Genomic DNA, 288,358 nt, shown 5'->3' on the forward strand with positions numbered 1-288,358 from the left:
CGAGAACGAAAAGTAAAACAAACAACAACAAATGTTAGTGAGAATGTGCAAGAATGGAAACCCTCATGAAATGCCGATAGGACTGTAAAATGGTACAGCCACTTTGAAAGCAGTTTGGCAGTTCCTCAAAATGTTAAACATATAACTTCCATACAACCCAGCAATTTCATTCCTAGATATCTATCCAAGAAAAATTAAAACATATGACTACACAAAGACTTGCATGGAAATGTTCACGGGAGCATTATTCGTAGTAGCCATATATTGGAAACAATCTGAATGTCTATCAACTGGCAAATGGACAAAGTGCGATATAACAGAATAGTACTCAGCAATAAAAATCACAGACTACTAACACATGCTATGTCATGGATGAACCTCACAAACATTTTGTAAAGTGAAAGAAGCCAGGCAAAAGAAACCACGTATTGTATGATTCCATTTACATGAAATTTCTATAAAAGACAAATATTTGGAAATGGAAAGTAGACTAATGCTTGCCTAGGGTTGGGGGTGTGAACAGAGATAAACTGTAAATGAGCAAGAGGGATGTTTATTAGGAGAGTGAAAATGTTGTAAAACTCATTTATGGTGATGATTGTACCACTCAGTAATGTTACTAAAAATCACTGAATTGCACACTTAAAAGGGGTGAGTTCTCGAGATCATCCTGGCTAACACGGTGAAACCCCGTCTCTACTAAAAATACAAAAAATTAGCCGGGCGAGGTGGCGGGCGCCTGTAGTCCCAGCTACTCGGGAGGCTGAGGCAGGAGAATGGCGTGAACCCCGGGGGCGGAGCCTGCAGTGAGCCGAGATCGCGCCACTGCACTCCCAGCCTAGGCGACAGAGCGAGACTACATCACAAAAAAAAAAAGGGGGGGGGGGTGTGAATTCGGCTGGACGCAGTGGCTCATACCTGTAATCCCTGCACTTTGAGAGGCCAAGGTGGGCAGATCCCTTGAGCCCATGAGTTCGAGACCAGCCTGGGCAACATGGCGAAACCCCGTGTCTACAAAAAATACAAAATATTAGCCGGGCATGGTGGCACGTGCCTGTAGTCCCAGCTACTGGAGGGGTGAGGTGGGAGGATCACCTGAGCCTTGGAGGTCGAGGCTGCAGTGAACCGTGATCGCACCACTGCACTCCAGCCTGGGTGATAGAGTACGACTCTGTCTCAAAAAAAAAAAAAAAAAAAAAAGAGCTGAATTTTATGATATGTAAAATATATCTCAATAAAGACCCTTTAAATATTAGACTGACACTTACATAACGCTGTTTTAAGTGTCTGGCATATAAGCAACTCATTTAATCCTTATAACAGCCCTATGAAACAAGTAATATTATTTATCTTTTCATAAATGAGGAAACTGAGGCACAGATAGATTAGGTGACTTGCCAAAGAGCTCACAACCAGTAACTGGTAAAGATGGAACTCCAACCTAGCCAGTCTGGCTCTAGAGTCTGTGATCTTAACCGTGGCTTCCATTTGTGGGAAGAAAAATTTGTACAGATACACATGTATATGGCAATGTGTGGAAGGAATCATAAGACACTTTAATCAGTGATCCTCTCTGGGCAGTGGGAGTGAGGGTGGGCAGCAAAGCAAGACTTTCACTTATTACTTTATACTTCTTTGAATTCTGAATTTTTAATACATTTTCTAATAATTCGTGTATTCATTTTGTAGATAAGAAACTTCTATTTTTAAATCAAAACATTGGTTATCTTTGATTTGTTACATTATACACCTTTAATTTCCCTGAACATTTTTACATTTTCCATGTTCTTTGGGATATGTGTGTCTTCGGGCCAAGTTCTCAAATAATTACCATGACATGTTCTCTGCTACATTTTGTCTTGCCAGTGTCAGAGTCCCAAGATGGGGCTGAGGCCAAGAAGGGTTGGGTAGGAGGCTAAGGAAAACTTCATGAAAGAAGGGCCTGTATTGCTCGCTCTGCTTGGGCAAGACTGTGATTGGGCTGGATTCAAGGCTGTCCTGAGCTGCAGTGTGCAGCTCTGAACTCCCTGGATCCCCTGGGGCACTCTAAGGGGGGCTGGCTGCTTCAGAAATTTCTTCTATTCTGTAGGGGAATAGATTATCTGCGTGCATGTGCACATGTGCGAACAAACCCATTTAATGAAAGCAGGAGTTTGGAATTGTGCCTAAAGGGTAGGAGTGATTCTGCCCTGATGTGTGAGTGTGTAGCATGGGTGTTTTTATTCGTTTGTTTCACTTAATATTTAAAGATACTCAAATGGGACTATGTTATGAAAGCAACTAAGTGTTGTGGAGTGTCTTTACTAACATAGGAAATAATAGTTTGTAAACTTTAGGAAGCATTAGACTGTTGAGATGCTTAAAAGAAAATGGAAAGAGTTGATGTTTAGACTGCGATTAACTCTCTTTGTAATCATTCCCTTGGTTCGATGATGTTGTGGAGCTGAGGAATAATAACAAGGTTGGTTGGTTTGTTTTTAATATGTACTTACTGTATACTAACACCCTACAAAGGGCATATTGTGAGAGAATAGGATATTCTTTTTTTATTATTATACTTTAAGTTCTAGGGTACATGTGCACAATGTGCAGGTTTGTTACATATGTATACATGTGCCATGTTGGTGTGCTGCACCCGTTAACTCGTCGTTTACATTAGGTATATCTCCTAATGCTCTCCCTCCCCCCTCCCCACACCCCACAACAGGCCCTGGTGTGTGATGTTCCCCACCCCGTGTCCAAGTGTTCTCATTGTTCAATTCCCACCTATGAGTGAGAACATGAGGGTTTGGTTTTCTGTCCTTGTGATAGTTTGCTGGGAATGATGGTTTCCAGCTTCATCCATGTTCCTAAAAGGACATGAACGCATCCTTTTTTATGGCTGCATATTATTCCATGGTGTATTTGTGCCACATTTTCTGAATCCAGTCCATCATTGTTGGACATTTGAGTTGGTTCCAAGTCTTTGCTATTGTGAATAGTGCCACAATAAACATACATGTGCATGTGTCTTTATAGCAGCATGATTTATAAGCCTTTGGGTATATACCCAGTAATGGGATGGCTGGGTCAAACGGTATTTCCAGTTCTAGATCCTTGAGGAATCACCACACTGTCTTCCACAATGGTTGAACTAGTTTACAGTCCCACCAACAGTGTAAAAGCGTTCCTGAGAATAGGATATTATTTCATGAAGGTTTTCTCTTTGAAGATTTCATATTCAATAAGGACTGATTAAAAGATATTTGGACAGGTCGGGCGCGGTGGTTCACACCTGTAATCCCAGCACTTTGGGAGGCTGAGGTGGTCAGGAGTAAGAGACCAGCCTGACCAACATGGTGAAACCCCCGTCGCTACTAAAAATACAATAAATTAGCTGGGCGTGGTAGCATGCGCCTGTAATCCCAGCTACTCAGGAGGCTGAGGCAGGCAGAATTGCTTGAACCCGGGAGGCGGAGGTTGCAGTGAGCCAACATCGCACTACTGCACTCCAGCCTGGGCGACAGAGAGAGACTCTGTCACACACACATGCACACACACACACACACACAAAGAAAAAAAAAGAAACTGAAGGGGGGGAAATAGGTCTTTTCAAATGGCCTATCTTCTCTTATATGCCACTTTTTTTTTTTCAGACGGTGTTTTGCTCTTGTTGCCCAGGCTAGAGGTGCAATGGCGTCATCTCGGCTCACCACAACCTCTGACTCCCGGGTTCAAGCAATTCTCCTGCCTCCGCCTCCCAAGTAGCTGGGATTACAGGCACGCACCACCACGCTCCGCTTATTTTGTATTTTTAGTAGAGACAGGGTTTCTCCATGTTGGTCAGGCTACTCTCGAACTCCAGACCTCAGGTGATCTGCCTGCCTTGGCCTCTCAAAGTGCTGGGATTACAGGCGTGAGCCACCGCACCTGCCCTTATCTGCCACTTTCCTGCTGAGGAAGTACATGGCCTTTCTGGACAGGAAAATGTGTCCAGAATCTCTTAACGCTGTACCCTAGGTTGCCCTGTGTACATAATGTAGCTACTTTACCTTTCTAGTTATGATTCTGAGTAATTGTCTACCCTGCTATATATGCTGTATATAGCCATTGGTGAATTGTCTATATCCAGGCAAGTGCCACGTCAGTTTGATTTGCTTTGTGGACATTGCTAATAGGTTTATGTTTTCCCAGAAAAAAAGTGGTGAGAAACCGGCTGGAAGAAACAAGAGCCTTACCAACTCACCACTTCATTTTTTTTAATGAAAATTTTGAGGATATGGTAATGAGAACACCATCAGATGAAGCATGACAATCCCAAAGAACTGATGTGCACTTGATAAATGCTTGTGGTTATAACAGCTGACCCATTTTCCCCAGTTTCCATAAGCCATGTCATCCCTGGTTAAAGAGCCAGGTAGGTCAATGTCAAATAAGTACTTACTCTTCCATTTGCTAGATGTTATAGGAGGAATATTTTAAAATTTTTAAGTGTTCAGAATGCTACTAAACTTTTAGGTATTGGAGAGGGGTAGGAATATAAGCAAGCTGCTATGACCAACACACAACTAAAGTGCATGTCCCAAGAATAAAAGGTTAGGCCTGATGATCATGTACTTTAATTCCTCAAGGTAAGGTCGGCATAATCTAAGAGCAAAAAGCCAAATACAAGCCCCTGGGGTCAGCCACACTTGAAAAGGAGGAGGAAATTCAAACAACAAAGTAAACTAGAAAGAGCAGTAAAAGGGAAGAAAATCAGGATGTTACACAGTCATAACAAAAAAAGAAAAATATTTTTAGTGGTACCAAATGCAACAAAGACTTCAAGAAAGAGAAGCAGCAAAAAGCGATTTGACCAGGAGGAAGTTAGCTGTGGTTTCCGAGGTTAAGTGGTTTCTGACTGGGCAGGTGGTTTCTATTATATAAATGGTGGCTTACATAGAATGAGATGTTGAGATCATCTTATTTCACACAGAACATTAAAGGACCATTATAATTAGACTCACTCATTCATTCATTTATTCCATTAGCATTTACTGTGTTCTTACAAGTGCCTGACGCTACTAAGCTCCATGGGGTCAGGGTACCTAATAGAAAAACCATAATTAAATCATAATGGCTTCTCTCTCACAAGCAATCTGGGTGAAGTTTTAAAGCGATGACTTAAAAATGAAAGTCTTATTTCCCTATAGCTGTTTCAGTTTATATATTCATTTCTGACACATTAGCCTTTTGTTTTCCTTTTTAAATTAGTAAGGTTTGGTTTGCCGCATCACAAAGTTTCAACCTAGAAAAGTAGCAAACTTAAAAAAAATCAAATCTCAAATTATCTTATATATGCTGTGAGGAAAAGCAGAAATGGCATTAATATCTTAGGTTAATTTTTTTTCCTGCAAACACAAACAAAAACCCTCACAGAATAGTCCAAAGGAACCAAAGTTTACTGTTTCATGAGAAAATGCATATATTGCTTTGTGTCTCTTTTTTATTTTATTTTATTTTATTTTATTTTATTTTTTGAGACGGAGTCTTGCTCTGTCACCCAAGCGGGAGTGCAGTGGCGCGATCTCGGCTCACTGCAAACTCCGCCTCCCGGGTTCAAGCCATTCTCCTGCCTCAGCCTCCTGAGTAGCTGGGACTACAGGCGCCCGCCACCATACCTGGCTAATTTTTTCTATTTTTAGTAGAGACGGGGTTTCACCGTATTAGCCAGGATGGTCTCGATCTCCTGACCTCGTGATCCACCTGCCTCAGCCTCCCAAAGTGCTGGGATTACAGGTGTGAGCCACCGCGCCCGGCTCTGTGTCTCATATTTTAACAGGTTTGTTTGGGTGCATCACCAACTTGGATTCTGACAGGAGGTTGAAAACATCAAGTCTCAAAGATTCTTTTGTGAGCTCTGAGGAAAACCAGAAATGGTATTTATACCTTGTATTAGGTATTTATTTCCACAAAAGTTTGATGCTTACAACATAAACCCAACAACCCACCTGGAATAGGCCATGGAAATCTAACAAGCTTTTCACACTTAAGATATACCTAGAGATCTCTGCTTCTCAAAATGTCACCTTGCAGTGAGCAACCTGGTGCCTGGAAATAAGGCAACCCACATCAATTTTGGGACATCAAAAATGAATTATTTTAAACATAGATATATAGTGAAGTAAAATGTAAAATTCTCCAGATTTCTATAAAACAAAACTTAAAAGCTCAAAACCCCCAGCCTGTGCCACTAAGGGAAACTCACTCCCTCTGCCATTAGGATTGTCACCACGGAAATGAGCAGACCTACTGCCTCCAGTGGAAACTGGATCTCTCTCTCCAATCTAGTGATCCCTCTTTCTAACCAGCTAGTCTAATTAGCAAACTATTAAAGACACGTGAACTTTCCCTTGTACCAGTTATCATCAGGTGAAATGTTTCCTCATTACTTTCAGAATTAAGTATACAATTCAGTATGCACAAGCACACATCAGCTATAAGGGCGTTTTCTAACTGGCTATCCAAAATAAACCCATCTTAAAAATAAACAAACCAATCCACCTGACGAGTGATGTCTGGTGTTTTTCCTCTTTCTACATTCTATATTTTAATTTTCTATAATTTTTCCTTTTTAATAATGAGGGAAAACTTTTTTTTTTTTTCTGAGATGCAGGTTCACTCTTATCGCCCAGGCTGGAGTGCAGTGGTGTGATCTCGGCTCACTGCAACCTCTGACTCCCGGATTCAAGTGATTCTCCTGCCTCAGTCTCCCAAGTAGCTGGGATTACAGGTGCTTGCCACCACACCCAGCTAATTTTTGCATTTTTATTAGAGACGGTGTTTTACCATGTTGGCCAGGCTGGTCTAGAACTCCTGACCTCAGGTGATCCGCCCGCCTCAGCCTCTCAAAGTGCTGGGATTACAGATGTGAGCCACCATGGCTGGCTGAGGGAAAACTTTTTTAAAAACTCTAAATATAACCTTAAAACATTCTTCAAAACCACTGCAGTGAAAAATATGTATTTGAAAATTGCTGATAATCCTTTAAATATTTGCTTCTTTAATCTCAGTAGCCAAAAATCTGATTTGCTGTACTTGAGTCACTATTTTTCAACTTAATTTTCTTATCACCTTATCCTATGTCAAAAGTCACACATCAAATGTTCTAATGGAGAATATCATTTTTCTGCAATAACTCCAAGCATTTTAAAACACATACTCAAAATTCATGATTATTTAACTAGTAGTTTTTGCCCAGGTTTTTTTCTAACTGTAACTGACTCCCCCTTACCATCAATTCAAGGACCGTGGCAATCAGACTAGACAGGTTCTACTAATGGATGTATAAAGAGACTCAAAACCAAAGAAATAATGCCCTGACTTCAACTCAAATTTTAGTACTTATTATTTTCCTTATTAATTTCCCTATTATCCTGAAGATACAGGTTACATCCCTCCCTGTACAACTTTTTAATGCAAACTATACAATCAAAAAAGTCTGATCTCTAGGAGAACACTAGTCATATGCTACTTTATAACATGGAATATAATTTTTTTCACAGAGAACAGTTTTTTTAATATTTGCACTTTAAGATTTTTTTGTTTACATTAAGTTCTGGGATACATGTGCAGAATGTGCAGGTTTGTTACATAGGTATACATGTGCCATGGTGGTTTGCTGCACCTATGGGAACAGTTTTTTTTAAACAAAAACATTTTTTTTTAATACAGAGTTAAGGCCGCAGGCTTATATTTCACATCTAAAAACAGTACTCTGAATAGAAATGTAGGGCTTAGCTTTCTCAGTGGAAAACAACAACCATTCCAGCAGATTTTCTACAAGTTAATTTAAACACGATCTTTTTAGAGGAAAGCAGTATTTATTGTATAAGAGTTATACTTATTAATCAAAGGCACAAACGAAAACTAAGACTTAAAGTTGACCATAATATTGACAAGTCATATCAACCTGGTACCAGCTAAATTTAATGAAGATAAGTTCCACCGAATTCCTAAGGAAAATACAACAATTCCGACACCATTTAATAATTAGAAACTTTCAAACAAGAGGGAAAGTATGAACATCATAATAAATGCCTCAATTTGGAGGCAAAGAAATGTAAGTTGTGTGCTGAAACCTGATGTATCACAGAACATCAGTAGTCCCTTCCAGTCGTGGATGCCTTAGACCCAAGGCCTTACACTGTTATCACCATCTGGCAACCCTGATGAGGGATGCCATCCATTGACTGACTGAAATTAAATTACACAATGTGACTCTCTGCCTGTCAGCAGAACAGAGAGTCATAAAATATTTTAACTTCTTGGTGCAAATTATACAATCAAACCAGATAACCTTGACTGGGAAGGAGCCAGTTCAGAGAGGTGAATTTTCTATCACACTACATCAATAGCAAAGTCAGAGGAATCAATTTTCCATCTTGTAACACTACATCAAAATAGCAAATTCACAGTGCCTTCCAAAGGCCCCCTACTAAGAAAAATAACAGTCAAGAGGAACACAGTATTACTTCATTTACAATTTACTAGCTCTTCCAGTGTTTCAGAGGGATACAGGGTTTCAACGATCTAACATGAATGGGATAGAAGGTGGACTTAGAACATAGCAAACATACATCTTGATTGAATCAGCCCACTGCGAGCACAGATCTTGATTGAATCAGCCTATTGGTGCAGTTTTAGGTCTACATACATCTTGATTGAATCAACCTACTGGTGTAGTTTTTTGGTCTATCAGTAAGTAGTGTTGTCAGTTCTCCAGCCAAGCAACTTTCTAATTCACAGGGGGGACCTTAAATGTCCTAAAATTAAAGAAAAAAAGTTAATGTACTTGTTACCCAAATTTCAACATCTGTATTTGCTTACATACATTCTAATCTATTCCTGCTAATGAAGACCTTCCTATGTGTTCCTAGTCAGTGGCTCAAGTAAAATGCAAAGTGTGCCCTAGGGATCAATTCAGCCAACAACAGTTCTCACAGTATTTTACCAGTCAAATATTAACGCCATTGAAACACACGTCTTCCCAAAATCTGGTTCCTTATTAGACCAGATGAGTTTATGGTTTTAACAATAGCCCACCAAAAACATCTTTTTACCAAGAAAGCCACACTCTCAACGACTGATTAAGATTGTGGTAAATGAAAACTAGGAAAAGGACTAAGGAAAATGTCAATATTGGTGAGGAGCAGAGTGCACCTGCCAGGGAACCTCACAAATAAGGTCATTCTTGGGATTCTTTGTTTCTCCTCTCTCTAGGCCAAAACATGTTAGAAAAGGGACCACTTATGATCTTTAGGCTGACATGTGTATGTAAATATATAAACCCACACGGGGAGTCTTCTGTTGCATAACTGTAGAGAGCATGCATAGATAAGCTGTAGCTAAGTCATTACTTTCTGACCATGCCCTGTGTATAGAGACCTAACCTGCCTACACAGGGCTTACATAGCACCAGCTAGATTTAAATATACTACTAGACAAGACGTTCTTGGCAAACTTAGTCCATGCATCACATACACAGGCTAGAATAAATATCAACACTAACAGAGCTGAGGACCAAAATGAACGCACCTTAAAGGTAGAGAGGAATAGGCCCACAGATACATTGGGTTACACTATCTCATACTGGTTATTTGTTATGGCACGAGAGAGGCAGTAGGCGAGAAAGATTCCAATCAGCTAGAAATAAAATAGGAACAAAATTAAATACATACACAAAAGAACTTGAACACCTCAGACTATATTCTCCTCTCACTTGTAATTCGCTTATAATTTTCGTCCTTGAGTTTTTCTAGAGTTATGTTTAATACTCTGCAGCATCTAGATCACATTCAAAGAATGTAAGTGAAGTTTTATTGCCACTATGACCCAGAATTTCACAACTCTCACCAAAGGAAAATCCAGCAAACTCACTCAAGGAAAATTCAGTCACGAGTTTTGAAGAAACTTTTCTTACTCTCATTTCCCAGAAAAAACAAAGACATGGTTTTCAATAAGTATCTTAACAAGTGAAATCTCCATCAACGAGGGCAGAGATTTTCCTGGAAAGATCCACAGCAATGCTACAATAATGAAAATGTTCTAGAATCCCTGTACTGTCCGATATAGTAGGCAGCAGCCACATGGCTACTAAGTATTTCAAATCTCCAGCAAACTGAGGTTTTAATTTTATTTAATAATTTATAACAATTCAAAGGTGGCTAGTGGCTACTGCATTAGCACAGATTTAGATATAGCTTTGCTTGCTACTTTAAAAATATATTAAGACTAAACTTGAATTAGTCTTATTTCTAGTGTTTAATATAAAAAAAAAACGTTCAGAGCCACAAAACAAACTTCATGCTACAGTGGGAAACACAACTTGGGAAACACAATTTGATCTACAACGTGGAATCAACCCCAAACAACTGGTGCATAAGGAATGTGGGGGTGGCATCATCTAAATTTTAATAGGTTGGAACTTGTATGCAACTCATCAGGCAGTTGCAGCCCAGAAAAGATCCTAATAACATTTTAGAATCTTGACTGACTGCAGAGAGAACCAAAGTTCCTATCTAATGTTTTGTTTCATGAGCTATGATACTGGAAAGTTGCCATAACTAAGAGGGCACTGAGTCTTTCCACAGTTAACTGCTTTCAAAAGATATGCACTGCTACAAGTTAATTCTAAATCTTACTTTTTTTCTTCTTTTTTTTAATTATACTTTAAGTTCTGGGATACATGTGCAGAACGTGCAGGTTTGTTACATAGGTATACACGTGCCATGGTGGTTTGCTGCACCCATCAACCCATCATCTACATTAGGTATTTCTCCTAAATAAAGTATTTTTATACTGTGACCAGTAACTGAGAGTTTTGTGAAAATGCGACTTCCCTAAAAATGTCCTCACTATCCAGTCCCCTGAAGCAAAAACTTATAAGCCTTAAAAGTGAAAATCTCGCTGCATGCAGTGGCTCACGCCTGTAATCCCAGCACTTTGGGAGGCCGAGGAGGGCGGATCACTTGAGGTCAGGTGTTCAAGATCAGCCTGGCCAACATGGTGAAACCCCAACTCTACTAAAAATACAAAAAAATTTAGCCAGGCATGGTGGCGCACACCTGTAATTCTAGCTACTCAGGAGGCTGAGGTGGGAGAATCACTTGAACCCAGGAAGTGGAGGTTGCAGGGAGCTGAGATGATGCCACTGCATTCCAGCCTGGCAACCGAGCAAGACTCCATCTCAAAAAAAAAAAAGTGAAAATCTTCTAGCTTACACCTACAAGAGGGATGAAATATTTCCTAAGTAACTACAAAGACTTACTTGGAAGCAAGCAACTCCAAAGGAAATTCCTGCAACGACTCCCATTTCTGACTCTATAATGGTCATCACCTTTATAAAACAACCCTAATGGGAGGAAAAAAACAAAGATTAAATACAGCACAAGCAGCCTGTGCTTTTCTTTATGGTAATAAATACTTCGATCATATAACTCTGCAGAAAGATATATTTATGGTAATAAATACTTTGATCATATACCTCTGCAGAAAGATGTATGTATCATAGCCTTTGATTGTCATTTTATTGAAATCTATTCTCTTCCATATGTTCTCAACAGAACAAATAATTTTTCCCAATTATTTCCACCTTCTGGATTATATATTTAAAAGTGTTACTTCACTTGAACCCAGGAGTTCAAGGCTCCAGTGAGCTATGATCACAACACTGCACTTCAGACTGGGTGACAGAGAGAGACACTGTCTTTAAAAAAAAATACTAAATAATAAATAAACAAAAAAGTGTTACTTGCTGGCCATCTGAACTCAATTCTTACCCGCCCTATCTATTTCAGCTTATATTTAAAAATTAAAAACTGGCCAGGTGCAGTGGCTCACGCCTGTAATCCCAGCACTTTGGGAGGCCAAGTCAGGTGGATCACAAGGTCAGGAGATTGAGACCATCCTGGCTAACACAGTGAAACCCCGTCTCTACTAAAAAATACAAAAAATTAGCCAGGCGTGGTGGTGGGCACCTGTAGTTCCAGCTACTCGGGAGGCTGAGGCAGGAGAATGGCGTGAACCCGGAAGGCGGAGCTTGCAGTGAGCCGAGAACGCGCCACTGCACTCCAGCCTGGGCGACAGAGCGAGACTCTGTCTCGAAAAAAAAATTAAAAACTGGGTCAATTTTGCATTCAGTTAAGTCTTCAAATATTGCCAAATAGAAAATTTTAAAAGGCACCTTACTTCATTGTTTACTTTGTCTGCATCTCTCTGTGGAGTACAATCTTCAAGTTTACAGCAACTCTTAGGAAATCCTTTTTCTGAGTAATAATTAGTATCTGTCCAATCTCTATAATCGGTGACACCACAACAATGCAACTGAAAAACCCAACAAAAGCATTTACAGTTTATATTACAACTTTGTAGTCAAACATTTAACCTAATATCCTCTATTGCAATTTGTGCTCAAAACATTTACTAATCTCAATGATCTCTCTCCTCAATTGATTCAAGAGATGAGCACTGGGTCCCTGATTAGCACCATGCATGACAGTTTTGTATTGGCCTTACTTTCCTGCTATAGTTGGTACTAATTGTACCTGGACTATGATGTAAGTGGGGAAGGAAGAGAACAGGTGCACATGTGAGGAAAATGAAACACGTCACACTTCTTTCCCCTACAGGTGGATAACATCTAGTAGCCAGACTCTGCTCTTTTCTCTGAGGCAACAGGGAATGTGTTCCCCTCTAGGTGGTGGTTACCACTTACCGTATTTTGGATCTTGTCTACTGCATGGCTTCTATAATCTCCTGTAGAGTTATACTGCTTCAAAGCCTTCTCATAATTATTCTTAAAGCTGTTCTTAATCTATAGCAAAGAAACACAATGTCAGTAAGAAAATCCTCTAGAAAGTTTTTGGTTTCAGGTCAAATAAGTTCTCGAATCTGACCAATGGTCATATCTTTGACAGCAGCAACATGTAAGGTAATTAACTTCCATGGTACAGTCCTGTCCTCTAAGGGGTATAGGTTAGCTGAGGGGACTACTAAACAAAACATTAAAATATATGATGAGAACCACTACAAGTTCAAAGTGCTGTGGGAATATGCATTTATCTGAGTGGCAATGCAGTATTGCTGTATTCTGCACCCTGCTAATTTTTCTCCACTTTAAACTGAGTTCAAATTCGATGCCTATGGAATTTGTAAGCTACAAAACCTTACTTTGGGAGGCTGTGCTACCACTTTATAAGAACTCTCATTAATGGGCCTTTGCTACTCACCGAATGTTATTTGAACAACCCCAAGTTTACCTGTTTTATAATTCAGTATTAAACTTTTTTTTTTTTTGAGATGGAGTCTCGCTCTGCTGCCCAGGCTGCAGTGCAGTGGCACGATCTCGGCTCACTGCAAGCTCCACCTCCCAGGTTCATGCCATTCTCCTGCCTCAGCCTCCCGAGTAGCTGGGACTACAGGTGCCTACCACCATGCCCGGCTAATTTTTTGTTTTTTTTTTTTATTTTTAGTAGAGACAGTTTCACCGTGTTAGCCAGGGTGGTCTCGATCTCCTGACCTCGTGATCCACCTGCCTCGGCCTCCCAAAGTGCTGGGATTACAGGCGTGAGCCAACGCGCCCGGCCCAATATTAAACTTCTGATGATTTGCATTAAGTATATCCAATCTTTTCAAAATGCAAGCCATAAGAAGGTTATCAATTTTGTGCTTTGAATATTTTCCTATCAGCAAAGTTATAAATTGTACTATCTCCGTTTTAATAGGTATTTATACACAGAAAAACGACAGGGAATATAAGTAAGTAATTTTCTTCTGGTGACTAACAGTCTTTACAATTTTCTAAATTTTCTTTTAAATTAGAAGTTGACCAGAATTTTTACAAGAAGGCCATTATTGTCAGCTACAGGTTTAAATACAGAGGTCTGACTCTTCTACTTTAATAAATCCATTTTTATCTCTCAGAGGATAAATGTAACATGCTAAGCTTCCCTAATTCAGGCTTACCTCATGTCTGAAAACAAATCCTACGATGGCAGCGACCAGTTCGACCAAAAAAATGAGAGTCAGAAACATTGCATACTGCAGGATAAGAAAGAAAGTCCAAGTCAGCATAAATAAGATATAGCACAACTGCAAAGGGAGTCAAAGAAAAAATAATGGTCGTCTTCCCAATTAGTTCATCATGTTTTCATTGAAAAGGGCAGGGAAAATAACAACATGTCTATTTTGAAAGTGGAAATTGGCAGCTGAACTGTTACTTGATAAGTTTCCATAAGCAACAGGAAAAATTGTAAAGGGCCATGGCCAGTTCCAAGAAAGGAATTCCATAACATACAAAACTTTTCTAAAACCAAGAATCAATTCTAATGAAAACAAGGACTCACCAGTTTTAGCATCCATGCAGAAGCTCGGCAGGTAGCAAAACAACCAAAGGTGCCCAAAAGAATAATGACGGTACCAGTAGCAATGAGCACGAAGGGGACATTGGTGGCCTTCTCATTTAAAAGAGAAAAGTAATTCTCCAGGCTCACCTTGCCCCAAATGCCAACTGCAAGAAGGATAACGCCAGTGATCTATGGGGGAATTCAGAGAATACAAACAGTTACGCACTGTGTACAGCAGCATCTTCAAATCACAACGCATGAGGTATTTAAGGCACAATAGGTGTAATATGCTGGGATACCGCAGACAAGGGGGAAGAGTAGAAGGGGTTAGGGGGGGATCTGCCCACAAGAGCAGGCTGTGGACCAGGTATCTTATCAAAATTCTTAAAATTCATCTTTTTGTGTGTAAACACAAGCCCATGGCATATTTGCCCTAGGGATCAAAACTTTCTTAACTATCTTACTCCAACCTTAGGAAGAAAACCTTGAAGGGGGGAAAAAAAAACGTGATTTTATGAGTTCCAGAAACTTCCCCCGTCCTCTCCAGCTAGGGATGGGCACAGGGTACAAAGGACTGGTACACAAAAGCAAGCCCAAGGATAGACTGGCGGGAGTGGAGGCATACCATACTTACCTGCGAAACACTCCTCTCTTACGAAGCAGTAAAAAGAAAGACACTATTATGCAAGTGAGCCCTCAAAGGGGCCGGGCAAGCCTTGCTTGCCTTTGCAAAGGTCCAGGGTCACCGTCTGCGTGCTCTGGGGGCTTAAGGCCCCACCTCGCCTCCCGTATCGAACTCGAACGCTGGTACGTCTGAGTCCCAGCTCAGCCTGTCGGCTGCCTTCGTCCCGCACTCCGACCCCAGCGCCGGCGAGATGCCTGAGCTCTTTGTTCGGGGCCCAGTCACTGGTCGCCGGCGTCGGGGTCCCAGGCGCGATGGCCGCCCAAACCCCACACCGTTCCCGACTTGAGCTCCCGCCGCTCAGGGTCACACCCCCCACAACTAAAAGCCCGGGATCCCCTGCCGGCCCCAGGCGCCTTCGTCTCTCACCCAGAAAATAAAAGTGTAGATTAGCAGAACGCTCTTGAAACAAGTAATGACTGGTTTAGTCTGCAGTCTCCGAGACGGGGACGCCATGACTAGCCCGAGACCCTGCACCACCGCACCGGGCGATCGGAACACGGAGAGCGAGACGCGGAGTCCCCGAGTCTCCCCGGAAACTGCCGAAAACTTACGAGCGTCCACAACGGAGAAGGGCCGGAAACACTGTACAATTTTGTAGAGGGTAAAGTACGGGAGGATGTCCGGAAAGTGGCAACAATTTCAGAGCGCCCCCTGCCGAAGGTTACCGAAAACTATATACGAAGGTTCTAGTGTCGGAAATTTCATAGGTCTTCAAGTGGAGCTTTCTTCATTGTTTTTTTTCTATCCTAAGGAATCTTTCCCGCCCCCCACCCCTCCCCTCTCCTTATAACTTCACCATATTGTTTCTATCACCAGCAGAGCCCGCAGCGCTCTGAGATTGGGCCTCCCTGGCCCCTGGTGCCCTAGAGAGGAGGAAAAGAATGAAGAGGTTAAAAGCGACCTAAGAAAATACATGGGAAAATACCCACAAGAAATATATTTGCAAAAAGAAAGCGGATTGCAAAGCAATACATACAGTCACGTGTGCTTAGACAAAAACTGAAAGGAACAGTGAAATTTACCTCTGGTGGAATTAGGCTGATTTTTTTCTCACTTGTGTGCTTTTCAATTTGTGAACATTGTTTTATGGGTTAGGAAGGGGAGATGTGAATGGAGGAAAATAATCACCACTTGAAAGAATTTCTAAGCTAGGTATTAAAGATAATAATGACTTTAGAATTTACCTGCAGGACTTTGCAAAACCCCAGTATTCCTCTCCTTTTTTATCCCCTAAGTAATTGGAAAGTTGAGGGAAAGTATTTTTACATAATAGTGAAATGTAAGTTCAGCTATTCGCTGTAAACTTTTAAAAAGAGAGAGTGCAATGGAAAATCCCTGGTGAGTGTGACCTCCTCTTAAATGTTAAAGCAGAAAGGCACTGTACATTCCAGCCACCTGGTTTTTCCCATCAAAACCCAGCTGATTACAGAGAGATTAAAACCTAATGTTATATATTGTGAATATATTGGTCTATGTTGTTACAGCACAGGAGGTGCGTTAAGGTCTGATTTCTCAACTAAAGCGTCAGCTCTTTGAAGGCAGAGACTGAGTGTTAAGCGAGTTTGTGTTATCTCTAGAGGAATGGGGTTAGAAGGCTGTATCAGTTCCCTATGCAGTCCAACCCTTCATCATTGACACAAGCTTAATATCACAAGTGGCTATTTACTCTATTGCCATTGCAAAAAGACCTGCATTTGTGGAGGAGAGATGAATACTCAAACTTTTCTGCTTGAAACGTTGCTTTAAACATACACCTCAGGACCAGAACACAGGAAAGTTCCATTGACTTGGTCACACAGAGCTTCCCTGTGCTTCAAATATTGACCTAGGACCAGTTCCTATAACATCTTGCCAGACGTCTGAGGTGCAAGGCAGCAACTGTTGAAAAATTAATTATTGCACTGCCAGGCTTTATACTAAAATTTTTACTAAAATTTGAAAGGTCTAATACACAAATACATGGAGAGAATGGATAAATGATACATCTACATACACCTTCAAACACTTTGAGGTAAAGTCGTTAGGAAATAGCAAATATTCAACATGGTGGAGGGGGGTGTCTAAGTATATGCAAAGATTTCTCCCTAGGCTAAATGACCCCAACTGAAGGGTTCTTACACTAAAAACAAGGATCAAGGGAAGTCTTGATAACTTCTTGTCATCTTAAAGAGAAGTTTCTCTGAAACTTAGGTATGTACTGGAAGGGATTTACAATGTGAGCCCAAGAGCAAAGAAATATGTCTGTAGCTGAAGAAAAAACAAAATAGCAAAGCAAAAGCCACATCTTATTTCCAAGAATGTGTTGACTTTCCTCCTCTCCCTTCCTCTACCACTCACAACGCTGCTTTGTTTGAATAACACTCGGTGCCAAATTAAACCAAATGCTGACATGGAAATTCATATTCCTATGGCTACAACACCTTGCACCATTGCCTCCTACTCTGCTACACCCACTTCCATCTCCCCACCCCAACAATGCCACCAAACCGAGAAATTCAATTTAGTTCAAACCTAGGCCTGGGTCTGGGTACAAACCCAGACCAAAGGGGCATCTAATCCCGTTTAAGGCAATTTAAGAAGTATTTCCCTAGGCCACTAGATAAATGTATTCTTTAAAGTATTAATAATGACTGTGATAATAAGCATTGACTATATACCAACCACTATTGCTAAGAGCTTGATACACGTTACCTCATATGCACACATCACAAGAACCCTATTATGAGGTTGACACACCTAGCACCTTCATTTTACAGATGAAGAAACAGGTTGAAAGAGGCCAAGTAAGCTGCCTAGGACTAAACCTGGGCAACTTCTGTGTCTTTCATCAGAAATGGGGCCCACTTTGTGATGAAACATAGCTGTTGTACGTACAGCTGCCTCTGCGCAGAGTAACCTGAGTAAAGACTGCTGTTGCACAGACATTTAACCTAAAACAAGGACTCCTCGGAGCCTCTGAAGCTTAAGAACCTCAATGATTGCCCCAATTCTGCCTTGCACTTGGGGTTTTTTGGTTGAGTTTGGCTTTTGCCTTCACTCCAATAGCCCAGCCACCTAGGAAGTAACCCTACCTGCCCCAGAGTGGTAAGGCAGAGAGTTCAGTACTTTTTCTTGTTCAACCTCTTAATTTCTCCCTCTTTCTGAGCACAGAAACACAATTTGATGCCAACAATGTAGGAAAAAAGGAAAACACTTTAAGTATTGTTACTGCTTGTTTTACATGGAACATTTAGTAGCCCCCCTTCCCAGTTAACTTCCTGTAACCTTCAAGATTAGGTGTAAATGTTTTTCATTGCTAGACATCAGGCAAGGGAAATGACATAAACAAGGGCTCACTGTTAAGTCAGACCTCCCTTGTGCCACCTCCAGCCTCCCTCTATCCCTACCAAGCCCCTCATCCCAATACAATCTCAACTGATTTCCTACTGCTTTTCCAATGTGAATTTTCTGCTCTGTACCAGGTCAGTATGATCAACCCCCCAAATAAACAAGTCCTATTCCCTAGTCCCTGCCCACCCTCAACTTCACTCATACTTTCTGCTTCTACTGAATATCCAGTTCAATCCCAACTCAGTAAAAAGTCCCTCCTTCCTCACCTCTTTCTCTAACACCATAACTGTCTTAACTACACACTCACTCCCATTAACCCAGCCCTTTAGTCAATTACTGCAATATCTGCTTTGCATTTCTACTTACCTATTCTACATCCTACCGTCTAGATGTTCAGAAACTACTGAAGAGCTAGTGTGGCAGGGCCTCTATGCCCCCTTTTATACTCTCCTCAGTACCCTAGGACATAATGCCCAATTGATGAGTTCATTTTCTGCTCGGCCAATCCCTGTTGAGCTGATTGCTCATTGAGGTCATAACTGGTCTCTGGGAGCAACCACATAGTAATTACTCAGGATTGATTGTTGAAATTAAATAAAAAATTAAATGTCTAAGCCATCCCAGTATCGCACTATAATAAAACAGAAAAAATTAAATTGAGTACCTAGATAATGTCTTGGGACATTCCTCTCTCTCTCAGGAACCACTAAAATAATAACAACAACAATAATAATAATAATAAACTGTATCGCTGAGAGTACATCTTATCTCTTATTCACATAATAACTTTACCATTTTCATTTTCTAATCCCTTTTCTAGCATCCCTTCAATTACCTTTGGCTAAGTGCCTATCATAGAATTTAAAGGCGCATCCTACTTATTTTCTTAATATCTCATATTTTATGTTACAGCCATCAGATACCTCATTATTTAAACAGTTAATTCATATGTACAGTTTTAAAAATCCATTTCGTTAATGGCATATCTCTTTATTTCTATTGTCTCTTGTGCATTCCCATTCTCCTTCTCTGAAATTCTATTCTTTGTCTATTTTTATTCCCTTGTTTTCCATCCACTCCTTTCAGATGCTCTGTGAAACCTTTCCTCCCTTTCCATCCCTGATCTTGCCTTCTTCAAAAAAGCTCATAATATACAGTTTGGGACACACAGACATGATAAATACTTTTTTTTTTTTTTTTGAGACGGAGTCTCGCTCTGTCGCCCAGGCTGGAGTGCAGTGGCGCCATCTCGGCTCACTGCGAGCTCCACCTCCCGGGTTCATGCCATTCTCTGGTCTCAGCTTCCCGAGTAGCTGGGACTACAGGTGCCCGATACCACACCCGGCTAATTTTTTGTATTTTTAGTAGAGACGGGGTTTCACCGTGTTAGACAGGATGGTCTCGATCTCCTGACCTCGTGATTCGCCTGCCTCCACCTCCCAAAGTGCTGGGATTACAGGTGTGAGCCACCGCGCCCAGCCATAAATACTTTTAAATGGTATTAAAATTGACAATTCTATGTCCATTTTCTAAGAAAGTTGTTTCTAGTCTAGCCTTGTTGAGCTTTCCTGAGATCTCAACTAGGGAAGTCAGTTTCCATATCTAATATTTCATAAAACAATACCTTATTTACTGCTGAGGGGCTTCATATTAAAAGTCTTAAAGTTGAAAATGGTACTGAACTTTAAGAAACTTAAGTAATTGAGTATGCCTGGATGCTGTCAGTCTCCTTATCCACCTTTGTCTTATCCTCCCAACCAAACCATAAAGAGAGGTGTTTTATTTTACTTTGTAGCCTCACAGTATCTAACGTTGTGTTTTACACACTGAGTATGTGCTGCAGAAACATTGGGGTTATTATAATTAACCTCACTTGTTTTGGGTGAGCTCTTTATATTATTAATCCCAATGCTTTGCAAGAATGCTGTCTCTCTCTTCTGACATATCCCCTTACTTTGATCTCCCTATGATTTCCATATTCTCCCCCTTCACTTTCTTCTTTAACCTCTCTCTGGAACCCTTCTGTCCCACTGCTTCCAGCTTTCAGTGGGATTGAGGCCTTACGCAGCATCTTCACCCTGGCATGTGCTAGGCTTTGTGTTGGATGGCTGGGGATATGAAGAAGACTAGGATAAGGTTCTTGCCCTCTAAGTACTCATAGTCTAGTAGGAGTCAGAGATAAGTAAAAACAATGCCAATAAGTGTGAAAAGTCCTAAAATTGAGATATGTACAAAGTGCTGTGAGAGAAAAGGAAGGCAAAGTTAACCATCTTGGGCTGGGATGGGCTGGGGGAAGGTTCCTAGCAGCAAGGGTGGGTAGAGTTCCAACAAGCCAAGAAAGGAGGGAAGGGACCATGGAGCAGAGTGAACACGTCTGTGCAGAGGCTCCAGGGTGTGAAAGGAAGAACAAGAAACTCAAGGAAGAGCATGAGGCAGAGGGTGTCCAGAATGAGGAGGCATGGGGTGAATGCTTAAAATTAGGCTAAGGACATAGGTGGGGTTTGCTTGTGAAGAACATGGTATGCAATGCTGAGGAACTCAGACCGTACACTATGCCAAGAGGGAGCCAGTGAGGGGGGTCTAAGAAAGAAAAAACTCTGGTAGAATGTATTACTTTGCTTGTTCCCTCTCTCTCTCATATTCCTCTCTCTCTCTCACACACACACACACATACACAACTCTCACATACTCAAACACACAGACACACACATTTAATATATTCACTATTTTCTCACACATGAGTTTAAAATAAACTCCTATATCTGATTTTCTGGCCCTACCCTATTTATTCAACTTTGTTTTCTATCTTTCCCTGAAACCTCTTAGCAGTTAGCCTCTCCCTCCTCTGACCTAAAGGTGAACTCTTGTTGATGGCATTTCCTTTGCCTGAGACTAGATCAAGGCCCACCTCTTCTCAGGTGACCCCCTCCTCTGACTTCCTCCTAGGGTCCTTAAAGTCTGTAACACAGCTTTTGGCAGTCTATTACCATAGGGAGTTGTATTGTTTTCTAATTGATTGTGTCCCTCTTCTCTCCCCTACTAAACATAAACTCTGGGAGCTGGAGAGTAAGCTCCATAAGATCAAGAATCACACATTACTTGCTCACCACTGTATCTGCAGTGCTTAGCTTATAGTAGATGACCAGTAAAGATTTCCTAAACACACACAATTGTAATTAAGAACATGCTTGTTTGATGTCTGTCTCCTCTGTTCCATGAGGGCAGGGATTTTTGTCCGTTTTGTTCACTGATGTTTCTCAAATACCTAGAACCATATGTGGCACATAATGGATGCTCAACAAGTATTTGTTGAATTAATTATGGATTACAATGTGTGGGATTTTGTCTGTCTTGTTCACCACTACATCCACCACTCTTGACATGGTAGATACTTGATAAATTTATGGAATGAATAAGGCCATGACGATCACGTCTTCTTCTTCTTTTTTTTTTTCTTCTGAGACGGAGTCTCACTCCCTAACCCAGGCTGGAGTGCAGTGGCGTGATCTCAGCTCACTGCAACCTCTGCCTCCTGGGTTCAAGGGATTTTGTCTGTCTTGTTCACCACTACATCCACCACTCTTGACATGGTAGATACTTGATAAATTTATGGAATGAATAAGGCCATGACGATCACGTCTTCTTCTTCTTTTTTTTTTCCTTCTGAGACGGAGTCTCACTCCCTAACCCAGGCTGGAGTGCAGTGGCGTGATCTCAGCTCACTGCAACCTCTGCCTCCTGGGTTCAAGCAATTCTCCTGCCTCAGCCTCCTGGGTAGCTAGGATTACAGGCGTGCACCACCACGCCCGGCTAATTTTTTTTGTATTTAGTAGAAACGGGGTTTCACCATGTTGGCCAGGCCGATCTTGAACTCCTGACCTCGTGATCTGCCCACCTCGGCCTCCCAAAGTATGGGGATTATAGGCATGAGTCGCTGTGCCCAGCCACATCTTCTTTACATAGCTATTACACTGTTAAGCAAATGGTAGATACTCAATACATATTTGTCACAGGTGAATTGGAAATGAAGCAGGCTCAGGCTTGCTTTTGAACTTTGTATTCTCATAAGTACAATTCTTCCCCTTATGACTGAGAAGGGGTTACCAATTTGCTTGCATACACAGGAGAAACACCCTTTCTACAACAGCTTAAAATTCTTCCTTCTATAACCACTGATTTTCCAAGAGATGGAAATGTCAAGCGTGAGGGGAGGGAGATTGTAAGTAGCTGCTCTGTGCTATGGCAGAATAGTCTCATTATCAGATACTAAAATGAAAAAATCTTGCTGAGTGAAATGTAGCCCTCCATCAGAGACCACTGGGAAGCAGCTAGATTTGCTCAAACAGCCTCCCAGTAAAGCCTCTCCAGGCATGCTTTCCCTCCATTCTTAGTGTGGGAAATCAGTCTTGATCCTTCGGGCAAGAAGTACATGTTTTTTGTTTTTTGTGGTTTTTTTTGTAAACAATATAATCTTAACAGAAACTGAAGTCCAGAGAAGTTAGGTCACTGGCATGAGGGTTTCAAAGCGTATCTGACGTGATACCATATAGATTGCAATATAGTTCAGAGTTGGGAGTCTAAGGAATTACAGGAAAAATCTTAGGGAATGTCAAAGTCAGCTACAGTCTTCCCCTCTCTTTGGTGTTTGTGAGTGTTTACGAAATTCCTTTTCATTCAATTCTTATGTCATGCTGAGTCATAAAAAGAAGTGTTCTTCAGTGCAACACATCTCTGGAGGCCTCTTAAGCCAGCCTCTGTGTTAGTCATCACTATATTCACAGGCTTGGAGCCAGTGCCATTCACACTTCCCCCTCTTCTGCAGCAGACGGACTGAGTTCCTCTAATCCCTGTGTTCCTTCTCCCCCATCTTTCTAAAACCCTTCTCTGAGAGAGGAATAACTATAGCTTCAGGGATAATATAGCTTTAAGGAAACTTTTGGCAGATGCGGACGTCGTAACATCTGGGCAGTGTTAACAGAATCCCGGAGGCCGGGACAGACCAGGAGCCACTCGTTCTAGGAATGTTAAAGTAGAAGGTTTTTTCCAATTGATGAGAGGAGCAGAGAGGAAGGAGAAAGAGGAGGAGAGAGAAAAAGGGCACAAAATACCATAAAACAGGTAAGATCTGCAACTAACCCCTCCACACTCCACTACCCCAATTCACAATTGTGAAGGGGATAAGGAGACCCAGAACTTGGGCAACATGGCTGGGGGTGGAGGTCGGGGGGAAGTTCTTTTATGAAGCTGGATCATATGCTGCTTTTCATTTGTGCCGTGACCTGACTGCAAACACATGTTCCCAGCAACTTCTCAGCCCACAGCAGAGGGATGGGATGGTTGACTCTGGTGAGTCAAGTATTAAGCCTGAGATTGGGGAGAAGCTGGGCAGGTACGAGGTCACAGGTTCAGGGATCTGAAAAAGGAATGCCTCTGCTCCAGAACAAAGGAACTGGATGGAGGCTAGATGTGGGAGAGGGGTCAGTGATTAGTTATCTAATGTTCATTTCCTGGACCTCTCTTTAATCTCGTCTTTCTGCTCCTTTTGTTGCCTCTTTCTGCGTTTATCTATCTCTTTCCTTCAGCTCTGTCAGATTTTCTTTCCTTCCTTCCCACATCTTTCTACTTCCCTTGCCTCCTTCGTTTACTCTCACTTTTTCTCTGTCCTGCTTCCCTGTCACTTTCTAGACAAAATCTGAAGCCAAGTAGCAATGAATTAAAAAATACACTTTTCCCTTTCTTGGGCTTTGCATGTCCCTTAGGGACTCTGGCCAGAATCTACCACATTTTTGTTTCTCTATTTCTAGGACTGACTCCTCCCCTGAGCATGGCATTTCATTGAAAGCCCGTGAGTGAATGGGTGCTTGCTGAAATGCCCAGTGGCCAATTTATACCAATGGGCAGCAGGTTTTAATACTGTCATTTACAAAGTATTTGCCCGCTGGGAACCACAAAACTCTCGTCCCATTAGGGTGAGGACAGGGGAGGAAGTGAGAGGGCAATTGGAGCTTGTTCACCCTCTCCTCATGTACCTCAGCAGGTCCTCCTCTACCTCGCTGACTTCCTGCTGGCTCAGCAAGGTAAAACTAGAGGGTTAGGCTGGACTTGAAAGCCAGAAGCCACTACCAAACCACCAAGCCTTAAAACCCAAAGCTAAGAACAGAGCCAGAGTCTAGTTACTGCCTGGGACACTAGAGAAGGGAAACTTTCAGTCCTGTCCAATACAAAGTTGGTAATAATATTGTCTAATATATAAATTACCTCCCTATATGACAGACAATAATCAATTCATGAGGTAGACAGTATTATTATTCCCATTTTATAGATGAGGAAACCGAGGCTTAGGGAAGTTAAAAAATTTGTCCAAGACCCCATAGCTAATAGGTGACAGAATTGGATTCACATCCAGACCGGTGTAACTTCAGTGTTCAAATTCTTAGACCACATATGCTAACGCTTTCCCAGATTAGTGGCTAGGAAATGTTAGTTGAGTGAATGAAACCTAATGGCAGCCTTTAGGTCACCAGGTTCCCTCCTGGTTCTGTGTAACTTCATGTTGGCCTTTTCCTGGTCTCAGTACTTCAATGTCCCTCTCTATAACTTGGACCGTGAAGCATTTGCATCTGATCCCACCAGAGTCAGATGAAGATTGGTTGTTTTACATCCTCCTCCTCCTGGGAGGAAAAGGGACCATAAATAACAAACAGAGTCTTGTTATTCTATAACATGAAAGATCCTTATGAGGGAGATAATATAAAAGGCATTCATTAATTATAAAATCTCTCTTCTTCCTCACAGATCCCATATTTCTGCTTCCCCTCACTTTTAGAAGTTAATTGATGGCTGACTTCTGAAAGTCACTTTCCTTTGCCCTGGTACTTCAGGCCATATACATCTTTTCTTGTCTCCATAATCCTCCCTTTCAAGGATGGCCAGTCAACTAACTCAAAGAGGAGCTCTCTCTCTGCTGTTCTTCCTAACTCCGGCAGTGACACCAACATGGTATGCAGGTAAGTTCTAGGAGCTGTTGCCTATTATTTCCAGGAAGGATAGGTCCTAGACCAAGACTTGGAGAAGGAAGAGTTAGACTACAAAAAGAGACACTTATTTTCTATACAGGGAAGTATTAAAGGACAATAAAGATGGTTAAACATGGCAACAGACTACCAAGGGAGGCTTTTAAGGCAGCCTAACAAGAGCTATTTGAAATAGGCCACACTAGTACAAACATGAGAAGGTTGGACATCACCTTTGAGGCCATTGTCTCACCTGCTTGTGCACTTAGCTTCCTGAAAACCATTTTCTAATATGAAATCCTTTATGAGTCAAATCTTTATTAATATTAATTCTTTTATGAGTCAAATACTCTTGTCAAGACCACAAAAATGGACTTAGACCACATACCTCATTTGGAAAAAATAAGGGGGGCAGGCAATCTATTCAAGTGAAACGAGAATCCTTCAGACTTCTTCCCACCCTCTCTGAACTTATTTATAAAATGAGATTTTTTATAGCCCTTTTATGCCAAAGCTGTTAGTGGCAATACAGATCACATCCTTTTAATCAGGAATTTCCCAGTTTCTTCTCATTTGTTCTTTACTTCAGAAGGGATGGAGATTTCTGGATTCCTGAATATTTCACTCTTCACCCAAAGAGCCAGAGAACAAACTCAGTGAGAAGAGGGAAAGGGGAGGGGGAAGGGATGAGGGCAGGATAATGAAGTGGCATACAGAGGTTTTATATGGGGCCCAGCTGGCATTCCAAGTGCTAAGAATATTCTGTGGCCTGCAGTGTCTGCCCTCACAGGGGCCCGTGGGGAGGAGTGGGGGAAGGAGACAGGCCCAACCAATGGGGTTAGGAAAATATCCAGAGATGAGTAAATAACAAACTGCTCCCATCACAGCCACAGTCGCTGCAGCTAAAATTTTCCACATGCCCTTAGCTCCTGGTGGAGGCCTTTGGCAGTAGCTCTGTTTGTCTGGAACAGCTGCATCAAGCTTTCAAACAAATATGCAAACTTCTTCCCCTTTTTGGCTTAACCTGGCTTTGTAGGGGGTGAAGCACAAGGACTGACATTGAGATGAAAAAATTCAAGTCAAGCCCTTGGCAGAGCATATCCTGTTTGGGGTTAAAGGTGCCTCAAGTCTCCAGGAGATAAATATGCAACTGTCCTCCCCAACCTCCCCTCGCTTCAGTTCATTTACAGAGACCAAAATCCAGCCAAAGACCACAGGACTAAAGGAGTGGAGATTAGATGGCTCAAAGCCCAATTCTGAACACCTGTATGAAACCTCATGGCATGCAAAGGTCTTTACCTTTCCCAAAACAGAAGCCTGAGCTGTTGGAGGCGTGAGCACAGAGCAGTTTTTTAAAAGTTAGATTCAGTTGAGGTTCTCAAAGGGCTATTTGCAAAGGTGGAACACCCCACTTCCACGTGAATCACAAGTCACCACTCCTGAGAAGCTCAGATTGGTGAGGCCTCTGCCAGCCCTGCAATTCCACTCATTCTTCCCTCTTCTATCCTTAGGAGGCCACATGATGAGAGACATTTCCCCTACACTGCTAGCTCAGCTGTTGGGCTTGCCTTCATGCCTTTGTTCATTCATTCCTTCAACAAATATTTATTGAGGACTCTTTATGCATCCAGGACTGTTTTGTTTACTTGTACAGCCTTGTCTTCAAATGGGCATGGCACAGAATAGCAGCCAAATGTGGATCCAGGGCTAATCAGAAAAAGGCTCCAGGAATAATCAGCAGTGGCTGGGAAAAGTTAAGAATATAAATAAAGCAAAGAATGGGTTAAAAGTGTGTGCTGGCATATCTGTGCAGCCCAGAAAGTCAGACTGTATTTGTCATCATAAGCCAAGGATTAATATGAATCTTAAAATAGTCTTTTAACTATCAATTACATGTCTAACTATACTTTTGTGAAGGGCAGTGCTTAGAGGGCCTGACTGTACTATGGAGGTTGGAGGAACCCAGTAACAGACCACACAGTAACCAAGCACTAATTGATCTAAAGGAACTGAGGAATGCTCCCCAAGTCCTTCCCCCAGGGCTGAAGAGGGACAAGCAGACAGAATAATGTAGGAAATGTTCCCCTTTAATTTCATTCTTATACCCATCTTAGTATTCCACCATTTGCAAAAAAGAAAAAAAAACTCAAAGATAGGCAAAGAGGGGAAATGGGAAAATGGAAAGGTTTAAAGTGGCAAGATGGTCTGAACCCTTTCTCCACACAAAGCATAGTTGGCACTGGTCCAGCTACTTCCGCACCCTGATGGAGACTGTAATTTATCTTATTGAGTCTTCCCCACAGTTTTCCTACATCCTTTGTAATTCTGGAATGATGTAAAATGCTTGGTGGCCTTCGATCCCACACACACAGTAAAAAAGCTGGATTGCAAAAGAGATTTTGGACTTTTACCCCAGTTGGACATTATCAAAAGCTCTTCCCTAATCACCATCTTCAGTGGAGTGTCTGAGTTTGGTATCTAGGGGGTCAAGCAGACCTGGGCTGGAATGCCCACTCTGCTGCTTACTAGCTGGGAGACCTTGGTTCTCTTGGTTCCTCAAGCCTGTTTCTTCGGCTTTATATTGGAGCACATTAGTAGTACCTACCCTGCTGACATGTTATGGTGACATAATGAGCTAACATATGTAATGTGCTTAACACAGAATATGAGCTGAGAGATATTAGCAGTCATTGTCGTACTTGTTCTTGTTGTTGTTACTGTTATCAAGCCACAGGGCTCTGACACTCCTGACACTCCTGTTTTCTCTTCTGTTAAACAGTCCTTTGCTCCCTGCTGAGCATTTCTTCAAAAGCTGGCTCTGTAACCTGAGCAGGGAGACCTAATACTTTAGGGAATCACACACATCTGGCCTTCTGTTTACAGGACCTATAAAGCTTTGAGGCTAATACCGAACTGAAACAGCTGACAAAAATTCCATGACCCCCCCCCCGACTCCCCCGCACCCACCAAAGAAACCTCCCATTATGGGAAAAAAGAGAGCAGGGGAGATGAGGTCTGAGAAGAAATCAACGGAAGCCAGAAGAAGAACTGAAATGGGAAAACAGAAAAAAAGAAAAAGGGGAAAAAGAAAAAATGAACTCTTTCCTCTGGAATGAGGGCAAACCAACGAGGACATGATTTCATAAGGCAAACTTTCAATTGATTCATTCCCTTGTTCACCAAGTTGGACTGGTTTCCCAATACCTCACCTCCCCCACCCCTAGTCTGGGCCTGTGGGGAATGGAGGAGCTTCATCATCTGGCCCTCTGCTCCGCCCTTTAGTGCAGGGGGCCCTGTGCCTCTTCCCAAGAGGAGGAGGCGAGCTTGTGGCCTGAGTATTTACACAGGCCAAAGGGCTCCAGCACTAAAACCCAGCCCTGTCCTGGAAGCACACCCTCTCCTGGAAATAGGGAATTGTCTCTTGACTCCAAAACAGCCGGCTACCCTATTCCTGTGCGTGCATTAGGGCTCAGGGAGGCCGGAAGGAGGGCTTCCGGAAACTTCACTCCGGAAAGGACCAAGTTGTTTTCCAATTAGTTCGTATTCATGACCGATTTCCTGCCGTCTGGTGGAACATACTGTTTAGTCTCCCAGACAGCCGCAGACCTGCCTCCACTAGGGACTGGGCCACTTAACTGGATGGAGATAGGTTAGGAATGTTCTCTAGCTCAGCAGCTCCCTGTTAAAGTTCCTTCTGATTAGAGAAACAGGAGATTTATCCGAAGGACTCTGCCTTCTCTGTTCTCCAAACCAGGGCAAAGTGCTCACAAAACTGCTTTCATTTCCTCTTGCCTTTTAAGTCATCCCTCTCGGCCTTGGCACGCCACCCCCAGCAACGGTAATCCGGTAATCCGATGACAAAAAGGCCCGTGCCCTGTGGGCTAGTGGAAGCCTGAGTAATTGTTTTTTTTTTGAGGACCATAAGCAGGGCTGTCACTAAGGGGAAGACACAGGTTCTGTTTTTGCCTCCTATCGGGGACCACAGTCCATTCTCAGAGATTAGTCCCCAGTGTTTTACCAAGACTCATGTGTTGCTTCAAGGAAATGGGTCATTTATAGTCCAGATTGACAGGAATGATGTATGGTCAGGTTCAATTTTTTTCTTTTAGATGGAGTCTTCCAGTGCTCGCAGTAACTGGCCACCACAACCATGACCCTGCCCTCTATGCAACTGAGGTGCTGAGAATCACCCACAGTAGTTCTGCTGCCTTACAATGCAGGATTTCCCCCACTAAATATCCACCTGGCTCCCCACCCATGGAATGCCATGTCCTAAGGAAGTGACAAAGTTGGATGAGAGGGGGAAGGTTGGGAAGGAATTGAGTGAGAAATCAAGACACCGTCTTGATATTGTCTTCCTTATTCTAGGTTCTGGCTACTATCCGGATGAAAGCTACAATGAAGTATATGCAGAGGAGGTCCCACAGGCTCCTGCCCTGGACTACCGAGGTAATCTACCCTGCTTCTCAAGCCCAGAAAATCTCTTTTCTGGCCTCAGACCTAGGCCCTTCCCTGAAGCATCCCCATCAGGCTTGGCTCACATGTGCCAAAACTGTAGCACAGGGAATCGGGCTGTGATTTCTCATCATGAACTTGGTTACTGACTTACTGTGTGACCTCACCTCTCCAGCCTGAAGGTTCTCCATGTATTATTAATCATTAAGTATTGACTAGTTACTCAATGCCTAATCCTGTGCAAGGTAAGCCTGTGGGTAATACAAGGTCTCAGATAGGGTTTTGTCCCCATCATGTAGCTTATATTCTGTTGGGGGTGATGGGGGGGGTATAAAATTAGCACATGTAGGGCAAGTAAGTGTGAAGCTATGTCATAGCAGTAAATGCAATAGGGTTTAAGAAAAAGAAGTCAGGAAAAGGGTCATGAAAGATGACATTTAGGCTAAGCTTAGAATGATAGGTGGGATTTTGAGAACCAGAAAGGGGAGGAGAGAGCATTCAGCAAAGCAGATGGCTAAAAATACGGAAGTAAGAACAAACCTGGTAGAGGAGGGAGCTAAGAAGAAACCAGCCTGATTGGAGGAGATGGAATGTGGAGGGAGTAGTATCAAAGAAGGTTAAATATAGGCCAAGTGCAGTGGCTCATGCTTGTAAACCCAGCACTTTGGGAGGCCGAGATAGGTGGATCACTTGAGGTCAGGAGTTCGAGACCAGCCTGGCGAATATGGTGAAACCTCATCTCTAACAAAACTACAAAAAATCAGCCAGGCATGGTGGCATGTGCCTATAATCCCAGCTACTCGGGTGGCTGAAGCAGCAGAATCGCTTGAACCTGGGAGGTGGAGGTTGCAGTGAGCCGAGAGCTGAGATGGCACCACTGCTCTCCAGCCTGGGTGACAAAGCAAGGCTCTGTCTCAAAAAAAAAAAAAAGTTAAATATAAAGAGTGAGACCAAATTAGGAAAGACTCCATGATCTAGGGACAATACTAATGAGAAGCAGGAAAATTATCTGTGATGAATGCTGCATAGTGAGTAATTCCTGCATTAAAAGGGAAGTTAGGCCAGGTGGTATCTAATATCCCTTCTATTTCTGATTCTTTGTTTCTTTGCTTTGCAAGCCATGTGGAAGAGTTTAGCTGTTGTACTAGGATCTATAGGGAGCCCATCACATGTTTTTGCACAGAGGCATGACACAGTAAATTGTCATTTTAGAACATTAACCTGATTATTCTATGCAGAAATAGGGGTTCAGTGGTTAAGTCTGAGTCAGGGAGACTCTCCAGGAACCAGCTACAGTAATGTTGGCTAGAGATGACTGATGGTGGTGGCAAAGAAATGGAGGGTACAGATGAGCCCCATAAATGTTTCAAAGAAAGAGATGGCAAGACTTAGCACAGACTTGATGTACCAAGAGGCTAAGAAACAAACTGATGTCTGAAAGCACTCAGTCTGTACACCTGGAAGAAATAAGACCCCTCTCAGAAAGACAATGTCAAAAAAGAAAACTGGTTTGGTAAAGATGCCCTACAGGCGGCGGAAGGATGAAGTTGTGTGAGTCATCAGCTTAGACAGATGGGTTGTCTGAGGGAGCAGAAGGCCAGGGTCAGAGCTTTAGAAGACATCTGTAGACATGAGTAGGAGAAGAGGAACCAGCAAGGGGAAAAAAAAAGAATTAGTGGTCAGTCATGTAGGAAGATATCTGGGCAGTACCTGTCATATTACAGAAGCCACAGGAGAAGAGAGTTTTAAGGAAAGGAAGGGGTAAGAGATAAATTGTGTCAAATATTGCAAAGAAATCAAATTGAGGGTAAAGGAAAGATTTGATTTGGCAAGAAGGAGGTAAATGGTGACCTTTAAGAAAAATAGTTTCAACTGAGAAATTATCAGAGCTTTGAGTTCCTCTGAGCATCTTTGTAGCTACCTTCTACTCACGTTCTTCTCCCTGCCAAATGGTGCATACCCACTGCCTGTCTCCTCAGCACCCACTAACTCCTAAACTCTCTACAGTCTGTTTCTCGCCCACTCACAAATCTACAACCTGAAATGACATCTCTTGAAGAAAAAAGTTCTCTCCCGTGAGAGAACCAATTCCCATGACCCTTTCTTGAGCTTGTCTCTCAGTCTCTCCAGCAGCAGTGAGCACCTTCCTTTCTTCTTAATCCCCCTTCCTTGGTCTCCATGGCATTTCACAATTCTGGTCAGAGCTGAAACTGGGAAAGGAGGTGGACTCTCTGGTGGTGACAATAGAGAGAATGAGACTGGGATCTGAACTTGGGTCAACCCTGACCTGTCTCCTGAGCTGGTGGACTACATCTCCAACTGCTGCTACACACTTCCATTTGGAGATACCTAAAACAAAAATATTTCCTCTCTCCTGAAAAATGTTCTACCTACTGACCTTCCTACTTCTGATAACACTACCATCATTCTCTTAGTTACTCGGACTTCAAAATACCTCAATGTCACCTCTAATAGGTCCTGTCACCTTTAATAGCCCCCTTTTCCTCATCACTTCCTGCCAGTCAGTCACCAAGACCTGTCATTTCTTTATTAATCCATGGGATTAAAACTTTGACCTCACACATGGATAATACAGTTGCCTCTAACTGGATTATCTGACTCATGTTTCCCCCTCCCCCAAACCTACTGGCCCACAATGACCATTTTAAATCAGAATCTGGCCTTGGTCTAGCTTCCCAGACTGACAACTTCCTACCTGTTCTCCCCACATGAAATCTGTGCTTTGGTCAGGCTGTGTTCAGTACTGTGTTCCCAACTGCTTTAGCCCACACTGAGCTTTCTCTCACCCATTTATTCTTTCATCGAATATTTATTGAGTACTTATTAGGTACCTCTTCTGAAATAAATGTTTACTGTCTAGACACACTCATTTGGCCTTCATTATGCGCTGCCTCTTTGGTTTACTTTTTATTACCCTCAAGAAAATAGTTCTGTATTTAACTGTATTTAGCTATATTTCTGTATTTGACTGTATTTAACTGTATTTGTGTATTTAACTGTTTTTAACTGTATTTGACTGTATTTAACTGTATTTGTGTATTTAACTGTTTTTAACTGTATTTAACTGTTTTTAACTGTATTTGTGTATTTAACTGTATTTAACTGTATTTAAGGAATCATGTGTGTTACTCTCACAGAGCCATGGTAAAAAGTAGATGCTGACCACTAGCATCCTGGGAGCAGAAGCCAGATTATGGGAGACTATAGTTTGGAGAGGTGGCTAGTAAAAAGCAACAGATGCAGAAGGTACTTTCATGGAGTCTGCAGCCCTATTATTAACATTAACCTTCTTCACTGGTTCTTCTTAAATGAGCAGAAAGCCCTTTAGAGAAATATAAGCTGCATAAGGGCCTTTGGTTTGGAGGTCTAGTGTCTCATAGCTCTTTTTAGGACTTAGTCTCAGGGCATAAAATGAATTGAGTGAAGTTAGCAATGATGAGGGGGAGGGAGCGGCCAGGAAAAGTACAACCTGAGGCCCCAGCCTCCCAGGTAAATTCTTTGTGACCTTATAATCAATAGGTCTGCAACTGTAGTGGTAAATGACTTCCCGTAATTTGAAGATGCTGTCTCCAGATGGCAGTAGTGTGTCTCAGTCACAGGCTCAAAACGAATGCTGGGAACCACAGCATGTTGCTGCTTTAGGAAAGATGGGACAGTGGCTCAAACCCAGACACTGACTTAGGGAAAATCATTCACAGGGTTGAATATTTTACACATGAAATTTCATTTGGTTCTCACAACAGCCGTATGGAACGGTTTATTATCCCCCATTTTACCAACCAGGAAACTAAGCTCAGGGAAGTTTTAGATTCAGAGAGTCACAGAGAATTTAAACTCAGATCTGTCTGACTCTAAAGCCATGCTTAATCCATCTCTTTCATCAAAAATTAACTCATTGTTCTAAAAAAGAAGACCAGAAAAAAAAGAACAACCGAATCATTATTTTAGAGCAAATTGGCATGTCATTTGCTATCATTTTCACTCATCTTGCACTTTCTATCATTCCCTTATACCAACTCCTAGCTTGGAGTCAGCTGGGCTGCTGCTTTCCTTGCAGCTTGCCTCATCCCTGAGCAAGCTAGTCACACTGCCTGGGTTATCTGAAGATAATAGAAGACAACAGAGAAGGCCCTTTCAAAACTCTTGTCAGCACTTTATTTTCTGCATACACCTTAAAAAGAGATAGACAGATGAATAGCTACAGAAAGCAGAGACAATGGGCCTGAGTTCAAACCTCCGCTTCTCCCCCTTCCAGCTCTTGGACTCTGGCCAAACACCTATTATGTGCCAGTCACTGTGCTATGTATTTTATAAATGTTATTTCATTTAAATAAATTGCACACTTGCTATGTAGTGATATGGAAAGATCTCTAAATACACTGTTAAGTTTACCAAACAAGCAGTAGAGGGAAGAGTGGGCATAATATGCTACTCTATGTATTAAAAAGGAAGGAAAAATAAGAAGCTATACCAACATTTGCTTTATAGGCACAAAGAAACTATTAAAAGTAGTTATTTGGGAGGGGACTAAGTGGGGGTGGGCATGGGAGCAGGGGTTGGGGGAAGACATTTTACTTTGTAACTTTTTATACTTTTGAGGTTTTGAGTCATGCGGATATATTATCTATTCAACAAGGTCAGTGTTTACTTCAAAATAGTAGCCTATTTTATATCTGCAGTGGCAGACACTGCAATTACATAGGACATGGGGTTTGGAGCAGACAAAGCTTGGGTTCAAATTTCAGCTCTACCCCTTAACTTGCTTAGGGATCCTGGGCAATTTACTTCCTCATCTGCGAAAGAGGGATAAACACCTGCATACCTTACAGGGCTGTTGGGAGAGCTGTATAAGATGATATATGTGAAAAGGAAAACATGTAACATGGTGCCTAGAACACAGGAGATACACAGTAAAGACTTACACATTTCCTACCAGACAATTTTGCCATACAGTATTTTTGGGGTTTTTTTAGGTGGGGTGTGGGAGTTGTTTTTTGTTTTTTTTTTTTTAAGACAAAGTTTCGCTCTTGTTGCCCAGGCTGGAGTGCAAGGGCGCAATCTTGGCTCACTTCAACCTCTGCCTCCCAGGTTCAAGCAATTCTCCTGCCTCCGCCTCCCAAGTAGCTGGGATTACAGGCGCGCACTACCGCACCCGGCTAATTTTGTATTTTTAGTAGACAGGGTTTTACCACGTTGGACAGGGTGGTCTCAAACTCCTGACCTCAGGTGATCCGCCTGCCTCGGCCTCCCAAAGTGCTGGGATTACAGGGGTGAGCCACCACGCCCTGCCAGCCATACAGTATTTAACCACATTCTTTTTTCTTTTATTGGTACATAATACTTTACATATTTATGGGGCACATGTTGAATGTCACACGCATAGACTGTGGAGTAATCAAGTCAGGGTATTTGCGGTATCCATCACCTTCAGTATTTATTATTTTTATGTGTTGGTATCAAGTCCTCTCTTCTACTTACTTTGAAATATACAAAACACTGTTGCTAAGTATAGTCACCCTATTCTGCTATCAAACATTAGAATTTATTTCCTCTAACTATAGATTTGTATCCATAACAAACCTCTCTTCATCCCCTCTGCCACCCACTTACCCCTCCCAGTCTCTCGTATCTATCATTCTATTCTCTATGTCCATGAGATTAACTTTTTAGCACCCACAATTAAGTGAGAACATGCAGTATTTGTCTTTTTGTGCCTGGCTTATTTTGCTTAACATAATGTCTTCCCGTTCCATCCATGTTGCTGCAAATGACAGGATTTCATTCTTTATTATGGCCAAATACTATTCTATTATGTATATGTACCACATTTTATTTATCCATTAGTCCACTGATGGATACTTAGGTTGATTCCATATCTTTGCTATCGTGAATAGTGCTGTGATAAACACACGAATGCAGATCCCTTTGATATCTTGATTTCTTTTCCTTTAAATAGGTACCCAGTAGTGGGACTGCTGAATCATATGGTAGTGCTAGTTCCCTCCCTCCCTTCCTTCCTTCCTTTCCTTCCTTCTCCTTCCTTCTCCTTCCTTTCTTCCTTCCTTCCTTCCTTTCTTCCTTCCTTCCTTCCTTCCTTCCTTCCTTCCTTTCTTCCTTCCTTCCTTCCTTCCTTCCTTCCTTCCTTTGAGATGGAGCCTCATTCTTGTTGCACAGGCTGGAGTGCAGTGGCGCCATCTCGGCTCACTGCAACCTCTGCCTCCTGGGTTCAAGCGATTCTCCTGCCTCAGCCTCCCCAGTAGCTGGGATTACAGGCACCCGCCACCACGCCCAGCTAATTTTTGTATTTTTAGTAGAGACGGGGTTTCACCATGTTGGCCAGGCTGGTCTCGAACTCCTGACCTCAGGTGATTCACCTGTCTTGACCTTCCAAAGTGCTTGGATTACAGGTGTGAGCCACCACGCCTGGCTAGTTTTCATTTTTTAAGAAATTTCCATACTGTTTTCCATAGTGGTTATATTAATTTACATTCTCATCAACAATGTGTGGTTCCCTTTTCTCTGCATCCTGGCCGGCATCTGTTATTTATGTCTTTTTTTTTTTTTTTTTTGAGACAGAGTCTCACTCTGTCCCCCAGGATGGAGTGCAATGGCATGATCTCGGCTCAATGCAACCTCCACCTCCTGGGTTCAAGCAATTCTTCTGCCTCAGCCTCCCAAGTTGCTGGGATTACAAGCGCCCACCACCATGCCCGGCTAATTTTTGGATTTTTAGTAGAGACGGGATTTCATCATGTTCGCCAGGCTGGTCTCAAACTCCCAACCTCAAATGATCCGCCTGCGGAGGCCTCCCAAAGTCCTGGGATTACAGGCATGAGCCACTGTGCCTGGCCTTTTTAATAATAGCCATTTTAACTGGGGTGAGATGATATCTCATTGTGTGGTTTTGATTTGCATTTCCCTGATGATTAGTGATGTTGAGCATATTTTCATATATCTGTTGGCCATTTGTGTGTCCTCTTTTGAGAAATATCTGTTCATGTCCTTTGCCCAATATTTTGTTTTTGTTTTTTGTTTTTGTTTTGGAGACGGAGTCTCCTGACCTCGTAATCTGCCCACCTTGGCCTCCAAAAGTGCTGGGATTACAGGTGTGAGCCACTACACCCGGCCCCTTTGCCCAATATTTTAATGGAATTATTTGTTTTTCTACTGTTGAGTTGTTCAAGTTCCTTGTATATACTGGACATTATTAGTCCCCTGATGGATAAGTAGTTTGCAAATATTTTCTCCCATTCAAGAGGCTGTCTCTTCACTCAGTTGTTTGTTGTTGTTTTGCTGTGCAGGAGCTTTTTAGTTTAATATAGTCTTCCTGGTCTATTGTTGTTTTTGTTTCCTGGCTTTTGAGGTCTTAACCATAAAATTGTTGCCTAGACCAATATCCTGAGGAGTTTTCCCTATGTTTTCTTCTAGTAATTTTATACTTCTGGGTCTTACATTTAAGTTTTTACTCCACCTTGAGTAAATTTTTGGATATGAGAGATGGGTGTCCAATTTCATTATTCTGTATAAGGTTATCTAGTTTTCTCAGCACCATTTATTGAAGAGAGTGTCCTTTCCCCAGTGTATGTTCTTGATGGCCTTGTCAAAGATCAGTTGGCTATAAATATGTGAATTTATTTCTGGGTTTGCTATTCTGTTCCATTGATCTATATATCTATTTTTATACCAATACCGTGTTGTTTTGGTTACTATAGCCTTACAATATATTTTGAAGTCAGGTAATGTGATGCCTCTAGCTTTGTTCTTTTTGCTTGAGATTGCTTTGGCTATTCTGGCTCTTTTTTAGTTCCATATTAATTTTAGGATTGCTTTTTATATTTCTGTGAAAAATGATGTTGGTATTTTGATAGAAAGTGCATTGAATCTGTAGATTGCTTTGAGCAATATGGTCATTTTAACAATATTAATTCTTCTGATCCATGAACACGGGATATCTATTTTTGTGTCCTCTTTAATTTCTTTCATCGATGTTTTATAATTTTCAGTGTATAGATTTTCACTTCTTTGGTTAAGTTTATTTCTAGATTTCTTTGTAGCTATTGTAAATGGAATTGCCTTCTTGATTTCTTTTAACCACATCCTCGTTTCAGTTTCCCATGGGCATTCTTTGGGTACAGTTGCTCAGCCACTTATGAATTTTTAACCATATTGTCACCTCTCCTGTATTACATCTCATCCACATCAATGACATGAAAAGCATTGTCACATGCCTCACTTACTTCCACATAGTGTATCCACCATTTCCCCTGCTCTACCAGTCTGGTGACCCTACCCAAACAGGAAATTAGGTCAATCTGGAATTACTTGTTCCAGAGGGTTCCTGGAGATCACTATTTCTCTGGGTAACTGCCATACGCCTTATGTTTAAATATTCTAGAACACTATGCTATCAGTGCTGTCAGTGTCACTAGGCTATAGTTCCCAGAGACTTCTTCCTTATTTGAAAACTGAGATTGTGTTTGCTCTTCTCCAGCCTTTCAACGTTTTTGTCTTTATGCCAGGATTTTTTCTGGGTCAGAAAATTTGAACTTATTTACAATAGTTGGGGCCTCTCCTACTGTCTCAGCATTTAGACCGACCTTTATATTTCCCTTTACCATTCTTACTTATTCTACCGATTCCAATCTGATGTGTATTTTCCTTGACAGACTATGGGAGCGATATAGAATGGGAGTGATTGTTGAGGTCCCAGCCTGCCAAATAAGGTCTTTGTGATATGTGTTGTGGCCTTATAATCAACAGCTTTGCAACTGTAGTGCTTAAAAGACTTTCTGTAATTTGGAGATGGTGTCTCCAGATGGCAGCCATGTGTCACTGCCACAGGCTCAAAAGTAATGCTGGAAGCCCCAAGAGTAGTGTTTACTGAAGAAAAGATTTCTCACTGTCATCTGTCTTCATTCTCCAGTTGCACTCAGAAGGAGGCTCTAGCCTTTCTTTGTTCCTTTGGTGTCTCATCTACTTCTTTTTTTTTTTTTTTCAAAGCTTTTTTTTTTTTTTCCCCCTTAGGATGTGGGAACTGAGTCAACTCACATGGGGCTTTAGCCTTCCCAACCCTAGGCTAACAGACCTGTGCCATGCTGTGTGTGTGCATCCTTGGACAGGCGGCCCTCTGCTTGTTTATATGTGCCCCTTTAAACTCTGAACCCACTAAAGAGTCATTTATTTTGTATAGCCTGTGAGGCATCTTTATGATGCCTTTATGATTTAACAGCCCTATAACCTTTTGTGCTCAGTACTGAACTGGGATTGGACTTTAATTCCTAAGAAGCCTTCTTCCTTCTTTGATGTCACATTCCCTTCCTCTCTCTAGTTTACATTTTTTTTGTATTATCCTTTAAATTTTTATTTTAAACATACATACAGAAAAACTCACTCTTTTTGGTGTACAGTTCTGTGAGTTTTGACAACTGCATAGGGTCACATAACTCCCACCACAGTATGAGACAGTTCCATCACTTCAAAATCTTGCCCAGTGCTTCCCCTTTGATGTTATTCCCTACCTCTACCCCTAATCTCTGGCAAACACTGATCTGTACTCTGTCACTGTATTTTTGCCTATGTCCCTATATTTTTGTTATATAAATGGAATTCTACAGTATGTAGTTTTTCAAGTGTGGCTTCTTTCACTTCCCAAAATAAATTTGAGATTGATTGATGTTGTTGCATGTATCAGCACTTCATTCTTTTGTATGAATACACCACAGTTAGTTTAGCCATTCACCCATAGAAAGACATTTGAGGCTGGGCGCGGTGGCTCATGCCTGTGATCCCAGCACTTTAGGAGGCCAAGGCGAGCAGATTAAGAAGTCAAGAGATCGAGACCATTCTAGCCAACAAGGTGAAACCCCGTCTCTACTAAAAATACAAAAATTAAATACAAAAATTAGCTGGGCGTGGTGGCTTGCGCCTGTAGTCCCAGCTACTCGGGAGGCTGAGGCAGGAGAATCAAGCTTGAACCCGGGAGGCGGAGGTTGCCGTGAGCCGAGATTGCACCACTGCACTCCAGCCTGGCGACAGAGGGAGACTCCGTCTCAAAAAAAAAAAAAAAAAAAAAAAAGAAAGACGTGAGATTTGAGTTGTTTCCAGCTTTTGGCAATTATGAATAGAGCTACTTTTAACTCTCGTGTACAGGATTTTGTGTGGACACAGGTTTTTATTTCACTGGCATAAATACCTTTAAGTGGGATTGCAGAGTTGTATGGTAAGTGTACCTTTCTTTATAAGAAGGTAGGTGTTACCTTTATAAGAAATAGCCAAAATATTTTCCAAAGTGGCTGTATTTTTGCATTTCCACCAGCCATATATGAGAATTCCAGTTTCTCTCCATCTTCACAAACACTTGGTATTGCCAGTTTTTTTAAGGATACCCTCCCTGATGGATATATAAGTAGTATCTCATTATGATTTTAATTTGCATTTCCCAAATGATTAATGATGCGAACATCTTTTCATGTGCTTATTTGCCATCAGTGTATCCTATTCAGTGCCATGTGTGTTTATATCTTTTGTCCATGTTCTAACTGGATTGTTTGCTTTTTCAATGTTTTGAGAGTTCTTTCTATATTTTAAATACTAGTCCCTTTTATGGCTTTGTCTTTTCACAGAGCAATTTTTAATTTTGACAAGGTCCAATTTGTTAATTCATTAATTTATTTATTAAAATTTAATTTTTCTTGCCGGGCGCAGTGGCTCACGCCTGTAATCCCAGCATTTTGGAAGGCCGAGGCAGGAGGATCACAAGGTCAGGAGATCGAGACCATCCTGGCTAACACGGTGAAATCCCGTCTCTACTAAAATACAAAAACTTAGCCAGGCATGATGGCAGGCGCCTGTAGTCCCAGCTACTCAGGAGGCTGAGGCAGGAGAATGGCGTGAACGTGGGAGGCGGAGCTTGCAGTGAGCTGAGATTACGCCACTGCACTCCAGCCTGGGCGAGAGTGAGACTCCGTCTCAAAAAAACAAATTTTAATTTTTCTTTTATTAATTCTGCTGTTGGTGTCATACCTAAGACCACTTTGCTTAGCCCTAAATCCCAGTGACCTTCTCCTGTTTTTTCAAGTCCATGATCCCATTTGAGTTAATTTTTGTATAAGCTGTGAGACTTAGGTCGAGGTGGGTTTTTTTTTTTTTTTCGCATATGGAAGTACAAGTGCCCCAGCACCGTTTGTTTGAAGGCTATCTTTCTTCCACTGAATTGTTTTTGTACTTTTGTCAAAAATCATTTCAACACACCTGTGTGGGTTTACTTCTGGGCTCTCTATTTTTTTCCATTGACCTATTTGTCTTTTCACCAACACCACACTGTCTTGATTACTATACTTCTAGCTTGCCTTTCTTCTATTGCTACAGTCCCCCGATGGTGTTATACATTAAATATCCAGGATGGAGAAGCTACATGCTACTCACCGAGGGGAGGAAATTATCACAGCAGCCTGGGCACGCGTTGTGAGCTCTCCTGTGACCGGGGCTTTAGATTGATTGGAAGGAGGTCGGTGCAATGCCTGCCAAGCCGTCGTTGGTCTGGAACTGCCTACTGCAGGCGTAAGTTGTGTGTGTGCATATGCTGATGCATGTATGCGAGAGAAGCCAGCCAGCCAGCTGCTGAGGGTATATGCCCGGAGGTGTTACTAATATGCCCTTCTCTCAAGTACAAATTGAGAATATTCCATAAGCCCCCCAGCAGGGCCTTTCCCCATTCTAACATTCGAGTTCCATTTCTCTGGGTTACTGCCCAGGCAATATGAGCATTTAACTAGCAACAAGCTCTTCTGTCTCAGGGAGCCCAGGAGTGCACAGCCAGAGCTAAGGCTTGGGTCTGAGGTCTGTTGTGGACCTAGATCTTCTTCTGGAGCTCCTAAGGATGTGTGGTCTTAGACTCTTTTCCACTTGTGGTCAACTGCTGTACTTCCTGGCCTGTAGCCTTAGAAGACCTTGGCAGTGGAGCTCTGAAACATCTGCTATTCTTAATTTTCTTCTGAAAGTCAGAAGAAAAATCCCTAAGTCTAGAATGTGAAAGTGCTGATATACACACATTCCAAATCACGTCCCCCTTCAGCTTCCAAATCTCTACCTCTTACTCAAGTTCCATAGCCTTTAAGCAGCTGAACTTTTCCTGTCCATATGTCCATGGCAGAACACCACTTGTAGGACACCCATGTATGTGCAGCCCTGTATTGGTCACTTCCTGTGTTACTCAATTCTTCAAGTACTCCCAGGCTGCTTATAGATGAATGGGATAGAAACACAAATGTGTGCACATCAGTGTGGTGTAACTGGATGCAGAAGTGCTGAGCATTCATATAGAAATGGGGCTGGTCAGAGAAGACGCTGTAGAAGAGAAAAGAAGCTTGATAGCCAGAAAGCAGGCAGTCACCACACCCCTCTCGGTGACTGGAATTAAATTGTTTCAGGACTTAGACCCCAACATTTTCAACAGGAATTTGAATCGGTCTGACACAATTGAAAAATACAGGGCTGTAAAGTACAAGTGAACATAAAACCAATTAAAATAATGGTGACATACATATTTCCAGGTGCCTACAATGAGTCAATTACTACATTTGAGCACTGAATCTAGCTTTGACTTTCCTCATAAGAGACAAAAGGGCAAATGCTTTGGATCTATCATTTTTCCTGTCATATGATACTAAGCAAACACATTCATCTGAAGAGACAAATCTTTTCTCTTCGCCCTGATTTCAAAAAGGTCATTTTTGCATAGGTCTTTACAAAGGGACACTGGAAAACAGAAAATGCAATAATCTTTAAGTCTGGTTTGCCAAGCAACAAAATGAACATAGCTTATACAGATCTTTATTCAAAGCTCCAACAATTGAACTTAGGCAGGATTAGAAGTTAGACAACCTAAAGGAATATATGGCCTCCTTCTCTCAAGCATCAGGTATCTCCAACAATACTTTGGCAAGCATAGGCCCACAATTAATCCATGGTGACAGGCTCCACCTCTGCCACATGTGGTGTCCAAGGCACATGGATTCCTCTTTTACCAAATACCACACCTGGCCCTCCAGGCACTGGTCTGACTTGTATTCTCGCCCAGACAGAGAGTCAGCCCAAGTTGGCATGTAAGTGAGCCTCAGCTGAGCAGTACCTACGGGAGCCCCAAAATTATATTGAGTATGCCTGGAGGAGAAAAGAAGCTTTGAACGTGCTCAAGGGCATCTAGCATTTGAGGAATAAGAGACAAAAATTAACAGTTGCTAAGGCCTTAAATGAGCCCAGAGGATATATGCATTGTCTCTTTTAATTTATACAACAATCCTATGAGGTATCCACATTTCACTGAAGAAAACACTGAGACTCAAAGAGATGAGGCAACTTCTTAAAGTTACAGAGCTAGTAAGAGGTAGAACTGGGATGCAAAGTCAGGTCTGATTTTTTTTTTTTTTTTGCTCCTGATAAGTTGTTTTCCTTCCCCCTCTAAAATAGATTCTATTTGTTTAGAGAAGTTTTAAGTTCACAGCAAAATTGAATGAAAGATACAGATATTTCCCATTTATCCCCAGCACCCACACATGTACAGCCTCCCCTGTTGTCAACATCCCCCACCAGAGTGGTACATTTTTTACAGTTGACGAACATAAATTAATACATCATTGTCACCTGAATTCCATAGATTATATTAAGGCCCACTCTTGTTGTATATTCTATGGATTTTGACAATGTACAGTGTTAGGTCTGATTTTGAAGTCTATATGCTTGGACAAGTAATTTACTTTTTTGACACCCCCCTGCCCAAGGGTGCTGCTATACTTTATGAAAATACAAAGACAATTAGGGAAAAAGGCAGTTAGGCACAAAAATGTAAGGGCAATTCAGGTAGGGTTTCTGTATTTTCTGCTCTTTCTGATGTTTCTCCCTGTGCTAGATGCCCAGGCATCACCTCCAGATAGTCGCACAAGCCACTGAGCTTGCCACTTGGTTTTCTCTTAGAGATGAGATGCCACGCACTACCATTCATCACTAGTGGCACTTACACCTGCACAAATGGAGTGCTTCTTGACTCTCGCTGTGACTACAGCTGTTCCAGTGGCTACCACCTGGAAGGTGATCGCAGCCGAATCTGCATGGAAGATGGGAGATGGAGTGGAGGCGAGCCTGTATGTGTAGGTAAATGCTGGTTGCTCCCAGTTGTCCTGGTGCAAAGAGCCACCCCAGCATTATATCGACAAAAGATGTGGAATTCTCACCACAGAAGGCATTCCTCTTAGCTATGAGGGTGGCACCCTGGGTATTTGCTAAACAAAATGATCTTCTCCCCTGAAGTTGCGCTTTCTTCCCCAGTTTCCTTGAGCACCTTGAACTTTTTATCTACCCAGTGTTGTGTGGCATTGCTTCAATGGATTCCCTCCAGGCAAAGTAAGGGGCCCACGAGTCAGCACTTGATTTTTCATCCTGGCAGACATAGATCCCCCCAAGATCCGCTGTCCCCACTCACGTGAGAAGATGGCAGAGCCAGAGAAATTGACTGCTCGAGTATACTGGGACCCACCGTTGGTGAAAGATTCTGCTGATGGTACCATCACCAGGTGAGCCTGAATAATGGATACCTCTTATGCCTTCCCTCGGCTTCTCTCAGTCATTCAGGCTGGTCACATTGAAACTGTACAGGCTAAGGTGACAGTGGGGATGTGCCTCAGACTTCAATTCTAAGGGTCTCTTTCCTCAGTGTTTATTTCACCCTGTCCCATGCAGGGTGACACTTCGGGGCCCTGAGCCTGGCTCTCACTTTCCCGAAGGAGAGCATGTGATTCGTTACACTGCCTATGACCGAGCCTACAACCGAGCCAGCTGCAAGTTCATTGTGAAAGTACAAGGTCAGAAAGAATTATTTAGTTTCCATATTGTTCATTAATCCTGCTCTACCCTGACCCACCCCATGTCTCTCCTCTCTATGCCTGGAAGAGACACACCTCATTTATACTGGGAGAGGAGAAAAACAAGTTCACCAAACAGGCTTATTTAGGAAGCCAGAGTTGCATGTGCATACATATGTTTCTGAAACCTTGACTCTCCAACAAGACTCTCATCAACAAGACTCTCATTATCCTAAATCCAGATAAAATCCACAAGGATATTCTTTATCCACTTCTTTTCTTAGACTTCAAAATGATCACATGTAATCAGCCTTCATTCTGTCGTTCACCTCTGATAAAATTGGTGGTGTTGGCTGCCTGATTCTTCCTCTTTGCTTTGTGTTGTATTGTTTTGTTTTGCTTTTCTCATTATAAAAATAATTCATGCTTATTGTTGAACATTTGATAAATAAGGAAATATATAAAGGGGAAAAATCTATTACCCCATCGTCCAGAGGCAACTGCTATTAACTTTTTGGTATTTTCCTTCCAGTCTTTTTTCTATACATACTTTAAAAAATATATAGTTGAGATTGTACTGTACATCCATAAATCATCCTTTTCACTTTTCATTAACAAAGTAATTTTCCCATGTTATTTAAAAATTCTTCAGAAATATTTTTAATGACAGCATAATATTCTACTCTAAAAATATAACATAATTTGCTTAACCCTTCTCCCACCAATGAACATTTAAGATTCCTCCAACTTATTTCTGTTATTAAGAGGAATTCTGCAAGGTAGTCATCTTTACACAGCATGTCCATAAAGTCTGGAAACAGATGGCAATATTTTCTTTTAAAGATTGTCAGTCTTTTGATAACAACATGTATATTCACCTGTGTTTCCAGACTTTACAAACCTTTGTCTGCATTTCAGATTTAATTCCTTAAGAAAGGAAAATTCCAGCTCTATCCCCAGCCAGTGGAAATATAGAAAAGCCATTTTTCTGATCATCCTAAGTCTTCTGGTCTAGAAAGCCCAGCATGGGCACCCTCTTAGCCTTTCCTTCTTATAAGAAACACCATAACTTCTTTTTTTTTTTTTTTTTTTTTTTTTTGAGACGGAGTCTGGCTCTGTCGCCCAGGCTGGAGTGCAGTGGCACAATCTCAGCTCACTGCAAGCTCCGCCTCCCAGGTTCACGCCATTCTCCTGCCTCAGCCTCCCGAGTAGCTGGGACTACAGGTGCCCGCCACCACGCCCGGCTAATTTTTTTTGTATTTTTAGTAGAGACGGGGTTTCACCATGTTAGCCAGGATGGTCTCGATCTCCTGACCTCGTGATCCGCCCGCCTCGGCCTCCCAAAGTGCTGGGATTACAGGCGTGAGCCACCGCGCCCGGCCAAGAAACACCATAACTTCTAACTTGAGCTCCTCCCTGACAGTGAGACGCTGCCCAACTCTGAAACCTCCGCAGCACGGCTACCTCACCTGCACCTCAGCGGGGGACAACTATGGTGCCACCTGTGAATACCACTGTGATGGCGGTTATGATCGCCAGGGGACACCCTCCCGGGTCTGTCAGTCCAGCCGCCAGTGGTCAGGTTCACCACCAATCTGTGCTCGTGAGTGAAACCGGGGAATGGGGCAAGTGGATGTGGTGATCAGGGGAACTTTGGAAGATCTTCCTCATGGACAGGGGTCCAATAACAATGTATATGATGTGGGAAAGGGGGGTTCTGGGATGTGTCTAATTTAAAGGCCAACATTCCCCCGTAGACTACTCCTACCCCAAGAAGAAGGGTTTAAAATCTCTAAGTGTTCTTTTAGGATTCCCCCCAAGGGATGGGAGAAACAGCCAGAGAGAGGTAACCTGAAAGACTGGAACACCTCAAGATGTTAGGTTACCTAAGCTGGGATGGAGGAGAAAGCCGTACTCTGACTGGTCACCTGCTTCTGCCCTAGCTATGAAGATTAACGTCAACGTCAACTCAGCTGCTGGTCTCTTGGATCAATTCTATGAGAAACAGCGACTCCTCATCATCTCAGCTCCTGATCCTTCCAACCGATATTATAAAATGCAGATCTCTATGCTACAGGTAAGGCCCACTCCCCTAAAGAGGGCTTAGCTCCTGTAAATTATCCCTTACCTTTTCCAAATCAGAGTTGTTCTCTGCAGCACAAACCTTACCTACTTCCTGAAACTTTTTGTGGATAGCATTTGATCAGTTTTACCATAGACATATTTAGCACATTTAAAAAACTGTTTTTACTGAAAAGGCAATAAAGTCACTGGAGTGGTGGCTGTGACTTGCAGGGAGCTGGGTGAAAGATGGGAAGGGAGTGTGGCAAAGCACTCTGAAGAGACTTGCAAGACAGCTATGATCAAATGTAAATGTTGGGAATTAAGTACATTTATGTTTTCAAGGAATAACAGCGCTAACAAACACTTATGCAGTAAGTGCTATGTAGCTATCCAGTACCGATCTATGGGTTTTACACATATCCATCCAATTCTCACAACAACCCTTTGGAGGTAGATACTATCGTTATCCCCATTGAATAGGTGAGGAAACTGATGCATAGGGATTAAGTCACTTGCCCAAGGTCACTAGCTAGTAAGTGGTGGAGCTGGGATTGAACACAGGGAGTCTGGCTGCAGAATCTGTCCTCTTAGCCACTACCAGTAGCAAAAAAGAAGGAAAAGCGTTATGATATCTCAAAGTAAAATGAGAGAGTTGCATGGCAGTTTTTAACATAAGAGATACCTAGCCAAAGCCACTGGTAGGGAGAGGTCAATAGGACAGAATAAATATGATTTTGGGGACTTATAAAAGAACAAGCTAGGTTACTGAAGATAATTCAGGGTGTGCTGACAAGACTAAGAGAAGCAGCTCTGGGGAGCTACAAGGGGCTGGATACCCACGTGGGAGAAAAAGCTACTTAGGAGGTTTCTAAAGATTGAATCTTAGAAGTTGCCTAGTGAATATTCAGAGGCCCAGGATGGAAGCAGTTTTACAAAAAAAAAAAAAGAACCCTGGAGGGTCTAGACCAAAAAGAGGGCCTTATTCATCCAGAGATCCAAAAAGACTGACAAAGGCAACAGTTCAGTTGGAAGCAAGGGAGTAAGAACAAGAAAAGGAACCTGTCAGCAAGCATAGTGACTCTGAGGGTGAGGACTAGAGGGGAAGCCCAAAGACGAAACAGAGGTGGGGTGCCGGGGAGTATTCAAGGCCTCTTTAAACCTCACCCTGGTAACTGGCTAGCAGGTGATCCTGCAAGACAAGGCAGGACAGAGATCTGGGGTAGGACTGCAAGCTGCACTGCCCAGTGCAAGGAAGGTAACAAGGGGTAATAAAAAGAGCACTGGGCACAATTTTGGAGAAATCCTGGAGACCGAGCGAAGGCCCTGGCCAGGTAGCCTATTGGTAAAGAGCACACGCTTGGGCAGGGGGCATCAGTCCTCAGTTTGAATCTTGGCTCAGCATGTTATTGTCACCACCTGGCTTGTGAGGGGTGTTGTGAAGATTAGATTATGTCTACAAAGCATTAGGTTTGTGTATTCAATAAACAACAGCCATTATCATATCACATTGGCTATCCATCAAGAACTTATGTAATTTAAAACCTATGCAAAGCTAAACAATGATTATGTTCCTGCAATTTACTCATTGAATTTCTCTTCTCTACCCCACTTTGTGTAACTGTTTTCAGTAGAATGAAGGAAACACTGTTGGGGCAAGTACTTCAGGAATGACAGAGGGAACAGGTTGTTGTAGACCCCACAGTGTGATTGCGTGATCATTGGGGGAGAAGGAGCTCCTTTCCCACACTGCTTCATATGGTCCCAGGAGGAATCAGCCAAGTAGCCTTAGGTTTGAACGCACAGCTCTGTTGCGTAAAATGTTCTGTCTCCCTCCCAGCAATCCACCTGTGGACTGGATTTGCGGCATGTGACCATCATTGAACTGGTGGGACAGCCACCTCAGGAGGTGGGGCGCATCCGGGAGCAACAGCTGTCAGCCAACATCATCGAGGAGCTCAGGTCCAGGCTGGGAGGCTGCCAAACTTGGGGGGAGGGGGGGCTGGGGGGGGGAGAAACCCTAGGCAGGACACTGGCAAAAGCGGACTATGGGGAAACCATCAGACACTACTCTCTTGCGGCACTTCTTGCGTTTGAACTCTTATGGATGCATTAGGTAAGACCAGAGAGTAGTTTCTTTACTTTGGTAGAACATCAGAATCAAATGAGGGCTTAAAATACAGATGACCAGGCCCCATCCTAAACCACCTTAGGAATGTGCTTTTACAAAGGCACCTGAGGGGACTCTGAAGCACAGCCAGGGCTGAGACAGTAAACCCAAACTTGACTCAGATAAGCCCCTGCTCTTGTTTTCTGTCCTCATCTCTTTGCCTTCAGTCTCCAAAGGAGCAAAAGCCATCTTTTTTTTTTTTTTTTTTTGAGACAGAGTTTTGCTCTTGTCGCCCAGGCTGGAGTGCAGTGGCACGATTTCAGCTCACTGAAACCTCCACCTCCCAGGTTCAAGTGATTCTCCTGCCTCAGCCTCCCGAGTAGCTGGGATTACAGGTGTGCACCACCACGCCCAGCTAATTTTTGTATTTTTAGTAGAGACAGGTTTCGCCATATTGGCCAGGCTGGTCTCAAACTCCTGACCTCAGGCGATCTGCCCACCTCCGCCTCCCAACCTGCTGGGATTACAGGCATGAGCCACCATGCCTGGCCGCAAAAGGCATCTTTAAGCACTGAAATCTGAGTAATATCTATCAAATCCTGGGGAAGAGAACATTAGAGGTGACAGGTGATGGAAGAAGTGGGTCTTCCTCATTATCTATCCAGTATCACCCTTCTAATGCCTTCACATATATTCAGGGCCAATAAAGCCATCACTTCTCTGTTTTAGAGCAGTGCCTCTAAACGATAGAGAAACTATTCCTGCCTCTAGAGCGCAGTCTCAGTGGGGACAGAAAGATTCAGTCCTAGTTAGAGAAGAGACTAGAAAACCCTCAGAGGGAGACTGCAGACTTGCAGCTACAGATGGAAGAGTTAACCAGAAGGTATTTATCAACCTAAGGGCTGCCATGTATGATGTGCATACACAGCACAGTCTCTGAAGCGGGTGGCCCCTGGAGTCACCCTGTGCAGCCTGCACAGCAATATGTGATAGCCCTGCTTAAAGGGGCCTACAATGAAAGCACTGCCTGTTAATAACAAAGCTGTTGCAGCTGAGGTGAGGAAGGGACAGCTTAGCAGAACTAGATGCATAGAGGCAGCAAGAGTAGAATCTGAACACAGAAAAACAAAGCGACTTGAGACAGGAAGTAGAGGGAATGGGGACCAGGGATGAGGTGGGGAAGGAATTAGTCCATGAGTGGAGCTGCAAAAAGTCAGAGGGTAGTAGAGCCAGTGGGGATGGGTGCCCAGACAAGGTCTCATACCTCCCTGGGCTGCTCTCTCTAGGCAATTTCAGCGCCTCACTCGCTCCTACTTCAACATGGTGTTGATTGACAAGCAGGGTATTGACCGAGACCGCTACATGGAACCTGTCACCCCCGAGGAAATCTTCACATTCATTGATGACTACCTACTGAGCAATCAGGAGTTGACCCAGCGTCGGGAGCAAAGGGACATATGCGAGTGAACTTGAGCCAGGGCATGGTTAAAGTCAAGGGAAAAGCTCCTCTAGTTAGCTGAAACTGGGACCTAATAAAAGGAGGAAATGTTTTCCCACAGTTCTAGGGACAGGACTCTGAGGTGGGTGAGTTTGACAAATCCTGCAGTGTTTCCAGGCATCCTTTTAGGACTGTGTAATAGTTTCCCTAGAAGCTAGGTAGGGACTGAGGACAGGCCTTGGGCAGTGGGTTGGGGGTAGAAGTTCTTCCTTTCCTAACCCGGGCCCCTGCCCAGCTCTCCAAAGTCTTTCAGAAAAGTAAATCCTAAATTCACTGATGAACTGGCTGTTTTAACTGGTTCCTCTACCCTGAGGTGACAGCAGAGGGCAGCACGAGCACAACAGAAACCAGCTTACACTTTAAGCAAGTGTAGCTGGATTTTCCTTATAGGATGAGGGGTGGGTAGCAGGGTACAAAACATCCTTTTTTTTTTTTTTTTTTTTTTTTGAGACGGAGTCTTGCCTTGTCGCCCAGGCTGGAGTGCAGTGGCGCGATCTTGGCTCACTGCAAGCTCCGTCTCCTGGGTTCATGCCATTCTCTTGCCTCAGCCTCTTGAGTAGCTGGGACTACAGGCGCCCGCCACCACACCCGGCTAACGTTTTGTATTTTTAGTAGAGACGGGTTTTGACCATGTTAGCCAGGATGGTCTCGATCTCCTGACCTCGTGATCCACCCGCCTCGGCCTCCCAAAGTGCTGGGATTACAGGCGTGAGCCACCGCACCCAGCCCAAAACATTCTTGAACTTGTTTGTCATTTCCCCTTCTAGGGCACTGGGCAGCAAATGTTATCTGAACCATTGCTTCACTGTTAGAAAAACCCTGCAGTGGGAGAGAGCTTGGTAAGATGTATCCAATCAGAGCAGAATGTTCTCTGGGGCCCTCCAGCTGGCTCACGGGCAAGAACCCCTTCTTCCTGAGGCCTCCCGTTTCTGTAGCAGAAGGCAAACGATTCTCTCCCTTCCTCAGAGGAGTCCCCAGCTTGTTACTTAGGAAACTTCAAAACCACCACTGCAGGTCGTAGGGAAAGAAAAGAAAAACAGACTCAGCCTCATGTATTAACTTCTTCAGATACTTGTCCCCTTTTGAGAGATGAGCACAGAGCAGGTGGGAGCTACAGCAGCACAAAATCAAGCCTTACCAGGCCTAAAATTCGAGGTGGAGCCACACACAGATCCCTGCTCTGACTGCAGTCCCTCTCAATGGTGTGCCAGTGTCTGAAAGAAAAGTGTTCTCTCCCTTGCTGCTGAGAACCTTCTTTCATACAGTCATGGAACCCAGAGTCATAGCTAAGACTCAGCAGCCTCTCTCCTTCAGCTTTACTCAGGGGGTCATCAGTGGATGACTTGAGGGGAGAAGGAAGCAGGCTGGGTGGGGAGGCAGAGCTCATAATGCTCAAGCACTATGTGCCAGGTGCTGTTCTAAACACTCTACTGATTGACTCCGAAGTCTTCACAAGAACCCTGTGAGGTAGGTACTGTTATTAACCCCATTTTACAGATGAGGAAATTGAAGCTGAGTGAGATTAGGTAATTTGCCTAAGATCAGACAGCTAGTAAGTGGCAGAGTCAGGATTTCAACACCAGCAGCCTGGCTCTAGAGGCAATGTTCTTCTTAGACATTATGCCATCCTGACGCTACTTCTTTTCCTACTTTCCATTTAAAGACAACTGAAAGCTGTAAGCAAGGAGAAACTTTCCATGTTCTATAATCCTACCCAGACACAAGGCTCAGAGTGGGCTCAGGAGGAAAGAGGGAAATGAAAGGGTCTCAACCTGAGAAAATTCAGTCTTGAAAGCAGAGTGATGGGACATAAATCATGAGCCCAGAACAAATTGGGGGAGCAGTAAGTCAGAGAGAATCTCCTTCCACTGGGGTTTTAGTGGAAATCTCATTTTTAAAATGCAATATAAAAAATTAGGGAGTTGCTGGGTAGAATGGAACATGGAGGAAATGTTCAAAGTTGGAGCAAAAAGGTCCCTTCTCCCTCTTCCCTCCAGGGAAATATGGGAACTGTGAGAGGCAGCAGGCAAGTTATGGGCAGAGGCAGATACAATGAGTTCATGTGGGAAATTTCTGGTCAGACTAGCTCTGTAGTTCCAAAGGCAAAGACTGCACCTTGGGCGAGATGAATGCCCTTCGTTGTCTTTATCACTAACACTTCAAATGGGGCAAGCCAGGACATACTAGCAGGTCAAAGGCCCAAACAGAGGAGGCCTACTACCTCCTGAACAGAGCTCCACCTGGACCTGACTCAAGGAACATTTATATGCAACTTAGGAGCTTTTGTTTAATTTCATTTTGAATAGTCAAGTCAGTCTTGCTTTCTTTAGGTAAAGTTTTACAGTAACCTCCTTTGTAGTCCTTTGAAGATGAGGATTTGAGAAATCCCAACTCCTAAAGTAGGGGAGAGACAGCAGCAGAATAAGACCCACAGCCAGACCCAAAGGGGCTAGCCCGACCCCTGTATATATTGTACCTCTCTCTCTGCCCACCTCTCCCCCACTTCTCCCTGCTGCCCCATTCTCTCTTATCCTGCCTATTCCTCTCCCCTATTTCTCTGTCTCTCTCTCTCTCACATACACACACACTCACTCACAAGCAGTACAGTCACTAAGTTGGCTAGGTAATATCCAAAGCATTCTGATTGTCCTACTTTTTGTAAATTGAACTTATTTAAGATATTTTAGAAGAGATAAGTCATGTCTTCCTTTGACTCTTCACCCATAACACACATACCATTCTCACAGGAGGCCACGTGGTGCAGTAGAGTCAGACTTTGATTCAAAGCCCAACTCTGTCACGTGACAGTAGGCTTGAGTTTCCTCATCTGTAAAAAGGGAAGATTTCCTACTTCATAAAGTGGTTGGAGAAATTAAAGAAATAGTATATGAAGCCTTGCACATAAAAAGCATTTGATATATATTAATGCCCTTTTGCACAAGAGGTCAAGAATTGCTTGGGTTCTACCTAGAAATCAAGAGCCTTATTTCTGAGCTGGGTTACTTGGCACCTGTGTTATTTCTCTCTCAAAACTACATAATGGTAGGAGGAGTAAAAGAAAAAGTCCCCGCCTCCCAGAGAAATTGAAGGATCCAGAAAGAAGTGCTTATAGCAGGGAATGTCTTCCCTCACCTCCTGTATGAACATCTCTCTCCTTCCTCCAGTATAGGAGGGTCTGCAAAGCTAAAGGAAGAGTTCCTTTGTTACGAGATAGAAAAGTGGTGCCACTTTTAAGATGATTTCTCAGTGTTCTCCTTAGATACCAAATACAAAGGATGAGGGATCAAGCTCAGCGAAAGTATCAGGCATTTAAGGTATCAGGCAGCAATGCGGGGAAAGGTGAATTTTCTTCAATCAGCATAGGATGGTTAGGGAAGAGCATTTATCACTTTGGTTCTTATCCTTCAAGCCAGGGGAAAAGCAACAGTGAGTTAGGACATCAGAGACAAAAGCATTTATAGAACTAACAAATGCAAACGTTTGACAAGTGAGAAAGCTTTATTAAAGCACACATACATGTCAGGGGGGTGGGAAACAAAAGAGCAAGTTACAACCCGGGATCCCAAGTTATGCCTTCCATTACAATTGCAATCCACACCAAATCAATCTTTGAAAACATTCCTCCATTCGGTTCATACATACAATAGAAACCATTGTAGCTGCCCTTAATCCAGTGTGCTTATAGGAAATCAGTTAGCAGCTGACTCTGTTGAAAGGGATTTCCTCTCTGCTATACACTCCTTCCACACACAACTTTGGGTAGAAACGCTTATGAGAATAGAAAGGTCAGTTTGGATCAATGAGTACCAGAAGATGAAACTTAGCTCACTAGACCCTTCTTTGAAAAGCCTCAACACACTACACCCATGTAATATGTAGGTCAAACTTAGGAAACAATAGCAAAAACAGGAACTGAAAGCTCATCAAGCAGGAAGTCAGAATAACAGGGAGACTCTGTCTACATTCCCTTAGAGCCCTTAACAGTCCCCAGCCTGGAGAAACACTGGACCAATTGAGATAACACTTGGTTCTTCTGGTTGACACAGTGGGATGTAGACCATGCTCTGTTTGATAACACACCCCAGACGCAAACACTAAGACAGATGTGGTACATGAGGATGAATATATCTCATCTTTCATTCGAGAAATGAGGAGCTCTCTCTCCAATGACTGCAGTATCAGTTTAAAATGCAGAAAATTCAGCATGGGCTGTGAGACACTTTACCCTCAGTCACTCTGGTCCTCTGAGATCAGCTAGAAGCTCTCACTGTGCATCCTCGTGATTTAGTCAAAATACATTATCTAATTAAAGTGCTTTTCGAAAGCAGCTCCATTATAAGAGTCCCCCAAAGGTCTAGTAAAGATATCTAGAACTGGAAAAAGCTTGGGAATTCTGTTAGCATTTCAAAGAAAAGCATTAGACCAAAGCAAGGTGGAAACTGCTTAAAAACTAGAAAAGTTAAATTTAAAAGCCAAGTTCCAGAAGTTTATCCAGGTAGAAAATAAGTTAAAAGCATAAATTGGAGAGGAGAAAGAGGAAGGAACTACTCACCTCTCCCCCACATTCCTGTCTTTACTAACCAACCCTGCTTCCCAGAGCCTTAAAACCCAGACTGGTCCTAATGCCAAAGGTAGCCAGGGCTTCCTAGGGAAGTAGGAACAATGATAGCAAGACAGAAGATAAAAGGTTGTTTTAAAAGCTGTTTTTAAGTTAAGTAAACCTTATAAAGACATAAGAAAAAATGGACTCTGAAAATATACTAGATTATACACAGAAACATTTTAAAGAAATGCTTATTCTTGAGACTGCTTTAAAAAGGAGAACAAGTCTGCATCACTCTAGCCAGCATAATGAGATTTGCAGAAAATACATGTTTGTACACATACACACACACACACACACACACACACACACACACACACATACACATTAAATTATAAATCTTTGCTCTTGATTTCTTCACTTCCTCTGACCTGCCCTCGCCAGGGCTGGACCTGCAGAAGAGGACAGGGACTCATAAACCCAGCTTCTGCTTGGCCATTGAGGAACGGAGCTGCAGAGTCCCTTCTGCCCAAGACCCTGGGTACTGTCGCATCTTCTGCCACAGGCTCACTTCTTCCCCAGTCGAGTCCATCCAGTCCACCACTTCCCCATTACTGATCCCTGAGGAGAAACACCAGAGGAGGCTAAAGAGGGGCCCCACTCTCAGCCCACCAAGGAAGATGGGTTGTACAGCAAGATTAGCCACCCCATAACAGTTTCCTACGAAGATGGGCTAATGGCCACAGCAGTCTGGGAAGTGCTCCCTCACCTGTATTCCTGAGACTCTGTCAAGAGACTCTGGGTTGATGAAATCAGACTCCAAATGGCACGCAGTCACTAGAGACTTCTTATTCTGAGGCTGTTACAGAGTTCTAGTGCCTGACAACTCATGCCAGGGCTATTGCCAACTGTACTTAAACATTTTTCTTTTATTATTATTATTAATTTGAGACAGAGCCTCGCTCTGTCGCCAGGCTGGAGTGCAGTGGCACAATCTTGGCTCACTGCAACCTCTGCTTCCTGGGTTCAAGCGATTCTCCCGCCTCAGCCTCCGGAGTAGCTGGGACTACAGGCCTGCGCCACCACGCCCAGCTAATTTTTTTGTATTTTTAGTAGAGACGGGGTTTCACCATGTTGGCTAGGATGGTCTCAATCTCTTGACCTCGTGATCTGCCTGCCTCAGCCTCCCAAAGTGCTGGGATTACAGGTGTGAGCCACCGCTCCCAGCCAACTTTTTTCTTTTAAAGCTAAACGCCTCTCCTCTAGCTGCAGACTCCAGGTCAGAAGTGAGGATCGTATGTGGCCCCATTCATATTCTCTTATATATTCATCCATTAATTCAGCAAACATTTATTGAGTGCCTACTGTGTGCCAGGTACTCTTCTAGGCTCTAGAGACACTAGTAAACAAAGCAGAAAAAGTCTCTGTCCTCAGGCAACTTTCATTTGAATAGGGAAGACAGAAAATATACAAGCAAACCAATAAGAGTATTTCAGACAGTGAGGTTAACATTATGATGTAAATAAACAGGGTGATGTATAGTGACTGACTCAGGAACTACGAACTACTGTGCAGATGGAGTGGTCTGAGGACTCTCTGAGAAGGTGACATTTGAGCCAAGACCTGAAGGATAAGAAAGAACCAGACTTTCCATTCAGAGAAAACAATAATTGCAAAGGTTCTGAAGTGGGAATGAGCTTGGTATATTTGGAGAGCAGAAAGTCATTGTGATTGAAGCACAGTGAGCAAGGGGAAGAGTGATACAAGATGAATCAGAAAGGAATAGAGGACCCAGGTTACACAGGGGCCTGTAGGCATGTTAAGAACTTTGGATTGTTTTCTAAGCACAACAGAAAGCCACTGAGGGGTTTTAACAGGGGACTGACATGAATTGGCTTACATGTGTAAAAACATCAGTCTATATGCTTCATGTTAAATGTTCTGTGTGATTATTAATATATAAGTATATTAATATACAAGTACAGAGACTAGGGAGAGGGCAAAGAAGAGGATCCGAGACTAAGCTCTGCCAAGCACCAACATTTAGAGTTTGGGTATAGAATGCAGCACCTACAAAGAAAACTGAGAAGGGGTGAGCAGTGACTTAAAAGGGAATCAGAATGCAGTGTCAATAGAAGTTCAGCGTTTCAAGCGAAAAGGAGTGATCTAGCATGTTAAATGGTGCTGAAAATTCTAGTGAGATGAGAACAACACTTTGGCAAGAGCAACTGCTCAGCAGAGTGGTGGGACAAAAGCCAGATCACAGTGAAGGAGAGCTGAAGGAGAGGTGAGAAGTGGAGACAATTCTTTCTAAGAAACTAGAAGGGGAACGTGTAGTCAAGGAAAGGTTTGTTTTTGTTTCATAAGATTGGAAATACCAGAGCATATCTGTATTCACCCCTGGTAGGTAGGGAGGATGAAACTGAGAGATGACGATTATAGAAGTGAGGTCATCGAGAAGGGTAGGGGGAGGTGGCCCAGAGCACTTGGAGAGAGCTTGGCTTTTGCTAGCAATGACCCTTCTTTCATTATTAACAGCATGGAAGATGGAGTGTATAGGCACATACATATAGGTAGGTTTGTAGATTTTTTTGGTGGGAAGACTATGGAGTTCCTGGCAATCAGGGTCACATTTATCTGTGCACATATCAGTGCATGAGCTCAGCCTTCCCCTAGTCCTGGCACATAGTAGGCACTCAATAAGTATTGGCTGAATGTTAACTGAAAGGAAAGAAGACAACTGTCATCACAGAGGAGCTTTGTGTTGGGGGGCGGGAATGGTAATAGGAGTAAAATAGACAAGAAGCCTTCAAACAAGTGAGGATGGGGGAGGGGATCTCACCAGTGCCAACACCCAGCCTGACCCCTCCCAGGAAGTCATTGCTGGCCAGGGGCTCCCGGTCCCACACAGTCAGTTCCAGGCACATATGCTGTAGATCTTCCAGCCTCACACCATTGTAGACAAATGTATGGTTGTAGTGAGGATTCAGGGTCTTCTTCATCACAGGAGTTTTACGTTTACCGGCCTTGTTCCTCATGGGAAGGAGGTATCTGGCAGAGGGCGGGGAGTAATCAACAGCCTACTCAAAGCGGACAGTTATCTCTCTAAATTCCCCTTTCCCCTACCACAGGCCTAGCCCAAGAAGATGAACCCACATCCAGATCCTACTACACACGCCCCTCCTTGAATCTGCTGAAGCAGAGTTCCCACTACCTCTACTAGATCATTCACCTGATTCAATTCCTTTAACCTAGAGAGAAAATGAATATAATAGTATTAGTGAGGCTATTCTGTGCTCCACTGAAAATGGGTTTTAAATATTTGGCTTTGTTTCTACTAGACAATTTATCTCTTTAAATAAAACCAATAGTAATATCTATAAGCTTAGCCAAACATGATTTCTAGATAAATTAAGTCAGTGGGTAATCTGTAATTTTGGGAAAGCTTAAAAATTGTGGGAAACAAAGCCCTGAGTTCCCAAATCTAGACAGTCAGAAGACACAGATTTTCACCCAGAATTAATTAAGAACATGAGTCAGACAAAAGTCAGAACCTGTCTGCAGCCCTCCTCTTTGGATTGTCAAGTCTACAGCCCAGACCAGTGCAAAGGTGGTGGAGGTTTTGTCATTACCTAATTTCAGAAACAAATTTGGTTGTCGGGAGTGGTAAGACACACTGGATAATATCCACAGAGAAAGTTAAATTCTTCTCTTAGCTCTCTTGTTCTGAAACTGGTTAGTTTGGGGCTGGTCTAGGGACTCACCCCTTGACAAAGCTGTCTGAAGTCCCTCCTGCTTTGGCAGCCGTCAAGTTCTTGGCTTCTTTGATCCACACCTGGAGCTCTCCCCCTTCCCCACCTTTACCTGTAAGGGATGTCAGCCATAGCAAGTGAGCCCCTTACACCTCTAGATTTATCTTGAGCTTTGTTTATGCAGCACTTTCTTTGCTTGCTCCTAAAGGCAGCGAGCTCCATAACAGAACCGTGCCTGTCCTGTCTCCTCAGTGCCTAGCACAGTGCCTGTCAGTAAGCAATAGGCGCTGTATTAATAACAACCACAATATTAATAAATGCCTATTGAAAACTGGCTATGTGCCAGATACCATGTTAAGCATTTAATTCTCAAAACAACCCTAGGAGAGTCACACTATTTTTGTCCTCATTTTGTACATGAGAAAATTGAGGCTTAGAGACATAAAGTTGCCTGATATTTGTTCAATGATTTTAAAAAGAGGGAACTCCTCCATCTGAGTTCTCGATTCCACCCCTACTTCACAGGACTCTTCAGACATCATCAATTTCAATCCTCACCTCCCAATTTAAATATCTCTTTCTCCACTTGTCCCTTCCCCTCAGTCTAAATATATACTAATCTCATCTCTTTGAAAAAGTACTTCTAAAAGAAAAGCTCCCTTTAACCTTATCTCTTCTTCAAGCTATTCTCCATGTCTCTACTTTCTTTCACCATCAATTATCCTGAGGAAAAAAAGTCCACACTTACCACCTCTACTTCTTTGCCCATTCACTCAGCCTAGTTTCTAGTGAAATCTGGTTTCTGCTTTCACTGATCCACTGAAAATGCAATCTAATGCCAATTGGCCATGTCTTCTCAGACCTCATCTGGTCTGACCTCCCTGTAGTATTTCAATACTGTTGATAACCTCCGCCCCTTCTTCTTGAAGCTCTCTCCTGATAACCTTTTACTTCACTGGTGTTTCTTTCTCTCTTCATCCTTTAAAATGTTGCTGATCTCTCTGGTTCTATACTTGCCTCTCTTCTCTAGTCATGCTACATACCCTCATTGGGGATTTCATTGATTCCCCCAAACCTTCTAGATGTGACTCTGCCAAAGGTATATTTTTTCAAAGAACTTAGGCCACACATTGCCAAGGGATCAAGTGAAACTCTTTATCATTAAGTTCAAGGCCCTCTTCAGTCAGGCTCCCACCTCATGTCCAACTCCAGCCCCACACCCACATCTAGTGTACCAGAACTCCAGTCCCACTAAAATAAGGGACACACTCACATACAACCCCACATTACCATGCCTTTTTAAAACCTTTGCGCATGTTATCCCCTCTTCTGAAAATGCTCTTCTCTCCTCATCCTGCTCCTTTTCTGTCTGGTAAAGTTTTAAGATCCAGTTTTAATGTTACTTCTTCAAAGCTCTCCCAAATGTAACCAGACATAATTCACCACTCCTATATCTGTGTCCTTTTAGCACATGACTGTCTTTCTTGCAAAAACTTAAGCTCCTCAAGGGAAAGCAAATATGTTTTACTCATCTACACAACCGTAGTCACTAACACAGCGGCTGGCATGTTGAATTACTCTTCCCCAGCTTTCAACTTCCTGTCCTTCGTACTTTACCACCTCTCCCAGCCACCCTTCTCAGCCCCAAAGTTTCTGTTCTCTTCTGCCCTCTTAGTAGCTTGCCACAGCTGGACCAAGACCAAGTCCATTTAATAGCCTAAAAAAAGAAAAGAATGCCAACCCTAAGGCATTCCCTTCTGTTTGAAAAAATGCAGAGAGGCTTCCTTAGTAAAGGAATCTCCCTAGCAGATCCAGGGAGCATCCCAATTTGGTCTCTCCAACAGTGCTAGCCAGTAGCCAGCACCGGCCTTGCACAGATCCTATGCAGAAGACTAAGCTATATCCAGGACCCCAAAGAAAACTCACTCTTTTTCCGGTCACCTCCAACAGGGGGTTTGGAGGCTGGGATGTATTTCAATGAAACCACCAACTCGCCTTTGTGTGATGGCAAGCCAGTCGGGGACTCAGCACTGATCTGAAACACAGGGAAACCCAACAGGTCAAGCTGGGCTTCTCAAGAATTGTTGGGACTTCTCTCTGAAAAAAATTCTAAAATTACCCCCCAAGAACAGCATCAGGGCAAAAGAGGATCCTTCTTCATATGAATATAATCCACCGTCCCTAGGCCATGGCAGCCACAGGTTTCTATGGCAGTTTCTTTAGAAGGAAATAGGGCAGAACCAACAAAAAGTCTTCTGCAATACCCACTATTATGCCACTTTGGGGGCATAGTTACTAGATTCCAAATACTCTCAAAGATCTTCAAGCAAGGTTGCCATACAAACTCACGAAGGACTGACAGCATGACAGAGAATCTTGCTACCAGCATTGTTAGTAATAGCCAAAAAGTGGAAATGACCTAAATGTCAATCACTATAGAAAGAGTTAAATGAATAATTGTAGTGTCCTTGTATGGCATATGGCATGCAGTCATCAAAAAAGAATTCAGTGAATCTGTACATGCTGACATGGAAAGATATCCAAGACATAGGGTTAAGTCAACAAAGCAAGATGCAGAAAAATGTTCCACTTATATTAAAATATATTCATAGTTGTACATGTGAATATAAATGTATGTAAATAACGATTGCCATTATCACTTATGTTAGCCCTTACTATGTGCTAGGCACTGTTATAAGTACTTTAGGTGTATCATTTTGTTTGATGACTGTCTCTATGAGATAGGTACTATTATCTCCATTTTACAACTGATGGAAGAGAGGAACAGAGAAGCTAAGTAACTTGCCCAAGGTCACACAGTTAGTAATTGGCAGAGCTAGGATTCAAATTCAGACAGACTGGTTCCAGAGTCCATGCTTTTAAACATTATACTACACTGCATAGAAAAACCCAGGATACGAACAAACTTATCCTCGTTTCCTCTAGGGAGGGGAACAGAATAGGGAAATGAAAGACAACTTTCCCTTTTTTACTCTATATTAACATTTAGTGTCCTTTTAATGAGAATAGTATATATCATTTGTATGGTTTTTAAAAATACAAAGTATTTTTACAAGGTATTTTTAAAAAGAAGGCTTGCGGGGGAAAAAAAAAGAGGGCTTTCAGTCAGGCGCAGTGGCTCACATTTGTAATCCCAGCATTTTGGGAGGCTGAGGTGGGCAAATGCTTGAGTCCAGGAGTTCGAGACCAGTCTGGGCAACACAGCAAAACCTTGTCTCCACAAAAAACACAGAAATCAGCCGACGGGGTGTTGTGGGCCTATAATCCCAGCTACTTGGGAGGCTGAGGCATGAGAATCACTTGAACCCAGGAGGCGGAGGTTGCAGTGAGCCAAGATCGCACCACCGCACTCCAGCCTGGGCGACAGAGCCAGACCCTGTCCCTCCCCCCAAAAAAAGAAAAAAGGAGGGCTTGCAAAGATTTGAGGGCTAGGTGAAACTCTGTTACACGAATTTGGATATGCCACAATTATAAATTTTGCATTTAAGTTATCTTTGATCAATGTCTGTCTCTAACACTGCAGCCGAAGTGCCAAGAGACAGAAATCAAGCCTATTTTTGTTCATCCTAGTATGCCCAACACTTAGCAAAGTATCTGGCACATAGTAGGTGCTCCACAAATATTTACTGAATGAAGGTAAGAGTGAAGGAATGAATGTCTGAGATGAGCAGCAGGTGGCCTATTGTCTTTGGCTTTGATTGGCAGAACTGCTTCACTCGATTGGCTCTCTCAGCATGACTTTGTTCCTTGTGCTTTAGTATCCAGAGCATGAGCTGGTGCAGACTAGAGGTGCCCTTTCACCTGCCTGTATTTTTTTTTTTTTTTTTTTTTGAGACAGGGTTTCATTCCCAGAGCCCAGGCAGGCTAGAATGCAATGGCGCAATCTCAGCTCACCGCAACCTCTGCCTCCCAAGCTCAAGTGATTCTCCAGCGTCAGCCTCCCGAGTAGCTGGGACTACAGGCGCACACCACCACACCCAGCTAATTTTTGTAGAGGTGGGGTTTTGCCATGTTGCCCAGGCTGGTCCAGAACTCCTGAGCTGAAGCGATCCACCCACCTCAGCCTCCCAAAGTGCTGGGATTACAAGCAGGAGCCACTGCACTTGGCCTTGCCTGTGTTAATTGGGGTTCCTCTAACTTAGGTCCTTACCAATGCTAGGAAGGCATAATCCCCATAAGTTTGGATCAACATACCACATACCCAGAACACACAGTTTAATATATGTGAGAGAGACAAAAGAATCAGGAGGTAGATGCAGGCAAGGGAAAACTGAATAGGAGCAAATGGATTGCTAGGGAAAAAACAAAAAACAAAAACAAAACCAGAAACAACAAATGTAGAAGTTAAAATCGATATATAATATGGGAATGGTCTTTCTGTTGTTTATAAAATGTCTACACAATTTATTAATTTCTAGAAAACTATTTTTAGAAAAGTTCTGTGAACTTCAGTGGACTCTTAAAAATTGGAGTTTAGCATTAGCTAGAAACTGGCATATTTGTTTTAGTAGCACATTTTTATTCTGGCTCCAAATATTTACAAAGAGCAAAGACCTCCATGTTAATGTGGTTTCTTCTCTTTATATAAAAGTTTTATTGGCAGTAGTTCATGATGGTTTACAGTGACATTTCCAATATAATTATATTGACCGTAGAGAATGACTTGGGTGCCAAATGGTTAAGAAATTCTAAATTTGTAATAATATGTTATACTTTGGTAATAATTTCTTTCCTTTTTATTGATGTATAATATTTGTATATATTTATGGGGTACATGTGATATTTTGTTACATCCATCATTTTGAACATTTATCATTTTTTTGCACTGGAAACATTTCAAATCTTCTAGCTATTTTGAAATACACATATTTTTGTTGACTATAGTCATCCTACTGTGCTATTGAACAAATTCCTGTTTTTATTAGTATTTAAAAGGGACAAATTTAATGTTGTCACTATTTTTTTTTTGCAAGGGCAACAGCTATCAAAATATTGGATTTATATTTCCTTTCACTCAGCAATTCCACCAACAGGAATTTCTCTGACAGTTACATTCACAAAAGAAGACCAAGATATATTACAGCATAGTTTTAAGAGCAAAAAAGAATTCAAACAACTTAAAGGCCTATTAGTGGGGGAATGGTAAATAAATTATAATACAGGCATATGAAAAAATACTATGCAGCAGCAATTAAAATGAGATAGACCTGTAAGTGATGGCACAAAAGGATGCCCATGATAAATGAAAAAAAAAAATGTGTACAATGAGGTCCATGTGAACCCATTTGTGTAAAAAAAGAAAAAAATACATATAAATACATGGATGCATATCTGTGCTGCTTAATACAAAATTTCTTTCTTTCTTTTTTTTTTTTTGAGACAGAGTTTCACTCTTTTGCCCAGGCTGGAGTGCAAAGGCGCAATCTCGGCTCACTGCAACCTCCGCCTCATGGGTTCAAGCAATTCTCCTGCCTCAGCCTCCCAAGTAGCTGGGATTACAGGCTTGCGCCACCATGCCCAGCTAATTTTTTTGTATTTAGTAGAGACGGGGTTTCACCATGTTGGTCAGGCTGGTCTCGAACTCCTGACCTCAGGTGATCTGCCTGCCTCCGCCTCCCAATGTGCTGGGATTACAGGCGTGAGCCACCATACCTAGCCATAAAAAATTTCTAGAAGGATACACAAGTAGTGTTAACACTGGTTATTTCTAAGGAATGGAACCTACTTTCCTTTTAATATACTTTATGTTGTTTTAATTTTGAATCATGTGTACATAAGTCCATTTTTGCTTAATTTTCTTAATATGGTAAAAAGTTCAAATGCTTAAAAAGGGGATATAGAGAAAACTAAATATTCCTTCTACCTCAGTCTCCATTCCTAGAGGCAGCCACCATGACTAGTTTCTCATCTAACTTCCCAAAGTCTATGGACCATGTAAAACCATCCCACATTTAAAACGCTAGTGTAAAAAAAATAAGATGAACTTTGTCATGTCATTGTGTAGTTCTGATAATCAAGAAGTTGCTGAATAAGTCCTCTGTTTTAGCTATTTCTTCTTAGCCAGATGATTTCCCTACATTATTTTGTAAGTTAAGTGACTCATCTAGTTGGCAAGTGACAGAACCAGGATTCCAATACAGGTCTGCACTCAGATCCCTGGCATGATTATGCCATACTGCTACACTGTGGCCCGAGGTGCCATCTCCAAAGTAATATTTCCCTGGCCTCTGTAACCAAGAGCATAGCAATTGGAGCTCCATGAATTGCTTTACTTCCCACTTGGAAGTAAAGCAGTGGCTTGGCAAAAGGGTACAGATTAGGATATACACAGAAGGTTAGCTCGGAGAAGAGGTGCGAGTTAGGATGTTAGGATACACCCAGATTCTGGAAGGTTAGGAGACAAAGTTTGGTACACATATGAAAATTTTTTCAAAGCAAAACCATGGCTTCACACTTTGCCTGGTTTGCACAGAACTCACACTTGATACACAAATGCCTCTGAAATTGCTGTCAAACTCAGAAACACCAGCAGGGGGCACTAGAACTCCAGAGAAGACTACATTCAAAGACGCTACCAACACAGACCAGCAGAGGCTACTGCAGACAATTCTACCTCAGATCCAAACTGCAGGAGTTGTTAAAGCAGACTACCTTTCCATGTAAAGGGAGGCAATGATCCAGTTTCTTATCAAGCTTCCAGGAATCCATCTGGATCTCTGCCTCTCCAAGGAAAGTGTTTCTGCCAAAACGACCATGATGCCAAACTGAGAACTGCAGGGTCCTCTGGGCCAGGAGAGATTCTGGGATCTCATACTGTGAAGGGAAAGTAAAAGCCCAAGATGATTAGTTAAGGGTAATTCTTCAGGCAAGATTATTCCAAAACCCGAGCAACCATTCCTGAAGTCACTAGTCCTGAATACCAAATTACTTTATGTTCCCTGAGCACTTTGAGTTTCCTCACTCAAAGCCTCAACTTAACTCATTTTATAAAAACCTACCATATTCCATAGGAGGACCTGGAAAATTCATTTTTTCTTAAGTGGATGAGATAACACTGGATTGTCCAAAAAGAACTGCCAAGGAGACTCCTTATCTCAAATGTCTTTTTTACATGAGATTTGTGGCCATGTGAATCTCCAACTTCACAACAATCCAGGAAAGGCAGATCACCTTTGTTCTCTTCACTGGGAGATCAGGATGTGAACAGATACCCAGTGTATCCTCAGACACAGACATGGCCCACTGAAGCCCGTGTCACCTGGTCATGTTGCAGAGGAATAGCTACAGCTTAGGGCACAAGACAGAATGAGTTCTGCTACCCTTGAGGTCTAGATACTTACCCTCAGTGTCTCATCATATAGTGGATTAATAGTGTCCCGCTTGATGCTGGTTTTTCTTTTTCCTTGGCGGGACTTGTCAGGCAGAAGGTAAGTCTTCACATATCTAGAAACCAAAGACAGCACTGAGTAATTTGCTGGCCTTTCTCAAGCCTGCTTTTCCCTTTCCTCCTCTCCATATAAATATGCCATGGTGACATGTGATGTCAAAAATGTCACCTCAAGCCCTCTTAGACATGCCATTCTTGCTTTTTCCCAATCCTGGTTCTTTTCCCACATTACACCTCCCTGCTCCCCCAGAAACAGATAAGCTCTGTTCAAGAGTGCCCGCACAGATGCCGGGGTCTGGTCTCTGGTCTCAGAGCATCAGTCAGGTTCCAGAAGCACTCACGGGTTAGAGCGCTTCTTGGCTTCATCAGCATAGGCCAGCTGATGGCACTCCTTCACATGGACAACCAGACTCTGGGTTTGCTGCTCATACTTCAGGGAAAAGGCAATCCTGCCAGTCACAAAGATGTTCCCGAAATCACCAGCTTCACTGTAGATGCTCATCATGCTGCCGATCGTACTCTGAAGATAAAGCACCCACGAACATCTGGGGAAGGCACACTCCCCCCGCCCGCATTGCTCACATCTTCCCTCATGATAAAACCACAGTCACTGAACAGAAGTTTCAGAAGCCCCTGCAATAAGCCAGTGCTGCTGACATTCCTTGACCCAGAGAGTAAGAGAGAACTACCAGCACTCAAAATTGTTCAGGTGAATGAATCAGCTCATGGCTCACCTAGCCTCTTAGCTTCTCTTCCTCTCCTCCTTTTACAAATTTTAGTGTTCATTTTCATCTGCCCCAGGAGGTGGGCAGGGAGCAGAGGCAAGGTGCAGTTAAGTCCATCTGGGGAATGTGTTATATACACTAAAACACCAGCTAGAAGGGGGTTAGTTACTAACTAAAACAAGGTGCCTTAATTATCTGTGGGTTTCTCTTATCCACCTTATGTCTTATCAGGGCCTACAGAGAAAAGAGATTTGGCCAGAACTGGGAGTGAGTGGGAGGGAGGAAACCCCACCAGAAGTGAAAAGGCACCTTCCTTTCTGGTAGTAATCGGTCATGCGAGCTGACATTCTCTTCCTGTGTGTGAGTGTGAACAAATTCTGTTCACCCTTGTTCCTGTTTCCCTAAATATCAATCTTCATGCTTATGACAGAACCAGGCCCTGATTCTTAAATGTTCCCTTTAAATTCATTATCCTGACTGGTATTATTGCTTGTTAACCATACCCTGATGTCGATTAACCCTGCCAGAGCCCCTCTCATGACACTCACTTTCTTTTAATGTTGAGAATTTGGAATGGGCTATGATGAAGAAATCTGATCTTGCTCACTTCATAGCCTGGGTACCCCTTTAGAGGATAAGTTAAGGTTATTGTTCACAAAGCTGTGATGAAAAATGTCCCAAGCTGTAATGTAATAATCTCCAGGTGGGGGCTCAGGAAGTCACCTAGATGTACACTAAGCACTTATAGTCTAAATTGAGGATAGGAACAAACAAATGACCTTACTTACCTGAAAAGAGTGACTAGGATGGTTTCCCCAGGTCCCGAATCTGCTCTAGGGAGGTGCTTCTTTTCTTCCTAGTACCCCAACATGCCTGTAACCACAGATCTAATAGAACTTACCATGGAGGAGCCACTTTGCATGCTGCTTCTGGCTAGCTTCTGGCGATGTAACTTCACTAGGTGGTCAATGTCTTCTTCTTCTTCTTCTTCTTCCTCTTCCTGGAACAATAAATATAAATTCAGAGTTAATAAAAGAAAGACTTTTCTTTAGCTTCAAAGACTAATATCTTTCCTTTAAAGCTCCAAGTTGCCATGTGTATGTGTACGCACACATACTTCTTTTTTTTTTTTTTTGAGACGGAGTCTCACTCTTGTTGCCCAGGCTGGAGGGCAATGGTGCAATCTCAGCTCACCACAACCTCTGCCTCCTGGGTTCAAGCAATTCTCCTGCTTCAGCCTCCAGAGTAGCTGGGATTACAGGCACCCGCCACCACACCCGGCTAATTTTTGTATTTTTAGTAGAGATGGGGTTTCTCCATGATGGCCAGGCTGGTCTCGAACTCCTGATCTCAGGTGATCCGCCTGCCTCGGCCTCCCAAAGTGCTGAGATTACAGGCATGAGCCACCATGCCTGGCCTCATATCCTTCTTTTTACATGTCTTCCCATTTCAGGGTTTCCAGCTCTATTCCAACCATCCTTCTCATATCTCAAAAGAATAAGATAAGAATATTTAATGTTTTTCATAGAAGCTATAACTCTTTTCCATTTGACTTTCCCCAACCCTCTTTACATTTTAATCAAAAGACGTATTTATTTGAGCCCCAGCCATATATCCAGCAATTTATTAGAAAATAAAAGAGATGGTCAGGCGTGATGGCTCACGCCTGTAATTCCAGCACTTTGGGAGGCAGAGGCGGGCGGATCACTTGAGCCTAGGAGTTCGAGACCAGGCTGGGAAATACAGTGAGACTCCCGTCTCTCAAAAAAAAAAAAAAATTAGCTGGGTATGATGGTTCATGCCTATAGTCCCAGCTACTCAGGAGGCTGAGGTGGGAGGACAGCTTGAGCTCAGGAGTTCAAGGTGGCACTGAGCTATAATTGTACCACTACACTCCAGTCTGGGCAACAGAGTGAGATGCTGTCTCTTAAAAAAAAAAAAAAATTGGGAGGCCGAGGCAGGTGGATCACCTGAGGTCAGGAGTTTGCGACCAGCCTGGCCAACATGGTGAAACCCCATCTCTACTAAAAATATAAAAAATTACCCGGGCATGGTGGCGCACACCTGTAATCCCAGCTACTCAGGAGGCTGAGGCAGGAGAATTGCTTGAACCCAGGAGGCGGAGGTTGCAGTGAGCCGAGATCATGCCATTGCACTCCAGCCTGAGAAACAAGAGCGAAACTCCGTCTCCAAAAAAAAAAAAAAAAGAGATAGCAAAGACAGTCCTTTCCTTTAAGCAAATCAGGAACCAGATTTACTTTAGAAACTTGGGGGTATCAAGTTTCATGTTGCCTTTCCTTAAAGAATTAAATAGGTTGACTGAGAATATCAGGTACTAAAGCCAACTCCAGATAAGTAAAATTTCATATAGTGACCAAGTAAAATATAAGGGCACCTACCATATCCACATTGAGGCCTGGGACGGATTTGCTTCTGTCTCCCAAGGAGCCACTTTCATGTACCACATCTTCTGGGCGAAGATCTATCACAGATTTAGTGTACTCTGAGGGGAAGACCAAAAAAGCCAAATCAAAGAGACCTATTCTTCTCCATACCAAGAGCCCATCAAGGGTACTCAGAACTTCAGTCCCGAAAGACCAGTAAGGGAAACCAGTTACCTGAAGGCCTGAGGATTTTTCTGGTGTTCTTCTTAAATATCATCTCACCCTCATCCACAAATACCACATTTTGACCTCCAGGCTGAGTTTCCTAGGAAGGAACAAGGGCAAGAAAATGGAAAAGAACAGATGGATAGGTAGAAGGAGTGAGTAAGGAAGGACAGTCTTAAGAATAAGGCTCAGATTTTCGCTAAACTATGACAAACTTAAAGGAAAGATTAAATGCCTAGAAATAGTACAAAACCTATTTTCTCACACATTTCAAACAAAACTTCAGAAATGCTCCCAAGTGAATTTGAACTGAAATTTGTTTAGTTGAAATTCCTGATTTAAATTCTGCCTAAGAGAATGGAGGGAGGGAGGGAAGAAAGAGGAAGAGAAGAGTGAGGGGGAGGGAGGGAGGGAAAGACGGAGGGAGACAGGAGGTAAAGGAGAAAGGGAAGGAAGGGAGGGGAGGAAGGTGGCTCAATAACCTGAAGCTTACCTTTTCTACTTGAGATTTGGGAGCAGACATCTTCTTCCATTCTGGAAAGAGGCCAGATTTATCCAGAGAGTCTCTCCTGGAGGTAGATTCAGAAATTATAACTAAGTCACCTCCTACCCTTCCCCTTCTACCCAGGGATCAAAGCTCTATGGAAGGAGAGCCAATGGCTTGGGTCATCATAATAACCAAATTCAGAAGGTACACTTCGCATGTGATTTACCTGGAAGGAATGCAGAAGATCAGATAGGCAACTTTGCACAAACACAAACACTCACACCCTCATTCTTAAGGGACAGCAGCATCAGTTGCTACTGGGCTAAGAAGAATACTCCAAGATACTGGGGGAATTGACTAGAGATGTCAGTATGTTCCAGGAAGCTGTGCTCAGAGCCAAATCAGTAGACGTGCTACTGAAAAGACTTCTGGTGAGGACAGAGAAAATACTTCGTTCAACTTCCTGAGGACAGAAGTCAGGAACACTGATGCTGCAGAACAAAATCACAACTTGGGTTGAGAGGAGATGAGGGAAATGGGGGGAACCCCACCTGGAGGTGCTATCCGAGTCAGCTGTGAAGCTATCCAGACTCTCACTCTCAGCTTCCAATGCACTCTTTCCACTTTTCAGCTTTGGCACTTCAAATAGCACACTAGAATAAAAACCAAGAGCCAATATTGAAAGGAAGCAGGTTCTCCTGCCTCTAGTCAGGCCTCTTTCCAATCCATTCACAATCGTAGCCTGAGTGATCTTTCTAAAATAAATACGAGTATACTTTAAACATATAATAAATTAATTAATTAAGAAATAAGGTCTCGCAATGTTGCCCAGGCTGGAGTACTGTGGCTATTCACAGGTGCCATCATAGTGCACAACAGTCTCTAACTCCTAGGCTCAAGCAACCCTGCTGCCTCAGCCTTCTGAGTAGCTGTACCATGGTGTACCAGCTGAGTACAGGCATGTACCATGGTGCCCAGCTGAATATACTTTTTTTTTTTTGAGACGGAGTCTCACTCTGTCTCCCAGGTTGGAGTGCAGTGGCGCGATCTTGGCTCACTGCAAGCTCCGCCTCCTGGGTTCATGCCATTCTCCTGCCTCAGCCTCCCGAGTAGCTGGGACTACAGGTGCCCGCCACCATGCCCGGCTAATTTCTTTGTATTTTTAGTAGAGATGGGGTTTCACCGTGTTAGCCAGGATGGTCTCGATCTCCTGACCTTGTGATCCGCCTGCCTCGGCCTCCCAAAGTGCTGGGATTACAGGCGTGAGTCACCGCACCTGGCCCTCAGTATACTTTTAAAACTCTTCAGTGGTTCCCCATTGCTGTTGGGATTTAGCTGAAACTCCTTAGCATGGCAAGAAATCCTCATGATTTGGCCCCTGCTTACCCTCTCCAGTCTCATTTTTCACCCCCTACTCCTCCTTCAAGCTTTATATTTTAGAAAGACAAAGTTATTTTGTTTCTCTGAATATCCTGAAGCTCTCCATCTTCCCTCTTTTATCTGCCTAAGATATTCTTTTCACAATGGCCACTTTTCTTCACCTGCCTCAATCTACTCCTGCTTCAGGTCTCTCCTTATATGTCAATTCCTCCAGATCTCTCTGGCCATGCCCCCACCCTAAGTCTCGATTAGTAACCTTCCTCTGCGCTCCCATAGCATCCTGATTTCCTAGTAACAGTCACCACATATGTAACTATGTATTTTAAACAAATTATTTAATTGGTTCAATAATTTAAACAAATTATTTAATGTCTTTCTCCTCCATTCGACAAAGTTCCATAAGATCAGTGACCACATATCTTATTTACTGATGTGTTCTCAGTGCCTTGAAGAGAGACTAGCATAGAGTATGCACTCAAGTATTTTTATTGACTGAATTATTGAATAAATGCCCTCAGTGGGACTGAGATATATCCATAAATAAGCAGTATGTCTAGAAGACAGTATTCAGGTGATCAGAATTCTTTTTTTTAGCTTAATCGCCTTAATGAAGGATGACTCTGGGCATTCAAAATACCAGTTCTCATCTTTCAAGGGAAGGATACGGTTCCTCGGCCCCTTACCTCAAAGAATTAGTGAGAGCAGCAGGAAAAGGGGGAAAAAAATCCATTCTTCCTCAAATATCTCAAATAACTTCCCTTGGCTCCCCGGACACCACACTCTCCTGGTTTCCTCCTCCAACCTCACTGGCTGCTGCTTCTCAGTCTCCTTTGCTAGTCCTTCCTCCTCCCGTAGACCTCTAATATTTAGATTATGTCCAAACTTCTTCCTCGGGCTGCTCCTCCTCTCTATCTAGAATTATCCCTAAATGATCTCATCTAGTCTCATGGCTTTAAATATCCTCAATAAACTAATAACTCAAATATATTTATTTTTATTTTTTATGTATTTTGAGATGGAGTCTCTGTCACCCAGGCTGGAGTGCAGTGGCACAATCTCGGCTCACTACAACCTCCACCTCCTGGGTTCAAGCGATCTCCTGCCTCAGCCTCTTGAGTAGCTGGGATTACAGGTTTGTGCCACCATGGCTGGCTAATTTTTTTATTTTTAGTAGAGACAGGTTTTCACCATGTTGGCCAGGCTGGTCTTGAGCTCCTGACCTCAGGTGATCCATCCGCCTCAGCCTCCCAAAGTGTTGGGATTACAGGCGTGAGCCATCATGCCCGGCCTCAAATTTATCTCTTACTCAAACTCCAGACTTGTTTTTCCAATGGCCTACTCAATGTCTCCACGTGGATGTCTCAAACACAGCAAGCCCAAAACCAAAGCCCTAATCTTCCCCCAAAACTGCTCTTCGCTCTGTCTCATCAAATGGCAATTCCCTTTCATTTCTCAAGTCAAAAACGCTAAGAATCATCGGTTACTCCTCTTTTTCTCACAATACAAATCAAATCTGTCAGCAAATCCTCTTCAATGTATACCTAGACTCTGATCCGTTCTCACTGCCTCCACTGCCATTACTCTGGTCCAAACCACCATCATGTAGCTCTTGGATGGTTGCAGTAGCCTCCTAACTAATCCTGCTTCTTCCCTTGGCTTTGACTTTCCCTCAACAGCCAAAATGAGCTTTTAAAATGTAAATCAGGCATAGAACTATCATATGACCCAGCAATTCCATTCCTGGGTACCTACCCAACAGAACTAAACAATATATGTCCACACAAAAATGTTACACGAATGTTCATAGCAGCATTATTCCTAATAGCCAAAAGATGAAAACACCCTAAATGTCCATCAATGCATGACTAGACAAATGAAATGTGGTATATTCATATAATGTATTATTCATCAATAAAAGACAATGAAATTCTGATACATGCTGCAACATGGATGAACTTTGAAATCATTATGCTAATTGAAATAAGCCAAACACAAAAGGCCACATATTGCATGACTGCATTTATATGAAATGTCTAGGTTAGGCAAATCCATCAAGAAAGAAAGCATATTAGGGGCTGGGGTAAATGGAGGTGACTACTTAATGGCTATCGGGTTTCTATTTGGGATGGTGAAAATGTTCTGAAATTAGATAGTGGTGATCTAATTTCACAACATTCTGAAAGTACTAACAATCACAGAACTTTATACTTTAAAACTGATTAAAATGATTTTATGTTATGTCAACTTTACCTCCATTTTTAAAAAGAAGACAAAATAAGGCTGTGCCCCTCAGAGCCATCCTTCTTACTTGGAGTAAAAGACAGAATGCTTACAAGTGCCACCAAAGTCTTAACATGATCTGCTTCTCATCCCATCTCTGTCCTCAACTCCTTCCTCAGCCTCCCTTGCTCACTCAGTTTCAGATTACTCAAAAGTGCCAAACAAAATCTCACCCTAGGGTCTTTATACCTCCTTCTTTCTCTATCTACATGCTCTTCCCCCAGATACCCTAAGGGTTTGCTCCCTCATTTTTTTCATATCTTTGCTCAAACGTTACCCTGTTGTTAAGACTTGCCCTGGCTATCCTAAACAGTATATGTACACACATTCATTCCTGGCACTCCCTATACCTTTGGTCTACTTCATTTTCTCCACAGCACCTGTCAACATCTGATATACCATACATTTACTTGACTATCTTTTTATCTCCCACCCCCAGAAATCTAAGCCCCACAAACAAGAGGCCTTGTATTCACCGGTGTATCTCAGGGTCTAAAACAATGCCTGGCACATAGTAGGCATTCATAGATATTTGTCAAACAAACAAACGAATAGATGCACAAAGAATGAGGTAACCAAAATCTATAATGTCTTAGCCAGTAAAGAATAAACTCTCCAAGTTGTCACATGATGTTTGACAGTTCTGTGAAAACAGACAGCAGGGCTGAAATCCTAGTACTTGCAAGAGGTGAAATGTCAGTCATTCCTTGAAAGATGTATTAGTTGTATAGCACAAGACATAGCAGGGGGGCTTGATTTCATTTTTTACTTTAGAATTGTCCTTTTTCCCCTTTTGTCCCCACCCCGACCCCCGCCAAAAAAACCCAAGCTGAACCACTCCTCCAGAGAGGTAGTTTTAACAATGGTCCATGGAGAGCGGTTTTTCCTTTTTTTCCTAAAGATTAATACATACCAATCCACAGCTAATACAAACAACCCAAGGGCAGAAAAGCAATTATTTGACATCTGTGCAGTAAAAAATAGACTAAGAGATGGGAGCCCTGGGCTCTAACTATCTGTATGATCTCAGGTAAATCACTTATCCTGCTTTCTTTTCTGCAAAAATAGGGTGGTTGAATTAAATTATCTCTGAGGCTCCATAATTTCATGGGAAAGATCATTTATGGTCACTTAATCTGTTTTCATGTTTAGGATAAATAAGAGTCTTCTGGGTCCAATGAGACAAGAGATCACAGACAACCAGAAGCAATAGGTTTCAGAAATTACATTCTGACTGATGATGTCAGATGTGTTAATCAGGTTCAGCAAATAAAAGCCATTCTTATCCTTAATCCACAAAGAAAAAAGGGGGCCTCCTCACCTGGAACAGATGAGTCACCCACCCAAGGCTGTGTAGATAAAAATCACAGTCCGTATATACAATGAAACATCATACAGATGTCAAAAGAATGAAACAGATCCTTGGTGCTGACACAGAAAGATGTTCATGTTATATCTTTCTACAATTTTTTTCTTTTACACTTTGAGTAATAACTGACATAAATAAGCTGCACATGTTCAAGTGTGCAACGTGACATTTTGACAAATGTAGACATCTGCGAAACTATCACCACAATTAAGTTAATGAACGTATCTTTCACTCCCAAAGGTTTCCTCCTGCCCCTTTCTAATCCCTCCTGCCCTTCCTGTAAGTGTTGATCTGCTATCTGTCACTGCTTTCTAGTTTGTATTTTCTAGTTTTTATACAAACAGAACCATACAGTATGTACTCTTTACTGCTTGGCTTCTTTCACTCAGCATGATTATTTTGAGATTCATTCATGTTATTGCGTGTATCAATAGTTCATTTCTTTCCATTGCTGAGTAGTATTCCACCGTATAAACAAATCAGTTTATCCGTTCACCTGCTGATGAGCATTTGGGTTATTTCCAGGGTTGGGCTATTACAAATAAAGCTGCTATGAACATTCACGTAGAAGTCTTTGTACAAACATACGTTTTCCCTTCTCTTGAGTAAGTACCCAGGAATGAAATGACTTAATCACAAGGTAGGTGCACAATGAACTTTTTAAAATACTGCTAAACTGCTTTTCAAAGTAGCTATGCCATTGTACATTCCCACCAGCAGTGTATAAGAATGCTAGTTGTTTATAATAGCAAGGAGGAAATGTAGAAAAGAAATTTTTTTTAAATCCAGTTGTTTTACATCCTCACCAACAATTGGCATGGTCAGTCTTTTTAATTTTAGTCATTCTAATGGGTATGTAGTAGTATCTTATTGTGATTTTTAGGTCAAATTTATTTAATGACTAAAGATGTTGAGCATCTTTTCATGTGCTTATCTGACATCTCTATATTGTCTTTGGTGAAATGTCTGTTCAAATTTTTTGTGCATTTTCTATGGGATTGTCTGTATTATTGAGTTTTTAAAGTTCTTTTTCTTTCACTTTTTTTCACTTAACATGTATATAGTATCATCCTTTAAAGAAAAAGAAATTAAAAACTTAGGAACCCAACCCATATATGTATATTTAGACAGTTTGGTAGTCCATATGCCAAAACTATTCACAACTATTAACGATAATTATCTGGGGAAGAAGCAGTGAGGTTACTGGAGGACTTACTTTATACATTTCTATGCTGTTTTTCAACAATCATATGAAACATGAGAAAGTCATTTCCCTTTGGGTGAGTGAAAGTTAGGGGGAAAAAAAAACCACACACACACCATACAAAAGCTAAAAACTCACCGCCACAACCAAATGAGTCAAAAATAAAGCCTCAAGTCACAGATTTCAAAAATCGCACCTAAGAAAACAGAAGATTTAATTCAGCAAAGCTCCTTAACTAATCCTTTCCAATGTAGCAATTTGCAGATTAAGTGAGTGAGTAGTCAAGAAAAACAGAAGTCCTCAAGATTTATAGCCCCAGGTACCACTGTAGAACCTCAACAGAGACAGACAAGACTGATGCAAAATGTCATCTCCCAGGGCACTGGTATGAGCTAGGGGATTAACCCAGATCTGGGACAGGTAAGCCCTGAACCAGGACATTTAAGAGAATTTCATGAGACCAAAACTCAGGACTCCAAGTTGCCTTCTGCACCTACCCCTTCAGGTTACAAGGAAAGAAATATAAAAAGCAATATTCAGTCCTTAAACTAAAGTATAGCTGGGAATGGGGAAAAGATAAATTGTTTCAAGTTAAGGTGAGAAGAACTCACATATGCTGTATCAGAGGAAACAAAAGATACAGACAAAACTTCCCATATTAAAGTTCAGTAAAATGAAATAATAGTCTGGCAGATATATAAATAGCCATGAAGTGGAGAGAAATGAAAACAACTTGCAAGATGGATGAAGAACCGAGTCTGGAGAAGAATTTAACCCTAGGAAAACAAGTAGGTTTCATGTGAGTGCTTTACACTACAGGGGAACTAATAATATAAATTCAATAAAGTGCAAGAATTCAAATACAAGATGATAAAATGAGAGAAAGAAGATTAGAGCAAAGAACAAATCAAAACCTAAATAAGATAATTTACTCAAATAATTAAATTAGAAGCAGCAAAAAGTAAGGAAGGGAGGGGAAAAGGGGTAGGGGAGGGAAATAAACTGAAAACCAAATTAATAGCATAGAAGAATGGGTTGGGCTAATCACAGTTAATTGCTTTCACCATTTTTCCTATTCCATTCGCTAGTAAAAGAAAATGACAAAAATAGAGGATAAGAAAATCCAGTATCTCTGAGGTGGAGAACTTAACTAATAAAACAGAAAGAAAAAGAGTTCAGAAATACGATACAGAAAAATTTTCCAGCAATGAAGAAAGAACTCATCAAGGATATATCACATATAGGGAAAAATGATACAGAATGATCACCATTGAGTTACAACCTTGTTAAATTACTAAACTTCTTTTTTATTTTTTATTTTTTGAGACGGAGTCTTGCTCTGTCGCCCAGGCTGGAGTGCAGTGGAGCAATCTTGGCTCAGTGCAAGCTCCGCCTCCTGGGTTCACGCCATTCTCCTGCCTCAGTCTCCCCAGCAGCTGGGACTACAGGCACCCGCCACCACGCCCGGCTAATTTTTTTGTATTTTTAGTAGAGACGGGGTTTCACCGTGTTAGCCAGGATGGTCTCGATCTCCTGACCTTGTGATCCGCCCACCTTGGCCTCCCAAAGTGCTGGGATTACAGGAGTGAGCCACTGTGCCCAGCCCTTAAATTACTAAACTTCAAGAAAAAGAAAAGAAAATTTGCAGGCAAGTCCAATCTCTCTCTCTTTCTCTTTCTCTCTCTCTCTCTCTCTCTTTCTCTTTCTCTCTCTCTCTCTCTCTCTCTCATCCATAAGAAAGAAAGACAAGGGCCAAGATGTCCTCAGACTTCTTCGCAGTTACATTCAATGGAAGAAGACAATGGAACAATGTCTACAACATTCTGAGGGAAAGAAAATGTGGCCCAAGAATATAATATCCCGCCAAGATACCATTCAAGTATAAAGGCACCTGGCAGACATTCTTAACATGTAAGAATACAATAAATATAGCACCTGCAAGCTCTTCTTGAAGGACCTCCTCAATGATGAAATCCAGAAAACCAAGAAATAAATCAGAAATAGAGAAGTTGTGGTATAAGGCCTGGTTGTAAGCATACAATCCTTTTAAGTATAAAACTAAAAGGAAACAAACAGATAAAACAAACAGATGGTTTATGGTTATATAAGAGAATGTAAATATTATAAACCCTGACAAAGGAAAAATAATTTGAGTAACAAATAGTGGGGATAGAAGAAAATAACCGGGGGGAAGTGTAAGAAAGCTAACTGCTTCCTCTTTCACAGCAAAGCGCCCACTGATAATGTTAAATATTGAAACAGGCAGATTTTTAAAATGACGGCTAACTCCAAAGTATCTACCTTAGAAAAATGAAAACAGGCCAGGCATGGTGACTCACACCTGTAATCCCAACATTTTGGGAGACCAAGGCAGGTGGATCACTTGAAGTCAGGAGTTCAAGACCAGTCTGGCCAACATGGTGAAACCCCGTCTCTACTAAAAATATGAAAATTAGCTGGGCTTAGTGACGCGTGCCTGTAATCCCAGCTACTCAAGAAGCTGAGGCAGGAAAATCGCTTGAACCTGGGAGGTGAAGGTTGCAGTGAGCCGAGATGGCGCCACTGCACTCCAGCCTGGGCAACAAGAGCAAAACTCCGTCTCAAAAGAAAAGAAAAGAAAAGAAAAAGAAAAGAAAAGAAAGAAAAGAAAAGAAAACATACATCCACACAAAACTCTTAATGAATGTTCATAGCAGCATTACTCTTTTTTTTTTTTTTTGGAGACGGAGTCTCACTCTGTTGCCAGGCTGGAGTGCAATGGCACGATCTCGGCTCTCTACAACCTCTGCCTCCCAGGTTCAAGTGATTCCCCTGCCTCAGCCTCCCGAGTAGCTGGGACTACAGGCGCGTGCCACCACACCTGGCTAATTTTCTTTTTTTTTTTTGGTAGAGATGGGGTTTCACCATGTTGGCCAGGATGGTCTCGATCTCCTGACCTCATGATCCACCCGCCTCAGCCTCCCAAAGTGCTGGGATTACAGGCGTGAGCCACTGCGCCCGGCCCAGCATTACTCTTAATAACCAAAAAGTAGAAACAACCCAAATGTTCTTCAACAGATGAACAGATAAAATGTGATAAATACATATCATGGGGTATTATTTGGCTATAAAAAGGAATGAAGTTCTGATACATGCTATAACATGGATGAACCTTGAAAACGTTAATGTTAAGTGAAAGAGGCAAGTCAAAAAGGACCACATATTGCATGATTCAATTTACATGTAATACCCAGGATAGGCAAATACAGAGAGACAGAAAGTAGATGACTGATTGCTTAGGGATCAGGGAGGGTGACAGCTAAAAGGGTAAAGGGTTTCTTTTTGAGGTGATGAAAATTTTCTAAAATTGATTCAAGGGATGGTTGCACAACTCAGTGAATATACTAAAAACTATTGCATTGTACACCAAAAATGGACAAATTGTATAGTATGTGAATTATATCTCAATAAGGCTGTTACCAAAAAAACTCCACTAAAAAAGTGACCAACTGCTCAATGGCTTTCATAATATTTTTTCTTAAGCTTAGAGGAATGTTAACAACTAATATCTTTTACTTTAAAAAAACATTTGTCTGAAGATTAGCTATTCTTTCATTTTATTTCAGTGTTTTATTCTGTTAAATTCAAGTAAAATTAAATAGGACGATTTTAATTTATTATACTATGATCCAATATTAAAAAGATTTTTCAGTTTATCCATCCAGTCAACCCGTTATGTATATACATAGAAGATATACGAAATAATTTTCATATAATGTGAAAACTGGGGTAGTAGGAATGTGGGTGATTTGTTGCTTAATAATGAGCATGTGTTACTTTTATTTGTCTTCAAATTGTTCTTATAAAGAACAAACTATTCAACCTGAGAAAGCGAATGCAAGCTATAAAAAATAAAGAACTAAGTAAATATACCAAAATGTTAATGTCTACATATGAGTAGTGGTATTAGGAATGATTTTTTCCCTCCTTTACTATTTTCTGTACTTTTCAAGTTTTCCTATAATGAACATCTATTATTTTATAAACAGAAGAAGTAAAAAGAATAGTAAAAGAATTAAAGGGATATTGTAAGCATTTTTTAAACAATTACTTGATTCTTACCTGGGCTCCTTCTGCCGCTCCTGAATGATCTTTCTTCCTGGCCAGATGTCACCCATCTGTGTCTGATGAAGGAGGGACTGTCCCACTGTCTCTCTTTTACTCACTTCAAGACAAAGAAGAGTATGCCAGGGTGGTGGTTATGAGTAGGGGAAAAAGGAAACAACCGTCATAGCAAATCCCCTGAAATACACCATGCTTGCAGAAGGGATGACAATACAATCTTCTATTCTCCACTAACTGGCTGAGCCCATGGAGTTAAGATGCCACCAGTCAGAACACACTAGGATTCCATACCAAGAACCATCTCTGGACAGGTCCAGTACCTGCAGGTTTGTGGCGCAGGGACATCCTGATTATCTCACTACCTGTGCGGTAAGCAAAGCGATTCACTTTCTGGTCATAAAACCAGTCCCCAGTTGCTTTCTTCAACTCTCTGTGAAGAAATAAAAGAAAATGACAGATGGATAAAGAATGGTTCTTGTCTAATAAAGGCTGAGGAAAGAAATTCTCACCACAGCCAAGGCCTCGTCCCCTCTCTACTCAGCCATAGGTGACACTCACATTTCCTTGGCGCACACCTTGCACCTCCAGGTACCATTGCTTTCCTGTATGCGGCAGTCCCGACACACCAGGTGATTACAACCCCGACAAGTATTGGTTTTGGGACTCAAACGGCCCAGGCTCTCCTGGCACCGGGCACAGGTCCGATCACTGTAGTGTTGGCTGCCCCTCTTGGCCCCTTTCCTTTTTATCTCCAGTAACTCATTCTTTAGTCGCCTGCCAAGACCCAAAACAGAAGCGTAAGTGGATTCAGGATATGCATAGATTGGATGGAGAGGGGTTGAGAGGTAAAGACAGTAAGACTATTTGGTTCTGTGGAAGCAACAAACTCAGAACCCAACGTGACCCAATAAGTAGTGGTAAACATCACATATACAAATTCCTATGAAAGTCAGGTGGGAGACATAAGGAAAAGCCCAGACATCATTGGTCAAAGGCCTGGGACCCTATGCGTTTTGGGGAACTCTTACCTAATCCTTTTCTCATCTGCTTTCCGGACCTCCTCATCTCGCTGTAGAACACCGAGAATCAAATCCTTTTCCTCCTCAGACAGAAAAGAAAGGTCCAGTAACTCCGACATGATTTACTCAACTTTTTCTTCTACTCTTCTTTCTTCAAAACAACCAGACAAGGAGAGCTACCAGAGTTGCCTGAAATGACAAAAGAACTAATTTCACACAGATGATTTACTCAAGAATAGGCCCACAGCCCTAAACCCTTTCAATGGGTTCCTTTCCCCTTGAGCCAAGCTAAAGAGACAAAGTAGAAGTATCTGACCTATTTACTCTTCCTACTCCCATCCGAAACATGCCCTGAAAATGAAGAGTCCTTGATTTTTCAGAAAGAAAAAGTTATTCGTGACTCTGGGAAAAGGATTGGTTATTCAGTATATGCATCTTAGTCTGGAAAGAACATAGAACAGCTGAGTCAATTTCCCCCTCCACCAAGTGAGTCCTCAATCATCCAATTTTTAATACTTTAAATGTTCTCAAATCTCAAGCCTATTAACCCAAATAACCAGGCAGCTGGTCTCTGTAGTGAAGGAGAAAAGCACATGAAGGCTCCTGCCAGTTTAGGCCCAGTTGTCTATTCCTAACCAGCTTCCATTCTCCCAGGAGTCAGTCAGCTTTCTGCTATACTTCAAAACTTCCACCCCCTACTCTATCTCTCAAAGTTCTTATCATACTAGCACTCTAGCACTACCTCCAGGATATCTTTCCCAAATTCATGAACACTTGTTGAGCACTACGCTGACAGGCATTGTGTAAAGTGCTGGGGATACAAAGATGAGTAAGGCACAGTTCCTACCCTTACGAAAATCACAGAGTAGCAGGGGAGACAGACACACATAAATACAGTACAACGCATTAAGTGCTATCAGAGGGATTATAAGGGACTATAAATTAAGTGCTATGAGAACTTAGGGAAGAAAGCAACTCATTCTATCTTGCATAGAGAGAGGAAAGAGAGCAGTATACATGGGAAATTTCACAGAAGAGGTGGATTTTGCCTTATCAGAGGACAAATTTCCTGGTAGGGAAGAATGGTAGGAAAGATAGTTTGGGACCAGATTACATAACTCTTAAAAACTTTTTAAAAATTTTAAGAATTTTGGCTCAGCATAGAGGCTCTCACCTGTAATCCCAGCACTTTGGGAGGCTGAGGCAGGAGGATCTCTTGAGCCTAGGAGTTCAAGACCAGCCTGGGCAACATAGGGCGACTCAGTCTCTACAAAAAGAAAAATCAAAACTTAGCTAGGCATGATAGTACACGCCTGCATTCCCAGCTACTCGGGAGGCTGAAGTGGGAGGATTGTTTGAGCCTGTGAGGTTGAGGCTACAGTGAGCTGAGATCACGCCATCACATGTGGCCCACTCTAGCCTGGGCAACAAAGCAAGATCCTGTCTGGAAAAAAATTTTTTTAATTTTAAAATTTACTGCATAGACAATAGAAATCCACCAAACATCTCTGATGTTGCTTTTTGATGCTGGGAAATCACATGATGAAATTCATTTTACAAAGACATATTATAGCTATATCGCTCTAGCTATAATATGAAAGACTGATTTAGAGGACAAATCAGAGGACAATTTGGTAGTACATACATTTAAAATAGGCATATACTTAACCAAGCAATATGACTTCTAAGAATTTACCTAATAGAAATATTCATACAAATGCACAAGCAAGAGTATATGCACAAGACTATTACTGCAACATTATTTGTAAGAACAGAAACAGTTGTTTAACATAGGAATCATTAAACAAAATAATATGTCCCCATAATGGAACATTATGTCACCATTAAAAATGTGGTAGATACACACGTACTGACATAAAAATATGGCCATGAGTGAAAAAGTAGTTGTAGGACAATAAAAAATGATCTTTTATAAAGAATTTATCTAAATATTTGTATATGCAAAGAGAAAGGTCTAGAACAAAAGCCACTATCATTGGTTTCCCTTGGGGAGTAGAATTGGGAAGGGGCAACTTTCACTTTTTACTTCACATAGTTCTAATTTGTTTTTACATATATCTTCCATTTATATCTCAAAAAAGAAAACAATACAAATGAGGCAGAGATATTATTACAATACCGCAGCAAAAGACAATCTAGATTTACTAACTGTGCCTCTAAACAATTAGACCAGTCATTTTATTTTTCATTTCATTTTATTTTTCATTTTTAGAGACAGAATTTCACTATGTTGCCCAGCCTGGACTCAAATTCCTGGGCTCAAGTGATCTTCCTGCCTCAGCCTCCCAAGTAGCTGGAACTATAGACAGAGCCACCGTGCCCAGCAGAAGTCATTTTATTTCTGACTCTTTGGTTTCTCATCTACAAAACGACCCACCTCAAACGTTGTTTAAAAAATTAAATAATGTGTGTTAAAGGGCCAATCACAATGTTTGGAGTACAAATACTTGCTGAATCTTCTAAAATGATAAAGGCCTGAGCCAGGCAGCAAGAAAAAACAGAATAGGTTTGAGAAGTAGAATTAACAGAATAGGGAGACTGACTGAGCAGAGAAGATGAAGAAGGTGAAGTCAAAGATGCCTAGTTCACAGTCAAGATTAAACAACTGACTGGCTAGTGACAGCCCTCATAGCAATAGAAGATGTAAGGAAAGAAACAGGTTTGGAAGTAAGGCAAAAAGTTTTGTTTTAACCCTATTAAGTTAGTGTTGCATACTTGATATCCAGGTAACTGGGCCCAGGAAATAGTTGGAGACACAGGGCTGGACCTCAGGAAGAAAAAATGTATCTGATAATATACACTTGGTAGTCATGGGAGTCAAAGAGCCCAAGGTAGACAGAGAGTGAAAAAGGAAATGAGAATCACACTTACCTTCTCTCCTCTTCTTTGAAACTAGACAACACGCCTCTTTCACTTTATTTTTTCTTTTTCTTTTTCTTTTTTTACTAGTTCCCTACAAAACAGTGGAGAACATAAACAACACGGCAAAGCTATACAGGTTCCTGAAACCTCAATATTTCCTCAACTTGTATATTTCCTGGTCTTTATTGAACTATAAGATGTTAAGCCTCTTGCACACACCCTTTCTTAGACAGTCTTGAGGAAGTGTTCTTAGTTCTTATCCCCAAGGAGAATATATACCCTCCATGAAAACAAGGACTTTTTCAATCTTCTCCTCTGTATCTGCCCTAGCACTTAATGCAATATCTGGTACGCAATTTTGCATATGCTGCCAATATTGCAATCACTTTCATTGTCACCCCAACAGTATCTTTTATTGAGAATTGACTATATGCCAAACAAGTACCTAACATATATTAACTAATTTAATCCTTGCCACAATACCAAGAATGAGTGACTATTATTACCCCCATTGTATAGATTAGGATTCAGGAGAGGTTAGGCTAACTTGCCCAAGAATAAAGAGCAAGTAAGTGAAATTGCAGGGATTCAAGCCCAGGCAATCTGATACCAGAGTTGGTGCTCTACAGGCTCAGCCTAGGCAGAATTATAACCAAAGCAACTATAAAATACTAAACAGACAAATCAAAAGCATTGTGGAAATGAATTCCCATATGTGTGATTACGGCTGAAACACTGCGCAAAAAAATCAGTGGCTCCTGGATAAAAGAGGTATTATCAGTTACCTGTCAGCTAAAAAGCAAGGATAGCACAGGCACACTAGAAATGAGAACCATACCAGATTAAAAAACTGGTGCTTGTGGAGAGGCAGCAGAATATTGTGATGAGAAAGGCACGTTGGCATAATAATGAGACCAAGTAATATCAAAATCCAGGGAAGTAAGAAGATCCTTGAGGAAATAAAGATAGTATCTTAAGAAAATGGAACTACCAACATTGTACATCTGCCCTTTCTTTTTCATTTATGGACCTTACCAACCAGAACTGCCCCCTCTGAAATCTTAAATTCAAGAATTCCCACTTTCCAACCACAGGTCACTCCTGCTCTATCTGTTCTTCAACCTTATCAAGACCACAGTCTCTTGAGCCCCACATTGTCTCTTGGTCCACTTGCCTTCTGCTGATCTATCTTCCCCCCATACCCATCCTGGACTCCAGATGGCTCAACATTTGAACCACTCTCACCAGTACCTTCCATATCCATATACCTTCATCCCTCTGCCACAACTGCCCATGAAAATCCCAAACCTGTGCTAATGCTCTAGGCTGCCTTGTCTGCTCCTATACCCAGGTTCTACATAATTCCTGGTCTACAACCTCAGCTGAACCCTCATTGTCACCCATAAATTCTGTTACTTATGCTTGTTCAATTCCTTTACCTAGTCCCTTTGGGTTCTATTCAAGCCTTCATTTATCTCACACTCCCACTTCCCTTCCCTCCAGTCCCATCAGACATGCTTGTCTCATACTTGTAAAAAGGTTTTTGTAAGACCATCAGACATGGACTCTATCAGCTCCCTGCCTCCTCTTCCCCATCACTTGCCAATCTGACTCCTTTCAGAAAAGCCATATCCCACCCAAAGCCCCACCTTCCACCATAGGTTGCTGTTGTCTCCAACACTAACCCTGTTAACAGCCAGCTTGTTTGCAATGGGATCTTGCAGAATCAGTAATGAGGAGCAGAAAACAAATTAAGAACAAAAATTAAAAGGCAAGAAGACAAAGGTAAGTGCAGAAAAAACTGAGACAAAGAGAAAACAAAAGGTAAAATGGTAAAAACAAGTTCAAGTATATCAATGAATATGAAACTCATATATGAGCAAAATTCACCCTTTGAAATACAGGAATTAACAGACTGGATAAAAGGAAAAAATCCAATTATGTGCCATTTATGAGAGACACATCTAAAACATAAATTGAAGGGAAAATTGAAAGTAAAAAGATAGGAAAAGATATACCAGGTAAATGCTAGCCAAAAGAAAGCTGAGGTAGCTATATTAATATCTAAAAGTAAAAAAGACAATAAAAGCTTTATAAAGGTTAGATAAGATCACTACATAGAGATAATAAACATGCATCCACTAATAAAACATCACTAAATATACAAAGGAACAAAAGAGAGAAATTGAAAAATCAACCATCAAAATGAGAGGTTAACATATACTTCTTTGTTGTTGCAATTATGAATGGTACAAGCAGATACAAACTAGTAAATATATAGACAAGTTGAACAACAAAATGAGCTTGATTTAATAGGAATACAAAAAAAAGCCTATATCCAACTGGAGAATTACATTATTTTCAAGCACATATAGAATATTTACCCCCAAAACTGACCATGTACTAGGCTGTAATGCAAGTCTCCATAATTTTTTTTTAAAATCCTTCCCATACAGACCAGTCTCTGACTTCGAGGAAATTAAATTAAATAAGAAATCAATTTAAAATAAGGTAATTTCTTATCACAGTACTTTTTTAAAATTTATAAAGACACTTCTAAATAACCCACATGTCAAAGAAGAGATCATAATGGTACTAAATCTATCCTTAACATCTTAGAGGAAAATACCTGCCTCCTACCTCACTACCATCACTACTCCCCATACTATGGCATAGAATGTTCTCTAGAAATTCAAAAAGGAAAATATGAAAGAAAAATACAGCTTTCATATGCAATAAACCAAGTGATATATTTTTATGGTAAATAGTACATTGTATTTTGAAAACTAGAACTCAGGAAAATAATGGAGGCACAAATACAGTTATAATAAGGAAACCAGATAGATGTGAAGTTAGAAAAGCTATGACTAATCGGATACTCCCATTTTATGGCTACTAGGGTTTAATAGAGAAACCAAAGCCCAAGAAAACTTAAGACCCTTCATTACATTCAGTCCCAGGTGTACAGTCAAAAAGGCAAGATTATCTATTGAGAAGACCACGGCTCAGGTAACATGAGTGTCAGAATCTGAGCTCAGATGGACAACTTGTTCTGTGTTAGTCCTGAGGTGTCAAGACTCAGATGAAGTATCTTAATATAGCATCCTTGTGGGACCCATGCCCATAAAAATATATTTTAGAAAAGGTGGTTTGTATCATTCTCAGCAAACTAACACAAGAACAGAAAACCAAACACCGCATATTCTCTCATAAGCGGGAGTTGAACAATGAGAACACATGGACACAGGGAGGGGAATATCATACACCGGGGCCTGTCGGGGGTTGGGGGCTAGGGGAAGGATAGCATTAGGAGAAATACCTAATGTAGATGATGGGTTGATGGGTGCAGGAAACCACCATGGCACGTGTATACCTATGTAACAAACCTGCACATTCTGGTATCCCAGAACTTAAAGTATAATAAAAAAATTAAAAAAAAGAAAAGATGGCTTACTTAGCAATTATACATATTTACTGCTAAAAAATGAGGATAATATGTTAATGCAAATACTTACAAAACCAAAGGAAAAACTAAACCTACCATAAAAATGCGAAGTTACCATACCTCTCTCAATTACTGATAGTATAACAGATGAAAAATTAGTAAATATGTAGACAAGGTGAACAACACAATAAGCTTGATCTAAAGGACATATGTAGAATTCCATATCCAACTAGATATATCCAGTCTATATCCTAATCCTAATGATTGAGAAATAATAACAATGAATGAAAATAAACACTAACACAACTGGTTTTCAAGAAGGGGATGGGTGAGCTATCTCAAATTATTTCAAATTCTAAAGACCAATTTTAAAAATGAAAAGCTAGGCAAAACTTGACAGGAAGCATAGAATAATGAAAATAGTGGTGAAAGACAGACTTGGGTTCAAATCCTAGCTCTGCTATTTTTAGCTATATGACCCTGGGCATGAGACTAGAATATTAAAAAGATGACTAAAATATGAATTCCTTGTAAGAATAGTACTCAGATTAAAAGTAATCATTGGTGTTCCCAAAATGAAAACTGATGTGAATTAGGAAGACACAAGTAATGTCCCTGCCCTGGACAGCAAATACAACAGATTTTGCTGTGTTGCATGCAGGCCACACATAAAAGTGAAGATGGTAATATATGGTACTTATGCTCAAACTAGAAACATCTACCAGACGTAACCTCTTTGAAGGTAGGTACTATATCTGGATATCATAGCCCCAGGAGCTTGGCACAGTGTGTGACACACAGTATGAGTTCAACAAAAGTCTAGTGAATGTCTTTACCCAGAAATCTATCTGTGTTTACATGTTTAAACTTAAACCCATGGAAATTGAAGAACTGTAATAGAGCTGAGAGAAAAATGTTTTTGTTTTCCTGAGGCAGTGTGTGAGCTGTGGTTAAAAGCTTGGACTCTGGGCCGGGTGGGTGGCTCACACCTGCAATCCCAGCATTTTGGGAGGCTAAGGCGGGTGGATCACTTGAGGCCAGGAGTTCAAGGCCAGCCTGGCCAACATGGTGAAACCCTGTCTCTACAAAAAATACAAAAAGAAAAAAAAATTAGCCAGGCATGGTGGCTTGCGCCTGTAGTCCCAGATACTCAGGACGCTGAGGCAGAGAATGGCTTGAACCTGGGAGGTGGAAGTTGCAGTGAGCCAAGATGGTGCAACTGCACTCCAGCCTGGGCGACAGAGTGAGACTCTGTGTCAATAAAACAAACAAACAAAAAGCTTGGAATTGAGCCAGACTGCCTGAACTTGAATCCCAACTTCCACATTTACTAGCTGTGTGACCTTGGGTAAGTTACTAATCCTCTCAGTACCTCAATTTCCTCACTTGCAAAATGAAGATAAAAATTGTACCTATCATTTGGGGCTTGTTTTTATAAAGATTAAATGAGTTTTTAAAATACGTAAAGTGCTTAAAGTAATGAGAACACAAAGAATGCTAAGTGTTACCTATTTTTGTCAGTTTGTATATGTTCATTTGTGCTTTCGGACTTAACTAGGTCTTAGAAAATGACATTTATTTTCTTTTAAAGAATGCAGATGAATTGTGAGTTAAACTGTCTAGACGTCAGTTAAAGTTTCAGGCTATTGTTATTGTTATTTAAATTTTTTTATTTCAATAGCTTTTGGGGTACAAGTAGTTTTTGGGTACATGGATGAATTTATAGTGATTAATTTTAATGCATTAATCACAGGCCACTGTTTTTGAAGTGAGGAACCATGCTGAGAGCCTTACAGATGACAGAAGATTTTCTTAAAAATTGACCCATGCTCAAGGGCCAAAAGGCTGAACTGATATTAAATTATTCTCTAAAGTTATAAGTAGTAATTATATGATGGTTTTGCAAATACATTCTAATGGATTATCATATCCTGCCAAAGTGATGTAATAAAAGTATTTTGCTGTTTAGGCTAAGGACAATGGACAATACCTCACTGAACATGAAAAAGTGAACCAGTCTTTCAAAATATATTCATTTAACCACGAAGCCTGAATTAAACTGCTCTTGTTAAAATGATACTATGTTTTACACAGAAACTGATCAATGAGTTTTATACTGATGTGAGATTTATACTGCTGCATGCCAGATTCTGTATACTTTTGAACATGGGTATTCAGAACTGATTTAGCTACATCAAGAAATGTGATGGTGTCTACACTTTTTTCAAAAGATGAGAATTTAAATTGGGCTACAAATTTTAATTGGTCATAATTGGAGATTATAAAATGTCAAGGTGGAATGAATTTCCACCCTGCCTGAAACAATAACAACAACAAATGTACCAAATACATGAAACAATGGTTTTCAAATCACTGAACATCAGGCAATGAAGGACTATGATTTCTGAGATGGAAAACACATAAGGTGAGCCCTTTGATTTTCCCAGTTTACTGTCTTAAGAGAATTTCCAGATAATGGTACAGAAAGGAAGAACCCAGGTAGAGCCTAGTGAACTCCCTGAGTTCTGGAGACAGAGCTGAAAGTCTGGGAAAAAAACCAGGTAGCTGGAGTTCATAGGATGGAGGACCTGAGAGAGCTCCACAGAAAGAGAAAGAGATCTCCAGAGGCCTGCAGAAGGTTTCACTCAAGTATTTAGCAAAGGACTGATTAGACCATGGTATGCCTGTGAGGAAATTACTCTAGGCCAGGGAAAGAACTACCTGAAAGGATTCAAAAGAACAATGCCTGTCACTCACACAGGGCTAAGAATAGTGCCTGTTTCCGCCAGCCAAATTGGAAAACCTCATGATTCACCGGACACTAGCTGAAGGACTCAGAAGGGTCTTGCCTCAGTAGTGGGAAACAGCCCAGATTATGCACTGCTCTGGTCCTGCCTAACAAATCTAAACAGCAAAACCTGAAAGGGTCACTCTGTATCCAAGTAATTTAAGGGCATCCCAGAACAGAGAGCAAGTATATTTATAGTAATACAAAAATATGCAGTACTCAACAAGGTCAAATTCATAATATTTGGTACCCAGTAAAAAACTAACAGGCATGCATAAAAGCAAGAAAATATGATCCATAATAATGAGAAAAATCAATCAAAAAGACCAAGAACTGACACAAATGTTAGAATTAGTAAACAAAGTCATCAAAGCAGTTATTATAACTGCATTCTATATGTTCAAAAAGCTAGGCAGGGGACATGGGAGATGTAAAAAGACTCAAATCAAACCTATGGATAAAAGGTACCATGTCTGAGATGAAAAACACACTCATTGGGATTAACAGCAAATTGGACATTACAGTAGAAAAGAGTTAAGAACTTGAAGACATAGCAATAGAAATTATTCAAAATGGAACACAGAAAAAAACTGAAAAAAAGAAAAAGGAATTAATGAGCTATGGGACAACATCAAGCTACCTTCTATACATGTCATTGATGTCACCAAAAATAATGGCCCAAATTTGGTGAACACTATAAACTCACAGATCCAAGAAGCTCTATGAACATAAAGCACCAGAAACATAAAGAAAAATATACCATGTGGCACACCATAAATTGCTTAAAACCAGAAACAATGGGAAAATCTTAAAAGAAGCTAGAGTGGTGGGGTGGGGTGGGGTAGGGGTCTTGGGGAAGGACACATTATATATATACAGATGAACAAAGATAATGATAAAAGCAAATTTATCATTGGAATCAATGCAAGTGTAAAGACAGAACAACCTCTCTAAAATACTGAAAGAAAAAAAAAACCATCAACCTAGATAGAATTCTACACCCAGCAAGATATCATTCAAAAACAGAGGTGAAATAACGACTTTTTCAGACATGCAAAAGTTGAAAGAATTAATCACCAGCAGACCTGCACTATAAAAAGTGTTAAAGGAAGTCCTTGAAGCAGAAAGAAAATGGTACTGCACAGAAATATAGGTTTAAAAAAGGAATACAGAGCACATGCAATGGTAACAATGTAGGTAAAAATACTTTTTTCTTATTATTTAAATCTCTTTAAAATATAATCGACTGTTTAAAGGAAAAATAACGATATATTGTGAGGTTCAAAACATATGGTAGAACAAAGCGGAAACTTAACCTGATTTTAAGAGACACTATAAATCCACAGTAATCAAGTCAATGTGGTACTGGGCAGGAAGACAGACAAATAAACGAACAGAATAGAGAGTATGGAAATAAGCCCTCATGTTTATAGTCACTTGATTTTTTAAATAAAGGTTAAGGGAAGTTTAGAGGAGAAATGGCAGTCTTTTCAACAAGTAGTGCTGGAAAAACTAGATATCCATATGAAACAAAAAAAGCAAGCATTTCTGACATGACATGTAAAACGTGATCCAGAACTTGATAAATTAGGTTTCATCAAAATTTAAAACCTCTGCTTTGTAAGAACTTTATTAGAAAATAAAAAGATAAGCAGTATACTGGAAGAAAATATTTGCAACTAGTATATCTGATAAGGACTTATATCCAGCATATATAAAGAACTCTCAGAACTCTACAATATTTTTAAAAACACAAATTTAAAAAATAGACAAAAGATATGAATAAACATATCACCAAAGAAGATATACAAATAGCAAATAAACACATGAAAACATGATCAACATCATTAATCATTAGGGAAATGCAAACTAAAACCACAATGAGATATCACTACATACTTATTAGAATGACCAAAATTTAAAATGCACCAAATGTTGGCTGGCATTTGAAGCAACTGGAACTCTCATACTCTACAGTGGGAATGTGAAATGGTATAGCCATATTGGAAAACAGCTTAGTAGTTTCTTAAAAAGTTAAACATATATCTCCCATATGACCCAGGCTTTCCACTTTTGGTATTTATCCAAGAAAAGCAAAAGCATATGTAGGTCGGACGTGGTGGCTCGCACCCATAATCCCAGCACTTTGGGAGGCCAAGGTGGGCGGATCGCTTGAGGTCAGGAATTTGAAGCCAGCCGATCAACATGGTGAAACCCCGTCTCTACTAAAAATACAAAAAATTACCCGGGTGTGGTGGCAGGCACCTGTAATCCCAGCTACTTGGGAGGCCGAGGCAGGAGAATAGCTTGAACCAGGGAGGTGGTGGTTGCAGTGAGCCGAGATCGTGCCACTATACTCCAGCCTGGGCAACAAGAGGGAAACTCTGTCTCAAAAGAAAACAAAAACAAAAATTAGCTGGGTGTGGTGGTGCATGCCTGTAATCTCAGTTACTTGGGAGGCTGAGGTGGGAGAATCGCTTGAACCTGGGAGGTGGAGGTTGCAGTGAGCCAAGATTGCGCCACTGCACTCCAGCCTGGGCAACAGAGCGAGACTTTGCCTCAAACAGGAAAAAAAAAAAAAACAAAGCATATGCCTACACAGATTTGCATGGAAATGTTAACAGCATTATTGGTAATAGCCCAAATCTGGAAACAGCCCAAATGCCCACTAAGAGGTAAATGGATAAACAAATTGTAGTATACCCATGCAATGGAATGCTACTTAGCAATAGAGAAGAATGAACTACTGATACACATAGCAACATGAATGAATCTCAAAATAATTATGCTGACTGAAATAAGTCAGGCAACAAAAAACACTGTATGATTTCATTTATATAAAACTCTAGAAAATACATAGTGTCAGAAAACAGAATCCGTGGTTTCAGGAGTTGACGGGGGTAAGGAGGGTAATAGCACACAGGGACAAGAAGGAAGGATTACAACATGGCACAAGGAAACTTTTGGAGGTGATAGATGTTCAATATCTTGATTCTGGTGATAGTTTCATGGATATATACAGATGTCAAAATTTGTCAAATTGTATACTTTATATATAATTTGTCTATTGCAGTTCAATAAAATGTTTTTAAACATTTTAATATTAAATGTAACTAAACTTTCTTCTTGTAATCATGTTTTCCAATCCCAGAATACCTACAAGACACTAGGAGCCTTTAAATTAATTGAAACACTAAAATATTTTATGTCAAGGTTTTTTTTTTTTTTGAGATGGAGTCTTGCTGTTGCCCAGGCTGGAGTGCAGTGGCACGATCTCGGCTCACTGCAAGCCCCGCCTCCTGAGTTCACGCCATTCTCCTGCCTCAGCCTCCCGAGTAGCTGGGACTACAGGCGCCCACCACCACACCCAGCTAATTTTTTGTATTTCTAGTAGAGATAGGGTTTCACCGTGTTAGCCAAGATGGTCTCGATCTCCTGACCTCGTGATCCGCCTGCCTCAGCCTCCCAAAGTGCGGGGATTACAGGCGTGAGCCACCGTGCCTGGCCAAGGTTTTTTTTAATAGAGAATAAACAATACAGAGTAGGTTTGAAATATTTCCCTTACTACACAGTTTTGTTATCTAAAAGATGTTTCACGTTTTAACTTTTCAATTTGTCAAAAACATAAAAGACAGCAGGTTCAGGAACAGCAATAAAATGTTTGCATAACTGGTGCCTGGAACTGTAATATGAGTATGATTATTTAGTAAGTGCATCCAAACAATATACTTCTTTTATTTTAAAATGTATATACTTTGTGAGGCATCAGTCATTAAAATCAAGTATAAAAATAAACAGAAGTTAGAATCAGATGTTCAAGTAGCTGTATCATAAACCAAAATTTTGTTTAAATGAAGCACATTTAATGTCACTGGTCTCATCAAAATGAGAGCAAAGGTTATTGTACCATTAATAAATATTAGAATTAATTTTTAAAAGTTCATTTAATCTCTCATCCTTCTTTATTTCCATTTTTGTGCTTTTTCTTTGAGACAGAGTCTCACTCTGTCACCCAAGCTGGAGTGCAGCGGCACAATCGTAGCTCAGTGTAGCCTTGACCTCCTGGACTCAAGCAATTCTCCCACCTCAGCCTCCCCAGTAGCTGGGATCACAGGCACAAGCCACCACACCTGGCTACTTTATTTTTTGTAGAGATGGGGTTTCACCATGTTGCCCAGGCTGGTCTCGAACTCTTAGACTCAAGTGATCCTCCTGCCTCGGCCTCCCAAAGGGCTGGGATTACAGGCGTGAGACACCACACCTGGCCTGTGCATGCTTTATAATATATGACCAATACAGTGGTAAATAATGTAGTTTATAAATACTTATTTTAGGAGTGATAAAAATTTGGGGTGATAAAGGTGAGTAATCAAAAAAGCTAGGAAGTCCTTTACTTAAAGGCTGGTTAAGGGAAACTATTCTACAAATTGCCATATATTTTCATGATTCTGCTTGCATAGAGATATGATGTATGTTAAATTAGGAAAGAATAAATCATTCTGATGATTGTAATGCAGTTGCTCTTATGCAAGTAGTACAGCATAATGAATAAGAATTTTTGCTGTCATAAGACACATTCAAAAGTGGACTCTAGGCTAGGTGGGGTGGCTCATGCCTGTAATCCTAGCAATTTGTGAAGCCGAGGTGGGAGGATCTCTTGAGCCCAGGAGTTTGAGACCAGCCTGGACTACACAGTGAAACCCCATCTCTACACACACACACAGACACACACACACACAAATTAGCCAGGTGTGGTGGTGTGTGCCTGTAATCCCAGCTACTTGGAAGGCTGAGGTGGGAGGATCACCTGAGCCCGGGAGGTCAAGGCTGCAGTGAGCCAAGATCGGGCCACTGCACTCCAGCCTGGGTGACAGAATAAGACCCTTTCTCTCTCTCTCTCAAAAAAAAAAAAAAAAAAAAAGTGGACTCTATTAACTAATTGTGACAAAGGCAATGACAGCACCTAAAGCAGATCAAGCTAAAGTACTGTCAAAACTAATACCTATTATTTGTGTGGGTTTCCAGAACATGGGTGAAGCATAGCCCTAAAAGGTAGCAAAATCTAGTACCCATGGGCGGGGGACTAGTTATTTGATAATCTAAAGGTAAAAGAGTTGATTTGGCCGGGAGCGGTGGCTCACGTCTGTAATCTCAGCACTTTGGGAGGCCGAGGCGGGCGGATCACCTGAGGTTGGGAGTTCAAGACCAGCCTGACCAACATGGAGAAACTCCGTCTCTACTAAAAATACAAAATTACCCTGGCATGGTGGTGCATGCCTGTAATCTCAGCTACTCGGGAAGGCTGAGGCAGAAGAATCACTCGAACCTGAGAGGCAGAGGTTGCGGTGAGCTGAGATCACACCACTGCACTCCAGCCTGGGCAACAAGAGCAAAACTCCATCTCAAAAAAAAAAAAAAAAAGTTGATTTTAGAGCACAGAAAAATGAAACCAAATCCAGAGTATATGGTGGTCTGCAAAACTTAAAAAAAAAAAAAGAAAAAAGAAAAAAACTCAAGTATAAAAGAAAGCTTCCAGGGATGCAGGGCTTCCTAAAATCCCCTTGTCTGGATCCAGCCACCTATGCACAAAAATACCAATGGATAACATCTTACTGGTAACATTTGCATGAGCATACAACATTGCTTACAGTCAATAAAATAATTGCTTTGGGATATTGTGTTGGTTATTGTATCAACTGCCCCTTTCAATTTTAGGGTGATGTCTCTCCTAGAAAACTATAAATATTCTTATTAAAATGTATCTGTCTTAGATACCTATTCCAGGCTACTCAGACAAATTCAAGGAAGTTTCAATTTATAAAGCTGCTAAGTCTGGCTTCTTAGAAGTTTCAAAGTTCCCTTTGGATTCAGACCCCAGCTCCCATCTCCCCACATCCTTTCTGGCTCTTGGGTTAAATAATGTAAATTACCTGGCCCCAAAGATTTTTCTACAAGAGCTCCTTCTGCTGTCCTGGTAATTATCTTTGAATGTGTGCACGGTTTCAGGCCTTCCAAATCCTACTTCTTTCCCTGTCCTAGAGCTCTGTATTCTGCACTGTTACAGAATGCTCACTAGTTAGGAGGGCCAACTATGTGCTAAGCGGTACACTAGCTGGCTAAGAAGAAAAGAACAGAGCTAGTCCATGCCCACAGAGTTCACAGTTTAGTAACAGAGACACTTAAATAATCCTTTAAAAAAACATGGTAACCAAAGAAATATATGCATGAGATATTATAAGAATACCAAGGGAGGGCACATAATTCAGCTTGGGGAAAGGAAACTAGAAAGAGAATATCCAGCAGTAGCACATGAACTGATTGTAAATTAATGTGTTTCAGCTGGATAAGCAGGAGAAAGAGGGCTTTCCAGGCAAAGTGCGTAGCATTTACAAAAGCATGGAGGCATAAAGCAACGTGGTATGAGCAAGTAGTACAATGATGCTGGTTGGTTTAAATTGTAAGGGAGAATGCAGAAGAGGCAGGTGGGGAATCACATCATGTGTGGCTGGCGGGTGCTCCATATGCTATGCGCAAAAACACTGCTAATTAGCCTTTGACAACAGAAATCATTGAAGAGTTTTAGGTAAAGCAAGGACTTGTTAGGGCACACTGACAATTTTGCAGACTATGGATTTGAGGAGGCTGTGGCATAAATCCAGGGGAAAGATAACAAGAGCCAAGAGTAGAGGGCAGTGTCACTAGAGATGGAAAGGGGCATATTAAAGACATAACACGGAGAGAAAATCTGCAGGACCTGTGAATGTTCTGTAACACAAGTACAGCCTCTTATACTAGGACTTGGAGTTCTGATGTGCAAGATTTCTAATTAAGGACAGTATAGCATAGAATTGTGCTTAAAAGCACTGGATCTGAGCTGCCTGGGTTAAAATCACAGCTTTGCTTTTTCCCTGAATTAACTTTGGGCAAGTTATTTAACCTCCTTGAGTCTGTTTCCCCATTTGTAAAAATGAGGATTAATAATAAGAGCTCCTGCCTATGGCTCTGAGGATTCAAGCATGCATCATGAGTAAAAGGCATAGCATAGTGCCTGGCCTAGAGTAAGCACCCAATATTGGTAGCTGTTTAGTTTTAATTATTATTAACCATATGCTTTGGAAAATATATGAGCATATGGCAGTTTTGACATCTTTCTATGAAATTTGAGAAATCTAATCAGTATTCTTGCCTAGATGGAAGGTCACCCTACCTCTCTGCATGGAGGGAGGCTGACAAGCATAAATATGAAGCAAATGTTAGTAATTAGATATGATCAGTTTAAAGGATATTTATTTATACACTGTTCCAGACAGGATTTAAAGTGACTTACAAAGATTCATAAAACATCAAAAAATATCATAAATTTTAAAAATAGGATCAAAAAGAAGAAAAATAGGAGTGGAGACAAACTGGTAGAGTCAGTATCAAGGCTCCAAAACCAAAGGGCAACTGAGGCTTCCTAGGAGTCAGCTGGGGTCTAGACCCTCACCTGTCCATCCATGGAGCACATCTATGCCTCACATAAAATCCCCTAGGGCCTGCCTTCACAAATCCATTCTCAAAAGTTGTATGGGAGCAAAGCTGTATTTTTCCCTAACAATGAGAAATTTACAACTAGCTCTTAATTTTACAAAAATCTGAGTTTGCAGTAAGGCTTTGGCTCCCTACGATCCTTTTCAAAATAGATTCTACAAAAGTAGAGTTTGCATGTGCTGAGGCATTTTGTGCTTTTCACTCCTTTTTTTTTTTTTTTTTTTTTTGTGAGATGGAGTCTCACTCTGTTGCCCAGGCTGGAGTTAGGCAGCGCCATCTCAGCTCACCTCAACCTCCGCCTATTGGGTTCAAGGGATTCTCCTGCCTCAGCCTCCCAGTAGCTGGGATTACAGGTGTGTGCCATCACACCCGGCTAATTTTTGTATATTTAGTAGAGACAGGGTTTCACCATGTTGGCCAGGCTGGTCTCAAATGCCTGACCTCGTGATCTGCCCATCTCGGCCTCCCAATGTGCTGGGATTACAGGCATTAGCCATCTCACCTGGCCGGTTTTCAATCCTTTTAAGATATCCACCAACTGATGAAGATGATGACAATGATAGTTAACACTTCTATAATGTTTATTATGTACCATGCACTTTTCTAAGCACTTTATCCTCACAATCACACTATGAGGTAGGTACTAAATTATTATGTCCACTTTACAAATGAGGAAAGTGAGGCACAGATTGAGCAAATAACTTGCTCAAGGTCACATGCCCTGTGACATTCTGGTTTTTGGACCCAGGCCGTCTGGTTCCAGAGTCCAGGCTCTTAACCGTTACATTATATTATACTGTCTCTTCATATTCTGGCAATATTGCTCTATATGGTGATTTTTGGAAAAGGGAACATCAACCTCAGGAACTTGAGGTGGGGTTTCTAAAAGTCTTCAGCTAATAACAAACACAATGTTTGAGAGGCCCTCAGTCTGGCTTACTTTCCCAGACCCCTGACCTCCTCCTGCAATATGTGTAACAGGCCAGAGCAACTCTAGCTCAAAGCAACATTATACGCAAGAAAATAACTCATTCCCCTCATCCAGGACATCCATCCTAAAAGATGGCAGGTGCATAATGGTGGGGCAGGGGGTGGGGGTGGGCAGCAGGGTGGAAGAAGGCAGTGGTAGTAACTAAAATGCCTCTTTTGTTAGCTCTTAGAATCATATGTGGGGACAATTTCCTCCAGATGGAATCCACATAGCTACCTTTCAATACCAACAAATTCTATTCATAAATGGTTTGTAGAAATTCCCACTTAAAATAATATATACAACTCTAAAACAAGTCCCAGAAGGAAGTCAGATATCTTAATACTATATATTCATTTCTCCTGCAGAATGGTTGTTTTGGATATGTGGAAATGTGGTCCTTCATGATTCCACACATTTGTCCCCTGCTCCTCAGCAACTCTAGAAGGTGCCTTAAACCCACCACCAATCCTAGAAGGCAGATTTCCATAAATGTGATACATAGAAGTAACTCTAAAATATTATAAAGACCATGTGTCCAAACACCCTACTTGGCAACAGGGAAAATACATATATTAAAACAAATCCCATTTAGCTTTCCAGCTTTCAAAATCTACATTTGAAGCTTCCCCTAACATGAGCCAGACACAAGAGCCTCATAAGGCTGATGGGTGCAGGATGGCCAGTTTACCCTCTTCTCTGCCAAAAGCCCCTTCCTTGACAGCCCCATTTTTTAGATTTTTTAAAAATCTAAAATCCCCAACTAAAAGAATGGACTGTTTTAAAATCTAGGTCATTTATATGTATAAAACATTTTTAAGTCCAGTGAGAGCTGACACATTGTTATTTTTCAATAAGCCTCATCACCTCCCACGCAGAACACTATTATCTTTCCTTAGTCAACAAGCTTTGATAATGCAGCACCCCCGCAGGGAAGACCCTCTTCTCCTGCTGGGATCAGATGGTGGGGATTTCTAAACTGAACTCTAGCTGGCGTCTGATTATTTCTTGCAGACCATGTCACCTAAAAATTACCCACACAGTCCCCTTAAATGTGAAATCATCATGGTTCATGACTAATCCAGCCCATGCTCACACATAACTGTGATTTCATGCATTTGGTTTCTTTTTAATTTTAGGGATGCTGTGATCTGGCTATGGCCACAGAAACCTTAAAACAATAAAAAATAACCTGTAGTTGAATTTAAATTGAATTGCATACGTGGCAGGTAATTTTAAAGTGTTACTTGAGGCCTATAAGATGCCAAATAAATGCTTATTTCTTTCAAATAAAATATTAATAAATATATACATGACCATATGTACATTAAAAGGTAGGTATAAATAATAAAATAAATTGGAGAATAATATAAAAATAAACATAAAATATTAACTTATTACAAGCCCTCTTTCCTTCCTAAACTGCTTAACCATAATTACTTTACACATTACATCAAATCCCTAGAGCAAGATTAGTACATGCATTATCAACATCTGGTCTACAGCTTGAAGCAATATCCTAATATTTTAAAAAAATAAAGTATAAAAAATTAAAACCAATGAAATGTTCAAATTAGATTTGTATATATTTGTTTATTTTCAATACTGACATAGTAAGTAAAAATACCTTAAAAAGTTCTAAGGGGAAAAGAGGTATGAGTTTTCATAATTCAGTTAGTATAACTTGAGATAAAGCAAGATACTCAAAATGCCTAGATGGACCTTCTTAGCCCCCATATATGTAAATATTTGATCCTGGTATTATCATTAGTTACAAATAAAGCTACACATACAGGAATCAGCACATCAATAAGGATGTTCTTTTAGTTTATAAAAATAATCTCCCCCACTAGATTGTAAGCTGTATGACAGAAGGGACTTTGTTTTGTTCATTTCTGTACCTTTGGTGCCTAGAGCACTGCCTGGATCATAATATGCACAAAATAAATATTTGTTGAATGAATGAGCTGGCATCAAGAATACCATATATCATATTCAGCCACACCCAAGAGCTTATCATCTAGGACTTCTCCACCTTTGATATCACTGATTCAACACCCCCTCTCTGACCACAACCTGCTGTGCTTCTAGCCTATTCAGCCAATGAGCCCCCCCAACTAGCCCCATTCCTATTCTCAGATTTCTTGGGTGGGGGCAGTCTTCCATAGACCCTTCTGCTTTCACCTCCTCAGCTCCTTCCCATCTTTACTTCCTTCCCAATAACATTTAAATTTTATTGTTTCTTTCTCTCTTTTTTTTCTGAGACTTTTTCTCTGTTGCTCTGGCCAGAGTGCAGTGGCATGATCTTGGCTCACTGCAACCACTGCCTCCTGGGTTCAAGCGATTCTCCTGCCTCAGCCTCCCAAGTAGCTGGGATTACAGGTGTGCGCCACCATGCCTGGCTAATTTTTGTATTTTTAGTAGAGATGGGGTTTCACCATGTTGGCCAGGCTGGTCTCGAGCTCCTAACCTCAGGTGATCCACCCGCCTCAGCCTCCCAAAGTGCTGGGATTACTGGTGTGAGCCACCGCACCCAGCCAATTCTATTGTTTCAACTGCACTCTTGTCAATATCCTCAATAATGCATAATTTCACTGCAAATATCTGATTTTAAAAACCATAGCTCTTCTAAGCCCAACTGTTATACTTTATGCATGCACAAGGACTCCTGAGATCTACTGGAGAAAAAAAAAATCACACTCTGGTAGATTATTATCCATATGAATTCTTGGTCACCAAGCTCATCTTAACCCTGTCTGGCACTGCAACTATGCTTCCCTAGGCTGCTCTCCTGTTCTCCACAATAACTATTTCAAACCTTCTTCAAATACCACAAATATCTAACTCAAACCTTGTCCCATCTTAACCCCTGCTCTAAGAGGTTGGCCTTAACTATTATATCATAGAGAAATAGAAATACCATCAGACAAGTTCCTGCTGCCAAATCTATGAACCTACTTTCATCTATGCCTATTGAGGATAATCTTCTACCTCAATCTGGATCCCCTCCCATCTGGCATAAGGACTTTGCCCTCCAAGGATTTTGCTCTATTAATTAGTCCCTCCTTCCCACCAGCCTTTAAAGAAACTCAAGTCCTTCCTAAATAAATAAATAAATAAATAAATAACAGGTCCTCAATCTCAACTCCTTCCTTGCTACTACCCTTTCTCTGCTCTTCAAAGCCAGACAGATTTCTCTAAGGAATTGTACATAATCACTGCCTTCACTTCCTCATCTCCCCAATCATTTCTCAACCCACCATAGTTTAGCTTTCTGCCTCACAGTTCTCTGAAATTGCTCTAAGGTCACCAAGAACTTCCTAAATCCAATAGACAGTTCTTGGTCTTCCTAGATTTCTCTGGATCTTTAGTACCACTGACCATATTTTTAACATAGCCATTTCATTTTGAGAAACTTATTCTGCTGATATTCAAGTAAATTCACAAATATATATTCTGAGGATGCTCAATATTTGAAACAGCAAAAAAAAAATTAAAGAACATAAACATCCATCAAAGGAAACTGACTAGTTATGGTACACACATATTAGGGAATATTGTGCCTTTGTTAAAAAGAAGAAGGTACTGTAGTTCTATATATACTGACACTGAAAGCATATTAAATTAAAAAATTGCAAATCATATATATTATGATTCCATTTTTATTTGTTTACATTTTAGACAGATTGGATCATGGATGAATGGAAAAATGTCTAGAAAGAAATACAATCTTAACATTGTTACCTCTGGAGAGTGGGATAAGCAGGAACAGAAGATTTATATGTTACCTTTTATTGAGTCAAGTAATAAAAATGTAGTCCCATCCCTAAGCACAGCAACACTTCTAGGTAAGAAAAAAATTTCACAGGAGATCAAAAGGGAATGGCCGTAGAGACTAGGGGAAAATATTTTAAGGTCACCAGGGCTAAGAGAGAAAGGAGAGAACTGTAGCTAATGGTTTCAAACATGGAATGAGAGATCTATTAAAAACAAGAAGAGGTAAGTATCCAATAGACAGAGAGCGTGAATAGATAATTCTTAAAGGGGAAAAATCACATGGCCAATACACATCAAAAAGAAAAAGTTTCACTCTTACTGGCAATAAAGACTTTTTTTATGTTTGCTTATTAATTCAGCAAAATTTCAGAAAGACAATTTTCAGTTTTTAAAAAGGATTTAAGAGATATTCTCATATTTTGTTGGCAAATGTAAATTAGTAAGACCTGTTAAAAAGCAATGTGACAATCTGATTTCTAAGAAAACTGAACTTCACAGAACTTATCAGAATTGTAATTAAAAAATTATGTGATACAATATTTAATATACACTTCCCCTGCCGAAATAAGTTCCAGGAGAAAAATGGCCATTGTCTACCTTCTTCTCAGCCATACCTCAAGCATCTAGCTGGGTTGATGGATGGATAGATGGATAAATCTACATTGTAGGATCCTGACTGTAGGCTCTCAGTTGGTGCAACGTAAATCCTCAGTAAATCAACACAGAGCATGGCACAACATAGGCCCTCAGTAAATCAAATCATGCTTTCTGATGAGTTTAAAGACACTGATACTAATGGTATTCTGATGCCTGAATTGATAGAGCTACAAACAAGAAGCAGTGTAGATGCCATGGAAATTTTCTACTTCTTAAAAATTACTCAAGGTCAAGTTAGGTTTAGATAGTCACAGACATGAATATGAAAGCCACAGTGGTCCATCATTTCAACTGTTCTTCTGCCAGAGCCATCCAATCTCCAGCCCTCTCCCTATTTCTGTCATGGCCACCTGGAAAAAATTCCCCATACTAGATTGTCCACACTCTGTTCCTGGTCTGATGAGTGCTGCCAGACAGAATGGATACAGGGTTCTGCGACTTGAGGCAGAGACAAATTCAAGTTACCCAAGCCATTTTAAAAATTTTTTCCAGTTTTATGGAGGTGTACAGCATGATATTTTGAAACACACATACATAACCTGGATGATATGCCCCTAAAGAACTCCTCTTTTCGTCTCTCTCAAATGCTATTCCAATCCTTCACCATTCTTGCCTTCTTTACTCTCTGGTCAACCTTTCACTCTCTTGTTGGGGGCGGAGGGGCTCTCTCAAAATCCTGTCCCTCCACAGCTCCTTCCTTCTCCATAGTTTTTACCAAGAGGATTGGTGAATCCTCTTGTTTCAATGGAAGAGCCACCACTTTTTCTCTAAGGCTAGTCTTTTCTCCTCTTTCACTCTGGCACTCCCACCCTCTGACTTTCTCGGGGACCTTGCATCATCAAGCTGTATGCCATCTGCACATAAATGGGCTCATCTATCTCTTATATTTAAAGTAAAACAAAATTAAATAAAACAGCCTTTTTATCCCCTGTGCCTTACTGTCTATAAGGAACACTCTCTCCTTCCCATCATAGCCAAGCTTCTTCAATGTATATACTACATGTTTTTAAATATATAAATTTATGGGGTACACATGCAATTTTGTTACATATGCAGTGGTTAAGTCAGAGACTTTAGGGTATCTATAACCTGAATAACATACATTGTACCCATTAAGAAATTTCTCATCATCTACCCTTCTCCTACCCCTCACCCTTCTGAGTCTCCATTGTCTATCATCCCACTCTCCATGTCCATGTGTATCTACCATATTTTTTATCAGTCCTTCTCAGTCCTCACTGCCCAACCCTCTACGATCTGCCTTCTCTCCTCCTGCTGCACTGATGTTGTCATTGGCCTCCTAATTGCCAAATCTAATGAACGTGTTTTTTAAATGTTTTATAGTGGGTTTTATCTGATTACGAGAGGGGTACACATCATGAACAAAGTTATGACATACAACAGACTAGAGAGAAAAAAACTTGCACTATATAATAGGCAATGGGTAAATATAACTAATAAATATAGTGTTCTTACAAACAAATCAAATATATAACCCAAAAGATAAATGTGCAAAGGATATAAAGGAGCAAGTCTCGGAAAAATACAAATAGCTAGCACAAATGAAAAGATGCTCAGCCACACTAGTGATCAGAGAAATGCCAAGTTAAATCAGTTAGATACTATTTTTCACCTATCAGATTGGAAAAAATTAAAAGCGTCATCCATCCTCAGCAAGGGCAGGAGGAAAACCACTCGCAATGGTGAAAGGGTAAACCCTCTTAGATGTCACTCTGGTGATGCCTATTTAAATTGTTTAATGTATATGTCCTTTGACCTAACAATTCTCCTATTAGAAAGCTATCCCACAAAAATACTTGTGTATATATATATCCTTGAGCATTATGCAAGAATGTTTGTGGCAGACTTGTGGTGGCTTGGACTAGGGTGACAGGCAGAGGAGATGGAGACGTGTGGCAGAACACATGATACAGTCTGAAGATCAGGTCAGCAGGACTCCCTCATGAATTAAATTGGGTGGAAAGCAGTGAGAGAAAAAGAAGAATCAAGGGTGATCTTAGATTCTTGGTTTGAGCAACTGAATGGATGATGGTGACATTTTACTGAGACAGGGAGTGCTGAGGGAAGAGGGTGGGAATACAAGGGCAATCGGGAGTGCCGTTTTGGCCACGCTACATTTGAGAGGTCTATCTGATAGGCAAGCAGAGATGTCAAATAGGTCATTGGATATATGAGGCTGCAGCTTAGAAGAAAGGCCTGGGTCACAAACATAAATTTGGGAGTGACGACTGTCTAGACAGATGTTCTTCAAAGCCATGCGGCTGGATGAGAGCCTCTGTGAAGATTTTAGATGGAGAAAAGTCCAGGGACTGAACCCCAGGTCACTGCAGTGTTCAAAGGCTGGGGAGACAAATTTAGTAGAAAAAGAAGCTGGTCAGTTTTTTGTACAAATTTGAGTTTCAAATAAGTTAACATATATTAAATGATGAGAATCACATATTTACCACCTTATGAAGGGCCCAACTCCTTCCAAGTCTGTCTTCTAAGAGATTCTGGCCTCTTCCTTTCTGAACATTTCAAAACACTTTTAAACAGAATAGCACTTTTTTCTTTTATGTTACACAGTGGTTTCTCCAGACTGCACAGTCATCCTGGTAGAAAACTAGTTAAGTACAACACAAATAGCACTCAGCTATGGCTTTTCCATAAAGTTCCATAATCCAATAACCACCTCATACCTAAAAGGCTATGGGTAACTTGAAACCAGAAGCCTAATTTGTGCCATCCATTATTCTTTTGAGCTGTTCACTTCCCCATTGCACAGTAACTTTCTCCAGCCTCTTATTGATCTTGCGAGAAGCCTGAAAGGCCTCAAGACATCTGACAATCCACACCCCTTCCTCCCAGTGCAGTCCCCCTTCCTACCAACAAGAAGCACAACATTTTTACATTTCCACTTTTAAACTTTGGAGATTTCCACCCAGAGACTCATACTTTTAAAAAATAAGAGAGAGAGGCCAGGCGCGGTGGCTCACGCCTGTAATCCCCGCACTTTGGGAGGCTGAGGAGGGCAGATCACGAGGTCAGCAGATCGAGACCATCCTGGCTAACACGGTGAAATCCCGTCTCTACTAAAAACACAAAAAATTAGCCGGGCGTGGTGGCGGGCGCCTGTAGTTCCAGCTACTCGGGAGGCTGAGGCAGGAGAATGGCATGAACCCAGGAGGCAGAGCTTGCAGTGAGCCGAGATCGCGCCACTGTACTCCAGCCTGGGCGACACAGCGAGACTCTGCCTCAAAAAAAAAAAAAAAAAAAAGTAAGAGAGAGGAAGTACTTCCAACTAGGTCAAAGTTGGCATCAGGAATGCAATCTCAAAGCAAAAATCAGCAGAAGTAAAGCTGAGTTTTGGGCCTGGGGCAAACTTACACCTGTAGGGCGACAAACTGGGTAGGCTTAGTTTCAGGTCCAGGAGTGCCTAACTCCAAGAGTGCCAAATTCCTAGAATGGCAATGCCATTAATTCATTAACAAATATTAGTATGCACCTATGATGTACCAAGGACTGTTCTGGGTCCAAGAGTCTACCCGGTGAATACAACAGACAGCAATCCCTGCCCACAGGGTGTTTATGTTATGGTGGGTGAGGGAGTGGGAGGGCAGACAATAAGCAAGAACAATGTAATAAGGTAGGGAAAGGGCACATGGAATGTTCAGGGAAGGGATTACACGTTTAAATAGGGTGGTCAGGGCAAATTCCTAGCTGTGGTATTTCAAGTGCCTCAGGAAGGTGTCTTCTGTACCTCAACCCCACCATCACTACACCTCAGCCCCTTGAAGGAATGGCATGGTATGTCCGGTTACTGGCACAAATATTTGCCAACATCTTATATTTAAGACAAAGGGAGCTCCGAGATCCAGACCTTGCCCTTAGAGAACTTACAGCCTTCCAGGTGGAAAAACAACTAAGCAGTGTTAAGGGCTTTACTGAGGTGTAAACAAAGTGCTTTAGGACACAGGATAACTGGCAATTCTGCTTGGGGGAAGAAGTATGTGTTCAGTAAGGCCGTTCCAAAGGAGCTGACTTTAGAACTCAACCTTGAGGGATGGATAGGAATTAATGTCAGGGGAGGGGGAATGAGGGAGGAAAGTTAGCTTTTTAGGAAGAAAAAAAGGAACAGTTTGAGCAAAGTCCCAGAGATGGGAATAGGGAGGACATTTTCTTCCTATCCTTGTCTGTGGTACTCCATCCATCCCATGACAAAACTAGCACACGATCACCCTCAGGCTCTCTGGTATGGCTGTCAGGAAATCCATAGCACTTACCACTCCCTAATTTCTCCCCTAGCCAGCAGGAGAGGAAGAAGTTGAGTCAGGCACACATCCCTAGAATCCAGGGTTACCCTCCCCTAACTTCAGGACAATTACCACAGAGCTGAAAACCCGGGAGATTTCATTCATCTAGGTACACTCAGGGATGTGTACTTATAGTGGTAACGTGGCAACTGGCCCATGTTGGAAATGAAGTGGGTAAGACATCAGTAAGGTAAGTAGTCCCTAGTCTCGGCAGTGCATCTAAGGTGGAATCAAGGAGAAAAACATATACTTGGGCTTGGAAGACAATTTTTTAATCACTTAGTCCTCATCCATGAGTTATTCAGTGTTCCCAACATCTAAGACAACAGAGGTGGTGTGACACGATAGGAACACAAGCTCTGCCTCCGAGATTTTGAGGGCAAGGCACTTAACTTCTCAGTCTCTTTTTCATCATAATATGGTTATAACTGTAGCACCTACTGTATAGAGTTATTGTGAGGATTGCATTTTTATGTAAAGAACTTATCACAGTGTCTGGCTCAATGGAGCCTAACAACCAGAGCCTAACAAGCTCAGAGAGCCGGAATGCTACATATACTCACAGATCAATTACCCCAGAACATGCCTCCAGCTCCATTTCACTGCTCTGACCAAGAGTGAGACACCTGAAATTGTGTTACCAGAAATGTTCATCCCCTGCCCAAAAAGGGCCTCACAAGCCAAGTTGGTGGTGCTTTTCTACTAGGGTGCTAAAAACCAAACAACCAAAAACGCAGAAAACTTCATCAAGGCCACGTCTCTGCATTAAACATTGTTCCACAGCGACAAAAGTCTTAAGTCATTAATACCTCAATATTAATAGATTTATGAGAGGTGGGGGTGGGGAGCTTAAAGAGCAGAAAATAAGCCAGTTAAATATAGGAGGTCCAGGATGTACAGAAGACTCATTTTTGCCACAAATATACAAGGTCTAGGGTCAACCCTGCCAAGCACAGTACTCTGGAATTTTACGTCCTCTAATCCTGAAGAAGCAGGGTACTGGAGGAAGAAAAGCTTGATTAGAAAGTCACCACTTTTCAAGCCACCAGAATTCTAACCAAATGATTTCACCACCCCAAATCCCACCTCATTCAATGTTAAGGGTTGGAGGAACACCTTTTTCTGCCCCATTACAAACCAACACAGGAGACAGAAGCATTCTGTGCCCCTTCTGAGATCTCGGGGACCCTCCTCCAGTACCAGATCTCTCACAGCCTGCTTGAAGAGCGGCAATATAAAGCAGCTCCACAGCACACAGCCAGGTCCCCAGCCCCAAGCGCAGAGGGAGCCCACTGAGGCAGGACTCCAGCCAACCAGCCTCCAGCCTTTACCTGTGGCTGACTGGCCAACGCCAGAGAAGCCGCGATGTCGGAGGTCCGAAGAGAGTGCGGGTTAGCGACCCCGCTCGACGGCCGAGCGCTGTGAGAGGAACCCACGAAAAGGTGACTGGACGCCTTGGAGGGCGCAGTTCCCGCTAGGAGCTCGGCCCCGCCCCCGCCCCCAGGGCCAGCTCTCGGGAGGGGCACCAGCTCGGGCTGGCGGGAAAAGCCCGGGCACTCCCCGCGAGGGGAGCCGAAGAGGAGAGGGGAGGCGGCTCCCAGAGGGGCACAGACCGCATTAGTGCTGGGTGGGTCAGGGAAGGGGCCAGAAGAAGCCCTGGAGAAAGAAAAGTGGCCGGGAGGGACCGCCCAAGCAGACGGGAGTCCAAGCCTGGGGGGTGCGGTCGGGAGAGGCGGACGGGGAGAGGGGAGACGCGGTCAGCTAGGGAGAAGGAAAAATTGGGGGACCAGAGAGCGGGTAGGGAAGACGCACGACCCCGAGATGGGGGTGGGGGCGCTTCAGCAGCGAAAAGGAGCTGGGGGTCCAGAAGGAGCACCGGACCGAGGGCGAGGGGGCGGCCGCTGGCTGTTGACCTACCTGTCACTTGCAACAGGTGCCTCCAGAGATCGAGAAGTCCCAGTGCCGGTTTCGAGGGAGGGTCTCCGGCTCCGGAAAGATCGCAACCCAGCTCCGGCAGCCGGCCCTTCTCACCCTCCCGGGAGGCGGAAAAAGCTGCAACTTTCCCTGGAGCGGGGAGGAGCTGGACTCTTAAAGGGGCCGCACAGCGCCCCGGGCTCCTTAGCAGGGGGCCACTCAGCCCGAAAGGGAGCTCTGGGACCCAAAGCCTTGAGACACAAGAGGAATGCCCTTCCAGGTTAGGAATGGGAGCCTGGGGACTGAGGATAGGGGTCTAACACTAGACGTGCCTCCCCACCCCCTTACTTCCATCTGTTGGTCACTCTCTTAGACGGTGAAATCACCTGTCTCTTTCGTTCAGCTGAATCAAAAGTTGTCAAATTGTCTCACACTTCTAAGAAGATAAAAGAGTATGAACTATCTAATTTGAGTAAATAAAATATAATACCATTCTGATCCTTTGACTTGTGGCCTTTTATGGCAAATAAATGTCTGTCTAAAATAGAAACGTTTTGGGCAAAAGCGTAGACTAAATTCATACATACACACTCAAGGACACAACTGGTTAAAATATCCAACTCACTAGTAATCAAAGAAAAGCAAATTAGAACAATAATGAGATTCTTTGGCAAAGATATTTGTTTTTTTATTTTTAAATAACACTTAATGATGACAAAGTAGCCACCAAACAAGCTGTCTTAATTGCTGATAGCAGCATATGTTGGTTAAAAATCCTTTTAGAAAGCACGTGAGCAATATGTATCAATAGACTTCAAAATGTTTATAACTACCCAGTAATTGCAGATTCCTCTCCCTCCCTCTCCCATCCCTCTCCCCCTCATTTCACATCAGCAATTAAACATGCTCAAGTATCTACCATCTTAAAAAAAGATCCTCCCTACACAGAAGGTCCCTCTTCAGGTCCTCTTTATGGGCAAATGTATTGAAAATGTACTTCACAGGTGAAATTGCAATTTTTATTCCCTTACTTCTCATTCATTTCTTAGCTCTCAGCAGTCTGGCTTCCTTCCCCCACTGAAACTTCTCAATGAGATACACAAACAATGACCTTCAGTGTCAATAAATCCATAAATAAGTAAGGTATTTTTGATCCTTATTTTGCTTGACTTCTCCCCTACATTTAACACCGTTAACCATTTCCTCGTCCTTGAAACTTTCTATGGCATCTATGACATTTTACTCTTTTGCTTTTCCTCCTACTCCTTTGCCCTCTCCTCAGTGACCTTTGTAGGCCACTCTTCTGCTATCTGACCTCTGAAAGTCAGACATTCTCAGGGCTAGGATACATATACACCCTCCCCCAAATAATCTTTTTCACTCACTTGGCTTTAATTACCATATATATGGTCACAACTCTAATTCTATAACTCTACCCAGACTGCTTTATTGAGTTCTGTGTTCTTGACATCTCCACTTGAATGTCCTGCAGACACCTCAAATTCAACACATCCAAAGTTAAACCTACCATCTTTTCTCTTAAATTTGTTCCTCCTCCAGTATTTCCTATATCAGTAAATGACAACATGCCACTCAAGGCAATGGATTCACCATTCTAGATGCCATTAAGAACATTCATGATTCAACGGAGAAGGGCAAAATATCAACATTAACAGGAGTTTGGAAGAAGTTGATTCCAACCCTCATGGATGACTTTGAAGGGTTCAAGACTTCAGTGGAGGAAGTCACTACACATGTGGTAGAAATAGCAAGAGAACTAGAATTAGAAGTTGAACCCAGAGGCCAGGCACAGTGGCTCACGCCTGTAATCCTAGCACTTTGGGAGGCCGAGGCGGGCAGATCACGAGGTCAGAAGATCGAAACCATCCTGGCTAACATGGTGAAACCCCGTCTCTACTAAAAATACAAAAAGTTAGCCGGGCGTGGTGGCGGGCGCCTGTAGTCCCAGCTACTCGGGAGGCTGAGGCAGGAGAATGGCGTGAACCCAGGAGGCGGAGCTTGCAGTGAGCCGAGATCCTGCCACTGCACCCCAACCTGGGTGACAGAGCAAGACTCCATCTCAAAAAAAAAAAAGTGGAACCCAGAGATGTGACTGAATTGCTGCAATCTCATGATAAAACTTAACTGACCAAGGAGTTGCTTCCTGTGTGAACAAAGAAAGTGATTTCTTGAGATGGAATCTACTCCTGGTGAAGATGATGTGAACACTGTTGAAACAACAGCAAAGGATTTAGAGGCCGGGCACGGTGGCTCACACCTGTAATCCCAGCACTTTGGGAGGCCGAGGAGGGCGGATCACGAGGTCAGGAGATTGAGACCATCCTGGCTAACACGGTGAAACCCCATCTCTACTAAAAATACAAAACATTACCAGGCATGGTGGCCAGCGCCTGTAGTCCCAGCTACTTGGGAGGCTGAGGCAGGAGAATATAGCGTGAACCCGGGAGGCGGAACTTGCAGTGAGCCGAGATCCCGCCACTGCACTCCAGCCTGGGTGACAGAGTGAGACTCCGTCGCAAAAAAAAAAAAAAAAAAAAAAGGATTTAGAATGTGACATAAACTTAGTTGATAAAGCAGCAGCAGGGTTTGAGAGGATTGACTCCAATTTTGGAAGAAGTTCTACTGTGTGTAAAATGGAATCAAACAGCATCACATGCTACAGAGAAATCTTTTGTGAAAGGAAGAGTCAATCAATACAGCAATCTTCATTGTTGTCTTATTTTAAGAAATTGCTACAGCCACCCTAGCCTTCAGGAACCATCACCCTGATCAGTCAGCAGCCATCAACATCAAGGCAAGACCTCCCACCAGCAAAAAGATTACAACTCACTGAAGGCTCACAGGATCATTTGCATTTTTTAACAATAAAGTTTTTCTTTTTTTGAGACAAGGTCTCGCTCCGTCACCACCCTGGAGGGCGGTGGCACAATTGTAGCTCACTGTAGACTCTATCTCCTGGGCTCGAGCCATACTCCCACCTCAGCCTCCGAGTTGCTGGGACTATAGGCACACACCACCATGTCCAGCTATATATTTTTAAAAGTATTTTATTAGAGACAGGCCTCACTATGTTACCCAGGCTGGTCTCTAACTCCTGAGCTTAAGTGATCCTCCTGCCTTGGCCTCCCAAAAGTGCTGGGATTACAGGCATGAGCCACCGTGCCTGGCCTAAAGTATTTTTCAATTAAGGTCATTGGTTTTTTAGACATAATGCTATTTCACACTTAATAGATTGCAGTATAGTGTAAACATAACTTTTATATTACTGGGAAACTAAAAAATGTATGCGACTTGCTTTATTGTGGTGGTCTAGAACCAAACCCACAATATCTCCAAGGTATACCTGTATGCAAGAACTTTTATTAAAATATTGATAGTGGGCGGTGGCTCACACCTGTAATCCCAGCACTTTGGGAGGCTGAGGCAGGCGGATCACGAGGTCAGGAGATCGAGACCATCCTGGCTAACACAGTGAAACCCCGTCTCTACTAAAAATATAAAAAATTAGCCGGGCGTGGCGGCATGTGCCTGTAGTCCCAGCTACTCGGGAGGCTGAGGCAGGAGGATGGCATGAACCTGGGAGGCAGAGCTTGCAGTGAGCCGAGATTGCGCCACTGCACTCCAGCCTGGGCGACAGAGCAAGACTCTGTCTGAAAAAAAAAAAAAATAGATAGATAGATATATAGATAGATAGATGGATAGATAGTGGGTGTCTCTAGATGATGGAACTAAACAAATTTTTAGTTTTGCTCCTACTTTTCTGTCTTTTTCAACTTTCTTTTAATGAGCATGTATGGCTTTGATAATATTTTTTAAATATTCTTGAAAAATCTTCAAAAGCTAAAAAAAAAAATTTAATTCTAGCAGACAAAACAGTAAAAATCCATCTCCCAGGCTCTACCCAGAGTTTTTTTTTGTTTGTTTTTTTGTTTGTTTGTTTGTTTTTATGCTTTAGCCCTTCAATACACTGCCCCACCCTGAAGTGTGAGGCCACTTTGAAAAGGAAATCCTTAGCCTAGATGATGGATTGACAGGTGCAGCAAACCACTATGGCACATGTAAACCTGCACGTTCTGCACATGTATCCCAGAACTTAAAGCAAAATTAAACAAACAAACAAACAAAAAAAACCCGGAAATCCTTTTGTTCTGTCTAGCTTTGCTAATTCAGCTCTCCCTCCAGAGCCCTCTACTCAGCCTTGGTCTTTGAATGTGTTCCGCCCCCCAAATCTGGCCTGTGGGAACTCATACCAGGCACTTCTCTGCTCCTTCTTTGCAGGTGGTGCTTGGCAGGAGCTGGAAACACTTTCAGCCAGAAGTAACTTTGGAAACATTTTTTCCAACTCCCTTATTCCTCAGCAAAATTTTAAGCTTTACTTCTTTATATGTGTGCAGTTTCTCACTGTCCAAGGTACCCCTCATTAAGAGGATGTGAGGATTTGACCCCTCTTCTCTAAGACAGTCTTACTGACAAGCTTCAAATGCACAGAGAGACAAACATAAATAATGAACCCAAGCAAAGTTAGTCAGTGGCCTGTTTACATACATTCTGTGCTTTGCAGACTGCTGCCCATTTCTGTTTTATCCTCGTCTGCCACAAGTTCAAATTCTTATACTAAACATTGAGAGAGGTCTAATGAGAGCAAACCTAGGCACTATCCTGGCAAAAATGTAAACAGGAATGTATGGATTACCACCCCATGTATAGTATATGATCTCCTGACCCATTGTGAATGAATGAATTCAATGAGTCGATTTCGCCACGTTGAGAGAATTTGGACCAGTGCAAACTTTAAAAGATGAAGATTTTCCTCAGTCCCAGGTGACAGGATACCTCAGTATTGAGCAATTACTCTTTTGAAACAGTTTTAAATATTTCAAAAATATGTAAACATATAGAGAATAATATAACAACAAGGACATGTGCACTACCCAGCTTATGAAGTAATGCATTACCAAAACAATCGAAACTCTCTGTGTCCTCCTCCATCCTAAGGCTTTCACAATCTCAGATTTGGTCTTGATTATTTCCATGAAATCCGATTTTGCCACACTGAGCAAGTTCTGACCAGTGCAAACCTAAAACGATGGAGATTTTCCTCAGCCCCTGGTGACAGGATACCATGAAATTCCTTGTATGTCTATACACATTTACTAAATGTGTGTTTATCTCTAAACAATATGTAGTACTTTACAGAAATATTATCTTTCTGTATGTAACTTCTGCAATTTGCTTTCCTCACTCAATATTATTCTTATGAGATTTATCCCTGTTGATAGGGATAAATTTATTTTCACTGCTATAGAGCATTCCAGGGCATAACAAGACTGCAATTTATATATCTGCTTTGCCATTGATCAGGTAGCTTTTAATTGCCAAAGTTTTAATTCTGGCTGCCAGGACACTCCCTTTTCATCTCATGTTGAGTTTACTTTTGTAAAAATCAAAATTAAAAAAAAAAGGCTTCCTAACACAGCAAATTTAGTACACCAGTGGTCTACAGTAAGTATAAAGTGTAAAAAGTAAATTCAAATCTCTCAATCTGTCAAGATCGAGGTTTCTCAATCTCTACACTATTGATATTTTGGAATGGATACTTCTTGGGGTGGGGGGATGGTGCTATCCTGTGCACTGCAAGATGTTTAGCAATGTATCTGACCTCCATCCACTAAATGCCTCTATCCACTAGATCACTTTCCAATTTGTGACAACGAACAATGTCTCCAGATATTGACCAATGTCCCCAGTTGAGAACCACTGGTCAAGATGTACTGAGTACCCACTACATGTGAAGCACTTTAATAGGTACTATGAGAAAATAGATGAACAAACCCTGGGGAAAAAAGGCCGTTCATTCAAATATAAATACATCGTGCTACTTAGGCACTGGGGTTTTGGTGACTGTTTCCTCTGGGAGTTCACAGAATGGGGTAGGGGAAGGCAGGCAAACTAAAAACATAAATTTACAATACAGTGTGGAAAGTGCAATGCTGGGGAGATGCTCAGGATATGGGAGAATGCCTCAGAAGACCATTTACATCAGCCTGATTGGGGAGTGGTCAGTGAAGGGTTCCTGGAAGAAGAAATTGCTTCTCTGAATCTTAAAGGATGAGTAGGAATTAGCTAGACCAAAAAGGTAGAAAGGCATTCCAGGCAGAAGAGCATAAGCAAAAACAGAAAGGCTAGAAACACTGGATATGTGCAAAGGGAGTGCAAAGAAGTTGCTGGAGCATAAGGTTAAAGGAAAAAGTGATGATAGATGAGGCTAAAAGGATGATGTATCAGTTTATAAGAAAGTACCAAAAACTGAGTAGATTAAATAACAGAAACTTGTTTCCTCACAGTTCTGGAGGCTAGAAATCTGAGATCAAGCTATCTGCAAGGTTTGTTCCTTCTAAGGGATGTGAGGAAAATCTGTTCCATGCCTCTCTCCCAGCTACTGGTGCTGTGCTGGAAATCTCTGGTATTTCTTGGCTTGTAGAAGCATTATCCCAATCTCTGCCCTGATCTTCACATGGCACTTTTCTTGTATATGTGTCTCTGTGTCCAAATTTCCCCTTCTTATGAGGATACCAATCATGTCGGATTAGGGTCCATCCTAATGACCTCATCTTAACTAATTACATATGCTATGACCTTATTTCCAAATTAGCGTACGTTATTAGGTACTGGGGATTAGAAGTTCAACAGATGAATTTGGGGGTACACAATTCAACCCATAACAGGTAGGTAGGTACTAGAACAACAGAGGCCTTGTGAGTCATGTTAAAGAATTTGAACTTTATCCAGTAGCTAATTACAGCCATTTGAGGAGCCCTGAGATTCCCTACTCCATTATTTTGGTGACATCACTCAAATAATTTTTCATCCTTTTGTGACTAAATAATATTCCACTATGTGGATATACCACATTTTGTTTATCCACTCAAAAGTTGACAGACAATTGAGATTTTTCCATGTTTTGGCTACTACAGATAATGCTACCATAAACATTCATGCATGAGGTTTTTGTAATCATATGTTTTCAAAATGCTTGTGTATCTACCTAGGATTGGAATTGCAGATCACGTAGTAACTCTATGTTTAACCTTTTGAGGGATCGCCAGACTGCTTTCCAAAGTGACTGCACCATTTTACATTCCCATCAGCAATACGTGAGGGTTCCAATGTCTCCACATTCTCAATAGCACTTGTTATTATCAGTCTTTTTGATTACAGACATCCCTGTGGGTGGAAATTGGTATCCCATTGTGGTTTTGATTAGCATTTTCCTAATAACTAATACTTTTGAGCATCTTTTCATGTACTTGTTAACCATTAGTAGCATACCTTCTTTGAAGAAATGTCTATTCAGAACCCTTGTCCATTTTTAATTAGGTTGTCTTTTTGTTGTTGTGTTATAAGAGTTCTTTATATAGCTCATTTATACTTTTGAAAAGAGAGGTGAGTAGGAGGAAAGGAGAAGGACATTCCTAGGAGGGGAAGTCTCATGGAGTTGTATGCAGACATAAACAGCAGGTTTTATGGTTTGATTCAAGAGGAGAGTACAAGTCAGGGGAAAACGTACTAAGTTGCATTGAGGATGTGTCCTTTATGGTTAAGGCCAAGTACGTGCAGGACTGGTCTGTTCTTTGGAGGTTGGTAATGCAGGGCTGAAAACTTTTAAGGCCTATTTTCAAAGATTTATTCTGGTCGGTAATTCATTTTAATAAAAGCGTCTTTCAGGGAAAGAAAGCCAATATTTACCAGGATATGAAAGCAAAAATTGGGGCTGCTTGTTAGACAATGCAATGACAATTTTTTAGTTTTATTTTCCTTTCATCCTCTAGCAATGTTTGGCACCATTGCCCATGCCTGCCTTATTACAATCTCCTCTCCTGTGGTTTCTGGACATCATGACCTCCTTGTTTTCCTATCTCTCTGACTCTCTTTCCGAATATTTTTGGACTCCACTTTTTCTGCCAATATCTTAACACTGCAAGGCTTAAATGTCATATTAATTTATTCAGGAAAAATCTGAGGTCACTAACATTTACTAGTGCTGTTATATGCACTGTTTTTTAGGAGTTAGAAGTATAGCAGTAAAGTCTTGCACACATGCAACTTATATTCTAAGTCAGAGAAAAATAACAGCACTAATAGCAAATGCATATAGCACTACTATCCTAAGGTACTAATCTAAGATATACAAACACAAGCACACACATGCACACATGCACACACACACACACATTTAGTCCTCACAAAAGTCCTATGATGCAGATAATATTATTACACCCATTTTACAGATAAGGAAACTAAGTCACAGAGAGGTCAAATGGTAAACTCAGTATTTGAAGCCAGACAGTGTGGCTTCAGATTCCATAGTCTTAACTAGTACTCTGTATTGTCTCTCAGCAATAAATAAATAAATATATCATATTCATGTGTGTGTGTATATAATACATATACACACAAGATATATATTTGTAAGTATATGGGGTTATGTGTATATTGCTACATATATTTGGAAAAGGATGTCAAATGGGACTTTTTCTGTTGTTTCCCAAAGTTTTGACTGAGGCTTCAAAGTTAAAGACATACATACTAGGGGTAGTCATACATTCTAAAGAGGGATGTTAGACAGATTCCCACAGGACTTGCTAAGAGGTAACCAAACTGGTATTTCAATTACTAATCCCCACCACTCAACTCCAGAATTATTATAAGATAATTCTAGAGATTAATTGAAGCTACAAAGAGGATTTTTTGAAGGGAACTCATTGGAGTAGAAAGCACTATGGTTCCCCTGCTCGAGCCAAGCAAAAAAGATCCTAATTAAACCTTTTGAAGAGAGACTGACATCTCACCCCCAGGCTGGAGGCTTGCTGCACTACAGAAATTTTAGCCTTTGTTGCTACTGAAACAGGATGAGTTCATGAGAGAACCTCGCATATGTCCTCTAGTGCTATGAAAAGATAGAAACTTATACTTGACTTTTACCTAAAATCTGAAGGCGGAAGCCTGGTTTAAATTGCTCATAATGGCAGAGCAAAGAAAGAGATCTAGACTTCCAAGGGACCATGTTTGCTGTGGACCAGGTAGTTTCTTTTGAGCATAGCTGGCAACTCCCGCATAAAAATGAGGATCCCATGAATAGAAAGTTGTGGGGGCAACAGCCAAGGGGGAAGACGGTCAGATGGTACATTGTTCCCATCAGGGAATAGTGTAGGGAAGAGATCCCTGCTAGCAGGAAGAGGAGTTAGAAGGTCCCTGAATAAACTATGAAAGCATACTACAAGAAAAGGCAGTATTTGGGCATCTACGTCACAGAGGATATTCATAGCCAGATTACACCAGCACCAGTCAATTCAGCTTCTCACTGTCCCTTTAACATTCCCCTCTCCATACCCACCCCACCCCTAAGCCCTGGAGGAGACAGAAGCAGTAGAACAAGTAGGGGAGGAGGTAGAGCAAGAAGAATAAAAGAACAGACCAAGTCACTTTTCTCACTAGAGATCTGTGGGATTGCCAGTCAAGCTGCACTGGAGGTTGGGGACTGGAGGAGAAGTTTTAAACTGGATGTGAGATGGAAGTTTTGATTTGACTGAACTTTTAAGTGCCTACAAATTAAACTATTGTAAATATCTGAGAGTAACCAAAAAGCGAGTGGGTTAAATATATAACATAATATGGGATAGTGAAACGTTACCCAAAAAATCAGAGTAAAGGAATAGAGTAATATTTTATATATGTTAGTCAAGCAAAGCCTCTCAAAAGAGGTGACACTGACAAAGTACAGAAGCAAGCCATGGGAATGTCTTTGGTCCTCATCTCTCTTCAGTATATTCATTCTCCTTGGATGATCTTAGAATAGAAGCTTGTAAGATAGACAGGGAGCAGATCATGAAAGTCTTTCTAAGTCATGTATGTATAAGACTCAATTTTGAGAACCACCGAGAGCCATTGAGTTTCTCCGTGATCCGATTTGGATTTGGGGAAGACTACTTTGGCAGTGGTATGGAAAATAGATTGGAAGTAGGGTAACTATCCCAATGACTTCAATTTCCCCCTGCTGACTCTCAATCTTGTATCTCTACCCTACATTTTCTCCTGATCTTCAGACTCGTATGTTTAATGGCTACCAGCCATCCCCACCTTAATGATCACAACCACCTCAAATTCAACTTTTCCAAACTTAAACTTCATCTTCCTTACAAATCTTTTCTGTCCCCAGTGTTTTCTATCCCAGTGAATAGCACTACTATCTACCTAGTAGCACAAAACAGAAACCGTCCCCACACCTAACTAGTCCCTAGATCCTGTTGTTCTCATCACCTAAGTAGATTTTAAATTCCTTCCTACTGTCACTGCCTTAACTCAGGCCATAATCATCTCTCTCCTGAACTACACAAACAGCCTCCTGACTGGTTACCCTAATTCCAGTCTATTTTCCACACCACTGCCAAAGTAGTCTTCCCCAAATCCAAATAAATAGGATCATGGAGAAACTCAATGGCTCTCGGTGGTTCTCAAAACTGAGTCTTACACATGGCTTTGAAAGACTTTCATGATCTGCTCCCTGTCTGCCTTACAAGCTTCTATTTTACCATTCTTTGTCTTGACCATTCTGTTTCTAGGCAACCTAAATGATTTTCATTTTCCTCCAAACACCAAGTTCTCTCATGGCTCTTCCATCCTCCTTTTATCTTCTCCAGGCTAAGCCTTACTTATCCTTTGACTCAGATATGATCTCTTCTGGAAAGCCTCTCCTGTACCTTGCTAGTGTGGGTGTACCTCCCCTATGCTCCCATTGTTCCATAACACTCTTTATATATTTCTGACATAGTACTCACTACACAGTATTTGCATTGTCTTTTCAAGTGGTTGCCTTTACCACTAAAACATGAGCTCTTCGAGATCAAGATCTATGTCTTATTAACCTCTGTATTCATAAGGCCTGCATATGAAATAGGTTCCCTTTTAAAATCCAAACTGTTCTTCTGCCCAGACTCTTCTTTCCTTCACACCCCCTTGCACTTTGAATTCCTAGTCACTCCTACAGATTCAATTTATGTACCCCATAGGGTGTTTGTATGCCAAACAACTAGCTGATTTATTTCTCCTAGGGTTTATTCTCAACTAAAAACAATATTGCTTCCCCCTGCCCAGGGGACATTTTTGGTTGTCACAACCAAAAAGAGAAGTGCTACTGGCATCTAGTGGGTGGAGGCCCAGGATGCTATTAAACATCTTATAATGCACAGGACAGCTTCCCACAACAAAGAAGTGTCCAGCCCCAAGCTCAGTAGTTCTGAGGCTAAGAAACCTTGCCCCTTAGCTGTGGTGTACTTTTCAGCCTTGTTTCACTTGTGCTGAATTACAGCGTTTCCTGTGAAATTCAGTCCTGCATTCTGGAGTCCAAGATAATGACAAGAGGAAAAAGGAGTCATAAAGATAAAATTCTTGTGGGCTGGGGTTTCATTTGGTCTTGCTGATGAGCAAAACACATTTGCACATATGCTAAAACCCATATTTGGGAAAACATTCACTTACAGAGAGATGGGCCATTTGTAAGATGGGGCTTTAAATTCAGAGAACACTTTAAAGCCACTTTTTTGACTCAAGCTAAGCACATTAGACAAATTCCTATACAAGTGGAAAAAGAGAGGAAAATAATTATTTGTTGAGCTATTTCTATAGTGTATCATCTCTTTTAATCATCACATTAGCACTATAAATTAGGCACTATTATTATCTCCACTTTACAGATGAGAAAACTGTGGCTCAGATAAGTTAGGTAACACATTAATGTTAAATGAAGAAACAGGGGCTTAAATCCAATGTCTTCCTATTATACCACGCAAGGATGATTCAGTGTTCAAGGCACAAAAAAATTAAAATGTTTTCCAATGCTTGCAACATTTTGTTTGTGCTGTCAAACTTAAAAAAAAGAAAAAAAGCAGTTTGGCATTCACTCCAAGTCCAGTTAACCCTTTGTTTGAGTCTCCTCACTTGAGTAGGACGCATCTGCCTTTGGTATATTTCCATCTAGGGGCACTGTAGTTCAATAGGATCTTGCCTGGGCTGGGAATCAGAAGATGTGAACTTGTTCAATTTTTTTTTTTAAATGACTGTGGCAATTATCTCACTATTCCTTGGTTTCTCATTTGCAAAATTATATTTTATTAAGATAATAATATACTATGATAAATATGATATATCCAACATATAGGCCTTTTTTTTTTTTTTTTTTTTTGAGATGGAGTCTCACTCTGTCACCCAAGCTAGAGTGCAGTGGCGCGATCTCGGCTCACTGAAAACTCCTCCTCCTGGGTTCAAGCAATTCACCTGCCTCAGCCTCCGGAATAGCTGAGATTACAGGCGCCAGCCACCAAGCCCGGCTAATTTTTGTATTTTTCATAGAGACGGGGTTTCACCATGTTGGCCAGGCTGGTCTCGAATTCCTGACCTCGTGATCCACCTGCCTCGGCCTCCCAAAGTGCTGGGATTACAGGCGTGAACCACTGCGCCCGGCCACACATAGGCCTTTCTAATATGCAACTTCAGGGTCCGTTTTCAGGCCAAGACTCCCTAGCCAAAGGCCCCTAGGATTCAGTCTTCTTTTCTCTTTCCGAAAGTACTGCCACCCCCTCTATCCTTTTGGGCTGCTTCTCAATAATCCTTTTCCCCCATTCTGTGAAGTGGGACATGGTCTCAATGCTCCAGAAGACAATCACAGGAATTCTTCTACTGTAACCAGTTACAGCACTACTAAACTATTTTTCCCTTACAAGGAGTAACTATTGCATTAGCCAGATTCAGAGAAAAACATGGACTGTGCAACTTTTCTGTTGTTATTAGGAATACCATCAAACACTGCTCTAGCACCGTTCATAATGCTTCACAGGAATGGTGGTCATTGTAATAGCAGTGTACATATCTTATAATGCCTCAATTACACAATTGTCAACAGCTGCCTCAATGCAAAGGGCAGTTTGGGCTGAGGCAGCGTATAAGCAGAACATTGCACGCTATAATTTGCATTAATAGCCTTTCCACCCACTATGCTTGTATATACTCTAATATCACAAGCTTCATCTTCAAGGATCTTGAAGTCACATCTCCACTACCTTGCTGTTGCCATTCCATTTTTCATAATGCAGCTCAAAATTTCTCTCTTCAGACTTACAAGGAGGAGCTATCTGCAAATCGCTTCATCTGGGTTTAATCCCTGCTTCCTTTTCCTAAAATTTTCTTTATAATTCTTCTTGCACTCTTACTTGACAATCTTAAAATTGTTCTTACTGTGTATCCAAAGGTATGTAAGAATGAGGCTTGACACAAATAAACTGCAATAAGATGTGAAGGCAGTTACTAGGGAGCTTCTGCAAATTTGTCGAGTCCTGGCACTCATTTTAAGCAAACAAACAAGTTTATTGAGAGTTCACCCTGCCCACATACCTTTCTATTTGAAGCTCAGTAAATGTACAACTACCTCACCTCAGCATGAACTGAAAAGGTACAACAAGATTTCCAAAAGAAAAATATTTGACAAGCAGAGTTAAAGTGAAAATTAGTATTTTCTTTAAAAAAATAAGAAGATTGGGTTCCTCTGTGCTCCAAGTCCTATGATTGTTCTTTGACAAATTTTTCACATTGTTATCTCTTTTGTTAGATCTTCAAAAAAGCAGACTCCCAAACAGGATGTTTTAAAAGTGAAAACCATGGGCTTGAAAAATAATAGAAAGAACGAGCAAGAAGAATAGTGTCCAAATTCCATCCTTCTGTTGCTACTGCTAACTGTCCAGAAAGGGGAACTGGTAGACAGTTGATGCTTCAGTTGCTGTGAAGTAGTGAAGTAAATAATAATACGGGAGGCCTCTAGGAAGAAAGACTAAGTGTTGACACCAAATCAGCCAGCGTAGAGTAGCCTCCACTCTGTATGTCTCTGCCTGTACAACTTCCTTCTCTCTGGAGGCTATTTTCCCAGCCTAATTTATAAACATCATGACAAAAAAGTTGGTTATTTGGGGTCAGCATAACACCGGGCAGTGGAAAAGCAAATACAGAGGACAAGATGTTCTACACGTACATAATAGTGTCATTTCTTTTGAGGAGACACAGGAATCAAATAACAGGGATTTTTGGCTCTTCGGATTCTGAAGGAAAACAAAATGACCTTGGCATCTAGCAAATAAGCTCAAATTCAGAGGATTGAAGTTATTACCCAAAATAAGATTAGATTCTGCCCTATGGGGACACATTTGTATTTCACAGTCAATTTGGGATTAACCTTTTCAGGGCTGGTGGAGAATTAATTGGTTCTTTACTTCTCTCTCTGGACTGCCTCAGGCTCTAGAGGTTTCCATGTATTCCAAAGATTTGTGCAGGGCAGCCAGCTGTGCAACTGTGACTTATTTACTCATGCTTCTGGCATAGATTCCTCTGAGTGTGAGAACTGGAGAAGGTGCCCCTCCCAAAGAGCACACAAGCCCAACCCAGTGTAGCAGGACTTTGCGTGGGTGAGGTCCATCCAGTGCATCAATTATGACAGTCCAGAAAGGGACTGATCTGTGAAACCTCCCCAGGTCTGTTTCCTCCTCCACGGTGTTTCTCTTTTCTTCAATTGCTCCTGCTTTGTCCACACTACCACAGATGGGGCAGTTATGGTAATTCCAAAAGCCCAAGAATTCAAGCTGGCACTGCCTCAGCAACTGTGTGTTTTTAAAAGAAGCATACAAGTTCAATATGCATAGTTTAAAAAAGATGTCCGTCAAAATGTTAACAGTGATTATTTCTGTGCAGTGGGATTACTGAAAATTTTTGTTTTCCTCTTTGTGGTTTCCTAAATTTTCTGTTTTGATCATGTATTATTTGTGTAGGTTTTTCCATTTTCTTCTTTTAAAAAGGTAAGCTTCGCAGATGAATCATTTGTATTTCCCTAGTGCTCTATCTCCAAGCACTGTAGAACAGCCCTGAAAGTGTACAGAAAAACACCCAAGTGGGGAGTTTCACTTCCAGCATTATTTTTCTTTAAAATCATGGAGATAAGGCAAAGGATGAAGATATGAACACATGTTATCAGTGCGGCCTCAGCAGAAAAATAATTCACTCCAAATGGCTCAAATGAAGAGAATTTGTGAAAAACCATTCATAAGAAGTGGTCAGGGTTATAGACCTTGTTACAGAAGAAACAAGGGATAGTGAGGTTTGAGTGGGAAACTGTTACCACCCCTACAGCCAAGGGATAAGCGAAGAAACAAAGTTACCAGAGGCCAGCAAGTGCTGAGTCTATGGAGGAGGAGTTGGCCAGTGGGTGCTCTAGTTGTTTAAGAATGCAGCTACTGCCAGGGATGCAGTGCACAGCAGAGAGTGTAGGGAAGAAATATCCCTGACGCCTCGCTCCTTCACTCTCTGATCTCCTATTATTTTTACCCCTTTACCAAACCCAATGCAAGCCAAGGCAAGGGAACCAAGAATATGCAGTCCATAGGAGTAAACCTCCTGAGACACAAGGAGGGACTAGGAAGAGTAAAAAATGGATGAAGGTAGGAGATAAAGACCATCTAGCAGTCTACTCCTTTTATTTGAAAAACCACTTTATTGAGGAATAATTGACATAAAAAATTATACGTATTTAATGTTTACAACTTGAAGAGTTTGGAGAAAAGTATACACACCTGAAAAAATAACCACAATCTATGTCATAAACACATCCATCATCTCCAAAAGTTCCCTCCTGCTCTCTTCATTTATTATTTTTTATAAGAACACAACATAAAATCTACTCTCTTAGCAAATTTTTAAGTATATAATACAGTATTGTTAACTGTAGGCACCATGCTGTACAGGAAATGTCTTGGACTTATTCATCTTGCGTAACTAAAGCCTTCCCATTTCCTAATACCTTCCCATTTCCTCCTCTCCCTAGCCCCCAACAACCACTATTCTACTCTCTGCCTCTATCAGTTTGACATTTTAGATTCCACATTAGTGGTATCATGTGGTATTTGTCTTTCTGTGTCTAGACTATTTTACTTAGTATAACGTCCTCCAGGTTCATCCATGTGTTACAAGTGGTAGAATCCCACTCTTTTTAAAGGCTGAATAATATTCCACTTTATGTATATGCAGTAGTCCCACCTTATCTGTGGTTTTACTTTCCACAGTTTCAGTTATCCCTGGTCAACTGCGGTCCTAGAATATTAAATGGAAAATTTCAGAAATAAACAATTCATAAGTTTCACGTTTTGTGTCATTCATAGTAGTAATGATAAGATCTCACGCTGTCCCACTCAGTCCCACCCTGGATATGAATCATCTCTTTGTCCAGTGTATCCACGCTGTATATGCTCCCTGCCCATGAGTCACTTAGGAGCCATCTAGGTTATCAGATCAACAGTGGCAGTATCACAGTGCTTGTGTTAAAGGAACCCTTGTTTTGCTTAATAATGGCCCCAAAGCACAAGAATAGGGATGCTGGCAATTCAGATATGCCAAAGAGAAGTTGTAAAGTATTTGCTTTAAGTGAAAAGGTGAAAGTTCCTGACTTAATAAGGAAAAAAAAATCATATGCTGAGGTTGCTAACATCTATAGTAAGAACGAATCTTCTATCCACAAAACTGTGAAGAAGGAAAAAGAAATTCATGCTAGTTTTGCTGTTGCACCTCAGACTGTAAAAGTGATGGCCACAGTGCATGTTAAGTGCTTAGTTAAGGTGGAAAAGGCATCAAATTTGTGGGTGGAAGACATCAATAGAAACATGTTCTGGCCAGGCACAGTGGCTCACGCCTGTAATCCCAGCACTTTGGGCGGCCTAGGCGGGCGGATCACCTGAGCTCAGAAGTTCGATACCAGCCTGGGCAACATAGTGAAACCCAAACTCTACTAAAAATACAAAAATTAGCTGGGCATAGTGGTGGGCATCTGTAATCCCAGATACTCAGGAGGCTGAGGCAGGAGAATCGCTTGAACCAGGAGGCGGAGGTTGCAGTGAGTCAAGATCACGCCACTGCACTCCAGCCTGGGAGACAAAGGGAGACTCTGCCTCAAAAAAAAAGAAAAAGAAAAAAGAAAAAGAAAAAGAAAAAGAAAAAAGAAACATATTCTGACTGGCAGCAATGTATTGCTCCAGAAAGCATTGAGTCTATACAAAGACTTAGCAAGAAATCCCCTGAAATGAGCAAGCCATTTACTGTAAGTAAGGGATAGTTATACAGATTCAGGAATAGGTTTGGACTGAAAATATATAAATTACTGGAGAGGCTGTGTCTGCCAATGAAGAAACTGCTGCCACATGAGTACAGTACAATAAGATATTTTGCGAGAGAGACCACAGTCACATAACTTTTATCACAGTATATTATTATAATTTTCTATTTATTATTAGTTATTGTTGTTAATCTCTTATTGTGCCTAATTTATAAGTTAAACTTTATCATGGGTATGTATGTATAGGAAAAAACATAGCATATATAGGGTTTGGTACTATCTACAGTTTCAGGGATCCACTGGGGGTCTTGTAAAGTTATCTCCTGAAGATGAGGGAGAGACCACTATACCACGTTTTCCTTATTCATTTGTCCATCCACAGACATTTAGGTTGCTTCCATGTCTTGTCTATTGTGAATAATGCTGCAATGCAATGAACATGGGAGTGCAGATCCCTTCCAGATCCTGATTTCAGTTCTTTTGGCCATATACCCAGAAGTGGGATTTCTGGATCATCTGGTAGTTCTGTTTTTAATTTTTAAGGAAATTTCATACTATTTTCTATATTATCTGTACCAATTTACATTTCCATTGACAGTGTTCAAGGGTTCCCTTTTCTCTACATCCTCACCAACACTCGTTTTTGTTTTGTTTGTTTGTTCTTGTTTTGTTTTGTTTTGAGATAGAGTCTCGCTCTCTTGCCCAGGCTGGAGTGCAGTGGCGCAATCTCGGCTCACTGCAACCTCTGCCTCCCAGGTTCAAGAGATTCTCCCACCTCAGCCTCACGAGTAGCTGGGACTACAGGCATGTGTCACCATGACCAGCTAATTTTTGTATTTTTGTAGAGATGGGGTTTCACCATGTTGGCCAGGCTGGTCTCGAACTCCTGACCTCAAGTGATTCGTCCGCCTCAGCCTCCCAAAGTGCTGGGATTACAGGTGTGAGCCACTGCACCCAGCAATACATTATCTTTTGTTGTTTTGTAATAGCCATCCTAACAGGTGTGAGGTGATATCTCATTGTGGTTTTGATTTGCATTTCTCTGATGATTGGTGATATTGAGCACCTTTTCATATATCAGTTGGCCATTTGTATGTCTTCCTTTAATAAACATCTATTTAGTTCCTTTACCCATTTTTTAATCAGGTGGTTTTTGCTATTGAGTTGTATGAGTCCCTTATATATTTTAGATATTAACCCTTTATCAGATGTATGGTTGGCAAATATTTTCCTCCTTTTCGTAGGTTGCCTTTTCACTCCTGCTTGTTTCCTTTGCTGTGCAGAAGCTTTTTAGTTTGAGGTAGTCCCACTTGTTTACTTTTGCTTTTGTTGTCTGTGTCCTTGGTGTCTTGTCAAGAAATCATTGCCAAGATGAACGTCAAAAAACCTTTTTCTCTGTATTTTCTTCTAGGAGTTGTACAGTTTTGGGTTTTATGTTTAATTCTTTAATCCATTTTGAGTTGATTTTTGTGCATAGTGTAAGATAAGGGTCTATTTTCATTCTTTTGCTTGAGGGTATCCTATTTTCCCAACACTTTATTATAGAGATTGTGTACCCCTTTTGTCACTCAGGAGCCATTCTTGTCCTTTGTTCAAAGGAAGAACTCTCATCTACAATACAGAGGAGACACAAAATTCTATGAGCTACCGTATCATCATGAGGTGGTGTTGATTTAATTACATTCCTATCTGGAACCTAAATTATAATATTAGCCACCATCAGACTGTTCATCAAGGAAGCAAGAAGAGGGGAGTGAGAAAAAGAAATAGTTGATTAACATAACATATGCATAGCTGTTACAGTACCCAGTTGCTGAAATGAGGAATGAATTCCCTTATCTCCCTCCCCCTACGCACAGGGAATCAGCCCTCCTCAGCATAAAATCTTAAATAAACACCCCTAGGGCAGTTACCAGGCAAGCTAGTGTTGAGCCTTTTCTGGATCCACACTCTCATCTGCTTCAAGTCCATGTGGAGAGTTAGACCCAACAATAGCATGAATTACAAAAGAACAAGGCCTGGCCCAAGAGAGAGAGCTTTTATCCCAAAAGAGTCCTAAGACCTCACCAGTCTGTATTGACTGGAGCACAGGAAGCATGTTCAGAAGTGAGTTCTAGGGGTATGAGTGAGATCAAGGAGGAAAAAATACAAGACTTGATAGAGGTGAATTCTTCAGCACAGGTGTATTCATTCAGAATTCAAAACTTAAAATTCAAGCACTAGGGTATGTTGTAATGGTATGTTAAATTGGCTAATTAAAACCTGGACCCAGTGATGGCCTGCAGTTATTGAAGTTAAAATGCCTGAACTTCTCTGATGTCCTATGGAATACAGAGTCCAAAGATTCAGGGTAATGGATATAACGAAATGGATCTATGTACAAACTGTTTAGCTACCCCCCTAGGCATCTCTCCTGGAAACACACAGAGGACACTTCCTTCACCAAGGCATTTAGAAAAAGGCATCGATGTCTTTCCTCTTTCCTCTCATTCCTGGGAAATTTAGTCTGAAAGCCATTAGGTGGAGGCAGAGCAATGGAGGCATCTGAAGGGCAGAATGTTAAGTCTGAGTAGAGTAGAAAGGTGTGGTATAGGGTTACGGAGATGGAGCTTAACCAGAGTATGAGGACACCCATGCACGTATGGAGGGCATCACACATAGGAACAGCCTGAATGGAGTGGCGAAGCCCAAACAGGGAAAGGAGGAACTTCGTGAAGAGGGGTCGCCTGGCTTGGGGATATAGCACTCAAGAGGGATTAGGAGAGTGTCCACACTACCGGACAGTCAAGCATGAGGAGTCACAGCCAGAGCAGAGGGAGAAGGACATCCCTAAGAAGAGGTGGCTTTAGAGTCTGAAGATGGTGAGGAAAGCATCCACATGGATTAAAGGGGAATGCCTGTTGTGGGGAGTCAGAGCCCAAGCAGAGTGAGGAAGGCATCCTTCAAGAATGGAAAAAGGTATTTCTTTTTTTTTTCCTCTCTCTTTTTTTTAATATGCTTTAAGTTCTAGGGTACATGTGCACAACATGCAGGTTTGTTACATAGGTATACATGTGCCATGTTGGTTTGCTGCACCCATTAACTCGTCATTTACATTAGGTATTTCTCCTAATGCTATCCCTCCCCCTGCCCCCCACCCCCCAACATGCCCCAGGGTGTGATGTTCCCCGCCCAGAACGGGGTATTTGAAAGCCTAAGTGAGGTTAAAAGAGTGTCCATACTGGAGCACAACCCAGCATGCAAAGTCAGCGCTGAGCAGAGTGAGGAAGGCATTCACACAGAGATGCAACCTGGCATGCAGTATCTGAGCCCAAGTGGAATGAGAAGGGTGTCTATAAAGGCAGGCAGACTCATACAGGGCAACAGATCCTGTGCCAGGTGAAGAGTACCTCAATGAAATGAGGTGGCAGCCTAAAGCAGGGTGTCAGAACCTGAGCAGGGTGAGGAAGGCATACATGCAAGGGTAAGACCTAGAATGGGGTGACAGAGTCCAAGGAGCGTTAGAAGGGTATCCATGAAGGGGAGAGACTTCCTGGTGCAGGGTCTAAGAGCCCAGGTGGGATGAGAGGAAGGCTTCCATGCAGGTGAAGGACCAGTCTAGAGTGGGGAGTTTTATCCAAGCAGAGTGAGGAGGATGTCTCCAGGAAGAGGATCCCTGGTGTGGGGCATCAGAGCCCAAACAGTGTAAGAAAAGCATCCATGTGGGAAGAGGGGCAGCCTGGCATTGAAGGGTCAGGGCCTGAGAAGAGCAGGGTGAGGAGGGCATCCTTGGAGAGAGATGCCTGGCGTGGGGTATCAAAACCCATAGTGCAGTCAAGAGGATATCCACACAGTGGAGGTGAGGTGGGGTGGGGATGGGTGGTGTACAACATCACAGACTGAGTGGGACAGAATGAGAATCCTTACCAAAACCAGTATCCTGGTATGGCACATCAGTAGCCAAGAAGGGTGAGGAAGGCATCCATGCTGAGGAGTGGCCTGGCAATCAGGTGTCAAAGCCAAAGTGGGGTTAGGAGATATCTTCATAGGTGAACGGGTGGTAAAGACATAGATTAACTACATAAGGGGAGGGGCCTAATAAAATAATTAAGGATAACTGAAGTCACGTTTCTCACCGTCAAAGAAGGGAGTTACCAATATGGTAAGGGAAAAAAATAAAATAAACCTTATGGTATCCGACTGGAATCGGAGGTCCAATTAGAACTTGTCATTTTAAATATAAAAATATAGATGTAGGCCAGGCATGGTGGCTCACGCCTGTAATCCCAGCACTTTGGGAGGCTGAGGCAGGCAGATCATGAGGTCAGGAGATCGAGACCATCCTGGCTAACACGGTGAAACCCCATCTCTACTAAAAATACAAAAAATTAGCCAGGCGTGGTGGTGAGCTCCTGTAGTCCCAACTACTCGGGAGGCTGAGGCAGGAGAATGGAGTGAACCAGGGAGGTGGACCTTGCAGTGAGCCGAGATGGCGCCACTGCACTCCAGCCTGGGTAACAGAGCCAGACTTTGTCTCAAAAAAAAAAAAAAATAGATAGATAGATAGATAGATAGATGTAAATGTTTGTATGTATATATACATATTTAGATAGACAGCTAGATACACACACACATACACACACACACACACACACACACACACACACATATATATATATGTATGTCCTAGCTCTATCTGCTGAGATGGCCTGGGATTAATGACATCCCAGTAGCGACAATCACACTTAGCACCCAGATCTCAGTTTCTAAATACCATTCTTGGCTAAAAGAAGCCAGAGGTCCTTGAAGAAATGACTGATTACAGAGCTGGGACAGAAATTGATAAGATGAGCCTGGAACACCCTTTTGAGCTAGAAAGCAAGGAAGTGCTCAAGAATGACTGAAGGCATGTAAAAAGAACATATAAATCAGCTTAAAGTGAATCCCTTTGGCCAAATTAGTGACAATTTGAGGATCAGATTAATGATAGTAACAAGTTATTGAATAAAATAAGGAACTATGAGTCCATACTGGTACAGATACTGCTAGACTTCCCATGGGTTTACACCCCGATAAACCCATTGTACACTGAAAATATCATGGGTCAAAAATACATTTAATACACTGAATCTAGCAAAATCATAGCTTAGCCTAGCCTACTTTAAATGTGCTCAGAACACTTATACTAGCCTATAGTTGGGCAAAATCATGTAACACAAAGCCTATTTTATAATAAAGTATTGAATATTGTACACAATTGGGCATTTTATAGACAATAAGATGTGAAAACACAAAACACAATATCCAAGTAATGTTGTCAACGCAGTCCACTGTAAAATATTGGTTGCTTACCCTCGTGATCTCATGGCTGACTGGGAGCTGCCATAGTCCAGCATTGCAGAAGAGTACTATACTGCATTTCACTAGCCTGGAAAAAGATTAAAATTCAAAATTTGAAGTACAGTTTCTACTAACTGCATATTGCTTTCACATCACTGTCAAACATCATAAGTTGGGGACCATCTGCATGTGTATATATAGCCACAAATGTATTCTTAACAAAATAGGGAGGAAATACTCATGACAATTATAATCCGTGTTTCTGTAACCGGTCTTGTGGTCATAGCTGGTATTTATAACTATGTTCTACTCCCATTCTATATTCCCTTTTCCTTCAAAAAGCACCTTAGCTGGTTGTGGTTCTTTAATTGGCATGGTGACCCAAACATTTATTTCTGAAGGGTGTGGGTCATTTGTACTCCTGCCTGAGTTGGGTTGTTGCAGTTTCCCATTAACCTTAGCCAGAAGGCATGTTAATATTAAGAGATGCCCTAAGGGATCCCTTGTATTCTAAACATACTCTTTCTTACCTCCTTTGTAGAGAACTAATCCAATTTCCCCTTGTTAGTCTGGATCAGTCACCCCAGCTAACACTATAACTCTCTTCTTAGCCTGTTGACTCAGTTATGAGGAGCCCAAAGTGGCCAGGTGGCAGTTTTAACTTCCAGTTCAGTGGAATCATTGTTACGTCTCCTGGTGGAAGCATTTCTCCCTCTGGAACTAAGACCTTCAGGCCAGCAGAGCATAAAGTCATAGGAACAAGAAGCAAAAATGTTGCTTGTTTGTGGGTCACTACAGGTAATGGTAAGTGGTGTCATTCCCATGTCCACCTCTTGATTCCTGGACCTGTGCATCATAACCATGGGAGATACAGTACCATATATTAGACACTGATTAAGAACAGAAAGAGCCTTCCAAAGAACCTTGCCCGGCCCTGCAAAGTACTGTCATCTACCTGCTACTGTAACTGTGTCTTCAAAAGGCCATTCCATACTACACAGCCACTAAAAAGAAAAAAATTGTATGGTTTGCATCAACATGGATACAGCTGGAGGCACAAATATCTTCACAGTTTTTGCTAGTTCAGATGTCCATCCACATACCTCTTCCCCATATTTCTTTGTCATCAATTTCCCAATCATGTTCCTTCCAAGTCCCTGACCATGTAGCCAATCCACTGGCCACATTCCATGAATTGGTCTATAATTACATGTCTGGTTCTTTCTCCTTTCAAGCAAAGTGAAAAGCCAGGTGTACTACTTGGTGTTCTGTGCACAAGGAGGATTTCCCTTCACTATCGTTCTTTAGGGATGTCTCAGAAAGGGGCTGTAGTGCTGTAGCTGTCCACTTTCTGGTGGTGCCTTCATATCATGAAGAACTATCTAAACCAGGCCCAAGTGTTCTCTTCCTCTGTCAACTGATCAAGATATCTGCAAACTAAGTTATGACATAGGGCTACAGGGCTGATATACCCCTTCACAGGCAGAACAGTGAAGGTGTATTATTGGCCTTTTCAGCTGAAAGCAAACTGCTTCTGATGGGCCTTATGGATAGGGATGCAGAAAAAGGCATTTGCCAGATCAATAGCTGCATATCGGGTACCAAGAGCTGTGTTAATTTGCTCAAGCAATGAAACCACATCTGGTACAGCAGCTGCAATTGGAGTCACCACTTGATAAAGCTTACAATAAGCCACTTCATTCTCCAAGATCTATCTGTCTTCTACACAGGCCAAATAGGAGAGTTGAGTAGGGATGTGGTAGGAATCACCACCTTTGCATCTTTCAAGTACTTAATGGTGGCACTAATTTCTGCAATCCCTCCAGAAATGAAGTATTGCTTTTGATTTACTATTTTCCTGAGTAGAATGGCTCTAATGCCTTCCATTTGGCCTTTCCCACCATAATAGCCCACTCTCCATAGTAAGGGAACCATTGTGGGAATTCTGCCAGCTGCTAAGTATGTCAATTCCAATTATGCACCTTGGAACTGGGGAAGTAACTGCAGGATGCATTTGGGGTCCCACTGAACCCACTGTGAGTTGGACTTAAGCTAAAACTCCATTGGTAACCTGACCTCCATAAGCCCCTACTCTGAGTGTAGGGCCACAGTGATGTTTCGGGTCTCCTGGAATCAATGTCAGTTTAGAACAAGTACTCCCTGAAATATCTGATTTTTCCCCTCAATGCACAGCTACCCCAGTAAAAGGCCACAGATCCCCTTGGAGAAGGCTGGGACAAAGATTAACCGTAAATATTTTCAGTAGTGTACCAGGGTTTTTCCTTGAGGAGACCCAGCCTCCCCTTCATTCAAGGGATTCTGGGTTTGTAAACTGGCTCAAGTCTGAGAATTGATTGAGGGACCATGATTCTCTGTTTTTATGAATTGGGTTAGACTTTTATTGATTTGACCCGGAAGTTTTCTGCTCACACAGATTAAGTAAAAATTTAGTAGGCTACCCCAGTATTACCCTAATACCAAAACCAGGAAAGGACATAATAAAAAAAAGAAAATTCCATACCAATATCCTTGATGAACATAAATGCAAAAATCCTCAACAAAATATTAGCTAACTGAATTTGACAACATATCAAAAAGATAATACACCATGATCAAGTGGGTTTCATACCAGGGTTGGTTTAACATACACAGGTCAATAAATGTGATACACCACATAAACAGAAGTAAAAACAAAAATCATACGATCATCTCAATAGATGCAGAAAAAGCATTTGACAAAATCCAGTATCGCTTTGTGACTAAAACCCTCAGCAAAATTGGCATAGAAGGGACATACCTTAAGGTAATAAAAACCACCTATGACAAACTAACAGCCAACATTATACTGAACGGGGAAAAGTTAAAAGCATTCTCCCTGACAACTGGAACAAGACAAGGATGGCCACTTTCACCACTTCTATTCAACATATTACTGGAAGCCCTAGCCAGATCAATAAGACAAGAGAAAGAAATAAAGGGCATCCAAATTGGTAAAGAGGAAGTCAAACTGCCACTGTTTGCTGATGCTGATTGTATATCTTGAAAACCCTAAAGACTCATCCAAAAACTCCTAGATCTGATAAATAAATTCAGTAAAGTTTCAGGATATAAAATCAATGTACACACATCAGTAGCACTGCTACACACCAACAGCAACCAAGCTGAGAATCAAATCAAGAACTCAACCCATTTTACAACAGCTACAAAAACAAAACAAAACAAAACAAAACAAAACAAAACGTAGTAATATACCTAACCAAAGGGGTTAAAGATCTCTACAAGGAAAACTAGAAAATACTAGGCCAGGTGTGGTGGCTTACACCTGTAATCCCAGCACCTTGGGAGGCCGAAGCGGGTGGATCACGAGGTCAGGAGATTGAGACCATCCTGGCTAACATGGTGAAACCCTGTCTCTACTAAAAATACAAAAAATTAGCCGGGCATGGTGGTGGGAGCCTGTAGTCCCAGCTACTCAGAAGGCTGAGGCAGGAAAATGGCGTGAACTCAGGAGGTGCAGCTTGCAGTGAGCCGAGATTGCGCCACTGCACTCCAGCCTGGGTGACAGGGTGAGACTCTATCTCAAAAAAAAAAAAAAGAAAAGAAAACACTGCTGAAAGAAATCACAGGTGACACAAATGAATGGAAACACATCCCATGCTTATGGATGGGTAGAATCAATATTGTGAAAATGACCTTACTGCCAAAAGCAATTTTTTTTTTTGAGCACAGATCTTTTTTTTCTTTTTTCTTAAATTTTATTATTATTATACTTTAAGTTTTAGGGTACATGTGCATGACGTGCACGTTTGTTACATATGTATACATGTGCCATGCTGGTATGCTGCACCCATTAACTTGTCATTTAGCATTAGGTATATCTCCTAATGCTATCCCTCCCCCCTCCCCACACCCCACAACAGTCCCTGGTGTGTGATGTTCCCCTTCCTGTGTCCATGTGTTCTCATTGTTCAATTCCCACCTAAGAGCGAGAACATGCAGTGTTTGGTTTTTCGTCCTTGCGATAGTTTGCTGAGAATGATGGTTTCCAGCTTCATCCATGTCCCTACAAAGGACATGAACTCATCATTTTTTATGGCTGCAATAGTATTCCATGGTGTATATGTGCCACATTTTCTTAATCCAGTCTATCGCTGTTGGACATTTAGGTTAGTTCCAAGTCTTTGCTATTGTGAATAGTGCCGCTATAAACATACGTGTGCATGTGTCTTTATAGAAGCATGATTTATAATTCTCTGGGTATATACCCAGTAATGGGATGGCTGGGTCAAATGGTATTTCTAGTTCTAGATCCCCGAGGAATCGCCACACTGACTTCCACAAAGGTTGAACTAGTTTACAGTCCCACCAACAGTGTAAAAGTGTTCCTATTTCTCCACATCCTCTCCAGCACCTGTTGTTTCCTGACTTTTTAATGATTGCCATTCTAACTGGTGTGAGATGGTATCTCATTGTGGTTTTGATTTGCATTTCTCTGATGTCCAGTGATAATGAGCATTTTATCATGTGTTTTTTGGCTGCATAAATGTCTTCTTTTGAGAAGTGTCTGTTCATATCCTTTGCCCACTTTTTGATGGGGTTGTTTGTTTTTTTCTTGTAAATTTGTTTGAGTTCTTTGTAGATTCTGGATATTAGCCCTTTGTCAGATGAGTAGGTTGCAAAAATTTTCTCCCATTTTGTAGGTTGCCTGTTCACTCTGATGGTAGTTTCTTTTGCTGTGCAGAAGCTCTTTAGTTTAATTAGATCCCATTTGTCAATTTTGGCTTTTGTTGCCATTGCTTTTGGTGTTTTAGACATGAAGTCCTTGCCCATGCCTATGTCCTGAATGGTATTGCCTAGGTTTTCTTCTAGGGTTTTTATGGCTTTAGGTCTAACATTTAAGTCCTTAATTCATCTTGAATTAATTTTTGAATAAGGTGTAAGGAAGGGATCCAGTTTCAGCTTTCTACATATGGCTAGCCAGTTTTCCCAGCACCATTTATTAAATAGGGAATCCTTTCCCCCTTGCAAAAGCAATTTATAAATTCATTGGACTTCCCATCAAAATACCATCATCATTCTTCACAGAACCAGAAAAAATATCATAAAATTCATATGGAACAAAAAAGAGCCCGCATAGCCAAAGCAAGACTAAACAAAAAGAATAAATCTGGAGGGATCACATTACCCAACTTAAAACTATACTATAAGGCTATAGTTACCAAAACAGCATGCTACTGGTATAAAAACAAGCACTTAGACCAATGAACAGAATAGAGAACCCAGAAATAAAGCCAAATACTTAACAGCCAACTGATCTTCGACAAAGCAAACAAAAACATAAAGTGAGGAAAGGACACCCCCACATTCAACAAATGGTTCTGAGATAATTGGCAAGCCACATGTAGAAGAATAAAAATGGATTCTCATCTATCACCTTATACAAAACTCAACTCAAGATGGATCAAAGACTTAAATCTAAGACCTGAAACCATACAAATTCTAGAAAATAACATCGAAAAAAATCTTTCTAGACATTGGCTTAGGCAAATACTTCATGACCAAGAACCCCAAAGCAAACACAACAAAAGCAAAGATAAATAGATAGGACTTACTTAAACTAAAAAAGGCTACTTCACAGCAAAAGAAATAATCAGCAAAGTAAACAGACATCCCACAGAGTGGGAGAAAATATTCACAAACTATGCATCCATTAGACAAAGGATTAATGTCCAGAATCTACAAGGAACTCAAACAAATCAGCAAGAAAAAAACAAATAATCCCATCAAAAACTGGGCTAAGGACATGAATAGACAATTCTCAAAAGAAGATATACAAATGGCCAACAAATATATGAAAAAAATGCTCAATATCACTAATTATCAGATAAATTCAAATCAAAACCACAATTCAATACCACTTTACTCCTGCAAGAATGGCCATAATTAAAAAATTTTTTAAAAGATGTTGATGTAGATATGGTAAAAAGGGAACTTTTTTACCATATCTTTTACACTGCTGGTGGGAATGTAAACTAGCACAACCACTATGGAAAACAGTATGGAGATTACTTAAAGAACTAGAAGTAGAACTACCATTCGATCCAGCAATCTCACTTTTCTTCTGGGTAGAGGAAAAGAAGTCATTATATGAAAAAAAAAAAAACACTTGGACATGCATGTTTACAGCAGAACAATTCACAATTGCAAAAATATGGCACCAGCCTAAATACCCATCAACCAACCAGTGAATAAAGAAAATGTGGTATATATACCATGCAATACTACTCAGCCATAAAAAGGAATGAAATAATGGCATTCGCAGCAACCTGGTTGGAGTTGGAGAGGATTATTCTAAGTCAAGTAACTCAGGAATGCAAAATCGAAGATCATATGTTCTCACAAGTGGGAGCTAAGCTATGGGAATGCAAAGGCATAAGAATGATATAATGGGCCAGGCGTGGTGGCTCACACCTGTAATCCCACCACTTTGGGAGGGTGAGGCAGGTGGATGACTTGAGGTCAGGAGTTCAAGATCAGCCTGGCCAACATGGTGAAACACCATGTCTACCTAAAAATAGAAAAATTAGCCAGGTGTGGTGGCACGTGCCTGTAATCCCAGCTGCTTGGGAGGCTGAGGCAGGAGAATTGCTTGAACCCGGGAGGTGGAGGGTGCAGTGAGCCAAGACTGTACCACTGCAATCCAGCCTGGGTGACAGAGCGAGACTCTGTCTCAAAAATAAATAAATAAATAACTAAATAAATAAATAAAACCATATAATGGACTCCGGAAACTTGGGGGGGAAAGTGGGAGGTAAGGGATACAAGACTACACATTGGGGGCAGTGTACACTGCTCAGGTGATGGGTGCACCAAAATCTCAGAAATCTCACCTAAAGAACTTACCCATGTAACCAAACACCACCTGTTCCCCAAAAACTACTGAAATAGTAATAATAATAAAAATAATTTTAAAAAAGAATGTAGTAGGCTTCCCATCTATTTCACTTCTAAGAACACCATGATTAATTGGCCAATGCTGTAGTCTATACAAGTCAGAGTATTCTGATGGTTGCTCTGACTCTGCTGTTCATCATAACTATGCTCACCATGCCTTTGGCAGTTGAGTGCTGCCACTTGACCCATGCTACCCTGGGATCCAGTTACTCCCACGGAATTTAATTTTACCAATTGAGTGACTGTGGTTCCTACAGCAAGGTCTGGCCTACAGAGAAGAGCAATCACAGAGCTTTTCAAGGATGTTGGGGCTCCACTTGGAAATCTATTTCTTAAAGTATTGGCGAAGGTTATGTCTCCTGAAGTCTCCCAAAGTGGGTGACTAGGTCTTAAATGGCAAATCTTCCCTAACTACATTCCAATCTCCTTAAGCCTCTCAAGTTCTTCCTGTATGTTAAATCAAGAGATAATAGGCATCTCCAACTTACCCACCATGAGTCATCTTTTGATCCATCTTTCAGCTAAACACCCAAACTGTTAGAGCCCTAACTCCCTGAGTTGCAACATTAAATGAAGGCTGTTTGCTTAGTAGGTCAATATCAATAAATTCAGCCTGATCCAACTTTATGTTCCTTCCAATATTATACCAAACCTTCAATATCTATTCCAACACATGTTCCCCAGATTTCTTCTTGTATAAATTGGAAGATTTTCAAGTGGTTCTTTTGGAATGCAGTGCACCTCCTCATGGGTCACACTTTGTACCTCACCTTTAGGGGCCTGCTGGGGCTTCAGTCTAGTTATAAGTCTAGAAGCAAAGAGGGGTGGTGGATAGGTGCTGAGAAAAATCTGAATTGTCTTGCTTGACAACTGCCTTAGGAAATGCCATTACCATTTTCTCAGGCAATGCAAAGTTAATCCCCTCAGACAGAGGTGGAAAGGCAGATGCTGCTGTGGGTCGGGGTTGGGATGACACTGCTGCTAGGGGTGAAGAAGCAACTTCCACTGGCATAAAAGACTCATCCAAATTTAGGAGTTCAATGTCCCCAACTTCATCAGTCTTTCCACACATCCACATCCAAACTTACAGGATCCCATTCTTTCCCAATCAATGCTCTCACTTTAACAGTAAATACTCTGCAAGACTGGGAGCTCAACTTTTATTGTAATTCAGCCAATTATATAATGAAAATTTGTGTTTGGTTTTTAGCAGTTTTATCCCTGTGGCTACAGGACATAAGATTCTCCCTCTGGATATACCTAGAAACTCTAAGGTCATGTATGCATTGCTTGAGCCTAGAATTTGAATCTCTGAGTTCATCCTTTTCTTTCATCACTTTGTCCAGTGACATTAGGAGCAACCAACCGATATCATTATATTCCTTAGTTTTCCACAAATGTTTGAAAGTATCGTATACAGGGTCACTAAGTTATTTGCCCCCTTATAAGTGGTTAATTAGGTGTATCCAATGCAGACATTTCGCTTATCTCTATAAACAGTTCATGCCATGGGCTATCAGTGCTTTCTGTACTATTGGAAATAGAGTTTTTAGCATTTTTAAGTCTAATCGGATTAAAGAGCCAATTCCCAAAACCAATTCAGGAGACTCATCCTTAAAATTCTCTTCCTCTACAACCACTCTTGGTATCAAAATCTATATTAGTCAGAGTTCTCCAAAGAAACCAAACCAATAGAATGGATGGATAGACTAGATAGATAGATAGATAGATAGATAGATAGATAGATAGATAGATAGATAGGTAGATAGATAGATAGATAGGAGAGGAGATTTAATAGGCGAATTGGCTCATATTATTACAGAGGCTGAGAAGTCCCACAATATGCTGCCTGTAAGCTGGAGAACCAGGGAAGATGGCAGTCTGGCTTAGTCCAAGTCTGAAGGTTTGAGGACCAGGGGAGCCAGTGTAACTCTCAGTCTGAGGCCAAAAGTCCAAGAACACAGGGAACCAGTGGTACAAATCCAAGAGTCCGAAGACCAGAGAATCTGGAGTTCTGACGTTCAAGGGCAAAAGAAGATGGGCGTCCCAGTTCCGGAAGAGAGAGAGAGAGCAAGTTCACATTTTCTCTGTTTGTTGTTGTTGTTGTTCTATCTGGGTCCTCAGATGATTGCATGATACCTCCCCATATTGGGTAAGGACAGATCTTCCTTATTCAGTCCACTGATTCAAATGTCAATCTCTTACTGAAACATCCTCACAGACAAATCCAGAAATAATGCTCTACCAGCTATCTGGGTATCCTTTAATCCAGTCAAGTTGACATCTAAAATTAACCATCACCATATGTCAAACAGTACTTTAGTAAGCTGACTATCTATTCTATTTCTAGTTACCCGGTGATCAATTAGCCATTGCCACAGATTCTTGTGGGTCAAAACATTCAGATTACCATTCTGTTCCTGTGTGCTACTGTGATAATGGTCCCTATCTTGTCCACCTGACCTTTACCACTTTGGGATCCCATTGTTTCTATTTGAGGTCAGGGGACCTAATTGTATTGCAGTATCCCTCACCATTATTTCTGGCCTTTAGAATATAGCCACCACTGAGCTTATCAAGGATGCAGTTGCTCTGCTTACCAATGCATATTTTTATTAATTTTTTTTATTTTGAAGCAATTACAAGTATACAGAAAACTTATGGAAAAGTGGTAAATACAAATGACATTTTTTTCTGGAATCTTTTTAGAATAAATTGCCAACCTGCTGCTCATTCACCCCTAAATACTTAAGTGTGTATTTCCTCAGATATTTAAGTGTGTATTTCTGACAAACAAGGACATTCTCCCATATAATCACAAGCCAACCATCAGTATCAGGAAATTAACACTGCTACATTATTACCATCTAATCCTCAGACCCCATTCAAGTTGTGACAATTGCCCATCAGAGTAAAAGGATTCAAGACAGAATTATAGGTTGCATTAAGTCCCCTTTAGTCTGGAATGTTTCCTCAGTCTTTCCTTAACTTTTATAATCTTGAAACTTGTGAAGATTACAGTTATTTTGGAGACTGTCCCTGAATTTGGATTATTCTAATATTTCTTCATGATTAGATTCATGTTATGTATCTGTGGTGGCTTTAATATTTGTCAACAAGTTAGGCTGAACTGCATTTTCCAGAATTCCCTTTTCTCTATGCTTCTTGTTAGGGTGGGCCACAAAAGATTCCTGTGAGAGATTTGGAGGATGGAAGTGAAGCAACAGCCGTTTTGCAGCTCACACATTTGCTGCTTATCTGCTGGCTCACCTTTTTTGTATGGAGCACATCTGGGCCTACAACTGCTCCACCTTCCCCTAGGTCCTCCTTCAATTCCTTCGACTCCTGAGCCAGGTATGTGTTTAACTCTGAGGTGAAGGGCCTGGCTTCTGCAGGATCTCCATACCACTAAGGTCAGAGGCAACGAGAACTGCCAGCTTGGGCTTGCGTGTTGCAGCGGAGGTTGCAGTGAGCCGAGATTATGCCACTGCATTCCAGCTTGGGCGACAGAGCAAGACTCCATCTCAAAAACAAAAATAAAAAAGATAAGAGTAGTTTAAGGCTGGGCGCGGTGGCTCATGCCTGTAATCCCAGCACTTTGGGAGGCTGAGGCGGGCGGATAACGAGGTCAGGAGATCGAGACCATCCTGGTTAACACGGTGAAACCCCATCTCTACTAAAAAAAATACAAAAAATTAGCCAGGCGTGGTGGCGGGCGCCTGTAGTCCCAGCTACTCGGGAGGCTGAGGCAGGAGAATGGCGTGAACCCGGGGCGGAGCTTGCAGTGAGCCGAGATTGTGCCACTGCACTCCGGCCTGGGCGAAAGAGCGAGACTCCGTCTCAAAAAAAAAAAAAAAAAAAAGAGTAGTTTACACATCACAGTTACAGGGTTGTAATATTCTACTGCTTTTCTGTGTACTTACTGTTATCAGTGAATTTTGTACTTTTAGGTTTGGGCATTAAAGAGTTAGGTATTTATTATAGTCTTCACAGTTTAGGCTTGTTTGTACTCATCCTTCTTGGACAGATTTCCAGATATTCAAAAGGACTTGGGTGTTGTGATCTAAGCTTTATCTACTTTAGGGGGCACCCCAAGCTCAGTAACACTGTAGTTCTTGCAGACTCTTAGAGGTACCACCTTGATGGTCTTGGACAAGATCTGGGAGAATTCTCTGGATTACCAGGCAGAGACTCTTGTTCTCTTCCCTTACTTTCTCCCAAACAAACAATCTCTCTCTCTCTCTGTCCTGAGCCACCTGAAGCTGGAGGTTGAGTGACACAAGCACTCCTGTGGCCACTATCACTATGACTGCATTGGGTCAGACCTGAAGCCAGCACACCACTGGGTCTCACCCAAGGCTTGCTATATCCACTCTCTGGTTACCACCTATGTTTGCTCAAGGCCCTACGGCTCTACAATCAGCAGGTGGCAAAGCCAGCCAAGCCTGTGTCCTTCTTTTCAGGGCCATGAGTTCCCCCAGGCCCCAGGCACATCCAGAGGTACTGTCTGGGAGTCAGGGACTAGAGTGAAAAACCATAGACATCTATTTGGTGTTCTACCATACTGGGCTAAGCTGGCACTCAAACCACAAGACGCAATCCTTTCTACTCTTCCCTCCCCTTTCCAAAGGCAGAGGTTCCTACCCCATGGCCACCATGGGGAGTATTGCCAGACTACCACTGATGTTCAATTAAGGCCAAAGGGCTCTTCAGTCAGCTTGTGGTGAATGCTGTTTGGCCTTGGACTCACCCTTCAGGGCAGTGGGCTCCCCTGTGGCCCAGGGCAGGTCCAGAAATCCCATCCAAGAGCCAAGTCCTGGGATCAGGGACCCTAAGAGCCCACTTGGTGCTCTATTCCCCTGTGGCTGAGCTGGTACCTAAGGTGTGAGTCAAAGTCCCCTTTACTTTTCCTCTGCTTTTCTCAAGAAGGAGTCTCAAAGAGCAGTCTCCATCCCATAGCCATCACAGCTGGGAATGTGCTGAGTCTCACCTGAAGCCAGCAGGTCTCAGAGTCTCACCAAAGGCCCTCAATGTAGTACCTGGGTATTGTTGCTGGTCATTCAGGGCCCAAGAGCTCTTCAGTTAGCAGGTGATGAAGCCTGCCAGGAGTGGGTCCTTCCCTTTAAGGCAGTGAGTTCCCTTCTGGCCCAGCATATGTCTAGAAATGTTATCCAGGAGCTAGAATCTGAAAAGAGGGCCTCATGGCTCTGACTCATGCCCTATCCTGCTGTGGCTGAGCTGGTACCCAAGATGCAAGACAAAGTCTTCCCTACTCTTCCCTTTCCTCTCCTCAAGTGGAAGGAAGCGGTCTCTTTTGGAGCCACAAGCTGAGCAGCCTCAGGTTAGGAGAGGAGTGATACCAGTACTCCTTCAGCCACCCTGACTGGTGTCTCAGCAGGTTGCATGCTCCCCTGCAGTCCACTGTCTCTGGCCCCAGTTAAGCACTAGGGCTTTCCTAGGAGTTATAGCCCTTGAGGCCTAGACTGCCTTTCAAGATTATTTAGAGACCCAGAGCACTTTAGCCCACAGTGGTGAGGCCTGTGGAGACTAAAGTTCCAACTGCTGGGATCAGAAATTACCCTCTGGCTAGGGCTGGTTTAAATGCTCCCTCTGTGGGCACACATCAAGCTGAATTTGGTCTGGTTTTCCTTTCTGCTCTAAAAGGACAGCACTGAGTTCAAAACCTCACAATTGCTGTGTTCTTCCTCCCCCAGCACCCAGAGATGCTCTCTGCACCACACAGCTATTGCCAGGGGTTGGGGGAGGAGTGGCATTGGCAATTCAAGACTGTTTCTCCTATCTCTTCAGTGCCTCTTTCAGCAAAGGAAGTTAAAACCAGGTACTGTGAGTGCACATCTGATATTTGGTTCTTATGAAGGTGCTTTTTCTGTGTAGATAGTTGTTGAACTGGTGTACTTGCAGGGGGGATGATTGGTGGAGTCTTCTATTCTTCCATTTTGCTCCACCTCCCTCCTCTGATCTCTATAGGTATTTTCTTTGTGGTTGCCATTGTAATTACATAAAACAGCTTAAAGTTATAACAATCTATTTTGAACTTATAGCAACTTAATTTCATGACACAAAATATCTCTTTAATATTGCATACCATTAACATAGATTTAAAATTACCTTTTCTGCTCTTGTTTTTAAATGCTAGATAAGATTTTTAAAGTGATTTATGTATCTACATTAAAATACTACCTACAGGATTCTACATTTATCTACATATTAAACTTTACCAAGGAATTTTATATTTTTGTATGGTTTCACATTGCTGTTTATTGTCTTTTTTTTCAACTTGACACTTTCTTCAGCATTTCTTATAGGACAGGTCGAGCGTGATTAACTCCCTCAGCTTTTGTTTATCTCAGAAACTCTTCATTTTGCCTCCATTTTTGAAGGACAGTTTTGCCAGGTATAATATTATTGAGTAGCAGTTTTTTATTTCAGAATTTTGAATACGTCGGTTCTATCCTGCAAGGTTTCTGCTGAAAAATCTGTTGACGATCTATTAGAAGCACACTTTTAAATGACAAGTTGTTTTTCTTTTGCTGCTTACAAGATTCTCTCTTTGTCTGTGACTTTTTATAGTTTGATTATAATGTGCCTCAGTATAGGTCTCTTTATATTTATCCTAGTTGAATTTCTTTGAGCTTCTTGAATATGTATGTCTTTCTCTCCTCTGATATGGGAAGTTTTCAGCCATTAGTTCTTCAAACAGTTCTTCAAATTCTCTGCTCCTTCCTCTTTTTTTTTCCCCCTCAAGGACTCCCATAATGCATGTATTGTTACACTTGAGAGTGTCCCATAAGTCCTTTAGGCTCTGTTCAGTTTTATTCATTCTTTTTTTCTTTTGGCTCCTCTGTCTAGATAATTTCAATTTCCTGTCTTCAAGTTCACTGATTTGTTCTATCTGGTCAAATCTGCTGTTGGACTTCTATAGTGAGGTTTTCAATTCAGTTATTGTATTCTTCAGTTTCAGAATTTCTGTTTGGTTCTTCTTCATGGTTTTTATATCTGTTGATATTCTCATTTTGTTCATTTTCCTGATTTTATTTAGTTGTCTGTCTGTACTCTCTTTTAATTCACATTGAGCATCCTTATGGTGGTTATTTTTAAATTCTTCCTCTGGTAATTCACTTATCTCTACTTCTTTAGGGACAGTTTCTGAATATTAACTTGTTCTTTTGTTGGGTCATGTTTCCTTGTTTCTTTGTATGCCTTGTTATCATCTGTTGGGACTTCATTCACGAAACAGCCACCTCTTGCAGTCTTTGGAGTCTGGTTTCATACAGGGAGGACTTTCTCCAATTAGATCAACTAGAGTTCTGGAGACATGTAAAGCTTTCTAAGGATCCTTCCCGTCTGGGCTTTTGTATGTTAAGCTCCCAATTGAACTTTACTGGCTTCTACTCAGGAGCCCCACCTGGTGTCTATCTGTAGTACTGCAGCCTCGCTGGTGGTTTAATAAGACATAGCACTGGAGCGCCGCCTAGTGTCTATCTGTGATAATGCACTCTGGTGCACATTTAACTCTCTTTCTCAGCAGCCTGAGCCTCAACCTGGCACCCCATTCTTATCAGTACTTAGCTTTAGCAAGACAGACACTAGTCCCATGGGAAGCCACCGCCCCCACTCCAGAAAAGTTAGAATGTTGGATATATTTTCCATTCTTCTTTCCCTACTCAGGGAGACTTTCCCAACTCAGGGAGTTGGGAGTTCTTTCCCAATCACGCCCACTATTTTGGAAGAAAGGGCTCTGGCAAGTGAATGTCATGTTTTCTTTGTTACCACACTTCAATTTGGTTGGCTTCACACTAGCCTGTGATGCAGAAACTTATTTATTTATTTATTTATTTATTTATTTATTTATTTATTTATTTATTATTTTAAGATCTGGGATACCTGTGCAGAACGTGCAGGTTACACAGGTATACATGTGCCATAGTGGCTTGCTGCACCCATCAACAGTCATCTAGGTTTTAAGTCCGGCATGCATTAAGTATTTGTCCTAATGCTCTCCCTCCCCTTGACCCCCACCCCCCGACAGGCCCCAGTGTGTGATGTTCCCCTCCCTGTGTCCATGTGTTCTCGTTGTTCAACTCCCACTTATGAGTGAGAGCGTGCGGTGTTTGGTTTTCTGTTCCTGTGTTAGTTTGCTGACAATGATGGTTTCCAGCTTCATCCATGTCCCTGCAAAGGACATGAACTCATTCTTTTTTATGGCTGCATAGTATTCTATGGTGTATATGTGCCACATTTTCTTTATCCAGTCTATCATTGATGGGCATTTGGGTTGGTTCCAAGTCTTTGCTATTGTAAATAGTGCTGCAATAAACATACGTGTGCATGTGTCTTTATAGTAGGATGATTTCTAATCCTTTGGGTATATACCCAGTAATGGGATTGCTGGGTCACATGGTATTTCTGGTTCTAGATCCTTGAGGAATCACCACACTGTCTTCCACAATTGTTGAACTAATTTACACTCCTGCCAACAGTGTAAAAGCGTTCTTATTTCTCCACATCCTCTCTAGCATCTGTTGTTTCCTGACTTTTTAATAATCGCCTTTCTAACTGGCATGAGATGGCATCTCATTGTGGTTTTCATTTGCATTTCTCTAATAGCCACTGATGATGAGCATTTTTTATATGTTTGTTGGTCACATAAATGTCTTCTTTTGAGAAGTGTCTGTTCATATCCTTTGCCCACTTTTTGATGGGGTTGTTTGGTTTTTTCTTGTAAATTTGTTTAAGTTCCTTGTAGATTCTGGATATTAGACCTTTGTCAGATAGATTGCAAACATTTTCTCCCATTCTGTAGGCTGCCTGTTCACTCTGATGATAGTTTCTTTTCTGTGCAGAAGCTCTTTAGTTAGATTCCATTTGTCAATTTTGGCTTTTGTTGCCATTGCTTTTGGTGTTTAAGTCATGAAGTTTTTGCCCATGCCTATGTCCTGAATGGTATTGCCTAAGTTTTTTTCTAGGGTTTTTATGGTTTTGGGTTTTACATTTAAGTCTTTAATCCACCTTGAGTTAAGTTTTGTATAAGGTGTAAAGAAGGGGTCCAGTTTGTTTTCAGCATATGGCTAGCCAGTCTTCCCAGCACCATTTATTAAATAGGGAATCATTTCCCCATTGCTTGTTTTTGTCAGGTTTGTCAAAATCAGATGGTTGTAGATGTGTGGTGTTACTTCTGAGGCCTCTGTTCTGTTCCATTGGTCTATATATCTATTTTGGTACCACTACCATGCTGTTTTGGTTACTGTACCCTTGTATTATAGTTTGAAGTCAGGCAGTGTGATGCCTCCAGCTTTGTTCTTTTTGCTTGTCTTTGCTATACGGGCTCTTTTTTGGTTCCATATGAAATTTAAAGTAATTTTTTCTAATTCTGTGAAGAAAGTCAATGGTAGCTTGATGAGAATATCATTGAATCTATAAATTACTTTGGGCAGTGTGGCCATTTTTACGATATTTATTCTTCCTACCCATGACCATGGAATGTTTTTCCATTTGTTTGTGTCCTCTCTTATTTCCTTGAGCAGTGGTTTGTAGTTCTCCTTGAAGAGGTCCTTCATGTCCCCTGTAAGTTGTATTCCTAGCTATTTTATTGTCTTTGTAGCAATTGTGAATGGGAATTCACTCATGATTTGGCTCTCTGCTTGTCTATTATTGGTGTATAGGAATGCTTGTGATCTTTGCACATCAATTTTGTATCTTGAGAATTTTCTGAAGTTGCTTATTAGCTTAAGGAGTTTTGGGGCTGAGATTATGGGGTTTTCTAAGTACACAATCATGTCATCTGCAAATAGAGACAATTTGACTTCCTCTCTTCCTATTTGAATATCCTTTATTTCTCTCTCTTGCCTGATTGCCCTGGCCAGAACGTCAAATACTACGTTGAATAGGAGTGGTGAGAGAGGGCATCCTTGTCGTCTGCCGGTTTTTAAAGGGAATGCTTCCAGCTGTTGCCCATTCAGTATGTTATTGGCTATGGGTTTGTCATAAATAGCTCTTATTATTTTTAGATATTTTATATATTATTTGAGATATTTTGAATCCTACTGAATTCATTTATCGATTCTAAGAGTGTTTTGGACGAGTCTTTGGGGTTTTCAAAACATAAGATCATGTCATCTGCAAACAGGGACAATTTGACTTCCTCCTTTCCAATTTGGATGCCCTTTATTTCTTTCTCCTGCCTAATTGCTCTGGCTAAGACTTCCAGCACTATGTTGAATAAAAGTGGTGAAACTAGGCTTCCTTGTCTTTGTCCAGATCTTAGAAAAAAATGCTTTCAACTTTTCCTTATTCAGTTTGATGTTAGCTGTGAGTTCATCATATATGGTCTTTATTGTTTTGAGGTATGTTTTTTCCTATATCTAATTTGTTGATAGTTTTTACCATGAAGAGATGCTGAATTTTATTAAATGTTTTTCTGCATGTGTTGAGATGATTACATGGTTTTTGTCCTTCATTCTGTTGATATGATATATCACATTTATTGATTTGCATATGTTCAACCAGCCTTCCATTCCTGGGATAAATTCTGCTTGATCATGTTGTATAATCTTTTTGATGTGCTGTGGAATGTGGTTTACTAACATTTTGTTGAGGATTTCTCATCTATGTTCATCAGGGCTATTTGCCTGTAGTTTTCTTTTTTTGTTGCTGTGTCCTTGTCTGGTTTTGGTATCAGAGTAATGCTGGCTCTGTAGAATGAGTAGAAAGAATTCCTTCCTCTTCCATTGTTTGGAATAGTTTGAGGATAAATTATGTTGGTTCTTCTTTAAAACTTTGGTATAACTCAGCAGTGAAGCCATCCAGTCCTAGACTTTTCTTTATTGGGAGACTTTGTATTACTGATTCAATCTAATTACTTGTTATCAGCCTGTTCATGTTTTCTATTTTTTTCAATCTTGGTGGGTTATATGTGACCAGGAATTAATCCATTTTCTCTAGGTTTTCCAATTTGTTAGTGTATTGTTGTTCATAATATTCTCTAATGATAATTCATATTTCTGTTTTATCACTTGTAATGTCTTCTTTTTTGTTTCTGATTTTATTTCTTTGGGTCTTCTCTTTTTCTTTCTTAGTTTAACTAGTAGTTTTTTTTTTAATTTTATCTTTTCATAAAACCAACCTTTTGTTTTCTTGATCTTTTGTATTGTTTTTCTAGTCTCTATTTTGTTTATTTCTGCTCTGACATTTCTTATTCACTTCCTTCTACTAATTTTGGGTTTGGCTTGTTCTTGTTTTTCTAGTTCTTTGAAGTGCATCATTAGGTTGTTTATTTGAAATCTTCTACTTTTTTGACATAGGCATTTATTGCTACAAACTTCCTTCTTAGTACTGCTTTTTCTGTATCCCATAGGTTTGGTATGGTGGGTTTCCATTTTCATTTCTTTCAAGAAATTTAAAAAATTTTCTTCTTAATTTCTCCCTTTAGCCATTGGTTGTCCAAAGGCATATTTAATTTCCATGTATTTGTACAGTTTCCAAAGTTCCTCTTGTTATTGATTCCTAGTTTTATTCTACTATGGTCAGAAAGGATAACTGATATGATTTCAAGGTTTTAAATTTTTTGAGACTTGTTTTATGACCTAGCCCATATGGTCCAACCTGAAGAATATTCTATGTGCTGATGACAAGAATGTGTATTTTGAAATTGTTTGATGAAATGCTCTGTAAATGTCAGTTAGGCCCACCTGGTCTAGAGTGTAGTTTAGCTCTGATTTTTTTGCTGATGTTTCTGTCTGGACAATCTGTCCATTGCTGAAAGTGGTCTGTTAAAAGTCCCCTAGTATTATTATATTGTAGTCTATCTCTACCTTTAGATCCATCAATATTTGCTATACATATTTGGGTGTTCAGGTGTTAGGTGCATATATATTTACAATTGTTATATACTCTTGCTGAATTGACCTATTTATCGTCATATGATGACTTTGTCTCTTTTTACTTTTTTTTTTTTTTTTTTTTGAGACGGAGTCTTGCTTTGTCGCCCAGGCTGGAGTGCAGTGGCGCGATCTCGGCTCACTGCAAGCTCCACCTCCCGGGTTCACGCCATTCTCCTGCCTCAGCCTCCCGAGTAGCTGGGACTACAGGCGCCCACTACCACGCCCGGCTAATTTTTTGTATTTTTAGTAGAGACGGGGTTTCACCGTGTTAGCCAGGATGGTCTCGATCTCCTGACCTCGTGATCCGCCCACCTCGGCCTCCCAAAGTGCTGGGATTACAGGCGTGAGCCACCGCACCCGGCCTCTTTTTGCTGTTTTTGACTTAAAGTCTGTTTTATCTGATATAAATATAGCTACTCCTGCTCTCTTTTAATTTACATTTGCAGGAAGTATCCTCTTTTCATCCCTTCACTTTCAGTCTATGTGTGTCCTTACATATGAGGTGAGCCTCTTGTTGGACACATATACACGGGTCTTGTTTTTTTATCATCCAGTCATTGTATGTCTTTTAATTGAAGAATTTAATTCGTATACATTCAAGATTATTATTGATAGGTATGAACTTACTCTTGCCATTTTGTTCATTGTTTTCTAGAGGTTTTTTTTTTCAACTTTTTAGAGTCAGGGGTACATGTACATATTTGTTACAAATGTATATTGCATGATGCTGAGGTTTGGGGTATGACTGAACCTATCACCCAGGTAGTGAGCATAGTACCCAATAGGTAGTTTTTCAGCCCTTTCCCCTCCTCCACCTGCTAGTAGTCACTAGTTTTGTTGCCATCTTTATGACCATGAGTAACTGATGTTTAGCTCCCGCTTGTAAGTGAGAACATGCAGTGTATGGTTTTCTGTTTCTGCATTAGTTCCCTTAGGATAATGGCCTCCAGCTGCATCCACGTTGCTGCAAAGGACATGATTTCATTTTTCCTTATGGCTGCATAGTATTCCATGGTGTCTGCATACCACATTTTCTTTATCCAGTCCACTGTTGATGGGTACCTGGGTTGATTCCATGTTTTTGCTATTATGAATAGCACTGTGATGAACATATGGATGCATGTGTCATCTTGGTAGAACAATTTATTTTTGTTTGGGTGTATACCGAGAAATGGGATTGCTGGGTCGAATGGTAGTTCAACTCTTAGTTCTTTGAGAAATCTCCAAACTGCTCTCCACAGTGTCTGGACTAATTTTTACATTTCCACCAGCCATATACAGGTGTCCCCTTTTTGCTGCAGCCTCACCAATATCTGTTTTTGTCTTCTACTTTTTAACAAAAGCCATTCTTACTGGTGTGAGATGGTATTTCCTTGTGGTTTTGACTTGCATTTCTCTGATGATTAGAGATTATGAGCATTTTTCACGTTTGTGGGTCACTTGTATGTCTTCTTTTGAGAAGTGTCTGTTCATGTCCTTTGCCCACTTTTCAATGAGGTTATTTGCTTTTTGCTTGTTGATTTAAGTTCCCTATAGATTCTGGATATTTCTAGTTGTTTTATAGATCTTTTGCTCCCTTCCTTTTCTCTTGCTTTCTTTCTTAGTTGTTTGATGGCTTTCTGTAGTGGTATACCGTGGGTCTTTTCTTTTTCTCTTTTGTATTTGTATTGTAGGCTTTTGCTTTGTGGTTACCCTGAGGTTTACACAAAACATCTTATACAGCCAGGCACAGTGGTGCATGCCTGTAATTCTAGCTACTTGGGAGGCTGAGACAGGAGGATCACTTGACCCCAGGAGTTCAAGGCTATAGTACACCATGATCATGCCTCTGAATAGCCACTGCACTCCAGCCTGGGCAACATAGTAAGATCCCATCTCTTAAAAAATTTTTTTAATAAGCTGGCCATCAAATGCCCATCAATCAACAAGTGGATAAAGAAATTGTGGTGTGTGTGTATATATATATTGTATATTATATATATATACACATATATATTATATACTATATATATACACACATATATATACATGTATATGATGGAATACTACTCAGCCATAAAAAGGAATGAACTAATAGCATTCACAGCAACCTGGATGGGATTGCAGACTATTATTCTAAGTGAAGCAACTCAACAATGGAAAAACAAACATCATATGTTCTTACTTATAAGTGGGAGCTAAGCTATGAGGATGCAAAGGCAGAAGAATGATACAATGGACTTTGGGGACTCAGGGGAAAAGGGTGAGAAGGGGGTGAGGGATAAAAGGCTACAATTGGGTTCAGTGTATACTGCTCAGGTAAAATGGGTACACCAAAATCTCACAAATCACCACTAAAGAACTTACTCATGTAACCAAATAGCACCTGTTCCCCAAAAACCTATGGAAATGAAAAATATAAAATTTTTAAAGTTAAAAATAAATAAATAAAATAAAAATTAGCTGGGCATGATGGCACACACCTGTGGTCCCAGCTACTTGAAAGGCTGAAGTGGGAGGATCACCTGAGCCCAGGAGTTCAAGCCAGCAGTGAGCCATGATCATGCCGCTGCACTCCAGCCTGGGTGACAAAGCAAGACCCAGTCTCAAAAATTAAATTAAATTAAAATTTAAAAAATAAAAACATCTTATACTCATAACAGATTAATTTATCCAATAATAACTTAATTTTGGTTGCATACACAATACCTCCACTTTTACTCCACCTCCTCCCATGTTTTGTTTTTGATGTTACACTCTTATATCATCTTATAACATGTATCCCTTAGCAAATTATTGTAGCTTTAGTTGTTTTTAATGGTTTTCCCTTTTGAACTTTATACTAGAAATATAATTGATTTACCTACTGCTGTTACAGTATTAGAGGGTTTTGTATTTGACAATGTACTTACTTTTACCAGTGAGTTTTATACTTTCATATGATTTAGTTACTAATTAGCATCCTCTTCCTTCAGGTGAAGAAGTTCATTTAGTTTTTGTAATGCAGGTCTAATGGTAATAAAGTCTCCCAACTTTTGTTTTTCTGAGAAAGTCTTAATCACCCCTTCATTTTTTGAAAGACAGTGTTGCTGGGTATAGTTTGAAAGACAGTGTTGCTGGGTATAGTTTTCTTGATTGGTGGTCTTTTTCTTTCAGGGTTTTGTCTATATCATCCCACTCTCTTATAGCTTGCAAGGTTTCTGCTGAGAAGTCTATTTATATTCTTATGGAGGTTCCCCTATGATAATTTGCTTTTCCCTTGCTGCTTTCAATACTCTCTCAGTCTTTTAACTTTTAACAATTTGACTATGATGTGTCCTGGTGTGGATCTCCTTAGGTTCATCTTATTTGGTGTGCTATGGACTTCCTGGATCTGGCTTTCCAATTTCTTCCTGGACTTGGGAAGTTTTCTACCATTATTTCTTTGTATATGTTTTCTCTCCCTTTCTCTCTTTTTTCTACTTCCGGCTCTGACTCTGGCTATCAATTATGTGTAAGTTATTTTGCTTGATGGTATCCCATACATCACTTAAGTTATCTTCACTCTTTGTCATTTTTTTCTTTTTGTTCCTCAGATTGAATGATTTCCAGTGTTCTGTCTCCAAGTTCACTGATTCTTTTGACTGCTTGATCTATTCTATTGTTGAATCCCACTACTGAATTTTTCAGTTCAGTTATAATATTCTTCTGATCTATGATTTCCATTTGGTTCTTTGTAATACTTTCTATCTCTTTAAGTTATCATCTTGTTCTTCCATTGCTGCCCTGACCCCTGTTAGCATCTTTATGACCATTATTCTGAATTCCCTGTTGGGTAAATTATGAAACTCCACTACCTTTGGGTCAGTTTCTGGAGATTTATCTTGTTCTTTTATTTGGAATATAATCCTGTTTCTTCATTTTTCTTGATTCTTTGTGTTGGTTTCTGCACATTAGATAAAATATCTACTTCTCTCCATCTTGTTTGACTAGCCTTGTATAGAAGAAGGTTTTCACCAATCCATGTGGCCAGAGGTTTTAAGCTGCCTCTCTAATCTTTGTGTTTGTCCAGACTGCCATCTCTGTTTTGGATGGATTTCAGGAGCTTAGAATGTGTCACATCTTGTCAGTACCTTGAGACCAGCAAGGTCCTTTAAATATAGCTGGTAAGGTTGGGGTATTGGGCCAGTAGTGGGATTGCTGGATCAAATGGTAGTTCTACTTTTAGTTCTTTAAGGAATCTCCACACTGTTTTCCATAGCAGCTGTACTAGTTTACATTCCCACCAGCAGTGTAGGAGCATTCCCTGATCACCGCATCCATGTGAACATCTACTGTTTTTTGATGTTTTGATTATGGCCATTCTTGAAGGACTAAGGTGGTATCACATTGTGGTTTTGATTTACATTTCCCTGATTATTAGTGATGTTGAGCATTTTTTCATATGTTTGTTGGCCATTTGTATATCTTCTTTTGAGGCTTGTCTATTCATCTCCTTAGTCCACTTTTTGATGGGATCGTTATTTTTTTCTTATTGATTTGTTTGAGTTGGTTGTAGATTTTGGATATTAGTCCTTTGTCAGATGTATAGATTGTAAAGCTTTTCTCCCACTCTGTGGGTTGTCTTTTTACTCTGCTGACTGTTCCTTTTGTTGTGTAAAAGCTCTTTAGTTTAATTAGGTCCCAGCTATTAATTTTTGTTGTTGCACTTGCTTTTGGGTTCTTGGTCATGAAGTCCTCGCCTAAGCCAATGTATAGAAGGGTTTTTCCAATGTTACCTTCTAGAATTTTTACAGTTTCAGGTCTTAGGTTTAAGTCCTTAATCCATCTTGAGTTGATTTTTGTATAAGGTGAGAGATAAGGATCCAGTTTCATTCTCCTACATGTGGCTAGCCAATTATCCCAGCACGATTTGTTGAAAAGGGTGTCCTTTCCCCCACTTTACGTTTTTGTTAGCTTTGTGGAAGATCAGTTGGCCATAAGTATTTGGGTTTATTTCTGGGTTCTCTATTCTGATCCATTGGTCTATGTCCCTATTTTTATACCAGTACCATGCTGTTTTGATGACTATGGCCTTATAGTATAGTTTGAAATCAGGTAGTGTGATGCCTCCAGATTTGTGCTTTTTGCTTAGTCTTGCTTTGGCTATACAGGCTCTTTTTTGGTTCCATATGATTTTGGGAATTGTTTTTTCCAATTCTGTGAAGAATGATGGTGGTATTTTCATGGGAATTGCATTGAGTTTGTAGATTGCTTTTGGCAGTATGGTCATTTTCACAATATTGATTTTACCCATCCATGAGCATTGGATGTGTTTCCATTTGTTTGTGTCATCTATGATTTCTTTCAGTAGTGTTTTGTAGTTTTGCTTGTAGAGGTCTTTCAACTCCTTGGTTAGGTATATTCCTAAGTGGTTTTTTGTTGTTGTTGTTTTTTGTTTTTTTTTTTTTGCAGCTATTGTAAAAGGGGTTGAGTTCTTGATTTGATTCTCTGCTTGGTTGCTGTTGGTGTATAGAAGAGCTACTGATTTGAGTACATTAATCTTGTATCCGGAAACTTTGCTGAATTCTTTTATCAGTTCTAGGAGCTTTCCAGAGGAGTCCTTAGGGTTTTCAAGGTAGGTGATCATATCATCAGCAAACAGTGACAGTTTGACTTCCTCTTTACCAATTTGGATGCCCTTTATTTCTTTCTCTTGTCTGATTGCTCTGGCTAGGACTTCCAGTACTATGTTGAAGAGGAGTGGTAAGAGCGGGCATCCTTGTCTTGTTCCAGTTCTCAGAGGGAATGCTTTCAACTTTTCCCCATTTAGTATTATGTTGGCTGTGGGTTTGTCATAGATGGCTTTTATTACATTAAGGCATGTCCCATGTATGCTGATTTTGCTGAGAGTTTTAATCATAAAGCGATGCTAGATTTTGTCAAATGCTTTTTCTGTGTCTATTGAGATGATCATGTGATTTTTGTTTTTAATTCTGTTTATGTGGTGTATCACATTTATTGACTTGCATATGTTAAACCATCCCTGCATCCCTGGTATGAAACTTACTTGATCATGGTGGATTATCTTTTTGATATGCTGTTGGAACTGGTTAGCTAGTATTTTGTTGGGGATTTTAGCATCTGTGTTCATCAAAAATATTGGTCCGTAATGTTCTTTTTTGATTATGTCCTTTGCTGGTTTTGATATTAGGGTGATGCTGGCTTCACATAATGAATTTGGGAGGGTTCCTTCTTACTCTATCTTGTGGAATAGCATCAAAAGGATAGGTACCAATTCTTCTTTGAATGTCTGATATAATTCTGCTGTGAATCCATCTGGTCTTGGATTTTTTTGTTGGTAATTTTAAAATTACCATTTCAATCTCACTGCTTGTTATTGGTCTGTTCAGGATATCTAATTATTCCTGATTTAAGCTAGGAGGGTTGTATTTTTCCACGAATTTATCCATCTCTTCTAGGTTTTCTAGTTTATGTGCATAAAGGTATTCATAGTAACCTTGAATGATCTTTTGTATTTCTGTGGTGTCTGTTGTAATATCTTCTGTTTCATTTGTTAGTGAGGTTATTTGGATTTTCTCTCCTTTTCTTGTTTAACCTTGCTAATGGTCTTTCAATTATATTTATCTTTTCAAAGAACCAGCTTTTTGTTTCATTTATCCTTCGTATTTTTGTTTGTTTGTTTCGATTTCATTTAGTTCTGCTCTGATCTTGGTTATTTCCTTCTTCTGCTGTGTTTGGGTTTGGTTTGTTCTTGTTTCTCTAGTTCCTTGAGTTGTGACCTTAGAATGTCAATTTGTGCTCTCTCAGTCTTTTTTATTTAGGCATTTAGGGTTATGAACTTTCCTCTTAGCACTGTCTTTGCTGTATCCCAGAGGTTTTGGTAGCTTGTGTCAATATTGTCATTCAGTTCGAATAATTTTTTAATTTCCATCTTGATTTTGTTTTTGACCCAATGCTCATTCAGGACCAAGTTATTTAATTTCCATGTATGTACATAATTTTGAAGGTTCCTTTTAGAGTTGATTTCGTTTTATTCCACTGTGGTCTGGGAGAGTGCTTGATATAATTTCAACTTTCTTAAATTTATTGAGGCTCGTTTTATGGCCTATTGTATGGTCTATTTTGGAGGACGTTCCATGTGCTGTTGAATAAAATGTGTATTCTGCAGTTTGGGGATGAAATGTTCTATATAGATCTGTTAAGTCTATTTCTTCCAACGTATAGTTTAAATCCATTTTTTCTTTGTTGACTTTCTGTCTTGATGATCTGTCTAGGGCTGTCAGTGGAGTATTGAAGTCCCCCACGATTATTGTGTTACTGTCTATCTCATTTCTTATCTATTAATAACAGGTTTTTTTGTTTTGTTTTGTTTTGTTTTGTTTTGTTTTTTTGAGATGGAGTTTTGCTCTTGTTGCCCAGGCTGGAGTGCAATGGCATGATCTCAGCTCACTGCAACCTCCGCCTCCTGGGTTCAAGCGATTCTCCTGCCTCAGCCTCCCGAGCAGCTGGGACTACAGGCATGCACCACCACACCTGGCTAATTTTGTATTTTTAGTAGAGATGAGGTTTCTCCATGTTGGTCAGGCTGGTCTTGAACTCCCGACCTCTGGTGATCTTCCCACCTCAGCCTCCCAAAGCGCTGGGATTACAGGCATGAGCCACCATGCCCGGCCCATAGTAACTGTTTTATAAATTTGGGAGCTCCAGTGTTTAGTACATATATGTTTAGAATTGTGATATTTCCCTGTTGGACAAGGCCTTTTACCATTATATAATGCCCTCTTTTGTCTCTTTTAGCTGCTGTTGCTTTAAAATTTGTTTTGTTTGATATAAAAATAGCTACCTCTGCTCACTTTTGGTGTCTATGTGCATGAAATGCCTTTCTCCACCCCTTTACTTTAAGTTTATGTGAGTCCTTATGTGTTGTTAGGCCAGCATCACCCTAATATCAAAACCAGCAAAGGACATAACCAAAAAAGAACATTACAGACCAATATTTTTGATGAACACAGATGCTAAAATCCTCAACAAAATACTAGCTAACCAGTTGCAACAACATACCAAAAAGATAATCCACCATGATCAAGTAAGTTTCGTACCAGGGATGCAGGAAAGCAGCAGATGGTTGGCGAGTTCTTATCTATTCTGCAATTCTGTAGAAAAGTGGAGCATTTAGGCCATTTACATTCAATGTTAGTATTGAAATTTGAGGTACCATTGAATTCATCATGCTCTTTGTTGCCTGCGTACTTTGGTTTGTTTTTTGATTTTGCTCTTTAACTTGTATTTTTGTTTTATAGGTCCTGTGTGATTTATGCTTTAAAGAGATTCTGTTTTGATGTGTTTCCAGGATTTCTTTCAAGATTTAGAGCTCTTTTAAACAGTTCTTGTAGCAGTGGCTTGGTAATGGCAAATTCTCTCAGTATTTGTTTGTCTGAAAACGACTGTATCTTTCCTTCATATGCGATGCTTAGTTTCACTGGATGCAAAATTCTTGGCTGATAATTGTTTTGTTTGAGGAGGCTGAAGATAGGGCCCCAACCCCTTCTAGCTTGTAGGGTCTCTGCTGAGAAATCTGCTGTTAATCTGATAGGTTTTCCTTATAGGTTACCTGGTGCTTCTGTCTCACAGCTCTTAAGATTCTTTCCTTGGTCTTAACTTTGTATAACCTGACGACAATGTGCCTAGGTGAATATCTTTTTGTATCCATCGCCCAGGCTGGAGTGCAGTGGCGCAATTTCGGCTCACTGCAACCTCTGCCTCCCGGGTTCAAGCAATTCTCCTGCCTCAGCCTCCCAAGGAGCTGGGATTACAGGCTCCTGCCACCACACCCAGCTAATTTTTTTTTTTTTTTGTATTTTTAGTAGAGACAGGGTTTTGCCATGTTGGCCAGCCTGGTCTCAAACTCCTGACCTCAGGTGATCCACCTGCCTCAGCCTCCCAAAGTGCTAGGATTACAGGCATGAGCCACCGCACCTGAGCCCTGATATTAATTTTTAAATTAAAAGACTTTATTTTTAAAAGCAGTTTGAGGTTTACAGAAAAACTGAGCAGAAAATACAGTCTCTATATACCCCCTACTCCCTGCCCCCAGTTTTCCCTGTTATTAACATTTGTGTTAATGTGGCATATTTGTTACAATCAGTGAATCAATATTGATAAATTAAAGTCCATATGTTAGTGTTCACTCTGTGTGTTATACAGTTCTATGGGTTTTGCCAAATGTATTAATATGTCATGTATCCATCATTACAGTATCATCCAGCATAATTTCACTGTCCTGAAAATGCCCTGTGCTCCACTTATTCATCTTTTCCCCACTTGCTATGACCACACCAAAGCCCTCACAACCACTTATCTTTTTAATATATCTATAGTTTTGCCTTTTTCAGAACATCATATCATTAGAATCACAATAATATGTGGCTTTTCAGACTGGTTTCTTTCACTCAGCAACATGCATTTAAGGGTCCTCCAGGTCTTTTGTGGCTTGACAGCTCATTTCTTTTTATCACTGAATAATATTGCATTGTATAGATATACCACAGTTTTTTTAAAATTTACTCATCATTAAAGGACATCTTGATTACTTCTAATTTCTGGCAATAATGAATAAAGTTGATATAAAAATTTTTGTGTAGGATTTTGTGTGGACATATGTTTTTGACTCATTGAGGTAAATGCCTAAGGTATATTTAGTTTTGTAAGAAACTGCTAAACTATCTTCCAAAGTATCTGTACCATTTTGCATTCCCACCAGCTATGAAAGAGTTTCTGTTCTACATCTTCACAAACATTGGTGTTATCAGTGTTTTGGATTTTAGCCATTCTAATTGGTGTGGAGTGGTATCTCATTGTTGTTTTAATTTTGCAATTCCCTAATGACATATATGTTGAGCATCTTTTCATATGCATATTTACCATCTGTATATCTTCTTTGGGCAGACGTACATTCAGATCTTTTGCACATCTTTTCATTGGGTTGCTCATTTTCTTATTGAGTTTTAAGAGTTCTTCATATATTTTTTATAACAGTCCTTTATCAGATATGTCTTCTGCAAATATTTTCTCCCAGTCTTTGTCATGTCTTTTCATTTACTTAACAGTGTCTTTCATAAAACAGAAGGTTTTAACTTTGATGAAGTCTAACTTACCAATTTTTTCTTTCATGGATTGTGCTTTGTGTGTTGTATCTAAAAACTCATTGCCAAACACAAGGTCACCTCTATGTTCTCCTATGTTATCTTCTAGAAGCTTTGTAGTTTTCTGTTTTACATTTATAGGGGCTGTGAGAAGGTGACAGAGGTTACATTAGGTAATAAGGATAGGGCCTTAGTTGAATAAGGCTAGTGCCCTTATAAGAGGAAGAGACACCAGTTTTCTCTCTCTCTACCATACGAGGACACAGCAAGAAAGTGGCCATCTACAAGTCAAGAAGTGGGCCGTCACCAGAAACCAAATTACTGGCACCTTGATCTTAAACTTCCCAGCTTCCAAAACTGTGAGAAATAAATTTCTGCTGTTTAAGCCATGCAGCCTACAGTATAAGTTATAGCAGCCCAAGCAGACTAAGACAGAACCCTTAGCATATTAATCATAGTTACTTTAAATCTCTGGTCCCATAATTCCAAAATATCTGCCACATCTGAGTCTGGTTCTAGTGCTTGCTTTGTTTCTTCAAGACTGTGGTTTTTTTTTTCTTTTTAGCATATCTTATAATTTTTCTGTTCAAAGCAAGGCATGATGTACTGGGTAAAAGGAACTGAACTGAGGTAGATAGGTGTTTAGAATGAAATTTAGAGGCAACTTAAGAAAGTACTCAAAAAACAAAATTATGGGAGCATGCCAAATGGACACAGGAGCCAGCCTGAAAGAGCTTGCAATGGACAAAGTTGGAACAATTTGAGGAACAAAGTAAGTTATTCTTCCTTATAGAGGAATTCTAAATAATTTATATAGATACTTGCCTTTCAGGAAGTGGCACTTAATCCCCGTCAAACCCTCATAAGTGTGGGCTGGACTTGGTAACTTCCTTCCAAAAAATAGAGTATGGAAAAGGGGTGAAGTAACTTTATAGTGGAAAAACCTGGCAAACACTACCTTGGTTAGCTGAGCAAAGCCTTGATATGGTGTGATGAGAATGGAATATTACCTTTGTGATCTTTCTCTCAAACACTTATAATCCCATTCTAATCATGAGGAAAGCATAAGGCAAATCCCAATTGAGGGACATTCTACAAAATACCTGAGGAGTACTCCTCAATAGGTCATCAAAACAAGTCTTAGAAACTGTCACAGTCAAGAAGAAACTAAGGAAAAATGACAACTAAATGCAATGTGGTATCATGGACTGGCTCCTAGAACAGAAAAAGTCAGTAGATAAAAACTAAGAAAATCTGAATAAAGTATGGACTTTAGTGATAATAATGTATCAGTATTGGTTTATTACTTGTAGCAAATGTACCATACTAATCTAAGATGATAATAAAAACAATAACTCTGTGTAGGGCCAAAGGGAGGGAAGTGGGCTGATACGGGAACTCTCCGCACTATCTTAGCAACTTTTTGGCAAATCTAAAATTGCTCCAAGATACTAAGCTTCTTTTTTTAAAAAAAATCACAAAACCTGAAAAATTTTAAAGAAATAAAAATTTAAAAATTAAAAAGAGTCAAATCCCAGCTGTATTTTTATTAATTATGTAATCTTGTACAAGTCACTCTCTGAGCTTTGGTGTCCCTGTTTATAAAAGTGATAGAATACATTTTTGAGTGACATCTGAAAGATAGCAGAGTAGGAAGCTCCAGGCTCTCCTTTCCCCATGTAATCTGTGAAAGGAAATTCAATTTTGGGACGCCAAACTCATTTAGCGAAAGGGAAAAGTCAAAGTGGGAACTGGGTCATGCAAACCTGCCTCCCCCTTTTGGGTCCTCAATAAGATGGCTACAAGATGAAAAGCTACATGCCTCCACCATATTTTGCCCACAAGGAAATTCCTAGTGAGTTGTTAAAATTTCACCGTGGCAATGCAAATTGATAGCTTATCTTTACAGGTGCAGTCGCCCCCGGCGCACTAGACATAAATGCACATCTGAGTGTTCCCCTGCCCCATTTTGTCCATGTTATCTTATGTAAAATGCATATTCCCCACATTTTTCCTCTGCCTCTTTTATGTCATCTTATTAATGCAGATTCCCTGAGCCAGACAAAGGCATGAATGACTATTTTTCCCTACCCTCCTCCTACACGAAAACTGTGTACTTCTCAGTATCGCACCCTTTCCCCTTTAAATTTTGAGCCCTCAAAATCATCTTCGGAGACAGGCGTAGACCTGTCTCCTGAGTGCATCCTTAACTTTGGCAAATAAATCCCCTAAAATGATTGAGACTTGTCATTTTTCTCAATTGACATCTGGTAACCACGAAGGGATCCTGAGTGAAAGTGACCCAGCCTGCAGTAGCTCACCTCTCAGTGCTTGGCACCGGCTTGGTCACCTTATAGCCCAAACTGAGAGGACCATTTGCCAAAGTCGAGGACCTCTTTCCAGGGATCTCTGATCTTCCAACATTTTCCAGTTGGGGGTCTGAGGTTTATTTGCTGTTAAAAACAAAACAAAACAACAAAAACAACAAAAATTCCTTTTTTGTAGGCGTTTCCACTCACTTCCATCAAGGAAGGCAAGCCTGTCTGCTTCTGCATATGCAGAGAGCAATCTTCAGCTTGGGCCCCCATCACTAGGTAAGAAACTGGTTTGGAATTCTGTCTTGCAAATTCTTTTAAACGACTAGAATTAGCACTAACAACCAGCTGGTGTTAATTTCCTGCTTACACTTAGAGCACTCAGAAATCATATAATTTGCGTGATCATTGTTAGTTTTGTTTAATTGTTTTGTTTCTGGGTTTGTGTGTGTGTGCGTGTATATATCTATGTGTGTGTGTGTGTGTGTGTGTGTGTGTGTGTGTGTGTGTTGGTCCTTTCCCCTATCGGATTTGACCAATTCTGAACCTTCAAGCTCATGAGTGTGAAATTTTCCACTCTGAAGAAACAGAACACATTGCTCCCCTCAGCCCTTTGGGGCATTCTCAGGCGACTGAGAATCACGTGAGGGTTTCTGGGAGAAATGCTCCCTAAGACATGCAGCAGCTCTAAATAGGTTTCCCCCTCAAAAGAACATACTTAGGGTCTAATCTCAGCCAGCAGATGCATATAAGGAACTGACCCCTCCCAAACTTTGAGCCCCTGACACATTGTGCCAGGTGGCCACAACACTGGTGGACCAAACTGGTTCAGGGTGTAATGGCCCTGTGAAAAGCTAGGTTTGCAAGCAGCACATTTTGGGTCCAACACACATCCCAACTTGGTCAAATCCAAAGGGGAACTCTGAATTATAGAGAACAAGGCCTCTAAGACCCCAGCAGCTGCAGAATATAAAGTTCCCCCTTTAGAAACTCCAGCAGGGTATATGCAAAATACTTATGGTGAATCATCATGCAAATATTTAACCAAGCGGACCACTATAACTAAAGCAGATTCTAAGTTACAATGGCCTAAATGGGGATCTTTTGAGATGCCCAAATTAGTGTACCTGTGAACCAGGATGGAGAATGCAGACACAAAAACTAAACAACCAGAATGGGACAGCTATTTTCAGTGGTAGCTGCAAAGTAGCAAAAGTGGGGAAGACCACTGTCACGCGTGTCTGTGTGAAGTGACCACCAAACAGGCTTTGTGTGTGCAACAAGGCTGTTTATTTCACCTGGGTGCAGGTGGGCTGAGTCCGAAAAAGAAGTCAGCAAAGGGAGTTAGGGGTGGGGCAGTTTTATAGGATTTGAGTAGGTAGTGTCAGGAGGCCCGACACTCCTGTCTTCTTATATTAATAAGAAAAACAAAACAAGATAGTGGCAAAGTGTTGGGGTGGCGAAAATTTTGGGGGGTGGTATAGAGAGATAATGGGCAATGTTTCTCAGGGCTGCTTCGAGCAGGATTAGGGGCAGCGTGGGAACCTAGAGTGGAAGAGATTAAGCTGAAGGAAGATTTTGTGGTACGGGGTGATATTGTGGGGTTGTTAGAAGCAATATTTGTTGTATAGAATGATTGGTGATGGCCTGGATACAGTTTTGTATGAATTGAGAAACTAAACAGAAGATACAAGGTCCAAATAAGAGAAGGAGAAAAACAGGTATTAAAGGACTAAGAATTGGGAGGACCCAGGACATCTAATTAGAGTGCCTAAGGGGGTTCAGCGTGATTATTGCTTGGTTGGTCAGTTTTGGGGCTCTATCCTTGAGTTTTTTTATGTTGTCACATACCAGGCCAGATTGATTTAGGTGAAAACAACACTCTTCATTTAAAAATATAGAGTCCCCTTTTTTTAAGCAGTGAGTAAGCGGAAGTCTCGGTGATTTTGGAGGCAATAGAAATGCAAAGCCAGCAATTGTTTGTTAAAGAAGGATTAGAAACGGCTAGAAGAGAGTGAGATTGATAGTGTGGTGGAGATAGCTGGGGAGAGGTACAGGGTGGCATAAGAATGGGAACGAGAATAAGAGTGAGTATAAAAGTAAAGAATAGGACTTCATCAGGGTGAAAGTACTGGACTGTGCCTTGCCACTGAAGATCTTTTATCCACTTCAAGAGAGATTTAAGGGTGGTGGTTTGAGGTAAAACCAGGAGATACCAGTTATGATGGTTTGGAGAAAAAGTGTAAACTGGCAGTGTAAACAACGGCAGGGCATTTATGAGTAGTTGAGAATGGTGAATAGGAGTATGACTAGACAGAAGATAGTAGGGATGACAAGTTTTTGGGGTACAGTCCAAGTTGGGCTGGTGTCTGGAATGAGACTGGGGCCTAATAAAAAGGAGTGTCCATACAGGAGCTCAAATGGGCTGTACCCTGTAGCATCCCGAGGACAGGCCCAAATTCTGAGAAGCGCAAGTGGTAAAAGTATTGTCCAGTCCTTTTTAAGTTGGAGGCTGAGCTTGGTGAGGTGTGTTTTTAAAAGACCATTAGTCCATTTTACCTTTCCTGAAGATTGAGGATGGTAAGGGGTATGAAGGTTCCACTGAATACCAGGAGCCTGAGAAACTGCTTGGGTGATTTGACTAATAAAGGCTGGTCCGTTATCAGACTGTATAGAGGTGGGAAGGCCAAACCGAGGAATTATGTCTGACAGAAGGGAAGAAATGACCACAGTGGACTTCTCAGACCCTGTGGGAAAGGTCTCTACCCATCCAGTGAAAGTGTCTACCCAGACCAAGAGGTATTTTAGTTTCCTGACTCAGGGCATGTGAGTAAAGTCAATTTGCCAGTCCTGGGCAGGGGCAAATCCCTGAGCCTGATGTGTAGGGAAGGGAGAGGGCCTGAACAATCCCTGAGAAGTAGTAGAATAGCAGATGGAACACTGAGAAGTGATTTCCTTGAGGATAGAGTTCCACGATAGAAAGGAAATGAGAGGTTCTAAGAGGCGGGCTAGCGGCTTGTAACCTACATGGAAGAGGTTATGAAATGATGACAGAATAGAATGGGCCTGTAAGGCTGGAAGGAAATATTTTCCTTGGTCCAAGAACCATTTGCCTTGTGTGGGAAGAGATTGATAGGTGGAAGTTTCAGCGGGGGAGTAGGTGGGAGTGACCAATGAAAAGGAGAAAAACTGGCAGTGAGGGACAGAAGTTGGAATGCTAGCTGCTTTTTTAGTTATCTTATTAGCATAAGTGTTGCCTTGAGCGATGGGATCTGATGCATTTTGATGGCCCTTGCAGTGAATGACTAGCTTTTTTGGAAGTAGAGCAGCTTTAAGAAGAGTTTTTATTAAGGAGGCATTAATTATGGAGGACCTTTGTGTAGTGGGGAAACTTTTTTCTGCTCATATAACAGCATGGTGGTGCAGGATATGGAAGGCATATTTAAAGTCAGTATAAATATTAACACATAGTCCCTTTGCAAGAGTGAGGGCCTGAGTTAAGGCAATGAGTTTGGCTTGCTGAGAGGTAGTGGAGGAGGGCAGAGCAGTAGCCTCAAGGATAGATGTGGAAGACACTATAGCTTAGCCTGCCTTTGCCAGTGATTGGCAATTAGGCCTGGTGGAACTGCCATCAAGTGTGATCAGGGTGAAGAACAGGAAAGAAGGAAATATGGGGAAATGGAGTGAATGCCAGGTGGATCAGACAGATACAGTCATGGGGGTCAGATGTGGTATCAGGAATAATGTGGGAGGCCGGATTGAAGTCCAGGCCAGGAACAACGGTAACTGTGGGAGACTCAACAAAGAGTAAGTACAGCTGAAGGAGCCAGGGGGCAGGAAGTGTGAGGAGGAAAATAGATTTTGAAAGTTATGGGAACTGTAGAGGGTAAGTGGAGCATAGCTTGTGATTTTTAGGGCCTCTAAAAGTATTAAAGCGGCAGCAATGAGGTGTGGCTGTAGCCTAGGAACAGTCAGGGAAGCGGACAATTTAGTTAAAATGTCTCATTCTAATAAGGGAGCTGCGCAGGTGGGGATAACTAAAAAAGAGTGCATAAAAGAATGTTGTCCAAGTTGGCACCAGAGTTGGGGAGTTTTAAGGGGTTTAGAAGCCTTGCTGTCAATACCCACAACAGTTATGGAGGAAAGGGAAACAGGCCCTTAAAAAGAAGGTAATGTGGAGTGGGCAGCCTCCATATTGATTAAGAAGGGGACGGACTTACCCTCCACTGTAAGGGTTACCCAAAGTGTCTGTGATGGTCCAGGAGGTTTCCGAGGCGATTAGGCAGTGTCAGTCTTCAACTGCTAAGCCAAGAAGATCTGGGAAAGAGTCAGTCAGACAGCCTTGGGCCAGAGTTCCAGGGGATCTGGGAGCGGCTGCCAGGCGAGTTGGACAGTCCAATTTCCAGTGGGGTCCCGCACAGATGGGACATGGCTTAGGAGGAATCCCGGGCTGTGGGCATTCCTTGGCCCAGTGGCCAGATTTCCGGCACTTGAAGCAAGATCCTGGGGGTGGAAGTCCTGGAGGAACGCCTGGCTGTTGCAGTTCCGGTGTTTTGAAATTCTTGTGTGCTGGAGATGTGGCTGGGGTTTCTCTCACAGCGGAGGCAAGTAATTGCAACTCAGAAATACGTTGCTACTTGGCTGCCTCTACTCCATTATTGTACACACTGAAGGAGAGGTTAATTAAGTCCTGTTGTGGGGTTTGAGGGCCAGAATCTAATTTTTGGAGCTTTTTCTAATGTCAGGAGCAGGTTGGGTAATAAAATGCATATTGAGAATAAGATGGCCTCCTGGCCCTTCTGGGTCTAGGGCAGTAAAGCATCTAAGGGTTGTTGCCAAATGGGACATGAACTAGGCTGGATTTTTATATTTGATGAAAAAGAGCCTAACCACTAACTGATTTAGGAGAGGTCAGATAAAGAAAAAGGAGAATTAACCTTGGCTATGCCTTCAGCTCCAGCCACCTCTTTAAGAGGAAATTGTTGGGCAGGTCGGGGAGGACTAGTCGCAGAACAAAACTATAAGCTGGACCAGGTGTGAGGAGGGGAGGTGATAAAAGGATTATAGGGTGGGGGAGCAGAGGCTGAGGAAGAATTGGGACCTGGCTTGGCGTGGCAAGGAGCAGCCTGGGGAGGAGGGGAGAGGTCAGATAGGTCCGTAGAAAAGGAGGATTCAAAGGACTCAGAGCTTGGGATGGAGACTGAAGGAACAGGAGAGAAAGAAGAAAGATTTGGGACAAGTCGCACTGGGAGCAGAGACTAAGGAGTGATCAATGTGTAAAAGAATGCCTGGACGTCAGGCACCTCAGACCCATTTGCCCATTTTTTGACCAAAATCATCCAGGTCTTGTAAAATGGAGAAATCAAAAGTGCCGTTTTCTGGCTATTTAGAACCATTATTGAGTTTGTATTGGGGCCAAGCAGTGTTGCAGAAGAAAATAAGACGCTTAGGTTTTAGGTCAGGCGAGAGTTGAAGAGGTTTTAAGTTTTTGAGAACACAGGCTAAGGGATAAGAAGAGGGAATGGAGGGTGGAAGGTTGCCCATAGTGAAGAAGGCAAGCCCCGAGAAAATAGAGGGTAGAGACATGGAGAAGGGGGGTGGTGAGCAGCCCTGGGCTGCAATGTGGGCGAGCAGCCACAGCCAAAGCAGGCATCCCTGCAATTGACTTGCCACCAAGGGAATGTGGGTGAATGACCAAGGTAGGCGTCCCTGCGGTGATCAGACACCAATGGAGTGTGGGTGAATAATCAGGCAGGTGTCCCCGCAGTGATTAAACACCAAGGGAAGACTGTCTTCCCGAGTTCATGACTGGCGCCGGAGTTTTGGGTCCATGGATAAAATGCGTCTCCTTTGTCTCTACTAGAGAGGAAAAAGAACTGGAATTGGAAGGACAGAGAGATTGAAGGGTAGCGAGAGAGGGAGACTGAAGGGTGGCAAGAGAGGCTGGAGAAGACAGTAAAAAGACCACTTACCCGATTTGAAATTGGTGAGATGTTCCTTGGGCTGGTTGGTCTGAGGACCCAAGGTCATAGGTGGATCTCCTCATGGAGTGAGGGCGAGGACAGGGGACTGGTCTCCCAAAGGAGTCCTCCTGTCCCGGGTCTTTGGCACCAAATGTCACACGCGTCCGTGTGAAGAGACCACCAAACAGGCTTTGTGTGAGCAACAAGGCTGTTTATTTCACCTGGGCGCAGGCGGGCTGAGTCTGAAAAAGGAGTCAGCAAAGGGAGTTAGGAGTTATAGGATTTAGGTAGGTAGTGGAAAATTACAGTCAAAGGGGGTTGTTCTCTTGCCGGCAGGGGCTGGGGTCACAAGGTGCTCGGTGGGGGAGCTTCTGAGCCAGGAGAAGGAATTTCACAAGGTAATGTCATCAGTTAAGGCAGGAACAGGTCATTTTCACTTCTTTTGTGATTCTTCAGTTGCTTCAGGCCATCTGGATATATACGTGCAGGCTTTGGCTCAGAGGCCTGACAACCACCTCATCTCCCTACAGGAGGCCAACAAACAACTTAGAAATGCTAATCAAGAACTCTCTAATCTTGTATCTCTCTTAAAGAAATCCTCAGAATTCCTTACTTCCCCCTTGGTACCTCCCCCTACACCCCTACTCTACCCTGACCAATCTGAACTTCCTGGACCAGATCTGTCCCCCACCTCTACTGCATGTCTAACACTTGCTCAACAGAAGGCAGTTCAGAGTCTGACTGCAAAGACCCCACCCCCTCATGATTCCCTGACAGCTCCAATGGCAACATCTCATCTGGAAGATGTGGAAAAGGGGGACCGTGCAGGGACATCTCTCATGATCACCCTATTTTGGGAACAACTGCTAACAGGTAGGGGAACCCTGGTAATTGTCTACCAACACCCTGGTCAAAGGCTGAATTCCAAGGCATAAAGAATTTCCTGACCCCCATAAAGATCCAATTGGGTTTGAGTATTTGAGCTCATTGTCAGAACCTATGACCCAGGTCATTCAGACTTTTATCAGCTAGTCCACATGTTGGTCTCAGAAGCTAAAGCTAAGGAATGGCTGGGAAAAGCACAATGGTTAGACTCTATAGCAGATTTGACCCCTGAAGGCCCAATGGAGCCACAACAACCAGCCCCCACAAATCCAGAAGACAGGCACAAAGATGTGCAGGAATGAGCAACCACTCTATTAAATATCATTCCTTCAGTGTTCCAAAGGGTTGTGGATTGGAATAAAATCCAACAATGTCACCAGAACCCAAATAAATTAGTTTTAGATTATTTAACACATTTTGATAAAACTTTAAAACAACATTGTGGGATGTCAGCTGATTGCTTTGAAAACAATAAAAATGATACATTATTAAATGCAAATTTCTTAAACGGACTAGATGATGATTTAGCCACCCTTGTAAAACACAAATTGGACCACAGCCAGAACTAATGAACTAGTTAACTTAGCTGACCAATTATCCCGCACTATGATAAAACAAGGAAAAACAGAAGATTGCCCAAGTTATGCATTTACAGCTAAAGCAATTAACTTCTCAAGCCTCTCAGCCCCAGAAAGATTTTAAGCTCCCTCGGTCTGAGGACTCTTCCCTCCCAGTCTGTTAACAACTGTAAATGACCGAGACACCTTATGATGGATTGCCTTAGGCTGAAACAAAAGAAAAGGCAGAATGCAACTCAGGAAGACAAGGGGTGCTCCAAGGAAATACAGGGGTTTCACCTCTCCAAATATTCTACCCTGACAAACCAACTGGGGGAGATTAATATAATAATAAACCATGAGTTTACAACTGCCTTAACTGACATAGGTATGACTATCTCTGATAAATCCCACCTTATTTAGAAACCCCATTCCTCAGAGTAATGAAAGAATAAACATGGTGGGTATGTCTAATAAAATGATCTCATGTTTTAAGTCCAAACCCGTACCTTAGGGTTCATCAGGTTCCACTACCCTGTCGCAGGCTCTAAGTGTGACACACTCAGTAGGTCCCATATGTTTCTAATATGCACTGGGGCCCCTGTCAATCTTTGGGGCTGTGATCTCAACATCCATAATGCCCATATCTCTTTTTCATCAAAAGGTGAAACTTTTTTAGAATTGGAGCCAGGAGACCAAAAATACCATATTTAAAAATGTCCTGACAACGTACAATTTAGTACTAGTAATGTTAAAACGTCATCTTGTGACCAGGAAAATAAAATGGAGACAGAGAAGGAAATATTAGGGAAGAAGACAGAACATTGGAATACAGAGCAGGAAACAGTAAAACTCCTTTTAGTTTCCCCAGTCTTCCTGTTAACACCAGAAGCGGAGCACTTGCTCAAGGATGTGTCCTCCCACTTATAGTCTCAGTCAAATACAGATACAGAGAAAGTATTCTCAGCCATTCCAATAAAAGTAGAGATAAATCCAAAGAAACCCCTATCCAACCTTAAACACTATCCTCTGCAAAAGGAAGCCATAGATGGAATTGCTCCTATCATACAAGATTATCTGAGAAACGGGCTCATTATCCCCTGCACAATCCCCTGAAACAGCCCTATATTCCCTGTAAAGAAACTAAGCGGGAGAGGATGGAAATTTGTGCAGGAATTGAGGGCAATAAACAATATCATAATTCTCAGGCACACAGTAGTCCCCAACCCACAAACCCTTCTATCACCTATATCCACTACCAGCCAGTATTTCTCAGTTGTGGATCTCTGCAGTGCCTTCTTTAGTATTCCTGTAGAACCAGACAGCCAATATTTGTTTGCCTTTATTTGGAAAGAATGGCAATATACGTGGACTGTAATGCCCCAAAGGTATAAAGAAAGTCCCACTTAGTGTTCCCAAATATTAGAAGCTGATTTAGAGGATTAAATATTTTCCCAGGGCTCAACATTCATCTACTCTCCTTTGTTCAGACACACTCTCTTCCTCTCAGGAAGATGGTCTATATTTACTCAAACAGCCACCAAGGGACACAAATGTCTAAAGACAAACTTCAGCTATGCTTACCTGAAGTTAAGTATTTGGGACATATTATCTCAGCCAAAGGACTGAGCATTAACCCTGATAGAGTGAGGACTTTTAGCTTTCCCAATGCCCATCACTAAGAAACAACTTAGAGTATTTTGGGGCCTGGCAGGCTATTGTAGAAACTGGATACCAAATTTCTCCCTTATAGCTCAACTTCAGTGTACATACCTAAAAAATGAACAACCTGATCCCATCATGTGGACTCCAGAGGGACAATCAGCTGTACAACAAATAAAAGAAATTCTGACTAATGCCCCAGCCTTAGGGCACCCGAACTACAAATTGCCTTTCTCCCTTTTCATACACGAAGTTGGAGGTACTGCATCCGGAGTACTGACCCAGAAACATGGTGATCATCAGAGACCTATAGGCTATTATAGCCAACAGCTGGACCCTGTGGCTCAAGGGCTGCCTCCCTATGTGAGAGCAATAGCAGCCACGGCCCTTCCATATAAGTCTGTTGAAGAAATAATTATAGGTTCCCCCCTCATCATTTTTGTGCCACATTCTCTTGAGACCCTTCTAAACTCTCATCATACACAACATCTGTCTGTCAACCGGTTAGCCTCTTATGAAATTTTGCTTTTATCATCTCCCAATATTACTAGTTCCTGCTGTAATAATCTTAATCTGGCCACTCTCTTGCCAGGCCCTTCTGACAAAACTCCCTGATGACTGTGTTCTGATGACTGACTGACTTCTCACCCCCAGGACAGACCTACAAGAGATGCCACTGGATAATGCTGAGATAGAATGGTATACAGATGGGTCTTATTTAAGAGGAGAGGATGGAAATTTTATAGCAGGATATGCTGTGGTTTCCTTACTAGAGGTAATTGAAGCCAATCCTCTCCCCCAAGCCAGATCAGCTCAAGTGACCAAATTGGTTGCCCTGACCAAAGCTTGTCAATTGGCAAAAGACAAGGCTGCAAACATTTACACTGACAGCCACTATGCTTTTGGGGTTGCGCATGACTGGGATGTTATGGAAAGAGAGAGGATATTTAACCCCCTCAGGGCAACCCATAAAAAATGGACAAGTATCAGAGTTGTTAGAAGCTGTTCTAACACCAAAACGCTTGGCAATTATAAAAATCCCAGGTTGGCCGGGCACAGTGGCTCACGCCTGTAATCCCAGCACTTTGGGAGGCCGAGGCAGGAGGATCACGAGGTCAGGAGATCGAGACCATCCTGGCTAACATGGCGAAACCCCGTCTCTATTAAAAATACAAAAAAGTTAGCCGGGCGTGGTGGCGGGCACCTGTAGTCCCAGCTACTCGGGAGGCTGAGGCAGGAGAATGGCATGAACCTGGGAGGCAGAGCTTGCAGTGAGCCGAGATGGCGCCACTGCACTCCAGCCTGGGCGACAGAGAGAGACTCCGTCTCAAAAATAAATAAATAAAATTTTAAAAAAATCCCAGGTCACTCAAAATTAGACACCACAGTAAGTCAGGGTAACCAATTTGCTGAAGCCACAGCTAAAAGAGCAGCATTCAAGCCATCAGCCCCAAGTTGGAAAATGGCCATAAAACTCAAAATACTTAAATACATGTTGAAAGAAACCCAGAGCATAGCTCCTACAAAAGAGAAATCTACTTGGAAACAGGCAGGGGGATACTTGTCTCCCAAAACTGAAATATGGTGTGGACCTAATTATTCCATTCCAAGAAACCCATTATTCCAATGGAATGTCAGGTGTCCCTTATGAAATATGTTCATAATCTAACCCATTGGAATCCAGATAAAATAATATCCTGGTGTAAACAATATTACTGGAAACCATCCTTCACAGTGGCACAAAAAGTTTACTCTCAGCCGGGCACCATGGCTCACACCTGTAATCCCAGCACTTTGGGAGGCCCAGGCAGGTGGATCACCTGAGGTCAGGAGTTCAAGACCAGCCTGGCTAACATGGCAAAACCCTGTATCTACTAAAAATACAAAAATTAGCCAGGCGTGGTGGTGCGTGCCTGTAATCCTGCTTCTTGGGAGGCTGAGGCAGAAGAATCGCCTGAACCCAGGAGGCAGAGGTTGCAGTGAGCTGAGATCACGCCATTGCACTCTAGCCTGGGCGACAAGAGCGAAACTCCATCTCAAAAAACCAAACAAACAAGTTTACTCTCAACGTGTTATTTGTCCCAAACATAACCCAGGAAAACCCGTCCATGGGGCCCAGGGTCATTTTCCCCTTCCGGCTGACCTTTTGAGGTATGACAGCTTGATTTTATCCAGCTGCCATCATCTCGATGTTACAAGTATGTTTTAGTAATGGTCTGCATGTTTTATCATTGGGTTGAAGGTTTTCCCTGCAGGCAAGCAACAGCCATGACAGTTGGAAAAATCCTACTAGAAAAAATTGTCCCACTGTGGGGAGTCCCCTGTGAACTTCACAGTGACAGGGGATCACACTTTACTGGCCAGGTTACTCAAAATATTTGTAAAATTTGGCCCATATTTCAACATTTCCATTGTGCCACCATCCCCAGTCTTCAGGCCTGGTGGAGAGGACCAATGGAATAATTAAAACACAATTGGCTAAGTTCACAGACGCATTTCACTTCCCCTGGCCCAAAGCACTACCCCTAGTGCTGCTTATACTCCGATCCACTCCTTTTGGAAAACATCAACTGTCTCCTTATGAAATTATAACAGGAAGGCCCATGTGTATGGGAACGAACATAACCAATCCAACTTTTCTCAAGGGAGATATATTGCAATATTGTGAGGGACTCATTTATCATCTAAGAAAAAAACAAGATTTGTTAAAAAATTCCCTTCACAGTGCGCTCCCCGAAGATAAGGTGCCTGGTCATCTGCAACCTGGAGATTTCATCTATTGGAAAAGACATCTAATAAAGGATTCCCTTCAACCCTGATGGAAGGGCCCGTACCAGGCACTACTGACTAATCCATGTACTGCAAAATTAAAGAGTATAGATTCATGGATTCACATCTCTCATCTTAAAAAGGCACAACCTCCTGAGTGGACTGTAACTCCCACCAAATACCTTCACCTCCGGTTCACTAAACATCAACCTGCAACCCAGGATTAGAAGCAGACAACAGCTGTTGTGGACTGCTTAAACCCAAGACACAGAACCAGGCCTGTATACAAAGGGAACGCCTCTGTTTACTGTACAGTAACCATTACAATTATTGTCCTAGATATACCGGCAACTGCTGTCTTATAAATGACAGGGCACTTGCCTTGTCTGATTTAACACCATTTAGTAACTAAAATGAATTTCACAACCTTGCTATTATTAATCCTATATCCCTACACCTTCTTGCTACTGCCACCCACTGATGCCCATGAAACAAACCTGTTTCTACAATGGGCTCAGCATTATGCAGACAGATTACAAAGAACACCTGCTGGATATGCAGACTCATGCCTCTTTCCAGTGGCTCCAGCCTGCCATGGTGGATATCCCCCTTCCAAGGTCAGGACTGGATAGAATACCAAAAATTTATCACATCACAGAAATGGTCTGGTATTCTTAGTGCTGGGATAACAAAAGACAATACATACAATTGGCCCATTAAAAACACTCTTAAGAACAAGGGACATGGGAAAAGATTTTGAATGGAAAGGACCAGGTCATTAGCTCTCACTTTAGCATCCCCCCAGCTAAAACAGAAGGTGGTAACCACACCCCAAACAACAGCCCATTTTCAAAATGGAATAATGCAAATTTGGGCTGGATTTATCTGGCTCACCCCTTCGTCTGGCCAACTCAGCCAAAATGCTCCTCTGTGCTGGGAGCAAAGAAACCATATCAAGGACCTATGGCCAAACAGTACGAGAGATACGGGGTGGACACCTGGAGAATGCTGTGACCACATTATCATATTACAAGACGCTGACTGGAATGCCACCGATTGGGTGCAGCAATCAGGTATTTATTGGATAGCTCCAAATGGGACATATTGGCTATGTGGCACTAACTTATGGCCGTGGTTACCTCTAGGGTAGTTAGGATGATGTTCCCTAGGTTATGCTTGGGCACAAGGACACGTAATCCAGACCCTGCCAAAACCAGCAAACCTTTTTCATTTACAATTTCATTGGACATGTTAGGTATTCCAATGGTATGATCACTTAGCTTTAATCTTTGTACCACAGACAGGTATTGAAGATGTTATATGGCATATAGAGGCCTTACCCAATTACATCCAAAAGGCCCTGAATGATAGCCACATGAGTATTGCCTTGCTAAGCAATGAGGTCATGCTTATGAGGAAAGTTGTGCTATACAACCATATGGCTTTAGATATACTCATCGCAGCACAAGGGGGGACCTGTGCCATCATAAAAACTGAATGTTGTGTGTATATTCCAGATGAATTGAAGAACATAACTCGATTTATGACTGATATGAAAACCCAGATAACCAACCTGTCAGATCCAAAACCCTCACTAATCAATTGGTTGAGTAGTTGGTTTGGATCCTGGGGAACTTGGTGGCAGAAGCTACTGCTTATAATAGGAATAATAATAATTTGTATTCTGTCCTGTTTCTGCTTACAATGTTGTTACGGTATGTGTTTGCAAATAAGTTAATGCACAACTGAAAGGGCTGGGGTAATAATTGCCCAGAGAATTGCTTTAATTGAGGAAGCAGTAATATAGCCTGACCCAGCTTCAAGGTTTGCTTTCCTTTTGTTGCTATAAATCTGACCTAGGTCCCTATATATATATATATTTTTTTTCTCTTTCTTTTTTCCTTTCCTTTTTCCTTCTCCCTTTTTTTTTTTTTTAAATATTTGTGGGACACAATTTCCTAGGAATGAGCCTCCCTAGCGACAATGGGCGTGACTTCCTAGGAATGAGCCTTCCTGGTGATGTGGGACCTAAACTTCTAGAAATAAACTATCCTAGCAACAGGAAACCAGCTCAGAAAAGGGAGGAAAAAGCAACCTGTAGCCAAGAACCCATATTCCCTTTAAAATGCTTCCTTCAAAAGATTTTAAATAAAAAAGAGGGGAAACCTGAAAGGAAATTAAATTTTGGGACCCCCCCAAACTCATTTAGCAAAACGCAAAAGTCAAAATGGGAACTGGGTCATCCAAACCTGCCTCCCCCTTTTGGTTCCTCAATAAAATGGTTACAAGATGAAAAGCTACATGTCTCCTCCATATTTTGCCCACAAAGAAATTTCTAGTGAGTTGTTAAAATTTCACCATGGCAATGCAAATCGATAGCTTATCTTTACAGGTGCAGTCGCCCCTGGCCCACCAGACATAAATGCGTATCTGAGTGTTCCCCTGCCCCATTTTGTCTATGTTATCTTATGTAAAATGCAGATTCCCCAGATTTTTCCTCTGCCCCTTTTATGTCATCTTTTTTTGTTGTTATTTATTTATTTATTTATTTTGAGATGGAGTTTCACTCTTGTTGCCCAGGCTGGAGTGCAATGGCGCGATCTCGGCTCACAGCAACCTCCGCCTCCTGGGTTCAAGCAATTCTCCTGCCTCAGCCTCCAGAGTAGCTGGGATTACAGGCATGCGCCACCAATCCCAGCTAATTTTTGTATTTTTAGTAGACATGGGGTTTCTCCATGTTGGTCAGGCTGGTCTCGAACTCCAGACCTCAGGTGATCCGCCCGTCTCGGCCTCCCAAAGTGCTGGGATTACAGGCGTGAGCCACTGCGCCTGGCCTTTTTGTTGTTATTTAGTTTTATTTCATATCATAAACTTAACTCTGCAATCCAGCTAGACATGGAAAGGAACAAGGAAAACATGGAACCCGAAGGGAACTGCAGTGAGAGCACAAAGATTATAGGCTATTGCCAGCAAATGGGGTGGAGGGGTGCTCTCCTGAGCTACAGAAGGAATGGTCTGGTGCTTAAGATAAAACACAAATCAAACTTTAATAAGTTGTCCATAGTCAGCAATGGTGATCTTCTTGCTGGTCTTGCCATTCCTGGACCCAAAGCATTCCATGGCCCCCACAATATTCATGCCTTCTTTTACCTTGCCAAAGACCACATGTTTGTCATCCACTCAGTCTTGGCAGTGCAGATGAAAAACTGGGAACTGTTTGTGTCCAGCATTTGCCATGGACAAGATGCCAGGACCTGTATGCTTTAGGATGAAGTTCTTGTCATCAAATTTCTCCCTGTAGATGGACTTGCCACCAGTGCCATTATGGCAATGTGAAGTCACCACCCTGACACATAAACCCTGGAATAAGTCTGTGAACGCAGGAACCCTTATAACCAAATCCTTTCTCTCCAGTGTGCACAGCATGAAATTTTTCTGGTGTCTTTGGAAACTTGTCTGCAAACAGCTTGAAGGAGATGTGGCCCAAGAGCTCACCATCTATGGTGATGTTGAAGAACAAGGTGGGGTTGACCATGGCTGATAGTACGGGGCTCCTGGCAGCAGCAGCATCTGTGAAGTGGCCATTCTGTGTTATCTTATATTTAAAAAATGCAGATTCACTGAACCAGACAAAGGCATGAATGACTATTTTTCCCTACCCCCTCTTACATGAAAATTGTTTACTTCTCAATATCCTACCCTTTCCCCTTTAAATTTGAAGCCCTCAAAATCACCTTCGGAGAAAGGCATAGACCTGTCTCCCGGGCATGTCCTTAACTTTGGCAAATAAATCTAAAATGATTGGGACTTATTTCATCATTTTTCTCAATTGACAAAACATTTAAAAAATAATACAGACTGGACCCAGCTTGCCCAACTCCCAGTGGAGAGCAAGGTTTCCTTCTATTTTCATAGCCAACCAGAACAATGTTCTATGCACAGTTTGTCCTCAGTAAGAGGGCCTCTGGCCAAAATTTGGCTAGCAGCCCATTGGGATAAGAAGCTAACCAAAGCCCCTGTGTTACAGTGTAATTTAGAGAGCAGCATGGAGAGTATCATCTCACCAAAGGTGAAGATAGCATTACGGACATCAGGACATCTCTTACTGGGAGTAGTTTGAATCTATCACAGGAAAGCCAAATATCTTCTTGCAGACTGTAATGAAGCATTCATTAAGATAAAGATGGCTTTTTGACCAGGTGTTGACCTGCCTGAGGAAAATCAGGAAGCAGCTTATAACACCATTACTTTACTTGAATCAGCCACTTTGATCAGTGACTTTGATCAGCCACTGCCTGACTTAGATGACATCGATGTGGCCCAGAAGTTCAGCCTGGGTCAGAGTAGAGTGGAAGAAATAACCGTGAGAGAAGAAGTTGGGAATATCAGTATTTTACAAGAAAATGGTTTTGGCGATTTTGGAATGGATGATCGTGAGATGAGAGAAGGCAGTGCTTTTGAGGATGATGACATGTTAGTAGGCACTACTGCTTCTAATCTCCTATTAGAGTCTGAACAGAGCACCAGCAATCTGAATGAGAAAATTAACCATTTAGAATATGAAGACCAATATAAAGATAATAATTTTGGAGAAAGAAATGATGGTGGAATATTAGATGACAAACTTATTAGTAATAATGATGGTAGTATCTTTGATGATCCCCCTGCCCTCTCTGAGGCAGAGGTGATGTTGCCAGAGCAGCCTGCACATGATGACCCGTATATACGGGTGAGGATGATAATACATCAATGGGTGGGCCTCATAGTCCTGATTCAGTGAATCCTGTTGAACCAGCCAACTATGACTGATCAAACAACACTTGTTCCAAATGAGGAAGAAGCATTTGCATTGGAACCTATTGATATAACTGTTAAAGAAACAAACGCCAAGAGGAAGAGGAAGCTAATTGTTGACAGTGTCAAAAACTTGGATAGCAAGACAATTGGAGCCCAACTTAATGATTATTCTGATATTGTTACTACTTTGGATCTGGCACTACCCACCAAGAAATAGGTGATGTGGAAAGAGACAGGAGGAGTAGAAAAACTGTTTTCTTTACCTGCTCAGCCTTTGTGGAATAACAGACTACTGAAGCTCTTTACATGCTGTCTTACACCACTTGTACCAGAAGACCTTAGAGAAAGGGGGAAAGGAGGGACAGATGATTTGGATGAGTTCCTCAAAGAACTTGAAAATCCAGAGGTTCCTAGAGAGAACCAGCAACAGCTACACCAGCAGCATGATGTTATTGATAAGCCCATTTTGGAAGAGCCAAGCCATCTCCAGAAGTCAGTGATGAGGCCAGCAGAACAAATCTGGATGAGTCAGCTATGCCTCCACCACCACCTCAGGGAGTTAAGTGAAAAGCTGGACAAATTAACCCAGAGCCTGTGATGCCTCCTCAGCAGGTTGAGCAGATGGAAATACTGCCTGTAGAGCTTCCCCAAGAAGAACCTCCAAATATCTGTCAGCTAATACCAGAGTTAGAACTTCTGCCAGAAAAAGAGAATGAGAAAGAAAAGGGGAAAAAAAAGATGATGAAGGGGAAAAGGATGAAGATGTTTCAGGGGGCGATCAAGATCAGGAAGAAAGAAGATGGAAGAAAAGGACTCAGCAGATGCTTCATGGTCTTCAGTGAGCTCTTGCTAAAACTGGAGCTGAATCTATCAGTTTGCTTGAGTTATATCAAAACACAAACAGAAAACAAACTGTTGCAAAGTTCTACAGCTTCTTGGTTCTTAAAAAGCAGCAAGCTATTGAGCTGACACAGGAAGAACTGTACAGTAACATCATCGCAACACCCGGGCCAAAGTTCCATATTTTATGAGGAGCTACAAGCATTACAGCTAGTGTTCATTTCACTAGTGCTTACAAATTGCCCCCATGTGTAGGAGACACAGAACCCTTTGAGAAAACTTAGATTTTTGTCTGTACAAAGTCTTTGCCTTTTTCTTTCTCATTTTTTCCCAGTATATTAAATTTGTCAGTTTCATCTTTGAGGGAAACTGATTAGATGGATGTGTTTGTGCTCTGATGGAGAAAACAGCACCCTAAGGACTCAGAAGATTAACAGTTCAGAACAGATGTGTGCAATACTGGTGCATGCAATGATGTTGAGTGGCAGTTGAAAGTCATGATTTTTATCTTAGTTCTTCATTACTGCATTGAAAAGGAAAACCTGTCTGGGAAAATGCCTGACAGTTTAATTTAAAACTATGGTATGAGTCTTTGACAAGAAAAAAAAAAGCCTTTCCATCAGTAGTAACACTGGCAATCTTCTTGTTAACCACTCTCCTTAGGGATGGTACCTGAAATAACAAAGGTCACCCTCTTGAGATTCGTTTTAAGTGTAATTCCCTAATGAGCAAAGGTGTACGTGAAATTGTGTTGTGACTGATACCCTTCAGCTACAAACAGATAGGACTGACTTGGTTTAAAGTGTTCTATTTTGTAAATCATTCCATTTGAGTCTTTCTGATGAACTTCGCTATCTCGAAATCTGTCATTTTAGTGAGGCTCCAAAATGAGCAGAAATAGGCCTGATTAGAGTAGAGTGACTATCAAATAGCAGACTTTCTAGGAGCTATAAATAGAAGTTTTAAAAAGATGTTTGGATATATTTGACTATTCAGATCATGAAAACAGAAATTACCCTGCCTACCACAAGGACAGACTGATGGGAAATTATACACCAGGTCAACTTAACCTTTAAGCAGACAATGCTGTAAAAACTAATGGCTTCTCTGATATTTATTGTAAGTTTTAGTACTGATCTCCTTTTCCAGTGCTGCACACTCCTGTGTTTGGAACTTTAATAGCTTTGCAACGAAATCCTATATCCAGTTTCCTATAATTTAACTGAAGAAAAACACATCCAAATAAAAGTCTATATTAACAGACCAGATAGCATCAGAAATCATGTGACTATTATGATTATCAGATTACGCCTTAACTTTTTAGGGCAAAATTAACACTGAAAGTTCTAGCTTAAGTGTTGACACTTTCGTGGGAAAAAAAATCACTTTTGAAACAGACTTCAGTGTATACCCAATAATTTAAAATTATGTGAAATGTTTTAAATTTGTGAACTCATTACTGTTTTAATGATTCCGTTTCTTGAGAGTTTAACCGTAAAAAATTGCTATTGCAGATTTATTTTCAATATGCTGTGCCTGTAAACCATGGAGTTTTCCCTGTTTGTAAAAAGACATTGTAGATAATTGAATGTTTGATTTTAGAAAGGTCATTGGTTTCTTGTTACACATTTTGTTAGTCTGTTTTTTTTTTTTTTGCTTATTGGGTTTAATATTGTTCTTGAAAATAGTTGATGCTATGTTATGTATAACTTTTCTAATAAAAGTTGTGTTATAAGTTGAAACAAATTACAGTATTACAGACTGGCTACAATAACTTTATAGGAAGTCTGAAAAATACTCAAAGTTCTATAGCAACCAAGCAAACACCTAGTCAAGAAAATGATACAGTCAAAATGGTTAGAAATGTTGTGACATTTTTACTTGCCTGTACCCCATCCTTCCCTCCTGGCACACCTGGGGAAGCAGCAGCCCTGCTCCCAATTCCCTCCCTGGAACCCCAGAGAGAGGAGAGTGGACTTTATTTGCAACATTCTAACCTGTCAAGGGGCTGCCTGAGGTACTGGTCTCTGTTTTACCTAATTCGGAGGTCAGACAGGGAAAAGCAACATGGCTGGATACTCAGGCTCAGGAAAAGCCACAGGAAATGGTGGGCACTACTCATGAACACTGCAGGGGGCCTACAAACTCACAGATACCTGGAGCAAGAGATCAGAAGTAGAAGAATACAATAGAACATCTAAGCCCACCCTCCGAGAAGCAGAGGTGAGACTCTTTAGGAAATTGAGACATTTTAAGCAGTCATGCATTCAAGGTAACTGGAAAACAACAACAACAACAACAACAACAACAACAGATACCCAGACCAAGGCAAAATGCATAGCCAGAAGAGGTCTAAGAAGACCTTAAGACCTCACATGGGGCTGATCCCAAAGCTGACAGCATGCCCTGCTAATTAGTGAAGGTCTTCCCTGGCACAGAACCTACCTGTAATGACTAGCAGAGGTGGCTGTTTTTTTGAATGATCAATTTTAAAAATGAACAAAAACATAACAAATCATGCAAAGAAACAGGAAAATATGGCCCATTCAAAGGAAGAAAATAAACTGTCAGAAACTGTCCCTGAAGAAACACAAGCATCAGAAGTACTAGACAAAGACAAAATGTCTTAAATATGCTCAAAGAGCTAAATGAAAACTCAAAGAACTAAAGGAAATGAGAAAAATGACACATAAACAAAAGAGAATATTAAAAAAGAGAAACTATAAAAAGGAACCAAACAGAAATTCTGGAGCTGAAAATACAGTATCTGAATTGAAAAACGCCTAGAGGGATTCAACAGTAGATTCAAATAGGAAGAAAAAAGAATCAGTGAACTTGAAGATAAGTCCTTTGAAATTATTGAATCTGAAGACCAAATAATAATAATAATAATTAAGAAAAGTGGACAGAGACTAAGAGACCTATGGGATACCATCAAGCTAACCAATATATGCATTACAGAAATCTCAGATGGTGATGGGATAAAGAAAGGAGCAGAGGAACTATTTGAAAAAATAATGGCTGAAAACTTCCCAAATTTGAGGAAAGGCATTGATTCACAAATCCAAAAATCTTGCTGATCTCCAGGTAGGATAAACCCAAAGCAGTACATACCAAGACACATTATATTCTAACAAAAGCCAAAGACATGGAACACTGCAGGGGGACTACAGACTCACAGAAACCGGGGGCAAGAGATCAGAGGTAAAGGAATACAATACAAAGTCTAAGGCCCCCTCAAGAATCTTGAAAGAAGCAAGAGAAAAGTAACTCATCATGCACAATGGATCTTCAATAACATTATCAGTGGATTTCCCAGCAAAAACCTTGAAGGACACAAGGAATTGAATACCATATTTAAAGGAAATTTTTTAATTGTTATTTTATTTTTCCATAAGTTATTGGAGTTCAGGTGGTATTTGGTTACATGAGTAAGTTATTTAATGGTGATTTGTGAGATTTTGGTGACCTGTCACCGAAGCAGTATACACTGCACTATATTTGTAGTCTTTCATCCCTCACCCACCTCCCACTCTTCCCCCCAAGTCCCCAAAGTCCATTGTATCATTCTTATACTTTTGTGTCCTCATAGCTTAGCTCGCGCATATCAGTGAGAACACATGATGCTTGGTTTTCCATTCCTGAGTTACTTAACTTAGAATAATAGTCTCCAATCTCATCCAGGTCACTGCAAATGCTGCTAATTCATTCCTTTTTATGGCTGCACAGTATTCCATCATATATATATACCACAGTTTCTTTATCCACTTGTTGATTGCTGGGCATTTGGGTTGGTTCCATGATTTTGCAATTGTGAATTGTGCCGCTATAAACATACATATGCAAGTTATCTTTTTTGAATAATGACTTCTTTTCCTCTGGGTAGATACCCAGTAGTGGGATTGCTGGATCAAATGGTAGTTCACTTTTAGTTCTTTAAAGAATCTCCACACTATTTTCCATAGTGGCTGTAGTAGTTTACTTTCCACCAGCAGTGTGGAAGTGTTCCCTGTTTACCACATCCACACCAACGTCTACCAGTTTTTTTTATTATGGCCATTCTTGCAGGAGTAAGGAGGTATTGCATTGTGGTTTTGATTTGCATTTCCCTGATCATTAGTGATGCTGAGCTTTTTTTTGCCATTTGTGTATCTTTTGAGAATTGTCTATTCATCTCCTTAGTCCACTTTTTGATGGGATTGTGGGTTTTTCTTTCTTATTGATTTGTTTGAGTTCGTTGTAGATTCTGGATATTAGTCCTTTGTCAGATGTATAGATTCTGAAGCTTTTCTCCCACTCTGTGGGTTGTCTGTTTACTCTGCTGACTGTTCCTTTTCTGTGCAAAAGCTCTTTAGTTTAATTAGATCCCAGCTATTTATCTTTTTATTGCATTTGCTTTTGGGTTCTTGGTCATGAAATCCTTGCCGAAGCCAATGTCTAGAAGGGTTTTTCCAATGTTATCTTCTAGAATTTTTATAGTTTCAGGTCTTAGGTTTAAGTCTTTAATCCATCTTGAGTTGATTTTTGTATAAGGTGAGAGATGAGGATCCATTGTCATTCTCCTACATGTGGCTAGCCAATTACCCCAGCACCATTTGTTGAAAAAGGTGCCCTTTTCCCACTTTACGTTTTTGTTTGCTTTGTTGAAGATCAGTTGGCTCTAAGTATTTGGGTCTATTTCTGGGTTCTCTATTCTGTTCCATTGGTCTACGTGCCTATTTTTATACCAGTACCACGTTGTTTTGGTGACTATGGCCTTATAGTATAGTTTGAAATCAGCTAGTGTGATGCCTCCACATTTGTCCTTTTTGCTTAGTCTTGCTTTGGCTATGCGGGCTCTTTTTTGGTTCCATATGATTTTGGGAATTGTTTTTTTCTAATTCTGTGAAGAATGATGGTGGTATTCTGATAGAGATTGCATTGAATTTGTAGATGGCTTTTGGCAGTATGGTCATTTTCACAATATTAATTCTACCCATCCATGAGCATGGGAGATGTTTCCATTTGTTTGTGTCATATATGATTTCTTACAGCAGTGTTTGTAGTTTTCCTTGTAAAGGTCTTTTAACTCATTGGTTAGGTATATTCCTAAAGTGTTTTTTTTTTTTTTGCAACTATTGCAAAAGGGGTTGAGTTCTTGATTTGATTCTCTGCTTGGTTGCTGTTGGTGTATAGAAGAGCTACTTATTTGTGTACATTAATCTTGTATGCAGAAATTTTGCTGAATTCTTTTATCAGTTCTAGGAGCTTTCTGGAGGAGTCTTTAGGGGTTTCAAGGTAAATGACTGCTATATATAAAGTTTCAGTGGCACAAAAGAAATAGCACTCAAATATAAAATTTTCTTTTTAATTCTCAGCAAGGCTAGTTACTTCTCTATAGAAGGGTGCGCCCTTACAGATGGAACAATGGTGAGCACACACTTGGATGAGGGGAAGGGGTTCTTATCCCTGACACACATGGCCCCTGCTGCTGTTGTTCCCCTATTGGCTAGGGTTAGACCGAACAGACTAAACTAATTCCGACCAGCTAATTTAAAGAGAATGATGGGGTGAGTGCTTTGGAGGGAGTCAGGGCAGAGCAGGTAGCAGGTAATTGGAATAAGTTAGGGTGGAGCAGGTGATTGGAATGTAGGGTGGAGCAGGTGATCAGAATGAGTCAGGGTGGAGTAGGTAACCGAAAAAGGTTGCTTTACGAGGAAGTTAAGTTTAAAAGTAGAAGGCAAAGAATTGAACATACTGACATATTAATTCTTTGAAAAGAAATTTAGAACTCATATCTAACATGATCATATCATCAGCAAACAGTGACAGTTTGACTTCCTCTTTACCAATTGGATGCCCTTTATTTCTTTCTCTTGTCTGATTGCTTTGGCTAGGACTTCAGTACTATGTTGAAGAGGAGTGGTGAGAGTGGGCATGCTTGTCTTGTTCCAGTTCTCAGAGGGAATGGTTTCAACTTTTCCTCAATCAGTATTATGTCGGCTGTGGGTTTGTCATAGATGGATTTTATTACATTAAGGTATGTCCCTTGTATGCCGATTTTACTCAGAGTTTTAATCATATAGGAATGCTGGGTTTCGTCAAATGCTTTTTCTGCATGTATTGTGATGATCATGTGATTTTTGTTTTTAATTCTGTTTATGTGGTGTATAACATTTATTGACTTGTGTAGGTAAAACCATCCCTGCATCCCTGGTACAAAACTTACTTGATCATGGTGGATTATCTTTTTGATATGTTGTAAGAACTGGTTAGCTAGCATTTTGTTGAGGATTTTAGCATCTGTGTTCATCAAAAATATTGGTCTGTAATTGTCTTTTTTGGTTATGTTCTTTGCTGGTTTTGGTATTAGGATGATGCTGGCTTCATAGAATGAATTAGGGAGGGTTCCTTCTTTCTCTGTCTTGTAAAATAGTGTCAAAAGGATTGATACCAGTTCTTTGAATGTCTGCTAGAAGTCTGCTGTGAATCCATCTGGTCCTGGACTTTTTTTGTTGGTAATTTTTAAAATTACCATTTCAATCTCACTGCTTGTTGTTGGTCTGTTCAGGGTATCTTGGTTGTATTTTTCCAGGAATTTATCCATCTCTTCTGGGTTTTCTAGTTTATGTGCATAAAGGTATTCATAGCAGCCTTGAATGATCTTCTGTTTCTGTGGTGTCAGTTGTAATATCTCCCATTTCATTTCTTTCCTTTTTTTTTTTTTTTTGAGATGGAGTCTCGCTCTGTCCCCCAGGCTGGAGTGCAGTGGCACCATCTCAGCTCACTGCAACCTCCACTCCTGGGTTCACGTCATTCTCCTGCCTCAGCCTCCCGAGTAGCTGGGACTACGGGCACCCACCACCATGCCCAGCTAATTTTTTTTCTATTTTTAGTAGAGATGGGGTTTCACTGTGTTAGCCAGGATGGTCTCGATCTCCTGACCCCGTGATCCGCCCACCTCAGCCTCCCAAAGTGCTGGGATTACAGGCGTGAGCCACCGCACCCGGCCCTCTCCCGTCTCATTTCTTACTGAGCTTATTTGGATTTTCTCTTTTCTTTACTTGGTTAATCTTGCTAATGGTCTATCAATTTTATTTGTCTTTCAAAGAACCAGCTTTTCATTTCATTTACCTTCTGTATTTTTGTTTGTTTCAATTTCACTTAGTTCTGCTCTGATCTTGGTGATTTCCTTTCTTCTGCTGGGTTTGGGTTTGGTTTGTTCTTGTTTCTCTAGTTCCTTGAGGTGTGACCTTAGATTGTCTGTTTGTGCTCTTTCAGAGTTTTTGATGTAGGCGTTTAGGGCTATGAACTTTCCTCTTAGCACTGCCTTTGCTGAATCCCAGAGGTTTTGATAGTTGTGGCATTATTGTCATTCAGTTTGAAGAGTTTTTAAATTTCCATCTTGATTTCGTTTTTGACCCAATGCTCATTCAGGACCAGGTTATTTAACTTCCATGTATTTGCATGGTTTTGAAGGTTCCCTTTGAAGTTGATTTCCAGTTTTATTCCACTGTGGTCTGAGAGAGTGTTTGATATAATTTCAATTTTCTTAAATTTATTGAAGCTCATTTTATGGCCTATCATATAGTCTATCTTGGAGAAAGTTCCATGTATTGTTGAATAGAATGTTTTATTCTGCAGTTGTTGGATGAAATGTTCTGTATATATCTGTTAAGTCCAATTGTTCCAACGTATAGTTTAAATCCATTGTTTCTTTGTTGACTTTCTGCCTTGATGAACTGTCTATGGCTGTCAGTGGAGTAATGAAGTCCTCCATGATTATTGTGTTGCTATCTATCTCATTTCTTAGGTGTATTAGTAACTGTTTTATTAATTTTGGAGTTCCAGTGTTAGGTGCCTATATGTTTAGGATTGTGATATTTTCCTGTTGGAAAGGCCTTTTACCATTATATACTGTCCCTCTTTGTCTTTTTTAACTGCTATTGCTTTAAAGTTTGTTTTGTCTAAGAATAGCTACCCCTGCTCGTTTTTGGTGTCCATTTGCATGAAATGCCTTTTTCCACCCCTTTATTTTAAGTTTATGTGAGTCCTTATGTATTAGGTGAGTCTCCTGAAGGCAGCAGATGGTTGGTGAGTTCTTATTCATTCTGCAGTTCTGTATCTTTTAAGCGGAGCATTTAGACCATTTATATTCAATGTTAGTATTGAAACGTGAGGTACTGTTGCTTTCATCATGCTCTTTGTTGCTTGTGTACTTTGGTTTTTGTTGTTTTTGCTTTTTAACTTATATTTTTGTTTCATAGGTCCTCTATGATTTATGCTTTAAAGAAGTTCTGTTTTTATGTGTTTTCAAGATTTAGAGATCCTTTTAGCAGTTCTTGTAATGGTGGTTTCCTAATGGCAAATTCTCTCAGCATTTGTTTGTCTGAAAATGACTGTATCTTTCCTTCATATATGATACTTAGTTTCTCTGGATACAAAATTCTTGGCTGATAATTATTTTGTTTGAGGAGGCTGAAGATAGGTCCCCGGTCCCTTCTTGCTTGTAGGGTTTCTGTTGAGAAATCTGCTGCTAATCTGATAGGCTTTCCTTTATAGGTAACCTGGTGCTTCTGTCTCACAGCTCTTAAGATTCTTTCCTTGGTCTTAAGTTTGGATAACCTGATGACAAAGTGCCTAGGTGAATATCTTTTTGTGATGAATTTCCCAGGTGTTCTTTGTGCTTCTTGTATTTGGACATCTAGGTCTCTCGCAAGGCCAGGAAAGGTTTCCTCGATTATTCCCTTAAACATGTTTTCCAGGCTTTTAGAATTCTCTTCTTTCTCAGGTACACTGATTATTCTTAAGTTTGGTCATTTAACATAATTCCAGATTTCTTGGAGGCTTTGTTCATATTTCCTTATTCTTTTTTCTTTGTCTTTGCTGGATTGGGTTAATTCATAGACCTTATCTTAAAGCTCTGAATTTCTTTATTCTACTTGTTCAGTTCTATTGCTGAGACTTTCCAGAGAATTTCACATTTCTAAAAGTGTGTCCAAAGTTTCCTGAGTTTTTGACTGTGGTTTCCTTAAGCTATCTATTTCCATGAATATTTCTCCCTTCACTTCTTGTATCATTTTTTGAACTTCCTTGTATTGGGCTTCGCCTTTCTCTGGTCCCTCCCTGATTAGCTTAATAACTAACCTCCTGAATTCTTTTTCAGGTAAACCAGCTATTTCTTCTTGGTTTGGATCCATTGCTGGTGAAGTACTGTAATTTTTGGGGGGTGTGGAAGAGCCTTGTATTGTCATATTACTGGGTATCTCAGCCGTGGATACCAGCACCTGTTCCAGTGGAGGTGGCGGAGGGTGCAATGGACTCCGTGAGGGTCTTTAGTTTTGGTGATTTAATGCTCTATTTTTGTGCTGGTTGGTCTCCTGCCAGGAAGTGGTGCTTTCCAGAAAGCATCAGCTGTAGTAGCGTGGAGAGGGACTGGTGGTGTGCAGGGCCCTAGAACTCCCAAGATTATATGCCCTTTGTTTTCCACTACGAGGGTGGATAGGGAAGGACCATCAGATGGGGGAAGGGCTAGGCATGTCTGAACTCAGACTCTCCTTGGGTGGATCTTGCTAAGGCTGCTGTGGAGGATGGGGGTGAGATTCCCAGGTCACTGGAGTTGTGCACCTAGGAGGATTATGGCTGTCTCTGCTGAGTCATGCAGGTTGTCAGGGAAGTGGGGGAAAGCCGGCAGTCACAGGCCTCACCCAGCTCCCACACAAACTGAAGGGCAGGTCTCATTCCCACCGTGCCCTGACCAACAGCCCCAAGTCTGTTTCCAGGCGGAGAGTGAGAAGGGCTTGAAAACTTGCTCAAGGCTATCTGCCTCCCAGCTGTGAGAGAAAAGGGCTTTAATTCTTCTCCCTGCCTGTGAAGTATGCGTGCCCAATTCACGCCCTCCGCTGAGTTCTGGCCAGAAGGCTTCTCGCCACATTCAAATTGTTACAAAGTTCAGCTAGAGAATTCCTTCTCCCTGTGGAGTTTCACTCCCTGCTCCTCTGGCCGATGGATCCCTGTGGTGCCAGGCAGGAATGGGCTGCTTGGGTCCCAGCAAGTTCCTGGGTCCTCTACCTCTGTATTTCACTCGGCTCTCTAACTTGACTCAGCTCCAGGTAAATCTGGAAACTTCACCTGCAAACAGACCTTCAGCCTCTCCAGTGGGGGTGTGTCTTCAGGAGAGGAGGGTCTACCTTTCCCACTTCCGCAGTTGGGAAACTCACAGGAATTTTTTTTTTTAATGTCAACAGATAATTCTACATCTTGGAAAACTGCCCTTCAGAAATGAGGGACAAATTAAGACATTCCCAGATAAATAATAATGAGACCTGCCCTTCAGTTTGTGTGGGAGCTGGGTGAGGCCTGTGACTGCCGGCTTTCCCCCACTTCCCTGACAACCTGCATGACTCAGCAGAGACAGCCATAATCCTCCTAGGTGCACAACTCCAGTGACCTGGGAATCTCACCCCCATCCTCCACAGCAGCCTTAGCAAGATCCACCCAAGGAGAGTCTGAGTTCAGACATGCCTAGCCCTTCCCCCATCTGATGGTCCTTCCCTATCCACCCTCGTAGTGGAAAACAAAGGGCATATAATCTTGGGAGTTCTAGGGCCCTGCACACCACCAGTCCCTCTCCACGCTACTACAGCTGATGCTTTCTGGAAAGCACCACTTCCTGGCAGGAGACCAACCAGCACAAAAATAGAGCATTAAATCACCAAAACTAAAGACCCTCACGGAGTCCATTGCATGGGAATTTTTGGCCAGAACAATTAAGCAAGACAGAAACAAAAGGCATCCAAATTGGAAAGGAAGAAGTAATATTATCTCTGTTTGCAGAGGATATGATCTTACAGGTAGAACACTGTAAATATTTCCCCAAAATCACTGTTAGAACTAGTAAATGAATTCAGCAAAGTTGCAGAATACAAAATCAACACACAAAAATGAGTTATGTATCTATATTGGCATTAAACAATCTGAAGAGGAAATTAAGAAAACAATTCCATTTACAGTAGCATTGAAAATAATAATATTCTTAGAAATAAACTTAACCAAAGAGGTGAAAGACTTGTACACAGAAAACTACAAAATGTTGCTGAAAGAAGCTAAAGAAGACACAAATAGATGGAAATACATCCCATATTAATGAGTTGGAAGACTTAAAATTGTTAAGATGTCAATACTACCCAAAGTGATCTACAAATTCAATGCAATCCCTATTATTAAATAAAATCCTAATTATGTTTTTGCAGAAATAGAAAAATAAACCCTAAAATTCATATGGAAATTCAAGGAATCGCAAAGAACCAAAACAATTTTGAAAAAAAAAATTTTTTTTAAACTTGGTGGTCTCTCACTTCCTGATTTCAAAACTACAAGCTACAGTAATCAAAACCATGTGGCATAAAGACAGACATACAGACTAATGGAATAATAAAGAGCCCAGAAATAAACCCTTGCATATATGGTCAAATAATTCTCAACAAGGGTGCCAAGACCATCCAATGGGGAAAAGAAAGTCTTTTCAACAAATGGTGCCGGGAAAACTGTATGTCCGCATAGAAAAAAATGAAGTTGGACCCTTACCTTGCACCATGCAAAAATTAATTCAAATTCAAATTAGATTAAAGACCTAAATGTAAGAGCTAAAACTATAAAACTCTTAGAAGAAAACATAGGGGGAAAGTTTCATAACAAGATTTAGCAAAGATTTCTTGTATCTGATACAAAAAGTACAGGCAACAATTTAAAATTATATGAGTTGGACTCCATCAAAATTAAAAACTTTTGTATATCAAAGGACACTATCAGCAGAGTGAAAAGGCAACCCACAGAATAGGAGAAAATATTTGCATATCATATATGTGATAAGGGACTAATATCCAGAATATATAAAGAACTGCTATGACTCAACAACAAAAAAAAACAAACAACCTGATTTAAAAATGGGCAAAGAACCTGAACTTCAAAGAAGTTATACAAATGACCAGTAAACATATGAAAAGATGTTCAACATCACTAACCACTAGAGAAATACAAATCAAAACCACAATGAAATACCATTTCACACCCCTTAGGATGGCTATTATAAAAAACAGAAAATAACAAATGTTGGCAAGGATATGGAGAAATTGGAACTCTTGTGCATTGCTGTAGGAATGTAAAATGGTGCAACCACTGTCAAAAAGAGTATGACAGTTTCTCAACAGATCAAACATAAAATTACCATGTATATTAGTCAAGGTTCTCCACAGACAAAACCAATAGGCTATATATAGAGAGAAAGATACAAGAGGGGATTTATTAGGGGAATTCGCTCATGTGATTATGGAGGCTGATAAGTCCCACAACAGGCTTTCTGCAAATTGGAGACCTTAGAATGCCAGTAGCATGGCCCCATTCAAGTCTGAAGGCATGAGAACCCAGGGGGCTGCTAGAGTCCAAAGGATAAAGAGCCTGGAGTGCTGATGTCTAAGGGCAGGAGAAGAGTGTATCCCACCTGCAAGAGCGAGAAAAATCTTTCTGCTATTTTTGTTCTATCCTGGCTCCAGCTGATTAGATGGTGCCTGCCCACATTGAGGGCAAATCTTCCCCACTTAGTCCACTCACACTCACATGCCAATATCCTCTGTAAACACACTCACAGAAACACCAAAAAATAATGCTTCACCTGTTCTCTAGTTATTCCTTAATCCAGACAAGTTGACACCTAAAACTAATCATCACACCATGGGACCTAGCAATTCCACTTCTGGGCACAAAAGAACTGAAAGCCGGGACTCAAAAGAGATACTTGTATACCCACGTTCATAGCAGTATGATTCACAATAGCCAAAAGGTGAAAGCAACCCAAGTGTCCATTAACAGATGAATAAACAAAATGTGTATTTATATATAATATATATACAATAAAATATTCAGTCTTAAAAACTAAAGAAATTCTGACACATGGACACAACATAGATGAACCTTAAAGACATTATGCTAAGTGAAATAAGTCAACCACAGAGGGACAAATATTGTATGATTCTACTTACATGATGTACCTAGAGTAGTCAAATTCATAGAGACAGAAAGTAGAACAGTGGTTGTTAGGGGCTACGAGGAGGGGATGGGCAGTTAGCATTTAATGGGTATGGAGTTTCATTTTGGGAAAATAAAAAAATTCTGGAGACGAATGGTGGAGACTGGCGCACAACAATATGAATGTACTTAATGACCCTGAACTGTACACTTAAAAATGGCTAAAATGGTAAATTTTAAGTTATATATATTTTACTACAAAAAAAGGTAACATACTAAAATGATCTCATGGGTTTTGTGAGAATCAAATGAGATCCATGTAGAAAAGCCTTGTAGTCTATACAGCCCTTCGCAAATGTTAGCTCTTCTTAGTCATTATCACTCCATTTTCCCCAGTCTGATACCATTATCCACACACTTTACCCAGCCACACTTACCCAACAGCACACTGTTTGAGTTTGAGTGCTATCTGGTGAATACTCACCTTCATTTTGCTAAACCCTGGATGCCATGTGCTAGCCAACAATATCCTATTGTTCTGGTTCTTAAACAAAACAAAACCTCAAAGACTTCTTCCTCTTACCTAGTTTTCCCCAATGATTGGCTTTGAAGCAGTCCTTATTCAGTAATAAGAGGTCACCATGCCATGGCCAAGAATAGGGCAAATCTTCCTCCAATTCAGTTGAACTCCCTGGCCGTCTAGCAAACAACATATCTCATAACACATCCTTTGAGCAGGTGAACAACTCTGAACCTTCTTTGAAGGAACAGGATTCTGGGAAAGGAATAAAAGAAATGCATGCAGTGTGTATTGAGAATAAAATCTATTAGCTAAGAAATAAAAAATGAAAATGCTACAACATGACCAGTTTTGATGGACTAGACAACTCTCTGTAGAGTAGCCACAGGGCTGAACCCTCAAATATTCCCAGAAAGTATAGACATTGCTGTAGAACCAGCCTGATAATGCAGCAGTGCAGAACTTAAGAATGATATTTCTTTCTAGAAAGCAGACCAATTGATATCTTCATCCTGTTATTGATCAGAATCCACGTCAGCATTCAGGTGCTCTCTGGCTACAAGTTTCCTTAGCTCTTGCAGGCGCTGCTCATTGAAGATTTCTCTTAACACAGGTAACGCTACCAGTCTCATCTGGCACCTTTTTCATGCAATGACAACTATCCAGGAGTTGCTGCCTTTCCAGATATCCCCTGCGAGACCAATGAGGGATTTTATTCCACGACTCTTTGAAGAGGTTCAAACATGGATCAAACATGAAGTAGTATGTACCCCAGCCTTAGAAATTTAATCCTTTATGACTGGGAGAAAGAACCCAAGTCTCTGTGCCTTCACAGTCTTGAATATCTCTGCTTGTTTCACTTACGTTTACCTCACTCAAGATTCTTAGTGTCATCGACATGACTGGTTAAGAACTCAGGACTTTTCAACAAAGTTTTCTGCCAGTGCCCCACAAATCATGACTGTGGTCTCCCAAATTCTTTGATTCTCCACTAGGTTCCCTTTCTCCTCCATTCAAAGCCCCAAATAACATTTACCCTATATATTTAGCCCCGTTTTTTGTAGAAATGCTTCTTTGCTTGTGTTCCCCCTACCTTTTCATATCATACCTATATCGTTAACTGAGGCTCAGTCATAACATCAACAACAGCATGAAGCATCCCACCTTCTGTCTTCATTTTGCTATAAACTGGAGGCAAAGGAAATGCTGTCACTCAGGGAGTATATCAATGAAGGGAAAGACTCTCACAAGACAGGCACTGAGGCAGGAGTCACTAGCACACAGTGTATAAGTGAAATCTAAATATAAAAAAGCAAGCACTTCGGATATATCCCTTGCACACACCTCTTCTTTTATAACCAGTAGAGTGAAGTTGGTTGCTGAAGTCACAGAACCAATAGTCTATTTTCCACAGACGGCTGATGATAGCAGAACAAGCCCTGGCTAAGTCCCCCGCTCTTTTCTTGAGTAGCTCATTGTTATAAGCCACGGACCCACCATCACCAGGTCACATGTTCTGTACTCTTTCCTAAAAACAGTGACAAAATATGCTGAGCCATCCATATTTCCTCAGTTACATTGAGAGGCAGGAGATATAACAATTAAGCAGTCTCTGGAGCCAGAGCAACCTGAGCTCAAACCATGCCTTAGCTTGCTTGTTGTGGGACCTAGGCAAAGTTACTGAAACTTCTTTAGACATGTTTATCAATAAAATGGGTACAGTTGACTGGCTCCAAGATTTCTTGACCTCTTGATGTATTTGCCCTGCATAATTCCTAAGACTGTGATTATAATGGATTTTACTCTCATGATTAGGTTTTCACATAGCACAGTTGACTTTAATACAGGGAGATTATCTGGGTAGGCCTTGCCTAAACACAAGAGCCATTTAAAAGCAGAGTTCTCCCCAGCTGGTCAAAAGAGAGAATCTCTGGTCAGAGATTCACAGCATAAGAAGGTTTCAATGTGTCATCACTGGCTCTGAGATGTAGAAACCCACATGTAAGGACCAAAAAGAAGCCCTTAGGAGCTAAGAGCTACAGCCCTCCAGCCAACAGCCAGCAAAGAAACAAGGACCTCGGTCCTACAACCACAGCCAACCAAATTCTGCCAACAAGAAAAATGAGCTTGGAAGCTGATTCTTCTCCCAAAGATTCCAGATAAGAGTATAACACCTTGATTTCAGCCTTGTGAGATCCTAAGCAAAGAACCCACTCATGTCCACCCAAACTTCTGACCTACAGAACTGTGAGCTAATATATGAGTGTTGTAAGCCACTAAGTTTGTGGAAATTTGTTACACAGCAATAGAAAACTAATACAATGAGGACACAGCAAGTGCTTAATAAATGTTAGCTTTTATTATTACTAACTCATTGGGATCAGCTACACAGTTGTAAGAAGGCTAAAGTAAAAATTATTTATGCAAGGCTGGCAGTGCAACATAGCATTCAGATCCAGGGTCCATTTGGTCTAATATGGCTGATATTAAGTGTTTCTCAAGGGGAGAGACATTATTGGCATTCAATGGGGGGAGGGGTTCATCCTGTAGAACTGCCTTGGACATGGCAGTCCATTTATCATCTCTGGCTTCTCTTCCCCTAGCAGTAGTCATTGCAACAACTGAAAATGCCACTGTACATTTCCAAAAATGCTCCTCCACAAGGGTTGAGAACTTTGAGAACTACTTTAAGGAAAATTTCATAAGAAAGCATGCGTGTCTTAAATGCTGCCATAAAGCTACCTCAATAACTACAATGCTACTCAAATTACCTGACCCTAAGAATCGCCAGTGGCACTTGTTTAAATATAACGATTCCCAAGTTCTTTCCCTGGAGTCCCATTCCATAGGGCTGGGGTGGAGCCCCAGGAATCTATACTCTTACTTAAAGACCCCAGGTTAATCTTTTGTTTATGTAAGTTTGCCAAACACTGAGTTAGAAATATACTCAGCCGTACACGCATTTAGCAAAAGTTCACCACAACGGAACAATGACACACACCAAAACTCTTTGAAACTGTGCCTTCTACAGAGCTGTAAATCTCCTTTTGGACCATTCCATTACACAAGGTGTCCTCTTGGTCACACAGTGATTGCAAATGGGACTCTAGAGTCATGGAAATGGGTATACTCTTCTCAAACTTTCCATCTTTACCAGAATTACTTCTTAAAGTGATATGCTTCACGGTGTAAACTAGCACTTATTAATTTTTTCTAAATATTTATCATATTTCATATACTTTTATTTTGGAGATGGAGTTTCCCTCTTGTTGCCCAGGCTGGAGTGCAATGGCAGATCTCGGATCACCGCAACATCCATCTCTCGGGTTCAAGCGATTCTCTGGCCTCAGCCTCCTGAGCAGCTGGGATTACAGGCATGCGCCACCACGCCCGGCTAATTTTGTATTTTTAGTAGAAAAGGGGGTCTCCATGTTGGTCAGGCTGGTCTCGAACTCCCGACCTCAGGTGATCCGCCCACCTCGGCCTCCCAAAGTGTTGGCATTACAGGCGTGAGCCACCGCGCCCGGCCCATATACTTTTAATACATGTGGAATCAATAAAAACGTCCATGCCTCCAATTCCGTGGCTATTTTACCGTTTTCCTTTTTCGGACAAGTCCCTCAAAGGTAGCGCTCTTGGCTCCTTCCTTTGCTTCTGCCCTAACCCTGTCCTCCTGAGGTGCCCCCTGGATTTCCTCCAACCCCGGCAGGGTCTTCCTTTCCGGGTTGATACAACGACCTGCCCTGCATGCCATTTCCCAGGCGCGTGGGCACCAAAGTGTGGAAAAACCGATGAATGACGTTTTCTGTTTCCGATACTCTGCCTGCCAGAATCCCCTGCCGCACCGCCCCACCACGAAGCACATGGAACCCACGGACTACACGAGGACAGAGGTCTGTTCTCCCTTTACCTCTCCCATTTCTTCAACTATGCTTCTCTCGGCTGGCATGCCCTTTCCTCATCTCACTCCACACACGCACAGGTTTAGCAAATAATATGCACGCTGCTGGGACGGGCCCAAGCATTTCCCTCCCTTGATAGGGCGGAACTAAAATGCAAGCCCCACAGTTGTCAGCAAAGGACTTCCCTGTTACCATGGTAAAGCCGCTGCGCCTTTATTGTGGTTGAGGAGTACTTGCATCAACCTAAGAGAAAATTAATAAGAAGGAAGTCTGCAGGCTGAAACCCTTCAAATTAGCCTGGACTCGCCTGCATCTGGCTCGGAACAGAGTTAATCTTAGGAGTGAGAATATAGCCCTCCGGGGGACGCAACTCGCGCCTGCGGCTAACAGAATGTCTCCAGGGGAGGGGCTCTGCGTCCGTTCCGCCCAGGCACTTCCGGCTCACGCGCCGTACGGAAGCGTGCTCAGCGCTGGGCTTGTGCTCCGTACGGAAGTGTGCTTTGGCGCACCGGAAGCCGACTCAACAGAGCTATGGCGGGTTTGACTGTGAGAGACCCAGCGGTGGATCGTTCTCTACGTTCTGTGTTCGGTGAGAGGAATTCGTTGTAGTCAAGCTTCGGGGAGGGACTCCCCTCTGCACCTTCTGACTCATGAATCGCTACCGGAGCCGCTGACGGTTCGGACGTGCAGTTCTCCCTGCTTATCCTGTAGGGCGTCCAACCTGAGTGAAGAGATGTTCCCATTCTGCCGAGGTCTTGTAGGCTTTCCGCAATATCAGTGGGGAAGTTAGACTAGCGTTCAGCTTCTGTGCGTTTCTCCTTTCATGAGCTTCAATTATTCTCTAGAGGAGAAGGCGCACGGCAACAGCTCCTCACTGTCCCGTACTACTTCTCATCCTCTGCCCCAGAATAGAGACTATATGCTGAGGGTATAGATCCTAGTGTCCACTTACTGTCCTCTCCTAAGGACTTTCATCCTTTGCTTTTTATCTGTAACATTTTAGTTCATCAATAGTGGTAGCGGCCACCTGGTGTCCTGAGATGGCTTGTAAGTGAATGAATGAATGAACTATTAAGATCTCCTCAGAGGAATTTTAACAAGGATCGAAACGATTCTGAATTATCTTTTTGGCTGAAATAAGTTGTTTTTAAAAATACGTGTGATTATTTTAGAGTACCATTTGAAAGGGACATGACAAAGTAGTTCAGAATACTTTTTAAACATCTTTCACTACATTCATTGTCATTCTCCCTTAAATGTTGTATGTGTGGAAATACATAGGAACCTGTTTTAAAAATCATATTAAATAACATTGATATTTTTTGTAGTCACTGATGAGACTTGCAGATCTTTAGGTAAATACCAGTGCCGAAGTATTTATTTGCACCAAAGTTAAGGAAAATCTAACACTTGTCAGATCAGCCTGAGAACTAACATTTGAGAGTACCTACACATTTTGTATTTAGTTTCAGTGGTATATTTCCTTTGTTAAGAGGTCTGAAGAAATACAATGGAATTGGGATTGGAGAACACTATTTTGAGTCTTATATTTGATGATATAAGTTTACTTTCTCACTAAAGATCTATGTTATAAACTCAGAATTTTAATGTTACCTATTTTCTTCCTTAGTGGGGAACATTCCTTATGAAGCTACTGAAGAGCAGTTGAAGGACATCTTTTCTGAGGTTGGACCTGTTGTTAGTTTCAGGTGAGATCCCCTTTTCCTTCATGGTGGGAGCTTCTTAAAAATCACCACAGATTTGGCTTTTAGTAATAATGGCAGGTTTTCTTTACTGGTGACTTTTCACATACATTTTGTTCTTGTAACAGCTTTATTGAGATATAATTGATATACTATACAATTGACATTTATTCTTACCTAAAATATGTTTTTTTCATTAAAAATGTTTTTTAGGCAGGGCATAGTGACTCACGCCTGTAATCCCAGCACTTTGGGAGGCCGAGGCAGGCGGATCACCTGGGGTCAGGAGTTCAAGACCAGCCTGACCAATGTGGTGAAACCTTGTCTCTAGTAAAAATACAAAAATTAGCCGCCGTGGTGGCACATGCCTGTAGTCCCAGCTACTCGGGAGGCTGAGACAGGAGAATTGCTTGAACCCGGGAGGCAGAGATAGCAGTGAGCCAAGATCATGCCACTGCACTCCAGCCTGGGCAACAGAGCAAGACTCCATCTCAGGAAAAAAAAAAAAAGTTTTAAAAAATATTTCTGTGAGGCTGTCAGAGATATAAGGTTATTTATGTTGCAGTGGGCCCAATTAAAGCATGGCAATGTTAGCAGGAACCCTGTATGTGTGTAACATTTGTTCCTGACACTTGGTTCTGCTCTCCAGATTGGTATACGACAGAGAGACAGGAAAGCCAAAGGGTTATGGCTTCTGTGAATACCAAGACCAAGAGACAGCACTTAGTGCCATGCGGAACCTGAATGGGCGCGAATTCAGTGGGAGAGCACTTCGAGTGGACAATGCTGCCAGTGAAAAGAACAAAGAAGAGCTGAAGAGTGAGTACAAATCCAACTTGGATGCAGTATGAGTTAGTAAAGATGTAACAATGAAGATTTTCCATTTCTGATATGTTTTAGAATATGCTGAAATGGTTAGCCACACAGCTTGTTTATTACTTGACTGACCTGATGTGCCTGAGTTAGGCAAGTATTGTATATATCTTTTTAAAAACTTTTTATAAATTTTTTTTCAAGTAATTGTCTGAAATTTCTATACCCTTGCTCTGGATGGAGCAGGGCAAGGCCTCAAACCGTTTCAAAACTGTTCTGGCAAGCACTGTAGGGATGCATAGGGTCACTGCAGACCTAAGCATGCTGGAGGCTTGCTAGTAAGTGTATATCTTTAAGAAACAGATAAAGTTGACATTAGAAATTCTTCAGTTGCTCCAGCCTGGGCGACAGAGCGAGACTCTGTCTCAAAAAAAAAAAAAAAGAATTTCCATTGCTAAGGAGTTATTTCCAGTTAAAGATGAATTCAAATTCGTCAAGCCATTAGTAGTACTAACTGTGGCATTAGTCATTCCTGTCATTCTTTTCAGGAATTTTTGAAGTTAGCGTATTTTTCTCTTTTAACCTTTTGTTTCTGAAATGACTTGTTAAAAGAAGTCAATGTGCCTAGTTCTCTAACTTAGGTTAACATTGTCCTTCCATGTGATCATGATCCCCAGCTTTCCTCTGAGAACAGAAAATACACTCTCACTTTCCTCCACAGAAACAAGAGGCTTTCACATCATTTATTTCTCAGCTCTGGAGAATCTAAAATTATCAGCTGGTTCTTACAGCAGCCCTGAAAAGTAGATATTTGAAATGATTTAGCTTTTTGTTTTGCCTCCCTAACTTTCTTGTACTTTCTTCTTGATTAGGCCTTGGCACTGGTGCCCCTGTCATTGAGTCACCTTATGGAGAGACCATCAGTCCTGAGGATGCCCCTGAGTCCATTAGCAAAGCAGTTGCCAGCCTTCCACCAGAGCAGATGTTTGAGCTGATGAAACAAATGAAGGTGGGAGGAGGCATTAGGTTATGAATAAAGCAAATCACATCAGGTTTTCAAGGAGTTACTTGAATTAGTTCCCTGAGCTCAAATAGAAATTGTCTGTAGACCACCATTTCTTGCACCTTCAATATTCTGTATGTACACAGTATATTTTACATTTTGTACAAAGAGCTTTCTATTTTTGTACACAAACACAGCTATCCAAACAATCCAGCTGGAGTTTTGTGGCCCATAGATGTCAGATGTAGATATTAAAATTTGGCTTTTTTCCTAAATGATAATATCACAGTATTTGAAATGCCTCTTTCTTCTCTTGCCTGCCATGACCAAGGTTTTTTTGTGCCATGCAAAAACTAATGATAAAGAGCCTCTTGAATATTACATTTCTCAGAGGGGAATGGCTCTAAATCACTATCAGTTTCTAAGTCATAAGTATTGAACCTGAATCTGCTTATCTTCTCAGCTGTGTGTCCAGAATAGTCCCCAGGAGGCACGGAACATGTTACTTCAGAACCCTCAACTGGCTTATGCTTTGCTGCAAGCACAGGTAGTGATGAGAATTGTGGATCCGGAAATTGCCCTGGTGAGTGCTTCTGGTTCTTTTATGGAAATGGCCGGGTAAACCTTGAGTGGGATAGGAACTACCTGATTGCTTTGTTAAACAGACAGCTCATAGGTTTGTCTTTTCACTTTTTAGAAAATTCTGCATCGCCAGACAAATATCCCAACGCTGATTGCAGGCAACCCTCAGCCAGTCCATGGTGCTGGGCCTGGCTCAGGATCCAATGTGTCAATGAACCAGCAGAATCCTCAGGCCCCTCAGGCCCAGTCTTTGGTAGGGCTTTATCCCTTAACATTTTTTTGTATCTGTCTTAGAATGTCATTTTCTTTTTAGGAGAATATATTGAAAGAAGAATGGTCAGGAACCAGAGATGATAATTTCAATTTCCAGGCATAAAAGCAATTTCCAGGTTGCAGAGCACATGACATCTGAATGAATATAGATTCGAGTCCAAGTTTGTAAAACAAAGAGATCCTTCCCGTATGCCCTTTTCTTATAAGCTAACTTTGTGTGTATGTGCATGCCTGGCACTGTGGTTGGCACTTTGTTATTCCATATGCATTATCTCATTTAATCCTCAAAGCAATTGTATGAGGTTGGCACTCTTATTATCTCCATTCTTACTGATGAAAACAGTAAAGCTTGCTTTCAAAGCATGACACAAAACCCTAAAGCCATAAAAAATTGATACATTTGAAAACTAAAAAATTTCTATATAAAGAAAAAAATAAGTATCAAAGACATGACAAATTGAGAAAAAGTATTTACCACACATGTGATGGAAAACAGACTAATAAAGAGCCCATAGTCATTCACAAGAATGTTTATTGCCTTAGAGTGAAAAATTGGAAATGTCCTAAATGAACATCAGTGGAAGAATGGAGAAAATGTGTGGTACATTCATCCAGTGAAATACTGTACAACAGTTAAATAAACTACACGTATCAACATGAATGACTTTGAAAAACATAATTCCATACAGCAGTTAAGATGAACTAGGATACGTAATATCAACACAAATAACTCCAAAACAGTGACATACGGACATGAAACTAAGTGAATATGGATGCATTCCCGAAATGTAGGATATATGTTTCTGCATAAATCCCCAAAATATGTGGAGTGAGTTGCAAAATAATATATTGAGTATGTAATGATTCATATAAAATTTTAAAACATTAAGAAGACGTCTTAGTGGTCATCTAAGGAGAAGAGAGCACAGGATGCAATTGGGGAAGACCGTACAGGCCATTGGTTTATTTTATTTACTTATTTATTTCCTAAGCTGGGTGGCTATTTTATTTTCTATATGATTTGTATATCTGTAATTTTTCATAATAAATTTTAAAAGGCCTCCTATAAATTAGTAAGAAAATTTCCAATAACCCAGTAGAAAAATGGGAAATAGACATAAATATTTCACAAAAGGAGAAATATAAATGTATAAAAATTTATTCAACTTCAAAATAAGATAATGTAATAAATTATCATTTATATATGTAATGTTATAAGATAATGTAAATAGAAACTACAATAAGCTACCATTTTTCATCTCTCAGGTTGGCAGAGGTACAGGGCAGGGACCAGCAAACATTTTTCTGTAAATGATCAGACAGTAAATATTTTTGGCTTTGCAAGTCACAGGATCTGCCACAGCTACTCTGCCATGGTAGTATGAAATCAGCCATAGGCAATAAGTGAACAAGTGTGTGTGGTTGTGTTCCATTAAAAGTTTGTTTATAAAACCAGGCAGTGAGCCCGATTTGGCCCATGGGTCATAGTTTGCCAACCCCTGCTCTAAATAAATAAATACATTTTCAGAGATAGAAAAAAAAACTAAGGCCCAGAGAGGTTAGCTGGTCCAAAAATTGACACAATTATAAGTGGCAGATCTATTTCTGAACCTGGTTTTATCTGACCTCACAGCCAGTTTTCTGTTAACTACTTTCCTATACAGCTCTTCCTTTTCTTTTGTAGAGTTTTGTGTTCCTTAAATGTGTATGTGATTTTTTTTATATAACTTGGCTTTTATTCTTTATTTATTGAGCTGTTTCTAATTCAAGGGACTACTCAGTTTTTTGGGGAATTCACAGATGAAAAGATGACATTCTCTTTTTCTCAACGAGTTTTAATGTAGCATTAAAAAAAAAATATTTCACATTCCCCCAAAACCAGAATTATATCTAAGGACAGGAGTGAGAAAAGATTGGTTAAATTTAAAAAAAAAATTGTTTTTTTTTTAAAGAGTCCCAGTCTCCTTTTATGTTTCTTGGGTTTAGGGCTTTTTTTTTCTTTTCTTTCTTTTTTTTTTTTTTTTTTTTTTTACTCTTATTGGCAGCCCCAATCATGAAGTTAACAATAGGTGTTATGTGCTGCCTTGCCACACAGATAAGACTTGTCAATCTCTACATTGAGAATATGTTCCATCTTAACCGTGTTCCATATAACCAGGCTCATGACGTGTATTGCTTCTGTGGAGTTTAAAGTGTGTGACAAATCTAATGCTGCATAAGACATGCCATACAAAAAGGATGTTTAGTAGTGTATTTGGGGCTGTTCATTTGAAGAGGACTTTTCAGGTCATAGACTTAGTATATTGAGTATCCACAGAGGCATATACATACTCTGTTTTTTTTGCTTGGTCAGGGTGGAATGCATGTCAATGGCGCACCTCCTCTGATGCAAGCTTCTATGCAGGGTGGAGTTCCAGCACCAGGGCAAATGCCAGCTGCTGTCACAGGACCTGGCCCTGGTTCCTTAGCTCCTGGAGGTAAGTTTCATTTAGTCTTCACCATTTCAGTATTTGCTAAAGTTTTGTCATAGCCACTGTTGCAGTGCAGCCAAATATGATAATGGGATCCTTAGGTAAAATTAATACACAGCTAGAAAGTATATATCTTAGGTGGAGGAAATAGTAGATTTCTTACGTTAAATCCTATATGTCTAATTATAAGAACAGGGAAAGGGACAGTAAAGTGAAAGAGCATAGTAAAACTTCCAAGTTAACAAGGGGGAAAATGGAATGAGTGGAAACGAAGTCAAGCCAGCAAAAATAGAGAAGAGGAAAAAAGGAAGAGACAGTGTAAAATAAGTAATAATAAATGTAGAGTAAGATGGAAGGAATAAAAACTAATGTAGTTGTTACTCTGCTAAATATGAATGAACTGTTAGATTAGGTTCAAAAGCTCATGAAGAAAACAGACAAAAAATACAAGGTCACATTTGTTATAGCATATTAAACTGACGTAAAATTGTATTTTAACAAACATAATCAGAACAAACAACAAAAGGGAAAAAGAGAAAGTTAAAAATATACATTTATTGAAAATGTATAGATCAGCAATTAATAAGAGTATTGCTCATATACTTGTAACTGTTCCTTGTTCAACAATTGTAACTAAGAAGATTGAGTGAAATAATGATTCCCCATATGAAACATCTGTATGAACACATGATGTATTACCAATATTTAAAGTTTTTTTATGTAACAAACTTGGTTTTTGTTAATTTATCTAATCTAGGGTAGGTTGAGTACAACACTGCTCATGGAGAATGATTTAATTCTAAATTGTTCTGTTCTGTAGAGAATCCAGTCTGCAGAGCTAAGTTGATGAGGAATGGAAGAAGAGATTTTTTGAAGAAATTTCTGCAAACTCAGGAATTTTTTGTATCTACTTTAGGGTTGTTATGTATCTACTTTATCCTAATAGAGTTATACTTGTATTTAAATTATCTTTCATGACAGGAGGTCCATGGGTAAGTGACATTGTTTTCCTGTATTATAGAAGAGCTTCCTGCCAAGAGTTTGGTAACCAATGAGATGAATTATTCTTATTGAACTCACTATTCTGTCACTGAAACATAAAGTACAAGTTGTAAATATACTAACAAACCCTATCTTCTCTCTCATTGCATTGTTGAATATCTTCCTTTGTAGGTTTCTGCTTGTGGAGCAGAATGAGGAAATTTGTAAACTCAGCCACTGTTCTAATTTTTCTTTTCCGCTGTTCTAATTGGTGTTTTTTCTTGTCTGCCCTTTATCTTCTAGGAGGAATGCAGGCTCAGGTTGGAATGCCAGGAAGTGGACCAGTGTCCATGGAACGGGGGCAAGGTAAATAAATATTAATGTCTGAGTAATGTTAATTGGTCATGGAAGTGTTCCACATCCACAGTATCTAATATGGCAGCCACTAACCACCCATGGCTATTTCAATATTAAGTTAATTAAAATTAAGTAAAATTTAAAACTCAGTTCCTCAGTCACAATAGCCACATTCCAAGTGCTCAGTGGCCACAGGTGACTAGTGGATACCACACAGAACATTACAGATATAGAACATTTCTATCATCGTAAAAAGATCTATTGGACAGTGCTGGTCTAGACTTTCCACCTGGTGATTCAGAGTCCAGCTCTACAAGAATTGATAATGAAGCAAGTGGATCGTTTGTTTCCTGATTCCTAGTCTAATAATTCCACTGACATGTTCTCTCTCCCTGTATGGATATGTGTTGACTGAGTAAGGAATTTTAATAATGAGCATGTAAATATGTGGCTGGGTATGTAGAAGACTAGATTTAAACCCCAGAGAAAACTGGGAGGGGATCATAGGTCTGTAAAGCCTACTTAATGAACATATGTTGTACCGTGGCTGTACTGCTATATACAACAGTAGCTGCTGCTCCAAAATCTCCATGTTGTTTCTTCATGTTACTGGAGTTTGAAGGACAAGAAAGTGCAGTGGTTCAGTTGGAAACAATGTTAGGAGGAGAGATCGTAAGAAAAGAGAAGGAACTGAGTGCATACTATATGCCAGGCACTTTAATTTTCATAAATAATCTTGTGAGTTAGGTGGCAGCACCTCAGTTTTACAGGCAAAGAGTTGGAAGCTCAGAATAAGTTACTTTCTCAAGGGGACAAGGTAAGTAAATATTAATGTATGAGTAATGTGGACTGGATTTGGTGCTCTTATTCTCTCTTCCAACTAGTAAGTGGCAGAGCTAAGATTCAGAAGTCTTTGACTCCAGAATCTATCCTCTTTCTGTCACTCCACACTGCCTCTGTTAACTTCCAAGCATATTCTTCAGTGTCTTCTACTCTTATTCCTTGGGAATAAAATGATGGGAAAGACTGCTTTGGACAAGCATAGAGAAGCTTAAGGTTTTTTCTTTTGTAGCATATGGCTTATAAGTGGAACCCATTTAAAAAGCAAAATATTGGCCAGGAGCAGTGGCTCATGCCTGTAATCCCAGCACTTTGGGAGGCTGAGGTGGGTGGATTGCTTGAGCTCAGAGGTTTGAAACTAGCCTAGACAACATGGCAAAACCCCGTCTCTATAAAAAATACAAAAACTAATTGGGCAATGGTGGTGTGCACTTGTGGTCCCAGCTACTTGGGAGGCCGAAGTGGAAGGATGACTTGAGCCCAACAGGTTGAGGCTGCAGTGAGCCATAATCGGGCACCACTGCACTCCAGCCTGGGCAACAGAGCAAGAACCTGTCTCAAAAAAAAAAATATATATATATATATATATACACACACACACACATATATGTACACACATACATACATAAACATTAATATACAAGCCTGTGGTTTTTACACTGGGGTTGGTTGCTGAAGTGACAGAATTAACTTTTTCTTGTTAGAAGTCTGACAGCAGGACAAACTCCCTGGCCAAATATCTCATATTTTCTCTAAGCATCCCATGCTTTTGTGCTATTGTACGCCCCCCTATCCCCACCGCACCGTCAATAGATCATATATGTTCCCCAGAGTATTTCTGCAGTAATGAGAAGGTATTAGGGTTTCAGTCATACTTCTACCTGTCATGGGGCCAGCACTCAATCCATCAGGTTTTAGCTGTTTAGCGCATATTTGCACAAGACATCTTCCTATTATAGTTATCTTCACCTTTTTGTCAGAAATTGACAAAGGGAAATGACTCATGTTTTGAGGGTATTTCCAGGATGTCTTCATGCAGAGACAAAGTGAGATGAGCTTTCTTTTATAGTTTCCTTCAGTACCCAGCAGAGGAAGCAAGAGTCTTTTCGTGTGTGCCTAGTTTGTCTTACTTTTCCTGAAATCCATGCTGCTTTTGTACATTTGTAATGCTGAAAGGAGGTGGAGATGTTTGAGAAGATACTTCTTGCTTCCCTGCCATGTTTGTTTAGTGTTGGTTCCCATGTCATCTCATTAGTCTTTGTTTGCTGTTGTCATGATGTTTATTATCAAAGACTTGCTGTGGCAGAGTATTTCTTGTGGAGTGATATTCTCTTTCATCATGTAAAGTTCATTCACTGCATTTCCCCATCTGACACATTTTTGACAGCAGAAATTTTTGTGCTTTAAAATGTGACAAAAATAGAATTGCCGTACTTCAGTTATGGCCGCTTCAGAATGAATCTTGCCTTCCAGATTCAGTGCAGTTTCTTTTATGTTTTGCTTCTGAAACTACATTTATGTTCTTTGCATAACTAGAAGATTCAAAACTATCCTTTTTATATATTTTTTTCCTAATGATTTCATAAGGAGACCTAATGGAAAACTAGTAGCAGAGGTGAAAATCGAAAATGTCAGGTTATTCCCACCTAGATCAAACCAGTGCCCCCATGGGATTCCCTTTCAAAAGCTATCTGGTCAAAATGGAACTATTTCAGAGACCCAAAGGAGCTAGTGTAGTTTAGGGAGATTTTGTAGCCTGGAGCAAGCCGATGAACTCTTGGCTTTTTAACTTATATATGTAAATCTCAATCTCCATGTGTGTGTGTTTCTGCGTGTGTATGCAAGCTATTTTAAGTGTCTGCTCTTTCTCCTTTTGAACTTACTGCTTACCTAGGAACCCTACAGCACTCGCCCGTGGGACCCGCCGGGCCTGCATCAATTGAGCGAGTTCAAGGTACCCATTGTATCTGTGGGTTTCCTTTTGCTTGTGGTGTTCAGGGTGGGACGTTGAGAGGAAAAGAGCTGCGTGGCAGTCATCCTCGCGTTCAGAACCCAGAAGGGTAGTGTTTTTGGGTTTTTGTTTTTTTAATTTTTTCCTGTTGAGGCCACAAGCCTAAGATTGACCTCTTCACACAGGGCAGAGAACATGGATGATATGGGCATCTGTCCGAGGCTGTACTCCCTCCCTACTGGTGTCAGGAGGCTTGGATGGAATAGCAGTCTGTAAGGAGACAGCGGGTTCTTGCAGAGCCATGGCAGTGTTCACATATGCCAAGACTCTACCTCTCTTTTGTGACTCTGGTCCTTGAACTAAGATTGATTAGAAGGAAAACCAGGAGCATAAATTTCTCCAGGTCGCAGTGCTAGTCCTTGGCAGGTTGCTCCCCAGTTTGCTCTTTATATAATTCCATCCATACCTCTGACATGGCACAGATTCTGCCTACACCCTGCTTCTGTTCTTGAGCTGCAAGAGGATTCTGCTGTGGTGAGGTTTCACCCACTCTAAGGTGTCTGAATTATGTTGTCAGTGGTATATAGAGTCATTTCTTGTTTGCTTATGTGTCTTTCACAGCAGTAACTCCCCGTTTGTTTCCCTGTCAGTGCCGATGCAAGACCCCAGAGCAGCTATGCAGCGGGGATCCTTGCCTGCCAACGTCCCAACCCCTCGAGGCTTGTTAGGAGATGCTCCGAATGATCCACGGGGAGGCACTTTACTTTCTGTAACTGGAGAGGTAGAGCCTAGGTAAGCACTAACATAGAAGGAAACAGTTGAAGAAATCAGAATTGTCCCTTCTTCCCTGAGAACAAAATCTTTCTGTACCAGTTGTACCTGTTTGCCTACTTCAAAAGATAGATCAATATTCATGGCCACTGTCCAAGGATAAGCACTTCTCCTAAGGCAGAACTATGTACTTGAGTATGTCATTTTGAGCTACTATATTTTTAGAAATTGGAAATTTTAGTATACATACTTGAACAGGGAAATTTATAGTAGTGGAAATATTAATAATAGCAATAATAGGCCGGGTGCAGTGGCTGACGCCTGTAATCCCAGTACTTTGGGAGGCCAAGGTGGGTGGATCACTTGAGGTCAGGAGTTTGAGACCTGCCTGGCCTACATGGTGAAATCCCACCTCTACTAAAAATAGAAAAATTAGCTGGGCGTGGTGGCGGGCGCCTATAATTACAGCTACTGGGGAGGCTGAGGCAGGAGAATCGCTTGAACCCAGGAGGTGGAGGTTGCAGTGAGCCGAGCTCATGCCACTGCACTCCAGCCTGGGCAACAAGAGTGAAACTCCATTTCAAAAGTAAATAAATAAATAAAATAATGATAGTAATAATAATTGACATTAATGGGGATCATGCCTCTGACTCTGCTCCGAGTACTTTACTTAGATCATCTTATTAAATCCACAAGATCCTGTGAGATGGATACCATTATTAGTCCCATTTTACACATGAAACTGATGTGTGGAAAAGTTAAGTAATGTGTCCAATATCACACAGCTAATAAGTGATAGAGCCTAGATTTGAACCCATACAGTCTGAATCCAGAGCTCATGTTCTTATGCATTGTTCTGCAAACTCGTACATATAATGAATATTCGTTGATTCCTCCCTAATTATGAACCAAATAACGAAATTCTAGAATATGTGGATTTATATCTCTGTAGCTTTTCTTCCATCTATTTGGTGTTATTTTCTTGTTAGTATTCATAGACTGTTTACATCAGCTCTTTGTTGGATGTTTACTTACTGATCTGGTTGGTACTTTGTTGTTGTTTTGTTCTATTTTAAAATATAACGTTTTTCTCCATCTCCAGAGGTTACTTGGGACCACCTCATCAGGGTCCACCCATGCACCATGTCCCTGGCCATGAGAGCCGAGGACCACCCCCACATGAACTGAGGGGAGGGCCATTACCCGAGCCCAGACCTCTAATGGCAGAACCAAGAGGACCCATGCTAGATCAGAGGGGTCCACCCTTGGATGGCAGAGGTAAGGGGAGATCACATTGCAAATGCCATAATGAACTCAACTGTCTTAGGCTCTAATCTGGGATAAAGAATGCTGGAACAGTAGGTTTGCAAGCATCTTTAAGGTTTATCCACAAATCTGAGAAACTGGGGAGGAGACAATAGTCTCATATGTTAATAGCTGAGGGGACAAATGTGACTAGAAGAGATTTCTATCTTGGATTGTTCATCATTCTTGCAGTACATGCAAGTAGCTACATAATGGTTTTCTTACAATTTTCTTTATAGGTGGAAGGGATCCCCGAGGAATAGATGCACGAGGGATGGAGGCCCGAGCCATGGAGGCAAGAGGGTTAGATGCCAGAGGATTAGAGGCCCGTGCAATGGAGGCCCGTGCGATGGAAGCTCGTGCAATGGAGGCCCGAGCGATGGAGGCCCGTGCAATGGAAGTCCGAGGGATGGAGGCCAGAGGCATGGATACCAGAGGCCCAGTGCCTGGCCCCAGAGGACCTATACCTAGTGGAATGCAGGGTCCCAGTCCAATTAACATGGGGGCGGTTGTCCCCCAGGGATCCAGACAGGTATGTGTAACACTGACTTCTGGCATCCAAGTGAAATCTTGATCTATTCAGGAATTGATTATTGAGCCTAATTATTACTGCCTTCTGACTCGGGCTGTTTCTTAGCTTGTTAGAAAGGGAAGACTCGGATCTCCCTGTAGCTTCTCTATCCCTTAAGGTGGTGATTTTCTGGCTATCAGGATTGTAGTTCAAAAAAAAACAACCTTATCCCACAATAAATAGCTATTCATTTGGAGCAGAGCCCCTGAAAATTTAGGGGTTAGAAAATAGTCTTCATTGGGGTACAAACCAACATCATGTACACGGTTTTTTCCAAAATATACTTGCCCGGATCTCATCCGAGGTATAACTCAGAATCTCTTATCAGTAGGATCTGAGCATGGATAGTTTGAAAAACTTCCCCCAAATGATTCTAATGTGAACCCTGACTGGGAACCACTGGGTTAGAGTATATGAAGAGCTGTTAGTGGCCATTTAGATAATCTTAGGTTTAGAGAGACCTGTGTTAATTTATTGTCATCACATAGCCTAAGTGAACAGTGGAATGTGAAAGGCAATTTATTAATAATCACCTTAAAAGGTGTGGAACCGAAGTCTTGTCTCCTCTCTTTTATTTGGATCTCTCTGCCCGTGTGTACATGCTCCCTCTTCATCTCGACTTGGTTGTGGAGAGGTGGTATGTGTGTTTCTTCCGTGAGTTTTTATATTCTGGCACCTTCATTTCCCTCTAACTGCTCCACCTTCCTTTTCCCCCCTTCCTCTGTGTACTTCTGTCTTCTATTTTTTTATGTGTCTTCCTCCCCATGTCTGTGTGTATGAGAGAGAGAAAGATAATGGCAGAGCTGGAATGGAATACATCAATCATCTAATTCCCTCAGTTTATAGGTTTGGAAATTAAGGCCCAAGAATTCAGGTGACTTGACCAAATTCACATGACTAAAAAGTGGCAGAGCAAGGAACAGAAGCCACTACTTTTTCCACTTTACTACTCTGTCCTGTTATCTGCACATTTGTGTGTGTGTATATGTGTGGATATGTGTCTACCCCCTCCTCTGTAATATGAAATACAAATAGAGGGTTTTTTTGCTGTGTGTAGAATAAAACTGTTCTCTATTGTATTTGAAGTGTTTGTGGGCCTTGATTTTTATTGTACTCTCTATGGTCAGTAGCCTAGTAACAGAAATGGTTTTTATGCATTCATTCTGTCACTCAGCAAATATTTATTGAGCACCTACTATGTACCAAACATAGATCTAGGTACGGGGGATACTGCAGTGTGAACAGAACAAAGCCCCTTCCCCCATGGGCTTACATTCTAGTTGGGAAGACAGATAACAAACAAATAACTACATAATGCGCTTACGTAATTTTACTGGTACTTCTATGGTGCAAGACATTGCAAGTAAGGGTTGGAAGAACATTTCTGGATAATATTTTGCTCCTTTCTCTCTGCTGGTACTTGAACTTATTACCCTAATACTAGGTTTATGCCATTTTCATTAGTAGATTCGATAAAGCCAATTAGATCTGAGGCAAGAGAAAATACAAATTTTATCTTCAAACCTTTAAAAAAATTTTAAATTAATATATTAACTTATAAATATATATATTTGTTCATCTATAAAAGATATATATATTAAGAACTTTAAGCCAGGCATGGTGACATGCACCTGTAGTGCCAGCACTCTGGAGGCTGGGGCAGGAAGACCATTTAAGTCTAGGAGCTTGAGGCTGTGGTGCATTCTGATCGCACCTGTGACTAGCCACTGCACTCCAGCCTGGGCAGCATATTAGACTCCCATCTTTAAAAAAAAAAAAAAAAAAAAGCCAGGGTAGAATCCTGTAGTCCCAGCTACTCTGGAGGCTAAGGCAGGAGGATCAGTAGAGCCCAGGAGTTGGAGGCCAGCCTACACAAGATAGTGAGACCACATCTTAAACTAAAAGGAACCTTGCTTCCTCTCCTATGCTTGTCTCCCCTGTGGCCCTCTAGGTCCTGTAGATAATCACTTTTATTAGATTTTTCATGTTACTTTCTGGAAAATATGAATATGTATTATTTTTCCCCTTTCACTGTTCTGTACCTTTTTTTTTTTAACTTAACAACATGTCCTTAATTCATACTTTTAAATTAGATTTTAAAATTAACTCTAGTCCACTTAGTTAGAAACTTGTGGGCAAAAGGCTTATTATTACTAGGGTGATTATATAATTTATCATCTAAAGGAGAACATGAAAGAAAGTGCTGTTACTTTACTTGGAGGCAAAAACATAAACTGGGACTATCTTAGGGAAACCAAGATGTATGGTCACTTTTGCTAGTACTTATCTGCCTAGAACAAGCACACCTAGAAACTTAAAATGGCCGTTATCGAGTGGTTAGATCACAATTACAGTACCTCAGATTAAAGCTTCAAAAAGATTATACTCAATTCCGAATTGTGCTGCTATAAACTCATGTGACCAAACACCACCTGTTCCCCAATAACCTATGGAAATAAAAAATTAAAAAGAAAAAGATTATACTCATAGGTGTTTCAGACCCATAATAGCTCGTTAATGTTCAGACTGGTCTCTGGAAACTTGTCTCTGGTTTCAGTATTGATAATGAACAGAACAGTGATAATATTCTAGCAGTCTGTACAAATCTGTACTAATGTTTCATCTATCCATTGTCTTTGGGAAATGAGTTAATGCATGTAAGTGAATGTTCCAGATAATAGAACTATTCTACCAAGTTTTTTAACTTTTTTAATAAAAAATTATAAAAAGTATTTGATATTTCCTTTCTTGAACAGGATACAAAAAAATAGTTTAATCAGTTTTGAATACTCAAGGTCATCATTAAATAGATTCATTATTGCCTATACCGTAATATAAAACATAGTTATCTCCTGTTTGGTTTCTGGTCTCCTTCACTGTCAGGCCGTCACCTGGCTCTTCATATTACTGAAGTGGTATCTGCTCCTAACAGTTATTTATCCGTATTTCTTTTATGTTTTGCTGCTTCTAATCTGCTGGGTGAGCAGGTAACAAGTTTGTTAACAATATGTGTTTATTAAGAGAGTACCTAAGCCCTGGTTGAATGCCTGAGTGTGAACATAATGCTTGTATAGGGACATTCTAACAGTTACATTTGGTACTCAAGAGGTCTTTTCCTTGGGTTCTGGTAGTCTTGCAAAGGGTTGAACTCATTGAAGATCTTAAATACCAGTAAGTATGATATCACTGTACTTGGTTTTTTCACTCCAGTCAGTCATATTTTTTGGTCTACATTTAGCAGAAAGCATCTGCCATATGTTCTCTATGGAAAGCTATAAACAGCAAATGTTGGGCTAATAGCAGTCTTTTTCCTGGAGGCCTTCCCATTGCCTTTCTGCCTCTCTTGACATTATGAACATCTCTGCCTCACTTGTGGGATAGGGCCCTTTGGGACAAACTACCTGTATCTGATTGAACTAGGGTAGGGGGTGGCCCTGTGAATGTAACTTCCCCAGTGGACCAGCATACATTTTCTCTAGACTCTGTTGGCTTTCATTTGTATTTCCAGTGAGCACTAGTTTCCAGGGTGCTCTCAGTTTTCACTGTGCTTATTTGGCTGAATTTTGATTAATTCACTGGTATCCAGTTGTGCTGTGTGATATTTGTTGATGATGCTGGAGCTGTTGTAAGCAAGTATGTCGAACTTGCTAGTTGATCTCTGGCTAAACCCTGCCTTCTGCTATTGCTAACAGTAGAAAATGATCTTCAGAGTCATTGATTTGCTTTTTTTACTCATATCTGTATAGAGATCGTAATTTGTCACATTATTACTGAATTCAGGTTACCTATACATTAAAAATGCCAAAAATCTCTCTTTTCTCTTTGTACACATAGGTCCCAGTCATGCAGGGAACAGGAATGCAAGGAGCAAGTATACAGGGTGGAAGCCAGCCTGGCGGCTTTAGTCCCGGGCAGAACCAAGTCACTCCACAGGATCATGAGAAGGTAAGCAACACTGTCTGACTGCCTCCTTATGCACAATTCTAGCCTTTTTGATTCCTCTTTTCACAGTTACCATGTGACGATCCTGGGTCTTCAAAGTCCCTTTGGAGGTGATGTTTATTCTAACTTAGAACTCTTTTATGATCTTGTTACCTGAAAATTTGTGAGTCTGGTCCTGAAGTTCCTAATGGATGTGAAGTTCTTAAGTGGATGTAAATGGCAGCTTATTTTATATTTCACACTCATCTGCCAATAGCAGGTTTTTCTTGTTCAGGCCAGATTGACCTGAAAATCCACACCCTTTTTCCTTCCCTTTCTACTTTATCCCTAAAAACAATAGTAGATTCCCCATGATTATATCTTTCTGTTTTTATATTTGACCATTGTGGGGAGCTTATGTCTGATGGAAAGGCTAAAATTTGTGAAAAAGAGAGACTTTCAAAACAGGATTAAAACTTGAAGGATTTCCAGGGCTCACAGATACCATCTTAGTATCCAGGAACTTTGAGTTCATGAAGTTGTCTGTTTTGAATCGTCTAATCTTAGGTATTTTAATTTATACTTGTTCTTCTCATTGTACCTTTTCTCACCAGTTTTTTTTTATTTTTTATTTTTTTTGGAGGGGGGCTGTTGGTTTTTTTCTGTGTGAAATGTTCTTCCTTTTTCCATTTTGCTTCATATCCCACTACAGTAGCTTTTTGGACAGAAGCTGGTGGTGGGTTTTTTGTTTTGTTTTGTATTTTTTAGCTGCCATCATTAAAACTCACTACCTTTTTTTTCCTCTGCACAGGCTGCTTTGATTATGCAGGTTCTACAACTGACTGCAGACCAGATTGCCATGTTGCCTCCTGAGCAAAGGCAGAGTATCCTGATTTTAAAGGAACAAATACAGAAATCCACTGGAGCACCTTGATAGGTGAGCAAACTTAATCCCCATCTGAGTAGGACTAGCTCCTTGTCTATTCTGGGTATATACTTTTAACCTTAACCAACAAGATTGTTCTCTCAGCGGCCCTCAATCCACTCAGCTAGACTCTTCTTTACCCTTCAGTAGGTCAGCTCCTGTAGGGATAGAGTAAGGCTATACAATATTTGTTCAGTTGTTGAATTGCTTATAATCTTTCCTAATGACAAAGGTAATGTATGATCAGTTTAACAAAAGTAATCACATACAGAAATGTAGAAGGTGAAAGGTAAAAAGCCCTGTTTCCTCAATCTCATTCCCCAGACAAAACCTCTAAATATAGTTTGGTGTGTATCCTTCTACAATCAGTTGTATTATTTTATTCCAAACTGTCCTGTCAAAATGGAAAAATACAAAGCATTTCAATAAAATATGTAAATATTTTGTTTCTTGTATTTATTTTATAGGGAATATTTTGATGTTGAACTATAGTAGCACATAATTTAAGGTAGTAAATGTCCGTCATCACCATCAGTTTCTATATATTTTGGAGATCGCTGTACCCCACTACCCTTATTTTTCTTGCTCATCATTTAGGCAGAAATAATCCAGGGGCCAAGCACAGTGGCTTAGCCCTGTAATCTCAGCTTTGGCAGGCTGAGGTGGAAGGATTACTTGAGACCAGGAGTTCAAGACCAGCCTAAGCAACATAGTGAGACCCCATCTTTACAAAAATTTTTTAAAAAATTAGCCAGGCATGGTGAGATGCGCCTGTAGTTCCAGCTACTTGTGAGGCTGAGGTGGGAGGACTGGTTGAGTCCAGGAGGTCAAGGCTGCAGTAAGCCATGATTATGCCACTGCACTCTAGCCTGGGTCACAGAGTGAGACCCTGTGTCAAAAAAAAAAAAAAAAGGATCCAGGTAACCTGCTTCATAAATAATCATGTGACAACTTGATTACACATACATGTATCAGTGTTTCTTTTTTAAAAAAAATTTCCCCAGCATTTTGTATTTTATAAACAGTTCTTTTTTCTAAAAACAGTTTAAAATTCATGTTGCCCCACTATCAGGACAGCACAATTTAAATTTCTACTTTTTACCCTATCCATATTATAATTCCTATTCTTATGTTATATAATAGTGAACTCATTTAACTATTAATAATTACCACTCTTACAAAATATATCATTTTAATCCATACTTGTGATGTCTTTAAACATTTAAACTGCGACTATGCATCATATATGTATTTAGACCTTAAATGAATTAATGAGAAGCTATCATAGATAGAAGGCTCAGTAGACTTTCGGTACCTTAACGTTTTATTCCACAAACCCCACATATTCTTTTTTTTTAGTAAAAGTATAGACTACCTATTACATTCAGAGGAATAAATAAAAATTATTTCTTTTACTAATTTACTTAAGCCAGGGAAGGCATTCCTTACAATGTGAGAAAATTACTGCTTACTGTTTCTGGATAGTGGAGGTAGAAATGTTTCTGAAATTTCTTTCATTATAGTTTTGCTTATAAGATGTTTAATTTAAGGCCTTGCATATTAACCACAAGGCAAAGTTTTTGTCTATTTTTTTACCTTTTATTTTTAAATAATCATAGACTCAAGGAAAGTTGGAAAAATAATACAAGGAGTCTCATGTACCCTTCACCCAGTGTAGTGCAAAACCAAGAAATTGACATTGGCACATTACTGTTAACTTGACTGCAAACTCAGTTTTCACCATTTTAAAAAAACTATCATAATTTGTGTATATGTATGTGTGGTTCTATGCAATTTTATGTGGGCAAGATTTTATTGTGTGTCTACTGGTGTTTGTGTATACCATGGCTAAAGTGTTGGCTTTTCCTCCATCCTATACCTAGCTAGTTGTGATCCATCTCTGCCATCATGGACAGGCTTCTATACTGTTGTCATTAGAGATGAATGGTTCTCAAACAAGGGCAGTTTTGCCCCCTAGGGGACATTGTCTTGAGACATTTTTGGTCATCACAACTTTAGGGAGTATGGCATGCTACTGGCATTCAGTGGGTAGAGGCCAGAGATGCTGCTAAACATCCCATAATGCACAGGATGGTCCCCCTCACCCACCTCACCCACTTCCCAATAGCAACTAGTACTCCAGCCCAAAATGTCAGTAGTGCTGAGGTTGAGAAACCCTGCTGCAAGGGCTGATTGCTTTGAGGAGTCAGGAGGCAGGAGACAGATACTTTGCAAATCTGTCCTGGTGATTTGATTGTATGCCTGTCCTCCCTCCCCTAGCCTTTTTATTTTTTTTCCTGAAGTTTTTCCGGAAGAGAGCTTTGTCTTCACTTCTAATGGCTTTATCCTAACTTCTTCTTACAGGTTTTCAAAAATACCTGGCAAGAAATCTGGAAATTCTATAATTTTGTTGAAATATTGAAAAAAGATGACCTGCATCCTAACCCTTGAATGACTCAAATCAGTGCCAGGTGGAGGACTCCCATCACCTTCTCTCAGAACAAAATCACTTCATTTTATTGTCTTAGTTTGTATATTTTCTGTGACTTGAAATAAACTTTGAACACAATTTTAGTACACTGCAAATTGATACACATGACCTTTTTGCTTTTAAAAAGCTTAACACTAAGGGTGAAACCTTAGATGTGTTTTCTACCCTTACTGCGGTATTGTACTTTAACATATTGCCATAGTTTTGTTTTTAAGTTAACCATTTATTCTTCTTGATGATATTTGAGAATTTCTCAGAAGCAATGTTTTCTGGAACTTGGTTTTTGTTTAGTTTGCTTCCAGTAAGAATTATTATAAGGCTTTGCCTCTGAAAATATTCTAGCACTTCTGAGTCTTCTGGGAGAAAATATCACATGCTTAGAGCTATAAAATGGTCAGAAGGCTAACAGAGCAAAGAGCCTAGCACAGCCGTGTGTTTAGTTTAGAAAAATCCAAATATCAAAATGCATTTGTTTCAATAGCAGGTCTGAACATGTATAATTCAGAGTTAAGACAAAAATTGTTTTAGCACTGGTTTGAGTGTGTCAGCAACACAAGAGACTGTTGACATTTACTTGTGTGTTCTTAAACTTATCAGTCTAGGCAGTCAACTTTGAAAGTTTAAAAAGCCACTGATTTTTCACATGCTCAAGATGAAATAAAAACAGAAATCAAATGAACAAAATACATTTCATCCTATCTTCCAGGCAGTCCCTAACCTGCAGCCCTACCCTGTAACTACGTTTATTCTGGGAACTTACAACACAGAAAACCCTAAAACTTGTACATTCTTCTCATTTTAAGTGGACCAAATGTAGAGCACAGTCAGATTGCTCATTAGGTCTGCTCCTGCCTGCTTCCTTGCGGATAGGTATGAACATAATTAGTGCCATTAGCTCTAATCTATGGGTCTTATTGCCTAGTATTTCTCTCTCTCGCCGCCGCCGCCTCCTCTCCCCCCACCCCAACCCCGTCTCTCTCGTAGTGGCATTAAGGAGGAACATGGTTTCTCTCCATCAGGCCAACCTCAAGAGGTTAAGAGTTGCCTTAATAATCAGTAAAGTTCTACTGGAACTACTTTTGAGCCAATTTATATTCTTGGAATTCTATCCCCTGGGTTAGGATTATGGTCAGGTGAATTAAAAGCCTGGCATAGGCTTAGAGAATGTAATAGCATATTGCTTACATGTCAAGCAAAAGAATGCAAAGATAATCAACTTTTTGAGTGACAATGAAATTGAGGGATTTTCTACTCATATAAACATTTATAAGAAATTTGCTGATTAAGGTATTTCATATTACAACTTTGCAAGAAAAACTTGCTCAAAGCAGGTGAGGAGCTTTCTGTGTATCCTGCTCATCCCCAGTTCAACTTGGATGTTGGCTATGCATAGGATTTATTATATTCATTACCATGAATATAATCGTGAATTTATGCCTACTCCCATAAATATTCAAGCCTTGGGATATTGATTTTGGCAGCCATCATATCTTGAAGTGAATGTGTCAATATATTTAGACATGGAGACCAAGAGTGATGCCTTTCTCATTAGGAACTCGTTATAAGTTTCAAGATTCCAAATCAAGGTCATTGAAGATGAAGTTGTCATTTGGTCAGTAGTTGTCTAATAAGAATCATGTCTTAAAGGTTTCATTGTGCATTTTCCCAAAGCCTTATTAAACCTGAATTAGCTGAAATCCGGGTGAACAAATTGGCAACAGCAGTGGTATCCCTCCCTATGTAAACAACCATCAGTATTGTTTTACTGTTGTAATAAATGAAACATGATTAGCCACCATGAGTTCATGACCTACCTTTATTGTGCTCAGACTAGTGACAAAAAACAAAAACAAAAACAGTTTTATCCCTCAAGCCGTAGAGGTTCCTAAACTATTAGAAACAACCATTTGTTCATTCGTGGTCACTTAATGGTAGAAAAAATAGATAATATAATGCTAATTCAGTAGAATCATTCTTCTAATCTATAATGAGTTGAATTGTCTGGGCACAATGAAGTGTGAGGTTTCTCTCTTAAGAGCCCTGGGCTTCTCTCCTTCTAGTGATTCACTGTGACGACTAACATCCCAGAGCCAGTGTGGTCCTTGTAGGCCGAGGTTGGGTAGATGGCAGAAATAAAAAGCATTCTGATAGAGAATGAAGGCATTTTGCTTATGTTATTAGCTGAATGATTCCTTAGCGATATAGGTAGGAGTCCACAAAAATCTATGAAAATTATAAATTGTTATTTTTTAAACTAGACATTAATAAACTCCCTTAATAGTGATAAAGAGCTCCTCTTGACTAAATAAGTCATCCTAACATGGCGTTCAAGTTTTCACAATCACTTTTAACAGAATAATACAAGATGACAGTATAGCTGACTTGCAATTATAATACAATTTCAATTACAATTAGCATACTTTCTAGATTTTCTTTCCCAAATGGAGAGCCCAAAAAGAAGTAACAAAAGACTCATTCATCAAGTGAAGAAGAAAATCCTTTATTTTTTGATGAGCAAAAATAAGAATAAATTGCTGTTCACACTGGATAAGACCATATCAAAAGTGACAGTAAAAATGTACACTGTTGGTGTTATATGGGGATGGGGTTCTCGGTAATTGTTTATTATTTATGTTTATTGTTATGTTTTGTCATTATTCAATAAATTTTTATTTAAAAAGTCACCCTACTTAGAAATCTTCTGTGGGGGTGGGAGGGACAAAAGATTACAAACCAAAACTCAGGAGATGGCAACACTGGAATTGATAAAATCACCTGGGATTAGTTGTATAACTCTGAACCACCAAACCTCTGCTATCAAGCCTTGCTACAGTCATGGCTGTCCAGAAAGATTTACAGTTATTTTTCTGAGAAAGGATCCATGGGCTTTAAGAACTTCAGAAGTTCTTAAGTTGCTGAAGCTCAAGTAAGGAAGTTGAATGCAATCAAAAAAAGAATACCAGGGAGTCAAGGCTTGAGAGGCACATTCTTATCCTAAAGTGACTGCTCAAACCTGACGAGACCAAGTAAATTACTGAAGATACAAAGAGACAAAATGCAGATTACCGTCCTTATTCCTATAACTCAAAAATTTTCTTTGTTGAAGTAGAATTGAACCTTTCTAGGATCCAGACTGGAATATCGGTGACAGCATTTGCGCAGGCTCTTTGCCAAAGTCCGAGGGCCACATAAGAAAACTCCCACTACAGACCTGTAGGAACAGAACAATAGTAAGGGCTAGAATGCAGCAATGATAGAATGGAGAAACTGCCTCTGTTAGGCCTCTACTACTTCCAAGAACCTTGAATAAAAATTCGGTTGTTAACTCCCACGTTCTTCATGGTAGTTTTTTAACCTTTTCTGCGCACAAACCCCAAATATGCTCTCAGCCCTTAACACTCTCAGCACTCAGCCTTCCCTGTTTTGAGAACACAGATGACAGACATAAGACAGTGCAGTGGCTAAGTGCCAGACTGTGCAGCCAGTCTGTCTGGGTTGTCTGGGTCAAATCTCAGCTCTGACATTTATCCCACCTGTGGGACTTTAGGCACATTTCTTTTTTTCTTTTTTCTTTTCTTTTTTCGAGATGGAGTCTTGCTCTGTCCCCCAGGCTGGAGTGCAGTGGCACAATCTCGGTTCACTGCAACCTCCACTTCCCAGGTTCAAGCAATTTTCCTGCCTCAGCCTCCTGAGTAGCTGGGACTACAGGCACGCACAAGCATGCCCAGCTAAATTTTGTATTTTTATTAGAGACGGGGTTTCACCATGTTGGCCAGGCTGGTCTCAAACTCCTGACCTCAAGTGATCCGCCTGCCTCAGCCTCCCTAAGTGCTGGGATTACAGGCATGAGCCACAATGCCCGACAAGGGAAAATTTCTTAACCTCTCTCTGTTTCAGCTTTCCCACCTGTAAAATGGGGATAAAAATAGTACTCACCACATAGGGTTGTTTTAAGGATTAAATAAGAACATGTAAATAAATTAGAAAAATGCCTGGCACATAGCAAGTACATATGTATTAGCTCCCGTTAAACCCATCCACTGTGAGCTTATCCCTACCTCAAAATTTCTCCTACTGGAGAGGTAGTGTTCTTTCTTGCCAAAGCTAATCTTTCCAACTATGCTCTGGGTCTCACCGTCTTCTTCCTTCTCTCATACCTTTCTCTCCCCCTCTTTTTTAAAAATATAATTATGGTATAGTTTCTATACCATAAAATTCGCCCCTTTGAAGTGTGCAATTTGTGCTTTTTAGCACAGCCACAAAGTTATGCAACCATCACCACTAATTCCAGAACATTTTCATCATCCGCAAAGAAACCCCATCCACATTAGCAGTCCTCATTTCCTCCCAACTACCCTGTCCTACCCAAGACAATCACTTTACTTTCTGTCTCTGTGGGTATGCCTATCCTGAATGTTTCACATAAGTGGAATCATACAATACATGGCCTTTGGTGTCTGGTGTTTTTCAGCATGATGTTTTCAAGATTTGTCCATGTTGTAGCATGATTCAGTACTTTGTTTTTTTTTAATAGCTAAATAATATTCCAGTATGTGAATATACTACATTTGCTTCATCCATTCATCTATTGATGGACGCTTGGCTTGTTTTCACTTTGGGGCTATTATGAGTAATGCTGCTATGTACATCATGTACAAGTTTTTGTGTAGACATATTTTCATTTCTCTTGGGTGTATAACAAGGAGTGGGATTGCTGGGTCATATGGAAACTATGTGATTTTTTTTTTTTTTTGAGACAGAGTCTCGCACTGTCACCCGGGCTGGAGTACAATGGTATGATCTGGGGTCACTGCAACCTCCGCCTCCCGGGTTCAAGCGATTCTCCTGCCTCAGCCTCCCTAGTAGCTGGGATTACAGGTGCCCGCCACCATGCCCAGCTAATTCTTTTCACCTTTTTTTTTTTTTTTTTTTTTAATGAAATCTCGCTGTCGCCCAGGCTGGAGCGCAGTGGCACGATCTTGGCTCACTGCAAGCTCCGCCTCCTGGGTTCACGCCATTCTCCTGCCTCAGCTTCCCAAGTAGCTGGGACTACAGGCGCCCGCCACCGCACCCGGCTAATTTTTTTTTGTATGTTTAGTAAAGACGGGGTTTCACCGTGTTAGCCAGGATGGTCTCGATCTCCTGACCTCGTGATCCACCCGCCTCGGCCTCCCAAAGTGCTGGGATTACAGGCATGAGCCACCACGCCCGGCCTAATTTTTTGTATTTTTAGTAGAGACAAGGTTTCACTATGTTGGCCAGGCTGGTCTTGAACTCCTGACCTCGTGATCCATCCGCCTTGGCCTCCCAAAGTGCTGGGATTACAGGCGCGAGCCACCATGCCCAGCTGGAAACTGTGTTTAACACTTTGAGGAACTGCCAAAGAGTTTTCCCCGAATGTGGTATCATTTCACATTTCCACAAGCAATGTACTAGGATTGCAACTTCTCCGCTTCCTTGCCGATACTATTGTCCATCTTTTATTATGGCCATCTTAGTCCTCTCCCCTCTTTCATGTATTTATTTTATTTTATGTACTGGTCCTTGTTCTGTCTATAAATATGCTTAGCTAAATAAACATTTCCTGACCCTGCTACTCTTCCAACACTATTGACCACGCTTCTCTAATATTTGCTCCCTTGGGTTCTGTGACACCACTTCTCTGTGTACTCCTATTTCTTCCCTGGTTTGTCTTTTTCCCTTCCCATATAACCTAGGCAGCATTCCTTGGTACTCTGTCCCTTGCTAGTCTCTCTCTCTCTCCCTCTCTCTCTCTCTCTCTCCTGACAACCTCATACTCTCTCAAAACTTCAGTTACATTCAACATGATAATTAGCATCTTTTATGCTTATATGCTGCTTTAAAATTTACAAAGCATTTTTTCATATATTGTCTCACTTAATTGTCATAACAACCCTGCAAGTGAGTAGAGCAGGCATTCACTAATATGACCCTTGTCTTACAGATGAGGAATCAAGATCAGAGGGTTCAGAAGTTCAAGGTCTCATAACTAGAAAGTGTCAGAACCAGAATAAGGGCCGGGCATGGTGGCTTATGCCTGTAATCCCAGCACTTTGGGAGGCCAAGGTGAGTGAATCACCTGCGGTCAGGAGTTCGAGACCAGCCTGGCCAACATGGCGAAACCCCATCTCTACTAAAAATACAAAAAATTAGCTGGGTGTGGTGGTGGATGCCTGTAATCCCAGCTACTCGGGAGGCTGAGGCAGGAGAACTGCTTGAACCCAGGAGGCGGAGGTTGCAGTGAGCCGAGATGGCACCATTGCACTCCAGCCTGGGTGACAAAGCAAGACTGTGTCTCAAGAAAAAAAGAGAGAACCAGCATGAGGACCCAGGATCATCTGAATCCAAGTCACTAAGTGCTCTAGCCACTGCCTTCCTGAAGCCTTTCCTAATCACCCCATGTGGCCGTAGACTTTTCTTCCCTCTAGCATCCGTGAACCTCTTTCACGGAGTGCATTATTCTGCTTTGAGGTGATTGTGTGCATCTCTTATTCAAATGTATGCTCCTTGAGGGCAAGAACCATATCCTATTTCTCTTTCAACCTCCAAAGCTTCTAGAATGGTGAGAGCTGAGCTTATAAAAGGTAACTAAGGCGGGGCTTGGTGGATCATGCCTGTAATCTTAGCACTTTTGGGGGCTGAGGCAGGTGGATCACCTGAGGTCAGGAGTTCGAGATCAGCCTGACCAACGTGGTGAAACACCATCTCTACTAAAAATACAACAAATTAGCTGGGCATGGTGGTGGGCACCTGTAATCCCAGCTACATGGGAGGCTGAGGCAGGAGAATCGCTTGAACCCGGGATTCGGAGATTGCAGCAAGCAGAGATCGCACCACTGCGCTCCAGCCTGGGCGACAAGAGCGAAACTCCATCTCAAAAAAAAAAAAAAAAAAAAGTAATCAAGAATATTTGTAGCATTGAATTGATCATCACCTCCCTACTTGTTCAGGGAATCTCAGCTTCATCTCCTTCCCATTGGAATGGCTGATTTCATAGCACCGGGATTTTTTGTGCTGTAACATGTCTCAAAACCCTCCAGAAAGATTGAGCTCAGGTGGCCAGTAAACTAGATAATACCTTTGTTACTTTAAGTAGAGATTATTGAATCCCCTCCCCCCAAAAATGCATTTGAATTGCTCCAGTTCTCTAGTTTGTTTGGTAGTATAGATCAGAAGTGGGTCCACTTGCCTCACTGTTTGAATGGAGTTTGCTGGAGCAAAAAAAACCTCTTTTCATCATTTTCAAGATCATGACCCTATTTTTCTAAAACCCCAGATGAAATTTCCTCAGTCTTCACCAAGAATCTAAGAATGGCACAAAAGATTTCTGCCCCAGAGATCTTTTCTTAAGAGTGTTCAACATGTTGTAATACCTTTCCTAAATCCTAACTCCGCACTCATCTTTTTTTTTTTCTTTTGAGACAGAGTTTCTCTCTTGTTGCCCAGGCTGGAGTGCAATGGCGCTATCTCAGCTCATTGCAACCTCTGCCTCCCAGGTTCAAGCGATTCTCCTTGCCTCAGCCTCCCAAGTAGCTGGGATTACAGGCATGTGCCACCACGCCTAGCTAATTTTTGTATTTTTAGTAGTGACAGGGTTTTGCCAAGTTGGCCAGACTGGTCTCGAACTCCTGACCTCAGGTGATCCACCCACTTCAGCCTCCCAAAGTGCTGAGATTACAGGCAGTAAGCCACCACGCACGGCCCCTGTAAACTCATCTTACTAGAGGAAAATATACTTACTTGGGGTGGGAGGTAGCTATTGTAGAAAACTCATTGTCCCACATTGGTCTCCCAAAGGAGGTTTTCTGTTTCAGACCTGTCACGATGTCAGTGGCCTTGTCAAAGTTTAATGCTGCATGACCAACCTGGATTCAGAGGAATAAAAGTTAGAAAAACCAAGTCCTAGGCTGGGCGTGTGGCTCACGCCTGTAATCCCAATACTTTGGGAGGCCGAGGTGGGTGGATCACCTGAGGTCAGGAGTTCGAGACTAGCCTGACCAACATGGTGAAACCCCATCTCTACTAAAAATTCAAAATTAGCTGGGCATGGTGGTGCATGCCTGTAATCCCAGTTACTCGGGAGGCTAAGGCAGGAGAATTGCTTAAACCTGGGAGGCAGAGGTTGTGGTGAGCCAAGATCGCACCATTGCACTCCAGCCTGGGCAACAAGAGTGAAACTCTGTCTCAAAAAGAAAAAAAAAAGAAGAAGAAAGAAAGAAAAGAAAAACCAAGTCCTGATAGCTGCCTCTTCTTTCCACCACTTTTAAACTTGTGTGTGAGTGTGAGGGCAGGTAGGAAATCATAAGAAATAACTTCTAATCCATATGCACTATCCTTTGTCTGACATTCGTCTTATGTTTAGTAGGGGAATTAGTGTGTTATTTGGACTCACAATATTGCTGTCCCATCCGGTGAGGAAGAGACGGTAGTTTAGAAAACCCACTTTGCCTAATTCCTCCATCTCCTGTTCCAGGGAAGTCAACAGGTTGTTGAACCAGGAAAAGGCACCTGTCTCCCTGCAGATCCAGTAGAAATAGATCTGAAATCAGCAAGAGAGAACATAGCCTTATTAGGTGACCTTAAAAGTCACATTTATAGAGCCGCAAACTTTAGGCAGCAGGAATGTTCAGAGTTCTGACAATTTTCCTTAGGAACGAGCCTTCCAACATCTTTGGTCAGGGTGATCTTAAACTCCAAATTGAAAAGAAGACCCTGTTTTTATGATAAATCTGTAGAAGTGGATGTCCTGGCCAAGAGAAGTGATCACTTATTCTCATAACTCCAGGGATAGGTTGCTCCCTTATCAATTGTAAAGAGCTTAGCCCAAGAAGGCAATAGACTTGTCAGACTCAGGCCAGAAGAAAAGTGATATATGGGATTATACCTTTTTTGTTTTGAGGTTGTGGTCTGCACACTGGAATTTGTACCAGATGGATTTCAAGATAGAAGCAAAGGGGGTGACCCCAATTCCTGCTCCAACCAGCACAGCCACTTCATACTGGAAAACATCCTCACTGGCTGTGCCAAAGGGACCATCCACTTCAATCCTGGCAGAAGACAGAAGATAATGGGCAACTGAAGACTCCCCTCCACCTCCAACCTCAAACATCCTCCCAGAAATATAGTTGTTCCCATGGCTGACTTCTGCGTATTTATTATAATCCTATTCTATTGTACCAAACTTAAGATTCAATGAAGAATTGCTTTCTCTTTTCTGCCAGTCTGCATCCTGGTCTGGGACTCTCCTGGTCTCAAGGACCTACCTGGGAATTGGTGAATATTGTTGTTCAAAAGCCCTTATGAGATTTTCTGTCCAGTCCCCTGCTGCTCGGATATGAATGGAGAAGAAATCTTCCTCTGGAGCAGAGGTCAAAGTAAAAGGATGCCATTCCAGGAGAGAGATTGAGGGGCAATTAACAAAGATATACTGCCCCACTTCCATGCTGAAGCCACGCTTGTTCATCTGCAATTCCAAAACTTTGGATGGGTGCATAACAACCTGTGAATGAAGCACATAGACCAAAGAAAGCAAACTCTAATGGCGACAGGGACAGGCAGATAAAGCAAATGAGTGAAGCTGGAGGACTGGTGACAGTGGTGAACTACAAACACAAGTCCTCTCTAAAGAGGGCAGCAGCTGCTTAGCTCCAGACAGTGGTTGCGATATGGAACCATGACAGTGTTAGCAGGTTTCCTGATTCTTCAAGAGAAGCAAGAAATAGCTTTTAAAAAATCAAACGAAAGCTTCCATCCAGATTTTTAAATGTTGGCAACCAATTCAACTTTATAAACAAACATTGTGTGCACCAAACAAAATATAGCTGTGGACTAGCTCTGGCCCAGGCTGCCTGTTTGCAACCTCTGACATAGACTCATCCTGATGATTTCGGCCAAGCCCCTCTTTCCCAGTTCTGTCCAGTGCTGGAGGAACTGAGGTATGCCAAACCCAAGTTCTTCTTCTTTTTTTTTTTTTGAGACAGAGCCTCTCTCTGTCACCCAGGCTGGAGTGCAGTGGCGCTATTTCAACTCACTGCAACCTCTGCCTCCTGGGTTCAAGCGATTCTCCCACCTCAGCCTCCCAAGTAGCTGGAATTACAGGTGGGCACCACCATGCTCAGCTAATTTTTTTTTTTATTATTAGAGACGGGGTTTCGCCATGTTGGCCGGGCTGGTCTCGAACTCCTGACCTCAACAGATCTGCCCTCCTTGGCCTCCCAAAGTGCTGGGACTACCACCCACTGTGCCCAGCTTCCAAGTTCCTCTTTCAGGGTGACAACATAAAAATTTAGTTCTGTAGTCCGGTAGAAGATAACTCTTATCACAGCAAGAGGAAAGTGCATATTCTTTACCTTGGTAATCACAACCTTCTGCTGGGAGCGGTAAAACCGGAGGATCCTTTCACAGATATAAAGAATGACCGGTGCAAGGATCCACTTCCAAGACTGCACAGAGACAGGGTTAAGAATGAGATTACACACTAATTTCTTGTTTAGGACTTATTTGTGTAGCAGTTCATCCCTCATTCTTTACTGAGTTCTCCAATGTGTATCATTTTTAAGCTACTAATTTCACCAAATCTGGAAGATGGAAATAGAAAAAATAAAGGACAATGGTTTCGTTTGCTAATCTGTTATTCATAAAACAGACCATTTCCTGAAAATTTACAAGTCTGACCAAGAAGCAGGAGAAAAGCACAGAAATAGAACACATGGTAAATATTCTTATTCTTACATTACATATAAAATTTAATTTTAAGGCCTGGCACAGTGGCTCATCCTAGCACTTTAGGAGGCCGAGGCGGGCAGACTGCCTGATCTCAGGTGTTGGAGACCCAGCCTGGGCAACATAGCAAAACCCTGTCTCTACTAAAAATACAAAAAATTAGCTGCGCGTGATGGTGCATGCTTGTAATTCCAGCCACATGGGATGCTGAGGCATAAGAATCGCTTGAACCCAGGAGGCAGCAGAGGTTGCAGTGAGCTGAGATCACGCCACTGCACTCCAGCCTGGGCAACAGAGCAAGACACTGTCTCCAAAAAAATAAAATAAAATAAGATTTAATTTTAAGAATCTAAGACTGTCTTCGAGGACAGCTTGTCCAATCTAAAAAACCAACAGAGAAAGTAGATGTGAAATAGAGGCAGATGATTAAAAACAAAACAAACACAAAAAAGGGAAAGTATGTGATTGATGCTACTGGTACATAAAACTCAGTACTTATCCATCACCTCCTTTCTCAAGTGCTTAAACATTTAACATAGTAATATCTTTTTTACCTTGTCTACATTTTTTTTAAAGGCAGCTTTTTGTCCAGGCGCAGTGGCTCACGCCTGTAATCCCAACACCTTGGGAAGCCAAGGCGGGTGGATCACTTGAGGTCAGGAGTTCAAGATCAGCCTGGCCAACATGGTGAAACTCCATCTCTGCTAAAAATACAAAAATTAGCCGAATGTGGTGGTGGGCGCCTGTAATCCCAGACACTCGGGAGACTGAGGAAGGAGAATCACTTGAACCCAGGAGGTTGCAGTGAGCCCAGGTCGCGCCACTGCATTCCAGCCTGGGTGACAGAGTGAGACTCTGTCTCAAAATAAATAAAATAAATAAATAAATAAAGCAGCTTTTCTATCCCTGAGATCTTTGCAAAGCAGCAGTTTGCTTCTACCTGCACAGGAACTACTAAAAATGTACTTCCTAGCAATACTAAATTATGTCCTTTCTTGCACAGTTGCTCAAGTGTGATACATTGGGACTGTGTGAAGTGAGGTTTCTTAAGCTGGTGCAAGCAAATAACTTCCTTGAGTATCTCTAGGGAAGGAAGAGGCAGAGATGGGACAAATCAAACAGAGTGAACATTATGCAATTCAGTGCTATTTCTTATTTGAAGAAAATTCCCCAGCTCAATTTGAGGAAAAACATATTTAAGAAATGGATAATAACAATGTGAAAAAAAATATTGGCCTCAGAAATAGTCAGAGTAATAAATATTAAAACAAGATACCATTTTAGTCTCTCAAACTGAAAAACAATTTTAAGTAATAATGCCCAGCATTAACTGGGATTCAGGGAAATGGGAGTGTTCACGTGGGCATGCAAATTGAACATGCATTTCACATGGGTGAAAATGCAAATTGGCAACATCTTCCCAGAGAGCAATTGAGCAGTACATCTCAATAGCCTCAAAAGCATTCCTTCTCTTTTACCCTGGAACTTCACTTCTGGGAAATGAAGATAAATAATTAAGGTGTGAAAAAGTATTATGCACGAGTAAAGTAATGGCCACAATGTTTACTTTAAGAAATGATTAAAATGGTATATATACCATACACATATTTTCCTTCTCTTTCTTTCTTTCTCTTTCTTTCTTTCTTTTTCTTTCTTTTCTTTCTTTCTTTCTTTCTTTCTTTTCCTTTCTTTCTTTCCTTTCTTCCTTCCTTCCTTCCTTCCTTGCTTTCTTCCTTGCGTCCTTCATTTCTTTCTTTCTTTTTTTTTTTTGACAGAGTCTCACTCCGTGCAGTCACACAGTCTCGGCTCACTGCAACCCCCGCCTCCTAGGTTCAAGCAACTCTCCTGCTTCAGTCTCCCAAGTAGCTAAAACTACAGGCATGCACCACCACACCTGGCGAATTTTTGCATTTTCTGTAGAGATGGGGATTCACCATGCTGGCCAGGCTGGTCTGGAACTGCTGGCCTTGAATGATCCACCTGCCTCAGCCTCCCAAAGTGCTGGGATTACAGGCATGAGCCACCACTCCTGGCCAACTATTTTAAAACAAATGTGTCAAGGCCGGGTGCGGTGGCTCACACCTGTAATCCCAACACTTTGGGAAGCCAAGGCAGGTGGATCACCTGAGGTCAGGAGTTCGAGACCAGTCTGGTCAACATGGCAAAACCCCATCTCTACTAAAAATACAAAAATTAGCAGGGCGTGGTGGTGCACACCTGTAGTCCCAGCTACTTGGGAAGCTGAGGCAGGAGAATCACTTGAACCCAGGAGGCAGAGGTTGCAGTGAGCCAAGATCACACCACTGCAGTCTAGCCTGAGTAACAGAGGGAGACTGTCTCAAAACAAAAAAAATGTTTCAAAGGAAAGCATCCATTATATCAATCAAGGAAAAACATTATTTCCTCTAGGTGGTAGAACTCTATGAAATTTTTTATTTACTTCTAGTATTTTTTGTATTTTCCAAACTTTCTACAATAAATGTATATTATTTTTCTAATTTTTAAACGGGGTGAATATGGAGAGAGTATTTTTTAAATGTTTATGGAAGAAACAAAGCAATACATTCAGGTGGCAAAACTGGTGTTCTCTCTCTTAGAGTATTACACGACCAACCAAAGCAACCCCTAAGTTTTAAGGATACCAAATAGGCCAACTATAACTTAACTCAGGTAATAGATGAGAAAAAGACAGAAGCTGATGTGCAAGATAAGACAAGGTATTAACCATCTTAGCTAGTAAGCTTTCCTAATAATCTTTAAATAGCTCCCTATCTTTTTTTTTCAAGAGAATTAAATTGTTTATTGATTACACATGATAATGGATGATACACAAGCTTCATTCCCATCTATAATTTTATCTGGTACCATTATTCAACGTAGATATATTGCATAGGATGTGCCAACAATTATTTTTATAACCAATAATTACATGATTTTGCTTGGGTAGTCCCTTTTAATGGTGAACTTCAGGTCACAACAGTAACTATCAATTCAATTACACCAAGGTTTCTGAAGACAATGGCTTCTCCACCCAAGCAGGTTGTATATAAATTCCAAATAGAACCTGGCATCACCCTGAAGGAATTCTAACTTCACACTGTTGCGGAAATTTACCAAGATGGCTTCAGAGTAGACTAACTTTACACAGCACATTAAAAAAAAAGACATTTATTCAGCGTCATGATCAGACTATCACATATAGCAATTTTTTGCATGGGTGCAAAAAAACATCTACATTAAAACCCTTTGTTGGAATGCTTTACACTTTCCATAGAACAGAAACTAAAATAACCTGTTATACAATTAGTCACAAATACAGCCCTCGAGTTTTTTGCCCATACACATGAGTATTTGTATAAAACATGTCTTCTTTGTGGCAGCTAGGCCCTGCCACCACTGTGCTTGGCTGAGTTCATGAATCTGTTGTAACCTGTAGCTTCTCTGTCACTTCTCTGGCTCTCCTCTCCTGCTAAGCTTTGATTCCTAATTAACATCTTCCGCCACTGCCATAGCTACTGCTGCTACTGGAACCGCCATAGCCACTGTGGTTTGGTGGTTTGGCAAAGTATTGGCCTCCATCACCCTAGGGGCCAGAGGTTCTGCCCCAAAGTTTCCTCCCTTCATGGGTCCAAAATTTGAATACTGATTGTTGTAATTGCCAAAATCATTGTAGCTTCCACCACCTCCAAAATTGCTTCCACTACCACTGCCAAAGCTGCCTCTGCCTCCCTTGTTACAGCTGTCATAGCTGCCACTCCTGCCATAGCCACTGTCCTGATTTCCACAACCCTGTCCACCACTTCCATAGCCTCTGCTTCCTCCAGAGTAACCAGGGCCGCCTCCTGGATAACCACCATCATTACCAAATCCATTATAGCCATCCCCACTGCCACCATATCCACCACCACCATGGCTGCCACCAAAGCCACCACGACCACTGAAGTTTCCTCCACAACCAAAGTTTTCATTCCCACCAAAACCACCTCCACGACCACTTCGACCTCTTTGGCTGGATGAAGCACTAGCCGTCTCTTGCTTTGACAGGGCTTTCCTAACTTCACAGTTGTGGCCATTCACAGTATGGTATTTCGGAATGACAATCTTATCCATGGAGTCATGGTCGTCAAAAGTTACAAAGGCAAAGCCCCTTTTCTTGCCACTGCCTCAGTCATGATTTCAATCACTTCCATTTTTCCAAACTGTTCAAAGTAATCTCTTAGGTGATGTTCTTCCGTGTCTTCTTTAATGCCACCAACAAACATCTTTTTCACAGTTAAGTGGGCACCTGGTCTTTGAGAATCTTCTCTTGAGACAGTTCTCTTTGGTTCCACAACTTTTCCATCCACCTTGTGTGGCCTTGCGTTCGTGGCTGCATCCACCTCCTCCACAGTGGCGTATGTGACAAACCCACAGCCCCTGGAGCGCTTGGTGTTTGGATCTCTCATTACCACACAGTCTGTGAGCATTCCCCATCGCTCATAATGGCTCCTCAGGCTCTCATCAGTTGTTTCAAAGCTCAAATCTCCAATGAAGAGCTTCCTCAGCTGTTTGAGCTCTTTAGGAGACTCTGACTTAGACATGATGGAAGGGAGAAGAGAGACTTTAACGATGCTTCTTCGGCGGCGTACACGGGCGGAAAGGCAATAGCTCCCTATCTTTAAGGTCCTCTTGTCTACTAGTCTGCTAATACAGATCCCTGGTTATGATCTTCTAATTTCTTCTGACTTTAGAAATGAAATGTGCTACTAACATATCCCAGGTATGTCCTTCCAAAATTACTTTTTTTTTTTTTTGAGATGGGGTCTTTCTCTGTCAACCAGGCTGGAGTGCAGTGGTGCCATCACAGCTCACTGCAGCCTCAACCTCCTGGGCTCAAGTGATCCTCCCATCTCAGCCTCCCATGTAGCTGGAACCAGAGTCGTGCACCACCATGCCCGGCTAATTTTTTAATATTCTGTAGAGACAAGGTCTTCCTATGTTGCTCAGATTGGTCTTGAACTCTTGAGCTCAAGCAATCCTCCTGCCTCAGCCTCCCAAAGTGCTGGGATTACAGGCATGAGCCACTGTGCCCCACCCAAAATTACTTTTTTTTTTAACTTCTATTTTAGGTTCAGAGGTACATGTGCAGTTTGCAGGTAAACTACATGTCACAGGGGTTTGGTGTACAGATTATTTCATCACCTAGGTAATAAGCCTACTACCCATTAGATAGTTTTTTGATCCTCTCTCTCCACCCTTTCTCCATTCTCAAGTAGGCCCCGGTGTGTTATTCCCTTCTTTGTGTGCATATGTACTCAATGTTTAGCTATCACTTATAAATGAGAACATGTAATATTTGGTTTTCTGTTTCTACATTAGTTTGCTTAGGATAATGGCCTCCAGCTCCATCCATCTTGCTGCAAAGGACATGATCTTGTTATTTTTTATGGCTGTGTAGTATTCCATGGTATATATGTACCACATTTTCTTTATCCAGTCTACCATTGATGGGCATTTAGGTGGATTCCATGTCTGCAATTTTGAATAGTGCTGCAATGAACACACAAGTGCATGCGTCTTTGTCATAGAATGATTTATATTCCTTTGGGTATATACTCAATAATGGGATTGCTAGGTCAAACGGTAATCTGTTTTCAATTCTTTGAGGAATAACCACACTGCTTTCCACAACGGCTGAACTAATTTACATTTCCACCAGCACTGTATAAGTGCTCCCTTTTCCTTGCAACCTCACCAACATCTGTTATTTTTTGACTTTTTAATAATAGCCATTCTGACTGGCGTGAGATGGTGTGTCATTGTGGTTTGGATTTGCGTTTCTCTAATGATCGGCGATGTTGGGCATTTTTTCATATGCTTGTTGGCTGCGTGTGTGTCTTCTTTTGAAAAGTGTTTCTTTATGTCCTTTGCCCACTTTTTTTTGAGACTTTGCACACTTTGTTATGGGATAATTTGTGTTTTTTTTTAATTGTTGTTAATTTGTTTAGGTTCCTTATAGATGCTAGATACTAGACCTTTGTCGGATGTGTAGTTTGCAAATATTTTCTCCCATTCTGTAGGTTGTTTGTTTACTCTCTTGGTAGTTGCTTTTGCTGTGCAGAAGCTCTTTAGTTTAATTAGATCCCATTCATCAATTTTCATTTTTGTTGCATTTGCTTTTGGTATCTTCATCATGAAATCTTTGCCAGGGCCTATGTCCTGAATGGTATTGCCTAGGTTGTCTTCCAGGGTGGTTGCCTTCTACGGTGTTTATAGTTTGGGGTTTTACATTTAAGTCTTTAATCCATTTTGAGTTGGTTTTTGTATATGGTGTAAGGAAAGAGTCCAGTTTCAATCTTCTTCATATGGCTAGCTGGTTATCCCAGCACCACCTATTGAACAGAGTCCTTTCCCCATTGCTTATTTTTGTTGACTTTGTTAAAGATCACATGGTCATGGATATGCAACATTATTTCTGGGCTCTCTATTCTGTTCCATCGGTCTGTGTGTCTGTTTTTATACCAGTACTATGCTGTTTTGGTTGCTGTAGCCTTGTTGTATAGTTTGAAGTTGGGTAACATGATGCCTCCAGCTTTGTTCTTTTTGCTTAGGATTGCCTTGGCTATTTGGGCTCTTTTTTGGTTTCATATGAATTTTGAAATAGTTTTTTTTTCTTATTCTGTGAAGAATGTCATTGGTAGTTTGGTAGGAATAGTGTTGAATCTGTAAATTGATTTGGGCAGTAGGGCCATTTTAATGATATTGATTCTTCCTATCCATTAGTATGGAATGTTTTTCCATTTGTTTGTGTCATCTTTAATTTCTTTGAGCAGTGTTTTGTAACTCTCATTGTAGAGATCTTTCACCTCCCTGGTTGGCTGTATTCCTAGGTATTTTATTTTTTTTTGTGGCTATTGTGAATGGGATTGCATTCTTGATTTGGCTCTCAGCTTGGGTGTTGTTGGGGTATAGCAATGCTACTGATTTTTGTATATTGATTTTGTATCCTGAAACTTTGCTGAAGCTGTTTATCAGATCTAGGAGCTTTTGGACATAGACTATGGGGTTTTCTAGGTATAGAATCATATTGTCTGCAAACAGGGATAGTTTGACTTTTTGTCTTCCTATTTGGATGCCTTTTATTTCTTTCTCCTGCCTGATTGCTCTGGACAGGACTTCCAGCACGATGTTAAATAGGAGTGGTAAGAGAATGCATCCTTGTCTTGTTCCAGTTTTCAAGGGGAATGCCTCCAGCTTTTGCCCATTCAGTATGATGTTGGCTGTGGGTTTGTCATAGATGGCTCTTGTTATTTTGAAATATGTTCCAGCAATGCCTAATTTGCTGAGAGTTTTTCATATGAAGGAATGTTGAATTTTATTGAAAGCCTTTTGTGTATCTACTGAGATGATCATATGATTTTTGTCTTTAGTTCTCTTTATGTGATGAAACACATTTATTGATTTGCATATGTTGAACCAAACTTGCATCCCAGGGATAAAGCCTACTTGATCGTGGTGGATTAGCTTTTTGATGTGCTGCTGGATTCAGTTTGCCAGTATTTTGTTGAAGATTTTTTCATCAATGATCATCAGGGATATTGGCCTGAAGTTTTCTTTTTTCGTTGTATCTCTGCCACGTTTTGGTATCAGGATGATGCTGGCCTCATAGAGTGAGTTAGGAAGGAGACCCTCCTCCTCAATTTTTTTGCAATAGTTTCAGTAGGAATGGTACCAGATCTTCTTTGTACATCTGGAAGAATTTGGCTGTGAATCTATCTGGTCCTGGGCATTTTTTAGTTGTAGGCTTTTTTATTACTGATTCAGTTTTGGAACTCAATATTGGTCTGCTCAGGGATTAAATTTCTTCGTGGTCTGGTCTTGAGAGGTTGTATGTGTCCAGGAATTTATCCATTTCTTCTAGGTTTTTTTTTTTTTTAGTTTGTGTGCATAGAGATGTTCATAGTAGTCTCTGAGGGTTTTTTTTTTTAAATTTCTGTGCGGTCAGTCGTAATGTCCTCTTTGTCATTTCTGATTGTGTTTTTTGGATTGTCTCTCTTTTTTGTTTATTAGTGTAGCTAGTGGTCTATTCTTTATTTGTGTAGCTAGCATTCTATCTATCTTATTAGAAAATTACTTTCTAAATAGGTAATATATGTATATGGTACAAAATCTGAAAGTGCAACAGTACAATAGTAAAAAGCAAATCCTCCTGCCCCTCCAGATCCCCAGAGGTAATGTTATTATTTTGTGAATTCTTCTGGAGAACATGCATTTAAATGATCTTTTCAATGCAAATGATAGGAGACTATACACACTGCCCTGCCTTTTGCATTTAACATCTTAGAGACTGGTCCCTATTAGTGTCTATGGTACTGTCTCTTTCGTTTTACTGGTTGCAGACTATTCCACTGCATGAAAGTCCCAAAATGTAACTAGTTCCCCACTGATGGACACTTGTTTCCAATCCTTTTTTCTATTAAACAATGCTGTAATGAATAACTTAATGCATGTAATTTAACACATATTTAAGTATATTTGTGGAATAAATTGGAAGTCAAGTTTTAAACCTTAATTGCTACTGCCAAATCACTCTCTACAAGCAGTTGTATAGGTTTACACTCTCACCAGCAATGCATAAGAGCATTTCTCCACACTTTCCAACACCATACATTAGCAGGTTTTTTTATCTTTGCTAATCTGTTAGGTTAACAGATTCTTGTAGTTTTATTTGGCATTTTTTTCCATTATGAATAACATTAAGCATCATTTCATATATTTAAGATAAGGATATATCTCCATTTCTGAGATTATTCTGTTCATATCTTCTATTTCTCTTTTTCATGTTATTAGGCTTTGTCTTATCGATTTCTAGGAGTTATTTATATATTAGAAAATTAGTCCATGCCCTGTGAGTTGTAAATACTTTTCCTACTTGGTAATTTTTTGTCTATCTTTATTTACAATGGGAATTTTTGTTTGTTTATTTGTTTGTTTATTTTGACACAGGATCTCACTGTCACCCAGGCTGGAGTGCAGTGGCATGATTACAGCTCACTGCAGCCTCAACCTCCCAGGCTCAAGTAATCCTTTCACCTCACCCTCCACACCACCATGCCCAACTAATTTTTGTATTTTTTGTAGAGATGGGGTTTTGCCATGTTGCCCAGGCTGGTCTCAAACTCCTGGGCTCAAGCAATCCACCCACCTCAGCCTCCCAAATTGCTGGGATTACAGGTGTGAGCCACTGTGCCCGGCCCGATGGGGATTTCTTTTCCCATGCAAAATTATCTCTTCTTTTATGGCTTCAGGGTGGTTTATCTTATTTAGAAACATGTTCCTCCACTTCAGTATTAGAAAAAAACTTCCCACGTGGTCTTAAAGTGCTTTTATGGTTTTTTTGCTTCATGTATCCTCGATTCATATTTTAGTGCAAGGCGTGAAATGAAGATATAGCTTTTTTCCCAGATGATGATCTTATTGTGCTAAAAATTATTCATTTATCCTTTTCCTGCTGAATTAAAATGCCAACTTTAGAAGACTTTTTGTTTTATATATTTTTCCTGTTCCAGATGAGAACTAAGCTATTGCTCTTAATCCTGAATCTGATTTAAAGACCTTAATCATTCTCAGAGTACTTTGAGGCACCACAAATCAACCTTCCCCTTCCATTTACTCCTCAATATAACCTATTTTGTGAGCAAGCAAAGGTAAATAATAATATCCGCAAGAATTACCCTGGGGCACACCTTGAGTTCCCTAGAACACAGTTTCATAATCACCCAGTATCTAACAAAAATTTCCAAGCATATTCTTAGAACACCAAAGAAAGCCCACTTCAAGAATGCTTTATTTCCCCCCAGAATTTGACTGGAATATCACAGCTGAGCTTTGGGACAGTATAGTGGTCAAGAGTTCAAACCTTTGGAATCCAAAAGGCCTGGGTTTGTATTCAAGCTCCACTACTTACTTACTGTAAGAGCTTGTCAGTTTACTTAATCTCTTGGAATCCTGTCCTTTTATTTCAAAATTTAGACAAAAAAGAAGTAATATCTCATAGGTTATTGCTATATATAAATGAAATAATCCATATTATGCAGCAAGGCTGGCAGATGATAAACACAATTAATAATGTGGGCTATCATTATTACCTTTGCAGAGGGTCTCCCGACATGCAAGAACTATTAGTTTTTTCTCTTCTAGATCCCCTTGTAATTGCCTGTTGCCAGTGATACTGGAAGTTTCTTAAAGGTAGGAACCCCATAGATATCCTTCATAAGACCCAGCACAGGACTGAACTAATAATAATGATGATAATAACAATAAGAGTAATAATAAGAATAATAACAGTAACAGCTCCTAACAAGAGTCTGTCCTTGCCCGTAGGGCTCTTACCTCAGGGGGCTGCCCTTCAAACTTAGGGCGCCTACAGTGGGAGTCACGATCGTCCCACATCTCAAAAGACTCTGCACACTTGCGAGGATGACTCTCATTCATGCTCTCCTCTGTTTGACCCCGGACAATTCCACTGAAATAGACAAAGAAGGATGGTTTGGGACAAAGAATTACGCAAGGTCAGGGGCTGGGGCATGAGAATGAGGGTTCGAGGGTCTTACCCAACGCCGTGAATCCCTAAGCCAAGGATATAGAAGATAAAAAGGTGGTGAGTATACCAGAAGACTTCAAAATAACTCCTCTGGATGAACTCAGTAGCTGAAGTTACCATGAGAATCAAGGCTATTGTCATGATCACTCCAGTGAGACCAGCAATGCTGGTGAATGTCACATACTCCACTGTCTGTGAAAGGAGAAATGTCAGCCTGACACAATGTCCACCTGTGCACTTCCTGCTCATGACCAGATCTCAGATGCTTTGCTAGAAAGTCAACTCACCGTGTTTCGGGACTGGATGGGATTTAGCCAAGAATCCCCCTTTTTCTCATCATGAGATAGGCTGGAGAGAATGGAGGCAAGGGAGCCATCTGTGGCCTGTCGGCTTCTGCTATAGCAGTCAAAGTTAAACAGGTGTGCAATGATGTGAATAGCTAAATGGAAAGATGAAAAGAAATGTTAAGAGGCATCTCAGCAACATCATGGCAGGTGTGCCCCACTAGACTAGAAGAATCCTACATTATAGTGCTTAGCAGAATGCTGAGTGCACAGAAGGTGCCCAATAAACCCTCGATTGCGGAGAGACCTTTTTTATATTTACTCTGTTCCCAAAGGAATAGAACTTAAGCTCCGTGAAAACAGGCCAAGAACAGTGCCTGACAAATAGTGCCCAGTGCTCGATAAATATTTTTTGAATGTGCATATGGATGGATGAATGAAGCAAGATTCTGAATGCCCTGGAGTCTGCAGATTCATGGATTGCCTGAGTTACCTGTATGTAGGCAGATCATATAGGCCACCAGCTTGTGGAAGGTGAGGTTGTGATCCAATTGCTTTCTCAGTGTGCGGCTGCAAAACTACAAATGTAAAATGATCACGGTCAGATGTCGCCAGCCAGCTTTATTAAATTCACTAACCCATAACCAATATGTCTTGCATATAGCATGCCAATACTCACCCGCCCTAACCCACCCCCTTAGCTACCAAAGGAGACTTCTAGCTTCCATTCCTAGGAGCGTGGTATTGGACTGTCCTACTGAGGAGTCTGGGATCTCCTTCTTTAATGTGAAAGTTGACTTAGGAGTAGTTGGGACTCACTGAGCAGGTGCCCCTCAGGAAGGACAGCAGATTGCGACACACGGGAAGCAGGATCAGCATGCTGTTAAAATTCAAGCAGAGAGCAGACGCTCGGGCACAGGACAATGTTGACTACAGCAGAGGAGAAAAAGAGACCATCAGCTGCTTCATTTCACCATCTAGCACGTGAGCAACTGACCCAGCCCACTCATCTGAGGCCTGCAAATGAACAGGGCTACAGCTGCCTCTCCTCTCTCTCAGTAGCTAACACCATCAGGCCAGGCTCTGTTTGCAAAATACATAAAACATACTGAATTTAATATTGAGTTGAGAAATTCCCATGACAGTAGTTTGGAAATGTTTGACTACATTTATTAACATGAAAGAGAATAGGATTTAATGATTACATGTTAGCAAAACATTCTATGGCTGTAACATTTTACTTAATACTCTTTATTATAATTTTGTTATTTGTCACTTGTAAAAGAGTCCTAAGGATCAGATATAGATATAGATAGATATAGATATAGATATAGATATAGATATAGATATAGATATATATTTTTCTTTTTGAGACAAGGTCTGGCACTATTGCCCAGGCTGGAGTGCAGTGGCGAGATATCGGCTCACTGCATCCTCTGCCTCCTGGGCTCAAGCCATCCTCCCACCTCAGCCTCCTGAGTAGCTGGGACTACAGGCGTGCACCACCATACCCAGCTAATTTTTGTATTTTTGGTAGAGACAGGGTTTTGCCATGTTGCCCAGGCTGGTCTGGAACTCCTGAGCTCAAGAGATCTGCCTGCTTTGGCCTCCCAAAGTGCTGGGATTACAGATGTGAGCCACCGTGCCTGGCCAAGGATCATATATACCTTTATTTGCATTTTAAATAAAGCTCATACTTAGAGGTACAATTACAGACGGTATTTTATTCTTTTCTGTATTTTCTAATATTGCAGTTATAAGCACATAAGAGTTGTATAATAAAAACACTTACAATTTTTAACCAATTCTGTTTAAGATGTCTTTAAAAATTGAATAAAGTTAGTCAAGACTAGCAAACCTCTTAGAGCAAAATTTTTAAACAGGTAGATATTTGAGAAGGGAGAACTTCAGAGGAGTAAAATTTTAAGCTGATTTCCTTGGGTGGCCAGGCAGCATAAATCAAGAACAACCTGATCCAGCAGTAGAAGCTGCTAGCAAAGGAGACAAGGAATCAATGCTTCAAAGAAGCATTTAGCCCAAAAAAACAGGCCTTACTAGGTATAAGCTGGACAGAATATGCTTAACTCCATGGCAGCTAAATCTGACTTCTCTCCTCAACTCTGTACAACTGGTCTCTGAGTCTACTTCATGAACTTGGGACTGCTATGGAGTGTGACAATGTTGTTGTAGCAGAGGAGCTGACAGCAGCAGCCAGGCAATTTTTGTTGCACTTCTGCTGACTGGCCAGCCTTACATTGTGTGCCTGTCAAAGACTTTCTAAAAGGAGGGGTATGGGTTAAGGTTAACAATTTCTTGGCCTTTTTGTAATTATCTATGAAGCACAAAATTGATTTTTCCTTACATCGTAAACCCAGGAACATGTGATATTAGTTTAATAAGCCAGGACAAGATCTGTCTAGTATCTATAATGGCTAAGAATGTCAGGCAATGTGGTGAACAAAAGCTGCCCTACTGTTTTCCATTTCTGGCTTTTCCACGTGACCTGTGTTTTCTCCCTCTGCTGAGTCACGCTCTGACTGTTTTTGGTACAGACAGCCTGCTCCACTTCTGAGTAAATTTCCTCTGCTCATCTCAGAGATCCTGCATTTCCACATTGGTTCCCACTACTTGCTTATTTGAATCACAGAGATTTCTTAAAGCTAAAATTGGCAAGTGAATTGAAAATATAGGACTATAATTTCACAGTTCCATATTCTGTGGTGGCTATCTGTATAGGATGAATTCTTTTTAGAGAAAACATTTTTTCCTCATTGCAGCACATTTAAATACGCCAATGTATGTTCATTTCTCTAGATCTCCACTCACTGGTGTTATAATTGAACTCCTGCTGTCATTAATGCATAATTGACTATGGATTTAAACTTCTTCCTCTGCTGCTTATCTGCTCTACTTCATAGTGAATCAAATTGTTATCTGTATTTTCCCAAGGTGAGCAGAGCATGAATTTAAGAAATAACCTGTGGAATGTTTAAATAAATTATGGCATATCAATGCAATGAATTGTTATTCTCTTAAAAGGCTGAGAGCTCTATGCAGTGATGCAGTGATGGTAAATGTTTTAATGACTAGCTTTTTGGGAGGAAGGGGATTCCTGATTTCCAGCATTTGCCAGTTTTGATGATGTAAATACTCCCACCATGCCAGATTTCAAGACACTAACTTGATGTCATTGAACACCACTGAATGCAGAGTTGGGAAGAGATGCACGCAACTGGCATTGCAACCTGGTATGAGCTGGTTTCAGCACACCACTGGTTAGGCACTCACATGGAAAGATATCTGAAGCTGGGAGCAGTGGCTTACACCTGTAATCCTAGCACTTTGGGAGACCAAGGCGGGTGGATCACTTGAGGTCAGGAGTTTGAGATCAGCCTGGCCAACATGGTGAAACCCCGTCTCTACTAAAAATACAAAAAATTAGCCAGCCATGAAAGTTCGCACATGTAATCCCTGCTACTCGGGAGACTGAGGCAGGAAAATCCCTTGATCCCGGGAGGTGGAGGTTGCAGTGAGCAGAGATTGTGCCACTGCACTCCAGGCTGGGCGACAGAGTGAGACTCCATCTCAAAAAAAAAAAAAAAAGAAAGAAAGATATCTGAGATATATTAACATAAGCAATTTCCAGCCAATATCTACAAAGTGATCCCTTTTTTGGTTAAAACAAAAAGCTGTGTGTCTTATTATATGTGTTTACCCAAACTCATAGAACTGTATACCAAAAAACAGCAAATTTTACTATATGAAAATGAAAAAGTGAATAAACGATAGTACCCACCTCAAAAACAAAACCTACGTGTCTGATACATTTGTGAGCTTATGTCAGTGTGTGTGTGTCTGTGTGTGTGTGTGTGTGTGTGTGTGTGTGTGTATCTCTGGGGAGTAGGATGGGAGGGAGATTTTCACATTTTACTTATACACTTCTATTCGGTTGGTGCAAAAGTAATTGCGGTTTTTGCAAACAGTTTTAATAGCAATAATTTTTGCACCAACCTAATATATGGTTTGATCTCATTGGAAGCAGCATTATTGATAATTAAGGTTTTAAAATAGGGATTTAAAAAATGAAATGTCCTACAGAGTGGAATAATGGACATTGGAGACTACAAAATGTGGGAGGGTGGGAGGGGAGTGAGGGTTGAAAAATGATCCACTGGGTACAATGTTCACTATTCAGGTGATAGGTAACTAAAAACCCAGACTTCATCACTGTGCAATGTATGCATGTAAGAAACCTACACTTGTGGCTGGGCATGGTGGCTCACACCTGTAATATCTGGCCTTTGGGAGGCCGAGGTGGGAATATTACTTGAGCCCAGGAGTTTTGAGACTAGCCTGAGCAACACGGAGACCCCATGTCTACAAAAAAAAAAATTATTTATTTATGTATTTATTTTTTGAGACAGAGTCTGGCTCTGTCGCCCAGGCTGGAGTGCAGTGGCGCGATCTCGGCTCACTGCAAGCTCCGCCTTCCGGGTTCACGCCGTTCTTCTGCCTCAGCCTCCCGAGTAGCTGGGACTACAGGCGCCCGCCACCACGCCCGGCTAATTTTTTGTATTTTTAGTAGAGACGGGGTTTCACCGTGGTCTCGATCTCCTGACCTCGTGATCCGCCCGCCTCAGCCTCCCAAAGTGCTGGGATTACAGGCGTGAGCCACAGCGCATGGCAAAAAAATGTTTTTAAATTATGGATTTAAACTTCTTCCTCTGCTGCTTATCTGCTCTACTTCATAGTGAATCAAATTGTTCCCTGTATTTTCCCAAGGTGAGCATGAATTTAAGAAATAACCTATGGAATGTTTAAATAAATTATGGCATATCAATGCAATGAATTGTTATTCTCTTAAAAGGCTGAGAGCTCTATGCGGTGATGCAGTGATGGTAAATGTTTTAATGACTGTGGAATGTTTAAATAAATTATGGCATATTAATTAGCCAGGCTTGGTGGCGCACACCTGTGGTCCCAGCTAATCAGGAGGCTGAGGTGGGAAGATAGTTGAAGCCTGGGAGAGTCGAGGCTGCAGTGAACCATGATCATGCCACTGCATGCCAGCCTGGGTAACAGAGAAAGACCCTGTCTCAAAATAAAGAGAATGAAAACAAAGAAAGAAAGAAGGAAGGAAGGAAGGAAAAGAAAAGAAGAAAGAGAGAGAGAAAGAGAGAAGGAAAGAAGGAAGGAAGGAAAGAAAGAGAGAGAGAAGAAAGAGAAAGAAAAGGAAGGAAGGAAAAGGAAGGAAGAATAAAGAAAGGAAGGAAGAGAAAAAAGAAAGAAGGAAAGAAAGAGACCTGCACTTATACCCCCTACATATATAAACAATTTTTAAATAATTTTGAAAAAAAAATGTCCATGGGACATCAGCATAATTTATTTTTGTGCTGCCGACATTTTGGTCATGTAGTAATCAAGCTGTTAATAACTAGTCACATTTATTGCATCATTCTCTTGGTAAAAAGCTATTTTTAAAGCAAATTAATACCTCCTTTGGAGTTATAGTTTCTAAAGAAGGATCAAGGATGAACATTTAAAATGGAAAACAGCAGGGTGAAATAAACCATGAACAGAACGTTCAAATTAGTCGTGATCTCAACATGGATTCTTTGATTATGGAGAGAGAAAAAAGCATTTTTTAAAAGGACAAGCTGTCTTTAAACATGTACATTGGGAGGATACCGAAAGCTACTGAAAAAATGACACTGTCAAGATGAAAGTGATTTAAAATCCTCTATCTGTTATTGCATAATAGACTAGAGGTAGCAGTCAAATATGCTCTTCTAACCAGGAGCATCCGGGTTCATCAGCCTGTGAGAGAACCATCCTCAACTCCGTGCTTCCTCCTGGTCACCTCCACACCCCTGTGCCCTACCCACTCCCTCCCTCCCTCTTCTGTTTTTGATCTGCCACTTCCCCAAGCTTCTCAGGTTCTGTAACCTTGACCTGAGCCCTCCTTTCTGCAGGCCTTGAATTCTGTAGCACCCATGAGACTCCCCTAAGTATCCCTCCTATTTGATAGAGAGGTATGTTTCCATGACAGCAGTGTTTTCAAGTTGTGTTTGTTTTTTCTTTTTTACTTTTCTTTTTTTTTAAAAAAAAACCAAACTCTTTCTTAAAATTGTAAGCAGGTGTTCATAGATAGATATAGGCTGCTTCGGTTGAAATAGGGGCAGGAGCCTTAATCCATCTTGAATTGATTTTTGTATAAGGTGTAAGGAAGGGATCCAGTTTCAGCTTTCTACATATGGCTAGCCAGTTTTCCTAGCACCATTTATTAAATAGGGAATCCTTTCCCCATTGCTTGTTTTTCTCAGGTTTGTCAAAGATCAGATAGTTGTAGATATGCGGCGTTATTTCTGAGGGCTCTGTTCTGTTCCATTGATCTATATCTCTGTTTTGGTACCAGTAGCATGCTGTTTCGGTTACTGTAGCCTTGTAGTATAGTTTGAAGTCAGGTAGTGTGATGCCTCCAGCTTTGTTCTTTTGGCTGAGGATTGACTTGGCGATGTGGGCTCTTTTTTGGTTCCATATGAACTTTAAAGTAGTTTTTTCCAATTCTGTGAAGAAAGGCATTGGTAGCTTGATGGGGATGGCATTGAATCTGTAAATGACCTTGGGCAATATGGCCATTTTCATAATATTGATTCTTCTGACCCATGAGCATGGAATGTTCTTCCATTTGTTTGTATCCTCTTTTATTTCCTTGAGCAGCGGTTTGTAGTTCTCCTTGAAGAGGTCCTTCACATCCCTAGTAAGTTGGATTCCTAGGTATTTTATTCTCTTTGAAGCAATTGTGAATGGGAGTTCACTCATGATTTGGCTCTCTGTTTGTCTGTTGTTGGTGTATAAGAATGCTTGTGATTTTTGTACATTGATTTTGTATCCTGAGACTTTGCTGAAGTTGCTTATCAGCTTAAGGAGATTTTGGGCTGAGACAATGGGGTTTTCTAGATATACAATCATGTCATCTGCAAACAGGGACAATTTGACTTCCTCTTTTCCTAATTGAATGCCCTTTATTTCCTTCTCCTGCCTAATTGCCCTGGCCAGAACTTCCAACACTATATTGAATAGGAGTGGTGAGAGAGGGCATCCCTGTCTTATGCCAGTTTTCAAAGGGAATGCTTCCAGTTTTTGCCCATTCAGTATGATATTGGCTGTGGGTTTGTCATAGATAGCTCTTATTATTTTGAAATATGTCCCATCAATACCTAACTTATTGAGAGTTTTTAGCTTGAAGGGTTGTTGAATTTTGTCAAAGGCCTTTTCTGCATCTATTGAGATAATCATGTGGTTTTTGTCTTTGGCTCTGTTTATATGCTGGATTACATTTATTGATTTGCGTATATTGAACCAGCTTTGCATCCCAGGGATGAAGCCCACTTGATCATGGTGTATAAGCTTTTTGATGTGCTGCTGGATTCGGTTTGCCAGTATTTTATTGAGGATTTTTGCATCAATGTTCATCAAGGATATTGGTCTAAAATTCTCTTTTTTGGTTGTGTCTCTGCCCGGCTTTGTTATCAGAATGATGCTGGCCTCATAAAATGAGTTAGGGAGGTTTCCCTCTTTTTCTATTGATTGGAATAGTTTCAGAAGGAATGGTACCAGTTCCTCCTTGTAAAAAAAAAAAAAAAGAAAAAGAAATAGGGGCAGGAGCAGGAGCAGGAGCACTGCCCAGTTAGCCTTCCCCTCATACCCTGTAGGAACACCTGAGTTTCTGGAAACCAGTTTGAAAACAACTGCCTAATAGTTTTCTTTATTGCATGTTTCCTTTATTGGGTCTGGGTAGTGTGCCCTAGATGGGGTTATCAGATTTATTAAATAAAAATACAGGTTGCTAAGCTAAATTTTAACTTCAGACTTTTTAAAATAAATATTTTAGTATATGTATGTTTCATACAGTATTTGGAGCATACTTATATAAAAAAATAATTTGTCATTTATCTGAAACTCAAAGTCAGTTGGGCATTCTGTACTTTTTCTGGCAACCCTAGCCCTAGAGAATATCAGGGCATTGGGTCACAAAGAAGCCGGAATCAGAGATAAGGAAAACAATAGAGATTCTATCCGTGACAACCGTGATACTCACCCCAAGGATTTTTCTTGTGTAGTAGTATTTGTCGGCCTTCTCATATTTCAGGAAGGCATCCACAAACAGGAAAACATTCAGCCCTAACCAAACAACCTAGAGGAAGAAAAAAAAACATGCAAAGAATAAAGTGAAATTTGAGTATGGGAAGCAGTAAATAAGGGATAGGGATAGCAATAGTGTCGCCGTTTTGGCTATTTTGTGTTTACCTGTTTTCATTTTAAATGAGTGCAATCCTGCTAGTATCTAACTGGCTTTCAGAGTGAGTTAGCACTTTGAGACATGCATTAGACTAGAGCAGGGTCAGCAAACTGAGGCCCATGGCCCATTACCTGTTTTGCCACAGCCTGCAAGCTCAGAATTGTTTTTTATATTTTATATTTTCAAATTTGCTAATGGTTGAGAAAATCGAAAGAAGAATATTTTGTGGCATGTGAAAGTTATATGAAATTCAAATTTCAGTGACCATAAATAAAGTGGTATTGGAACTTAGCCACTGCTACTCATTTCTGTATTGTTTATGGCTGCTTTTGTGATACAATGACGGAGTAGAGTAGTTGGGACAGAGACCATATGGCTTGCAAAGCCTAAAATATGTACTATCTAGATTTTTACAGAAACATTTGCCATTTCTTGGACTAGAGCATTCAAACTGTTGCACCTAAAAGATGGCAATAAGTGAATAAATGGATATCTGAAGAAACAAAGAACAAATATAGCACCTATAACAATACCTAACTGAAAAGAACTAAACCATTCCAGATGGGCCTGCCTTTTTAATTACACCCTGACACACATTTTTCTGTTTTCAGATTGTGAGTCTTTTTTCAAATTAATCTATTTTTCCTTTGGACTCGTTTGAGCTGTTAAGACTGCTTTTGCCTGTTCCAAGTTCTGTCTCTGCACTGGCTAAAGGTGAAATTTGGAACTCACTGCCCATTGCCTTGAGGACCAACCAACTGGTCTCTAGCCCAAGTGTGGAGGTGCTAGTCTGTAATTCGACAGGTCTCCAGGACGCTAGTATATATCCCTCGCCCCAGTATGAGTCAGAACCATCTCAGCACAACAGGCAAAGGGCCTTTAGCCTAGGACATGGCCTATTCAGACTCCCTAGATCTAGACCACTCACACACCTTTAGTACTATAATGTAGTGATTTAAAGTGTGATATTGGAGTCAAGTTGTAGCATCACCAATTAATAGCTCTATAATCTCAGACACACATGTGATTTAACTTTTCTAAACCTCAGTTTCTTCACCTGCAAAATGAGGATAATAACAGGACCTACTTTATAGTAATGCTATGAGGCTTACGTCAGGTAATGTGTGTAAAGTGATTAATGCAATGCTTGGGGCTTAGTAAGAGATCAATAAGTGCTAGCTACAGAGTTGTGTCACCACCGAACCTGCTTTACCAATCAATTTCTTCCTGCCTCCTTTGCTCAGTTACCCTTTTCCAGAGATGAGTGTCTTCCAGAGAAACGTCTTTGAAAGAAAAGAAAGTCAACAGTCACAGACACCTCAAGAATTTGGAAGACAGAGGAGAGAAGTTTATTTAGAGGGAGCAGAAATATTTCTGGATCACAAAGAGACACAGGGGCAAATAACTGTGTCAGCCCATCATCAATTGTAGGCAAGGCAAATGATGAAATACAGTGATATCTAGGAGTAAGGCACTCCATTCCCCATCTTAGCTGTCATTTCCTCCACTATGAACGACAAAGAAGGTAAACTACAAGACCTGGGAGGAAGGAGGAATAAAACTATTTTTAAGTAATTTATTTTTTATTTAAAAATCAGTGCATAGGAGTATATGTCAGAGATAATGAGAAGTCTAAGCTTGCCAGCTGGTTTGGTGGGGGATGAAAATTCAAAGCTAGAGAGTTAAATGTGAGTCACCATCACAGCTGGTAAACTCTCCCAGCAAAAAATAAGAGAGGGGAAAAAAATGCAGGTAAACGTGGATTTTAGAGCTAGAAACACCCTTATATTTGTATCTAATCTAGTCACTTTATTAATCCCCTGCTCCCCTCCCCTGCCCAATTCCCCCCACCTACACACCCACAGGACCTGAAGTCTAGAGAGGATAAATAATTTGATCGAGATCACCCAGTTAGTAGCAGAATTCAAAGTACTTGCCAGGTTCCCTTTCTCCTAAACTAGTGTTCTTTCCATTATAGTGCAAAAGGAACTCAATATAAGGCATTGAGCATTTAAAATATGTCATGGGATAACCTGACAAAATAAGCACTTTTGTTAAATGTAAAACAAACAACCCTCCAGGGAAACTCCACATATTTTTCCCTGGAGCACCTGGTGGGGGGGCGGGGGGGTAGACATGAGAAAAAAGAAGCATCACACCTTCTCTCTTCTGTTTTGCATGTGGGACCCAAAAGCAAAACAGGAGAAAAGAGAAAGAGTAATGAATGAAGATCTAGGAAAGTGAGAAAGGACACAGGGAGCCCCAGGCTCAACTGTGGCTCAGAAATGGAAGAATGAGAGTGGAGAGAGGTGTTCGAGTGTTAGGAGAAAGGGATTGTGCATACAAAGGGTGATAAAGGGGTTCTGGCCTAAACGTCATTGGGGAGCTGGGTTCGAGTGACGCCAATTCAGTCAATTCATTGTGTGACATCTAGGTCTTATTTTCCTTTGTACAATCAATAAGTTGGTTTACATCTCCACTATGCAATGCCACAGCCACTACCCACATGGGGCTGCTGAGCACTTGAAATGTGGCTAGTCCTCACTGAGATGTGCTATGGGTATATATACACATCAGATTTGAAAGACTCAGTAAAAATAAAAATATGTAAATTATCTTCTTAATATTTTCAATATTGAATACATACTGAAAGGATTTGTTGATATGTTGGGTTAAATGAATTGTATTGTTAAATATTAACTTCACCTGTTTATTTTTACCTTTTCGGTGTAGGTATTAGAAAATTTAGGAATTACATTATGTGGTTTGCTATATTTCTAGTGGTCAGTACTGGGCCAGATGATCTCTAAGATCACTTTCATCTCAAACATTCAGTGACCTTTTGAAATCTTGATGGGACCAGTATAGGAAAGATAGAGAGAAATCAGCACTCATGGTAGTAGTTAGAAGTGAGATGGAAGAGAAAGGGAGATGACAGAAAATGAAAACAGATTGAAATTCCAAATACTTGTGATTTGACAACATGAACAATTGCATGTTATTTGCCTCTGTCCTCTCATCTGACCCACAGTTGTATTTTTTAACTAACTGGTCTTGATGAGCCCAATAATCGGCATGGAATCATCTTTCCCTTTCAAATTGCTTTACAAATATTAAAAAACATGATTTCTCCTTAATCCTTCCTAATTAATAGGAAGTCAAACATCACTTACCAGAAACAAAACTGAAAACCAGTGGTTACCCACCCAGTTTCCCATTGTCAAGAGGTGGTTTGGAGCCCTTCTAGGCAGCAGGGAAGATTCAGCAATCCGGATTCTGGAGAGGTCCTTCAGGAATGGAACATTTGTCCAGCGCAGGGTCTGTGAGTCTTTAAGATGTGAAAAACACACACCTACCCCAAGAGTTCCTGGGAATGAATAAGTTTATTCTGCCTTCCTTCTCTGGACAGAACTGTGCTATCAGCTTAGATAGACCAGCCCTACCTATGAGAACCACAAGGGTTTTACCTGTGGGGATTTTACTGCTTCAGGAAATAGCAACATTCTTGGATGAAAATATTCTCTCTCATCATCTTATCAACATGACCTAATGTGAAGCATTGCCTTCCTAGATAAAAGATTTGCTAAAGTTTCTCATAAAAAAGATTATTAGTCTGGATCTGTAAACAGATTACTTCAGGAGAAGTAGGGAGGGAAGCGTGTGTGGTAAGGAAGCTGTTTCAAAGTGCACTTTTCAAACTGTTGCCACATCTGCCGGCTGCCATTTGGATTTCAGCCTGGCTAGCTCAGAAACTTTAGCATACCAGTTCCCCTGGAGGATGATCCGTGGTTGACATATATGATGATGGCTTTGGGGAGAACTTGACTGGCTGGAAGGACAAGTGAAAAGAAGGGCCAAATAGAGCAAGAGAAAATTTAACAAGTATAAAATTACACTTTGGTTCAAAATAAACAGAGGCAGAGACTCAAAAGAATGGAGATGATTGTCTTCTAGTATGATAGATTTACTAGAGTTGTATGTTCAGCTCTGGGCACTGATTTTTTTTCCCTTTTCTAAAATGGTGAAATATACACAGAAGAGTATATAAAACATACATATGTAACTTAAAGAATAATTTTAAGGAATAAGTATCTATGTGTTCACTACTCAGATTAAAGAAAATAGACTATTTTTCTCCAGTATCTTAAAGCTCTTTGTATTGCCCTCACATCTATCTTCTTCCCCTCCTCTACCCCACCGGATGTAATCACTATCCTGAAATTTGGGGTAATCATTCTGTTATTTTTCTTTATATTTTTACTAACTATAATTGCATCCCTAAGCAATATATTGTTTAGTTTTTCCTGTTTTTGAAATTTTTGTAAATGAAACCTGGCAGTGTGTATGTATGCTTCTGTGGTTTGCTTCTTTCAACATTGGGTTTTTGAGATTCATACATGTACATGTAATTGCAGTTCACTTACACTGCTATCTAATATGCCATTGCATGAATGAATATACATTAATGTATTCATTCATCCTACTACTGATGGATATGATGATGGAACAATGTTGATCAAATGTCACACATATGCTACAGTTTCTCTAAGGTATATAACCAGGAGTAAAATTCCAGGGTCCTGAGATTTGCACATATTCTACTTTGCTGTGTAATTCCAAACCCGTTCCGAAGTGACCACCTAAATGTATACTACAGAGAGTTATGAATGAGAGTTCTACTTCCCTACATGCTTACCAACCCTTGGTATTTTCCAGACTTTTTTGTTTTTATAATTCAAGTAAGTGTGGAAAACTATCGTATTATGATTTTAATTTGCATTTTCCTGATTACTAATGAGTTTGAGCATCTTTTAATTCAACTGCTGGCCATTTGAGTTTTCTCTTTTTAAAAGAGCCTATTCTGAGCCTATTCTACTTTTTGGTCTTTCTATTGGTTTTTCTTTTGCTTTTAGATTCTTAGGGTTCTGTTTATAATCTTATACTAATCTTTTATTGCTTATGTTTATGGCTTGTCTTTTCACTGTCTTAATAGTGTTTTCTGATAAATGGAAGTTCTTAATTTTAATGCACTCTGATTACCAGTCATTTCTTTTATGATTTATGCATTTTATGTCTTGTTTTAGCAATCCATCACTACCCAGATATCAAGATACTCTTTTATATTTTCTTCTAGAAATTTTTTTTTTTTTTTTTTTTGAGACGGAGTCTTGCTTTGTCGCCCAGGCTGGAGTGCAGTGGCGCGATCTCAGCTCACTGCAAGCTCCACCTCCCGGGTTCACGCCATTCTCCTGCCTCAGCCTCCCGAGTAGCTGGGACTACAGGCGCCCACTACCACGCCCGGCTAATTTTTTGTATTTTTAGTAGAGACGGGGTTTCACCATGTTAGCCAGGATGGTCTCGATCTCCTGACCTCGTGATCCGCCCGCCTCGGTATATTTTTGCATTTTACATTTATGGTTTGAATCCACCTGGAGCTGATTTTCATGTATGGTATCCAATTTACTACTTTTAAATATGGAAAACGAATTGCTCCAGCATCATTTTTGAAAAGTACTTTTTATTTTTATTTTTATTTTTTTGAGACAGGGTCTCACTCTGTCACCCAGGTTGGAGTACAGTGGTGTGATCTCCCTTCACTGCAAGCTTCACCTCCCGGGTTCAAGTGATTCTCATGCCTTAGCCACCTGAGTAGCTGGGATTACAAGCAAGCGCCATCATGCCTGGCTAATTTTTGTATTTTTAGTAGAGACAGGGTTTTGCTGTGTTGGCCAGTCTGGTCTTGACCTCCTGGCCTCATGTGATCCACCCACGTGGGCCTCTCAAAGTGCTGGGATTACAGGCATGAGCCACCGCGCTCAGCCATTTTTGAAAAGTACTTTCAAAAATATACTTTCTTCGCTGATCTAAAATGTCAGTTCTATTATATATGAAATGTCTATATACACGAGTTTGTTCCGGAGCTCTCCATTCAGTTCTTCCATGCCACTGCCTTAATTACTAAGCCTTGACATCTGATAAGACAAGTTTCCCCACCTTGTTCTTCAAGAGTGCTTTGGCTATTCTTGGCTTTTTGTTTGTTTCTTTGTTTTGGGGGGAGGGGGGGTTCTGTGTTTTGTTTTTATTCTTGGCCTTTTTCATTTTCATGTAAATTTTATAATCAAATTCTTGCGTCTCCTTTGTTATATTCACTTCTTCTTTTTTTTTTTCTTTGAGACGGAGTCTCGCTCTGTCGCCCAGGCTGGAGTGCAGTGGTGCAATCTCGGCTCACTGCAAGCTCCGCCTCCCGGGTTCACGCCATTCTCCTGCCTCAGCCTCCCGAGTAGCTGGGACCACAGGCGCCCGCCACCACGCCTGGCTAAGTTTTTCTATTTTTTAGTAGAGACGGGGTTTCACTGTGCTAGCCAGGATGGTCTCGATCTCCTCACCTCGTGATCCGCCTGCCTCGGCCTCCCAAAGTGCTGGGATTACAGGCATGAGCCACCGTGCCCAGCCTGTTATATCCACTTCTAAGAACTTTATATGTTTTCATGAGGTTGTAAATTATATATTTTAATTTTAATTTTTAATGATGGCTGTTAAAGATACAATTTGTTTTTACATATTGATTTTTATGCCCAGCAACATTGCTAAACTCACTTATTAATTGTAATAATATTTCTGTATTTTGTCTTACATTGTCTATAAACACAGTCACATTTTTCGCTCTAAACACAGTTTTATTTCTTTTTTCTAATTCTTTTTTTTTTTTTTTTGAGACGGAGTTTCCCTCTTGTTGCCCAGGCTGGAGTGCAATGGCTCACTGCAATGTCTGCCTCCCGGGTTCAAGCGATTCTCCTGCCTCAGCCTCCCGAGTAGCTGGGACTACAGGCGCCCACCACCATGCTCGGCTAATTTTTCTATTTTTAGTAGAGACTGGGTTTTACCATGTTGGCCAGGTAGGTCTGAAACACCTGACCTCAGGTGATACGCCTGCCTCGGCCTCCCAAAATGCTGGGATTACAGGCGTGAGCCACCGTGCCCAGCCTTCTTTTTTCTAATTCTTATAACTTTTATTTCTTTTTCTTCGCTTACTGCACTCACTAGAACTTCTAGTACAATGCTGCACAAAGGTAGAAGTAGTGATCCCCTTGCCTAATTCCCAATCTCAAAGGGGATTCTTCCATTTCACCCTTAAGTAGAATGTTTTGTATAGGTTTTGTAGATATCCTGCTACATATTTTTATTTTACTTTACTTTAGGCACAAAAGCAAATATTTATTTAAAATAGAAAAGAAAGCACAGCACAATTAACAGATTTACTGAGGTATAATTTATATGCCATGAAATGTTCCCATTATAAGGAGTATAGCGCAATGCACAGCACATTTTATATTTATTGTAAAAAGCTGAAAAATCTCTTCAACATCACAAAACCCATAAAAATAACATTTTCATTAGCTGCTGAACACACCTGCAATTTAGTATCATAATGCGAGGTGAAATTGGCACAGTGGGTGGTAGGAGTTTTCCTGGAAGCCATTTCTACACTAAGGCGGCTATCAATCAGTTAACTAGATATAGAAGTGTCAGTGAACCACATAATATATATTCTCCTAAATCCAAACTAAATATACCACCAACACAACAACCTCTTATCTGTATTCCAGAAATGCTCATGGCCACTCCAGCATCACTTGACCTGAGGGGAAGTGTGACAGAGGGAAGTTGGAGTGGTAAGAGACAGTCAATCACTAGCAATGAAAATATTTTACATTTGTAAATTTTACAAAAACACTTGCCCGTGCCCAAGACCACACATTAAAAGAGAAACTAAAGCCTGTCCATGGAAGGGTGACCAAGATGATGTAATGAGTTGAAAGCATCCTATATTAGGAGGATTTAAAGAGTGTAGGGAATTTGGCCTGGAAAGAGGTTTATCGGGGACATGAGTTTATCTACATTTTTTTTAAAGAAGATTTAGATTGTTTTGTATGTGACCCAAGGAGTCAACCAAGGAATAGAGGCTCTAAAGTAACACACTTTAGGTTGGGCATGGTGGCTCACACCTATAATCCCAGCACTTTGGGAGGCCGAGGCGGGCAGATCACCTGGGGTCAGGAGTTTGAGACAAGCCTGGCTGGCCAACATGGCAAACCCCCATCTCTACCAAAAATACAAAAATTAGCCTGGCATGGTGGTGCATGCCTGTAGTCCCAGCTACTCGGGAGGCTGAGGCACTTGAATCGCTTGAATCCAGGAGGCGGGGGTTGTGGTGAGCCAAGGTCACGCCACTGCACTCCAGACTGGGCGAAAGAACAAGACTCTGTGTCAAAAAATAAAAATAAAAATAAATAAAGTAACACAATTTTTTTTTCAATATAAAGCAGAATTTTCCAACACGGGTATTCAGAGAAGTAAAGAGGTAATGAGTTTCCTATTACTTGAGACTCTCAAGGAAAAATGGACAACCCCTTGTCAGCTTTTTATAAGGGGAATATCAGCACCAGGTAGATGGTTAACTAAATGTCCCTTAAATATACTCCAACATTGAGATCCTGTGATTCATAAAAGAATGATCTATAATCTGGATGACAATTTATGTATTATCTAAAGAATTATATATGCCATGCTGATTGGACCCTTATGTCTGTGAGGTAGGACCCCCATTCCCAATATCAGAGTACTAGGAAGTCTTTTGATAAGCTGGTGATCACAGAATCTGAGCTAAGACAGTCAGATGATCTTAACGGAATATTACTATTAAGCTGCAGCAGCAAACTCACTTGGCCCTTTTCAAGGTAAGATTACACCAGCAAATTCAACTAAAATATCCATGCCCCAAATCTGAAACCTCCCTCTCTTGGGCAATGCCGGACACACTAAAAACTTCTCACCATCAAGACATTTATGTGGCCAACAAACATATGAAAAAAAGCTCATCATCACTGATCATTAGAGAAATGCAAATCAAAACCACAATGAGATGCCATCTCACGCCAGTTACAATGGTGATCATTAAAAAGTCTGGAAACAACAGATGCTGGCGAGGATGTGGAGAAATAGGAATGCTTTTACACTGTTGGTGGGAGTGTAAATTAGTTCAACCATTGTGAAAGACAGTGCGGTGATTCCTCAAGGATCTAGAACCAGAAATACCATTTGACCCAGCAATCCCATAACTGGGTATATACACAAAGGATTAGAAATCATTCTACTATAAAGACACATGCACGTGTATGTTTACTGCAGCACTATTTACAATAGCAAAGACTTGGAACCAACCCAAATGCCCATTAATAATAGACTGGATAAAGAAAATGTGGCACATATATACCATGGAATAGTATGCAGTCATAAAAAAGAATGAGTTCATGTCCTTTGCAGGGACATGGATGAAGCTGGAAACCATCATCCTCAGCAAACTAACACAGGAACAGAAAACCAAACACTGCATGTTCTCACTCATAAGTGGGAGTTGAACAATGAGAACACATGGGCACAGGGAGGGGAACATCACACACTGGGGCCTGTTGGGGGGTGGCAGGCAAGGGGAGGGAGAGCATGAGGACAAATACCTAATGCATGCAGGGCTTAAAAACTAGAGGTTGATAGGTGCAGCAAACCACCATGGCACATGTATACCTATGTAACAAACCTGCACGTTCAACACATGTATCCCAGAACTTAAAGTAAAATAAAAATAAGTTAAAATAAATAAACAAAACTTCTCACCATCAACCTCCCTTTTTTGTAAATTCTCCCAGAATTGCTTTCCTTCTGTTGGCTCTAGACATTATAATAGTCCCCTCCACCCTGTATTGCTTCACCTGTCTTAATGTTTGCATTTCCCAGGTTTATGGATTATGTGGCATTGACTAAATTTGAGGTTGCTTCCTGGAGATCTCTAGGGAGTACTTAAATGTCATCAGTAACTTATTCACAGTTTTACCATAGACTGCAGTCTTTCGGAAAGATTTCCTGTAGACGGTTGATCCCACCCATGGTAGGTGGATTCTTGCAAACTGTAAACACAAAGCCCTTACCTGATCTGCATGTTGTGTCTTTTCCCTGATCATTTGTGTCTGTCCTCATTTGTCCCAAATTTGCCTTTACAGTTACAACTCTTGTACACCTCTTCCAGGAATTAATATATAACAGAGAGTGTTGAATTACTTAACAGTTTAAACATGTGCTTAGGACATCAGAAAAAATTGTTTTGAGAATTATTTTAAGAATTTATAAAAGAATTTGATGGTTTTCAAAAACAAAAATTTAAGTAGTCATGGGGAAAATGATAGTTTGTTTTACTTATTTTATTGTTTATAATTACGTTTAATTTGAATCCATAGAAGATGGTGTTGGGAGGACATTCGTTTATTTATTTATTTATTTATTTATTTATTATTTATTTATTTTTTAAGACGGAGTCTTGCTCTGTTGCCCAGGCTGGAGTGCAGTGGCGTGATCTCGGCTCACTGCAAGCTCCGCTTCCCGGGTTCACGCCATTCTGCTGCCTCAGTCTCCCCAGTAGCTGGGACTACAGGCACCCGCCACCGCGCCCGGCTAATTTTTTTTGCATTTTTAGTGGAGACGGGGTTTCACTGTGGTCTCGATCTCCTGACCTCGTGATCCACCCGCCTCGGCCTCCCAAAGTGCTGGGATTACAGGCGTGAGCCACCGCGCCCGGCCCATTCGTTTCTTTTAAATCTTAGAGCCATTAAAGGTATTAATTTGGTCTTGATTACAGCGTCCAAAAATGAAACATCCCATAATGATAAGAGGGACTGATACATGTGGAATTATTTGAGATCAATTCTTTTTACTATGTTGGAGCAGAACCAGACCTCACCAAAGTAGCACCTCGTAAAGGCAATATGGTATGATGGAGCTGGATTTGACCTCCAGCTCCCCACTCACTATTAATGCTGCCTTGGAAAAGTCTAACTTTGCTCAGCCTCAGTTTCTTCATCTGTAACCTAGCGTACTGATCCCTCATGGAGAAAGTGTTCAAATTGTAGCCTATATTGACAGGCAGAAGGCAAAGTGGTGGTACGGAAGAGATGGTAGAGCAGTATGGTGTACTGGTTAGAAATAGATTCCAGAGCCAGTCTACCTAGGTTTGAAGCCTGCCTCATTATCCATAAAATGGGTTGTTATAAGAATTAAATGAGTTAAAGTATGGAAAGCAATGCGAACACTGCCTGACATATAAAAAGCACTCCATAGTTGCTTGCTATAATAATGATGATGATGATGAGCCCTAAGAAAATATAAGCAGAGGACCTAAACTCAATGGTACTTTCTTTTGCTATTGAAAAGGGGAGCAGAAACTATAGATCAGAGACCATTATTATACAAACTTTGTAAGGTTATGAAACTTTTGTCACTACCTTATGTCCGTTGGTTTTACCCTGTTTTCTCCAGAGTTTAGCAAATTTTAAATGAGACTGTGTGCTTGGCTTCAATAGTAGCAAGAAACTGGGAAGGTGCAGAGTTTGTGTCTCATTCTGCAGCTAGGCTTGGGGAGTAATTACCAAAGGAGAAAACAGGTGGTATCCCCATGGCCACAAGGAAGAAAGAACACTGGGGGTGGCCTTAGGCCTGGAAAGGGGCCTGGGGACTCAATGATGGAAAGGTTTATGTAGTTCCCTGTTCTCCCTACTTCCATCACAGGGCTGTGGTGAGCATCAAATGAGCTGGTATGTATAACAGTGATTTTTAGGCCAGTAAGTATCATGGAGACATCACTAGAATAGCAATGAGTACTTTCATGTTACATCTGCTACTTTGGAAATCTGCCCTCAAAAGTGTATATGTGAGACTTATTCAGCTCAGAAACAATATTCAACTCTTGCCTTTTCTTTAAGACTGATTAAGCTCTGCCTCTTCCAGGAAGTCTTCTCTGACCACCTCAGTCATCATACCACACTGTCTTCCAATTTTTATAGCATGACATAGCATGAGTTCCTCATCTTCTTACCTCTCTCATAGCCTGTGAAACCTCCCATTGTTATTTACCCTTTTCTGAGCAAGTCCTATCTTATCCAGATTGCTCCTTAAGGCAGAGTACAAAGCTCTCTATGCACAGTAGATGTTCAATAAACATTTGTCATGTGATGGTGTGGTAGGCAGAATAATAGCCCCCTAAAGATGTCCACATCCTAAGCCTGTGAATACATTACCTTGCATGGCAAAGGGGAATGAAGGTGGAATTAAGATTGCTAATCAGCTGACCCCCAAGCAGGGAGATTATTATGGATTATATGGGTGGCCTAATGTAATCACAAGGATCCTTAAAAATGGAAGAGGGACACAGAAGTCAGAGTGACGAGATGTGCGAACATGACCCACTCTTACTGACTTTGCAGACAGAGAAAGGAAGCCAGGAGCCAAGGAATGTGGGCTGGAACTTCTCCCCCAGAGCCTCTAGAAAGGAACGCAGCCCTGTCAGCACCTTGATTTTAACCCAGTGAGACCCAATGCAGAATTATGACAACCAGAACCATAAGATAATGATAAGTGTGTGTTGCTTTAAGCCACCAAGTTTATAGTAATTTGTTATAGCAGCAATAGGAAAGTAATACAGATGGTAAAGAAAAGACTTTCCTGCAACCATATTTACTGGCTCTGAACTGACTACTCTGCCTGGGAAAGAAGATAGGCCGGGTGCAGTGGCTCACACCTGTAATCCCAGCATTTTGGGAGGCCGAGGCGGGCGAGTCACTTGAGCTCAGGAGTTTGAGACCAGCCTGGCCAACGTGGTGAAACCCCATCTCCACTAAAAATACAAAAAATTAGCCAGGCATGGTGGCGGGCACCTGTAATCCCAGCTAACTACCTGGGAGGCTGAGGCAGGAGAATTGCTTGAGCCCTGGAGGCAGAGGTTGCAGTGAGCTGAGATCACGCCACTGCACTCCAGCCTGGGTGACAAAGCGAGACTCCGTCTCAAGAAAAAAAAAAAAGAAGAAGAAGATAAAGTCACAAGTTTTCAGAGCTAAAGGTTGACAATGTACAGTCCCTACCATCAGCATAATGTGCTGTGGATAAATGCATTGGAACTATTTTGGTTGCAAGTAAAGCAGTGTGTAAATGATTGGCCTTTTAAATAAGGAAATGCAACTGCTTAAAAAAAAAATCCTTTTCCTTTGTTGTATTAGGAGCACTTAACACATTCTTAGCGGAAGGGACCTCTCCCAGAACAGAATGCAAATATTTGCCCTTCCTTCCGGAGAGTACAAGATGAGACAATTTGAATTTTGAAGACTGAGCCCTCTTTGCAGTTAAGAAAAATATTTTCATGGTTAAGACTTTGGACGCTGCTTTGAAGCTCTTAACCATGGGTCATCAAGGTCTCTCAGTAAAAAAAAAAAAAAAAGAAAAAAGAAAAGAAAAAGATAAATTGGTTGCTTCCCTTACTTTGGAATTTCAACCACTTTGGACATAACCATGAAATAACTGGTCATTTAACAGTTTCATGGTTCCATTTCTAAAATAAGACAATGTTGCTTTTAATGAGACCAGAGCAGATGAGAGGCAGAGCAGAGTGTAAGCAGGTCAGATTGGCAGTTACCTAGGTAGGCTGTATGGATTTTTTTTTCTGGGAAATTAGAAATTCTATTCCTCCTCTCCAAACCACTAAAAAATAGCCTTTTCATTAGTGTGTTATAAGGCAGAAAAATTTTACCATTTGGAATTTTTCCTTTGAGAAAAGCTTTGTTCCTGAAAGCTGTAGTTAAATTCCATTGTTACCTTGTGGTGGTGGAGGGATGAGTGGACTTGGTCTTCTGTCCAAGGGAGAAAGAGAAATAACGCATCAACCCACTATCACCTGTTGCTCATTATATTTTCACTGAGAGTAGAGTCCAGAGAGAAACACACCTAAGAGAGGTAAACTTGAAGGTGAGGTAAAAACAGAAAGATTTGTAGCAGGGGCATCTGACAAGAATTAATAGTTAGAATGGGATACTGCAGCAGTGGACTTTGAAAAACAGGAGTGCATTGGGCATTTGGAGGTGGGCTGAAGCCAAAGTGGGTGCCCAAGTGGGGAAGCTTGGAGATGCATTTGATCCATCCAACAATGCCCTCCCCTGACCTACTGAATCAGAATTTTCATTTTAGTAGGACCACCAGGTGGTTCATACCCATATTAAATTTGAGATGCTTTGTCCTAAGGTGTCTGCAACCCACAAGGGCTTAAAAACTACTGACTTAAGCAGGTTTGGAAAAAGATTAAATAGAAAAAAGTTGGAACCTGATCTCAGAAAATTGTTAAATTCTTTCCTGTGTTCATTTAAAGATTTGTCTTTTAAGAAACAGTTATTAAAAATCAACTTTTCTCTCCTCCTTTGCTTAAATCTTCACAAACCACAAACAAGCTTACTTTTGTTATTGCAGGAAAAACCTGAATTTACTTGGATAAACATCAAAGGTTCCTGTTAGAGTCCTCTTTTGATCATTCAGAAGATATGAAAGCAAACAATAATCAAAAATCCCCAAGAGACTTTGTTTAGCTATCAATTTGTCTTAGTAATTGTCATAAGTCATATAAGAGCTGGGAGGCAGCAGGCAGGAGGTCATTAGGTTCACCACTCAATTTTCAGGCAGGTCAGAACTCGAAGTGGACAATTCTCTTTTGAAAAACCTCTGAGGAACAAAACAGCCACTGCTCTGACTTAAAGCTCTTACATTCAGAAATCTCAGCCAGAAGTCAGTTTAGGGCTGGGCGCGGTGGCTCACACTTGTAATCCCAGCACTTTGGGAGGCCGAGGTGGGTGGATCACGAGGTCAGGAGTTCAAGACCTGCCTGGCCAACATGGTGAAACCCCGCCTCTACTAAAAATACAAAAATTAGCTGGGCATGGTGGTGGCACGCCTGTGATCCCAGCTACTCAGGAGGCTGAGGCAGGAGAATCGCTTGAACCCAGCGGGTGGAGGTTGCAGTAAGCTGAGATTACGCCATTGCACTCCGGCCTGCGTGACAGAACAAGACTCCGTCTCAAAAAAAAAAAAAAAAAAGAAGAAGAAGAGGAAATCAGCTTAGGCCGTGTGCAGTGGCTCACGCCTATAATTCCAGCACTTTGGGGAGGTCAAGGCAGGTGGATGACCTGAGGTCAGGAGTTCATGATCAGCCTGGCTAACATGGTGAAACCCCGTCTCTACTAAAAATACAAAAATTGGAAATCATCATTCTCACTAAACTATCGCAAGAACAAAAAACCAAACACCGCATATTCTCACTCATAGGTGGGAATTGAACAATGAGATCACATGGACACAGGAAGGGGAATATCACACTCTGGGGACTGTGGTGGGGTAGGGGGAGGGGGGAGGGATAGCATTGGGAGATATACCTAATGCTAGATGACGAGTTAGTGGGTGCAGCGCACCAGCGTGGCACATGTATACATATGTAACTAACCTGCACAATGTGCACATGTACCCTAAAACTTAAAGTATAATAAAAAATAAAAATAAATAAAAATAAAAATACAAAAATTAGCCAGACGTGGTTAATACCTGTAGTCCCTGTAGTCCCAGCTACTCGGGAGGCTGAGGCTCAAGAATTGCTTGAACCTGGGAGGTGGAAGTTGCAATTAGCTGAGATCGCACCACTGCACTTAGGCCTGGGTGACAGAGCCAGACTCCGCCTCAAAAAAAAAAAAAAAGGAGTCAGTTTAGTTCCCTAGTCTTTTCTGAGCCTGTTAATCTAATGGAAGGGATCACCCTTTTCTGTCTCATAGGTGGTCCAGCCAGGCCCATTAATGTGTGCCTATCGGGCCTGAAAAGAGCTAGCCAGGCTGGAGAGAGAGCAGGTGATGGACAATCTTTGAGTAAAGATTGACAATGTGTTTCTGTCTTGGAACTAACCTCTCTTCACTCTGATTTTTGTTACCATTAAGTAGTTTCCTGGTAGTACAAGAAGAGAGAAAAAAGGCAACTGTGGGAGAGAGGAGTATTTTATTGTTTTATAGTTGGTCTCTTAGATAGCTGTAGTTTATTTCAAAGGGGGAAAATGAATGTCTTTAGGAGTTTGAAATAAGCTGTATTTTCTCAGTGGAAACTTGATTCTACTGGATTTTTTTAGAGACTCAATTGGAGAACAAAGTGAGTGTTCATTCAATGTTCCTTCAACATTTATTAAATATTTAATTTTGAATAGGCATTATGTTAGGAGCTAATGATACAGAAGTAAGTAAGACGAACAAGTTTCTTGTCCTCAAGGAACTTATATTCTGGTGGGAGGGACAGATAAAAACAACTGAAAATAAAAGTATTTCAGGTAGTAATGAGTGCTATGAAGAAAACTGAAACAGGAAAGGGAGTAGGGAATGATGTGTGTGAGGTAGAGAGGCTATTTTATTTTATTTTTTTCCTTTAATGGAAGCCTATCTTTATGCTCATTAAAATGCTTTCTGATATGGTCATTTTTAAAAGGCCTCCCAAACACTTCAAATCTGTGGGTTTATGGAGCAGCATTAGCCAGCAGCTAGTTTCTATTCCTGGCAGAGCTTTGAACTTGAATTGTGATAGAAGCATTCAACATAATCAGGGGTAGTGGGTAGGGAAAGTCCAAATCTCTGCCAGTCCCAAATCCATAGAGTTGTCATTTCATTCAAGAGAATTAAATTATTTATTGATTACACATGATAATGGATGATACACAAGCTTCATTCCCATCTATAATTTTATCTGGTACCATTATTCAATTTAGATATATTGCATAGGATGTGCCAACAATCATTTTTATAACCAATAATTCCATGATTTTGCTTGGGTAGTCCCTTTTAATGGTGAACTTCAGGTCACAACAGTAACTATCAATTCAATTACACCAAGGTTTCTGAAGACAATGGCTTCTCCACCCAAGCAGGTTGTATGTAAATTCCAAATAGAACCTGGCATCACCCTGAAGGAACTCCAACTTCATACTGCTGGGGAAATTTACCAAGATGGCTTCAGAGTAGACTAACTTTACACAGCACATTAAAAAAAAAAAGACATTTATTCAGCGTCACGATCAGACTATTACATTTAGCAATCAACAACATGGGTGCAAGGAAAAAAATCTACATTAAAACCCTTTGTTGAAATGCTTTACACTTTCCACAGAACAGAAACTAAAATAACCTGTTATACAATTAGTCACAAATACAGTCCTCAAGTTTTTTGCCCATACACAGGAATATTTGTCTAAAATATGTCTTCTTTGTAGCAGCTAGGCCCTGTCACCACTGTGCTTGGCTGAGTTCACAAATCTGTTGTAAACTGCAGCTTCGTCCCTCTCCCTCCCCCTCCCCCTCCCCTCCCCCTCCCCTCCCCCTCTCCCTCTCCCCTTTCCACGGTCTCCCTCTCATGCCGAAACCTCTCCCTCTCCTTCCATGGTCTCCCTCTCATGCCGAACCGAAGCTGGACTGTGCTGCTGCCATCTCGGCTCACTGCAACCTCCCTGCCTGATTCTCCTGCCTCAGCCTGCCCAGTGCCTGCGATTGCAGGCGCGCGCCGCCACGCCTGACTGGTTTTCGTATTTTTTTGGTGGAGACGGGGTTTCGCTGTGTTGGCAGGGCTGGTCTCCAGCTCCTAACCGCTAGTGATCCGCCAGCCTCGGCCTCCCGAGGTGCCGGGATTGCAGACGGAGTCTCATTAACTCAGTGCTCAATGGTGCCCAGGCTGGAGTGCAGTGGCCTGATCTCAGCTCGCTACAACCTCCACCTCCCAGCTGCCTGCCTTGGCCTCCCAAAGTGCCGAGATTGCAGCCTCTGCCCGGCCGCCACCCCATCTGGGAAGTGAGGAGCGTCTCTGCCTGGCTGCCCATCGTCTGGGATGTGAGGAGCCCCTCTGCCTGGCTGCCCAGTCTGGAAAGTGAGGAGCGTCTCTGCCCGGCCGCCATCCCACCTAGGAAGTGAGGAGCGCCTCTTCCCAGCCGCCATCCCATCTAGGAAGTGAGGAGCGTCTCTGCTCGGCCGCCCATCGTCTGAGATGTGGGGAGCACCTCTGCCCCGCCGCCCCATCTGGGATGTGAGGAGCGCCTCGGCCCGGCCGCAACCCCGTCTGGGAGGTGAGGAGCATCTCTGCCCGGCCACCCGGTCTGAGAAGTGAGGAGACCCTCCACCTGGCAACCGCCCCATCTGAGAAGTGAGGAGCCCCTCCGCCCGGCTGCCACCCTGTCTGGGAAGTGAGGAGCGTCTCCGCCCGGCAGCCACCCCGTCCGGGAGGGAGGTGGGGGTCAGCCCCCCGCCCGGCCAGCCGCCCCGTCCGGGAGGTGAGGGGCGCCTCTGCCCGGCCGCCCCTACTGGGAAGTGAGGAGCCCCTCTGCCCGGCCAGCCGCCCCGTCCGGGAAGGAGGTGGGGGGATCAGCCCCCCGCCCGGCCAGCCGCCCTGTCCGGGAGATGAGGGGTGCCTCTGCCCGGCCGCCCCTACTGGGAAGTGAGGAGCCCCTCTGCCCGGCCACCACCCTGTCTGGGAGGTGTACCCAACAGCTCATTGAGAACGGGCCATGATGACAATGGCGGTTTTGTGGAATAGAAAGGGGGGAACGGTGGGGAAAAGATTGAGAAATCGGATGGTTGCTGTGTCTGTGTAGGGGTAGGTAGACATGGGAGACTTTTCATTTTGTTCTGTACTAAGAAAAATTATTCTGCCTTGGGATCCTGTTGATCTATGACCTTACCCCCAACCCTGTGCTCTCTGAAACATGTGCTGTGTCCACTCAGGGTTAAATGGATTAAGGGCGGTGCAAGACGTGCTTTGTTAAACAGATGCTTGAAGGCAGCATGCTCGTTAAGAGTCATCACCACTCCCTAATCTCAAGTACCCAGGGACACAAACACTCTGCCTAGGAAAACCAGAGACCTTTGTTCACTTGTTTATCTGCTGACCTTCCTTCCACTATTGTCCTATGACCCTGCCAAATCCCCCTCTGCGAGAAACACCCAAGAATGATCAATAAAAAATAAAATAAAATAAAATAAAATAAAAATGCAAAAAATTGGCCGGGCATGGTGGCTGGCACCTGTGGTCCCGGCTGCTCGGGAGGCTGGGGCAGGAGAGTCGCTTGAACCCAGGAGGCGGAGCTTTCAGTGAGCCGAGATAGCACCACTGCAGTCTGGCCTGGGCGAAAGAGCGAGACTCCATCTCAAAAAAAAAAAAAAAAAAAAAAAAATCTGACTCATACAAAATATAAAGCGAGCACCAATGAATTTTTTTTTTTTTTAGATGGATTCTCACTTTGTCTCCCAGGCTGTAGTGCAGTGGTGCAGTCTCTGCTCACTGCAACTTCTGCTTCCTGGGTTCGGGCGGTTCTCCTGCCTCAGCCTCCTGAGTGGCTGGAATTACAGGTATGTGCCACCACGCCCAGCTGATTTTTGTGTTTTTAGTGGAGACGGGGTTTCGCCATGTTGGCCAGGCTGGTCTTGAACTCCTGAGTGCAAGGGATCCGCCTGCCTCGGCTTCCCAAAGTGCTGGGATTGCAGGCGTGAGCCACCATGCCAGGTCTTAAAATTTGTATTTAACTCATTAATGAGCATACAGCAGTATGGTAAGTAGGTTCAGAGGAAAATCTGAAAGATAGATATTGATACTAAAAGAATTTTAGAATAAGATTACTAAATTAGATACAACACTGGTTGATACCCCATAGGGAAACACAACTGTTAGCTTTGGGATTATCTTTTCCACCAGACAGAAAACATTTGCATGAAAGAAGTCTGCAAGTTAATATGCAACTTTACAGAGACTTGATCTTAATCAATAGTAAGCAGTTAAGTCAGGCAAGGCACGGTGGCTCACGCCTGTAATCCCGGCACTTTCGGAGGCCCTGGCAGGCCGATCACCTGAGGTCAGGAGTTTGAGACCAGCCTGACCAACATGGTGAGACCTCGTCTCTGCTAAAGATACAAAAATTAGCCGGGCTAATTTACTTCATTCTCTGCCCTTTCTGAAAATTCTTGCCAGTCCCTCCTCATTGACCAAACCCAGCTGGAGAGGCCGGGCGTGATGACTCATGCCTGTAGTCCCAGTACTTTGGGAGGCCAAGGTGGGTGGATCACTGAGGTAAGGAGTTTAAGACCAGCCTGACCAACATGGTGAAACCCCGTCTCTACTGAAAATACAAAGTTAGCTGGGTGTCATGGGGTGAGCCTGTAATCCCGTCTACTTCGGAGGCTGAGGCAGGAGAATCGCTCGAACCTGGGAGGCGGAGGTTCCCGTGAGCCAACATCGCACCATTGCACTCCAGCCTGGGCAACGGAGCGAGACTCCGTCTAAAAACAAAAACAAAAAAGAGTGAAACTCTGTCTCAAAAAAAAAAAAAAAAAAAAAAGCGAGGTGTGGTGGTTCATGCCTGTGATCCCAGTACTTTGGGAGGCCAAGGTAGGCAGATCACAAGGTCAGGAGTTCAGGACCAGCCTGACCAACATGGTGAAACTCTGTCTCTACTAAAAATACAAGGATTACTGGGCATGGTGGTGCACACCTGTAATCCCACCTACTCAGGAGGCTGAGGCAGGAGAATTGCTTGAACCTGAGAGGTGGAGGTCACAGTGAGCCCAGATCGTACCACTACACTTCAGCCTGGGCAACAGAGCAAGACTCTGTCTCAAAAAAAAAAAAAAAAATGCCGGGTGCGGTGGCTCACGCCTGTAATCCCAGCACTTTGGGAGGCCGAGGCGGGTGGATCACGAGGTCAGGAGACCAAGACCATCCTGGCTAACATGGTGAAATCCCGTCTCTACTAAAAATACAAAAAATTAGCCAGGCATGGTGGTGGGCACCTGTGGTCCCGGCTACTCGGGAGGCTGAGGCAGGAGAATGGCGTGGACCCGGGAGGCAGAGCTGGCAGTGAGCCGAGATTGCACCACTGCACTCCAGCCTGGGTGACAGAGTGAGACTCTGTCTCAAAAAAAAAAAAAAAAAAAAAGGAAAATCCACACAAAGTAGATTAGTGGTTGTCAGGGGATGTGAGGAGGGGGAAATTGGGAAGCACACGGTTTATTTTTGGGGTGATGAAAATATTCTGAAGTTAAATAGGTGTGATTACAACATTGTGAATATACTAAAAACCACTGAATTGTGCATTTTAAATGGTTTATATGGTGAATTTTATGTTATGCGAATCATCCAAAATAAATAAATAAATAAACTAAAAAAACAAAACAAAACAAAAAAAACCTGCAGCTTCCCTGTCACTTCTCTGGCTCTCCTCTCCTGCTAAGCTTTGTTTCCTAATTAACATCTTCTGCCACTGCCATAGCTACTGCTGCTCCTGGAACCACCATAGCCACTGTGGTTTGGTGGTTTGGCAAAGTATTGGCCTCGACCACCATAGGGGCCAGAGGTTCTGCCCCAAAGTTTCCTCCCTTCACGGGTCCAAAATTTGAAGACTGACTGTTGTAATTGCCAAAATCATTGTAGCTTCCACCACCTCCAAATTGCTTCCATCATTACCAAATCCATTATAGCCATCCCCACTGCCACCATATCCACCACCACCATGGCTGCCACCAAAGCCACCACGACCACTGACGTTTCCCCCATGACCAAAGTTGTCATTCCCACAGAAACCACCTCCACAACCACCACCAAAGTTTCCAGAACCACTTTGACCTCTTTGGCTGGAAGAAGCACTAGCCATCTCTTGCTTTGACAGGGCTTTCCTAACTTCACAGTTGTGGCCATTCACAGTATGGTATTTTGGAATGACAGTCTTATCCACAGAGTCATGGTCGTCAAAGGTTAAAAAGGCAAAGCCCCTTTTCTTGCCACTGCCTCAGTCATGATTTCAATCACTTCCATTTTTCCATGCTGTTCAAAATAATCTCTTAGCTGATGTTCTTCCATGTCTTCTTTAATGCCACCAACAAATATCTTTTTCACAGTTAAGTGGGCACCTGGTCTTTCATAATCTTCTCTTGAGACAGTTCTCTTTGGTTCCACAACTTTTCCATCCACCTTGTGTGGCCTTGCATTCGTGGCTGCATCCACCTCCTCCACAGTGGCATATGTAACAAACCCAAAGCCCCTGGAGTGCTTGGTGTTTGGATCTCTCATTACCACACAGTCTGTGAGCATTCCCCATCGCTCAAAATGGCTCCTCAGGCTCTCATCGGTTGTTCCAAACCTCAACTCTCCAATGAAGAGCTTCCTCAGCTATTCGGGCTCTTTAGGAGACTCTGACTTAGACACAACGGAAGGGAGAAGAGAGACTTTAATGATGCTTCTTTGTTGGCATCCACAGGCAGAAAGGAGCAAGCTGACAAACGTATCTGGAGAGGCTATTTTAAATAGAGTGATCAGGGAAGTCCTTTTTGAGAAGGTGGCATATGAGATAACATGTGTATGCTGAGAAGGGAACAGCCAGGCTTCTTTAGGGTTCTAGACAGAAAGACTTGCCATGTACAAAGGACCTGAAATGAAAATCAGCTTAGTGTGCTAGAGGAACAGCAAGAAGGCAAGAGTTATATGTTGAATTGTGTCTCCCCAAAAATTCATATGTTGAAGACATAACCTCTAGTGCCCTAGAATATGACCTTATTTGAAAATAGGGAACTGGCTGGGTGCAGTGGCTCATGCCTGTAATCCTAGCACTATGGGAGGTTGAGGTGGGCTGATCAAGTGAGGTCAGGAGTTCGAGACCAGTCATGGCCAACATGGTGAAACCCCATCTCTACTAAAAATACAAAAATTAGCCGGGCATGGTGGTGCGTGCCTGTAGTCCCAGCTACTCGGAAGGCTGAGACACAGGAATTGCTTGAACCCGGGAGGTGGAGGCTGCAGTGAGCTGAGATCGCACCACTGCACTCCTGCCTGGGTGACAGAGCAAGACTCTATCTCAAAAAAAAAAAAAAAGAAAAAGAAAAAGAAAAAAGAAAATAGGTACCTTATAGATGTCATTAGTTAAGATGAGGTCATACTGGAGTAGGGTAGGCTCCTAATCCAATATGACTGTGTCCTTATAAAAAGGGGGCAAGTTTTTTTTACTTATTTATTTATTTATTTATTTAAATTTTTTCAGAGACAGGGTCTTCCTAGATCATCCAGACTGGTCTCGAACTCCTAGCCTCAAGCAATCTTCCTGCGTCAGCCTTGCGAGTAGCCATGATTACAGGTGTGAGGCACTGTGCCTGGCTAAAAACAGGGGGAATGTTTGAATGCAAACGTGCACATGGGGAGAACACCATACAAAGATGAAGGTAGAGGTCAGGGTGATGCTTCTATAAGCCAAGGAATGCCAAAGATAGCCAGCAAACCACCAGAAGATAGGAGACAGGCATGGAACAGATTCTTCCTCACAGCCCCCAAAAGGAACAAACCCAGGCAGATGTCATGGTGGCTCACACCTATAATCCCGGCAACGTGAGAGGCTGACGTGAGTGGATAGCTTGAGCCCAGGAGTTTGGGACCAGCCTGGGCAACATGGTGAAACCCCATCTCTACAAAAAATACAAAAATTAGCCGGGCGTGGTGATGCATGCCTGTGGTCCCAGCTACCTGGGAGGCTGAGGTGGGAGGATCACCTGACCCCAGGAGGTCGAGACTGCAGTGAGCCACAGTTGTGCCACTGCACTCCAGCCTGGGCGACAGAGTGAGACCCTGATAAGGAACAAACCCTGCCTCCAGAAGTATGAGGCAACACATTTCTGGTATTTAAACCACTCAATTTGTGATACTTTGCTATGGCATCCCAGCAAACGAATACAACCAGAGTTGCTGGACAGAAGTGAGGGTAGGTGGGGAGAGGTAAGTTCAGAGAGGTAGATAAAAGTCAGATTACCTAGGGCTTTGCAAATGGACCTAAACTCGTTGTTTTTGGTAGATTTAGGAAGCTTCTGAATATTAGAGGTAGGCGAGGGCCATAAGTCACCTCTCCTACAACCTCCTTACTAGGTAGAATATTAAAATGAAAGTAATTGTCAGACTGAATTCTACGACACATACAGTTATTAGCAATCAGGGACCAAAACAGTCACACAGTCTTTCCTTGTAAAGTGGGTCAAGTATAGGTTGGTGCAAAAGTAATTGCGGTTTTTGCCATTAAAAGCAATGACAAAAACTGCAGTTACTTTTGCACCAACCTAATACATGCTCTGATCTTTAGGAACTCCAGCAAGTCCTTTGCATAAAAAATCCACATGAAATAGTTGGCCTAATATTATGGTAACAGGATCAACCTATCTTCTGGTTGGAACAGGAAAATCTTCTATTACGTGATACTATTTATTTATTTTATTTATTTATTGCTGTGTTACAAATTACCCCCAACATGTAGTGGCTGAAAATAACATTTATTATCACTAGGGACATCTGGCAAGCTGGCTCTATATAGGATCACACAAAGTCTGAGGCCTAGATGTCATTCCAGAACATGCTGAACTGTTGGGCTGGCTTGCCAGATTTTTATCTTTTAGTCATGCAAGCATGTACCTTCGTACATGGACAAAATTTCTAGCCATTGCACATATTTTTAACAGAATTCATTTCACCAATGAAATATTATTTCTTACATCCTTTATACTAATTAATGGACTCTCTGGTACAAGATTTCCTCCCCTGAGGTTCTGTGAATAGAATTTAGGGGTGCTCTTTGGACTTTGATGGGAAAAATTACACCTTTATTTTTATTCATTTCTAATTGAATGTAGTCAACAAATTACAGTCTTATCAGTGTCTGCAACTTTCTCACCAACATATATCAAAAATATTTTCATATCACATTATAGCTGTTGCAAATATCTCATAAGATCAGTTATGCTCATCACTATTTAAAAATTGTGATGATTATAGACCTGCTCTAGATCGTGCTATTTGCTAGGTTAATAAAAAAGAACACACAATATTGTTAAAATGCCCATGCTACCCAAAGTGATCTATAGAGCCAATACAATCCCTATCAAAATTCCAAGGACATTTTTCACAGCAATAATAATAAAAAATACTAACATACACATGGAACCACAAAAGGCACAGAATAGCCAAAGCCATCCTGAACAAAAAGAACAAAACTGGAGGAATTATGTTACCCGACTTCAAATTATACTGCAGAGAGATAGTAACCAAAACAGCACGGTAATGGCATAAAAAAGACATATAGACTAAGGAAACAGGATAAGAGTCCAGAAATAAATCTACACATTTATGGTCAATTGATCTTTAACAAAGGTACCAATGGGGAAACAGCAGTCTCTTCAATAAATGATTTTGGGGGCCAGGCATGGTGCTCATGCCTGTAATCCCAGCACTTTGGGAGCCCAAGGCAGGTGGATTACTTGAGCCCAGGAGTTTGAGACCAGCCTTGGCAATATAGTGAGACCCCATCTCTATTCATAAAAAAGGAAAGAAGGAAAGAAGAAAGAAAGAAAGAAAGAAAGAAAGAAAGAAAGAAAGAAAGAAGAAAGAAAGAAAAAGAAAGAAAGAAAGAAAGAAAGAAAGAAAAAGAAAGAAAGAAAGAAAGAAAGAAAGAAAGAAAGTTAAAAAAATTAATGGTGTTGGGAAAACTGGATATCCACATGCAGAAGAATGAAATTGGACCCTTATCTTATATACTATATTAAAAAAACTCAAAATGGATTAAATACTTAAACATAAGGCCTGAAACTGCAAAACTACTAGAAGAAAACATAATTTAAAAGCTTCTTGACATTGGTCTAGACAATAAATTTTTGGATATGACCCCAAAAGCATAAGCAAAACTAGACAAATAGAATTGCACTAAACTAAAAAGCTTCTGCACAGCAAAGGAAATAATCAACAAAGAGAGACAACCTACAGAATGGGAGAAAATATTTGCAAACAGTATATCTGATAAGGGGTTAATATCCAAAATATGTAAGGAACTCAAACAACTCACTAGAAAGAAAACAAATAACTCAATTAAAATAGCTTGAATGAATGAATAAGACCTAGTATTTGATAGCAAAACATGCTGACTATAGTTAATAATAATTTAATTGTATAAGTAAAAATAACTAAAAGAGTATAATGGGAATATTTGTAACACAAACGTTTAATGCTTGAGGGGATGGATACCCCATTCTCCATGATGTGATTATTACACATTTCATGCCTGTATCAAAACATCCCATGTGCCCCACAAATATATATACCTACTATGTACCCATGAAAATTAAAACTAAAAAAAATTAAAATAAATGTAAAAAAAACAATTAAAAATGAGCAAAGGATCTGAATAAATATTTTCAAAAGACGACAAACAAGTGGCCAACAGGGATATAAAAAAATAATGTCCAACATCGCTAATCATCACAGAAAAGCAAATCAAAACCACAATGAGATATCACCTCGTACTTGTTAGGATGGCTACTTTCAAAAACAGGAAAGATAACAAGTGTTGGTGAGGGTATAGAGAAAAGGGAACCCTTGCATACTGTTAGTGGGAATGTAAATTAGTACAGCCATTATGAAAAACAGTAAGTGGTTCCTCAAAAAGTTAAAAACAGAATTACCATATGATCTAGCAATCCCAATTCCAGGTATATATCCAAAGGAATTGAAATCAATACGTTGAAGGCATACCTTCACTCTCAAATTCATTGCAGCATTCTTCACATTAACCAAGATATGGAATCAACTAAGTGTCCACCAGTGGATGAATGGATAAAGAAAATGTGGTATGTATGCACAACAGAATACTATTCAGCTTTAAAAAAAGAAGGAAATCCTTTCATTTGTGACAACATGGACAAACCTAGAGGATATTACACTAAGTGAAATAAGCCAGGCACAGAAAGATAAATACTGCATGATCTCACTTATGTGTGGAATCTTGAAAATTTGAGCTGGTAGAAGCAGAGAGTAGAATAGTGACTACTAGGGACTGGGGTGGGAGAAATGGAAAGATGTTGGTCAACATGTACAAAGTTTCAGTGAGGATGAATCAGTTCTGGAGATCTATTGTACAGCATAGTGACTATAGTAAATAATAATGTATTATATACTTGAAAATTGCTAAGAGAGTAGATCTTAAATGTTCTCACCACACAAAAATGGTAAGTATATCACTGTTGGTGAGGATGTAAATTAGTACAAGCTCTACAAAAAAACAGTATGGAGATATCTCCAAGAACTAAGAAGGGAACTACCATTCAATCTAGCTATCCCACTACTGTATATCTATCCAAAGGAAAAGAAATCATTGTATAAAAAAGACACCTGCACACATGTGTTTGTCACAGCATTATGTGCAATAGCAAAGACATGGAACCAACCTAAGTGTCCACCAACAGTTGACTGGATAAAGAAAATGTGGTGGCGATACATCATGGAATACTACACAGTCACAATAAAGAACAAAATAATGTCATTTGCAGCAACATGGATGCAGCTGAAGGCCATTATCCTAAGTGAACCAACACAGAAGCAGAATATCAAATAGTGCATGTTCTCACTTACAAGGGGAAGCTAAACAAATGGCACACATGGACATAAAGATGGGGAAAATAGACTCTGGGGACTCCAAAGGAGGGAGAGTGGGAGAGGAGGAAGGGGTGAAAAATTACCTACTGGGTACAATGTTCAATATTTTGGTGATGTGTACACTAGAAGCCCAGTCCTCACCATTACACATTTAATTCCCATGTAACAAACATACACATGTACTACTTGAATCTAAAATAAAAATTTTTTAAAAAGTAGGCCGGGTGCGGTGGCTCATGCCTGTAATCCCAGCCCTTTGGGAGGCCGAGGCAGGCAGATCACGAGGTCAGGAGTTTGAGACCAGCCTGACCAACATGGTGAAACCCCATCTCTATTAAAAATACAAAAATTAGCCCGGCATGGTGGCGCATGCCTGTAATCCCAGCTACTCAGGAGGCTGTGGCAGGAGAATTGCTTGAACCCGGCAGGGGGAGGTTGTAGTGAGCCGAGATTGCGGCACTGCACTCCAGCCTGGGCAACAGAGCGAGACTCTGTCTCAAAATAATAATAAGTATGTGAGATAATTATATTTAAATTAGCTTGACTTGGTCATTTCACAATACATACAGATATCAAAATATCATGCTGTACACCATAAATATATACAATTTTGTCAATCATACCTTAATAAAGCTGAGGGTGAAGAAGCACATGTTAATGTCATAAATTGTATCTTTAATATTTTGATAACTGCATTTGAATGCATTTATGTTTTTTTCAGCCTGTGGTGTAACCATAGCTCATTGCAGCCTCCACCCCTGGGGCTCAAGCGATGGCAGGGGAGTAATCAGCCTCCCAAGTAGATGGGACCACAGGTGCACAGCAACATGACCAGCTAATTTTTAAATGTTTTGTAGAGGCAGTGGGGAGGAGTGGGATGGGATGGGGGGGTGGTCTCCCAATGTTCTTCAGACTGGTCTCAAACTCCTAGCCTCAAGCAATCCTGCCACCTCAGCCTCCCAAAGTGCTGTAATTACAGGCTTACACAATTGGTTTTGATTGTAATCCTATGTATTTTATTTTGGGTATTAAAAGCATGACTCTGAAATGGGTTCACCAGTTGGCCAAAGGGGACCATGGCAAAAATAAAGTATAAGAATTTCTGAGTTAGTGCAAGTTCAGATAAGAAAAAGTGAATATCCTGGGGTATAATTACTTCTGGGATGTAAACACCTGAGTAGGATCTTTCAAATAATAACTAATCACTCCTGAGTATGCATTCCTGATTAGGATAATTCGAATGTTAACTAACCACCCCCAGAGTGTGGATTAAAACTAATTAACAATGAATTGTAAAAATTGTTTATCAGTATGAATAAACATTACGGGTTTCTCCTCCACTTCAAAGTATATACTAAATCCACCGCTTCTTCCTACCTCCACTGTCCCCAGCCTAGGCTGGTATTTCAAAAGATCATTTCATAGACAGACACAATATTTTGTTAAATAATTAATTCATGAATCCAAAATGTCATAGGTTGTAAGACTCATCATTCTTTTCTGCACCCAGAAAGAAAATTTGCTGTTAATTAAATTATGACATATTATTAATGGTAAAATTCATCCTAATTTCAGAGGTGATTAAAAGTGAAAAAGATATGCATTTTAGAATATATGAAATAAGGTATATCACACAGCTGGTACTGAAGCATTTTGAAGCAAATTATAAACAGTATACATTGCACATATACAGTATAGCATGGTAAGGAGTTTGGATTTGATTTTCTTCACACTTAGGTAAAGTCGACATTTCCGTTCTGAAGCCTGCTGACCTGCCACAAGATGGCGAGAGCTCCAAGGAGACACAGGGAGAGGCAGCAAATGGAAGTGAAGGCCAGCACCACAGGTGAAAGATCAACAACAAAAACAATGATGGGTCTGTCTTGCGGGGCCTCCATTGGGTCTATTTCAATGTTGGTAATAATGAATAGAAAGCAAGCACTTCAGAGAAGCAGAAACATGAACATCTGATGTTCCATTCTGCCTTGTGTATACTGGGGTATACTCTCCAGACACAGGTTCATGGGCAAGATCACTTGGTTAGTGTAGGCAGCTGACAATGTAGACTCATTAGCAATCAGGCTGTCACGGCTGTTTAACATGTTTCAGAACCTTCCTCAGCCACAGGCAGCCAGGCAAACTTGAGAAGTGGCTCATAACAAGACAAGGCTTGCCACAAAGGGTTGCTCATTCCTGCTAGGCAACCCATTTGTTTTAAGCACAGGGTATGTAATAGGAAAAATAATAGGATGTGAGCTGTGGTATATTTCTGTGGGATGAGTGGTGAGGGAGGTGAAGTCTCTCCCAGGCCATAAAACTCAGAGTTACCAATTTGGTCCACACTGGCTCTGTGGAAAGATATAAAGAGACCTGGATTCCCTCACACATTGCTGCTGGGAATGCAAAATCGTATAGCCCATTTGGAGGGGAACTTGTCAATACGTAGAGCAATCTCACTTCCTGAAATCTATTCCAAAGACATACTGGAAAAAAATGCAGAATGACATATGCCCAGTGCTATTTATTGGCATTATTTATAATATTAAAAGACTGAAAAAACCCAATATAACCACATAATGGAGTAATACACAGTTGTAAAAAGGAAAATAATTCTCATATATTCACATGGAATGATCTCTGGATGTATGAAGTGAAAAAAATCAAGGTAAAGAACAGTTTTTATCATGTATCATCTTTGTGTACAAAAAGGGAAATACACACATACATGTGTGGTTATACATATATTTGCTTATATTTTTAAATAAGAAATATTAAAAGTATGAACCACAATCTTACAAAACTGAGGGAAGGAGGGAACAGGATGAAGTAATAGGAACGGAAGCTAAATTTCTCTGGATGTATCTTGTTAACTAGTTTCATCTTTGGAAGCATAATTAAAAATAAAATTAAGTGACCAGGCACAGTGGCTCACGCCTGTAATACCAGCATTTTAGGAGACTGTGGCAGGAGGATTGTTTGAGCCCGGGAGTTTGAGGCTGCAGTGAGCCGTGATTGTGCCACTGTACTCCAGCCTGGAAGACAGAGTGACACCCTATGTAAAAAAAATTATTAGAAAAAATTTTAATAATATTAACTCAAAAGGAAAATAAGAATCAATCCCAAAAAACAGAAAACAAACTGAAACAAATGAACTTCACTGTTTATCAAGTTGGTGGCATAATCATACAAATAGAATACCTTCAAATTACTTTAAAACAATATTTTGACCGTACATCCCTAATGATATATGATCTAAGGACAAAATGAAGCACAAAGAAATCTTAAACTGCTTTCCATAGTCTTAATGTTAATAGTAATATTGGTATTGTTATTTTTAAATTATTATTGGTTTGTTTAGAATTAAGCAAATAAGTATGAAGTTAATATACTTAGAAACAAAGATTGTCAGGGTAAGAGAAAAAAGACACAAGTACAAGATAAAGAAATTGGGTAAAACCCTGTACCATTAAATTTGAATTGGAAATAGCTTTATAAACTCATTATATTTTTCACATTTAAAAATATCTTTTTCGGCCAAATGCGGTGGCTCACACCTGTAATCCCAGCACTTTGAGAGGCCAAGGCAGGTGGACCACATGAGGTCAGGAGTTCGAGACTAGCCTGGCCAACATAGTGAAACCTGTCTCTACCAAAAAATACAAAAATTAGCCGGGTATAGTAGCATATGCCTGTAGTCCTGGCTACTTGGGAGGCTGAGGCAAGAGAATCGCTTGAACCGGGGAGGTGGAGGTTGCAGTGAGCTGAAATCACATTACTGCACTCCAGCCTGGGCAAAAAAAAAAAAAAAAAAATCCCACAAATATATATATATATATGTGTGTGTGTGTGTGTGTGTGTGTGTGTGTGTGTGTGTGTGTGTGTTTCCTAGTTCTTTCTACTGAAAAGCCCAGAAGCAATGACAACTCAACAGCAAAAAAAAAAAAAAAAAAAAAAAAAAAAGACCTTTAGCACCCAGCCTTTGGTCTTTCAATACCATTTCCCACTGAAGGAGTCAGAATCCTTTGGAGAAATTGCTATCCAGGTCGGGGTCAGTAAATGTATGAGATTAGCCTATGACATCTTGCAGCAGAAAGCAAGGAAGCTATCAAAGATTACTGGGATTCTGTCAAAAAAAACAAGGAACCACTTTGGAGGGGATTCTACTGGCCAATGATAAGACAATTTGTGCATAAAAATAATGAAGGGACATCTGGTTTTGGCTCAGGCATGTTAAGAGTGGCAGTGCTGTCCTTACACAAAAATTAAAAGCCGAGGTCACTAAAAATGGTGGAGTAGATAATTCCAGGGTTCTGTCCTCCTTAAAGGTAACTAATAAGCTGTCAAACTGTCAGAAGCAACTTTCACAATACTCTGGAATCTAGTCAACAATTTACACGAACCAAGGGAAAGCTTAATGAATAAAGAAGCTGCTACATTGTAATAACTGAAGACTCTGGCATTGAAAATTGCCTGTCTGCTGTCCTCACTCACCAGATCAGTGGCACCTATGAAAACGGCAGCCTACATTCTTGGTGCAAGTTGCTTTCGCCAGAGGAAACAATACAGACCTATTCTCATTGTGGATGTGTATTTTGATCTGTCTGGTGACTCCCTGAAGGAAGGGTGCAAGGGCTTGCCTTTTTTTTTCAACTGACTTGAAATGTTCCAAGGTCTGGAGCAGCTTACTGGGAAGATTTGCCAAAAGCATTTCACAGCAGCCTTGGCAAGAGATAGCACTTAGGACAAGCAATAGACAGACTGAAAAGAATGGGAAGGAGGAGGCTAGGAAAGGAGATACCGAGGGGAATAATGGATTTCAAAAGCTCCCACCTAAACAAAAGAAAAAAACAAGAAGGCCATGCACATGCCCAGGGTTGAACACATGCTCTGTAAAGGTTTGAGAGAACCTTAAGCTTTCATGGGTGGCTGACCATCAGACTCCACACAAGCAGGACATGAAGTCTGAGGCATAGTTGCAAATGTGTTGGCTAAGCATTGAAAGACTACCCCCCGAAAAAGACCCAATCTACAAGGCTTGGAAGAGCATTAGTTTCTTTTTCTCTTTTATTTATTTATTTATTTATTTTTGACTCCTGGCATTAAGAAGAAAACTTCATCAAAACACTTGCTGACCACTAAGCTAATGGAACACAGACTTCATGGCCACATGTAGCAAAGAAATCAGACTTTAACAAGTAGTTTAGAAAAGTCACTAAACAAACAACAATCCACAACAAGCAGAAACAAAAATCCTGCAATAGAAAAGAATCCGAGTTCCAGAGTTTCAACTTTTAATACTCAAAGTATCCAGTTTTCTACAAAAAAATAATGAAACATGCAAAGAAACAAGAAAGCATGGTCCATATGTATACAAGAGTAAAGAAATGAATGAAACTGCTCCTGAGGAAACCCAGGTAGTGGAATTACTAGCAAAAGATTTTAAATAAACTGTCTTAAGAGAATACTAAGAACAGGCCGGGCGTGGTGGCTCATGCCTGTAATCCCAGCACTTTGGGAGGCCAAGGCAGGCGGATCACTTGAGGTCAGGAGTTCCCGACCAGCCTGGCCAACATGGTGAAACTCCATCTCTACTAAAAATACAAAAGCTAGCTGGGTGTCGTGGCACGGGCCTGTAGTCCCAGCCTCTTGAGAGGTTGAGGGGGAGGATCACTGGCGCCTGAGAGGCAAAGGATACAGTGAGCCGAGATCATGCCACTGCACTCCAGCCTGGGTGACAGAGTGGGACCCTGTCTCAAAAAAGAGAGAGAGAAATTGAGAAAGCCCATTCAAATGGAATAGGAAGAAGTAAAATTATTCACAGATGACTTGATCTTATATATGGAAACTTCTAAAGAATCCACAAAAGCAATTCGAACTAACAAACAAAGTTACAGGTTGTAACCTGTTGTGCTGTGTAAGATCAGCACAAAAATTCAGTTGTGTTTCTATGCACTAGAAGCAATGTAAAAGTGAAATTAAGAAAACAATTTCATTTCCAATAGCATAAAAAATAATACATAGGAGTGAATTAAACCAAGGAAGGGCAAGACTTGTACAATGAAAATTATAAAACGTTGTTGAAAGAAATTAAAGAAGACCTAAATAAATTGAAAAATATCCCATGTTTATGAATTGGAAGATTTAATATTAAGGTGACAATACTACTCAAAGTGATCTATAGATTCAATGCAATCCCTATCAAAATCTCAGCCATCATTTTTGCAGAAATGGAAAACATGATTGTAAATTTTAAACGGAATTGCAAAAGACCCCAAATAGCCAAAATAATCTTGGAAAAGAAAAACAAAACTGAAAGACTTGGCCGGGTGCAGTGGCTCATGCTTGTAATCCCAGCACTTTGGGAGGCACAATCTCAGCTCACTGCAGCCTCAACCTCCTGTGCTCAAGTGATCCTCCTACCTCAGCCTCTGGTGTAGCTGGAACTACAGGTGTGCACCATTAGTCAGGATAATTTTTTATTTTTTGTAGAGATGGGGGTCTCACTATGTTGCCCAGGCTGGTCTCGAACTCCTGGGCTCAAGTGATCCTCCTGTCTTGGCCTCCCAAAGTTCTGGGATTACAGGTGTGAGCCATCACACCCAGCCCCAGTCCTTATTTTTTCACTAATATTACCTTTCCTCTCCAAGCTACCTGGACTCAAAATCTCAGTTGTCTTTGACAATTACTTTTTCTTGTCCTCAAGTAATAAAGAATGATCATATCCATAATTTAATATTTGATATCATTTTAAGAATGTATGTCCTGGCAGGGCATGGTGGCTCACACCTAAAATCCCAGCACTTTGCAGAGCCGAGGTGGGAGAATCATTTGAGCTAAGGAGTTCGAGACCAGCCTGGGCAAGATACCGAGACCTCGCTTCTGTAAAATTAAAAAAAAGAAAAAAAAGAATGTATGTCCTACTGGTTTTCAAAGACTGAATCTATCATATATATAAAAACACCTTAAGGGGAAGGGGGGTTTGAGAATGTAGGACCTCTGGCCCCTATCCTCGAGACCCAGCTTCACAATCTCCTTTTTTTTTTTTTTTTTTTGAGACAAAGTCTCACTCTGTCACCCAGGCTGGAGTGCAATGGCGCAATCTCGGCTCACTGCAACCTCTGCCTCCCGGATTCAAGCGATTCTCCTGCCTCAGCCTCTCGAGTAGCTGGGACTACAGGCACGTGCCACCACGCCCGGCTAATTTTTTTGTATTTTTAGTAGAGACGGGGTTTTACCGTGTTAGCCAGGATGGTCTCGATCTCCTGACCTCGTGATCTGCCTGCCTTGGCCTCCCAAAGCGCTGGGATTACAGGCGTGAGCCACCGCACCTGGCCCACAATCTCCATTTTTAACGAGCTCCTTAAGTAACTCTGATGTACACCAAAGTTGGTGCCATTGGTTTGTATGTATGTATCTATCTATATACATATGTGTGTATATATCATGTGTCATAAGTGTAAATAATAAAGAAAGAATAACGGGAGAAAAAGCCCCAAATGTAAGCAGTCTATAAGAAATTCACTTTACATTTAAAGAATTAGGTTAACAATTAAAGAATGAAGATATACCATGCAAACACTAAGCAAAATAAAACTGGAGTAGCTATATTAATTTCAGAAAAAAACAGTCTTTGAACAAAAGAGGCATTACATAATAATAAAATGGTCAATTCTCCAGGAATACATACCATCCTAAACATGCATGCAACAACACAGCCTAAAAATCCATGAAAGAAAACTAGTAAAACTGATAGGAGAAACAGAAAAATCCACAAGTGAGAGATTTCAATACCCCTCTTTCAGTAATTTAAAGATCAGACAGAAAATTAGTAAGATACGGATGACCTTAACAGTACTATCAACCAATTTGACCTAATGGACATTTACAAAACACTTCACCCAACAGCAGCAGAATACATTCTGCCTAAGTGCACATGGAACATTCATCAAGATATCACATTTTGAGGCCGGGCATGACGGCTCACACCTGTAATTCCAATGCTTTGGGAGGCTGAGGCGAGTGGATCACCTGAGGTCAGGAGTTCAAGACCAGCCGGACCAACATGGTGAAACCCTGTCTTTACCAAAAATACAAAATTAGCCGGGCGTGGTGGCACATGCCTGTAATCCCAGCTACTTGGGAGGCTGAGGCAGGAGAATTGCTTGAACCCAGGAGGTGGAGGTTGCAGTGAGCTGAGATTGTGCCATTGCACTCCAGCCTAGGCAACAACAGCGAAACTCCATCTGAAAAAAAAAAAGATATCACATTTTAGATGATAAAATACACTCAACACATTTAAAAGAATAGAAATCATACAAAATGCATTCTCAGAGAAAAAAAAATTTAAGCTAGAAATCAGTAACAGAAAGATAGCTGAGAAGTTCCCAGATATTTGGAAATTAAACAATACAGTTCTAAATAACTCACAGGTCAAAGAATAAGTCTAGAAATTAAAACATATTTTGAACTAAATAAAAATTAAAATACATCTTATCAAAATTTGTGGAATGCAGTGAAAGCAGTGCTGAGGGGGAAAATTATGGCATTATATGCATATATTAGAAATGAAAGATATAAAATGATACCAACTGCCTATAACCTTTCCCAGAAAGTGGAAAAGAAGGAAACAATTCCCAACTTATTTTATGAGGCCAGCATTACCGTAATACCAAGTCCAGACAAAACATTACAAGAAAATGACAAATACCTCTCATGAACATAGGTGCAAAAATTCTTAACAAAGTATTAGCAAATTTAATCCAACAATATAAAAAAGAATAATATATCAAGAACAAGTGGGATTCATCCCAAGAATGAAAGTCTGTTCTATCATTTATAAATCAATTAATGTAATTCATCATATTAACAGACTAAATAGCAACCATATGATCCTATTAATACATACAGAAAAAAGCTGACAAAATCTAACACCCATACATGATAAAAATGCTTGACAAACTAGGAATGGAGGGGAATTTCCTCAACTTGATAAAGAACATCTATTTTTTTTTTTTTTTGAGATGGAGTCTCGCTCTGTCACCCAGGCTGGAGTGCAGTGGTGTGATCTCGTCTCACTGCAAGCTCCGCCTCCAGGGTTCACGCCATTCTCCTGCCTCAGCCTCCCGAGTACCTGGACTACAGGTGCCCGCCACCATGCCCGGCTATTTTTTTACATTTTTGGTAGAAATGGGGTTTCACTGTGTTAGCCAGGATGGTCTCGATCTCCTGACCTCATGATCCACCTACCTCGGCCTCCCAGAGTGCTGGGATTACAGTCGTGAGCCACCGCACCTGGCCAAGAACATCTATTAAAAAAAAAAAAAAAACCTACAACTAACATCATACTTCATGGTGAGAAACTTGGAGCTTTCTGCTAAGATCAGAAACAAGGAAAAAAACAAAAAGACAAATAACAACAAAAAAAGGCAAGAACGTTTCATCTCAGCACTGCATTCCAACATATTGGAAGTCCTAGACAATGCAATAAAGCAAGAAAAGGAAATAAACTGTATATGGATTGGGAAGAAAGAAATAAAAGTGTCTTTGTAGTTAACATAATTTTCTATGCAGAAAATCTGAAATAATTGACAAAAAACTGCTGGAACTGGAACTAATAAACAATTATAGCAGGGTTGCAGGATACAAAATTAATATACAAAAATTAATTGCTTTCCTATATACCAGCAATGAACAAGTAGAATTTGAAATTTATAACAGATCAAGGAGCATGATTGCTGGACTGTATGGTAAGAGTATATTTAGTTTTGTAAGAAACTACCAAACTGTCTTCCAAACTGACTGTACCATTTTTATTCCCACCTTCAATGAAATGGAGTTCCTGTTGCTCTACAGCATTTGGTATTATCAGTGTTTTGGATTTTGGACATTCTAACAGGTGTGTAGTAGTATCTTGTTGTTGTTTTAATTTGCAATTCCTTAATGACATATGATGTCAAATATCTTTTCATATGTACATTTACATTAGCACCCCCCAAAATAAAATACTTAAGTATAAATTTAACAAGATAAGTACAAGTTCTATATAAAGAAAACTACAAAACTTTGATGGAAGATATCAAATAATAACTAAATAAATGAAGAAATAGTCCATGTTCATGGATAAGAAGAATCAATATTGTCAAGCTGTCAGTTCTTCCCAAATTCTTCTATAGCTTGAATACAATCCCAATCAAAATCCCAGCAAATCATTTTGTGGATATCAATAAACTGATTCTAAAGTATTTATGGAGAGGCAAAAGGCCCAGAATAGCCAACTCGATATTGGAAAGGAAGAACAAAGAGGTTGACGCTACCAAATTTCAAGACTTACTATAAAGCTACAGTAATCAAGACTGTGTGGTATTGGTGAAAGGGTAGACAAATAGATCAATGGGACAGTAGAGATAGCCCAGAAATAGACTCATGTAAATAGTCAACTGATGTTTGGTAAAGGAGCAAATGCAATACCATGGAGCAAAGATGGTCTTTTCAACAAATAATACTGGAATAACCAGACATACACATGCAGAAACAAACAAACAAACAAACAAAAAACAAAAAAAACACCCAGACCTTACACCCTTCAAAAAATTAACTCGAAATGGATCAGAGACTTAAATGTAAAACACAAAATGATAAAACTCCTAGAAGATAACATAGGAGAAAATCTAGATGACATTGGATATGATGATGACATTTTAGATACAATACCAAAGGTATGATCCATGGAATAGTTGATAAACTGGACTTCATTAAAATTAAAAAGCTTTCAACTTCATTCTTAATTAAATAAGTTCCTGCTTTCCTGCTCTGGTGCTGAATTCCTGGCTTGGCCCCCTAAGCACATGATTCTTCCATGCCACTCCCAGGGAAGTTCAAGTTTTCTGACCTGGCTATGCCTGTTTAATCCTACTCTCCTGGCTGGGAGACAAGGAAGCTTGTCCAGCAGGTGTTGATACCTGGGGGTTGAGGCTGGCAGAAGGAAGGTCTTATGGGTAAGTGAGCCAATCCAATGGAGAAGAGCAAGTTGGAAAATCAAGTGAGGCAGGTAGAAGTTGGTAAACCAGAGAAGCAGAGCCAAACGGATCAGGAAAGGAAGAAGGGCTGGAGCCCAAAGCCAAGAATATAAGCACATGGAGGGCAGGGAACCATATAGAGCAGGCTAAACCACGAGCTGGTTTGGATAAATATTGGAAACAGGGGCCTTTTGCCTGTTTTCTGTGTGATGTATGAATAGATCTGCCCCAATTTAAAGAACCAACAATGAGTATAAAATGCTCACTGACTTCAGTCCTACCCAGTCCAGACCATGGGTCCCAACATCTATGGGAGGTAGTACAGTAAAATGGAAAGAATATGAGCTTTGGAATAAGACCAGGGCTTAAATTCTGGCTCTTTGTCTTAGTAGCTGTGTGACCGTGGGCAAGTTACTCTCAGCTTCAGCTTTTTTATATGAAAAAGAGAGACAGAATCTACCTCACAGAGTCATTGTGATGATAAAATGAATCTATATTAATGATCCAAGATGGCCCTTGGTATCTCATAAGCACTCAACAGATGATAGCCCTCTTCCTTCAAAGGCACCTATCATAACTGGCCTTGTATTTCTATTTAGTTGAATGAAGCATGTCTCTATCTTTAGCCAGATCTTAAACTTGTTGAGGGCACACACTGTGTGTGAATCATTTTCATACATATTTACTTTTTAAAGCAATGTATTTTTCTGATTACAAATATCGTGTAAATTTATACAAAATCTAAATGTTGCAAAACACTAAACACAGGAGAAATCTCTAGTATTCTCTCCCACCTTCCCAAACAGAACTGCTGAAAAAAGCTTGAAACATTTTCCTCTACCCCCCCATATTGTTGG

The 288,358-nt window shown here is 41.0% G+C and overlaps 5 protein-coding genes, 1 non-coding gene and 3 pseudogenes across 25 annotated transcripts; 3 read left to right on the forward strand and 6 right to left on the reverse strand.

Annotated features, from left to right (window-relative positions):
• Positions 1-7,511: 7,511 nt before the first annotated feature.
• On the reverse strand, positions 7,512-18,793 carry TSPAN6 (tetraspanin 6). Of its 5 annotated transcripts, none has more exons than XM_055376542.2 (8): positions 18,745-18,793; positions 15,415-15,911; positions 14,364-14,552; positions 13,984-14,058; positions 12,734-12,832; positions 12,208-12,342; positions 11,288-11,371; positions 7,512-8,783 (listed from the first exon to the last, which is right to left on the reverse strand). In XM_055376542.2, the coding sequence occupies exons 2-8, from the start codon at positions 15,499-15,501 to the stop codon at positions 8,775-8,777; spliced, it is 678 nt and encodes a 225-aa protein (XP_055232517.1). In that variant the 5' UTR covers positions 15,502-15,911; positions 18,745-18,793; the 3' UTR covers positions 7,512-8,774. The 5 variants fall into 5 exon arrangements, with proteins under 5 accessions (XP_055232517.1, XP_018875095.1, XP_004064540.1 ...); XM_019019550.4 differs by lacking the exon at positions 18,745-18,793 and adding an exon at positions 9,556-9,663 and having other exon boundaries at positions 15,600-15,812; XM_004064492.5 differs by lacking the exon at positions 18,745-18,793 and adding an exon at positions 9,556-9,663 and having other exon boundaries at positions 15,415-15,812.
• Positions 18,794-23,073: 4,280 nt separating this feature from the next.
• SRPX2 (sushi repeat containing protein X-linked 2) lies at positions 23,074-55,169 on the forward strand. 2 transcript variants are annotated; one of them, XM_004064493.5, is made up of 11 exons: positions 23,074-23,496; positions 25,174-25,385; positions 29,760-29,840; positions 41,235-41,426; positions 43,839-44,015; positions 44,308-44,434; positions 44,601-44,722; positions 46,146-46,325; positions 46,666-46,799; positions 48,624-48,745; positions 50,180-55,169. In XM_004064493.5, exons 2-11 carry the CDS (start codon positions 25,304-25,306, stop codon positions 50,358-50,360), a joined length of 1,398 nt encoding a protein of 465 aa, XP_004064541.1. In that variant the 5' UTR covers positions 23,074-23,496; positions 25,174-25,303; the 3' UTR covers positions 50,361-55,169. The 2 variants fall into 2 exon arrangements, with proteins under 2 accessions (XP_004064541.1, XP_063559014.1); XM_063702944.1 differs by lacking the exons at positions 23,074-23,496; positions 25,174-25,385 and adding an exon at positions 29,016-29,040 and having other exon boundaries at positions 50,180-50,669.
• On the reverse strand, positions 53,871-109,698 carry SYTL4 (synaptotagmin like 4). 12 transcript variants are annotated; one of them, XM_055376547.2, is made up of 21 exons: positions 109,552-109,698; positions 108,966-109,053; positions 92,633-92,771; positions 84,164-84,245; positions 82,446-82,538; positions 81,281-81,460; positions 80,811-81,026; positions 80,573-80,682; positions 80,250-80,352; positions 70,467-70,568; positions 69,922-69,997; positions 69,438-69,528; positions 69,219-69,322; positions 67,721-67,819; positions 66,436-66,614; positions 66,048-66,150; positions 65,359-65,520; positions 60,613-60,721; positions 58,699-58,798; positions 57,777-57,985; positions 53,871-55,555 (listed from the first exon to the last, which is right to left on the reverse strand). In XM_055376547.2, exons 6-21 carry the CDS (start codon positions 81,388-81,390, stop codon positions 55,407-55,409), a joined length of 2,022 nt encoding a protein of 673 aa, XP_055232522.1. In that variant the 5' UTR covers positions 81,391-81,460; positions 82,446-82,538; positions 84,164-84,245; positions 92,633-92,771; positions 108,966-109,053; positions 109,552-109,698; the 3' UTR covers positions 53,871-55,406. The 12 variants fall into 12 exon arrangements, with proteins under 12 accessions (XP_055232522.1, XP_055232524.1, XP_055232528.1 ...); XM_055376549.1 differs by lacking the exon at positions 108,966-109,053; XM_055376553.1 differs by lacking the exon at positions 92,633-92,771.
• Positions 109,699-179,117: 69,419 nt separating this feature from the next.
• On the forward strand, positions 179,118-181,018 carry LOC101128503 (double-strand-break repair protein rad21 homolog; annotated as a pseudogene).
• Positions 181,019-198,110: 17,092 nt separating this feature from the next.
• CSTF2 (cleavage stimulation factor subunit 2) lies at positions 198,111-221,893 on the forward strand. 2 transcript variants are annotated; one of them, XM_004064499.3, is made up of 15 exons: positions 198,730-198,840; positions 199,882-199,960; positions 200,604-200,773; positions 201,640-201,776; positions 202,234-202,353; positions 202,468-202,605; positions 204,979-205,102; positions 206,381-206,443; positions 209,169-209,228; positions 209,876-210,017; positions 211,099-211,274; positions 211,541-211,833; positions 215,707-215,817; positions 216,605-216,730; positions 219,083-221,893. In XM_004064499.3, the coding sequence occupies exons 1-14, from the start codon at positions 198,783-198,785 to the stop codon at positions 216,725-216,727; spliced, it is 1,794 nt and encodes a 597-aa protein (XP_004064547.1). In that variant the 5' UTR covers positions 198,730-198,782; the 3' UTR covers positions 216,728-216,730; positions 219,083-221,893. The 2 variants fall into 2 exon arrangements, with proteins under 2 accessions (XP_004064546.1, XP_004064547.1); XM_004064498.4 differs by lacking the exon at positions 209,169-209,228 and having other exon boundaries at positions 198,111-198,840.
• On the reverse strand, positions 200,973-201,105 carry LOC115932539 (small nucleolar RNA SNORA9). Its single transcript, XR_004068807.1, has one exon. It is a non-coding gene; the product is annotated as a small nucleolar RNA SNORA9 (small nucleolar RNA).
• On the reverse strand, positions 221,689-252,558 carry NOX1 (NADPH oxidase 1). Of its 3 annotated transcripts, XM_004064500.5 has the most exons (13): positions 252,294-252,558; positions 248,920-249,015; positions 241,638-241,748; positions 241,312-241,396; positions 240,822-240,973; positions 240,545-240,726; positions 240,324-240,456; positions 229,580-229,672; positions 228,494-228,729; positions 228,115-228,277; positions 227,623-227,769; positions 226,971-227,095; positions 221,689-222,420 (listed from the first exon to the last, which is right to left on the reverse strand). In XM_004064500.5, exons 1-13 carry the CDS (start codon positions 252,336-252,338, stop codon positions 222,294-222,296), a joined length of 1,695 nt encoding a protein of 564 aa, XP_004064548.4. In that variant the 5' UTR covers positions 252,339-252,558; the 3' UTR covers positions 221,689-222,293. The 3 variants fall into 3 exon arrangements, with proteins under 3 accessions (XP_004064548.4, XP_063559207.1, XP_063559208.1); XM_063703137.1 differs by lacking the exon at positions 241,638-241,748; XM_063703138.1 differs by lacking the exon at positions 227,623-227,769.
• Positions 233,174-234,532, reverse strand: LOC101130657 (heterogeneous nuclear ribonucleoprotein A1-like; annotated as a pseudogene).
• Positions 252,559-270,228: 17,670 nt separating the features above from the next.
• LOC115932101 (heterogeneous nuclear ribonucleoprotein A1-like) lies at positions 270,229-278,588 on the reverse strand (annotated as a pseudogene).
• Between the last annotated feature and the right edge of the window lie 9,770 nt (positions 278,589-288,358).

Source organism: Gorilla gorilla, chromosome X (assembly GCF_029281585.2).
Source record: "Gorilla gorilla gorilla isolate KB3781 chromosome X, NHGRI_mGorGor1-v2.1_pri, whole genome shotgun sequence".
In the NCBI taxonomy this organism is placed as follows: Eukaryota; Metazoa; Chordata; class Mammalia; order Primates; family Hominidae; genus Gorilla; species Gorilla gorilla.

Excerpts from the sequence above, each read along its gene's own strand:
- TSPAN6 (XM_004064492.5), bottom strand. The coding sequence starts at position 15,501 with ATGGCGTCCCCGTCTCGGAGACTGCAGACTAAACCAGTCATTACTTGT. Across the intron at positions 14,059-14,363 it reads CTGCATGGATGCTAAAACTG|TATGCAATGTTTCTGACTCT; the intron begins GTGAGTCCTTGT and ends CTTATCCTGCAG. Across the intron at positions 9,664-11,287 it reads TTGGAGTTGCTTGCTTCCAA|CTGATTGGAATCTTTCTCGC; the intron begins GTAAGTCTTTGT and ends TTTTATTTCTAG.
- SRPX2 (XM_004064493.5), top strand. The coding sequence starts at position 25,304 with ATGGCCAGTCAACTAACTCAAAGAGGAGCTCTCTCTCTGCTGTTCTTC. Across the intron at positions 44,723-46,145 it reads GTTCATTGTGAAAGTACAAG|TGAGACGCTGCCCAACTCTG; the intron begins GTCAGAAAGAAT and ends CCTCCCTGACAG. Across the intron at positions 46,800-48,623 it reads TGCAGATCTCTATGCTACAG|CAATCCACCTGTGGACTGGA; the intron begins GTAAGGCCCACT and ends TCTCCCTCCCAG.
- SYTL4 (XM_055376552.2), bottom strand. The coding sequence starts at position 81,390 with ATGTCGGAGTTACTGGACCTTTCTTTTCTGTCTGAGGAGGAAAAGGAT. Across the intron at positions 80,683-80,810 it reads AAGGTGTGCGCCAAGGAAAT|AGAGTTGAAGAAAGCAACTG; the intron begins GTGAGTGTCACC and ends ATTTCTTCACAG. Across the intron at positions 69,323-69,437 it reads AAAAATCCTCAGGCCTTCAG|AGTACACTAAATCTGTGATA; the intron begins GTAACTGGTTTC and ends TCTTCCCCTCAG.
- CSTF2 (XM_004064499.3), top strand. The coding sequence starts at position 198,783 with ATGGCGGGTTTGACTGTGAGAGACCCAGCGGTGGATCGTTCTCTACGT. Across the intron at positions 198,841-199,881 it reads TTCTCTACGTTCTGTGTTCG|TGGGGAACATTCCTTATGAA; the intron begins GTGAGAGGAATT and ends TTTCTTCCTTAG. Across the intron at positions 209,229-209,875 it reads ATCAATTGAGCGAGTTCAAG|TGCCGATGCAAGACCCCAGA; the intron begins GTACCCATTGTA and ends TTTCCCTGTCAG.
- NOX1 (XM_004064500.5), bottom strand. The coding sequence starts at position 252,338 with ATGGGAAACTGGGTGGGTAACCACTGGTTTTCAGTTTTGTTTCTG. Across the intron at positions 240,457-240,544 it reads TTAGGGATTCACGGCGTTGG|TGGAATTGTCCGGGGTCAAA; the intron begins GTAAGACCCTCG and ends TGTCTATTTCAG. Across the intron at positions 222,421-226,970 it reads ATAGCTACCTCCCACCCCAA|GTCTGTAGTGGGAGTTTTCT; the intron begins GTAAGTATATTT and ends CTGTTCCTACAG.